Below are 273,058 nucleotides of genomic sequence, written 5' to 3'. Positions count from 1 at the left end.
GATTATCCTGGAGTAGAAGGACGACTTGGCCGAGGCTAGAGTGGAGCGGTAAATTTTGAGGAGGTCCAGCCAGATTTGTCGGTGGACCGTTAGGCCAGATTTGACACAGGTGCGTTCAGCAGCCCGCACCTGGCTTTTCAGTGAGCGGAGGTGGGTGGTGTACCAGGGGGAGGAGCGGGAGTAGGAGACAGTGCGGGAAGTGATGGGGGCAAGAGTATCGAGTGTGGAGGAGAGGGTATTGTGGAGGAGGGAGAGAGGAGAAGAGGGGTCGGTGAGGGTTGAAGGCCAGAGGGAGAGGAGTTCAGAGGACTCCAAGGCATCGGTTAGGGATTGTGGGGGTAACTTCTTCCAAGGGCGGTAGAAGATGGTGGTGGGTCTGGTGGAGGTGGGGAGGGGGGTGGAGGTGGTGAAGGAGATGAAGTAGTGGTCAGAGATGGCCTTGTCGGTAATAGTGACATCCGAGACACTGAGGCCCCGGGTGATCACCAAATCGAGTGGGTGGCCGTGACTGTGAGTGGGGGAGTTTATGTGTAAGGAGAGGTTGAGTGAGGAGAGCAGGGAAGAGAAGTCTGTGGAGATGGAGCAGGAGGGGGTGAAGTGTAGGTTAAAGTCGCCCAGGATGATGAGGCGATCAGAGCAGAGGCAAAGAGATGTGAGGAGTGTTGAAATGTCAGAGATGAAGGTGGGAGAGGTTTTAGGGGGCCGGTAGAGGAGGAGGATTTTAAGGGAGAGGAATGAGGGGTGGGAGAGGGTGAGGTGCTCAAAGGAGGGGAAAGAGCCAGTGGAGTAGGGGGATAGGGCAAGTGGTGTCCTTGAGATAAGGGCAACACCACCGCCACGGCGGTTGGGGCGGGGGATGTGGTGGGAGGTGTAGCCGGGTGGCGTGGCCTCCGTGAGGGGGAAGGTGTCGCCTGGGGTGAGCCAGGTTTCTGTTAAGGCCATGATATCAACGTTCTCATCAAGGATGAGATCGTTGATGACCAGGGCCTTGTTGCAGAGGGAGCGGACATTTTGCAGTCCGATGTGGAGGGAGCGGTTGACAGAAGGGTGTGTGGGAGGGGAGGGGGGTCCAGGTTGTGAGGCAGGGGTGGGGGGGATGGGGATGAGGGAGGAGAGGTTGACTCCCCGGGTCTGTGTCCGGGGTGGGTGGCGAGTGTGGTGGGGAATGGGGCAGTCGGTGTGGCTGCTGCTGGACAGCCAACGCCGAGTGCCACGGTGAGCCCGGCGGAGGATTCCCAGGCTGGAACAGAGGGAGGTTGTGGGAGGGTCAAGTGGGGATAGAAGACGAGAGGGACGGAGAGAGAGGAGGAGAGAGCGGGAGAGATGCAGAGGGGGAGGGTTTGGGGGAGAGAGGAGGGGGGTGGGAGGGAGGGGGTGAGGGGGCTCGGGTCAAAGCGGCAGCCATAGTGCGCACGCGGGGACCGGGAGCGAGCGGTCAGGTGGATGGCATTATCCCGTAGATTGGGGCAGCGAACCCAACAGGACCATAGTGGGCTCTGATGTGAGCCCTGCTAGTCAGGGATGAGAAGTCATCAGGGTTTCATTTTCATCAGGAAAGATACTATCAGGAAAGATCGTGGGAGTGGATTTGGATGAGGCTGGCTCCACCATCAAATCAACATAATTGGACACCACAGAGCAGCAGATCACAATCTATTATTCTGTGTTACAGCAACACCTGGTGGTCAATACAATTGTTGGCCAGGTCACTAGGAGAAACTACCTTCTCTTTGCATCATGACAATTGGATTTTAACATCTGCCTGACCAGGCATAGAGGACTTCGGTTTAACATCTCATCTGAGGGGCTTCACCTCCAATGATGCTATCCTCCCTCAACATAACACTGAAGGATCAGGCAAGATGAGCTTAAAGCACCTATACTTGAATTGAGTGCTAACTTAGCCAGTGGATATATTTGGCATTTGAAGGACAGTTATTGGGTTAGCTTGAACTGCCATAACATTACTTGGACCAAACAAAAACATTGCATTTTATCTACCACCTGAAAGAAGAACTATCATGAGAGTAGTTTTAAAATTGCGCTCTTTAAAAGGTTAAGAGATGCAGAAACACACATATTGCTTTGGGGTCAAGGGCTAATAAACACTCCCTTATTTCTTATATCCCAGGGTTAAAAGATGGAAGATTAGCTATACACTGACAGGGTACAGGGAAATGATTGTGTATTCATTCATTTCCAGAACTGATTTTGACACAAGCAACTAATTAGTTTGTGGCAGCTCAGCACCTCTGAATCAGAAGGTTGTGGGGTCAAGCCCCCACCTGGGGACTTGGAATCATAGTTTAAGATGACATTCCAATGCAATGCTGGGGATACACTGTATTGTCAGAGGTGTTGTCTTTTGGATGAGACGTTAAACTGAGGTCCCGTCTGTCTGTTCAGGTGGACATTAAAGATCCCATGGAACAATTTGAAAAAAGGGCATTTCTCTCTCCTGGCCAATAATAACCCCCCAAAAAAATGGTCACTCACTCCATGGCAGTTTTTGGGACATTGCTACAAGCAAACTGGCTGCTGCAGTTAGCCCACAAAATAGTCAAAAACACTTTACAGTATACCACGTGAAGCCCTTTGAGACATCAGTGACGTGATCAGCCACTATATCAAATGCAAGCATATTACAAAAGAAATGGAAAGGTACAGCTTGTGGATATCTCTAGTCTCCCACAGGACTGACATTGCTACTGGTGTCATGCAAGGTGGTCGTCTCACTGAGAGCAGGCAGGAAAAAGCGAAACACTCTGAAAAAAGCAATCCATTCAAAACTCAGGCAGCAAACAGTGCAAAACCAATTTATTGAGGCACCAAAAGGCATCGTAAATAGATACTGTGTTGGGAAGAAATCAAAATAGAATCAGGCCATCAAGTGCAAGATACAACATTCTGTAACAAAATAGATTCACAGCTCTACCAGCAAGGCATCTCAGGTTAAAGTGCCCCATCAGTGCAGAACCCCCCCCACCCCAAAACAAAACTTCCAGAAAAACATTGACAGAGCGACAGTTACATCTAGAAACTTGCTTCACGCCAACATATAACCCTTAACAGTGATCAAAGCATTTGGCTGGCTGCTGGAGGCCCATTCAGTCCTGATACAAGAGATAGCCTGAGAAGGTAGAGTACTTCCAGCTGCTGCCGTAGATGGCTCCTCGGTGCAGCCGCAACCAGATCTGGTCTCCTCGAAATAGCTGTAATACTGCGTGGTTGCTGGCTGTCTCATGATCAGGAGCGCCATCATTGGCGTAGGCCGAGACCAGCACCTCTTCGTTCTTCATCAGGTTGACATACAGAGGCACATTGACAGCCAGCTTGAGCATGTGGAAGATAAAGACATACGTACCGTTGACCGGGCAGGAAAACCTTCCCAACTGAAAGTCAAACGTTTCTCCCAGGTTGTTGAGCAGCAGATCGAAGACGATGGGCTGGTCCAGGGAGCCTGGGGCAAAGTTGGAGGTCCTGGCAGTGGAGAAGGCCACCCTCATCTGCTGGGGCAGAGGGTACACATGCACTGGCAGGATGGTGGCAGTTTGGCTGGTGACCGGCAGGTCCACAGGAGTCAGGCTGCGAGAATCTCCCTGCCCTGAATCTCCGCTGGCAAACGTCTCGTCGTCTCTCTCTGGGCTGCTCATTTGAGAAGAGTCACTCCACCCAGTGGAGTAATTGGTACCTGTTTAGAAGGTAGGCAAAGAGGGGGTCAGAAATTCTAAGTGCTGGGACTGAACAGAAGAGTCACATTTTGTCCACTAATAACCCCAGAAACCTGGCTTTCCTGTACACTTGCAGAAACACTATTACTGGACTGAAAGATTCAACCCCAGGCTTTAATGGCCATAACATTACAACAAACATGACAAGGATTTGCCCTCAACACAGTTGACATCTCGGGTTGAAATATGAGACTTTTCAATGTTGCCACAAAGATGCTCTCCTGCTTGCTTCACTCCAATTGACATTTAAGCAACAACTCATTTCAACCCACCTGCAGACAACACCCCATGGTCTGACCATTAATAAACTGCAGCCTGTGAGATCAGTCTGACCTTGTCTGAACAGGCAGCTATCCCAATGTGTAGTCACGTTTAAGCTGGGAGGATACGGCAGTAAATATTTAAAGTAACATGAAGAAAAATGCCTGCAGGGCAATGAAGAGATGTTCACCATTTATTTAACTTACAAAAACCCATTCAAGGTAACCCTTAGTCTGGGCAGTGACATCATCTCTTCCCTGTTCCCTCACAAGAGCAATGAAAACCCAGGCTTTAGCAGTTAAAGCAACATTGTACAAAGGATGTCTATTGAGCAAAAAGTTTTGGATCAGAACTGCCCTCGTCTGCATTGAAATCAGCCAATGTGATTCAATGCTGACCACTGAGAATAAAAGGTTTGAAAGCCTAATTTTTACCAGTGCTTGGATCAAGATGGCTTCCCACTCAGGCTAAACACACAACCAACAATTCGTTGCAAACACCTTATACATTTATAATCCCATTTGAAATTGCAGTAGTAATACTCCAATATTGTGGTGGAACAAATGCTTCAGTGAGACAACAGGTGTGAATGAAACGTTATCCCGGAGACACACATGTTGGAACAGTGAACCTGACTATTTATAAGCTAGCTCCATCCACAGGTAAGCTTCCGAGTCCTTACCTCCTCTCGCAGTGCGAGGGCCACCAGCTATGACTCGCTTGTAGTTGGGATAACCAGACTCCTGCAGTCATAAAACATGAACAGCATTATCAGAGGCAAGTGCAAAGCAGAAACTGCAGACAGATTCAAATCCAAAAATTACAAAATCAATTTAACCTGCAATCTTTTTACACACTGCACAACCAAGGCATTGACCATGTGCCTTGGTCTGTCAACCAAACAGTTGTACAATATAAGAGTCCAGGCAGCTCGTAACTCAAAAGCAAAGCCCAGTGAAGACTAGAAAAGTGTCTTTCATATTGGAAGGATGACTAATGGCAAAGCACCAAAGCTGGGCAAGGGGAAAGACGACTGAAGTGGTGGACAAAAAAGATGGTCAACGCAGACCTTGAAGGTGGTGAGTTAAGAGGCGAGGCAAAGGATCTCTGGGATGGAGTTCCAAAGAGTGGGGGCAGATAGGCTGAAAGCCTGTTTGCCAATGGTGGAGCAAAAGACATGAGCAGACCACTACCTGCTGTGTGAAAGGAATGGCCAGGTGGGTAGGGTGAAACTGGAGAGAGTTGAACTGCAGGTGAAGGTTCAGAGAATAAATTCCAGCTGAGAAACTAAGGCAAGAACTTTAGAGCAAAAATAAATTCACTTAAAACATCTGACTTATTAATATTTGCCTCAATTTGGTGAGGGAAGCAAAGTTGAAGGAGATTTTGTGAACTGTGGTCTCATTTATCTGTCCCTTGTCTGACAGTACATGACAAGTCAATGGACTTAGAGCACCCAACTTGTTCATGTTCTCATTTAACGAAATCTGGCCTGAACATTTGCGTACCCCGGTTCAGATCAAGCTTCCACAATGTGTTGAGCTCAGTTGAACTGGTGGTTTACAAATCAGCGACCACGCTGTTTCTTACCCGCTGAGTATACTGAATTCCAGGATAATCTCGGTTCGGTAAAGGTCCATATATCCCATTGCCAGTAACCTGAACTGCTCGGTAACCATCGAATCCTAAAGACGGGACACCATTTAGTGCACCTATGCTCGCACACACAAAGAAAACTTAACAGCAGAGGTTCTCAAACTGTGGGGTATGCCTCCCTGGGGAGGTGCAGGAGTGCACCAGCAGAGGACACATTGCACACCTCCCTACAATCCCAGGTTCTCAGGATTGTCTCCGTGTCACAACAAAGCCAACCAAACCCTGCGACAACACTTCCCCCACCCAACTATGCACTACTGGGGGGGTGGGGGGGGCGGGGAGAAGGAGGAAAGGCAAGGGTGAACATCCAGACTGATTGATAGGGGTATAGACCAATGGCCACTAATAGTCTGAATCAGGCCACCAATTGGAGGGTAAGGGGGGGAGAGCAAGGCAGAACCTTGAGAGAACATGAAAAGGTGGTTTGTGAAATATAATTTGAACTTTTGGAACTTGTACGCTTATTTTAACTATACTGATCAAAGCTCTTCTATGCTGCAAGAAAACAAACGATAAAATATAAGATTTTCAGTTATTTGCATTGTTTTAGTAAACTATGGGGAGGCACAATTATTTTTTCCCCCTTCCACTCCATCCTTTATCTTAGGGAGGTTCAGTGTGAAAAAAGTTTGAGAACCACTGGATGACCGAATGCAAGACAATCCCCTACATGCCACACTTCAGAATTCACAAAACCAGATTACACCAAGAACATTTCACTGGTTCCGCATTTAAAAATTCATAAGTATTTTCTAATTGCTTCAACGTTAAAAACAACCACTCCCATCTCCATTAAATCTCTCTACCCTTATTTATTTATAATTTTCTGCTGCTCCCCCACACAACTCAAGAGTTAAGAAAAACAGCCTGCTCCTAAGGACTCTAGAAATTCTGTGGATACCTTGTTTGTGCAAATTAACAATCTATCCCAAGTCAGAGAGAGAGAGGGAGATGACAAGCAGCCAGGCCAAGTCTGGCTGAAGCAGAATCAGTATGTTGTAAATGGGATTGCTCATACCACAAAGTATTTTCCAGCGACAAAACACGTGATTCTTAGTCAGTTAAAGATGTCAATCCTCAACGCAATTTTTTTATTATAATCATAAATGCCTTTCTATTTTTGGCACCCAAAATGATCTCAGGAGGTAAATGATGGCATGTCTCCTGGTCAAGTTTCAACACACCTATGGGGTGCGAGAGGTTTTTCTGATAACATAAGTTCCCAGAGTTATTTTAGGAGCTGTTGATCTTCCTACCAGTACAACAGGCCAAAGCCACCAAGACTCTCTAATCTCACCGTGAAGGTAGGTGTCAAGTAGTACCACATACTCAAGCCTCAAGATGGCCCCTGCTCACACCCCATTCCTCAACCCACCCCCCTTCACTGGGACCTTGTGTTCATGACTTGAGCCCCTCTGCTCCACAATTCGTGGTCGTGCTTTCAGCCACTGCATCCTAAAACTCTGCAACTCCATGCCTCGCACCCTCTTTGCCAATCTTCAGATCATACCTGGGCTTATCGCCCTTTCTTCCCCGCTTGGTGTCAAACTACAACATTCTTCAGCGCTCTGCACAATGGTCCTGTTTAAATGCAACCTGTTTATCACATGCCCTGTACAGTGTGTTGCCCCGTGGACCTGTGTTTATAGCCTAGTGCTGAATACTCACTGCTCGTCATGTGTAGAAAGGCTCCTTGCGTCTTCCCAGCAATTAATGCTGGGGAGAGCAGTCTCCCACTTTCTTTGTACTGTGAAGTAAGTGACCTCAGTGAAGCTTCCTGCTCAGTGCACAGGAAGGAACTAATGGAAGCCATTTTGTTCAGTGCACTTTACACTAATATGGGGGGATCTGACATTGCACACCCAAAACACTGCAATACACCGTTGGGGATGGTGAGGGAGAGGAAAAGGGGAACAAAATATAGAAGATGTAGTGTGACCTCACGAAACATGGTTTGAAGAGCTTTTCTTCCCATTGTTCCTCCTAGTTTGCATTTTGGAAACTGCTATCCAGCTCAATCTTCATCAAACAAAAAAAAATGCTTTTACACCTTTGTATCCGTTGCTGGGGCTGCGGTATGCACTGGGGATGCCTCGGCTGCCCCGCGACACTCCGCGAGGAGCCCCCCGAACCCCAAAATATGGCTGGCTTGCTCGGAGATAGGGCTGGTTCACCTGTCCGTGGGGTGGATACACGTGGCCCCCATTGGAAATGGTGGTCTCTTCTGAAAGGCAATGGAACAGGCTTTGAGCTCGGACACTTTAGTGCCATCAATAATAACATTTCACATAGTGTATCAGCACATTGTTAAGACATCACAAAACACTTCACAGGATATACTGTGAAGTGGAGGGACTATTTTGTGGGAAAAACATGGCAGCCAGTTTGTACAGCAATGTCCTACAAAAAGCTGTGGAGTGAGTATTGTTGTAAACCTCATAGCTGGTAATCCTTTGTTCAATTTACATTCAGATGGATATTACAGATCCCACAAATCAAAACGAGGGAGTTTCGCCCAAGGTTCTGGCCAACAATCCCTCAAACATCAGTCATTCACTTCATGACTGTTTACAGGACATTACTGTGCACAAATGGCTGTTGCATTCACCTACAAGATACGCAGTCACTGCACGTCATAGCCAATCCTCTGAAGCGCTGTAGTGTGACCACAAGTTGTCAAATCCAAGGTAGGATTATTTCATTACTGAATGCCTTTCTCAACTCAGTGGCCCTCTGTACCTGTTGAGGTGTCTTGTGCAATCGCATTTTGTTCTACAAATGGAGACTGCAGAGAAATGGACTGAGGTGGAGTTTGAGTGCTGGACGTGGTTACGCTTTGGTTATAAGTCACTTCTTGGTCAGTTCTTGGTGGAAGCGGAGCATTCACGTTGAAAACCTACAAGATGATACAGCAAAACAAAGTCACATGGGCTACAGAAAACATTCAGAGGAGAGTGTATTTGTAATTATATTTATTGGGGATCAAGAGACTGGAGAAACCAGCTCCTTTTTCCCTGGAACAGAGAAGATCGTCAGTGAGAAGAAAGCCGACAGAAGTTTTTCAGTTCACAATGGGGTTCTCACGTGATACAGGAAGAACGGTTTCCACTGGTGGGTGAGCCAGCAACTGGAGGGCACGGACTGAAGGTAACAAACATAAGTAGAGGTTTGGAGAACAAAAAGCGATGCGCCAAATCGCTGAACAATACTACATTTGTATAGCGCCTTTCACGTTAGGAGGACGTCCCAAGGCGCTGGACAGTCAGAGTTTCGGACCCAAGCTGGGGGGGGGGAGTCGGGATCAGGGAGGGTGATCAAAAGTATGGTCGAAGAGGAGGGTCTTGAAGGAGGCAAGGGAGGGAGTGAGGCAGAAAACTGTGGGATGGAGTTCCAGAGGGTGGGGGAGCCTAGTGGCAGAAGGCCCACCACCAATGGTAGGGCGAGCAAGGCGGGGGACATGAAGCAGGCTGGAACCCGCTGAGGGGAGGGAGCAGGTAGGATGGTAGGGGGTTAGGAGGTCACAGAGATAGGGAGGAGCAAAACCTTGGAGGGCTTTGAAGGTGAGGACCAGGATCTTGAACTGTATCCTCTGTGTGATGGGAAGCCAGGAGTCGAGCAAGGATGGGATTGATAGGGTCACAAAGCCTGGTGCAGGAGAGAACACAGGCTGCAGAGTTCTGGATTATCTGCAGCCTATGGAGGAAGGGGTTGAGGAGGCCGACAAGCAAGGAGTTTGCATAGTCAAGCCTTGATGTAATGAAACCTTGTATGAGGCGGCCTGTGAAGTGAGACAGTGGTGGACCTGGGCGATGTTGCGGAGATGGGGGAAGGCAGAGCAGGTCATAGCACAGATTTGGGGTAGAAAGAATAGCTGAGGGTCAAACAAGACCCCAAGGTTCTGGACTGGCTTAGTAAGGTGGACAGCCAGGTTCCTACTTACTACAAGGTAAACAGCCATTTTGTCTTGAACTAAACAGAGGCAAAGTCTTCCAAAACAGTTGTTTGGGTGTGCAACAGCCACCCTGAAACAGCTGTGAATCGGAATCAAGATTAGCTTTGAAGAGGGAATTTGATGAATATCTGTAAAGGGAAAATATAAAAAGAGGATCGGGACACCATGGAGAGCTCTTTCAGAGACAGAAGCACAATGAGCCAAATGAGCTGTTGATTGCTAATATTATAGCTTCCACAATTTGACAAACTTAAATTATGTCCTGGTTAAGTAGGGATAAAAAGAAAAAAATTCCATCAACTGGAAAATAGTCATCAACTCTACAGTATATCCTTTGAAGCACTTTGGGGGGGTTCTTTCTCCTTTTATTCTTTCCACTGCACCCCTGAAGCTTTGAAACGCTCTCCCTCAATCCCTCCTCCATGCCCCAACCTTCCCCTCTTTTCAACCATGCCTGAAAAGCTTCCTCTTCGATCGTGGTTACAGTCAATGCTTACAGTCACCTCCTTCTTCCCACTGGCTTAGCATCAGGCTCCATCACGATTAATGCTGTGAGCCACTGATGCATGTGAAGAGCGCTATATAAATGCAAGTTGTTGTTTTTATAGAAATTGAAAGCATACCCTGGTTAAGTGGGTGGGGGGGGAGGGAAAAAGACGAATGTTCCATTAACAAAGGACTGATCACATGTTGATGCCCGCAACACAGTCACTACATTCTCCCGCACATCTCGTCAAGCTCTTTGGGAACGTGCTTTTCTCTTTTACCCCCCCTTTCTCCCTGAAACAGAGAAGATTGAGAGCAAAGTACTCAAGTTACAGTTTACAATGTCCAAAAAAAAATTAACAATGTAAAAAGACACGACTCACAGTGTGCATGGACTGAAAGGGTGTGGTTTTCCGGTTTGCTGGTGGGCTGCAGACTGGATCCTGGAAGTCCAACGCCTTGGGTGTCAGGGGCATTGTTGGGCTTGGAGTCCGGTTGCGTGTAGGAGAAACCTGGAGAAATCAGACAAGAGAACGATTAATACAAGTAGTTGGCAAAATTTTAAACATATCCCAGACACTTAATCACACCTGACAGATGTCAGCAGTTTCAACAGGATAGCAACAGGATGAGATTCATCTGCCCATTGCTCAACCCCCTGTTTATGCTTTCCCTGCAGTCAGCAAACAACTGATTAATGCTGAGCCACCATAATTTACAATTTGCCAAGTTGTGCACGTTTGAAATTCAAACAGTCCAAAAAATGTCCATTTGCACACCCACAGGGAGCGGTGATCTGCACTGTCACCATACAAAGACTAAGGGCTTCTTGCAATAGCATTGCAAAAGTCAAATACTCCCCCTACATTGGACACATTACCAGCGCCTCGGGACGTCCTCCCAACATGAAAGAATTATATAAATGCAATTTGTTGTTGTTTTACTCTAATTTGAGTGAAGTGCAACAATGCATCAAATGCAAGGATTTATAGAGTCTTTATTGTACTGTAAATTGCACAAAGAATTGCTCTCAAAAGAGCCATCATGGACACAATGGATTAATGACTACCTTTTGTGCTGTAGAACCATAGAAATGCACAAGACGAAGAATCTCTCACCCGGTTAGTCTCCAAGGGCTTTGATGTTGAAGGTTCCATCTTGGGTGAGGTGGCTGGAAACATCTGCTGGTGGGGACTACAAGCCTCACTCTCCGAGTTACTCTGAGCACAAGCAGATTGCAGGATTCAATTCCAGTTTTAAGCAGTTTCAGAAAAACGAAAACCTCACCGTCGAGCCATTTTCATTATGATTCAGAGCTTGACGTGCATTTTGTTTGACATGAGATGGCACTTGAGAATTTTAAGTTGTAGAAATTTAAAAGCAGAATACAAAAAGAAAAAAAAATTCAAAAATAAAGATGCAAGAGCAGCCTGGGAACAGCACTGAAAAGGAGACAAGGCCACAGCTGGAGTATTGTGTCCAATTCTAGGTACCACAATTTAGGAAGAATGTTAGGGCCTTGGATAGGGTGCAAAGGAGATTTACCAGAATGATTCCAGGAATGAGGGACTTCAGTTATGTGGAAAGTCTGGGATTATTCTCCTTAGAGTAGAGAAAGTGGAGGGAAGATTTAATCAGTGTTCAAAATTGAGGAGTTTTGAGTAAATTAGGAGAAAGTTTCTTCTGGAGGATAGCTCTATAATCAGAGGATACAGATTTAAGATAATTGGCAACTAAAGGGGAGATAGGAGAATTAATTTTTTTTTATATAAACCCAGAGAGTTGTTAAGATCTGGAATGCACTGCCTGAAAGGGAAATGACAGCAAATTCTATAGTAGCTTTCAAAAGGGAATTGTATATATACTTGAAAAGGAAAAATGTGCAGGAGTAAGAGCGGGGGACTGTGACTAGTTAGTAGCTCTTTGAAAGAGCCAGCCGGCTCAGTAAGGATGGGGCAAATGGGTCTCCTACTGTGTTGCAAGATTCCATAATTCTATCAATTTGTCATTTTAAGCTTTTTAGATAGTGAAGCTATGGATTTACACGATGAATTGAACAGATCTACAAGCTATTTCATTTCTGAAAAAAACCCACCAGCTTTCAATGCATGCTGTTAAATCAGCTGACAAGAGAACCATCACGACTTCATACATGCAATGACTGGAGTGATCCTACCCACACACAACCTTACCTGAACAATACGCTTTACTGAAAGATCAGTTACGGAACCAGAAGAGGAAACATGGTCATCAGAAGTAGAGTTATCAGCAAGAGCGGAGAGAGTATGGGTTTCCACATCAACAGGCTGCAACAGAGTGAGAAAGAACAGCTTTAACAGCAGCACAAACCATCACATTTACACTAAGCATCATCAGGAGCCCTCAGTGAACGTGCAGGAAAAACCCGGTATCCTGGTCAACAATCCCTCAAATAAAATCGATCACCGACTCCATGGCTGTTTGTGGGACATTGTTGTGCACAACTGGGTGTTGCGTTTGGCCCACAAAATAGTCACGCCACTTTACAGTACACTTTCAAGTGCTTTGAGACGTTTCAATGACGTGATAAGATGTCATAGCGAATGCAATGCTTTTTAAAATTGTTATTTATTTTTATGTGAAATCTTTTCTGCCAACTAAGCTATGAAGCGACAGGTCATTGAAGGTGAATGCTCACTTTGTTGGGTTGGAGATACTTTACCTTAGGGGATGAGGGCACAACGTCAATCTTGTTTTGCTGCTTTGGTTCTTTGGGAGCTTCTATAGATTAACCCCAAAAAAATCAGAATTGGTTTGGGTGCAAAAAACCTATCCACAAATTGACCAAACGTTAAAAAACAAACTCGCATTGATTGCCCCAGGTCAAACAAAGCAAGCTCAATGCAACAGCAAGAATGTGCTGAGTCAACCAATATTTCCTCCTTTAAATAAAATCTCACATTAATTTAATGCCACAACTTCAAACCAAAACTGTAAGCTGGCCCGAGGCCGACAGGACCATACCTCTGCCACTTCTTAATACCAGATCAACCCGTCCGTTCCCTTAGTTTGGCAGGCACTAGCCTGCTCCACATTCCCAACCTGCCCGCTCCATCACTGGCAGTCAGACCTTCAGCTTTCCTGACCCTTGACCGTGCCTCCTTCAAGGCCAGTCTCAAGACCTTCCTCTTTGACTATGTTTTTGGCCACACACCCCCTTACCCTCCAACTCTCGATTCCAACCCCCAGCTTAGGTGCAAACACTTTAGTGTCCAGCCTTGGGATGTCCTTCCAATGTGAAATGCGCTATATAAATGTAATTTGTTGCTCTTACCAAGAGTAGCTATTTGACAAAACTTGCAGGTTTACAAAGCTATTTAAAATGCCCCAAAACAGGTCTCCTACCTGATCCCTGGAGTGACAGCACTGCACACTTGGGGGCTGCAACAGCATCTTTTAAAGAGACATCTGATTCCAACAGAGAGTCCAGCATAGAATCCTAGTACAGTTCAATACAAGTTATTGTGAGTTCAGGGATTCAGGCAAGGGAGGCACAGGAGGAACACTCCATGTTGTATAATAATCATTACATTTGGGCTCGACATATCTAAAGTGTTTCACACAAACTGCTGTGAAAACCAGCAACTGAATATATTATAATAATACTTGCATTTGATATAGCAACTTAACACACCATTGAGATGTTTCAAAGCCCTTCACAGAATATACTGTAAACTGAATTGACTATTTTGTGGGTGAAACATGGCAGACAATTATACACACTAATATCCCACAAACAGTCATGGATTGAGTAACCAATTCTTTATTTTAAAATTTCTTTTAAATGTAATGAAAGCCATGAAGTAATCAGCTTTCTCATGAAATCGTCAACCTATTGTGCCAGCCACTCATTCTCTCCCATGCACTGGAGCACAAGGCAAACTTCAAATTCACACTGCCCACTCAGATCAAAGAGCAAACAAATATAGCAACCAGCTTGCACACAGCAATGTCCCTCCAACAGCTAGCCATTCAGTGAATAATCAATTTTATTTGGAGGAATCGTCAGGGAGATATTTCTTTTTTTGGACACCTGAAACCTGGACTGCAAGCATTAGATACAAATCCTGACACAAGACTTGAACCCACGTCTCACAACTTTGCCTCAGAGATGAGTGACCAACGGAGGCAAGCTAACACCAAGGGACTGAGAAGTTTGCAACATGTCTAGAAGTCGGAGGCAAAGGCAGAAATTCTAATAGTTTCTAAGATATTATTTACCTGCATGAAGTTACAGGTTCCTTGTATCTGTGACATTAGGTCCTGCAGCTTTTGTTTCCGGAGTTCAGGATCTTTGGGGAGTGAGGAGCCAGAGCAGAACTCTGCTGTTGCCTGGTGTGTGGCCCTGGTCACCTGACAAGATATTGCATTACATGAAAGTAATTCAACATGGGACAATTTTCCCCTCCCCACAGTCCAGCCACCATCCAAAAACCTAGCCCTGCCAACATGTGACACCGTCCCCACCCTTAGCCTTCAGCCATGGTGAAAACCCCTGCAACCCAGGACCACATTCCTGCTCACTGAGAACTTCCAGGTGCCAAAGAGCAGCTGGACTCTAGAGTCTGCCCCACTGCAATGGTAGCTGAGGTATCAACAAACATGTGGTCACTATCCTCTTGAGAAATGCCCTTTAACCATCACCACTGTCACCAGTCTGTTTCCAACCACTTTTACCCACCTGTTTCGCTTCAGGCTCATGTTTTGATCTGCGGTCCCATTTCTATGGTGGAGAAAGGACAGAGTGAGTCACTGGCCAGGCTGTGGCACCATTGACCAAACCCTACCACCACTGCTGGCTTCTCACCTCTTTGGGTTCTGTCAGTGACTTCTTTGGCTCAGCCACTTCCTTAGGAACGATCGCACTGGGCGGTGGCCCCTCCTGCAGAATTGTGTATTGTACATCCCATTTTTTGGGCTCTTCCTGATGTCTTTGGTTGAGCAGCTCAGGCTCCCATTTTTTGGGCTTTTCCAGCTTCTGAAAGACATGCTCTGCCTCCCATGTTTTTGGGAGTTCTGCTTCGGGCATCCTGCCGCACTCGGCATCCCTCTTTTTGACCGACTCTGTCAGGGTACTGACCTTCCGGTCTGCTTCCCAGTTCTTCGGCTTCTCTGGTTGCTTGACGGCACTTTCCACTTTATTTGCATATTGCCTGTTCACAAACTGCAAGGCAGGAGACTGGTGAATTAGTCAAGACAAATTTGCAGGAACACTATTTTAGTGAGCAAATGGTAAAACAATGGAACAGGTTCCCTAGGGAAACTGTGGAAGCAGGAAGTGTTGATTCTTTCAGATAGATTGGATGGACCTTGGTCTTATTTGTCTAGGATATCCTATGTCCCTAACACTGAAAAGACTAGATTAAGAGCGGCTCCATTTAGCCCAGCCAAGGATAACACTTCAAAAGCGCTGAAAGATGGTCATGAATGCATGGCTGGAGAATTGGTGCAGAAAGGAGAGCTTCAGGTTCCTGGATTATTGGGTCCAGTTCTGTGGCAGGTGTGACCTGTACAAGGTAGATGGCTTACACCTAAACAGGGATGGGACCAATGTCCTCACAGAGAGGTTAACTAGTGCTGTGGGGAAGGGTTTAAACTAATTTCAAGGGGGATGGGAATCAGGATGCAGCATTAGAGAGGACAAACAATTTGTATAGAGGGCTGGGAGAGATGAATAGCAATGTAATAAGGAGTAATCCTGAAAAGGGGGGGATTAGAGGGGAGAGAAATGCAGAGCAGACTAAGTCGGTCTTGGGAGGGAACAGAGTGTGACAAATAAAATTGGTGAGCTGCAGGCTCAAGTTGGCACATGGGGTTATAATGTAACAAGAGTAGGAACGGGAACTGAATATTCCTGGCTACAATTTATTCAGGAGGGATAGGGAAGGGAAAAAAAAGGAGGGATGGCAATATTGATTAAAGACACGGTTACTTGCCCTGGAAAGGGACAATGAAAGGGACAAGGGTCCAAAAACAGAATATATTTGGTTAAAGTTAAGGAGCAGAAAAGGAGCCGTTACTCTGTTAGGTGTATACTGTAGACCACCAAATAGTGGGAAGGAGATAGATGAGCAAATTTCCAAGCAGATTTCAGAGAAATGTAAAACTAATAGAGTAGTGATAATGGGGGATTTCAATTATCCTAACAGACTTGAAAAATAACAGTGTAAAGGGAAATAAGGGGGAAGGGTTCCTGAAACGTGTGCAGGATAACTTTCTGGATCAGTAAGTTTCCAGCCCGATGAGGAAGGAAGCAGTGTTGAATCTAGTTCTGGGAAATGAAGTGGGGCAAATGGATCAGGTTTCAGTAGGAGAGCATCTGGACAACAGTGATCACAACATCATTAGGTTTAGAGTACTTATGGAAAGGGACAAGGAGCAATCAAAGATGAAGATACTCAACTGGAAGAGGACTAATTTTAATGAGTTAAAAAAGGATCTAGCCAAGGTGGACTGGAAAGTAAGATTAAGATTAAGTAAGGTAAAACAGCTAATGAGAAATGGGAAGCCCCTAAGGTGGAGATAGTTCGGGGACAGAACAAATACATTCCCACAATGAGGAAAGGTAGGGCATCCAACACCCTGGATGGCTAAAGAAATTGAGATTAAAATAAAACAGAAAAAGGAGGCTTATGATAAATGTCAGGTCCAAAATACAGAAGATAATCAAATAGAAGATAGAAAGTAGAGAAGAACTGAAAGGAAATAAGATAACAACTTTTAGATAGTAGATAAATATTTAGGGAGGACAAGTTTGCAGGGCTATGTGGAGAGAGCGTGGGAGTAGGATTGAATAGCTGTTTTCAAAGAGCCGGCACAAACACAATGGGACGAATGGCCTCCTTCTGTGCTGTACAATTCTATGAAGACATGCACCACTTAATGAAACTTCAGAGAAGATATTATGACTTGGCACACTGGGCAGCCCAGGTGATAATTCCCAACACAACAGTGTAAACTGGACATGTTTCAAAAAAAGCATCTCAACAGAATAATGCCTTTTTCAAGGGCTGTAAAGAAAATATTTTCTCAGACTTTTCTAAGTGAAGCTGAGGTCTTGTGTCTATAGTGCAGGTCAAGTGTGTCAGCCTGGTTCAGTGCTCTCGCCTCAAAGACAGAAGGTTGTGGGGTCAAGTTCCACATCGAGACTTCAACTCAGTCAAATTGACACTCCAATGCATGCCAGGGTTGCAGTATCACAGGTTCCATCCTTCAGATGAGACGTCATACAACAACAACAAGATTCCATTTATTGAGCGCCTTTCACGTCGGGAGGACGTCCCAAGGCGCTGTACAGTTGGGTCAGGACCCGAGCAAGGGGGAAAGGGTCAGGGTGAGGGGAGGGAAGGGAGGGAGCGAGGAGGGGGTAGAGAGTCAAGAGGGGAGCTGAAGGCACGGTCAAAGAGAAAGGTCTTGAGACCGGCCTTGAAGGAGGAAAGGGAGGAGGCGGCGAAGGCACTGGGGGATAGAGTTCCAGAGCCTAGGGGCTGAGAGGCTGAAGGCCCGGCCACCGATGGTAGGGCGGTTGGGGCAGGGGATGTGGAGCAGACCGGAGCCAGAGGAACGGAGGGTACAGGCAGGTAGGTAGGGGGATAGTAGGTCGGAGAGGTAGGAGGGAGCAAGGCCGTGAATGGCTTTGTAGGTGAGGGTGAGGATCTTGAATTCGATCCTCTGGGGGATGGGGAGCCAGTGGAGGCGAGCGAGGGTGGGAGTGATGTGGTCCCGAAACCTGGTGCGGGACAGTACACGAGCTGCAGAGTTCTGAATGACCTGCAGCTTGTGGAGGGAGGTGCCGGAAAGGCCGGCGAGGAGAGAGTTCCCATAGTCCAGCCTTGAGGTGATAAAGGCGTGGACCAGAGTTTCAGCAGCGTGAGGGGTGAGGTAGTGCCGTAGTCTGGTGACATTCCGCAGGTGATGGAAGGCGGTGCCAGTTGTGGCGCGGATATGAGGGAGAAAGGACAGCTCAGGGTCGAACAGAACCCCGAGGTTCCTGACTGGCTTTGAGAGGTGGAGAGTGCAGCCTTGGATGCTGATGCTGATGCAGGACAGAGCCTTGAGGGACACCGCACGAGATAGTGCGGGGGCCGGAGGAAAAACCATTTGTGGAGACAAAGCGAAGACGGTGGGAGAGGTACGACCTAAACCACTCAAGGAGAGGGCCTTGAAGGTTTAGGTGGGAGGACAAGCGGTGGAGGAGGATAGCATGGTCGACCGTATCGAATGCTGCCGATAGGTCGGGGAGGACGAGGAGGCAGAGGGAGCACTGGTCACAGATGGTCAGGATGTCATTGGTGACCTTGACCAGGGCAGTTTCTGTGCTATGGGCAGCACGGAAACCCGATTGAAGGGGTTCGAATAGTGAATGGTTGGAAAGGAAAGAGCACAGTTGGGAGGCGACAACTCGTTCCAGGACCTTGGATAGGAAGGGGAGGTTGGAGATGGGCCGGTAGCTTGATAGCTGCGACGCATCAAGGGAGGGTTTTTTCAGGGTGGGCGTGATGATGGCAGTTTTTAATGGAATGGGACAGAGCCAGAGGAGAGGGACAGGTTTATGATGTCAGTGATATGTGGGGCAAGAAAGTGGAGCTGGGAGATAAGGAGTGGAGTGGGGATGGGGTCAAGGGAGCAGGTGGTAGGTTTCAGGGAGAGGATGAGTTTGGTGACAGAGGGTGGGGAAACGGGTACGAAGGTGTGTAGGGGAGGATGGGTAGGAGTCGGAGTGTGGGAGGGAAGGGGTGGGTGGTGGGTGGATGTTGGAGGGGAAGTGACCGCGGAGCGGATTCCCTTGATCTTGGATTCAAGGAAATCCAGCATCTCCTCGCAGTGAAGGTTGGAGGAGATGACCTGCGCGGGGTGGCGGGGGGACGGAGGAGTTGGGATGTGGTAGAGAACAGTAGCCTGGGGTTGTCCTTCGCCTCCAGGATTATCCTGGAGTAGAAGGACGATTTGGCCGAGGCTAGAGTGGAGCGGTAGATTTTGAGGAGGTCCAGCCAGATTTGTCGGTGGACCGTTAGGCCAGATTTGACCAGGTGCGTTCAGCGGCCCGCACCTGGCTCTTCAGTGAGCGGAGGTGGGTGGTGAACCAGGGGGAGGAGCGAGAGTAGGAGACAGTACAGGAGGTGATAGGAGCAAGAGTGTCAAGTGTGGAGGAGAGGGTGTTGTGGAGGAGGAGGGGAGCAGAAGAGGGGTCGGTGAGGGTTGAAGGCCAGAGGGAGAGGAGTTCAGAGGACTCCAAGGCAGGGGTTAGGGATTGAGGGGGTAACTTCTTCCAGGGGCGGTAGAAGATGGTGGTGGGTCTGGTGGAGGTGGGGAGGGGGTGGAGGTGGTGAAGGAGATGAAGTGGTGGTCGGAGATGGCCTTATCGGTGATGGTGACATCCGAGACACTGAGGCCCCGGGTGATCACCAAGTCGAGTGGGTGGCCGTGACTGTGAGTGGGGGAGTTGATGTGGAGGGAGAGGTTGAGCGAGGAGAGCAGGGAAGAGAAATCTGAGGAGATTGAGCAGGAGGGGGTGAAGTGCAGGTTAAAGTCGCCCAGGATGATGAGGCGATCAGAGCAGAGGCAGAGAGATGTGAGAAGTGTTGAGATATCAGAGATAAAGGTGGGAGAGGTTTTAGGGGGCCGGTAGAGGAGGAGGATTTTAAGTGAGAGGAAGGAGGGGTGGGAGAGGGTGAGGTGCTCAAAAGAGGGGAAAGAGCCAGAGGAGTAGGGGGATAGGGCAAGTGGTGTCCTTGAGATAAGGGCAACACCACCGCCACGGCGGTTGGGGCGAGGGATGCGGTGGGAGGTGTAGCCGGATGGCGTGGCCTCCGTGAGTGGGAAGGTGTCGCCTGGGGTGAGCCAGGTTGAGAACGTTGATGACCAGGGCCTTGTTACAGAGGAAGCGGACATTTTGTAGTCCGATGTGGATGGAGCGGTTGACAGAAGGGTGTGTGGGGAGGGAGGGGGGTCCCGGTTGTGAGGCAGGGGTGGGGGAAGTGGGGATAAGGGAGGAGAGGTTGGCTCCCCGGGTCTGTGTCCGGGGTGGGTGGCGAGAGTGGTGAGGAATGGGGCAGTCGGTGTGGCTGCTGCTGGACAGCCAACGCCGAGTGCCACGGTGAGCCCGGCGGAGGATTCCCAGGCTGGAACAGAGAGAGGGTCAAGTGGGGATAGAAGGTGAGAGGGACGGAGAGAGAGGAGGAAAGAGCGGAAGAGATGCAGAGGGGGGAGGGTTTGGGGGTAGAGTGGAGGGAGGGGATGAGGGGGCTCGGGTCATAGCGGCAGCCATATTGCGCAAACGGGGACCGGGAGCGAGCGGTCAGGTGGATGGACACATTATCCTATGCCAACCTAACAGGACCATGGTGGGCTCTGAGCCCTGGGGTGGGGGGGGGCGCAGAGGATTTTGTTGTTTTTTGTTGCGCGCGCACACTTCATACCAATATCCTGCCTCTTCAGGTGGACTTTATTTGAAAAGGGAGTTTCCCTCTCAGCCAATGAATCCTCTAAATAAAATTGGTCACTCATTCCATGGCTGTTTGTAAGACATTGCTGTCTGCAAATGCAAAAAATTATTTTTTCACGTGTTCCAAGCCCATCACCACAGTAGTTTTAACAGGGATGGAGATGACCATTGAACGCCAGGAGCATGGACACACATCCAAAAATTGACTTGAAGCTTTGAGTGTCTCAGCTCCCCAGCTTTAAAGAGGTGGTACAATAAGGGTGCTCATGTCAGAATAATAATCCTTGCAATCCTTGATATAGCACCACATCATGTCACACAGATATCTGAAAGGGCTTTGCAGCATATACTGTAAGAAAGATTGACTATTTTATTGGCCAAAGACAGGAGCCAGTTTGCTCATAGCAATGACTCACAAATAACCATGAAGTAAGTGACCAATTTTATTTGGGAGATTGTTGGCCAGGACACCAGGAGAGAAAAATTCCGTTCTCTTTTTGAATAGTGCCATGGGATCTATAACATTTAACTAAACCGTCCATGTTGACACTTGCCATGGGAGGGAGGGGGATTTTGATGCATGGAAACAGTATTTCTCTGCCATTGCCTCACCTCTCTTGGCTGCATCTCACTGCACAAAAAATGCAAATCAGATTCTGAAAAAAAAGGNAAAAAAGTTACAACACAGCTTCACTGGATCAATACAAGTCAAGCCTCATCACTCAACATTTCTAGTCTCTCCAATACTCAGCAGCTCAGCCAAGAAAGAAGAGAGCAAAACAGAACAGCTCAGGGTAAACCCACACTGAAGGTTAACAAAGGAGAAGGCTCCAGGTTTCCCCAATGAAAAGGAATTGTGCAAGATTTTTCAGCTCACAATGTTCCTCAGGGCTACATCCTTGGTCCTCTCAAATATCTACATGCTCCCTCTTAATGATATCATCCACAGACATAGGGTCAACTTCCATATGTATGCAAATGGCACCCAATTTTATATTTCTGCCTCCACTCTCAACTCCAGAATGTCTGTCAGACATCAAGTCCTGCATGAGAGCTAATGGTCTCCAGTTGAACCTCAACAGGACTGAAACCCTCCCGATTTGGCCCATCAGGACCTCCACATCTCAGGCATTGGCAGCACCATCCATGGATATGCAAATTGACTGCCGTGTTTACCCACAAAATAGTTACTGTGCTTTACAGTAAATCTGGCGTAATGCTTTGTCTCAGCAGTGTGATAAGGCACAATATCAAAATATCTACCCTATGTGAAGTTATGTGAAACCCGCAACAACAAAAAATTACATTGGTGTGGCGCCTTTCACATCGGAAGAAAGTGCCAAGGTGCAGGACAGTCAGTTTGGACCTGAGCAGGCGACTGGGATCAGGAAGAGTGGAGGTCAGGTCGGGTAGGAGGGTGGTCGACGAGGAGGATCTTGAGACATGCCTTGAAGGAGGCAAGGAAGGGATCAAGATGTAGGGACCATGGGATGGAGTTCCAAAGGGTGGGGCAGAGAGGCTGACGACCTGACCGCTGATGGTGGGGTGGGCCGGTGGAGCAGCCAGAGCCTGCTGGTAGGAGGAAGCGGAGCCAATCAAGAGGTCGATATGGAGTTAGCACACACGTAGGAAGGAGCAATGTTGTGGAGGACCTTTGAAGCACGAATATGGGATACGGGGAGGCCATATTGGACCCGGGCAAGTGTGAGGGTGATGGGGTCATGGTACCTGGTGTAGGAGAGAACACAAGCTGCAGAGTTCTGGATGCTTGTGGAGGGAAGAGTTGGGAAAGCCGACAAGCAGGGAGTTGGCTTAGTCAAGCCTAGATGTAACAAATGTATGGATGAGGTCCTCATCAGACTGAGGGGAGAGGCAGTGGCTGGGTGATGTTGAATAGGCAGGGGGAATGCAGAGCGGGTCATGGCACAGATGTGGGGTAGAAAGGACAGTTGAGGGTCAAATAAGCCATCAAGGTTCCGGACTGGCTCAGTGAAGAGGTGGAGTGTGCATTTTTTTGGTTACTTTTAAGCTTGGTTATGGGTTTCTGTATGTGTCAGACATTTGGCTGCCTCCCACCCCCCACAAAAAAAGCCAAGAGGTGGAAGGTGCCCAAGTCCCAGTCATCAAAACTGCAAACCATATCCAGTCCACATAAAAGACACTGATAAGACTCACCAGACTCCTTCATGGGCGGTGGTTTTGGTGTGGATGTCAGGACTTTCAGTGGTCTTATCAGCTGCTCCTCTTCCTCCTCCTGTAGCCCATTATGAGGGACAGGGACACTGTTAAAGTAGCTGCAAACCATCAGCCTTTTGATGACGACCTTCAGTTGTTTATCTGGAAGAAGATATCCAGCAGTCACTGGATCAGTGGCCACTGCTCAGCCACTCACCTAATGGTGGCCACCAGGAAGTCAGTTCTTGATCCCTGCCAATCACCAAGCCCAGGCTCTAACCCATGCTTGTCAAAAGATCAACTCATGAAAGTCCTCCTTTGGGGGGGGGGGGGGGGGGGGGGGTTGAGCGGTCTCCTTTGAGAGCTTAACTGGTTCCAAGGTGACATGCTTGGCAACAGAATGTCAGAATAGAGTCCACCCTCTGTGGTGGTCTCTAGTCCAGTTCCTGAACCAGGCAGGTCCTGCTGATGACAGCCCGCTTAATCAGAAGGACCATTGAGGGGCAGACCAGTCACTGAGGACTGGGATTCTTCCCACTCAGCTACTATTAACCCTGCAAGCCAAAGCTTTAACGAAACTTGTAGGGTGGTCCTAGCTGGACAAGTAGATGGAAAGCTTGATAGTGCTCTCAATGGCAAAAAAGATAGCTGGATACATGTGAACTTACAGGTGGTACCAGCCACTGTCTTCTCAACTCCTTCCAGCAGGTCCCAGAGGTGACACGAAACCAAATCCATTTGATCTTCCAGGCTGCCAAGTACACAAGAGATTGAAACAAAAAAAATTAAATGTAGCAACTCAGAGAAGAGCTGCAAGATAGTCACTCGATCCTTCATTATTTCAGCTTGCTCACATCAAGCGCTCCGTGATGCTATTTATGTGGAGCGCGCAAGATACATGTAGGTTGTGTGCTCACAATCCCATAAAAAGGACAAAGTCTCTCCATTGCCTTCACCTTCAGTTGTCTTGCTCAGGACATTACTCGAACTGGCACGTAGAACAAGGTTGTCTCACCAAGAAACCACAAGTCTTCAAGAAACAAAACAAAGCTCAAATCACTTCTGCTTAAAGCAATTAACAGATGCAAAGAATTCTTTCAGCATTGGTCAGATTTGATTGTGAACACTGAAATGCTGGGCACTCAATTACGTATCTCTTCCCTCCTCCACCTCCCTGCAGTTACCAGGTGATCAGACAGCGGATCTGCTTTCTGCCCTCTCTGGAACTCCATCCCTCCACTCAAAATCAATCTGAAGACCTCTTTCCCATCCTCATGCCCAGTTCAGGTGCAAAGCCAGCAGTCAAAGCGCTTTGAGGTGTGCTCCCAACATGAAAGGCCTCTATATATGTCTTACTGCATTGGAAGGACTTCTTTTTAAAACATGAACATTTATAAAGCACCTTTCACATTGGGAGGACATCTCAAAGCTCTTTGCTGATTTTGAAAATAAACTGAATAAAATAATGCTTACATTTGATACAATACCTTATCATGTCAATAAATGTCTTAAGAAGCTTCACAGGATAGATAGTCAAGTGCAGGGACTGTAATTGAGGGTGAATCCAATAACCGGTTTACACAGCAATGTCCCACAAACAGGCATGAAATGATTGCTGGCCAGGACACCAGGAGAAATTGCCTCATCTTTGAATGGGGCATCTTCAAAAGCCACTTTACAGTATATCCCATAAAATGCTTTGAAACGTCTTGACAAGATGATCAAGCTATATCAAATATAAGAATTATTTAATCTTGCTCCCCTCACACTGCAGAGTCAGCTGATATAATGAGCTCAGTCATTGGGCTGTGACCTTCTGTCTCAGAGGCGAGCGCACAACCAACTGAGCAAGGCTGACACCCAAGCTCAGCCTAATAAGTTAGGCAGCAATAGGCTTGTGAAATGTCAACAAAAAGGCTGTTTTAACAGCTGAGCTTCAGTCAGAAGAGACTGCAGTTATGCTAAACAATGAGAAAATGGGATAGATTGCTTTTTTTGGCCCAAATTGCTTTTTCCTAAAAAAAATGCCCAGGCTGCCCCGCGACATCCACCAATCATTAAACAAGGCCACCAACCAACTCTAGCTGCTCCAGGTGTCAAATAGAACAAGTCACAATCAGCAGATCAGAATCCAATGCACTCCTCATCACTTATTTCACCACCTGAACACCAGAGTTCTGATAAGTTACCTTATCTGTTGATTCCTTTCAGGGTATACAATTTTGCAGAACTCCTTAAGGTATCCAATTTCTTTGCGGGGAAGGACTAATGCCCCATTGAAGCCTTCTCTGAAGTCCTTCTGAACGTGCTCCTGGCTAAAGTGCAGCAATATGTACCGAACGTGTAGCACTGCACACAAGCGCTTCTTCTCAGCTTCGGTTTTCAGAAGCTGTTCACGTTTCACAGATTTTCTCTGCACTTTCAGCAGCTGTTTTTTTTCCAAAAAAATACAAAATGTTCAACTTTAAGAAAAAACAAAGTGCAATAACTGAAATAAGATATTCACAGAAATGCATTCTGACCCCACTTAATCCTTCAAGATCGCAAAAGTGGCAACTTGCTAAATTCTCCAGAGAATCTCATTGAAAGCAAACAGATAAGCCAGCAAGGAAAATTAATCAATACAACCTTATAGCAATATCTGATGGATCCAACACCTGACACGTCGTGATGATGTTGAAAATGATCTACCCCAATCCCTGCTTCTCCAGTCTACAGCACATACATGCAAGTTACACTGAATGGCAGCAACAGCAAGCCAAGTACCTTAACAACAAATAACTTACATTTGGTATCACACCTTTCACATCAGGACATCACTAAAAGCATCACTGGATATTACTGTTAAAGTTCAGAGACTGTATTCTGGGCAAACGCAGCAGCCAATTTGTGCACAGCAAGATGGCTGTCCCACAAATGGCCATGGAGTGAGTGACCAATTTTATTTGGGGGATTGTTGGCCAGGACACCGGGAGAGAAAGTCTTCTCAGATATGCTGCGGGATCTTTACCATCCACCTGAACAGACAGGCAGAACCTTGGTTTAACATCTCAACCAAAGGACGACAATCCTGAAGGACGCTCCCATTCCTCCCTGACTACCCATCCGTGACATTATGCAAACTGTCCAATGCTTACATCTTGGTTGAGCACCGCAAAGGTTTTCTGCAGTTCCTTGGCAAATTCCAGGTTGTGAACCACTTCATCATACTTGTGAACTGCCTCCTGTGAAGGTCGGAACAAGTGCATCAATTTACCACTGGAAAGAAACATTACATCTCACAGTACAAAGAGGAAAGACAAGCGAGGATAGAAATGTTAACGATTGCATTGGAAGGAAAAGTGGGTTTGAGCTCCTGGGAATAAATGGCAGGAAAGCAAATTGAGAAGTTGTAAAGGAAATAAAACCAACAACTCCATTGTACTGCAAGCTAAACTGCTTCTCAATATTTACTTTGTGAAGCCAAAAGAATAGAGACAAGACAGCTACCAACCTTGATTATCTGGTCCATTCACTGAACTCATCCACAGGTTTGCTCTCTAAGCCAATTTGTTTTTAATTCGGTCAGCCGGGTGTCCGACACATGCAGAAATCTATCAGCAAGCTTAAAAGTCTCCAAAACAGTTTGACAGTTCCACGTAGGAGTACCACCTACACATGGAAACTCCCGAGTATTAGAAAAGAATGTGCGCTCTCTTCCTGTACCTTGTTTCCAGAACTCCAGAGAGCATTCAGTGACAAGAACAGGTTAGGGAGAACTAATGCTTGGGAACTGCAGAGTGTGCATCAGTGTAACTACTGCAGTTTAGTCAGCTAAAGCTTCATAGCTCGCCATTGGAAAGGTTGCCGCTGCTTGTTCAGCAAGGACCATTCTACATGTTAGGGCTTTGCATGGTTTAAGAGGAGACGAGGGAGGGCTGCCATCTGTGCTTCAAATTTCCCAATTGACAATGAAGAATGATGCTCCACTGATCACCATGAGACATGTTATTGAAGTGCACATGGAGGATACCGACAGTGGGATCCAAATTGGGTTTTAATATGGCAAATGGTCAGGGAAACAATTCACAACTCACAGCAACAACCCTTGCATTTGACACAGCACCTTTCAGGTCAGGATGGCTCAAAGAGGATTTATTGTCAAGTGTAGGCTTGGCAATTAGTCTTTTGTGCAGACGTGTCCAAATAAAAGTTAGTGGCAAGACATGGTCAATTTGCTGTCATCAAAATTGAGGCAATTCAATGTGCTCTGCGGACACTGGCCAGTTCAATATCCCACACCCTAACTGCTCCACTATCAGCAATCAGGCCTTCAGGCTTTCTGCTCCCACCTTCTGGAACTCCATCCAGGAGCCCCTCTGCTTCGTCCCTGCCTTGCCTCCTTCAAGGCCCATCTTAAGACCTTGCTTTTCGACCAAGCCCTCAGTCATCTTCCCTCCTCCACCCCCTGCCTCTACACTTCTGTTTCCAACTCGCTGCTCAGGATGTTCAGTGCCTTGGGATGTCCTTCTGCCAGGAACAACAACTGTTTTTGGAATTCAACCAACTGGATATCAATTATCAAACATAGTCACATTAGAGACATTAAATAATAATAAAAACTTTTAATAGTGCTATCATCATGTTGTTGAGACATTTCAAAGCACTTTACAGAACATAAAGTGAACTACTATTTTGTGGGCAAATTGCAGCAGCCAATTGCGCATAGCAATGTCCCGCAAGCAGCTCTGGACTGAATGACCAAATTATTATGTTAATGAGAGATTATCCCCAGAAAGCAATCCCCAATTGACTAATCACCAGGTTTGTACTTACTGGTAGGTAAACTGAGGTGTGTGGAATAAGAAAACTTACCTAATAAGTTTTGTTGTGTCCAAACCCAGGTCCTCTCGCTGCAAGGCAAGTGCTCTCGCCAATACACTACAGGATTCAACATTAAAAAGCACATTTGTAGCAGAAACAAGGCTTCTGCTTCCCAAGCCCTTGTGCAACAGCTTTATCATCATCAGCTGCTGATGTTGACTTAAGCCACAGAGTTAATGCCTTTCAGCTGATTCCAATGCAACCCCCAGCCCTTATTGCCTGCAAACAATCTCCAGAGGGACAATTTTCAAATCTAGAGTTTGCAGGAAGATTTCTCTTTCTTGAAAAAAAAGGTTCACGATGGTGTGAAGAGATAGTTTGGACTTGTATTATATTTAAAAGTGAGTTACTGAGTTGACCCAAGAACAGATGCGCTTCTGAGTAACATTCTCATCCCAGTGATCACTCTCAGATCTGTCGTCCAAACAAGTTACATACCAACTGGTCCTGGTTCAGCTCCTCTCCTCGCTGTAGACGTGTTTTATAGTCGTCCAATTTTCCCTGGGAAAGGGGAAAAAGAGTGAGTGGAGCGTGGGGGTGATGGGAGGGAAGGAGGGGAATGAGATAAGGGGGGCAAAAGTAAGTAGAAAGAAGAGGGGGAAGGAAAGACAAAGAGGATACAGCATGATCACAAATGACAAAGCAAAAAATAACCATAACACCTACTCCATGTACTGGAAGCTAAGATAAGCTGCTGGATTCCAGGGCAAGCAACGTTTTATGTTTTGTAAGCTTCCAGATCACCCTCTCTCTCCCCCCCCCACCAACCCCCCAAAAAGCGTTACCACCACTAATCAATAAAACGCAATGGTCAAAACTTCACAGGTTGATCTCAAGTGATAAACAACACCGTTATTTTACCCCCATCCCGCTAGAAAGCAATCCAGTCTCGTTCATAAATAAAACCGATCAGAGGCGATATAATTTCAGAGAATCCACTTAGAATGGGCTGCCAACCCTCTACAGACTGCAATACATCAGACATCCCCCCCACCCACCACCCAAAACACTTCATCAGATCCCTCACATTAGGATTATTTCAATGCTCACTACATTTCATCACATGCACTTGGCAACTTATAAATAACACAGCCCAGCCAGGTGGTTTGGTAGATGATTACAGATGTTGTATTTTTTTTTAAACAACACACACTTAAAGAGCATTGCAGTGCAAAATAGCAAGACATCGTTTTACTAAACATAAAAAGGTGCAGGGAACAGGGGGGTGTTTAAGCAGTGCGCCAGTATTATTGACAAGAAAAATAAATAGATAAATTCAAACACAAATATATACACAATTAAAGTTGCATTGCAAAGAGCAAAAGGGCACAGAGCAAGGATTTAAAAGGCTTTTGGGGGTTGGGGTGGGGGGGTGATTGCTAGTGACTCCAGGAGGTGGACTGCAGACACAGGGGATGGGGGGGGGGGCGGAGAGGGGGGGAATGCAGACACAGGGAAAAGGGAGGAGGGGGGGGGGAGTGCAAACACAGGGGAAAGGGGGGGAAGGAGAGGGGGGGGAGAGGGGAGAGAGAGGGAGGGGGGGGAAGGGGGGGGGAGGAGGGGGGGGAGGGGGGGGGGAGGGGGGGGCAAAAGGAGGGAAATAATAGGGGGGGGGGGAAGAGAAGAGGGGGAAAAAAAAGGATTGCTAAGTCAGTCAGTCAGACCCCACTTACCTTTCTCTTCTCTATGTTGCGGATTTTGTGCTTGAGGCAGATCATACCGTTATCGATGTAGGTCTCGTAAGCCAAGTAATAAGGGCTGAGGGCAGTGGGGGCCGCGCTGGGGCTCGGGCTGCCCCGCTCCCGCTCCCGGAGCCGGGGGGAGGGCGAGCTCTGCCCACTCCTCATGCTGCTCCTCTCGGCCTCCTGTACCTGCTCCTCCCAGGGAAGGTCCGGGGAGAGCGACAGGTGAACCATCGAGAGAGAGAGAGAAGGGATCAAACGGATGAATCAGAGACCAGAGAAGCGCAAGTTCACGGTCGGCGGCGCACACCCACAGCACAAGGACCACCGCCGCACATCCGCACCTCCGACCGCTGTCTGAGCCGCCGCTTTTATGTCACCCGATTCCATTGATGTCACCTCCACACTCCCCGCCCGCACCATCTCACATCCCAATCACACAGCTCCCCCCATACAGCGCGGCCCAATCACACAGCTCCCCCCATATAGCGCGGCCCAATCACACAGCTCCCCCCATACAGCGCGGCCCAATCACACAGCTCCCCCCCATACAGCGCGGCCCAATCACACAGCTCCCCCCATACAGCGCGGCCCAATCACACAGCTCCCCCCATACAGCGCGGCCCAATCACACAGCTCCCCCCATACAGCGCGGCCCAATCACACAGCTCCCCCCATACAGCGCGGCCCAATCACACAGCCCCCCCCATACAGCGCGGCCCAATCACACAGCTCCCCCCATACAGCGCGGCCCAATCACACAGCCCCCCCCATACAGCCGCCGAATCACACAGCCCCCCCATACAGCGCGGCCCAATCACACAGCTCCCCCCCATACAGCGCGGCCCAATCACACAGCCCCCCCCCATACAGCGCGGCCCAATCACACAGCTCCCCCATACAGCGCGGCCCAATCACACAGCACCCCCCATACAGCGCGGCCCAATCACACAGCACCCCCCCATACAGCGCAGCCCAATCACACAGCTCCCCCCATACAGCGCGGCCCAATCACACAGCCCCCCCCCATACAGCGCGGCCCAATCACACAGCTCCCCCCATACAGCGCGGCCCAATCACACAGCTCCCCCCATACAGCGCGGCCCAATCACACAGCCCCCCCCCCCCCATACAGCGCGGCCCAATCACACAGCACCCCCCATACAGCGCGGCCCAATCACACAGCTCCCCCCATACAGCGCGGCCCAATCACACAGCTCCCCCATACAGCGCGGCCCAATCACACAGCCCCCCCATACAGCGCGGCCCAATCACACAGCACCCCCCATACAGCGCGGCCCAATCACACAGCTCCCCCCCATACAGCGCGGCCCAATCACACAGCTCCCCCCATACAGCGCGGCCCCAATCACACAGCACCCCCCATACAGCGCGGCCCAATCACACAGCACCCCCCCATACAGCGCAGCCCAATCACACAGCTCCCCCCATACAGCGCGGCCCAATCACACAGCACCCCCCATACAGCGCGGCCCAATCACACAACCCACTTACAGCGCAGCCCAATCACTCAGCCCCCTTACAGCACCGCCCATTCTCTCACCTTCTCCCCACACCCCAGCTCTCACCCGCCCTCTTACAATGCGACCCGCGCCCCCTCCATCTCACACCCACCCTCTTACAATGCGACCCCTCCCCCCCTCCATCTCACACCCGCCCTTCACTCGCCCACCCTCACCTCGAGATAACCTGTCCTAATCCACACCTGTAAAGACTGATCATCTCTGCCTAAGCACAGGTGAGGGTCCTGTATTGAAAACACATCTCTGAACGCAGCAAAACATTTTGCAGAGATTGTGTTTTGTTTTATTTTCTGATTCGATTTTGCAAAAATAGAGGGCTGACTCGATTCTGACATACGACTTGTGAGAGGCTAGTGTGGGAGCGGAGTCAGTGTGAGAGGTTAGTGTGGAGCCAGTTCAGTTACTTGGAGACTCCACCTAACCTCCCCCCACCATTAGTGATCCTTAAATAAAACCAATTAAGTTGACTTTGGGAGTGCAGGTCCTCTGGTGCAATGCTGCATTGTCAGAGGTGCTGTCCTTTGGAATCACTGTTAAGCACGCTAAGACTCTACCCCACGTGAAGGTGCTATATAAATGCAGGTTGTTGTTTAATCGACCCTGAGTGATCCCTTGACCTGATTCAAAAGGTAAATCATTTTGTTTCTTTCCTCGTGATTCTTTGTGGGAAACGTGCTGTGCGTAAAATATCATCTGGGTTTTCCTGCTCAAAGCTTCAACAAACAACAAAATCACATTTGTAAAGCGCCTTTCATGTTGGGTGGACATCCCAAGGTGCTGGAAAACAATTGTGTTTTACAATCAAAACAAATTGTAAAAGTCAAAGTATATTACTTTTTTCAAAAATGAATTATTTTCCAATTTTCTCTCCATGCCTCTCTGTCCCTGGTCTGGCCTTCTATCTACCCCTGGTCTGACCACCTCTATGCCCCTGGTCTGACCTTCTCTGTGCCCCTGACCTCCTCTTGCCGGGGTGCAGGTACCGGACCAATGTTGAGGTGAGAGCTAATGGCAAACAGTGTCGGCAGGTCACTCAAACCTGATCTCTCCCCATCGCTTGCCCCCCCCCCCACACACACATAGCAAGTGCAGGGAAAAAGTGCAGGAAACCCTGGCTGGTTTCCAACGCCAAAGCCAGCATCAAATGAACCTTCCCATTGAGCCTACGCTAGGATCAGCAGTGAGCTCCTAGTCTGTGAGGTATGTCCATTACATCATGGAGCTGCCCTTTTTGATTTCCAATCTGAGATAATAATAATAATAATCCTTGCGTTCGATATAGCGCCTTATTATGTCATTGGATATCTCAAAGTTCTTCACGGAATCTATTGTAAAGTGAATTGACTGTGTATTTTGTGGGTGAAACGTGGAGTGTGATCTGCCATTCGACTAACAACCGAGTTCCTATTTATTGCACGTGGAGTAAGGAAACTTGCCTGAAGTTTCTCCCCGCCCAGGAATTGAACCTGGGTCCACTCGCTTGTGAGGCAAGTGTGCTAATCACTACACTGCAAGACTATATACACTAGTCTTGCATTGAGATAATCAATGCAACATCTCAATCAAAAGTCTGGCCTTATTGTTGTGCAGCTCAACATTGTCTGAAGACAGTGGCAGCTTAACAACAACAACTTGCATTTATATTGCGCTCTTCACGCAGGGAAGCATCTCAGAGTGCTTAGACTCGAATTTGAAGAGAAATTTTGATACCAATGAATGAACGCTGTGACGTACTATTTTCCTAACCTCCATTACTCCCTGCATCAGTCCCTCCACCTCATCTCTCTGTCCATCTTTAAATCCCAATTTAAGGCTACCCTCTTTGACTGTGCTAATTATCACTTCCCCTTCTCCTGAGCTCACATTGTCTCAGCTGACACTCCAAAGTAGTGCTGGGGGTGTCGCATTGTCGGAGGTGCTGTCCTTCAGATGAAATGTTAAACCAAGGTCCCGTTTGGCTGTTCAGATGGATGTTAAAGATCCCATGGCACTATTTGAAAAGAGAAGGGAGTTTCTCTCTCCTAGTGTCCTGGCCAACAATACCCCAAATATAATTGATCATTTCTGTCATGGCTGTTTGTGGGATACTGCTGTGTGTAATTGTGCTGCTGCGTTGACCTACACTTTATAGTATATCATATTAAGCATTTTGAGATGTCCTTCCAACTTGATATGGCACTATACCAAATGCAACGCTATATTATAATTATTATTTGCTTGGAGTCCAACCCGCCCCTATGCAGTGCTCTGAGACGCTGTCCCATGTGAAAGGCTCCATACAAATGTAAGTTGCTGTTGTGGTTGATTCACAGTATGGTGGTAGTGATTCCAGTGACTTATTTGTCCATCTCACATTGCGTATTCATGAATAAGTCGTATCACTGTTCTTTAATTATGCTCAAAGCTTCCAGTATTCCAATATTCTGCCGTCCGGCATGGCTTCCTTTCACCAAAACCTTCCTCATTTTACGTGGTCTCTTGGCGACAGAAGGAAGGTTTGAAAACAGGTGAAATCTATAGTCCTGCTGAACAATGAACTAGTACTCCTAGTTTTGTAGCTTCATTTGTCAGCTTGACTCTGTTGGGTATCAAAACCCACTTCAGGATCTTATTTGCTTTTTCCACTATTTTGGAGAAAGTGGTGCTACCTCACACTGACTGCACATACAACAAATTGCACTTATATAACACCCTCCAGGCAGGGTAGCATCTCAGAGTGCTTAACAGTGGGTAGAGCCTAACTCCTAGCTGGGGGGAGCTAGGAAAGTGGCCGTAAGCACAGTGACGAGCATGAGATCAGTTCCAATCGAGCGGAGGTGCCGGTTAGTGGATTGGGGAGTGAGGAGGTCGGGGAGGTAGGGAGGTGCCAGGGGAATGAATGGATCCACTCCCTGCACATACTGAGCAATGAGTCAACAACCAACCTGACACTTGTTTAACTTCCCTTTTTGATGACCCCACTCTTTAGGAACATGTACCCCACCTTCCAATATTTCACCCATTCTCCACTTGTGCAGCAAGAGTTCAATCATAAAGATTTACAATGGTTATAAATGCTGAGGAACTTGTGGCTCAGTGGTAGCACTCTCGCCTCACATCGGGACTTAAAACAAGTCTAAGCTGACACTCCAGTGCAGTGCTAGAGGTATGTGGCATTGTCAGAGATCCTGTCTGAATGTTCAGCCACTGCGTCCCAAGTACCTCATCCCTGGTATCATTCTAATAAATCTCATCTGCATCTTCTCCAAGGCTTTGATATCCTTCCTAAAGTGTGGTGCCCAGAATTGGACATAATACTCCAGCTGAGGCCTAACCAGTGACTTTTAAAGGTTTAGCAGAACTTCCTCGCTTTTGTACTCTATGCCTCTACTTAGAAAGCCAACGATCCCATATGTTTTTTTAACAGCTCTATCAACCTGTCCTGCCTTCAAAGACCTGTGTATGGAACCCCAAGGTCTCTCTGCTCCTGAACCCCTTTCATACTGTACCAATTAGTGTATATTGCCTCTCCTCATTCTTCCTCCAAAATGCATCACTTCAAACTTCTCTGCATTAAACTTCATCTGCCATGTATATGCCCATTTCACCAGTCTGTCTATTTCCTCCTGCAGTCTACTACCATCCTCTTCACTGTTTACCACATTCCCAAGTTTAGTGTCATCTGCAAACTTTAAAATTTTGCTCTTTATATCCAAGTCCAAATCATTCACATATATCAAAAAGACCAGTGGACCTAATACCGACCCCTGTGGGTGACCACTGCATACTTCCCTCCAGTCTTAAAAACAACCATTAACCACAACCCTCTGTTTTCAGTCTCCCAGCCAATTTCACATCTGTGCTGCCACTATCCCTTTTATCCCAATAGCTTCAATTTTGCTAACTAGTCTATTATATGGCACCTTATCAAACGCCTTCTGAAAGTCCATGTACACTAGATCAACTGCACTTCATCAATCCTCTCCATTATATCATCAAAGACCTCAGTTAAGTTTGTCATACACGATTTGCCTTTAACAATTCCACACATCCAAGCCGTGACTCGTTCTGCCTTCCTTCACCTCTGTAACATTGCCCGACTCTGCCACTACCTTACCCCTCAGGCCGCTGAAACTCTTGCTCATGCTTTCATCACTGCCAGGCTCGACTATGCAAACGTCCTGCTTGTCTGACTTCCCAACTCCTCTCTCCACAGGCTGCAGATAATCCAGAACTCTGCAGCCCGTGTCCTCTCCTGCACCAAACTCTGTGACCCCATCTCCCCCATTCTCGCCCAACTCCATTGGCTCCCTAACTTCAGAAGATCCAGGTCAAGATCCATGGCCTCGCCCCACCCTACCTCTGTGACCTGCTAACCCGCTACCAACTCGCCTGCTCCCTCCGCTCAGCCGACTCTGGCCTGCTCCACGTCACCCGCCCCACCATTGGCGGGAGAGCCTTCGGCCACTCTGCCCCCAACCTCTGGAATTCCATCTCCCAATCACTCTGCCTCGCCCCCTCCTGAGCCTCCTTCAAGACCCGCTTCAAGACCCTCCTCTTCAACCATGCCATCAGCCACTCCTCTTTCCTTCCCTTCTCCCCCCCTGACCCCAGCTCAGGTCTGAAATGCTGTACACTGTCCAGTGCCTTGGGATGTCCTCCCAATGTGAAAGGCGCTATACAAATGCAATCTTGTTGTTGTTCCTGATATTTATCATAAGCCTTCTTTTTAGGTTTAATCTTAATCCCAATTTTCTTAGTCATACAGGGAGCTCTAACTTTGGATGTCCTACTTTTCCCCCTCATGGGAATGTGTTTGGTCTGTACCCTAACTATCTCCTCCTTGACGTCTTTCCATTGTTCATTTACCGTTTTACCCATCAACCTTGGTTTCCAATCCACCTCAACTCACAGAAATTACCCCTCTTCCAGTTGAATATCTTCACCTTTAATTGTTCCTTCTCCCTTTCCATAACTACTCTAAACCGCACCTCAGGCGCTGACAGCATCAGCATCCAAGGCTGCACTCTCCACCTCTCAAAGCCAATCAGGAACCTCGGGGTTCTGTTCGACCCTGAGCTGTCCTTTCTTCCTCATATCCGCACCACAAATGGCACCGCCTTCCCTCACCTCCGAAACATCGCCAGACCATGGCACTATCTCACCCCTCACGCTGCTGAAACTCTGGTCCACATCTTAATCACCTCAAGGCTGGACTATGGGAACTCTCTCCTCGCCGGCCTTCCCGGCACCTCCCTCCACAAGCTGCAGGTCATTCAGAACTCTGCAGCTCGTGTACTGTCCCGCACCAGGCTTCGCGACCACATCACTCCCACCCTCGCTCGCCTCCACTGGCTTCCCATCCCCCAGAGGATCGCATTCAAGATCCTCATCCTCACCTACAAGGCCACTCACGGCCTTGCTCCCTCCTACCCCTCCAACCTACTATCCCCTACTTACCTGCACGTAACCTTCATTCCTCTGGCTCCGGTCTGCTCCACATCCCCTGCCCCAACCGCCCTACCATCGGTGGCCTTCAGCCTCTCAGTCCCTAAGCTTTGGAACTCTATCCCCCAGTGCCTTCGCCGCCTCCTCCCTTTCCTCCTTCAAGGCCGGTCTCAAGACCTTTCTCTTTGACCAAGCCTTCGGCTCCCCTCTCGACTCTCTTGGGACGTCCTCCTGACGTGAAAGGCGCTCTATAAATGGAATCTTGTTGTTGTTGCTGAGCAAGGGGAAAATGGTCAGTGAGGGGGGGGAAGGGAGCGAGCGAGGAGCGGGTAGAGAGTCGAGAGGGAAACTGAAGGTGCGGTCAAAGAGAAAGGTCTTGACCATCTGAGACCAGGCTCCGTTGGCCTCCTCGACCTATTGGCAGCATTCAATACGGTCGACCACGCTATCCTCCTGCACCGCTTGTCCTCCCACCTCAACCTTCAAGGCCCTGTCCTTGAGTGGTTTAGGTCATACCTCTCCCACCATCTTCATTTTGTTTCCATAAACGGCGTTTCCTCCAGCCCCCGCACTGTCTCGTGCGGTGTCCCTCAGGGCTCTGTCCTCGGTCCCTTCCTCTTCACCCTCTATATTCTCCCCCTTGGTGACATCATCCGCAGACATTGGGTTAACTTCCAGATGTATGCGGATGACACCCAACTCTACCTTTCCTCCTCTACCCTCAACTCCACGACCACAGATGTCCTGACAGTCTGCCTGTCGGACATCGAGTCCTGGACGAGAGACCATTTTCTTCAGCTCAACGTCCGCAAAACTGAGGCCTCCTGATTGGCTCGCGTCAGGCACTGACAGCATCAGGCGCTGACAGCATCAGCATCCAATGTATTCAAGTGGGATAGGGAAGGAAAAAGACGAGGGGGTGGTGGTGGTGGTACTGATCAAAGATACTATTGTAGCCTGGAAAGGGATGATGTGCTAAAGGGATCAAAGAGAAAATCTGTTTGGTTAAGAGTTAAGGAGCAGAAAAGAAGCTGTTACACTGTTAGGTGTATACTACAGACCACCAAATAATGGGAAGGAACAAATCTGCAAGCAAATTTCAGAAAGATGTATAACTAATAGAGAACTAGATAATGGGGCACTTCAATTATCCTAACATAGACTGGGAAGAAAACAGTGTAAAGGGCAACGAGAGGGAAGGATTCCTGACCTCTCTGATGCCTTGAAGGCACGGACAAAGAGAAAGGTCCTGAGACCGGCCTTGAAGGAGGAAAGGGAGGAGGCAGCGAAGGCACTGGGGGATGGAGTTCCAGAGCCTAGGGGCTGAGAAGCTGAATGCCCGGCCACCGATGGTAGGGTGGTTGGGGTGGGGGATGTGGAGCAGAGCGGAGCCAGAGGAATGGAGGGTACGTGCAGGTAAGTAGGAGATAGTAGGTTGGAGAGGTAGGAGGGAGCAAGGCCGTGAATGGCCTTGTAGGTGAGGATGAGGATCTTGAATGCGATCCTCTGGGGGATGGAAAGCCAGTGGAGGCGAGCGAGGGTGGGAGTGATGTGGTCGCGAAGCCTGGTGCGGGACAGTACACGAGCTGCAGAGTTCTGAATGACCTGCAGCTTGTGGAGGGAGGTGCCGGGAAGGCCGGCGAGGAGAGAGTTCCCATAGTCCAGCCTTGAGGTGATAAACGCGTGGACCAGAGTTTCAGCAGCGTGAGGGGTGAGGTAGTGCCGTAGTCTGGCAATGTTTCGAAGGTGATGGAACGTGGTGCCAGTTGTGGCGCAGATATGAGGAAGAAAGGACAGCTCAGGGTCGAACAGAACACCGAGGTTCCTGACCGGCTTTGACACCGTTTATTGCTCTATCCTGCTCCACCGCCTCTCCTCTCACCTCAACCTTCATGGTTCTGACCTTTTCAGATCCTGTGGAGTCCTGTAGCTCAGTGGTTAGAGCACTCGCTTTGCAAGCGAGAGACCTGAGTTCAATTCCAGGCAGAGGGCGAAACCCTGGGCAAGTTTCCTTACTCCACACAGAGCCTAATAATAATCCCTCCAAAACCCAAAACAATAATAAATTGGTCATTTTCAATCTACGACTGTTTGTGGGACATTGCTGTGCGCAATTGGCTGCCGCATTCGCCCACAAATATACAGTCAATTCACTTTACAGTGTGTTCTGTGAAGCGCTTTGGGACGTCCTCCCAACGTGAAAAGCGCTATATCAAATGCAAGGATTATTATTATTATCCTACCTTTCACATCATCTCCACAAATGGCTTCTTCTCCAGCCCCCGCACCATCTTGAGCAATTTTTCTCAGGGGTCTGTTCTTGGTCCTCTTCTCTTCAATATGTACAGGCTTCCTCTTTGTGGCATCATCCACAGACATGGAGTGAATTTCCGCTAGTATACAGATGACACCCAATTTGTATCTCTCTGTCTCCTCCCTCGACTCCAGGACCAATGCTGTCCTGACAGAACGTCTGTCAGACATCAAGTACTGGATGAGAGCTAACTTTCTACAGTTCAATGTCAACAAGACCGAGGCTCTCCTGATTAGCTCCCGTCAGTGCCTCCACACCTCAGGTACTGGCAGCAGCACCATCCATCGATACACACCACCCCTCACTGAGCCAGTCAGGAACCTTGGTGTCTTGTTTCTACCATCCATGCCATGACCCGCTCTGCCTTTTCCCCCCTCACCTCTACAACATCGCCCGGATCCACCTCTGCCTCACCCCTTAAGGACACCAAAACCCTCATCCACGCATTTATGTTATCCTGGCCGACAATCCCCCCCCAAAAAAATTGATAATTCGCTTCATAGTTACTTGTGGGATATTGCTGTGTGCAAAATTTATAATTATAATCATCCTTGCATTTGTACAATAATCCTTGCATTTGATATAATAATCCTTGCATTTGATATAGTGCCTTATCACTTCTTTACGTCTCAACGCGCTTCACAGAATGTACTGTAAAGTGAATTGACTGGATATTTTGTGGACGAAATGCGGAAGCCAATTGGGCATGCAATCGACTAACAACCAGGTTCCTACTTACTGCTAGGTAAACAGAGCTTTATGGAGTAAGGAAACTTGCCCAATGTTTCGCCCTCCCGGGAATCCAACCCACGCTTGCGAGGCGAGTGCTCTAACCACTGTGCTACAAGAAAGACTCCAGGTCTCCAGGTTATTATTAACAATCATCAGAACAGAAACTATGGGAATGGATCAGAGCAAAGGTCTGTTGTGATGAGCTCTGACAGCCCACTGAGTCCTGTTGACATAGTTGATATCTTCCTATTGTTTGATTCAAAAAAAAGCTTGAACATTGCAATTGTTCTCCTTTACAAAGAACAATGCCTCTTTTATTTGCAGAGCACAAAAACAGAGGGAAATTTGTGGTTAGTTTCCTTTTGTCAGCAGATGGTGCTGTTGGGCTTCATACTTTATGCGTAAAAACAAGTTCCACATTCTCTACACATCTCCACTCCACCCTTCCCCTGATCCATAAAAGCACTGAGGTTGTTTCCTCTCTCCTGCAGTGAGATGGATGACGATATTGGAGTTTCAGCAGTTCATCTGCTCTGGATTTTGGGGAGAAGGTGACCAGCAATGTCCAGACACATCTGAGATGAACATCTGACGCGTGTACAGAATAAACCCTTGAAACAAAGTGGTTGCCCATGAGTCATTGGTGGAGACCTGATAGCAACAACTCTTTGTTTTAGTAATTTCATGGCTGTTCTGAAACTCCACAGTGGAAATGCTCGTGTCACAGAGAAAATACCTGGCACAAAAAGTATAACAATAATAATCCTTACGTTTCATACTGCGCCTTCCAAATCAAGAAGACGTCTCAAAGGCGCTTCACAAGATACATTGTTAAGCAGTGACCGCATAGGAAAATGTGACTTTGAACTCACAACTCAAGGCTAACACTGAGGACAACTTTGAAACTTGGTTTCCCTGTCATGAAACTTACAGACAACTTTCCTACTCCACTTCCCCACAACCAAACTCATAGGTAAACTTTCTTACTCAACTTCCCCACAAGCAAACTTAAAGGACAATTTTCTACCACTGCTTACCACAATCAAACTTACAGACAACTTTCTAAGACTGTTACTGCACAATTCAATCCACAGCCAACTATCTAACTCCACTTCCACATAATGAAACTCAAAGGAAAATTTTCTAATTCCACTTCCCACAATCAATAATAAAATAATCTTTACATTTGAAATTCCCTTTCATGTCAGGAGAACATCTTAAAGCACCTTCCAGAAAAAATTATAAAATGTAGTCACTGTGGGAAAACGTAAGCATTGCAGCCGATGTTTACCTAGGCCGGGGCCTCAGTTTAAAATCTCATCCAAAGGATGTCACCTCCGACAATGCAGTACTCCCCCTTATCACTGCATTGGCATATCAGTCTGGCTGAGTTGAAAGCACTCTCACCTCTGAGCCAGGACTTCAAGGGACTTAGAATCCATACAGTCTAAGTCAGGGCGGTCCAAACTATTTGCATCCAGCGTGGGCCAGCTGGCAGCCCGCGGGCCAAGTCCGGCCCGGTAGGTGATTTTATCCGGCCCGCGTCCATTTCCTAATTTCCACCTTCCATTCCCTCCTCCCTGGTCAACGTCTTCCCAGGGCAACATCAGGAGCCGGTGGTTGAGAGGAGAATGGAGCTGACGGTTGGAACCCAGCAGGAAGTGTACATAATACCGGCTATTACTCTATCTGTCAGGAAGGCAAGCGCATCTCTTACCTAGCATATAAGAACCCAGTTGTTAGTCAATTGGTGGATCGGTTTTCTGGGAATAATCCTTAAAAAAAACATTCAATCCACGACTGTTTGTGGGACACTGCTGTGCGCAATTAGCTGCTGCGTTTTGCCCACAAATATATAGTCAATTCACTTCACAGTATATTCTGTGAAGCGCTTTGAGACATCTCGAAGACGTGAAAAGCACTATATCAAATGCAACGATTATTATTATTATCAATTGCATCCTCAGCAACTGCCATGCAGACAGCGACTTGCGAGGCTGATTGGGAGGGAGGGATTGAGAGGAGGAAAGCGAAGGAGAAGGGGGGGGAGAGAGAAAGGGAAGGAGAGAAGAGAGGGGGAGAGAGAAGGGGTGAAGAGAGAAGTGGGGGGAGAGAGAAGTGGGGGGAGAGAGAATAAGGGAGAGCGGTGGGGAGAGGGGGGAAAGAGAGGGGGGACACTCTCTCCCCCCTCCCTCCTCTCCTCCCATTCTCTCTCCCCCCTTTCTCCTTGCCACCACCCCCTCTCTCACCGCCCCATCTCTCTCCCTGCGATGTGTTCCAACCCCCAGCTCCTGCTGCTGCCCTGGGGCGGTATTCCATTGTCAGTGGTGCCATCCTTTGGCTGAGATGTTAAACCAAGGTCTTGTTTGCTTTTTATAGTGAACATTAAAGTTCCCACAGCCTATTCAAAAAGAGAAGGGAGTTTCTCTCCTGGTATCCAGGCCAACAATCCCTCAGATAAGATTAGTCACTCACTCCATGGCCCTGTTACATTTGCCTACACACAATCACTGCATTTCACAGTAAATCCTGTAAAGCGCATTGAGACGTCTCAACAATGTGATTAGGTGCTATATCAAAAATAACATTATATAAAAATATTATATGGGTTCTATGCCCCAACGTGGGGCTTGAACTCACAACTTTCTGACTCAGAGGCAAGTGTTACCGACTTAGCCAACTGAATATGCCAAGCAAAAGGACAGCACCTCCGGTCATATCAAGTTTCCTCATCGCCATGTCAAGCTGGACACAGATACAAACACACACTCAAACACCACACATACACAAACACTACACACAGATACCACACACACACACACACAAACTCCACACACAAAAACACGACACACAGATACAAAAACACACACCACAAACACACAGACACAAAAACCTAAGTGAAAAAGACGCGTTAAGCAGATGGGCTGAGTGCAGTACACAGGTGTTATAAATCAATCTACTTTATTTCAAGACTAATAAAAAAACTTCTCGGTACAAGAATATTAACAGTATAAAAAAAGTACAAAACTGTCTCCATAGATCTCTAATACATTACAAAGTGCATCACTAAATACATCTTGCTGCACTGAACTAGGTGAAGGAAGGAAAGCAGATCTTGGTTCTTCTTATTGCAAAAACAAAAATAAATAAATAATAAATATAGGATTCGGGAGATCAAACTCACAAAAATCCTGGTCGTGAGTTCAACCCCAGCAGTTGAAGCCTACATTCGAGGATTCTGCAAAGGCTCAGGTGAAATCACACAATGTTTACAACAGAGAAAGAGGCCATTCTGCCCATCAGGCCTGTTCTTGAGCTCTCTTCCCCCCACTCAACGCTTACCCGTTACCCTACTCCACGAGGGGAACCCATCCTTCGGATGAGACGTTAAACCGAGTTCCCTCTCGTCTGTCTGTTCAGGTGGATGTTAAAGATCTCATGGTACTATTCAAAAAGAGAAGGGAGTTTCTCTCTCCCAGTGTCCTGGCCAACAAACCCCCAAATAAAAACAATTGCTGACTCATTTCATGGCTGTTTGTGGGACACTGCTGTGCCCAACTGTGCTGCCGCATTTGCCTAAAAAATACAGTCACTTAATTTCACAGTAAATCCTGTGAAATGTTTTGAGATGTCCTTCCGACGTGATAAAGAGCTATACCAAATGCAAGGATTATTATTGTTAACTGCAGTTAATCTGAACAGAGTTATGCAGATGACTCATGGAGCTGCTTGGAGTTCACTTGCAACAACTCGCTCCACACAACAGCCGGGAAAAGCAGCAGTCAATGATTCTGGAGGATCGCAAACAATGTGGCTGGGACTTTGGGAAGTATTCTCAGCTGGGATTCGTTGGGGGGGGCGGGGGGGGGCTGGGGAAATCCAAATCAATAAAAAAACGACAATTTCAGACATACACACAACGATTTTGCAGTGACTGGCAGTGGGGGGTGGGATCTTGGAGACCAGATAAGCCTCAACAGTAGAACCCTTATTTTCATTGAAAGGCAAATCCACCTGAAATTCTGAAGTATATTCATGTAAAAACACTTTTTTTCTCATTCACCAGGAAGAGTGGCCGGCCGAGCGAGACGAGCAGCAACAAGAAGACTGACCGAGTTCCCTCCCTCCCCCACCCAACCAGCTGCGGGAGTGTCAGTGTTCACCAACCACCTCAACCAGTGCTCTCTAAAGCCCCAAACCATTAATATCAGGGCACTAAAATAATAACCATAATCACAATAATAATAACGATGTTACATTTCATATTACAACATTCACATTCCCTCATTTTGCTCACTCACTCTGTGGAACAAAAAAAAGGGAAAACAAGGTTAATTAAAACCTGGGGCATGGGCAGGAGGAGAGTGTGTGTGTGTGTGTGTGTGTGTGGGGTGGGGGGGCGGGGGAAATCACGTTACAGAAAGGTTCGCTCTCACTTAATGATACGGTGCAACTTCAGAAAATGACACAACATTTACAGAGTTCTTTGCCAGCCACATCAAACTGCAGATAACGGAGAGAACAAGCCAGGAGAACAGTCTTTCGGCAGGTTAGCTGGTTTCAGGAGTCTTGTCCGTTGACAAAGTCCATATCCCCCCCACATGACCCTGCTTCCTTGAACCCCAACATTGTTCCTCTCCCCTCTCCTCACTCGATGGTTGAGCTGTTTCACCATTCCTCGTCTTTGGAGGCGGTTGGAGACACTGGCCTCTGCTGCCCCTGGCTCTCTATACCTCCTAGCTTTTTGCCAGGGCAGCAAGGTTTGAAGAGATGGGGGTCAATCAGCACCTCCCCGAAACGACCCTTGTAAATTATGCCACAGCACACTTTCTGTCTGTAACAGAAGAAACCGAAGGAAAGCTGGTGTGAAAACAGCAATCTTAAATCGGGTCATAATAAAGCTTCGGCTTCCAACCGCTGCTTAGAGCTCCAACTGACAAACCCACCATTTCTGGATTACAACCAGACAGAGCATTTGAAGCAGGACTTAACCTCTGTATATCAGACTAGATAGAGGTGTCACTGTTAATATCAGACTATATAGTGGTGAGGTGGAGTGTTCATCGGTGGATGCTGAAGCAGCGTCCCACAAACAGCCTTGGACTGAAGTGACCAATTTTTTTTTTGAAGGAATTATTACCCCCGAAAAAGAGATCCGTCAATCAACTAACAATCATGTTCCTACTTACTTCTGGGTAAACAGAGGTGTGTGGAGTAAGGAAACTACTAACTAATCCCACTGCCCCATAGACCCCATTTTTCCCTTTCAAGTACCTATCCAATGCCCAAATTTTGCCCTGCCCTGTATCAAACCCATGTCCTCTCACTTGTGAGTGCTCTAACCACTGAGCTACAGGACTCCACTCCAATATATCCTGTGAAGCGATTTGAGTCGTCTCAACGACATGATAAAGCACTATATAATATTATATAATAATAATATAATAATAAAATTGGTCACTTCAGTCTACGATTGTTTTTCGGACACGATTGTGCGCAATTGGCTGCCGCGTTTTAATAACAAATATACAGTCAATTCACTTTGAGGTATATTCTGTGAAGCGCTTTGCGACATCTAGAAGACGTGAAAGTGCTATAACAAATGCAAGGATTATTATTATTATTATTACTGTTAACAACAGACTACAGAGGTGTCACTGTAATATCAGATGATATAGAGATGTCACTGTTAATATCAAACTGTACAGAAGTGCCACTTAATAATAGACTATATAAAGGTGTCACTGCTAATATCAGACTAAATAGAGGTGTCACTGTTAATATCAGACTAAATAGAGGTGTTACTGTTAATATCAAACTGTACAGAGGTGTCACTGTACTATAAGACAGTATAGTGGTGTAACTAAAATATCAGACTATATAGAGGTGTAAGTCTTAATTAGACTATATAGAGGTATCAAATGTAGTCTTGTTGTTGTATCACTGTTAATATCAAACTGTATAGAAGTGTCACTGTAATAATAGACTATATAGAGCTGTCGCTGTTAATATCAAACTGTATAGAGGTGTCACTGTAATATTAGACTATATAGAGATGTCACTGTTAACAGACTATATAGTGGAATCACTGTAATATCAACAACAACTTGAATTTATATAGCACCCTCCACGCCGGATGGCGTCTCAGAGCGCTTTACAGTAACGGATCCCAGGACCGAGCCAGGGGGAGGGGGAGGAAGATGACCAAAGGCGCAGTCGAAATGAAAGGTCTTCAGCTGAGACCTGAAAATGGGAAGGGAGGGAGTGAGACGAAGGGAGTGAGGAAGGCAGTTCCAGAGCCTCGGGGCATAGTAGCTGAAGGCACGGCCACCGAGGGTAGAGCGGAGGACTCGGGGGACGAGGAGGAGGCCAGTCCCGGAGGAACAAAGGCAACAGGTACTGTTTTGAGGAGAGAGGAGGTCAGAGAGGTAGTGAGGTACAGAGGAGCAGGGACTTCAATACAAGGGTGAGGATCTTGAAGTCTATATGTATATAAGTCCATATATCAGACTATATAGAGGTGTCACTGTTAATAACAAACTGTGTAGAGGTGCCACTATTAATATCAGACTGTTTAAAGGTGTCACTGAAATAATGGACTATATAGAGGTGTCACTGTTATTAGATCAGACTATATAGAGGTGTCGCTGTTAATATCAGACAGTACAGAGGTGTCACTGTAATATTAGACTATATAGAGGTATTACTGTTAATAACAGACTGTATAGAGGTATCACTGTTAATAACAGACTACATAGATGTATCACTGTTAATAACAGACTACGTCGAGGTATCCCTGTTAATCAGACTATACAGAGGTGTCACTGTTAATATCAGACTGTATAGAGTTGTCAGTATTAATATCAGACTATATAGTGATGTCACTCTAACATCAGACTGTACAGAGGTCTCAGTGTAATTGCAGGTCAGGGTGCTGACTGTACCTTTTCCAGTAAGTGAGGTCCAGGAAGGAGAAGACTGGAACTCTGGTGGAACCAGGGACCATGTCTGTGTCGGAGCCATCGTCTGAGTTGTTGCTGTAGGAGGGAGATTGTGCGGGGGACATGCTGGAGGTGGTACTATGAGTGTCCGAGTCTGCATTTCAACACAGTAGGAGCAAGGTTAAACAAAGTAACTCACAGCCATCACAAGCCACATTTACTACATCTTTTGCAATGGACAAATACTAGTCTACAGTGAGCAGTCTGTGAATCCACTTCTTTCACACTGTTTTGTCTTAAGAATTAAGATGAAAATAATCCTCAAATTATCATGTCATGGAGAAATCTCGAAGTGCTTCACAGGATATACCGTGAAGTGAGTGTTTGTATTTTGGGTGAAATTGGCAGTTAATTTGCGCATCACAATGTCCCACAAACAGCCATGAAGTGAATGGACAATTTTACTGGGATTGTTGGCCGGTAAAACTGCCTCCTCTCTTTGAATAGTACCAGAAGATCTTTAACATCCACCTGCACAGACGGGTCTCAGTTTGTTGCCTCATCCAAAGGATGACAACTACGACAATGCAGTGTCCCCACAGCACTGCGATTCCAAGTCCTGACATGGGGCTTGAACCCCTAATGTTCTAACTCAGATACAAGCGTTCTACCACTGAGCCAGGCTAAAATTTTTAACTTTAGGCCCAGTCTGCCAGCCATATTTCAGCAGTTCTTGAAATGAACCAGCTTCCAAACACTACGTTTAAGAATTTTCCACAACCTTAAATTGGGGGCAAACAGTCTTATGTTCAGCTGCATGGAGCCTATTTTATTGAACATGCAAACAAGCCTCTGCTCACTGTAACAAATACACTATGCCATTGATTGTGGACTAATAGCTATTGTTACTGTAGCAGCCACGATTGTGTATTTTGTGGGCGAAACACGGCAGCCAGTTCGCGCACAACAATAGCCCACAAACAACAACAACAAAATGACATTTGTTAGCCATGTGACCAATTTTATTTGGGGGATTGTTGTCCAGGGCAATGGGAGAAACTGCTTTCTCGTTTCGAATAGCGCCACAGGATCTTTAACGCCCACCTGAACAGGCAGGCGGACCTCAATTCAACAACTCATCTGAAGAAGCAAACCTTACTTTGCCGTTTGAGTCGCTTCTTGAGTTTGCTGATCTGACTGCATTTTATTCTGCTGCCGGTCAGGGACTGCACCTTTTTAGGCTTCAGTGTGGTCTTCAGATTTGGTCCGGCTCGCACATCAACTACCTGTGGACCAGACACACAGACACAATTACCAACTTTGACGCTGTCGACCATTCTATCCTCCTACGCAGCCTCTCTTCAGCTCAACCTGAGCTCAAGCTGCCCCACCATTGGTGGCGGGGCCATCAGTCTCCCTGCATGCATCCTCTGGATCTCAATCCCAGTCTCTCTGCCTCGCCCGCTCCCTTGCCTCCTTCAAGATCTGTCTCAAGACCCTCCTCTTCGACTGTGCCTTTGGTCACCCTCCTACCCCTACCCTCCCCCCTCCTAATCTCAACCACCAGCTCGGGTGCAAATTCCTGACTGTCCAGCGCCTTGGGAGGTCCTCCTGATGTGAAAGGCGCTATATAAATATAATCTGTTGTTGTTGATGCATAAGCCTGGACTGTGAGTATCAAAGTCCAGACATGGGGGTTTGACCCACAACTTTTTGACTGTGAGGTGTGGGTGCTCCTTACTGAGCCAGGCTGATATTCCAAGAAGTAGAAAACAAAAAGCAGGATGCAGTGAGAGCAGCGCTCTCTCTACCTACATGATTCCAGTTCTTTTTGGACCCTACAGGAAGCTTTTTCCATCTTTTGACCAGAAGAACACAGGCGTTGCAGATTTCTCCAGAGCGGGTTTCGTTCAATCTACAATTGAAAAACAACAATAATAACAATCCTTGCATTTGATATAGCGCCTTATCACATCATCAGGATGTCTCAAAGCGATTCACAGAATATACTGTAAAGTGAATTGGCTTGCGTCTTGTGAGTGAAATTCGGCAGCAAGTTTGCGCACAGCAACATCCCACAAACAGCCATGGAGTGAGTGACCAATTTTATTTGGGAATTTGTTGGCCAGGACATCTGGAATGAGAGAGAAACTACCTTCTCTTTTCGAATGGTGCCATGGGATCTTTAACATGCACCTGAAACAGGCAGACGGGACCTCGGGTGAAAGTCTCATCCAAAGTAAGGCACCTCCACCAATGCAACACACCTCCAGCACTGCATTGAAGTGTCAGTTTAGATGGTGTGATTCCAAGTCCTGACATAGGGGGCTTAAACCCACAACTTTCTGACTAAGATGCGAGAATGCTACCACTGATCCGGGCTGACACACAGAAGCAAAAAGAAACAATACAAAAAAAGACTTGATGACGCAGCTTCCATCCCCCAGTCACTCCGGCTCGCCCCCGCCTTAGCCTCCTTCAAGTCCCAACTCAAGACCCTCCTCTTCGATCATGCCATCGGCCAACCCCCTTCCCCTCCCTTGACCCCCCAACCCCAGCTCGGGTCTGAAATCCTGTACTCTGTCTAGCGCCTTGGGATGGTCTCCCGACGTGAAAGGCGCTATACAAATGTAATCTTGTTGTTGTTAATCTTCTCAGGCAAATGTAAAGGCTGAATTTTTTTCTTTCTCGTTACCCGAAGCAGTTGTGAAAGTCTCTCTCATAGCGTTTGCTGTCAGTGAAGCGGGAGCTGGATGACTTGGCCCTGCAGATACAGCAACCCTCCAGACTCCGGTACATTTTGGGCTTGTGGAAACCAAACATCGTCCCGCTTTCCTTTCAAATAATCTGTAAACGAGGATAAAAAAAACACACAAAACACAAAATCAGCAAAGTTTCCGAATACCGCATCTCAGCCCGTGCCAGTGAAAGAACTGTGAAAGGAAACAAGCGCATTTTATTCAGCCTTTTGTCCCTACCCTGTGGAACTCCATTCCAGAATTCCTCCACCTCGCCCCCTCCCTTGCCTCATTCAAGGCCTGTCTTTCCTCTTTGACCGTGCTTTTGGCCACCCTTGTACCCCCTCTACCCTCCAACCCTCTTGGTTCCAACCGCGAGCTCAGGTGCCAACCATTAACTTTCCAATGCCTTGAGACATGCTCCTGATGTGAAAGGCACTAAATGATTTTTGTTGTTATTGTTGTGTTGATTGTGAGACTACGGATCACACAGCAAACTGAAGCTTGCGAGTCCATGTGTTACAAAGACACAAGTCTGACACACTGAGTTTAACAGCTGATAGCAGCACTGAGACCCCTTTAAAAAGGTCCGTCATCACTCCTATCCTTGAAACACTTTCCCTGGACCCATTCCTGCTCTCAAACTACCGTCCCATCTCTGAACTCCCTTTTCTCTCCAAGGTTCTGAAACAAGTTGTTGCTTCCCAACTTCGCTCCTTCCTCTCCCACCACTCCCTTCACGAACCTGTGCCACCCACAGTCCAGAAACAGACCTGGTCAAAGTGACAAATGACATTCTGTCCATCTGCGACCAGGGCTTCTTCTACCTCCTTGACCTCTCTGCTGCCTTTGATACTGTCGATTACTCTATCCTTATCCACCACCACTCCTCTCCCCTCAACCTTCATGGTTTTCTGTCCTTAAATGATTTAGATCGTGCCTCTCACACCTCCTCCACTTCATCTCCACAAACAGTGTCTCTAGCCCCCACACCATCTCATGCAGAGTTCCTCAGGACTTTGTCCCTCCTGTTCAATATCTATATACTCCCTCTTGGAGACATTATCCACAGACATGGGGTCAATTTCCACATGTATGCGGATGACACCCAACTGTATCTCTCTGCCTCCACCCTTCACTCCAGGACCACTGCTGTCCTGACAGAATGTCTGTCAGACATTAAATCCTGTATGAGAGCTAACTTTCTTCAGTTGAAAGTCAACAAGACCGAGGCCCTCCAGATTGGCTCCTGACAACGCTTCCACACCTCAGGCGCTGACAGAATCACCATCCGTGGATGCACACTCCACCTTATTAAGCTAGTCCAGAACCTTGTTGACCCTCAACTATCCTTTCTACCCCACATTGGCGCCATGACCCACTCTGCCTTCCCCCACCTCCACAACATCTCCCAGTTCCGCCATTGTCTCACACCGCTGAAATCCTCATACACACATTCATAACATCCAGGCTTGACTATGCAAACTCCTTGCTTGTTGGCCTCCCCAACTTCTCCCTCCATAGGCTGCAGATCATCCAGAACTCTGTAGCCCGTGTCCCCTCCCGCACCAGGCTCTGTGACCTTATCACCCCCAACCTCGCCCAATTCCACTGGCTTCCCATCACACAGAGGATACAGTTCAAGATCCTGATGCTCACCTTCAAAGCCCTCCATGGCCTTGCTCCCTCCCCCCTACCTCTGCGACCTCCTAACCTTACCATCCTGCCCACTCCCTCCGCTCAGTGGGCTGCAGCTGGCTTCATGTCCCCCGCCGAAACACTGAGTATCCAGAGCCTTGGGACCTCTTCCCAATGTGAAAGGCAATGCATGTAATTTTGTGTTGTTGTTGAGAGACCTTGAGAACTTAAATTCATCAACAACAAAATTACATTTGTATAGCGCCTTTCAAGTCAGAAGAACGTCCCAAGACTAGAATTCAGAGGTTAAAATTAAAGAGCACATGTAATATGGGACTAAATTTAAGCTCCCAAGGAGCACACAATTCTATCTGTTGTTCCCTTTCCCCCAACTTTACTCAATACGTGCAGTAACTTTAACATTGTGCACTTACTTTATAAGTCCCACAGCATAGTGGTTAGTGTGCTCGCCTTGCAAGCGAGAGGACCTGGATTTGATTTCCAGGTGGGCAAAACCTTAGGCATGTTTCATTACTCCACACGCCAGTTTACCTAGTAGTATGTGGGAACCTGGTTGTTTGCTGATTCCTGAATAGCTTTCCAGAGTAATAATCCCTCAATCCAGTACTGTTTGTGGGACAATGCTGTGCTCTATTGGCTGCCGAGTTTCACCCACAAAGTACACAATCAATCCACTTTACAATATATTCTATGAACCGCTTTGAAACATCTGAACAATGCGATAACAACAACAACAAGATTACATTTGTATAGCGCCTTTCACATCGGGATTAGAGCTATATCAATTGCAAGCATTATTATTATTAATATAATTAATAAAATGCTTCCACAGTTGTGGCACATATCTTATCCCCTCCCCGTTTCCCATCTCCCCCACCCCACATGTCTCGACATTGCGAATACAGAAACTGAAGCACAAGTGAGAGAGAGAGAGAGCAAGGAGGGGGCAGGAAGTTGAAACATTCCATAAGAGGTGAAAGAGACAAAAGGAAATGTCAGGAGACAATTTACTTTACCAGCGGGATACAATACAAATATCCTTAACAACAACGTACAGTTGCCCTTTACACAGAGGAGTGACTCCAAGCATTTTTTTTATCAGTGGTGGGGCTTGACGCCGGGCCAGGGGAGACGATGGTAGCACAGCTGAAGAGGAAGGTCTTCAGGCATATTCTGAAACTGGGGAAGGAGGGGATAAAGAGGAGGGATTGACGGAGAGAGTTCCAAATTTTGGGGGGTAATGGCTGAAAGCATGGCCACCGATGATGGCAGTCAAGGGGATGAGGAACTTGCAGGAGGCCGGTGCCGAACAGTTAGGGAAGTGCCAGGGCATGAAGGGAACTGTAGACAATTGTGAAGATCTTGAAGTCAATGCATTCTGTGATAGGAAACCTGTCGAGGACGTAAATCTAATGGGATGAGGCAGGGTGTTTCAGAGGTTCAGGGTGTCGTGGCTGAAGGCAAAGCCACCGATGGTGGCAAAGAGGGGCCAGGGGCATCTCTCGAACACAAGCATTGCTGCTTAGTTTGGTTAGTTTGAGTTTTTTAGGGAGTGATTACCCTCATTCCTCGCTCACCGGACTTCCCAACTCTTCCCCCCACAAACTGTAGATTATTTCACAACTCTGCAGCTCGTGCCCTCTCCCTCAGAGAGCCGATCACCCCCATCCTTCTCCAGCTCCACTGGCTTCCCATCCCCCAGAGAATAGAGTTCAAAATCCTCATCCTCCCTTTCAAAGCCCTCCTTAGTTTTGCTCCTCTCTACCTCTGTGACCTCAACACAATATCAATCTACCCACTTCCTCTGTTAGGCAAGAACTGACCTGCTCCACGTCCCCCACTCTGCCTGCTCCACCATTGGCAGTATGCCTTCAGCTTTCTGCAACCACCCTCTGGAACTCCATCTGCCTCGCCTCCTCCTTTGCCACCTTCAAGAACTGTCTCAAGACCTTATATTCGTGCTTTCGGCCACCCTCCCACCTCCATCTATCCTCCACCCCTCTTGATTTCAGACCTGGGGTGCAAATCCTTAACTGTTCAGCACTTGGGATGTCCCTGCGATGTGAAAGGTGCTATATGAATGTAATTTTGTTCTTGTTTTCCTCACAGGGATTTCCCTGCTCTGGGCTGCTCTCTCCCATTTTGCTTCAGGCAAGAGACAGCTCTCTGCAGAGTTTTGTGAAGGGCTCACGTATTAATAATAATCCTTGCATTTGATATAGCACCTCATCACGTCGTTGAGACATCTCAAAGCGCTTCACAGAACATACTGTAAAGTGAATTGACTGTATATTTGTGGGCAAAATTAAAGGCTAGGCTGCTCAGGACGGACAGGCGGATAGACAGACTACTGAAGCTCTCACTTCTAACAGGATTTACAACTAAGGAAACATCTGTTTGCAAAAGAAATTCCCACAACAATTATAGAATAGAGACAACAGTGTGGCTATCTCAGTGAGATAAAGATGAAATAAAATTTAGGAAGGGGGGTGGTTTGAATGCACACAACCCATGTTCCCCAAATCCTTCTGTCCTTCCAGTTTACCAATAGATACATACATTCACAGCTGTTCTGGCACAACACACACCAATGGTGGATGTGGAGAGAAGCAAATAAATAAAAACACTAGTTACATGTTCAGGCAACTCAACAACCGGCAGCAACACAAACACGGGGGTTACTGCCTGCCACCAACAAATAATACAGGCAGTTAATAGAGATCCAGCCTGGTCACCCAATCTATAGTGACCAGCAGTGACCTGCCTGGTCACCCAATCTACACAGTGATCAGCAATGACCTGCCTGGTCACCCAATACAAAAACAAAGGGAACCAGCAATGCATATCAGGGGATGGGAAACAATATGTAGAGGGGAAAGAAAAACATATTTCTAAGCTGTTTTATTGTTTGTGTGTGCAGAACAGCCCACAGTAATATGCCACAAACAGCGATGAAGTGAGTGACCAATTTTATTTGGGGGATTTGGCTAGGACACCAGGATAAACGCCCTTCTCTGTCTGTATAGTGCCATGGTATCCTTAACATCCACTGAACAAACAGAAAGCACTTCTGTTTAACGTCTCATCCAAAGGATGGAGTCTCTGAGAATGCACTACAATGTCACTCTGGACTATATGAGTTCAAAGTCTCTATGTGGTGTTTGAACCCACAGACTTTTGACTCAAGAGGTGCGAGTGCAAACTACTGAGCAGGGCTGAGACATATGCCATTGCAATTCTTATTTTGTTGTGAATAGTTTTGATTGGAAGAATCAATCCTAACTTGGAATCTGGTTTTCTGTAGACACAGAAAAGAACTCAGCAAAAACTGACTTCAAAATTAATGTTCTACTACAGAGTTTGCTGCCAGCCGTTGTTCAAGCACCAAGTTAGGCCTCTGAGCTCATTGTTCAGGCCAACAGTTGAGAGGCGAACTGGACGCTGAGGTTCTGTATTGGCTCTGTGAGATGTAGAGTCCACGGACAGAGATGCTGTCAGCGCCCAGCTATGGAGGTACTGACAAGAGCCAAGCAGAAGGGACTCGGTGTTGTTGACATTCAACTGCAGGAAGTTAGCTCTCATCCAGGTAACATCAAGTGCACCAATTATTATTTGTAATTTACCAAATTCTGAACTTTGAATGCTGTAAATATGGAGCAAATGTGCATCTGGGTGGAATGTGTGTCAACATGGTGGAGTGATTTCACTCTCGTCTTGCCTGGCTGAGTCAGAAGCTTTTGGGTTCAAGTCCCACATAGTCTAATCTGACCTCCACTGCAGTGCTGGGGTGGGTGACGCATTGTTAGAGGTGCCGTGCTTTGGCTGAGACATTAAAACGAGGTCCTGTCTGCCTGCTCAGGTGGATGTTAAATATCCCATGGCATTATTCGAAAAGAGAAAGGAGTTTCTCCCGGTGTCCTGGCCAACATTTCCACAAATAAGTCACTCACTCCATGACTGTTTGTGGGACATTGCTATGCGCAAACTGGCTGCAAAGTTAAAATTAATTAATGATCTCAAATAAAGGACATGGATCAAACTCTTGGGTGCCTTGCAGGCAAACCCGAGGAATAGCAAAGCTGCTGAAAATCATAACACAGACAGACTCGCCCACAAAAAGAAAACCAAAGAAGGTCCAATCTGTACAATCGCAACACAACACCGTTACGAACAGTGTGTTTGTGTGTGTGAGTGTGTGTGGGGGGGGGGGGGGGGTGAAGGAAACATTTACAGTTGAGCATGTGTGGAAACAGCGACTGCATCAAAAACCATCGGCTTTCTGGGGAGGGAGACGGAAGGGGAAATTTTTAAAAAGGAGAACGTGGATCTGAAGGGAAAAGGTGAGAAAGGTGAGCCCTAGCCGGAACGATGAGGATTGTGAACGAAAGGAGCTTTATCAAGGGGTGTGGATGGCTGGTTATGAAGGCGAGAGAGAGAGAGAGAGTCAGGCTGCCTCAGGAGGTTGGTGCTTGGCCAGCCATGTGCTGGGTGTCTGAAGAAGACACAAACACGCCGTCCTTTGTTTTCACTCTCAGCATCACCACCTGGAGCAGGACAGCGATCAGCTCACTCACACACTCTCACAAAAATCAACAACTGCACATCCCGGCCACCCGCACAGCACAGCACACACTGCCTCTCTCTTCCCCCTACCCCCACCCACCTTTTAACCAGTGCAGCTCACAAAGAACAAGCAGAGATAGGGGGAGAGAGAGAGAGAGAGAGAGAGGACAGGTTCAGGAGAGTGATCGGCCTTGGCCGGTTGCTGGCATTGAAAGTTGACAAGACACCATCAGCCATGAAAGAATATGGGGGACTCAGCCAGAGAGAAGAACCAGAGAGAAGCCCACAAAAAAAACAGTCAAAGCCACATTACATATCCTGAGAAGCGCTTGAAGACAGCTCAACAACACAATAATGAGCTACATTAAATGCAAGGATTATTATTATTATTTGACTTCTCCGGCTGTTATGGAGGGGTGAAAAGGATGAGACCAAGTTAGCAGTGACTCCGAAGCAAAGTCAGTTCAGTTGTGTGTGTGCCACAATGCAATGAAGGTGGGATTCTCACCACAACACAAAAGCAAGTTCTGCACAGTCACAAGTTGAAACAAGGAACTTTGTGTTTTGGGGAGTGGGAGAGAGAAAGGGAGAGACAGGACTGCAGAGACTGAAACATACACACACTCACTCACACACTCACTCACTCACTCACACTCACTCACTCACTCACTCACAGTCACTCACTCACACTCACACTCACTTACTCACTCACACTCACTCACTTACTCACTCACACTCACTTACTCACTCAGTCACTCATTTACTCACACACACACTCTCACTCACTCATCACTCATTCACACACAACATGAAATGCTGTGTTTTAATTATTTTTTTAAACCCCCCTCGTCTCCCTGTTTGGGGAATGCTGGAGAGCGCCCACGGTCCTCCCTGTGATCAGATGGGATCTGATCTTCATTGTTGTAAAAGGCAGAGTGTGCAGTTCAGATTATGTTTGAGAGAGAGAGAGAGAGAGAGAGAACACACTCTCCTTTTCAAAGAACATAAAACGATGGAGTTCCAGCGAACACGATCAGGCCTTGAAAATACAACACAGCAGAGAGGGTGTATCCATTCAGCGGTTTTGTTACATCCGAAAAATAAATCGACAAACACACGGCACAGACAGACAGACAGACACAGACAGACACACAGCGTCACTCACTCACCAGCACAGCCTGAACTTCACTTTTACAACCGCCTCTCTCCCCCCGCACTGGGCATGCGCACACCGCGCGCCGAATCTGTGAATTAAAGTATTTGCATAATAACGCTGACGTCACTGTATTCCCATATTAGGACAAGAAGAGCGCGGGAAACATGCCTCCCCCTTCCCCCCCTCTCCTCCCCCTCCCCCCCCTCTCCTCCCCCTCCTCCCCCTCTCCTCCCCCCCCTCTCCTCCCCCTCCCCCCCCTCCCCCCCCCCCCCCCCCCCTCCCCCCCTCTCCTCCCCCTCTCCCCCCCTCTCCTCCCCCTCCCCCCCCTCTCCTCCCCCTCCCCCCTCCTCCCCCTCCTCCCCCCCCTCCCCCCCTCTCCTCCCCCCCTCCCCTCCCTCCCTCCTCCTCCCCCTCCTCCCCCCCCTCCCTCCCCCTCCCTCCCCTTCCCTCCCCTCTCCTCCCCCTCCTCCTCCCCCTCCCCCCCTCTCCCCTCTCCTCCCCTCTCCTCCCCCTCCCTCTCCCTCTCCCTCCTCCCCCTCCCCTCCCCTCCCTCACTCCTCCCCCTCTCTCCTCCCCCTCCCCTCCTCTCCTCCCCCTCCCCTCCCCTCCCTCACTCTTCCCCCTCTCTCCTCCCCCTCCCTCCCCTCCCCCTCCCTCCCCCTCCTCCCCCTCTCCCCCCCCTCCCCCCCTCTCCCTCCTCCCTCCTCCCCTCTTCTCTCCCTCCCCCCCTCTCCTCCCCTCTCGCCTCTCTCTCCTCCCCCCTCTCTCTCCTCCCCCCTCCCCTCTCTCCTCCCCCACCCCTCCTCCCCACCCCTCCCTCACTCCTCCCCCTCCCTCCTCTCCTACCCCCTCCCTCCCTTCTCCCCCCCTCCTCCCACTCCCCTCCCTCCCCCCCACCTCTACTCTCTGCTCTCCCCTCAATGCACAATGTAAGTTTTTAGCATTAATGAACTCACAGACTAACTATCTTAGTATCCACAACACTGGTGTGTCTCCACCACCTCTTGATTCCAACTCTCAGCTCGGGTGCAAATTCTTCAATGGGACAAATTCTTCAATGCGCCTTGGGACATCCTCCCAATGTGATAGTTGTTCTTGCTTGTCTGCAGGAACTCGAAGGATCCACATCACGGATCACCCAGACGCCCAGTCTGGGGATGATGGGAAGGTGGAAATAATAATAATACTTACAATTTGGTGTAGCGTCTTTCACGTCGGGAAGACATACCAAAATGTGTGTCAGCCTGGCTCAGTGGTAGCACTCTTGCCTCTGAGTCATAAGCTTCTGGGTTCAAGCCCCACATTGGGATTGGAATCACATGGGCTAAGCTGACACTCCCAATGCAGTGCCGGGGATGTTGGCCAGAACACCGGGAGAGAAAACTCCCTTCACCTTTTGACTAGCGCCACGGGATCTTTAACGTCATTATTGGAGGTGCCTTCCTTCGGATGAGACATTAAAACAAGGTTCACATCCTATGGCACTATTCAAAAAGGGAAGGTAGTTTCTTCCTCCTGGTGTCATGGCTGCTTGCGGGACATTGCAACTGGCTGCCCCATTCACTCACTAAGTACAGTCAATTTACTTAACAGTATATCCTGTGAAGAACTTTGAGATATCTCAATGACGTGATAAGGCATTATATTAAAAGCAAGAATTATTATAATTCACTCAGCCGCTCAGCCTCCCACAAGTGAGTAGTTATACATTTTTTAAATCCATCTTTACAGCCAGCGTGAACTTATTAAAATCTGCTGTGTCGGTGAGGGTAGGGATGGGGTATTGTTCAGTATTACAATTGGGTTCCAATGGACAGGGAAGATGTGTTCCCACTGTGTTCTGTAGGAGTGCGTGTGTGTGATCTATTTTATCATTTGGAGAAGACATTAAACCGAGGTTCTGTCTGCCTGTTCAGGTGGACGCTAAAGATCCCGTGGCGTTAGTGAAAAGGTGAAGGGAGTTTTCTCTCCCGGTGTTCTGGCCAACAATCCCCAAGGATAAAATTGGTCACTCACTCCATGGGTGTCTGTGGGACTGTGATATACAAATTGGCTACCAAGTTTACCCACAAAAACAGTCACTACACTTGACAGTACACCACGTAAAGTACTTCATATGGGGATAAAAAATCCTGGAAGGGACTATTATTTGAACGGAAGGAAAATAATATGGATGGAAAATGAAAAGGACCTGGGGGTCCTGATTGATAATAAATTGAAGCTCTCTCTGCTCTGTGGCAGTGGGTAAAGCAAACCAGATGTTGGGATGTATCAAAAGATCAATAGCAAACTGAAATAGTGGGGTAATCCTGCCACTGTATAAATCAGTGAAACCATACTTAGATTATTGGGTACAATTCTGGTCGCCACAGTACAAAAAGGATATTGGAGAAATCGAGAAGATACATTATCTTTACCTTCTCGAAGGTGGAGTGGTTAGAGCACTCACCTCACAAGCGAGAGACCTGGTTTGATTGCCGGCAGGGCGAAACCTTGGGCAAGTTTCCTTACTTCACATGGCTGATAATAATCCCAGAGAAAAAAAAACAATAATAATTTGGTAGCTCAATCCCCAACTGTTTGTAGGACACTGCTGTGTGCAATTGGCTGCTGCGTTTTGCCCACAAACATACAGTCAGTTCACGTTATAGTATATTCTGTGAAGCGCTTTGAGACATCTAGAAGATGTGAAAAGTGCTATATCGAATGTAAGGATTATTATTATTATTATTTATACAGAGGAGGGTAACCAAAAGAATGGAAGGTCTATGAGGAGCGACTAAGTAAATTGGGCATGTTCACGCTGGAAAGAGAAGATTGAGAGGTGACATGATTTTTGTCTTTAAGATTCTAAAGAGGCAAGACAATATAGATTATAACAGGCTGATTCAACTTTTCCAGAATAGTAAAACCAGAGGACACAGCCTGCAATTGAAGGGGGTCAGTTCAGAACGAATCTTCGCAAACACTGTTTTTCAGTGAGGCATTGACTCTTCCTGGGGTCTAATTGCTGGCAGCCCTTCAGCAGCAGTTACAGGGAATCTAGATATAGAGGGTGGACAGGTTATTCAACCGAGCAGAGAGTAGAGTTGAGCGCTTTGCTTCTCTCATCTGGGAAGCTACAGTTTCCTGCACAGTCACCAAGAACATAATTTCTGTCCTCTTGCATCCAGAAGACACAAAAGTTATAAACTTATAGCTCTCAAAATGTGGTCCCAGCTGAGAGAAGCTGTGTCAGCACCTGCATGTGATCTTTTGGTTGCACAGCTTCTGTAATGAGCACTGTCCTGCCCGCTCCCTCCGCTCAGCAGAAGCTGGCCTGCTCCATGTCCCCATCGGAGATCAGGCCTTCAGCCTTTCTGCCCCACCTTTTGGAACTCCATCCCACAGTCGCTCCATCTCGCCTCCTCCCTTTCCTCCTTCAAGACCTGTCTCAAGACCTTCCTCTTCAACCATGCCTTCGGTAACCTACTCTCTACACCTCCTGATCCCACCACCAGATGCAGTCCAAATCCCTGACTATCAGGAGCCTGGGAACGACCTCCCAACATAAAAGGCGCTATACAAATGTACTTTGTTGTTGTTGTTGTTGACTTTACTCACCTTCAGGCACTGCAGCACAGTGACAACACTCCGCTTACAGTCTTGGTGTTTTGGCAAAGACAAAGTGACATATGTTGCTTTGGCCAATAGTGCAGTCAAAGAGGAAGGTCTCGGGACAGACCTTGAAGGAGGCGAGGGAAGGGATGAGTTGAAGAGACGAAGAGATGATGGGAATTCCAGAGAGTGAGGGAAGATAGGCAGGAATCCCAACCACCGAGAGGGGATTATTGGCCAGGACACCAGGAGAAACTCCCTTCTCTTTTGAAATTATACCATGAAATCTTTAATGCTCACCTGATAGGCAACTAGATCATATGAAGAATGACACCTCTGACAATACAATACTCCCCCAGTGTTGCACTTTAATGTCAGCCTGGACTGTGAGTTCAAATTTGCCAACATGGAGCTTGAACCCACAACCATTTGACCTTGCAGTGAGACCCATAGACATTAGTAAGCACTAATTTATCACTATGAACATATGCAATTTAATAGTTTCTCCAAATAAAATTAGTCATTCACTTCATCGATGTTTGTGGACGTCGCTGTGTGCAAATTGGCTGCTGCTTTTGCGCACAAGTACACAGTCACTCCATTTCACATTAAATCCTGTGAAGCATTTTGGGACGTCTTCCCGGCGTGAAAGGCACCTCCCTCCTACACCCTAATCTCACACCTTGCCCAATCTCCCATTGTGTCTCTGTTGATGTGTTTTTAGACCTTTTCCAATATGAAAGATGTTTTAAATATATCAGTTACCTATTAAAACCACTTAACTTTCTTTGCACTACTCGTATTAATCGCCTCCTAAGTCGCAACGTCACTCCCCTACCCTCCGTTATTCCCGCGCTTACTGGCTGCATTGAATCATGGAAAATGACATCCTGACCCATCGACACGTGCACTTAACTGCATTGAATCACGGGAAATATAGTCTTCATTCGTCAACGCATGCTCAGAAGGACTTAATTTCCCGCGATTCAACACAAATCCAATGTGTGCCGATAAGTGCACATGCGGTGACTTGTCAAGATTCATTCAATCGCTGGAAATGTCGTCTTAAACAGTCTTCACATGCTCACTTGCTGGCTGCAGTGATGAACTATCTCATGTACAGTGTAGATTATTAATTAAATCAGATTTTATATAATTTATATAGTTTGCAAGCAACTCAGGTTTCGCATGAGTCATATTACATGTCATGGTCCTGACATACACCTTATGTGAGTTTTACTGTATACACATCAGTCAGATTGATTGTTGACATACTGTTCTGCTGGGCTTTGCCACGTGTTGCATACCCCCTAAAATAATACCGATATCCTTGTCGTTCCAATGATGTTGGAGTCAGAAGAGGGCAATATTGGACTGTATGTCAGATGTGCTCTTTGTGAATGCAATGGCCCCTATCAAAACACACTGGCACTTCATTGTGAGCAGTTCACCTGAGATTGGGACAAGAATTGTAATTTAAAATACGCAACAACTTGGATTTATATAGCGCCCTCCACACTGGACGGCATTTCAGAGCGCTTCACAGTAACGGACCCCGGGGCTGAGCCAAGGGGAGGGGGAGGAAGGTAACCAAAGGTGCGGTCGAAAAGAAAGGTCTTCAGCTGAGACCTGAAAATAGGAAGAGAGGGGGCGAGGTGAAGGGAGCCAGACCACGAGGAATGAGGGCAACGGGCACTATTTTGAGGAAAGAGGTCAGAGAGGTGGGGGGTGCAGAGGAGTGGAGGGATTTGAAGACAAGGGTGAGGATCTTGAAGTCGATCCTCTCTGGGACAGGCAGCCAGTGCAGTCTGGCAAGGACTGGGGTAATCGGGGAGCGGAGTTTGGTGCGGGTGAGAATGCGGGCGGCAGAGTTTTGAATAATCTGGACTTTATGGATGGTAGTGGAGGGGAGACCGGTGAGGAGGGCATTTGAATAGTCCAGCCTAGAGGTGACAAAGGCATGGACCAGGGTTTAGCGGCTTTCGGAGAGAAGTATTGGCGGAGACGGGTGATGCGTCGGAGGTGGAAGAAAGCGGTGCTGGTGAGGAACCGGATGTGGGGGAGGAAGGATAATTGGGAGTTGAACCTGACACCTTGGTTGCGTATGGGTTTGGAGAGTTTTAGGGGGAGGTCGGGTAGGTGGAGGAGGTGAGAACCGTGAGATTTTAGACGTTGACGAGAGCCAAAGAGAACACAACAGTGTTCTCAGATATCACTCTGAAAAAGAGAGTTGGGTGCGTGCTCAACTTACTTTTACTTACATATCCAGTGCTTGTAGCTTCAGCTAAAATTTTCCACCGGTTGAAACGCGAATGTTTCGGGGTCAGCATGTGTGAAGAGTCACTGTGTGAGAAACTCTACTCTGTCTCGTACAACATCCAGGTGAATTTTGTGTTCATAGGGACGTGGCACCTCTGCGTGTGGGGGAAGATCATCTAACTTTTGGAATCAGCAGTGACTTGAAATCCTGTGGAATGGCCTGGCTCAGGAAACGGACTACCGAGACCGCCCCAGAAGGTTGGCTTGATTCCGACCTTCCATTGTCAAATATGTCACTTTGGATCCAGTTCAGCTCCAAGGAGACCGCATTTACCTCTCCCCCAAGGAGGATACGTACTAACCCTCTGACTGTTTTCAGAGGGAATCCTTACCTTTTGGAGCACTGCTGAGAGTAGGATGTGATGATGTGGATTTTGGAAACATTTCAGACTTAATAATTATGAATAATAATCTTCCCATTTGATTCAGTGCCAACAATGTTGGAACCGCTCAAACAGTTTCACAGGCTACTGCCACCAAGGATCATGACCACATGTTTGTAAGTTACATAGGGCAGCCAATTTGCATTTAGCAAAGTCCGACAAATAACCCATGATGTGAATGATTGGTTTATCGGGAGGAGGTGGCAGGGGGGGTGGGGGAGTAGGGGGTTGTTGCCCAGGACTCTTCTATCTGCATTGCTTCTGTAGGGTTGAAGGAACTGGGTGTCAGTCTCCTCTCGACACAGATGGCCACACTCAGACAATGAACACCTTATTGGTCTTTTATTATCAATGAATCAAGTTATTGGAGACGTTTACAATGTCAGTGTATCACATATTCCATCAAGAACAACTCTGGGATTCTTAAACACAATTATTTTACACAAGTCGGGAATTTTAAACATGCCTCTCGGCTGCTTTCTGAAGCCAGGAACCCGTCAATAGTCCAGAGAGTTTTATTCCAGAAGCGTTGATGTGTCAAAAACTTCAGATATTGCTAACAGAAAAAATCAAATGCACTGTGATATTGCTCAGTATTGTAAGATCACTGGCAAAGCAAACCAATAACACAGGAGAGATGATAAAGACCCCGTAAATATTCTGACAATGCACTCAAACAAACAATTATTAAAGAACAATTTACCAGAGAAGGAAAAAAAACTAATCTCCAGTGTTCAACAGACAAAAATAAACTGTCATCACATTTAAACATCTATAGAAGATTGATCGCTGCCTAGATATGTTAATACCTGATCATTAGCTTTCAGCAACTATTGACAGAGGAGACTTGGCAGGCAGTTTCCACTCCATTATGCACCGCGTTGAACCATCACAGCTCGTTGCTGACGGCGACAGTCATGACATGCATTGGGAACGATTCGGAACAAGGGAAAACCAACACTGCTGAAGATAGGATTCTGGCTCACGGAAAAGGCAGACAAGATAATACAACAGGTTTGGCGGCTTTCACCTTCAATGAGAAAGTTGCTGGCAAATCTTTATTGCGCTCACTGCCAAACCAAGTATCGGCATCAATCGAACTGAATGGCTCTCACGTCCCATCATCATGACAACCTTCCCCCCAAACAAAGCACATTAAAGGTTTGACAAGTCATGAAGAACGCAGCCTCTTAACTAATTAGTTACGTACAAAAGAAGCACAAAACTGCTATCTCATATTAAATGTTGTTGGATAAAGTGCCTTGAAATATGTAATACTAATAATCAGCGATCTGTTCTTCCGAAAAATCAAACTGGTGGTAAGTAAGACCTACAGATCGCCTAGATCCTGCTGCCTGTGGACGCTGGCTTGTGAACCAGAGAACTCTCGAAGACAATTCAAACACTGCATTGGACGTCAATATCGCGTCATTGGAAATGTGTGACCAAAGATCAGACCCAAACCTTTTAAACTATGTGCCTCACTTTCTTTTACACCAGGATGGGGGATGTCATGAAAAACATTGATTCTATGTAACAATATTAATAACAATCTTGGCACTTGAAATCATGCCTTCACAGGATTCACTATCAAGTGAATTGACTGTATCTTATTGCTGCAAGATCTTATGCAACGTATCCACAAGCCTTTCGGAATCAAAGCAACTGAATTTTAAAGTAAAACTTGCCCATATAATGGAACCACTGTTCTGATTTTCTCTGCTGAGAAAAATTGGCAAAGATCTCTTTCAATAACATATCTCTCCTGAAAACAAGGCTTCTGCCCAGCTCCCCAGGACCGTCTGTAAGAAGAACGATTCACTGTTCGCTCTTTGTCAAAACAATTGTCTCAGAGCCTACTGAAAGTTTATAGTTGAGCGTCATTGCTTACATGATAATAATAATAAACCTTGCATTTGATATAGTGCCTCATCATGTCGTTGAGACATTTCAAAGCACTTCACAGAACAAACTGTAAAATTAATTGACTGTGTATTTTGTGGGAGAAACATTGTGGTAATTTCACCTCTGAAATAGCTGAATACACAGCTCACGAAACCCTCCCAGCCCCAAGCCCCAATTGAAAGATCATTAGACAGTGAAGTAGGCACATTCCCAATGTTCTGGACCATCAGTTGTTGGTCTGTTCAGACAGCTTCTTGTAATCGCAGGGGTGAGTGAGTGGCTCTGGTACCGAGAAAGTGCCCCACTGTAAGCACACCTCTCAGTACCTAACTGTGGCAGGAGGCAGCCCAGGTGGTTAGCAATCTCACAGTGGGTTTGAAACTCCAACAATGGGAGCCACATGAACACAATAGAGAGTGGACCAGCTTTGATACTTTGCAAAGTATCTCACGCTATCAATAATCCCATTTCGACCAGTTATCGGTCAGTTCAGCCTGCGCTCGGAGTCCACTGAAAACAATGGCCGATCAGGATCATGGCATGAAAACAACTGGCTCCCCTTTTAGAGAGAAATGGTCTCAATTCAGCCCAATGCACGGTCCCACAACCAATCCATCCCTCAGTTTAAAAGCAGCAATTTCCTCCCTGTGCCAGCTGGGATAAAGCAGTTGTCTTAGCATTTGCTGCAAACGGCCGTCCTGTAAAACAGACCAATTTCAGCGTTCTTCTCAGTGACCAGGGGAGCGCTGGGCAGAATGTTGTGCTAGTGGGATGAGCACACACTGAGCACAATATTCAGCCTGGTATAATACTTGCACTTGGCTAAGAGGCTTGGGGAAGAGCAGGAGGAAGAGGCTTTCCTTGCTAACATGGATCTCTCAAAGTCAACTAAACAGAAGTGAGTGTCGGCTGGGCATCCAGTTTCAAGTTTTGACCAATAAATATATGAAAATTAAATACTCTCAGGCTGTGTCTTTTGACTCGACCAGAAGGTGCTGGGTTCAGTGCTTTCTGACGTGGTGGTGGTGCTCCTGACAGGAGGTCAATGAGGAGATGCAAGGCCTCTGCTCTGGCCCTACAGTTCTGCCAGGCTGCGCCTTGCAATGTCATCATTCACTGATCCCCTGGGAGAGATGGGCCACAACTAGGTCAGGAAGCACTACCTCGGACTCTGACTCCACCTATTTACACACTACCTTGGCTAAAAGCAACTCACTCAACTTACAGACCCATGTCACCTACAACGCTCTTAAATTAAAAGGTTATTTTTGGAGGGAGGGGAAGGAGGGAGGGGTAATGGAGTTAAATCCAGGGGCAATTTTTCCAATGAAAGAATCTTCAAGAACGCATTGTGTGAGGGGTGGATTGAAGGGAGCGTCTGTCACTGTGGTTTTATTTAACACACTGGTACCTGATCGCTGGGTTTGCACAATATTTACACAAGGATCAGGAATCAGGAGACTCCCCACTGGCATTTTCTACATCGTCCATACCTTCTCGTCTGTGAATCAGTGTGAGGACATTCAATTTGGTGAACTTGTTTTACAGTGTGAACAACTTTGCAGTGAAGGTACAATATCATATTTACACACATCTAACACGTGAAAATACTCTTTTGTTAACTATTCAGCCTTGTAAACGTACCCTGGGCGCTATTCTGCACAGGTTAAGCTGTGGACTGTGAACCTTGGTGCAGTCCAGCTTCTTATAGTGTCACACTACCCACATCACGGGAGGCTTCTGAGTGGCTCCCATTCTTTGTGAGCCGTGGCTTTGGGCAGCCCGTGCCTACAGTTCAATGCCTTTGACCAGCGAGGCTTCCAGAGTGATGTTGAATTCCTGCAAGGTTTGCAGCACTCGGATAACAGAGTTCACCATCATGTGGTCCCGCAGCAGAGCTCCCTCTTCGTACATCCTGGAGGTGACTGGGCATTCTGACAGCAATGGGAACCACTGAGCTAGCAAGTGATCTCTGCATCGTAGCAAGACAGAAAGTGACAGGAGCAATCAGATCAGCATTGCCTGCAAGGCACTCTAGCCTGAACCATCAATTTAAGATTGTGCAGCACATCATTATAATAATAATAATAATCCTTGTATTTGATATAGCGCCTTATCACGTCGTTGAGACGTCTCAAAGCGCTTCACAGAATATATCGTAAAGTGAATTGACTGTATATTTTGTGGGCAAAGTGCAGCAGCCAATTGCGCACAGCAGTGTCCCACGAACAATCGTGGATTAAGTGACCAAATTGCTTTGTTTGTTTGGGATTATTACCCCTGGAAAAGCAATCCACCAATCACCTAACAACCGGGTTCCTACTTACTGCAAGGTAAACAGAGGGTGTGCAGTAAGGAAACTCTCTCCGCCCAGAAATCAAAGCCATGTCCTCTCGCTTGCGAATCGAGTGCAGTAACCATATCTTGGAACTTTGGAAAACCACTTACCTCGCCCCGAGACATAATAGCAGCTGCAATTTTCCATCCTTTCCGATGTTCCTTGGAGCAGAGTTGATGGCATTTACGTACTGACAGAACGTTCTCCAGGAGGCTTTCAATTGCAACAAGTCTTCCCGCAGTTCCTCATCCTCCTCAGTGGTCTCAAAGTAAAGCACTGCTTTTTCTGTGAATTACAAAAAAAAACTAATGAAGTGCACATCTTATGTTCAGTTGGAGTCCGTGCAAAAGAGCTGTGGTGTTCCTCAGAGCTCTGTCCTTGGTCCTTTCCTCTTCAACATCTATATGCTCCCTCTTGGTGACATCATCCGCAGTCATGGGGTCAATTTCCACATGTAATCAAGCCTAGATGTGATGAATGTGTGAAGGAGGGTTTCAACAGCCTGAAGAGTGAGCCAATGACGGAGCCGGGCGATGTTGTGGATGTGGAGGAAGGCAGAGTGGGTCATGATGTGGGGTAGAAAGGACAGTTGAGGGTCAAAACAAGACGCCAAGGTTCCGGATTAGCCACTTGACTCCAGTTGTTCTGCTGTCCTGACAGAATGTCTGTCAAATATCAAGTCCTGGATGAGAGTTACCTTTCCACAGTTGAACGTCAACAAGACCGAGGCTCTCCTGATTGGCTCCCGTCAGTGCTTCCAAACCTCAGGCACTGACAGCATCACCATCCAAGAACGCACACTCCATTTTACTAAAATAATCCAGATTAATTTTTTTAAATTGTAATGCTAAAACCATGAAATAATCAGCTTTCTCATGAAATAATTAACCCATCGTGCCAGTCACTCGCTCCCTCCCACACACTGGAGCACGAGACAAACTGTCCAAAGAAAGCGTTTACGCTGTCCACTCACATCAAAGAGCTTGCTTTTAGAAAGAGGGAAAGGCAACAAGAAGCAACAGAAAGCAACTGTGGGCCTAAACAGCTGAGAAGACCTTTGGAGGGAACATGCTTTGTATTGCTTTCAGTTTGAGAGTGGTATTTTTTCTCATACAAGCAAAAAAAACAACAGCTACACCGTTCAGCTGAGCTCGCTGCCTCCAGCCACACAACTCGCATTTATATGATAATAATAATCCTTGCATTTAATAAAGCGCTTTTCACGTCTTCTCGACATTTCAAAGTGCTTCACAGAATAGACTGTAAAGTGAATTAACCGTATATTTGTGGGTGAAACGTGGCAGCCAATTGCGCACAGCAGTGTCCCACAAACAGTTGTGGATTGAAATGACCAATTTATTATTGTTTTGTTTTGGAGGGATTATTATCAGGCGTGTGGAGTAAGGAAACTTGCCCAAGGTTTTGCCTTGTCTGGAATTCAACCCAGATGTCTCGCTTGCAAGGCGAGTGCTCGAACCACTGAGCTACAGGACTCCGCCCCTCATGCAGGGTAGCATCCCAGAGCGCTTGACTCACAAGCAGTCAGCATCATAACCACTCAAGACTTTAGAATCCGCACAGTCAGGCACAATTCAATAAAGGTTTATTTCTCTGAACAGAGCTTATCAAGGTCAAAACATGATAAGAACTACTGCAAAAGCTGGTGTGCATTCCAGCCTGGAACAACCCAAACTCTCGAAGCATTGCTGCTTGGTTTGTAGGAATGTGAAACTCAAAGAAGCAAGAATATTATGGTGGTGTTGGTTTCTCTGCCCACTTTACGGCACTCTTAGTGAAGGGTGGATGACTTAATGCAACAAAATAGAGAGGGTCTAGCAAACCCGGTTCTCATTTCTTGACAAGCACCCAGCACGGTGAATGTCAGAATCAGTCACACGTCTCTTGTGTATGTTGTTACAAAAATGTCATGACCTTCCCATGAGCACAAAGAAACCACCCAACACACATTCATGATACTGGCGTTTGTGGAATGAAATCCCTTTCCGATCGGTATGAATTTCAGGTCAGCAAACACACGCACGTTCAAACATACACACGTGTACACATTCAAACATGCCCACATTCAAACATGCACAGATTCAAACATGCACACATTCAAACATGCACACATTCAACCATACACACACACATTTAAATATACAGACAACCACATATTCAAAGATACAAACACACTTTCAAACAGACGAGATATACGGCGAGATCAGCGGATTGCTTTCCAAGTATAAATCTCCCCACCACCCTAAATTAATTGGGTCATTTAATCCATGACTGGCTATGCACAATTGGCTGCTGCATTTCGCTACAAAATATACTGTCAATCCAAATTATAGTATATTCTGTGAAGCTCTTTTAGAGATGTCTCATCAAAATGATAAGGCACTATATCAAATGCAATAATATTATTACTTTTTCCCAATCAAGTAGTTGAGCAGAAGAACGGTTCTTGATGCAATGGAAATTAATTCTCAGTAAATAAAAGTTATCTTTGAATTCGATATTGGTCCACGAATGTGAAAAAGTCTTATAAAGTGTTTCACGAGTGAAGTGACTGTGTATTTACAGGCAACCGCAGGAGCCCGATTTGCACACAGTCGGTTCTACAAACAGCCGTGAAGCAAATGAACAATTTATTTTCCAGGAGATTGGGAGAAAATCCTTTTCTGTTTGAATAGTACCATGGGATCTGTAATAATAATAATCCTTGCATTTGATATAGCGCTTTTCACGTCCGGAGGACGTCCCAAAGCGCTTCACAGAACACACTGTAAAGTGAATTGACTGTATATTTGTGGGCGAACGCAGCAGCCAATTGCGCACAGCAATAATAATAATAATCCTTGCATTTGATATAGCGCTTTTCACGTCCGGAGGACGTCCCAAAGCGCTTCACAGAACACACTGTAAAGTGAATTCACTGTATATTTGTGGGTGAACGCGGCAGCCAATTGCGCACAGCAATGTCCCACAAACAGTCGTAGATTGAAAATGACCAATTTATTATTGTTTTTTGTTTTGGAGGGATTATTATTAGGCGTGTGGAGTAAGGAAACTTGCCCAAGGTTTCGCTCTGCCTCGAATTGAACTCAGGTCTCTCACTTGCAAAGCGAAAGTAATTTCTGTCTGAAAAGGGAGATGGGGCTTGTGTGTTGCCTTTCAACTGAAGTATGTCATCTCCAGCAAAGTAGTGCTCTTCTAGACCTCTACGGGCTGTCAGCCTGGATAATTAACTCCAAATTGCAAACATCCTTCTGAAATGTCCAATAGAAACTCCTGAATTTCTTGAAAGCATAGTGCCTCAGGGAAATTCTCAATCACCCGGATCTGAGCGGAACCCATTCTAGTGTGCGGAGGATGCGAGAATAAACATCTACCTTTCTCAGGCGAATGCTCCACTACTGTGAAAACGCGTGCAACCACAGCAGGAGGCGGTCCAGTAGTTATAAACTTCCAGTTTGCTCTCCTCCTGCCAAGGGCTCATTTCGTCCTTGTGCCTCCCAGACAAGGAGGTTAAGATTGTAAGGTATGTATGTATTGGGGGTATATCAGTGTTCAACAGATCACACAACACCGTAGGGACAGACTGTGCCTTCAGGCAAACGGTTAGAGACATCTCAAAGAGAAAGATGCACATCGTGATAATGCTGCTGTCAGTTGGAAAATAAAGCCACAGGGATTCTTCCCATTAAAAGCATATCCTTCGGACCCAAATTAATTATTTTGCATTTATATCTCCCTTCCCCGAGCCCTCCTCCCAAACAACTCTGGATGTCAGCTGCACCTTATGATGTTGATAACAAAGAGAAAATCCTTCAATGATGCAATCAAGGATTATTATTATTATTATTAATAATTAAGACACATCAATCTCGGTTGTTTATTTGTCCATTAGAATATTTGTGAGGACGTCTCTTAATAGTTGTTGGGGGAGAGAGGGGAATGGAGAAACAATCACAAGATCAGTATGGATGAAGAAGGCCCTTCAACCCATCATCCCTCCAAAACACCCACCCTACTTTCCCATTATCACCGCATTAAGATGCTTTTCAAATGAGTCCAGTGCCCTGGCCTCAACCACCTTGCCTGGCAACATGTTCTAGACACTGTTTACCTTCTGAGTAAACAAAGACAACATATCCAACGAGGGAATCCACGAAGATGAGGACAACACCTACAACTTGTCTCTCGGTCCCCTCAGGTGTGAAAACGCCTTAAGTGTTGTGTGGACCTCAGTAAACGGTTATAAAGCAGGTGGTGTGAATGGCAGTCCCTGGCACTGCAGACCCCACTGCTGTCCGCACCATAAACTGCGAGGTCAACGGCTGGTGGGTGTGTCCTTGACCCAGGCACAAGGAAGAAAAAGTGAAATTAGCAACTGGCTGCTGCGTTTTAATAATAACAATAATAATCCCTGCATTTTGATATAGCGCTTTTCACGTCTTCTAGACTTCTCAAAGCGCTTCACAGAATAGACTGTAAAGTGAATTGACTGTATATTTGAGGGCGAAATGCAGCAGCTAATTGCGCACAGCAGTGTTCCACAAACAGTCGTGGTTTGAAGTGACCAATTTATTATTGTTTTTATTTTCTTCAGGGATCATTATCACACCTGCCGGGAATCGAACCCAGGTCTCTCGCTTGGGAAAGTGAGTACTCTTTAACCACTGAGCTACAGGACTCCACGCTTTGCCCACAAAATATACAGTCAATTGATTTTACAATCTATCATGTGAACTGCTTTGATACATCTCAGCTACGTGATAAGGCATTATATTAAATGAAAGGATTATTGTTATTATTATTATTCTATCCGTCCATTCCTTCCAGTCACTGTGTCAGGTGGGATAGGGAGAACCAGTTCACTGATGGGTTTCACACAAACAGGGCTCAGGAACAACGCACATTGTCATGTAGTGCATGTTTGGTGTGTGTGGCAGAGCTGTGGCAGTGCTATGGCGAACCGGGAGGTCTCCAGAAGGGAGGTGGTGACTGCTGCGTGTGGCTGGCACTCACCTATGAAATCCCAGATGAAGACATTTTTCTGGAAGAGTCGAGCGGACTTAAAACTGTGATGGAAAACGTGCTCCAATGCGGACACCAGACCGTTCTCCCCACACAGCAGCACCGTCAGACTGCCTCTCTGTCAGAGCACAACAATCCGATCTTTCACCATCATTTACAGCAATGTACAGTCTCCAACAGAACACTCTCTTATTTGGCTGACAAATGCTGTGCTTACGTATTCAAGAAGAAAATGCATCTTAAAGAGATTCAAGCTCCCTGGGACATCCTCCCGACATGAAAGATGTATACAAATATAATTTGTTATTGTTTGTTGTCTTTACGGAAATTATTGCCACGTCTAACTAACTTTATTTAAAATGTCAAGCACAGCGATCCGTTCTCAGGTTACAAAAACGTAGAAAATCTCTCAAAATCAGGTTTTTGTGACTCTGGAAAATGTGGTTTAAGAATTCGGCAAAAACAACTTGAATTTAGGTAACGCGCTTCACAGGAGCGCTTAACAATGGCGAGGTTTGACTCCGTGCCGGGGAGAAAGGGGAGATGACCGCAGGCACAGTCAAAGAGGACAGTCTTTGGGCATGATCTGAGAATGGACAAAGAGGGGCAAGGTGGAGGGATTTAGGCAGAGAGTTCCAGAGGTTCAGGGCTCAAAGCACAATCTGCCAATCGGTTGCAACGGTGGGGTTGAGGGACGCGTTGAATGCCAAAGCTGGCGGAGCAAAGTGTGTGGTTAGAGGAGAGGGTGTGAGCACTCAAAGAGACGGTTTAAATGAATTCAAATATTTTCCTCCATCTGCCTTTCTGCAGGAGCTTGGATCTAAGCGCTGAATAAAGTGCCACCAGAGAAACGTTCAACGTCTCTTCACTCGCAACAACAACAGAATAACGTTTCTTTAACGCCTTTCAAGACCCTTAATTTAATTTCAACAAGACCCTTCATTTGGATGGAGCAGCCTATCTGGTCAGAGATCATGATTTTTAGTGTGGGGTTCAGAAACCTACCTCTTTCTCTGGTTTATGAAAGTGTTTCACAATGTTGTTGATAGATTCCCCAATTGCTTCCTGGATCTGTCCTGAATTGGGCTCTGTCAGAGAAAAAAACATCAACCAGGGGTGGAGGGCAGATGGGAATCTGTGTTCAAACCCAGGGAATGACAATAATGCATCTAGTTTTTCACACACAGCAGTTATATTATGCAATGCGCTGCTAGGAGCGGTGGAAGAAGCAGAATCCATATTAGCTTGCTTTTAGATATTTTTAGAAAGATGTCTAAAGAAAAAGTAACTACAGGGGTACAATAATAATAAAACATTAATCCTTGAATTTGATATAGCGCCTTATCATATCATTGAGACGTCTCAAAGCGCTTCACAGAATATACTATAAAATGGACTGACTGTGTATTTTCTTGCCGAAACATGGCAGCTAATTTCCCACAATAGTGTCCCATATACAATCGTGGATTGAGTGACCAAATTGATTTACTTTTTTTGGAGGGATTATTCCTGGAAATCGATCTGCCAATCGACAAATAACCAGGTTCCTACTTACTGCTAGGTAAACAGAGGCGTGTGGAGTAAGGAAACCCAGGTCAACAACAACAACTTGCATTTATATAGCCCTTCACGAGGGATAGCTTCCCGGAGCGCTTGACAGTGTCGCGGAGTCTGACACCAAGCCAGGGAGAAAGGGAGGGGGAGGTGACCGGAAGCACGATTAAAAAGGAAGGTCTTTAGGTAGGATTTGACAGTGGGGGGGGAGGGGGCAAGGACTGAGGGAGAGAGTTCCAGAGTTTCGGGCGAAGTGGCAGACGGCAGAGCCACTGATGGTGGAGGGGACGATAAACAGGAGACTGGAGCCAGCCAAGTGGAGGCAATCATGGTGGAGTGGGGGGTAAGCAGGTCGGATAGGTAGGGAGGTGCAAGGGCATGAAGGGATTTGAAAATGGTGAGAGGATCTTGCGAGGCAAGCAAACTAACCACTACACTACTGGATAATGACGATGGGTACAGGACTGAAAGGATCGCTCTTAAAAGAGCCAGCATAGATCCAATTGGCCAACTGTGGCCTGCAAATCGATAGGCTCACTGAATGCCTGTCTGTAGGACACTGTTGTGCGCAATTGGCTGCCACATTTCACGAACAAACTACAGCCAATACACTTTATAGTATATTCTGAATTGCTTTGAAACGTCTCAATGACATGGCCTGCTTCTGTGCTGTAAATTTCTAAGGTTCTATATCACAGTACGAGTTGTTTGGAATTCATGCCACAAGTAGCTATTAAATAGAATCATTAAAAAGGAACCTGCATAAATATTTGGGCATTAAAATCATTCAGGGACACGGGAAAAAGCATTAAAAATACTAATGGATTCTGTAATGCGGGCAGGTTTGATGGACCGAATGAGACTATCTGTGCGGAGAATTTCTATTTCTTTCTCCGTTCTCTATCGCCAAGAAGTGTTGGATTCTTCCTGGAAGTAAAACCTTCACCTCAGGAACCCAAATGAAGACCAACAAAGACCGCAACACCAACAACACATTATAAACAAAAATGTGTAGCGCCTTTCACATAGGAAGGACAACCCAAGGCGCTGGACAGTCAGAGATTTGCACCCGACCTGGGGGATCAGAATGGGTGGAGGGCAGGGAGGATGGGGGTAGGAGGGTGACCGAAGAGGTGGCGAGTACAAAGACAGGCCTTGAAGGAGGCAACTGAGGGGGCGAGGCAAAGGGATTGTGGGATGGCGTTCCAAAGGGTAGGGGCAAAGAGGCTAAAGGCCCAACAGCCGATGGTGGCCGAATTGAACCGTATACGCAACTCGACTATTCAGATGCTGTGCTGCAAAGCACAGGGATTCCTTATCAACACAAAGCGTCAGGTGCCCAGAGATGGGACCCTTTAAAGTGTGATTTGTGACTTGGGTCTTGCTTTTGAGCTTTTCATAATTTGGCTAGAAAACGGACGACAAACAATTTAAAATGTCAAATGAATTTATGGGGATTGGATGATTTAGCATGTGTGACTTGTGGAGAGAGGGAACTTGCTGAGGTGAGATGAACACAAGAATAAAGTGAGGCCGTGTTCCAAGCTCCCTTGTGGTGCATTCGAGCAACGTCAAAAATCAACCCAGAAAGTGCTGACAACTTACTGGTGGCCTTCCCTGCCAGCGAGGTGACACTGAGCCTGCGTGCGGTGGTTGGGGAGCGCTGCTGAGGGGGCGTTCGGCTCTGCTTGCTCAGATCCTCCTCCACCACCGGTGTTAACAGCTCCCCCACGAGAATCCTCTCCAAACTGCCATCGTCTACTCCCTTCCCGAGCCACCTGCCGCAAGGAAATCTGGCAGCACACACAACACGAGCGGTTTTATTTTATTGTTTCCAGTGACAAAGAACAATAACACCACCACCAACAACTTGCATTGATTTGTCCCGTCTGCTCCACCATCGGTGGCCGTGCTTTCAGCCACTGCACCCCGAGACTCTCTTCTCTGCCTAAGTCCCTCCGCCTTGCCCATTCCTGCCCATCTTCAGATCTTCCTCTTCGATCATACCTACAGACTGTCCCTCTCTCCGCAGCTCGGCGTCAAGCTCCGCAACTGTTAAGTGCTGCGAGATACTAGCCTGTGTGAAGGGCGCTATAAATTAAATCGTGAGAAATGAAGTTCTTCTGCGCATGCGGCGACAGATCAACACTATGCTTTCTGCGATTCAATGTAGCTGGTAAGTGAGGCAGTAATGGAGGGTAGGGAAACAGCGTTAAGAGTAAGGAAGTGATTACTGTAAAGAAATCTAAGTGGTTTTGATAGGAAACTGAATGGGAATTGGGTGAATGTACTACTTAGATGATTATACGATAAAGATAAGATTTATGTTTTACTGTAGAATGAGAAATTTGGACACCAGTAACTATCCGCTTTGTGGCACTGACCCAATCTCGTTGGAGGTGGCAGCTGTTTCATGCTGGACTGTGGCACACCTCAGGGTCAACAGGAATTCAAAGCAACGTAACGCGGAGCCGGAAACTCTGCGTCCAAACAACTTACTTGTACGTGTGGCCAGTGATTTCGTTCCTGACCATCACACAGTCCACCAGCCACTTGGCCAAAAAGCCCGCGTTGTCGTGGCCGATCTGAACGGTGGTCAGCTTGCCCAGATTCTGGCACTAGAACAAATACGAGAGATGACATGAGAACCTGGCATGGGAAATAGTAAAGAGCAGCCTCTTTGATACTCCTCTGTCTTTCAATCCCTGCCTCCCCTTTGTATTTCATACATTCCTTCACAATTACAGCTCTCCTTATCCACTGGCACTGTTCCCACCCCTCTAAAAACAGCTGTGATCACCCAATCCTCAAAAATCTTCCTTGATCCATCCCAACAATCCAGCTATCTACAACCTCCCTTTCTTCTCCAAGTCCCTGGAACAAGTCGACGGGCCCCAGCTTCACTCTTTCCTCTCTCGTCATTCCCTCTCTGAACCCCACCAATCATGTTTCTGTGCTGCCCACAGCACAGAAACAGCCCGGGTCAAAATCACTAACAATGTTCTGAACATCTGCAACCAGGGCTCTCTCTGCCTCCTTGTTCTCCTTGACCTCTCTGCTGCCCTTGACATTGTCGACCATTCTATCTGCCTACACCGCCTCTCAGCTCAATTGTCACGGACCTGCCCTAGTCTGGTTCAAATCCTACCTCTCCCACCATCATCACTTTGTTGCCACTAACGGCTTCTCCTCCAGCCCCACAGTTACTGCTTGGCTACCATAAGTAGCCCTATACCTCGAGCGCTGACAGCATCTGCCTACATGGATGCACTCTACATCTCATGGAGCCAATGTGGAACCTCAGCAGCCTGTTCAACCCTCAACTGCCCTTCATATCCCACATCAGTTACATGACAGCTCCACCTTTCACCACCTCCACAACATCGCTCGGCTCTGCCACTATCTCACACTGCAGACTGCCGAGACACTCATACATGCATTCATAATATCCAGACTCGACTATGCAAACTCCCTGCTTGTCGGCTTCATCAGCTCCCCCGTGCCTAGGCTGCAATCATCCAGAACACTCTACCAACCTGCCCGCTCCCTCCGCTCAGCGGGCTCCGGCTTGTTTCACGTCCCCCGTCTTGCCCGCCCCACCATTGGCCTTCAGACACTCTACCCCCACCCTCTGGAACTTCATCCCGCAGTCCCTCCGCCTCAGTCGTCCCTTGCCTCCTTCAAGACCTGTTTCAAGACTCTGCTCTTTAACCTTGCTTTCGGTCACTCTTCTTCCCCCCCCTGGCCTCCACCCTCACTGATCCCACCCCCAGCTCGGGTCCGAATCACTGATTATTCAGCGTCTTGGGACGTCCTCCTGACATGAAAGGCGCAATACAAATGTAATTTTGTTGTTGTTTTTTGCACTTTCAATCTCCTGGATTGTTTGGGATTCCTCTCCGCTCAACACTGCCCATCAGTCTCTTCCTTTCATTCAATTTACCCAGCTTTCCCCCTTTCTTCCTTTGATTTTCCTTCACTCTTACTTATTGTTTTTCATTTTAATGACTTTTTTTTATCGTGTCTGTCCAGCGAGAGGTAGAGCGCTGAATGTGTTGATTTTGGGGTTGATGTAGTTGGGGTTGAAAAGAAAATTTATCTTATTTCTTTAGAAAGTGTTTCGGCTTGACTTTTGCACAACAACATTGATGTGTGGCAGTTTCCCCGTCGTTTATACATTCTCTGTCAATTTTCTCCCATCACCATCTCCTGATCACATCTAATCCCTTTTCTTTCAATTGGGATCCGCCAGCTCCTCTCTCAAGTGGCTATTCCTCACACCCGGGTAGGGACAGGAGAGCAAGCTGGCAGGCCATTCAACAAGATCATTCAATTCACTTCTCTACACAAAATATAACTCCAAGAACTCCAGGAACAGTAGAGGGGGGGTGGGGGGGGGAATTACGTCAGCCACACTTGCCTTTCCTCACTTGGTGAATTGGACCAAAGTCAACTCCAAACAGAAGTGAAGTTAACTCAGAATGATACTTCCAGATCATAGAATCATAGAATTATACAACACAGAAGGAGGCCATTTGGCCCATCATGTCTGTGCCGGCTCTTTGAAAACAGCTATCCAAGTCAATCCCATCCCCCGCTCTCTCCCCATAGCCCTGCAAACTTGTCCTCCCCAAATAATCATCTAAGGTAATCCAACATCACACAAGTTTTGGGTTATAAAGGGAAGCAGCAGGATAAGGTATCAGGAAGCATTTCCTTATACAGAGGATAAATCATAACTGGAACAGGTGACCAGGAAGGGTGTCTGTCACCAGGAAGGGTGTTTGTGGACTCATTTAAGAAACAGCTTAGTGCAGTAATAGGTGACAGGATTTTCTGGATGATTGAGATGATATGGGCTGAAGGGCTCTACAATCTTGTGAAGTGTGGCATTCCCCTGCATCAAAGAGGAAATCTTTCCTCAAGACAGTGGAGTCCTGTAGCTCAGTGGTTAGAGCACTTGCCTCACAAGTGAGACACCTGGGTTCTATTCAAAATGTTGGACAAGTTTCCTTACTCCACACTCCTCTGTTTACCTAGCAGTAAGTAGGAACCCGGTTGTAAGTCGATTGGCGGATCGCTTTTCCGGGGAGAATAATTCCCCAAAAACTCCCAATAATAATTTGGTCATTCAATCCACAACTGTTTATATAAACAGTCAATTCACTTTACGGTATATTCTGTGAAGCGCTTTGAGATGTCTAGAAGATGTAAAAAACGCTATGTCAAATGCAAGGATTATTATTATTGTTATTAAGGCATTGCTGGGGCAACAGCCCCCTCTGTTGGTTCATCACCGAAGAAAAGGAATCCCTTGCACTCGGGGGTTACACCCTCTTGTAGACCGAGGGGCAAGACAAAAGAAATGGGGGAATTAGAACTCGATCTTTCACCCTCCCTTCACTCCCAACACAATTGGATTCCCTTCTAAAACCAATTTGCTTTTTTGCCTCTCGACCTGTCTTCAGAACCTCCCAGACCATGTCTTTACGACTGTGCCTTTGGTCAACATCTTTAAATCTCTCCTTTCTCCACCTGGTATCCACTGCTAGATTGACTACATTGCTATATTTCTGTTACATACTCTCTCTCTCTCTCTATATATATATACTATATATATAGCACTGTCATCTTGTTGCTGAAGAGATGGGAACTCCTTCACACTATCTGGTAGGAGAAACCAATTTTATAAAAAAAACATAAAATATCAGGTATTTAATTCTTTCTCCTTTTTTTTCCAATAGCAGCACGAGTGAGAACAGAGAAGCTTTGTGAGTTACCGTTAACTGCTGACAGTTCTCAGTAGGATGCCCTTATTCTGTCTGTCAGGAGATGTCATTTTTCCTGTGTTTGCAGGATCTTTTGAACAACTCTGAAAAGAGCACGTTATGTCACAGCCACCACAGGAGGGCAGTGCAGACCACAGGTCTGAATCAGCATTGCCCATATGTCACTTTGACTGAGTTAACCGTGCTGAGTGAAAGGAAGACATACCTGGACGGACAGGAAGAGAGAGCGAGAGAGAGAAGGGGACAACGAGCAAGATACTCAGAGAAACACAGAGAAGCAGGCTCAGCCAGAGTCTCTATCAGCAAGACTGATAAAGAAGATAACGAGATAGACACAAAAAGAGACAGACAGAGACATAGAGACAGAAAAAAGATTAATAGAGAGCTAAAAGAGCATTGATAAAACAGGAAAGCAAGAGAGAGACAGAGAGACAGACAGAGTCAAATAGAAAGACAGACAAACAGACTGAGAGACAAACAGACTGAGAGACAGACAGACAAACACACAAACAAACAGAACAAAGTGATCTTGTGGAACCTCCTGTAAATCTCTGATAAATCTCAGAGTAGTTAGTTGGTCTAAGATAGAGTTAGTAAAGGCTGAGAAGCAGGTCTCTCTGTCTGTGAAAAGTGCATCGAATGAGGCAAGAGGAAAATTAGGCAAAAAGGGAACAAATTCCAAACAAAAAGTCAAGCCAAAAACACTTTCTAAAAGTAAAGATAAATTTCTTTTCTTCAATCCCAACCACATCAACCTTCTAAAACCAATAGTCAGCGCTCCGCCATCAATGGATAGACACGATAGAAAGAATGTAATATTAAAATGAAAAGAAAATACTTGCATTTGATAAAACGACTTATCACATTGTTGAGATGTCTCAATGTGTTTCACAGGATATATTGTGAAAGTGGATTAGAATCATGGAACCAGAAGGAGGCCATTCGGCCCATCGTGTCTGTGCTGGCTCTTTGAAAAGAGTTTCCAAATCAATCCCGCTCCCCCGCTCTCTCCTCAGCCCTCCAATCGTGTCCTACTTCTCTCTTAAAAGTTATTATCGAATCGGCTTCCACTACCCTTTCAGGCAATGCATTCTAGATCCAAACAACTCGCTGTTGAAAAAATTTCTCCCTCTTCAGAGAAGGGAGAAAAAAAGGAAGAAGGTGGGGAGAAGTTGGGTAAATTGGATGAAGGGGAAAAGAGTGAAGGGCGGTGTGAGAGTAGAGAAATCTTAAGTGCGTGGGATGTGCACTAGTAGATTGACAGTTCACGAAAGCTAACTGCAAAAAATAGAACAAGGCACAGAGGCACGGAGCAAGTTGAAGCTATGGAGACTGAGAAACAGCAGTTGGGGTGTGCTTTTGTAGGTTTACAAAAGACAGCAATTGCAAATGGGCTGAAAAGAGTTAACACTAGCACAAGTCAATCTGCGCCCACGGCCTTGCATTTCACAAACACAATTAGTGATGTTGGGGTGATGTTTCTGCTCCACAAACCTCAAAGGCCATTTCCAAGATGTTCTTCAGGATCTGCATGACCCCAGTGTCCCCGAGCTCCCCCGAGACACAGATCCAAGGGTTGGAGGTTGTAATTGAATTGCTGAGCTTTTTGATGGGTATAATTACAGCACGGTACGGGATCACTACAGGAAGCAACAGAAATCACAATGAAATCAAACAGCCAGGGGCGATACAAGAACGAATATAAGAATAGAAAGGGAGTCTGGACTCCAAGTGATGGCACTTCCTGATTCTCCCTGGCTTTTAATTTTAGATCAGTGGAGAATTATGAGTTTAATGTGAATGCTCCACCACAACCAGAGACTGTGCTTCACACCACTGGGCTGTGAGCTCAAAGTCCAGATGTGCAACTTGAATCCACAACCTTCTGACTCAAAGGCAAGAGAATGAGCGATTGAGTCAGGCTCACACCAACTCACACTAACTGTTCACCCTGCAGTGTGTTCAGAGGCAGCTGGACTCGAGAGTCAGATGGTGGGATATCCAGAGTTGGGGAAAACACTGCTCATTGCATGTTGAGACAGGCTTGTTCCTGGAGACGAACTTTTCTTTTCCAAACTCTGAAGGTGATAGTGTAAGGAGATGGAACAGCACTGATTATAAAACAGGATACATTTTCACTCAATCGCAGAGGCTAGTAATTTGTACCCCTCTTTTCTCACTGCCTGATTTGCCACCGCTCTGAATCCAGGGCACTCCTTGCAGGAACCTCATTGCTACAAATGTCCCAAATATTTGTTCACGCTTTGCCACCGCGTTAATTAGCGGCTGCTCAACACTTGGGTGCAAATTTGCACCTGACTTTTTCTTCGATTGGGTTCAATGAGCACAGAGTCTGGGCTGACGCTCCAGCGCAACCCTGGGGGGAGTGTGCTGCACTGTCAGAAGTGTCATCCTCGGGATCAGATATGAAATTGAGGACCCGTCTGCCTGTTCAGGTGGATGTTAAGATCTCTCATGGCAGGGTTTTGAATCGAGAAGGGAATTTCTCCCGCTGTCCTGCCTGACCAAGAAATCCCCAGGTTAAAAAAACACACATGTCCTGGTAAGTGTGGCTGTGCGCCTCACTAAATTAGCCCGCTGATCTATTGAGGAAGCTCACATTCATTTGCTCTTTCAAAAAAGAAAATCCTGTTGTACACAGCAGAAAAAAGCATCTTTTGTTGTTTACTGTTTCAGCTCCCTGGTAGCACTGTGGAGCCCAGCAGGGTGTACCCACTTGTGACTCTTTCTACAACCTGCTCCCCACCTTATGAGGAAGAGGGATGAGGAAAGACTTACTGATGGTGGTGAAGACGCTGGTGAAGCAGAAATAATCCACAGCATTGAGGGAGAGGAGGTGGTAAAGAAACTGCTCCTTCTCCTCCTCACAGCGCAGGAAAGCGTATCGCTTGTACAGTTTCCTGTCAGGACAAAGGGACATTGAACAATCAGGCTGCCCTCCCACAGCAATGCCGTCCCACTCACTTCATTCTGATCAGACAGCATCTGACACTCACAGAGACTTAGCGCCACGCTTCACCAGCTTCAAACCAAACAACTGAGAGCTCCACATAATTGTGGTTTCCATTTGTCTCTTCAGCAGTTCCGCACTCTGTCTCAGAGGGACACACTCTGTTTACCTAATCCTGGAGTTCCCAAGAGTCTGAGCGCAATTTGGCAAGAGCCAGGCCTTGTGAAGCCTTGGGAAGATTACCGAATACATGGTCGAAGAGGAAGTTCTTGAGGTGGGCCCTGAAGGAGACAAGGGAGCGGGTGAAACAGAGGGGCTGGAGTTCCAGAGGGTGGGGACACAGAGGCTGAAGGCCTGAATGCTAATGGAGCAAATAGAGACAGCAGGCAGGTTGGTAAAGTTTTAGTAGGTTGCAGAAGCAGTGCAAGACCATGGAGGGCTTTCAAAGTGAGAATGAGAATCTTGAACTGCATCCTCTCTGGGGGGGGTGGGGAGCCGGCCGAGGATGGGGGTGATTGGCTCACGCAGCTTAATGAGGGAGAGGGCACAAGCTGCAGAGTTCTGAATAATCTACAGCTTGTGGAGGGAAGAGTTGGGAAATCGTGCGTGCAGGGAATTAGCATAGGGTAGAAGAGGATAAACATGTGCTGGGGTTCCCACACTTACTTGATGAGGCTATGGTTGAACATGAGCTGCTTCAGATGCTGAGAGAGAACTTTCTTCTCCAGGGACAACCTGATCCAGGCCCGAGCCCGGCCAACATCAGTCTTTATCTCACTCATATTCTGGGCGTGTCTAAAAAGGAGCGTCACACATGTTATTCTATTATTATTATCATTATTATTCTCCCTCACACGCTTCATAAAATAATTTCCCTGGCTAATTCTGGTGCATTCTGGACAGCCTGTGTCCAAGCTCTTCCAATGTTACTCTGTAACTGACCACAAGAAGGTGTGCAAGAAGGTGTGCAAGAGTAACTAAGGGAAATAAGGAGCTAGCTTAAAAATTGGGGTCATTAATATTTCATTGTTAGTTACAGTTAAAGGCATTTTAAAAGAAGTTTAAAAAATCAATCCACGACTGTTTGTGGGGCACTCCTGTGCTCAATTGGCTGCTGCGTTTCACCCACAAAATACACAGTCGATCTACTTTACAATAGATTTTGTGAAGGGCTTTGAGACGTCTCAACGACCGCTTTATCAAATGCGAGGATTATTATTATTATGATGTTAGTTTCCTAACATTGACTGATATGTATAGATATAATATACATTATCTAATGATGCACATACACATTACATAATGATAATAATCTTTGCATTTGGTATAGCTCTTTTCACCTCGGAAGGACTTACTGTGAATTGAAGTGACTGTGCATTTATAGGCAAAAGCGAGACTCAGCAATGTCCCACAAACAGCCATGAAATGATTGAGAAATTTTGTTCAGGAGTTTTTTGGCCAGGACACTGGGAGAAATTCCCTTCTCTTTTTGAATAGTGCCATGGGATCTTTAAAGTCCACCTGTACAGACATTCAGGACCTGGGTTAAACATCTCATCCAAAGGAAGTCACCTTTGACAATGTAACACTGCAATGGAGTGTCATCTAAACTCTGTGGCATTTGAGCGATGTGGCATCTGAACCCACAAACCTGTGACTCAGAGGCAAGAGCGCTATAACTGAGCCAAGCTGACACAATATACGTGTGTAATACACACACAGGGATATATGTGAGTACATATATATACACACCCACACTTCATATATATATATAGATATACACACATTGTGTGTGTATACAAATACACATTATATATACATAGAATATATTGATATACACACCCATTGTATATATGAATATATATAAATACACTACATAAAACATATATACTAAACAAGCACCATTTTTGCATTTCATCAAAATGTTTACAAAGCAATTGGACTGGCTCCAATTGAACTGCACTTGCTGTCAGCAATGCTGTAGCATTGTGTTGTCCTGGATCTGTCGCTGTGTCACATGCGGCTGGGGAGGCGACCCACATTCAGTGCTCCACTGATTTACCTGGCAGAGTCTTAGCAATGAGAAGCACTGCAGCCAAGAGCTTAACAGTGAAGAATTAAAACCCCAAATCATCCTTGAGTGGCACTAAAATCAGCCCTGATACAACACGCTACAGCAACAGCAAAGGCCAAGAAACACAGGCAGACGTCACACAAAAGATGTATCCTTCCTTATCTCACCGCTCCCATTCTGTCACCAATTCCAATTCATCCCATTCATGACAGTAACATCAATTTGCACATCTCAATGTGCAAATTATCAATGACATGATATTGTGTCATATCAAATACAAGGATTATTATTAATTGCTATCATTAATCTTTAAATGTTTATTTAAAAAACACAGGCAACTCACAAGTTTGAAGACTGGGTGAATTATTTAAAGCTCACTGACACAGGCTGGCTGTGAGAGTGGCATAACTGCCAGAAGGTTAGTGCAGCAGACAATTCTCTGCAAGATTGTTCAGAGTTTAATGTTCAGAGTTTAATGAGTTTTCCCTTTTGGGATTTAATTAAATGTAGCTGACACCCACTGGCAGAGTAACCTTCAGATCCTGGTTAGCCGTGCAACAGAGGTGAAAGACAACATCAGAAATTATGCCGTTGACAGTCGTAATAATCCTGCATTTAAAATATTGATGTTGAATCACGTTAATATGAAATCCATTTCAATGAATATTAAAATCCAAGAATCCCATCTTGGCGCACTTCTGTTCTCTGGGTCGGAAGGTTGTGAGTTCAAGACCTACACTACTGTCTCTAAGTCAGAACGTTGTGGTTCAAGTCCCATGTGATGTCTTGAGCTGGATTGAGATTTCATTGCAGCACTATGGAGAGCTAACACTATTCCATCATATCACCAAACTCAGAAGTGGAAGCAGTCACTGGCTGTGAATCATAGGGTATTAAAGCACAGAAGAAGGCCATTTGGCCATCATGCCTGAGTTGGCTCTTTGGAAGAGCTACCCAGTTATTCCCACTCTTTCACTCATTCCCCATACACTTACAAATTTTTCCTTTTCAAGGACCTATCCCATTTTGGGACAAATTCCCATTTTGTCATTATAATAATAATTCTTGCACCTTATCACATCATTGAGATGTCTCAAAGCGCTTCACAGAATATATTGCAAAGTGAATTCACTGTATATATTGTGGGTGAAATGCAGCAGACGATTGCGCACAGCAGACAATTGCAAACAGTGGTGGATTCAGTGACCAATTTTTATTTTTGGGGGAGTGGGGAGATTATTAACCCCCGGAAAGCGATCTGCCAATCAACAAACAACTGGGTACCTACTTACTGCTAGGTAAACAGAGACGTGTGGAGCAAGGAAACTTGCCTACATTTTCACCCTGTCGGGAATCGAATCCGGTTACCCTCGTTAGCGAGACCAATACACTAACTACTCCATGTAAATAATAATAATAATCCTTGCATTCGATATAGCACTTTACCACGTCTTCGAGACTTCTCAAAGCGCTTCATAGAATATACTGTAAAGTGAATTGACTGTATAATTTGCGAAACGCAACAGCCAATTGCACACAGCAGTGTCCCACAAACAGTTGTGGATTGAGTGACCAAATTACTATTATTATTTTTGAAGAGATTATTAACCCCCGGAAAAGCGATCCGACAATCGACTAACAAGCAGGTTCCTTTGATAATGAGACGTGCGTAAACAGAGGCGTGTGGAGTTAGGAAACTTGCCTAAGGTTTCGCCCTGGCCGGGAATCAAACCCGGGTCTCTCGCTTGCGAGGCGAGTGATCTAACCACTGAGCTACATGACTCCACAGACCCTCCAGTCAATTTTCACCTGTAAGCACATTGGAGCAGTCAACAATGTTGAGACTTCTCAAATCCAAATTGTTGCCGTAGTACTGTAACTGAACAGGAGCTACTCTGTGTGCCATATTCCGCTCATATTCCTTGTTCACAGCATCATTCCCTTCAGCGCTCAGGTTAAACATACCTCATGTCTTGGATGAGGGACACTCTGAGGCATGGCAGGTTCAACCCAGTCTCTGATCTCCGACGCTCCAGTCCATTTCCACCTGTAAGCACAATGAAGCAGTCAACAATGTGGAGCCTTCTCAAATCATCCTCCAGAGCTTAGCAACTTGGCAAAGTACACCAAACTCAGAGACTATTAGCTGTAAGATTCGGTACTGTTCACTGCAAACATAAGGGTCTCATTTGTAGGTGGGGACATAAAACACCAGAGTGAAGCTTGAATTCCAAGATTACAAGTTTCAGGTCAGGTCAGCTTTCATTTTCAGCGCTTTTGGACATTCTCCCAACGTGAAAGGCACTATATAAATGCAATTTGTTGTTGATGTTGTTGTCAGCAGGTCACCACTGATATCAGATCCTGCATGTTACACCATACTTCTCAGGCATCACCACCAACGTCACATCACCAGTGCCGCTCTTGCCATAACAAATACAAAAAACAAGTGCATTTCCGCCTTTCACGTCAGGAAGATATAACCAAATCACTGGTGTCAGCAGTGTTTCCTGTGCAGTTCGCAGGAAGTGAAGTTCAAATCACTGTTGATATCACTTTCTGCGTGTGCACGTCCTCCACAGACGCGCACATACAGAAAGTGATGTCAACAGTGATTTGAACAGTTCCTCACAAGCTTCACCATGGTTTTATACATGCGTGGAGCACATGACCTCATTGATTCGCCCCTCCTTGGGTCCCCCCTCGTTGGGGCTGACTAATATGCCTTTATGGCCGCATGATTCAGCGCGTGGCATGATATCACTGAGTCGCATGAGCAGACGAGCAATCTTAAGTCCGTCTGACGCTGAAGCACGGAGCTTGCAACTCAAATGCCGCTGCCCAAGACAATGGGAAGAACAAATAACCTACCTGGAGACTCTATCACTCCCTCCCGCTTCTCCTCACTCTCCTGAAAATGAAGCAGGTGAGACCACAGTGCAGACTTTCCCTGGAATAAAGGAGGAAAAAAGGAAGAGCTGAGGAGTTGTTCGGCTTACAATTGGAACTGCCTTCTGCAAGTACAGGACTCAGAGTGCAGGATAAGCTGGGCCAGATGTTCGAGCCCACAGGACTTGGAATCATCCAAGCTGACACTCCCAATGCAGTGCTGGGGGGTGTTGTTACCATAGTCAAAGGTGTTCAGGTGGATGGTAAAGATCCCATGGCACTAGTCGAAAAGAGAAGGGTTTTTCTCGCTCACGGGGCATTGACCAACAAATCTCTCAAATGAAATTGATCACACACTCCATGACTGTTTGTGGGACATTGCTTTGCACAACTGGCTGTCACATTTCGCCCACAAAATACAGTATATCCTATGAAGCAACTTGAGATGTGTCAATGACTCTATATCTGATGCAAGGCTGATTATTTTGAATCATCAATGTATTCTCCTAACACTCACTTAGGCAGGAAGTGGAGGCTGCCCATCCCTCAACAGCAAGGAGCCACTCTATCAAGAGAGACGAGGAACACATTGATAAGACGATTGATTGATTGATTGATTGATTGATTGATTAATTGGATGGATGGATGGATGGATGGATGGATTGATTGATCAAAATTGGCAGTACAACATGTCTGAGTGATGTTTACCTCAGTGGTGGCCAACCCATGGCCCACGGCCCAGTAGTGGCCTCAGGGCCGTCAAGATGTGGTCCATCAAACATTGCACTAGTCTAATTTATGAAACAAATCAAGTTTCAAGGGAGGGAAAATGTATTTTGTTGGCCGACCAAAAAGGTTGTCCATCACTGGCTTACCTGCTTGACCTGCAGTCCGTGACTCCAAATCCTCTCTAGGAGGTCACACAGACTGGCTATGAGTGTGTTCTCCTCCAGGCCTGTAATGTTGGCCTCCCCGTGCCCCAGCTCCACAGCCTCATGCCCCATTTTTTCCACCAACATCCGCTTGGTCTGGAAAAGAATACATGTGAATTGACATTCCAGTCCCAAAAGCTGCTGCTCATTTATACTTGAACACTTGACTGGTTCTGTGGAGGAACGGATTAGAAGAAGAAAAAAATCACTTTCTGAACCTGAATTACACTGAAAATGAAACAGAGTGGCAGAGTGGATTGGGGGGGGCTAAATTGTTCAGTTTTTACATAAATTAAATCTCCCTCCTCTTGGCCTTCCAGATGGATAACAAACAAGAGTTGAATGGTAACAGCTTTGTGCTGAGTCAGCACAAGGTGTTAGATTAAGTGGCCTCCACTGCTGGACTGGTGATTGTGAGGGGGGGAGGGGGGCGGAGATAGGTTTAAATATTGTGCCAGGATTCCAATCCTTGGGGTATCACTCACTGCTGAGTCTCAGATGTGAATTTGACCCACTTTTTTTGTTCAGTGAAAACAGAGATATGGAGTCCTGTAGCTCTGAGCACTTGCCTCGCAAGCAAGAGGCCTGGGTTTGATTCCTGGAAGGGCGAAATGTTGGGCAAGTTTCCTTACTCCACATGCCTCTGTTTACCCTGCAGTAAGTAGGAAGCAGGTTGTTAGTCGATTGGCGAATTGCATTTCCAGGGATAATAATTCCTTCAAAAAAAATAATAATAATAAATTGGTCACTTCAGTCTGTGACTGTTTGTGGGACTCTGCTGTGCACAATTGGCACAATTGGTCCCGACTGCCTGTTTAGATGGATGTTAAAGATCCTATGGTACTATTTGAAAAAAGAAGGGAATTTCTCCTGGTGTCCTGGCTAAAAAATCTACTAAATAAAATTGGTCATGGATATTTGTGGGACATTGCTGTATGCAACTGGCTGCCGCATTCACCCACAAAATATACAATCACTCCACTTTATAGTATACCATGTGAAGCGCTTAGAGACATTTCGACGACGTGATAAGGCTTTATCCCAAATGCAAGGATTATTAATGATTATTATTAAGATGAGGAAGAGAAAGAATTCATTTCTTGTCTACCCCGATCCTCGTGAACAAAAAGTTACCTTCATTCGACATTCTTTCAGCAGTCCTTCAACAAACTTCCAATTGGTTTGTGCGATGACAGCAGGCGACAGATCTGACAGCTTTGGCTGCCTAAGGCTCTTCCCAAAGCTCCGGGCTTCTTGAATGTATTTCTGCTGACCAGAGCAAACGTGTTTAAAGCAACGTTTTAACCTACATCTAATCTTATACAAAATATCGTATTGAACAGAAGCCTCAAAGCCTTGCAGACTATTCTGGTAAACAGCTTTATTACTGAGATAATCAATGGGGTCTTTGAAGAGCAGAACTGAATGAGATATGTGCATGACTGCATTCATTGGATATTTAATGCACTGACATTTATTTTGTTTCGGTAAGAATGGGAGAATGGGACGTGAAAGGCTCTATGCAAATATATATTGTTGGTATTTAGAAACAATGGGTAATTCCCCATCAGGGCATCAACAACAACTAGCATTTACACTGCACACTTCATGCAGAGTAGCGGCTCGGTGTTGCAAGACCGAAGTGAACACATGGAGTCCCAAGGTGTAGTGGTTAGCACACTCAACTCGCAAGCAAGAGGATGCAGGTTCAATACACGGGCGGGACAAAATCTTAGGCAAGTTTCCTTACTCAACATGCCTAGGTTTACTTATCAGTAAGTAGATCCAGTTGTTAGTAGATTGGTGGATCACTTTCTGGGTGTAATAATCCCTCCAATCCCCCAAAGAATTGATCACTCGGGTCTTGACTATTTGTGGGACACTGCTGTGCGCAATTGGCTGCAGTATTCTGCCCACAAAATACACAGTCAATTCACTTTACAGTATATTCTTTTGGGACATCTCGAAGATGTGATAAGATGCAATATCAAATGCAAGGATTATTATTATTGTTATAATATAAGAAGACTTGATTTGATATAGCATTATTACGTCATTGAGAAGTCTCACCATAACTTTCACAAAAAAGCTTTTTGTCAACAAAGGGATGGATGCAATTTTGAAACACACAATATGTAGCCACTGTCCCAGCTCTCTGTACAATGACCGTGTTAGGTTGAGTGAAACGAACATCAGTGAGTGTGAGTAAAATACTTCAAACTTCCTTGAGGGGTTAGTGCTTTGAAGTAGGCTCGTCGGGTTAAAGCGCTAGGGCACATCAGTGTGTTCGTTTACTGGATATTTTCATCCAACACCAAGTCAACGCAAGCCTATAGGACTGAGGAACTGAGGAACAGCATCATTCAAAGAAATGAATGAAAAAGTCTCTGAGAGGTTTTGAGGTGACTTAATGGACACTTCCAGATCACTTTAAGCAAATATAGAAATTGTTTGTGCTAATTCGACACGTAAAAACAGATCAAAACCGTGAATCAAAGCAGTGAGATGTGGCAGCCTCTTTCTACACTCCTTTAGATACATTTCTCACACAACATACCAGAGAGCACTCAGAGAACGATTTTTTAGGAGGTCGCGTGGGTGGGGGTGGGCCCTGATCCCACTCCCAGAATACCATAGAGTTCTGCTGGAGCAGGAGCACCTGTCTTGGCTGAATCGGCCAGATGCACCCCGAGAGAAACGGAAAGCAAATGAGCATGCACAGGAAGCCGCAGAAAAAAAAGGAAAGAAACAAGAAAGTAAAAGAACAGACAGAAAAAGAACAAAAATTATTCGCAAAGAATCAGAAACAGTGGTGAAGGTTGGATTTTGAAAACTAATGGGTTTGAACTCATTTTTTTAAGTGTTGTAAAGTTACAGTGAAGATCTTGTTTCGCACATAACATTAGCACATCCAAGATTGAAAGGGGCTTAAAAATACAGAGCTTCAAGGGGCACTGACCATCCAAAGTGATGGAGAGCAGAAACTTGCAACAAGCGTAGCAAATACAAATACATGATATCATTCTGCTGTCAGTCTGGCGCAGTGGTAACCTCTGAGTTTGAAGGTTATGGGTTCAAGCCCCATGTTGGGACTTGGAATCACACTCCAGTGCAGTACTGCAGGAGTGTTGTATTGTCAGAGGTGCCATCCTTCCGATGAGACATTGCGAGGTCCAATTTGCCTGTTCAGGGGAGCATTAAAAATCCTATGGCACTATTCGAAAAGAGAAAGGAGTTTCTCCAGTTGTCATACCCAACGATCCCCGAGTTAAAATTGGTCACTCACTCTATGGCTATTTGTAGGACATTTCTGTGCGCAAACTAGCTGTTTCGCTCACAAAATACTTTACAATATATCCTGTGAAGCACTTGAGACGTCTCAACAACCTGATAAGATGCTACTTCAAATGCAAGGATTATTATTTACACACCTTGCTGAAAATAAAACTCATTTCAATCAAGCTTCTGTGATCTTGTGGTCGTTGTGCCAGGCAGCTCGGGTTCATCATTTTTTTAGGGGAGAAATTCCCCCTGGGTCTCTATTTACTCAATTTAGAGTAAATGTGCAGTGCAGATAATTCTGCACATTACTCAATTCAGTCTTACATTTCAATACAGTTTGCTTAATCATAAAAAAAAGTGATAATTCTTACATCTGAAATAGCACCTTTCACATCGGGAGGATGTCTCAAAGCCTTTTGCAGGATTTACTGTAAAGTCTACTATATATAATAATAATAAATAATAATCCTTGCATTTGACATAGCGCTTTTCACGTCTTCTAGACATCTCAAAACGCTTCACAGAATATATTGTAAAGTGAATTGACTGTACATTTTGTGGGCGAAACGCGGCAGCTAATTGCGCACAGCAAGTAGTGGAGTAAAGTGTAACGACTGCATTTGGGAGGCAAACACGGCAACTAACAAACAGCCATGAAATGACTGGCCAGGACACTGCGAGAGAGAAACCCCCTTCTCTTTTTGAATAGTGCTATGGTTCTTAACCTCCACCCGACAAGCAGTCGGGGCCTCAATTTAATAACTTCAGTTCTTAAAAGATCTTGAAGAAAACCAGCTTCAAAACAAAGGCTGCATTTAACAACTTGCCAAATTCTGAGCTTACCCTGAATACAGTAAATCTGGACCAGGTGGAAATTCTGTACCACAACGTAAATTTTTTAAAAACTTTTCTAAAAAAATTGGGCCAGATTTGAAACGCTAGAGGCAGAGGATGATCTGATACTTAAAGGAAGTGAAGATATTAAAACTGCAGAACAATAGAATTTTACGGCACAGAAGATTATTCCGCCCATCGTGTCTGTGCCGGTTCCCTCAAAAGCAATCCTTGCAGTCGTATTTACCTGTCCTTTCCCCAGACTCCTGTATTCGATTCAAATATTATAATCCAGTAGTTTGGCAAAAATAATTTGGCAATGGCTGGAAATTTGCAAAGTGGAGTTTTTCACTTGTTTCTAAAGCTAACTGTTGTCAGAAGGCCCCAGTACTGGTTGACTTTAATTTGCAATTGGTTACGTGTTCTGAAACCAGTCGATTTGAGGTAAAACCGAGTTCAAAAGCAAACCTTCATCATCAAACATTGATGTAAACGTTGATGTAACTTCATCAACGGGAACAATGAAATAGACAAGATTGATGATTCTTACATTAAAACACAGACTGTGTGAGATGATCAAAGGGTCAGTCGCCAAAGCTTTTCTTTATCTAAGTAGGCAACGTTATTTGCTAGAGAAAATGCCACTCGCTCACAAAAACGTCGCTGTGGCTTTGCATATAATGCCACTACTGTCATATTCCCCCTCTCGCAGCAAAATAAATGCCCCTACCTACTAACTGTGTCAAAAGGGCCCGAAAATCACTCAACGTGCACCACTGGGCATCCCTGCAGGACTGCAAAGATGTGCAGAGGTCAATCCTGGGATCCAAGAACAGATACTGTCTGTACAAGTGCCCCAAAGAGAAACGCAAATCATATTTTGATTTTTAAAAATGTGAGTTGAGCCAGGTGAACTCTATTATCAAACAAATGGATTTCAATGATGCCTTGCTCATTCCTCCCCCCACCCCCACCCGTAGTTCAAAGGTTAAGTTGCATGAATTGCTTTGCATTCTCTTGCCTTTGAGCAACATGTGATTAGGGTTGAGAGTGAGGGAGTGGCATTTTCAAGCGCCTGCTCAAAGTGCACTGGGATCAACCTCGGCACAAGTTGGTGCATTAAAGCTATCATGCACTGAAATCCTCTTTCACATATTCTTCGAAATGTGCAGTTTACATTCACTGCAGAGCTGCAAGGCCATTTAATATTCCACTGAGCTACTAACTCGGTTACTGCATAATATAATCACATGAAACTCGGATTTGATCTTCTCTTGCATCAAACTTGGTGAAATGTTGGATAAAAAAACACCTCAGAATGAGGTGAGAATGAGTGCTACTGAACATGGAAACGCAATACACATGGGCACTTGCATTTATATCCTCATCTCAAACACTCGAAATTATAGATGCCAGAAAAGCTTGATTTTTTTGGATCAAAATTGGTAAAATATCTATTACGAGTTCAGATGCTGAATTTTCCATAGTCCTGCCCTCAAAGACACAAGCCTCTCCTTTGCCCTGACTATGATCCTGAGAATAGAGGGGGTCACTGTGTACCTCTTTCAGATCGTTGTCCAGTCCAAGATGCTCTGAATGTTGCCTCAGACGATCTTTTCTTCGCTGGGCTGTGGCACTTCGATTTGCCCATCGACTGTGAAAGGAAGATTTGTAAAGGTAATGGTGGAGTCCTGTAACGTATAAGTCAGAACACTCGTCTTGCAACTGAGTGGACCCGGGTTCGATTACTAGATGGGGCTAAACCTCAGGCAAGTTTCCTTACTCCACACACCTCTGTTTACCTAGCAGAGAGTAGGAATCCGGGTTTGTTAGTCAATTGTCAGATTGCTTCCTCCGGATAACAAGCCCTCAAAAAAATTGGCTACTCAATCTACGGCTATTCGTAGCACGCAATTGGCTGCCGTGTTTCGCCCACAAAATATACAGTCAATTCACTTTCCAGTATATTCTGTGAAGCACTTTGAGACGTCTGGAAGACGTGATATAGCACTATATTAAATGCAAGGATTATTATTAAATAGTTTGAATGACTGGGTAGTAATAACCAATTGTTGCACTTGAATATATACGTCAGAGGATATCTCAAAGTGCTTTACTGTGAAGTGTAGTCACTGTATTTTGTAGGTGAAACGGAAGCTAATTTGAACTGATCAATGTCCCACAGACAGTCAGGGCACTAGGAACAATTATCTTCTCGTTTGAATAATGCCATATGAATGAAGAGTAGTCATCAGTAGATAAGTGCTGCTCTGGTTGTATAATCGCAAGCCTCTCGTTAAGATGGAGGCAGGAGAATGGGGGAAGAAGCCAAAAGTAACTAAAGTATAATGTTACACTTACTTGTTGTTTGTTGGCCCCGATGCTAAGACATCAGACTGCAGCTTGGGGAAGAAGCCTTGCTCATACTTGCCCTGTCCAATCTTCATGTCCAGTAAATGGGGGTGGATGGCAGTGTGGTCAATCTTCACCAGTCGCTGCTCAATAGCTTGGGCTGCGTGATACAATTACAAGGTGCAACAAGGTGAGTCCCAGTGATCGCAAGGCAAGACAATGCAATCGATAAGTGCCCTGCCAAGCCAAGGGGAGAGGTGAACACCACAAAGTCACTGGAAACAATTCTCTTCTCCTTTGAATAATGCCATGCGATCTTCTGAATGTTCACCTGAACAGGCACAGATGAACATCCAGACAGTTCACCCTCAAAATCAACCATTTAGTTCAATCCACATGGGCTGTTCCCTTCATCTTCACCTTCTCCATTCTCTGTCACGCTTCAAAGGTTTAAGCTAGGATACTGATCTGAACATAAAACATGAAAATGTTTTGTCCTTCAAATTGTTTGCTCTCTATTGAATCCAATGTCATGGCCTGCACTGCCCTTCCTGGTAACCCATATAACCGAAATCAGTTTTGTTCCAGTTGACTTCAATAAGTAATAAATTGCACTGATGTATAATACAAATATAATATAAATGGTAAATAATACTAATTCCAAGGTTTACTCCTTTCTCCACTTGTGCACCGAGAGTTGAATAACAAAGATTTATGACAACAACAAATTGCAATCATACAGTGCTTTTCACGTCTGGAGGACATCCCAAAGCACTGGACAGTCCATGATTTGCACCCAAACTGGGGTTGGTGAGGGGTGCGGAGGGAAGATAGCAGAAAGCACAGTCAAAGACAAAGTCTTGAGGTGGACCTTGAAGAAGGCGAGAGAAGGGACAAGTCCAAAGTACTGACTATTAGGACCAGTGAGTTGCTGAGCCTGAATAGCAGAGGTACAGTCCATCTGTGCTCCTGACTAGGGACTGGCTGGGTGCTTGCTGATGAAATATGGGGAAGGAAAATAGAATTAATCATTGAAAAAGGCAAATTCCTTTACATATACGATGGCCAAAAGAGCTTTTTCTGTTGAGCAAATCTGGCTTTCATGTTCCAATTCCTAACTATAACTGTATAATTCAAGGTCTGTCTGCCCTTGAATTATCCGATTTGTCCGACCAGATTTGAAATGTGTTATGCAGGGAAAAAGAAAATCTTAAACTTTAGCTGCTGCTGTGTCATATTAGCTTTTCCTTGCTTTTTATTAAAAAGCATCCATTAAGCCTGGTTGAGTTGCCCGCACAGGACTTTTCTTTCAGTATAGAGCCTCTGGATCAACGAAGTGAAAAGAAATTGTAATTCAGCATGAATTTCAGGATCACCGCAATGTTAATGTGGCATGAGTCCCTGAGCTTCGAAAATAAATAGTAAGTAGGAACCCGGTTGTCAAACAAATTTACAGTATATTCTGAGAAGCGCTTTGAGACATCTCAACAATGTGATAAGGTGCTGTATCAAATGCAAGGATTATTATTATTATTTGGATTTTCAGTTCATCCAGGAACATGCTATTTCCATCGGTGACACAAGTGAGCAGCAGAGTGCCTCAACTCTACTTTCATACATTACCTTTTATCAGCCAAAGAAGGCAAATTAGCCTTCTAAATAGCAACTTCACATTGACTGTGTATGAAGGAAAAGCTGTCATTTTCATCAGCAATATATTTTTAGAATATATAGCTCTTTTATACCTCAAGATGCAGAGCCCAGTTAGAATTTTTGTAAGAGAGCCCCACTGTTGAAAACTAACTTGCAGCAATGAGGAAGAAAATTCAAGAGCTTATTTGGACCTTAAGCATTGGGCATTCTCTCAAAGAGTGAAAGAATGAAAAGTCGAACCTGGTATCTTCTGTTCTGTTGCATTCACCCTTGGGATTTATTTTGTATATCCGTAAATCGAGTTAATCTAGACCAATGGTGACCAAACTCTCGGGTTGGCCAACAAAAATAAATGTCTCTTGATTGAATATTTCTAGAATTATAGCATAAATCTTTGTTTTTTTGTTATTTCTATGATTACTTTGTTGGCCAACCAAAAAGGTGATCCAAACTCATAAAACTTACACTATTTGGTGTTACACTGGGTGGGCAGTGATATCAAAAATGGAGACGAGATTGATATGTAGAGGGAACCAAGGAGCTTATCGTTGGTGTTAATTTAATTTATGGACATACATCATTAACCAGCTACAATAAAGAAGTTACACCAAATTGAAATTTCACACACCAACAATCTCTCTATAGAGGGCAACCATGGCTGCTCCACTCCATTCAAAGCGAGATAGAGGCCACTGTGAAACTCACACATTTGTGCACTGAGTGGGCGAGAATAAACATCTGACCCAAAGTCCTCAAACATCAGAATGGAAACATGATGCCCGAAGCAAAGGGGAACAGACTTTTACTTGTAATTCCATTGTTTGTTTGTTTGTTTGTTTGTTTGTTTGTTTGTTTGTTTGGGGTGAGGGGAGGGGTGGACAATATGTGCCACTGTTCTCTGAAAACAGTTCTCTGAAAAATCTTCTAGCATGGAAAACTAAATCCTTTATCTGTTTTTGTAGGGTCACGTTTATATTGCAAGGTACTATGTATGTTTATTAAACAAATAAAACCTGAGTGAATTTCTGTACTGAACTGTATAAAGATAAAACCTTCCTTTCATTTAAGCTTGAGATTAAGACACATTTGCTTCTCTTTGACGAATTTGATTTAGAATAAATTTTAACAAGTCTAAATTATTTCACTAAATGAAAGTGGAACCCGAGGTGGTTATTGTGTGTGTTATTGGCCTTACACTGAATAAACCCTATAGTTTCTAATTGTTAGGGGACAAGTGATACAGTCCATCACCCACAGAATTAGTGGTGAAAAAACATAATGGAAGTTTTGTTACATTCGGTCTGGCCCTGGTCTTCTGAGGAAAGCACATGGGCTTCTGGCACCAGGATGTCGATTGATGTTAGCCTTTGAACAAGCCACATGTCTGCGGATAAAAAGCATGTGTGACATTCTCTCACATTTTCTTCATTGATGATCGTGCTTTATTGATGTCCTGAAAAGAGATTAGCTGCCAGCACTTCAAACATCTCAGAGAACATAAATCCCCTTGCATCAGGAAAATTCTGGAACATCGACACACTCGACAATATTTTCTCGCACGATTAAGGATTTTACTGGGGCTTTAGCATAATAATTTGTTAAGCAGATTGCTTTGTTATGCTTCCCGCAAGTTCTGCTGCTTTTCTATTGTGATTTATTCATCCCCCACTCCATCCTGAGAGAGTTTATCAGAGATGGTCTCAAGTGGGGCACGAGTGGGACAGGGATCGTCAGGGACACACAAGGAAATTCCTGGCACTTGACGGAATTAAATTATATCCTAACATCTTGGCGCTCAAATGAGACTCCCTGGTCATTGAGGGGGTCATTTCGTTGCTGAATGCACCAGATGAAAGCACCCTTTATCAGGGTTTTTTTATACACTTTACCCTTGATATGCGAAATGTTCTAAAAAGCAAGGTTGAATGAGAAGAAGCCTATCCACCATCCTGTAAAGCTTCACAGCTTTGAAACAACTCGGTTATATGGAGACACAATGAACACCCAAAGGCAACTGAACAAGGCTGTGGGTCAAGGAGTACACTGAGTACAAGGAATGATTCCATTGCCACATTGCCTCCATTTGAACCCTGGCCTCCATCACTAAACAGACAACATAATAAAATACAAATTCATTTATATAGCACCTTTCACGTCGGGAAGACAGTCCTGGCTTGCACCCGAGCTGGTGGTGGAGCCGAGGGGGTGGGATGCGAAAGTTAACCGAAGGAGTGATTAAAGAGACACATCTTGAAAGATGTGAGACAGACAGCAAATTGGAGAGTCTCCAGGATGAAATTCCAGAGAACGGGAGCAGTTAGGTTTTAAGCCTATACGAAAAAGTAATTTGTTCCAAGAGGAGAGGAGTCTCTTGGTCTTTTTCAAGAACCAATTGTAAAACTTTCATGCCGATGAGTTGCACATGTAAATTTATAATCATGAAAGGCCATGTTAAGAACAGTGTTACATCTACGATCTATCCTCACAAACCATTTTGCTCACTTTTCCCGACCGATTTTCTGAACATTCAGAGAAATTCGATCACAATGGACTTTCCATTCCACTAGTGAATGATCAGCTCACACAAAGTATGGGAAAATAAATGAAGAAAAGGATTTGCTCCTTGCTCGTATGATTATTTACTGAGAAAGACAATTCATACTGCCTTCGTTCATCTAGTAAATTACTGTTTGTCATCTGAGCATAGTGCAAATATACAAGCAGTTCTGTTTAATTAGCAGTAAGCAGGAACCCAGATGTTAGTCGATTGGCGGATTATTTTCCAGGTGTAATAAAAATCATCCAAATAAAAAATATGTATAATAACAAATTTGGTCACTCACTCCACGACTGTTTATGGGACACTGCTGTGCGCAATTGTTTGCCGTGTTTCACCCACAAAATACACAGTCAATACAGTTTGCAGTACATTGTATGAAGCACTTTGAGACGTCTCAGTGGCATGATAAAGCGCTATATGAAATGCAAGGATTATTATCAGTCAAGAGACACCGCTCTCCACTGATTCACAGTTCAATGAATCCACTGTGACATGCGGTTTTAATGGCCTTAATGGATGCAACAATCGATTTTTGTGCGGATGCTGTTTCAGTTTCCACTGAGTACAAGGAATAAATCATGTCTTAATAATAATACTCCCTAAATTTCGGGAGGATGTCTCAAACACTTCCCAGGATTCACTGTAAAGCAGAGTGACTATTTAGTAGGAGAATGTGGCAGCCAATTTGCACACATCAATGTCCTACAAACAGCCATGGAGTCAGAGACCAATTTTACTTAGCGTATTGTTGGCCGGGATACTTGGAGAGATAAACTCCCTTTTCTTTTCGAGTAAGTCCTGAACAGGTAGATGATTATTTAACATCAGTTTAACATCTCATCAGAAGAAAGTGTAAAAATAAAACGGAATAAAGAATGACCAGAAAGAGAGAGAGTGAAGAAGAGAAAACCTGCACTCACCAGCTTCTTTTAAGACCGTGCATTTCTGGTAGTTTGAGGTGCGGAGTGTAGGGATTCGAACATTGTACATCCTTAGCTTCTCGATTCTTGAATCGAACACTCGGAGCAGGGGGTCCTTCTCCTCCCACAGAGACATGATTTTGTTGTCAATGAAAGTGGCAAACATCTGGGTTTCGATGAAGTGAGAGAGGAAGGGGAGGGAGGGTTCTGGCTGGTCACAGAGAAACGAAGCCTGAAAGTAAAAAACAATCAGTTACATTTTAAGTCTCATATACATATCTCTCAAAGACCGTTTTTTTAACAAATCTTTGATGTTTCAGTTTCTCCTACATTGGCTGAGTTTATCCACCTTTTATTTTAGTTTTAGATAGCGCTTCAATTAAACTACAAATGTCCTGATTTATCAAAATAGCTGATCTTTCCCTGAGCACAGATGGGTTGTGCTGTGGAAATAATACTATATTTGCGATGTTAGTTGCCTATTGAGTAATAATTATTATTCTTATCTTTAATGTAGCACCTCATCATGATGTCAAGACATCTCAAAGCGCTTCACAGGATATGCTGTAAAGTGCAGTGACTGTGTATTTTGGGTGCAAATGTAGCAGTCAATTTGCACACAGAGTGAAGAACCAATCTTACTTGGGGAAATGTTGGCCAGGTTACCAGGAGAGAGAAACTCCTTTCTCTTTTCAAATGATGCCATGGGATCTTGAACGTCTACCTGAACAGGCAGACGGAAACCTCAGTTTAATGTCTTCAGCTCCTCCAACAATACAGAACTCCGACAACCCTTCAGAGTGTCTGCATAGATGATAGGGGTTCCGAGTCTCGATGTGGGCTTGCACTGACAACCTGCCGACTTCGAGGCGAGAGCGCTATCAATTGAGCCAGCGTGAGACAGTCATACACAGCAGATCATCATGGATGCCTCATGACGTTCACCATGTAGTTGATGGGAAGCACATATGGACAAGGAGAAAATCCTCTAGAGTGCTAATAGAAATGTCCTATCAGCCCACTGATTGTTCACGCAACCCTTCATCCATCATCACAGTAACATAGTGCTGGGACCTAACAAAAGGAGCCTGGGTTCCATGGACCAAAGACCTTCTTTTATGTGATTGTTAGACTGAGTTGACAAAATTTAGGAAATTATGGGAAATTGGGAGCCCCGTAGCGTAATGGTTAAAGCACTCGCCTCGAGAGCGAGAGGACCTGGGTTCGATTCTTGGGCAGGGCGAAACCTTAGGCGGGTTTCGTTACTCCACACGGTTCTGTTTACCTAACAGTAAGTATGAAACCGGTTGTTAATTGATTGGCAGATCGCTATCGGGAGGTAATAATCCCTCAAAATTTGGTACAACTTTTTGTGGGACATTGCTGTTGCATTTCATCCACAAAATACACAATATATTCTATGACTTGATAATCTCAATGACTTGATAATAAGCTATATCAAATGCAAGGACTATTATTATTATCTGGATAAAGAAGCTGGAATTCCAAGCTGATCTAAAAGTGAATTTGCTTCTTAAACTGCAACTGGAGGCAGGGATAGGGTAAGCAATCTAATTTTTTTCTGAGATGTGATTTTATTTTTATGCAAATATATAAAACGAAAGCATAAAAATCTGGAAGCAATCCCCCGAGTTTTGATCCCAGGCAAATTCATGAAAGGGTCCTTTCTGAAGGATGAAGTTCAAAAGTAGGATTGCATGATCACACACTGTCCAATTCCACTTTCTCTTGGGAAACACGTATTTCTGCACAAAGGAAAGATTAAATAATGTATAATTCAGAAGACTTCATATCTGAACTTCCTTAAGGAAACATGCCAAGTGGTGTTGGTGGAAATCTGCATTTTAAAATAGATCCAGGCATGCAGTTAAAAAATATTTGCTAAAATATTCTGTGTGCTGGAAAGAAATTTGATCCTGGCCATGAATTAATAATTTGTTCAGATACAGCTTTGCATTGACATTGTGCTCTTATATCAAGATTTTAAACTGAGGCCCAGTCTGCCTGTTCAGGTGGACGTTAAAGATCTCATGAGTCTATTCGAAAAGAGAAGGGAGTTTCCCTCGGTGTCCTAACTGACAAACATGCAGATAAGATGGATCTTGGCTGTTTGTGGCACATTCCCGTGTGGTAAATTGGCTTCTACATTCACCTTCACAGCACGATACATTCATTCCTATGTAACCAAATGAGAGATGTCTAAACAATGTGGTAGGGCACTAATAAAGTTTACTGCATAAAAAGGATTATTCCAGGTCCAGATTGATTGCATCAATGTCCATGCTTTGAACAAAAGCCATAGTCATTGTCTGGAAGTGTTGCGAGACACTGTGCCTCTCGGATGTGTCAGGAAACATTTTCAGCTCTGGACAAAAAGATTATACGATGCGCTGCCTAAACAGAAGAGGATTTGTAATGAGTCATTTGTTGAAATGAAGGAGTTGTCAGACAATTTCTTCAGGCAGCAGTGACATCAGCACTGACTGGCGGGTTTCCTTTTGTTACAAGATTTCAATCCACTTGCTCATCCTGGTTTCCCTGAGAAACAATGCCACAGACTGACCAGGTCATCAACAGGAAGAGAGAGCACTGTGCCTCATCTATCAATTGTGCGGTGACACTAATATTGACCTGCAGGGCAGCCAAGAATCTTAAACAGGCAAGAAAGGAAAGAATGTTTGAGAAGTGTAATCGCCATGTGCACCTCAAGCAAACAAACAAACACCACCTTATTTATATTGTGCTTTACATTGGACATGCTTCCAGAAGCAAAATGCCCTCAATGTTCCTGCCCACATTTGGTGAAGATCTACTGCAAACAGTCCTTCCTTATTGTTGGCTTTCATCTTTCAATATTTCATTTCAGCACCTAAGTAATAATGACAAGGATAAACCTTACAAGGTTTCTGTAGACTGTGGTGACTGTATTTTCCGGTCAAACCCAGCAGCCAATGTGGTGCACAGCAACATCCCACAAACAACCAGGAAGTGACATAGATTGTTCACTCCCTTTTGAAAGCATGCCATAGGATGATAATAATCCTTGCACTTGATATAACATCTCATCAAGTCATTGAGATGTTTCAAATCGTTTCACAGGATATACTGTAAAGTGGATTGACTGTGTATTTTGTGAGCAAAACACCGCCGCCAGTTGCGCACAGAAACATCTGTGGAGTGAGTAACCAATTTTATTTGGGGGATTGTTGGCAAAGACACCGGGAGAAACTCCCTTCTCTTTTCGAGTAAGATGGGATCTTTAACAATCATCTGAACAGGCAGAAGGGACATCAGTTTAATGTCTCATACGAAGGACAAGACATAAACATCTTTAACAGCTACCTGAACAGGATTTCGGTTTTATATCTTATCCAAAGAATGGCACCTCAGACAACACAGTGCTACCCCACCGCTGCACTGGAGTGTCAGCCTGGCGTATGAGCAAAAAGTCCCGATGTAAATAAGTCTTGGTGAGGCAGCTTGGTGATGCTCAACAGCATGATCCCATGAATGCCGGGCACATCCTCTGAAGGAGTGAGGATTTGTGTCACTACCAACAGTGACATAAATCCCCTCTCCGTAACTGCACGTCTCAAAAGCCATCATTCAAGTTACTCTTTGTGCAAAATCTCAGTCTGAGAAAATTCTTCCTCTCTGCACTGTCCCCCAAACTCTTTCATGTTGTAACCTGCCCAAGAGCGTTCCTATCGCAGAACACTATATTACATTGGTAAAGTAGCCCTGAAAGACAACAACTTGAAATTATATAGCACCCTTCACGAGGGGTAGCATCTCGGATACTAGCAACAGCTGCACATTTATCATCAACTGAACTGAACATCACACATAATTTCACTATTTCATGTTTGAAAACGAGCATTAAAGCTGAAATATGTCGACATATATAAGTTATATGTAGGCGACACAAGAGGCCGGGGGGGGGTGCAAACATTTGCTGTTTGCGAGTGAAAGTGGAAGTCTTGTTTACTGCTATCAATGAGATCTTGCATCACAAGTGCTGAATGAAAATGAAATGAAAATTCTGCTTGCATTTGCCAATTGGGCCCAAAATTGTCTGCCTCATCTCGTTCTAGCCTTCTCACCCATTCAGGACGGCTAAAGGTGGAAAGACACCGAGAACGGTTGTTTAGTTGCACTGTTTCTTTTTAAACAAAAGTCCTCGTGATTCAGCATTTACAGCTAACATCAGAACACAGATCACGCAGCATTGTGACCATGCCAACCTGTCTGCTCTCTTCACTCAGTGGACTCCAATCTGCTCCATGCCCCCGCCCTGCCCGTCCCTCCATTGGCAATTGGGACTCCAGACTTTTCACTCCCTTACTTTGGAACTCCATCCTTCACCTCATTTCATTCCTTGCCACCTTCAAGGCATATTTCAAGACCCTCGTCTTCGACCGAGCCTTCAGTCACCCTCTTACCCCCACCCTCCCTGATCCCAACACCCAGCTCGGATGCAAATCCTTGACGGTCAACAACAACAACAAAATTCCATTTATTGAGTGCCTTTCACGTCGGGAGGATGTCCCAGAAACAATCATAGATTGAAGTGACCAATTTTTTTTTTCTTGAGGGATTACTATCAGGCGTGTGGAGTAAGGAAACTTGCCCAAAGTTTAGCCCTGCTGGGAATCGAACCCAGGTCTTTCACTTGCCAAGCGAGTGCTCTGACCACTGAGCTACAAGCCTATGTGCAGCAGAAGTGATTTACATGGCTAAGAAGTACAAAAATTCAATGTGTGTGTGTATGTATGTGTGGGGGAGGGGGTAAATAGTGCAATCAATTACCTTATCAAAATTCTGCATCTGCTCTCGATTGGTGAGCCAGGACTCCATATCCTGAGCTGGTTGGATGACGAAGGCCTCGTAATCTGCAAACATCCGAGTGAAGCGGTTGGCAAAGACCTCGCGGAGTTGCACGTTCAGCCTGTAGTCCAGTACGTCTTCCTCCGGGCACTGCCACTTGGTGTCCTTCACTCTCTCCGCCGCCACTGGGCGCGAGATCTCCACTTTGTCCACAGTCACCCCTGTTCGCTTGGCCAAGGCCCGAAGGCGGGCCAAGGTCTCATTGCCCTCCAGAAACTGGTACATGTTGATAGTCTCGCTGGTCAGGTTTCCGTTCTTCTTGTCATTGGCTAGGTCATCCAGCACCAGGTTCTTCAGCTGGGTGGCACTTTCACTGCAGTGAAGGTTCCCCTCCGGTGGGATACCAAACTGGAGCAGCACCTCTGAGATCTCCTGAATAAATTCCAATTTGTTGGGGAACTGCGGGAAGTCCTCTGGAAGCTCAATGAAGTGGTTGTCAATATCCACAAAGCACAAGTTTGCCTGCGAGGAAAGAAAGAACAGAGAGATGTTAGGCCAGACGACCTCCAAGCACACTGTCAGCCTGGCCCAGTGATAACTCTTGCCTCTGAGTCAGAAGGTTATGGGTTCAAGCCCCACGTAGGGACTTGTAAACACATGGTCTAAGCTGACACTCCAATGCAGCGCTGGACGTGCGTTGCATTGTTGGAGTTGCCCTCCTCCTGATGAGACTTTAAACCGAGGTCCTGATGCCAACAGGTGGACGTTAAAGATCCCATGGCACTATTTAAAAAGAGAAGGGAGTTTCTTTTGGAAAGACAGTTCAGCCTGACCGAGTTTTTATTTCCCGTGCTCGTGGGCACAGTTTAATTTTGCTTGATTTAGGAAGGAAACCGTAGTCATCAGTTAATGGGATTAACAATGATAATAATTATTTTGGAGGTTGGGAAGAGTGGGTCACACATGTTCAAGTGACACGGTGAGCTGAAACCGAGCCATCAGGAGCATGAGGCACTGCCATTGTAGACTTGCACTGTGTGTAAAATGTATTTAAATACTTTTAAAACATAGATAGAATCATAGCATATTACAGCACAGAAGGAGGCCATTCGGCCCATCATGCCTGTGCCGGCTCTTTGGAAGAGTTACCCAGTCAGTCCCAATTCCCGCTCTTTTCCCATACCCCTGCAACATTTTCCTTTTCAAGTAAGTATTTGATTCCCTTCTGAAAGTTGTTATTGAATCTGTTTGCACCACCCACCACCATTTTTTTTTAAACCTTGTAACGTCAGATGTCAGCATGGCTCAGTCACAAACCACTGGGTTCAAGCGCCACATTGTCATCACCACAGCACATTGTCAAATTTTGATGGCAAAAGGAATTTATCATTTCAGATGCCAGCTGCACACGATTGAAGGCAAATACCGGGTCCATCAATCGCAGCTCCCCTCTCTATGTCACGTTTATTCCTCCAGAGGAGCCATTGAACACACTGGTTAATAAACCGAGGAACGGAGCCAGGCTTCTTCCTTAGGTCTGAAATGAAACCTTGTTACTGATTATTATTCAATGCAACCTTTACATCAAGACTCAAATGCCAATTTGACTCTGCTGGTAGATGGCAACATGGTTGGGGCAATATTCAAATTAGGTTTCAAAAGGCAAGCAGATAATATCTAAAGAGTAGTTATTTGAAGTAGTTGGGAGAAAAGACAGGTAGATGGAGCTGGAAGGATTGCTCTTTCGGAGACAGCACAGACACAATAGAATGGCCTTCTGTTCTGTAAAGTTCTCTGGCCCCATTGACTCGGCTCTGGTATCAGGATCTACTTCCCAAACAGCACCCATTGATCTTACAGTAAAGTCGCACTTTTGCAAACTGTCCTTTCACGTTGTGTTACCCAGGTCAAGTGACCAGCCTTTTCACCTAAAGTGCTCAGTACAACTCAATGGTACAAAACAAGGGAAATCCTTTCACCTTAACACAACACAAGCCTCAATCAAGTACAATTTCAGTTTGCAAAGGCCAAAGTGCTGCTGAATACATAAAGTTGACATTCGGCTTGAATAAAGCAATCTGATTACTTTGGGTTTTTGGTCCTGTCTCTAGGTAGCAATGTTACCATAGCATTCCAACTACCTGCCGACCTTTCAACGAGTTGGCTGCTCTTACCAGGTCAGAGTTTTGTGGTCATACAAAGGTTCACATCTCTGCAGTTGCCCAGATACACAGCTCAGTTATAAATGCTCATTCCTTTTAAAAAGAGGACTTGACATCCAAGCTTCCGATTCCCTTCGTTCACTGTGCACATCCATCTTTAGCTCCTGCGGCTTGCAGCTCATGTCTCCTGTGCTTTAAAGGAGCTTAAGGGTGACAATCCTATCAGTTCTTTTCAAAGCGTTCAAAGGTTGAAAAGGCAATTTCCATTTTGATTTTCTTAACTTGCATATTCTGAAAATAATATTCCATTGGATTGGAGTTCAGAATGCCCGTGGGAAAGTCTCACACAAAACAATGAAATGATGAATATAATTTATTAAAAGTGATTAGTAAGATTCAAACTGTGCAATGGGTTGCCATTAATTTTTTTTTAATCTCTTACAGACAAGAGGGCTAAATTTGAAACTGGGAACTGTAGAAACTTGGCCCATTGCCAAAACATCAGCTTTTCTATGTGCTTCCTGACTACTTTTCATATCAATCGAATGTCAAATGCAGCCACAATAATCCTTATGTTAATCATTATATTTGATATAGTCCTTTCATGTCAGGAGGACGTCTCAAAGGACACTGTGAAGTGGAGTGACTGCGTATTTTATAGGCGAACAGCCAATTTGCGCACAGCCATGAAGCAAGCAGACAATTTTATTTGGGGAATTGTTGGCGAGGATACACTTACATGATATCTTTACACTGAAGAGAATAGGTTACTCGACAATGTGCAGGACAAGTGCACATGAAGAATACAGCTCCCTTTGAAAGACAGCTCTTTTAGTATTAAATTGGACTGAAGACAAGTTTCTGTCAATATTATTGTGTGGAGCTTTTAACAAGTGCTTCAGCAGCTTGTAAAAGAACCGTGTACCCCAGAAACAATGGGATACGTGTGATGGAAGACAAGATTTCATTCGGGAGTTCTCATGATATTATCGTGGAGAGAAAAGCTCTAAAAACAACACTGGAAAAATGATGGCTGGGCACAAGCCCGCATGGAAAGTGTTTGCACATAATAATAATAACAATAATGCTTGCGTTTGATACAGTGCCGTATCACGACGTCGACATGTTAAAGCGCTTCACAGGATATCCTGTAAAGTGGAGTGACTGTATTTTGTGGGCGAAATGCAGCAGCCAGTTGCACACTGCAATGTCCACAAACAGTCATGTAATGAGTAACAAATTTTCATCTGGGGGGATTGTTGACCTGGACACCAGGAGAAAGAAACTCCCAATAGTGATCAAGAAAGAAGTTGCATTTTCAATATTGCACCTGATTGCTTCAGAAACATCTCAACAATAAATAATGTCAAATATAATAATATTAATCTTTGCATTTGATATAGCGCCTTATCACACTGTTGAGACGTCTCAAATGGTTCACAGAATATATTGTAAAGTGGATTGACAGTGTATTTTGTGGTTAAACGTGGCAGCCAATTGCACACAGCAGTGTCCACAAACAATCGTGGATTGAGTGGCCAATTTTATTTTAATGTTGAAATGTAAAATGCAAGCATTTACTGTGAAATAGAGAGATGAAGGAAATGTCAGCAGATTTGGCAAGGTCTCACAAAATAATGATCAATTCATCTGGAAGACTGCTGGCCAAGACATGGGAGAAACTGCCTTCTCTTTTGAATATATAGTGGCATGCTCACACGTCAGATTGCTTTGTGCCTTCCCAAGACCGATTCTGAAGCACTGCAACTCTGAAGCTCTGAATAATTGTAAATATGGATTTCTGAAGGCTGTGCAAAGAAGTGAAATTGACAAGCAATTTAATATCTCTGCCAAAATCTGAAGGCCTGGACACAACTTGAGATCACTCAATTTCTCAATCGGGATACAGTGTTTTTCAGACCAATCTGACAGGCTACCTGGTAACCAGAGGGAATGTCAGGAACACTTTGTGGGGATGTACCGTTCTCTTCACGCTGACAGTTGGATCCAATTCAATTTGATAAATATCTTTTATCCATTAAATTCTGGGATTTCTGTTTCATCTAAGCCTTCATTTTTAGGTTTTGCAGCATCTGTTGATATCATAGAATTAAGCAGCACAGAAGGAGGCCATTCAGCCCATCGTGGTCTCTGCCGGCTCTTTGAAAAGAGTTATCCAAATCAATCCCAGTCCGCTGTTCTCTCCCCATTATCCTACAAACTTGTCCTCCCCAAATAGTTATCTACTTCTCTCCTAAAAGTTATTATCAAAATCGGCTTCCACCACCCTTTCAGGCAATGCATTCCAGATGCGAACAACTCGCTGTGTGAAAAACTTTCTCTTCACCTCCCCTCTGTTTCAATTAACAACTATTTAAATCGGTGTCGTCGGGTTACCGACCCACCCACCAGTGGACGTAGTTTCTCCTTGTTCATCCTATCGAATCCCCTCCTAATTTTTAAAACTTCTATTGAGTCTCCTCTTAATCGTCTCTGCTCCAAGGAGAATAATCCTAGCTTCTCTAGTCTCTCCTGATAACTAAAGTCCCTCATTCTTGGTACCATTCTGGTAAATCTCCTTTGCACCATCTCCAATGCCTTGACATACTTCCTAAAACAGAAGTAGTCCCAATAATAACCCCTGGGGGACTCCACTGCACACTTCCCTCCATTCAGAAAAACATCCATTCACCACCACTCTCTGCTTTCTGTCTTCCAGTCTGTTCCGTACCCATGCTGCCACTGTCCCTTTAATACCGTGGGCTTCTATTTTGTTTACAAGTCTCTTATGTGGCACTTTATCTATTTGTTTATTTATTTATTTGGGGTCTCCTCCCAAGAGTGAAGGGCACTATATAAATGTAATTTTGTTGTTGTTTATCAATCGCCTTTTGAAAATCCATATAAACTACATCAACTGCACTACCTTCATCCACCCTTTCTGTTACTTCATCAAAAATTTGCCTTTAACAAACCTACGTTGGATGTCCTTTATTAACTTAAATTTTTCCAAGTGGTTATAGTCTCCAGAAGTTTCCCCACTACTGACGTTAGGCTGACTGGCCTGTAGTTCCCGGGTTTATCCTTCTGCCCTTTTTTAGTACAGAGGAGGCTCTGTATCAAACGCAAGCATTACTGTTGTTATTATTATTATCCAGTCTCTGGCACCACTCCAGTGTCCAAGGAGGATTGAAAGATTGTGGCTAGAGCCTCCTTTATTTCCAACCTTACTCTCAATAACCTGGGATGCATCCCATCCAGACCAGGTGACTTATCTACCTTGAGCAACCAACATCAATCCTTTTGGTACCTCCTCTCGGTTTATTCTTATCTTATCCAATTTCTCTACCCTCTCCTCCAATACTGTGGCATTGGCTGCATCCTCTTCTTTTGTGAAGACAGATGCGAAGTACTTATTCAGTACGTCAACCATGCCCTCTGCCTCCACAAGAAGATTTCCTCTTTGGTCCCTAATTGGACCCACCCTACCTTTGACTAACCTTTAATTCCTTATATAAAATACCTTAGGATTCCCTTTTATGTTACCCTCTAATCTTTTCTCATACAATCTCTTTGTCCCACTTATTTCCTTTTTCAGTTCTCCTCTGTACTTTTTATATTCTATTTGATTACCTTCTAAATTTTGGGCCTGACATTTATCATAAGCCTCCTTTTTCTGTTTTATTTGAATCCCAATTTCCTTATTCATCCAGGGAGGTTTGGATGCCCTACTTTTCCCTTTGTGGGAGTGTATTTGTTCTGTCCCTGAACTATCTCCTCCTTGAAAGCTTCCCATTGCTCGTTAACTGTTTTACCTGCCAATCTTTCTTTCCAGTCCAACTTGGCTAGGTCCATTTTTAGCTCACTAAGATTAGCCCTCTTCCAGTTGAGTATCTTCATCTTTGATTGTTCTTTGTCCCTTTCCATCAGTGCTCTAAACCTAATGATGTTGTGATCACACTGTTGTCCAGATGCTTTCCAACTGAAACCTGCTCACACTTACCCCACTTCATTCACCAGAACTAGATCTAGCACTGCTTCCTTCCTCATTGGGCTGGAAACATACTGATCCAGAAAGTTATTCTGCACACATTTCAGGAATCCTTCCCTCTCGTTGCCCTTTACACTGTTATTTTGCCAGTCTATGTTAGGATAATTGAAGTTCCCCCATTCTCACTACTCTATTGGTTTTGCATCTTTCTGAAATCTGCTTGAAGATTTGCTCGTCTATCTCCTTCCCACTATTTGGTGGTCTATAGTATACACCTAACAGAGCAACAGCTTCTTTTCTGCTCCTTAACTCTAACCAAATAGATTCTGTTTTTGGACCCTCTAGCACATTGTCCCTTTCCAGTGCCATAACCGTGTCTTTAATCAATATTGCCATCCTTCCTTTTTCCCTTTCCCTATCCTTCCTGAATACATTGTAGCCAGGAATATTCATCTCCCATTCCTGCCCTTGTTTGAGCCAGGTCTCCATTATTGCCACTACATCGTACAGTATTTGAATGTTCTCAGTGCTGAAGTTACTTGTGTTAATTACTCAGGAGCTTTCTATGGCAGGACAGTGGGAATGACCCAAATTAAACTGACTGGTTCATACTGTGTCGTCCATTTCACAGGGTCTGGCTACCCCCTGCTAAATTCTTCAATGGCACATTTTGAACTTTATTTACTGACTTATATGGTGGTATCGCAAACCAGAGAGTTGTGACTTTTTTTTTGTCAGCCGGGTATCTGATAAATGCAGAAACCAATCACCACGCTTAAGAGTATCCAAAACAAACTGTGCATCTCACCTATACGGGGAAATTTCCCGAGGTATTTATTGGAATGGAATGCACACTCTGGAGAGACGCATCCTGTTTACCTAATTCTGGGAAGGATTAGGAGCAGCTTGGCAAGGGCCTAGGCTTCGGGGCACCAGAGTGTGCATTGGAGTACTGCTGGAGCCTAACCAGCTAAAACCATTTAGTGCCATTGATATCGCTGTCTGGCAAGCTTTCCTGTAGATTGTCCAACTTGGACCCCTCTACCTATTAGGGTTTTGGCTTGCAGGGAAAACAGGAGAGATTTGACCACACTTCAGAGGCCAATGAAACAGGCCCTGAGAGATTTCAATTTTGAACAGACTTAAAATCGGGCAGTTATACATATAATAATGGTAATATTCTTTATATTTGGTGAGCGCATTTCATATCGGGGGAGTCTCAAAGCACAGGACAGGATATAGTGTAAAATACAGTAATTTTGCATTTTGTGGGTGAAACGCAGCAGATAATTTGGTGCACAGCAATGTCCCAGTTCCTCTTTGAGGCAGTCCCCACGTGTTCATTCCCTGGTGTGAGTGGTTCTACGGCAAGGCCATCAGCTCTAAAATGAACACATTTGCACATTCGCTACAATTCTGTGATGCTGTCAACCTGGGTTGGGGAGACATGAATTTTAACCCCTGTTCAAATGTTTTAAAGATTTTCTAGTGAACATATTTTGTTTTGAATAAAATGAATAAATAAATCCTCAAATTTGATATAGCACCTCTCACATCAAGAGGACAACCTTAGGGCATAACAGGATGTGAAGTGGATTGACTCTGCCTTTTGTAGTCTTATAAACAGCCATGGAGTGAGTGGGGGTTTTGTTGGCCAGAACACCTGCGAGTTGTGCCACAGGATCTTTAACGTCCACTTGAACAAGCAGCCAATGCTACCAACTGAGCCAGGTGACACACTAGTCTGGAGGAAAAAGGAAGCAGCAGTTTAATCACTGCCTAGGTGTACTCGCTGTTGGACTCGTCATTCGACCTCTGAGTCATTTTCATCAAGATTCTAGCATGACTAGGAGGTTGTGTATTCGAGCTGTCTGGAGCTAATAGTGTGATAATAATCCTTGATCTTGATCATGTCTTCAAGACATCTCACAGGAATTTTTGCTATGAAGTATTTTGTTGGCAAACATGGCAGCCAATTTGAACACAACAATGTCCCACAAACTGCCAAGAAATGAACAACCATTTTTAAGTTTGAGTGGATACAAACAATGATGAATCAAACAGTTAAGGAGAGAATCAGAGAGAGAGAGAGAGAGAGAGAGAGAGAGGGAAAGGAATTCAGAACAGCACCCAGATTGCTTGGATTGCTGAGAATCTGTTTTTGAAGGACCGACGGATGAAAACAGCGGAAGACACTTTAAAAACAACAGGAAGAAAGACTGGTGCCTCTGGTGAGAAAGCACTGTGTTTTGCACTGAAATCACTTGCTCACGAAGAAGAGAAAAAGCCCAGAGCAGAAGCTAGGAATCTAATAATAATTATAATTATGTCAATATTATCCAAATGAGAGAGGCTTCTGATTCTGATTATTGGCTTCTCCACTGCTGCGGGTAATTTACATTCGCAGATGGGCGTGCAGAATTCAGCTCAAAAAACTTTAATTCATCCACCTCAGGCTAAATCAAGACACATGAAAACTGAAATCAAATTGCAAAGGTGAAACTTGGGAGTAAATAAAAACAGCACCAACTGTGAAACACTGGAAGCACTTTCTTTTCCAATAACAGCCGATTAGACTGGAAATCTGTTAAATACACAAAAGCAAACCTCAGCATTTTGACACATGGAGGCAGAGACATATAACAATTCATCAGAGATATTCAAATGCTAACTCACCCAGTGTGGATGCCAATTTCTGACATGTTTAAAATACATGACATCCCTGCAGTGACAAAACAGGCTCTTCACTGAGCCAGAGCAATGGGAACAGCTTTAACATTGCCTGCAAACAAACCTGCTCATCACAACTGATCCTCACTGAAGACAGGATATAGTTTAGAAAATAAGGCTGTTTTACAGCTCTCTCTGTCACCGTAATTTATTTTCGAATGTGAGGGGCAAAGACCTGCTTGCTGGCCTCTCCCAATGCTTAGCTACCATCACCAGAAGTTTTTAACTTGCCCACCTCCCTTTCCTCACCAAAGCTGCCTAGAAGGAAGCAGGTGGGCTGTAAAGAAAAGGCTTAGCTTCAAACAAAATCCTTTCATACGGGTTTGATATTTCCTTGCATTGGATATTGTGCCTATTGCATTCAGAGCGTGTCTCAAAGCTCTTTACAGGATATACTGCAAAATGGAGCTACTGTTTGTCAGGGAACAGCAGTCAATTTATACATAGCAGTGTCTCGCAATCAGCCATGAACTGAATAACCAATTTTAACTGGGGATTGCTGGCAGCCCACCGAGTACAAACTACCTTCTTTTTTTGAACCGTGCCGTGGGGTCATTAACGTGAAGAACAAGTAGGGAAAGGTTATGGCCTTGTCATGTAACTCACGTACTTCGTATTCTCATGACTTTTTTCTAGACTCACTGCTTTCAACTGCTTTCCTTTCTTCAGACAAATGCTTGAGAGAAGATGGAATGCACTGTCCCCGAAGTTGTCGATACAGGACTGATCGAGGTGCATGAAAGTCAGACTGATAGGGATTTGGGAAGTAAGGATGTCACGCAATTCATTTTACAGTATATTCTATGAAGCAATTTCAGACGTCTGAATGACGTGATAAGGCGCTATTAAAAACCCGGTTATTAGTCAATTGGCAGATCACTTTTTTTCCTGGAGGTAAAATCCCTTCAAAAAGAACAATAATAATAATTTGGTCACTCAATCCATGACTGTTTGTGGGACACTGATGTGCGCAATTGGCTGCTGCGTTTCGCTCACAAAATATACAGTCAATTCACTTTATAGTATATCCTGTGAAACGCGTTGAGACATCTCGAAGACGTGATAAGACGCTATATCAAATGCAAGGATTATTATTATTATGATCTGACAAAATTAGCAAAAGGGTCTCCTTGAATTCCTAAACTCCAGTGAGATTCACTTTGTTGTTTTTACCTCTTGTGGTAGCTCTAGCTTGGAACGATCGTTGGGTTCCTTGGACTGCAGGCCCATCAAGTACGGCACAGGTGCATCAAGGAAATGCAGGAGAGAAGCAGGAAGAATGGGAACATAGACGTGCTGCCATTGGAATGGGAAGAGAAGAGTGGTGATGCCTTCAGCAACCGTCATCAGCCGCTGATAATCTGCAAGTAAAAATGAATTTAATGCCATTAATAAGAATAACACGAGGAACAGAGCGGTATGAGAGAAAATTAATCTGACATTTTTCACATCAAAAGTTTTCTAACTTTGTTGCTTTATATTTCACACACACGGGTACATCCTCTCACACGTACAGTTTACAGCGTGCCAGTGAGAGGGTGTTTAAAAAAATACATTGCAGGCAAAATTTGTCAGCAGATGAGCTATTAATGAAATGTGTAAGAGGCAACAGTTTAGGAAATAGACAGCTGGAATAACTTCAATTGACGCATGCTGGTGGAAAGTGGAACAGACTGCCCAAGGATGTAGTGGGTGAAAGAAACACACACTGTCAGCAGTTTCAAAACCTGATTTCGGCATCTGAGAATAAAAGAATGGGAGGAGACCAGGAAAAGAGTTACAGGTGTGGGCCTGGCCACATTTCACGCATCGGATATCCACACATCCAGTTAACTGCACAGTCAGACTCGAATGTTGAACAGAAAGTTGTTATTGGACGGGTGTGCATTTAACTGTAGCGAGAGTTTTCCAGAGGTGCATTTCAAGGAACAGAACAATAACAATTTGTTCATTCAGTGATTTGCAGGATTTGTTACAGGGTGAAGGGGGTCGACAGAGAGAAAGAGAGAGAAAGAGAGAGAGAAACCCCCACACCTACACAGACAAATACACGGATAGAGTCTGAGAAACCAGAGTTAGAAAGAGAGAGTCTGTGAGATAAAGAGATGGTGAGAGAGAAAGATAGACAGAAGAACAGAGTGTGCTGGCTGGATTTGGGGCTGAACAAGATTACACAAACAGTATGGTACCAGCAAGGATGTGGAGGGATTTGAAAATGAGAAGAAACATCTGGAAACTGATTAGTCAGTGACAGGAGGTCAGTGGAGCTTGATAAGGATGGAAGTGTGGCATCTTGTATAGGAGTGCTGAGGAACTGAAGGAGAGCTCTGCAGAAATCCACCCTGAAGATGAGATGACAAAGGCGTGGCAGCTCTGGTACCAACAGTGTGATCTCTGAAATGTTTACAAGACTCCACTTCCTCAAACAAAGACCTGGTGAGAAACCCCTGGCGCTTTAAGGGTGGAATTCCTAGTAGATACTGCCCAAGGACTGTGAAGGCTGCAGACTTCGATCTGCAGGTGATGATGGATCTGCAGAAAGCTATCAATCACCAATTGAGATCTGAAGAGCTGGTGTCTATATTGATGAGCAGAGGGACTTGTCACTTAGACGGAGCCGCTTGAAGAGCAACGTGACAGAAGGTTCATCACCACTAATCCGAGTGATGATGAATTCCCTTGACACACTTGCAACACAGATTCAGATCCCTCAGCAGCCCACTGCACATCTGGAAAGATAGTGTCAGCCAGCTGCTGTCCCCTTCTGGGACAAGTGACATTGCCACGTTGGAAATGGAGACATTAAAACTTTTAAGTTTTGCCCTTCCTGTAAAACTAAAACAATTGCGACGCAGTTCAATTTTGTTTAATTTTAAGCCTCAGAGCCCAGTAAGGTGCACACTCACTGCTTTGTCAACCTGTGCGGGTCATTTCAACCAGATTCTGCCCGTCACAAGTACAAGGTCTTGCCGTAACACTGGCCATGAGACTACCATCCTGAGGTGAACTGAGGTCTGAAAAGCTTCAACGCTGTTCTGCAGTGAAATCTGTTAAGGTCACAAGGTGGATTCTGTGGACAAGTGGATGGCTGTACTCTAATCATGGACTTGTACAATTGCAAAGCTGCTCTCACCATCACCCACCCACTTGCAGCTGTAATGAACTCCATTCAACTCAACCAGCTTCAGAAAACTGTGGACAAAATTGATAGTATATTATGCAATGCTCTTTCCATATGGATTTTGCATTTAGCAAAGTCAGCTCAAGCATAAATTAAAATGTTAGGGCATCATTTGGTATTTGAACGAGAGCAATTTACTCACAAATGAAAAACACACATTTAATATCACTGATCACATATGGGAACTTCTTAGTAAAAGAGTCCCTAATATTGGGAATAATTCGATTCCCATAACGTAGTGGTTAACACGCTCACATCGCAAGCAAGAGGACCCAGTGAAACCTTGGTCAAATTTCCTTACTCCACACACCTATGTTTACCTAGAAGTAAACAGGCCGGTTGTGAGTCGATTGGTGGATCACTTTCTGGGGTAATAACATTTGATCGACCNAAAAAACATTTGATCACTCAATCAATGCAATTGGCGGCCCACAAAAAATACACAGTAAATCCACTTTATAATATATTCTGTGAAGCGCTTTGAAACGGCTCAATTATGTGATAAGGCGCTATATCAAATGTAAGGATTATTATATTATTATATATTCACTCACTGTTTTATTACTAATTCTTCCCCATCTTTTATATCTATTTTTGTGCAACACCAATTCAGTGACGGCTGCTTGGCTGACCACAGATTAGTTATAAATCTGCAGCCTCACTGAACAAACCATGTGCACTTAAACAGCAATGGTTTCCTCTTTGAGGCAAATATGCTGCTGGCAGGATCACCAGTAGCTACATGTAATAGGACTGAGACACAGCGTGGATGATGATAATAATAACAATAATATTAATTCTTGCCTTTGATTACAAAGGGATTTGAAAGGGATTTAAAAGGGCGGAGAAGGACACTGAATCAGAGAAAGTTAAGAGTTCATCTTGGATTTGATGTCTGATCGGCAATTGGTCGGTCAGAACAGAGTGGTCCGGGAATTGAAGGTGGAGTCAGAGAGATAGAGCCTTGTATTGTCCACAGAAATGTGGAGTTAATCCCATGCCTGCGGATAATTTCACCAAGTGGGAGTGCGTAGATTTCAAAGAGGAGAAGACTGAGGAAAGAGTGCTGAGGAAAGCCATATGTGACAGTCTGGGGGGTGGGGGGGCGGTGGGGAGAAGCTATTGACAGATATGAATTGGAGATGTTGTGGCATACGAGTAAAAATCCAGGCAAGGACATAACTGTGAAGATGAAGCTGAGAGTAAAGGTAATGGAGATGTAAACAGTGGTAGAGACATCTTCAAAGGGGAGAGGTGGGGTGAAGTGAGGAAGGGCCATCAAACAGTGATTGAGTTGAGTTTTTTTACAAGATTCGGATCACTTGTACCAAGGATTGTCAATTGTTGGGAACTTCATTTAATTACAGACAAGGATGAGGAATGTGACACAATTCTCTATTTCAGCTCCAATTAAATCCAGATAAACTCAAACACACCATGGGATACTCAATCTCAGTGGCTGTTATTTATCAAAAGTAGGAATTCGAGCTTCAAAAGATAGGAGCTCAAAGGAGCTCAATCCATTTTGTCTTGTGTTTAGTGCATTCTGCAGAAGCTGTTTGCAGCAACACGGAAAGTATTCAATTGTCAGATTACTTTCCAGGGTTAATAATCTCTTCAAAAACAAACAAACAACAAATTAAATGTTGTCACTTAATTCACTGATGTGTGCAATTGGCTCTTGTGTTTCTTCCACAAAATATACCGTCAATTCACTTTACAATATATTCTGTGAAGCACTTTGAGATGTGGAACATGACAAGGCTATAGCAAATGCAAGGATTGTCATTATTATTATTATCTCTATGTGCACAATCGGGATTCAGTACATGTGTGTCAAACACAACTTATACACACCAATAACAACAAAAAAAAATTATATTTGTATAGCGTCGTTTCACATCGGGAGGAGGTCCCAAGGTGCTGGACAGACAGAATTTCGGACCCGAGCTGGGGGCGAGGATTGGGGAGAGTGGAGGGCAGGGGGGAAGCAGGGAGATCGAAAGTACGATCTAAGAGGACGGTCTTGAGATGGGTCTTGAAGGAGGCAAGGGAGGGGACAAGGCGGAGAGAAAGTGGGATGGAGTTCCAGAGGGTGGGGGCAGAGTGGCAGAAGGCCCGCCTGCCAAAAATAGTGGGGCGAGCAAGGCTGGAGATGTGAAGCAGGCCAGAGCCCGCTGAGTGGAGGGAGGGAGCAGGATGGTAGGGGCTTAGGAGGTTGCAGAGGTAGATGGGAGCAAGACCATGGAAGGCTTTGAAGTTGAGAACCAGGATCTTGAGCTGTATCCTCTGTGTGATGGGAAGCCAGTGGAGTCGGGCGAGGATGGGGGTGATAGAGTCACAGAGACTGATGCAGGAGAGAAAATGGGCTGCAGAGTTCTGGATGATCTGCAGCCTAAGGAGGGAGGACTCGGGGAGGCCATCAAGCAAGGAGTTTGCATAGAGTCAAGCCTCGATGTAATGAGTTTGTATGAGGGTTTCAGCTCCCCTCTCGACTCTCTTCCTCCTCCTCGCTCCCTCCCTTCCCTCCCCTCACCCTGACCATTTCCCCCCTCCTCTCTCCCTCCCTCCCCTCACCCTGACCATTTCCCCCCTGCTCGGGTCATGACCCAACTGTGCAGCGCCTTGGGACGTCCTCCTGACGTGAAAGGCGCTCTATAAATGGAATCTTGTTGTTGTTGTTGTTGAGGGTTTCGGAGGCCGGTGGAGTGAGACAGTGGGGGAGCTGGGCGATGTTGCGCAAGTGAGGGAAGAGCGGGTCATGGCACAGATGTGGTATAGAAAGGATAGTTGAAGGTCAAATAAGACGCCATGGGTCTGGACTGGCTTAGTAAGGTGGAGGGTGCAACCGGGGATGGTGATTCTGTCAGCGCCTGAGATGTGGAGACGCTGACGGGAGCCAGTCGGGAGAGTCTCAGTCTTGTTGAAGAACTGAACTGAAGAAAATTAGTTCTCATCCAGGACTTGATGTCTGATAGACATTCTGTCACAGCAGTGGTCCTGGAGCCAAGGGTGGAGGCAGAGAGGGACAGTTGGATGTCATCCGCATACATGTGGAAGTTGACTCCATGTCTGCAGATGATGTCACCAAGCATGTAGATATTGAAGAGGAGGGGACCAAGGACAGAGCAAGGAACACCGCACAAGATGGTGCGGGGGCTAGAGGAGAAACTGTTTCCAGTTTCATAAGGCAGCATGCATAATAATTCAATCAATAACTAGACATAATATTCACAGAAATTGATTCTAATCAAAAGAACACTCTCTTCTGTTTACATTAAAGATTGCTACATTACAGTTGTTCAATCTACTCCATAAATAAAACAACATCTGATTGAGTCTCATGACTAATTGAAATCTTTTCATTCAAATTTATCCATTGTCATCAAACCTCTGCAGGAATGTTTTTGCTCAAGTGAGACACAACCTTCATCTCAAACAACTTTTTTTAGACCGAACGTCTGACACATGAGGAAACCCATCACGTTGCTTAAAGAGTTCTGTAGCTCAGTGGTTAGAGCACTCCCCTTGCAAGCGAAAGACCTGGGTTCGATTCCCAGCAGGGTTAAACCTTGGGTAAGTTTCCTTACTCCACACACCTGATAATAATCCCTCAGGAAGAAAACCCAATAATAATTTGGTCACTCAATGCACGACTGTAGCTCAGTGGTTTGAGCACTTGCCTCGCAAGTGAGACACCTGTCTGTGTATTTTAATGCGAGCGGGCTAACCATGAGGTTATGGGGCTTTCACAACTGAAGGAAATTTCTGGCCAATTTTCGGCTGGGCACTAGATGGAGCACAATTGCAATTCGGTCTGGCTGAGAGGAAACTGAGATATCCCAGCACGTCATTCTATCCCCCCTCCCTCAGCACGTCACCTTCCTCTTGGTCAATCACTAGGCTGTATGCAGCTCGTGGCCTGGATTGCCTCACTGGCCTACATTAGCTGAAAGAACAAAGCTGTCAGCGAACAGCTCACAATGAAGACTGGCGGGGGGAGGGAGGCAAGCAAATATTCTCCCAGAAAGACAGCTAGCTCAACAACTGCAAATTAATTCCTTACGGTCACAGAAAATGCTGCATGATAATGAACAGGAACGAGCATGCTGTAGATATTCTCTCCTTCAAAAGGAGAGGATTTTATTGTAACTCAAATATAATAACCCTTGTATTTGATATAACACCTTAACCCGTCTCAGAGCACTTTACAGAATGTGCTGTAAAGTGGATTGACTACGTATTTTGTGGGCGAAACGCTCAATTGCACACAGCAGGTCCCACAAAGTCGTGGATTGAGAGCCCAAATTGTTTTTGCATATAAAGCAAAAGGTCACTAAAAGGATGGAGATTGGGTGGCCTCGGGCACTCTTGCTGCAGTCTCATCTGAGCCTGTTTAGAGGCGGGCTGGGAGCAGCTGCTCTCTGCACAATTCTTTCTTGAGTATGCTCCCTCAGTCCCACATTTCATTACTCAAGAGGAAATCATTCTGCACTGAATACCTGCTCCTTGCCAGCAGCTCATCAGCAGTTTTAAATGCCATAACACTGGAATAAAAGGTACACTGGCACCCAAAGATTTGCCTCTTGTAACCTTTGAACCTCAAATCACTGCTTCTCTCCTTTAAGTGGCACCATGCACTTCAGCTATTTTCAGCCACATTTCCACCATGTTATCTCACTGGCTCAAAATAGGTCAGACAAGCATGCCCTCAACCCAACTCTGATTATAACCCAACATACACACATATCTCAGGCAAAAAAATGTTGGGCAAGTTTCCTTACTCCACACGCCTCTGTTTACCTAGCAGTAAGTAGGAACCCGGTTCTTAGTCGAATAGCGGATCGTTTACCTGGGGTAATAATCCCTCCGGGAAAAAGCTATTTAGTCACTCATTACACATTTGTTTGTGGGACACTGCTGTGTGCAATTGGCTGTCGCATTTTGTCCACAAAATACACAGTCAATTCACTTTACAGTATATTCTGTGAAGCATTGTGAGGCGTCTCAACGACCCTATAAGGAGCTATATCAAATGCAAGGATTATTATTATATATCAAATGCAAGGATGATTATTTTGTTATACATACACACACATACAGGTACTCAATGTTGGCCAAAGGTGGTGGTAGGAAGAGAGAGGAGAAAGAATTCCAGAGAAACCAGACATTTACCCAAAGTTTGAGGTAAAAAAATCTTGATAAAGCATTTCTGCCCAATCAGTAGAAACTCGAACCCTAACCCAAATAGACAGAACCAAATGGTCTCCAGTCTGAAACAAGGCCCAATCAAATCAAAAATTTTTAATTTTTTTTAAAAAATGCAAATATATCAATAAAAGGTTAAGTATAAAGGAATACATGGGTGTAGGTATAACGACGTGCTTGCCTGTGAACATACAAGATGCCAAAAATTCCAATAAAAGCTTATAAAGCAGCAGCTCAAGATGTAGAAATTATCCTGATCAGATGAGCTTGTTCAGCGTATTCCCTTGTTCTTTTGTGACATACACCCATCATCTTCCGACCCCCAGGCCCCTTGCCCCTCAAACACTCTTGATTCCAACCCCGAGTGCAAACCCTTCACTATCCGGGGCCTTGGACTTCCATTCCTTTAAATAACCTTCATTTCACCAGAATAATCCTATTTCTACGATCAAAACAGTTTTTTTCCAAGGTCTGGTTCTTTCAGATGAGAAACACAAGTCAGTTTTACACAAAGTCGCGAGAAAAAAGGTTTGGAAGAAAAAGGGGCCATTTTATCTCATCCTTCCACAACAGTCACCCTCCCATTCTCCTATCACAGCATCAAGCTTCTAGCAGTAAAACCAGCGTCCTGGCCGCAATCAGCTTTCATGGTGACCTGTTCTGGTCGTTGATTGCTCTCTGGATAAAGAAATACTTGCTGAATGCTTGTCCTGTTTGGATACGTTATATCTGTCCTGCTCATAATCAGCATTCCCATCACAGGCACAGTGAATTCAATTGATTGGGAGGGGAAAAAAAATCAGTTCCAATGTTTCCAGACTTATGTCTCATGTCAGTCGCACCCTTTCCATGCACATTGATGTAAGAAATCCACAAGAGGAAGTCACTGGTCAGGAAGTTGGCTCTCCTCAACCCCTTCCGCTCACCTCATAGGCAGACTTATACAGTACTGGGGTTATACAACACCTCTTACAGTAATTGAAAAAAGATAATGGGGCACTGATACTTTTCCAAAAAATCAGCATCCATCCAAACTGAAGGATAGAGAGTAATTAAAGAGTATTTGTGTGGCAGCAAGTGAACTATATTACATTGATGTCACTGGTTAAGGGAGGATTTCATCCTTTCAATTCAAACACGACTGTTTTAACGCAGACTGAGACAAAGACTGGTAGCAGTGAACCACGAGATACTTGGGTAATCTCTGAATTAAGCCGTTTATAAAGTTCTTGAGCATTGCTCTCATTGTTCATGATGTCGGCTGAATTCCTGCCTTGTTCAACATCTCTGAGGACTCCACTCACGCTTGGGGGAAAAGCAGTATGCACAGTCGGAAGATGTGCTCTCACTATTTTTCCAGTGTGTGGGTCACACTGCCAATCCATTGACTCAGGAAGAAAGGGTTAATGTGCTGAAAGTTAAGGCATTAAAAACACGGTGCACATAAAATATTTTGTTTCCAGTACGAGACTGCTTGTCCTTGCTCAAGGTGGGATTGGTGAAAACACTAGTCAGTCTGCAGTAGCTTCAGCCTTTTAGTCTCAGACACAGAGATCTTCAAAACAAGTCTCAAATCTGGCTCTTTTTGCAATTGCTTCAACACTCCAATCGGTTAATCAGGGTCCAAGCAATAATCTGGTTGCTTCCTTTGGAGACAAATATGTTTAATTAGCTAAATCATAAAATGTGATAAGTGTAAGAGGATTCATTTCAAACATTGTTCAGTGCTTGTGGTCATGCTATGGTTGCCATGACATTGCAATGAGTAATTGCAAGTTAAATGAACACAGCCCAAAGTTAAAGTCTGAAATGAACTAACAAAGTGCGTCACACCCATCAAATCCCATGAGAGCGTGAAATCAGTGTCATTCCTCTCCGCTCCATGTGTGATGCGCTTCTTCGACTGACACTAACGCCTTGCGCAAGGCAAATCAGGTTAATCAAAGTCCCCCACCGTTGTGACATGAAAACTCTCACCAGTCTTACTTTGCCACAAACAGGGCAACTGAGAAAACCCAATGCTTAACAAACAGGGGAAGCATTTAGTTCCAATCCATTCAAATAAAATCAAAGCACTCCAGGCATTGATTAAAATATATTTTCTGTCTAAAGCGTTGGATGATCTGTAAGGATTAGGTGCCAATTACGTGACTGTTTAGTGATTCATTCCACACTCGATTCATTCAGGAATCTAAACTGTTTCTGTGCCGGAGTTCTAACTTCCTCTCAAACCATTCTTTCCCTGTTCTGATGTTGACAGAAGGTACCCCGCAGTCCGGTGCCCTTCTGATGGCTTTTCTTTAACAAATCTCAGCAAATTCTTGCACTCTCCCAAGAGATTCTATTTTTTTTTATCATCTTGTAAAGTCTGTTTATCTTCCACATTCCTATTTCAATGCCATTAATTTTTCTGTCTTGTTGATCCCCTCACTGTACACTTTTCTTGTAACTGAATTAACAAATCTAGGTTAGGGGCCAAGAAGTTGTTTTTCTCCCCCAACAACGGTGGTCTCACATATAATTGGAAGAACCAGGCAACTTTGGCTCTAAGGTTCCCAAAGCTTTCCACTCTGTTGTAAATGAATCCATACAGAATTAATTATTATCAACAGCTCAATTATTGTAGCATGCGACTACCAGGAAAGTAGAAGGCAAACTAGGTGACCTTGTTTTTTTTCGTCCAGCAATTCTTATGTTATGCACAGGGGATGGAATTTGTATTCGATAAGGCTTCACAAAGTGGCAACCGGTGGCTGAGACGTTTGCAACTTCAAATAGAGATTTGGTGTTATCCAACAACTTATAATAAAATACAAACTTAACCAGCACCTGTCACCTCATGAAGATCACAAAGCACTTATCAGTCCTGGCCCTGGCTAGTGGTGAGAGCCAAGGGTTGGGGATAGATTACTGAAAGCACAGACAAAGAGGTAGGTGTTGGATTATTGGCTCAATATCACCCGTAACAGGGGGAAGTTATTGTTTGCTTCTTAGCTGTGCTGTAATAAATCAACAAAAAGTTTTTNAAAAAGCTAAAACTTTAACTTTACTGATAGTAATAAGATCATAGTATTTAAAAGGGAATTGGATAAATAACTGAAACAACAAGAAGGATGTGGCTTCACCTTCAGCAGGCTCTGGCCTATTCTATGTCCCCCAACCTGCCTGCGCTAACATCGGTGATCAGGCATTCAGCTTTTCTGCCACCCACCCTTTGGAACTCCACCCTAGAGTCCCGTCGCCCTCCTCCCTTGCCTCCTTCAAAGTCCTGAAATCCTATATTTTGCCCACAAAATATACAGTCAATTCGCTTTACAGTATATTCTATGAAGCTCTTCGAGACGTCTCGATGATGTGATAAGGCGCTATATCAAATGCAAAGATTATTATTTTATTATTATAAGGCCCATCTCAAAACTCTTCCACCATGCCGTACGTCACCCTCCTACACCAAACCCTCCCTGCCCTCCACCTCTTCTGATTCCATCTCCCAGCTCAGCCTTGACTGTCCAGCACCTTGGGACTTGAAAGGCGCTATACAAATGTAATTTGTTATTGTTGTTGTTGGATATAGGGAAAGAGCAGGGAAATGGAGCACACTGCTCCAGCGGGGAAGCGCAGCTCAGACAACGTCGGTTGAATGGCCCCCTTCTGTGCTGTTAACTTACTTTGATCAATTCTGGGACATGTCTTTTTGAGGATCAACCTTTTCGAAGGACACAGTGCTGCTCTACTTCAAGCTGGTTGCTATGAGACCATGAGCTGGTTCAGTGGGCAAGCTCTGCAGGCTGGCAAGCAAAACACCATTCATTCTGCAGTATAGCCCTGAAGATTGCAGTGATAGTTAGCACACACATAGATCAGCAAGGATCTCAAGACCCTGTTGTCTTTAACTTCCTGAGTGTGCACCAACCCTAGGTTACAGCAATCCCAATACAACAAGAGGTGCCAAACACTTTTAGGGCTGAACACAAACAAGGGAGGTTTATTCTGTTCCACAACTATACAGATTGGATAGACCAATTCCTTTCTCTTCCCTATGGTATCATCGCTATACACCAGGACCATACTTTTCACGGCCCATTTAATGCAATGACATTTGCACTCGTTTTTTGCATGACATTAAATGGGCCGCGGAAAATCAATAAAACCTTAATACAACTCAAATTTACATTTATACAGCGTCTTAAAAGTTGGGAGGTCGTCCCAAGGCACTTAATAATGGCTGAGGTGCCTGATCTGGGGGTGGGAGATGATGGGGGTGGAACAGGGTGTGTGAAACTCATCCAAAATCAATGTGAGCATTGAACGATCCTGACTGTTGCTGAATACCCTTCCCTCCAGTGACTGCCTTCCACCTCCTGCAATGCCACCCACCAGACATCTCCAGCAATAAGCTACTCAACAGGACAGACAGACTCAGGACTGAAACCATCATTGCTGTAGCACAATCAATGCATGCCACAGTATCAGTTGCACACGAGGTGAAGTGGCTAGAATGATATCGTAATTTTTCCTAATTGATTTCTTCCTAATTCTACGATTTGGCCTTCTCGCCGCTAAGACCCAGATGCTGAGCATTGAGGAGTTAAATTCAGCTCTGTGGTCCCGTTTACATGTGGGGTATAAAACTCCACCTGCTGAGCTGCATGATGCTGCTGCAATCTTTGTCGTTTACTAAATCACGAGACATGAACTGAATTTACTGTGCAAGGCTCACGTGCAGGATCCTGTGGAAAGCAGTGTGTGTCACCTTGTCTCCTTTTGGAAAGGTGGAATGCTGTCGAAACTATACCCAAAACAGCATTTGAAAGGAATCTGGCTAAATAGGTGAGGAAATAAACTACTGAAGGACAAGGAGAAACAGCAAAGGAATGGTACAGGGAACAAAAGCAGGAGAATGGGAAAAGAGTGCAATGTGTCAGTGAGCTGACAGACAGAACAGACAGAGTGGGTTGAATGGACTCCTTTTGTGTAACAAACCTTTTATGAGTCTATGAAGTGCTCAATTCTTCCTTCCCAAACCTCACCAAGTACAAACCACAATGTTTTTTTATTGATACAGTGAATCTCATCTGGACAAGCTCCAACATGGAATCCCGTAGCGTAGTGGTTACTGCGGTCACCTCACAAGCGAGGACCTGGATATGATTCCCGGGCGGGGTAAAACCTTAGGCAACTTTCCTTACTGCACACGCCTCTGTTTATCTAGCAGTAAGTAGGAACCCGGTTTTTAGTCGATTGGTGGATCACTTTCTGGAGCAATAATCCCTAAAAAAAAATTGGGTCACTCAATCCACTGTTTGTGGAATACTGCTGTGTGCAACTGGCTGTCGCATTTCGCCCACAAAATACACAGTTAATCCACTTTACAATATATTCTGTGAAGTGCTTTGAGATGTCTCAATCACGTGATGGGGATTTGTGGGTGTGTATATACATATGTGAGTGTGTGTGGGGAGGGATTGTGGGGAGGGGTTGTGGGGGCTGTATATGGTGTGAGGAGTGTGTGTGTGTGGGATGTACGTGCGTGTGTGGCGGGTGTATGTGTATGTGGGCGGTGTGTATGCACATGTGCGGGAGTGTGTATGTGGGATGTGTATTTGCATGTGTGTCTGGGAGGGATGTTTGTGGTGGGGGCTGTGGGAGGGTGTATATGCTTGTATGTGGGGGGATGTATCTGTGTGTGGGGGTGTGTGTGGAGGGAGGGTTTATGCGTGTTGTATGAATGTGTGTGTCGGGGGACGTATGTGCATGTATGGGGGTGTGTGTGCGTCGTGGTGGATGTGTGGGGTGTGTGTGGTGGGGTGTATATGTGGGGGTGGGGTGTGTGTGGGTGTATGTGTGCATGTGGGGTGTGCGTGGGGTTGTATGTGCATGTGTGGGGTTGTATATGTGAGAGGGTGTGTGGGTGTGCATGTGGGGTGTGTGTGTGGAGGGGGATGTATGTGTGTGGAGGTGTGGGTTATGTGTGGGGCTGTGTATGTTTGTGTGTTTGTGTGAGGGGGAAGGTAGGGGATGAAAAGTGACCTCTCTTGGCTAATGAGTACAGCTTTTTAACTTTACATTCAAGTCACTGCACCTTGAACCCAGCCATGCCCTCAGGGTCAGGTTGGAGGCGAAGGATAAAGATGGAGATAAATAGATGGATGGAGAAGGTTTGGCGGTTCAAACCCATTTTAAAAGCTACAGGTTGTGGCCAGCACATTTCTGAGGCTCATCTTAGAAACACATCACTGAGGCATCCAGCATGCATGTATCCATGTGTGATGCGTCCAATGCTGCAATTCAGCACAGTCACGGTGCTAACCGGGCTCACCTTGCGAGTACAAAAGGATCTGCATCTCCAGCAACACACAGGTAAACAGCTGGACCAAGTTCTCCAAACCCAACAGCTCCAAAGCTTCTCTCAGCGGGAAATCAAAGAGCGGCAGCTCGTTCAGCCCGGGCCGCTGGCAAACCACTGGCCCACACACCCCGGAGAACTTCAGCGACCTTCCGGGTGGGGGAAGGGGCACTTCATACAGGATGTTGTGGATGTAGCTCTCCAAGGGCAGAGGTGGTGGCTTTTGGGAAGCCACGGCTTTGTAGAGTTGCGTCAGACACTTGCGGCTGGCTTGCATGAAGGGCAGCGGGGAGATGAGGCAGATGCACTTGGAAACGTACAGGGTGTCCCTGTTGATGTCGTACGAGTTGTAACGCTGCAGCTTGGCCAGGGATGTGGTATCGCCCTCGTCGAGGCTGCTAGCTAGTGAGTCCATGCTGCAGGAGGATGAGGCATAAATGCTGCTGCACTGCTCCACATTGTGCATTTGGTAAAGCGTCTGCATGGCGCTGCAGATCTGCTTGCAGGTCACCTCTTCGTAAAAGGTGAGGACAAACCCGTAGGTGCGGGAGCCATCCTCACGGGTGATGATGAACGAATGGAACTGTGGATCTCTGTTCTCAGCCTGGGTCCGGAAGGATAATCCTTTGGGCATGCAGAGCTGAGGACAAGAAAGAAAAATCAGACTCTGAATAAAAACACTGAAACAATTTTCAGAACAGATTAACCCAAAAATGCAGTTTGCGCCTTTATCACTACTGCAGATCCTCCCGCCTTGCCCCCTTCCTTGCCTTCTTCAAGACCCATATCAAGATCCTTCTCTTCGACTGTGCTTTCAATCACCCTGCTTCCCCCCCCTGCCCTCCACTCTGCCCGATCCCAACTCACAGCTCGGGTCCGAAACTGTCTGTCCAGTGCCTGGGGAAGTGCTCCCAACGTGAAAGGCGCTATACAAATGTAATTTTGTTGTTGCAATCTCATAGATGGCTTTCCTACAAATTTTGCACTCAGCTCTGTGTGGGCTTCTGCGAAAAGCAAATCAAAACCTCATGTTCTTGATCATTCGACAGAAAGCGAGAGATACAGAGTCAGAGACACACATAGACAGACAGAGAGAGAGAGAGATACAGAGATTCACACAGACAGACAGCAACAACAACTTGCATTCATATAGTGCCCTTCATGTGGAGTAGCGTCCTGGAGAGCAGATAGACAGACAGACACAGACAAAAACACTGATGTAGAGAGACACAGACAGATATCTCATCACTGGCTGTGTTATTGTTTTAAAAGTTTTATGCACTTTTACATTGCCTATCGAAGTTTTGCATTGTAACAGAAATTTAACAAAATTAAGAATACGGTTACACAATTTAAATCATAGAATTTCTATATGATTGTTAACGGCTGTGTTTCTGGAAGGGAAATGCAAAAATATTGCTTTATGAAACCCGTGGATGTTTCTCAAACCTGGCGTCCGGTCGTCAGCAACCAAAGGTTGGACCACCCTGGTCTACGCTGACAGTGGAATGCAGCGTTGGGGGTGCCTTCCTTTGAATGAGTGTGATACCGAGGCTCATGTTGGCTGACTGGCACATTTACCCACAAAACACTCTATCACCTTATTTCACAGTACATTCTGTGAATCACTTTGCGATTTCCTCCCTTCGTGAAAGGTGCTTTATAAAATGTAAGACTTATTATTGTTATTCCTCCCACCCCACCCCAACAGTAAAACCCCCTCTCAAAATATCTATGCCTCACACCCTTCCTCACGGTTTTCGAAACCCTCTGAACAAAAAGGTTGAAATATATTTTGGGCGGCAATGGGATTGCAGTCTATCAATTCTTCCTGATGTTATCTTGCAATGAAAGGCACAAGTGTTTATTTCCCAGGTAAGCTGGCAGCCTACATGAAAAGTCCTGGCAGAGTGAGTGTGTGCCATTTATGATTGGAGGAGAGAGAGAGTAGGAGAAGCAGCTCGGACGACTATCTGAGGAACCAACCCCGATTTCATTTGGCAAAGCGTCTTCCCACCCCCCCTGCGGTCAAGCAGGCTGCTTACACTCCTCGATAAGTTACACAGAGTTAGTTACATGGAAACAGGCCATTCAATCCACCTCCACCCAACTTATATTCCACACAAGCCTCCAACTCTCCCATACCTTCTTCAATTCCAGAGTCCTATCTCCTCCTCATCTTTTCCCTTCTCCTATTCTCTATTTCTCTTCACCTTTTCCCCTCTTCTGTTCCCTATTCTCCTCTCATTCACCAATTTCCCTCTCCCAGTCACCTCAGGCATCAACATCATCACCATCAAGGATGCACACTCCACCTTATTAAACCAGTCCGGAATCTTGGCATCTTGTTTGACCCTCAACTATTCTTTCTACCCCACATCCGTGCCATGATCCGCTCTACCTTCCCCCACCTCCGAAACATTGCCCGGCTCTACCATTGTTTGACACCATGTAACCCCGAAACCCTCATACAAACATTCATAACATCCAGGCTTCACTATGCAAACTCCTTGCTTGTCGGCCTCCCCAACTCCTCCCTCCATAGGCTGCAGATCATCCAAAAATCTGCAGCTCATGTCTTCTCCCGCACCAGGCTCCCATGACCCTATTCTCCTCGTCTGCCTCCACAGGCTTCCCGTCACACAGAGGATTTAGTTCAAGATCCTGGTCCTCAACTTCAAAACCTTCCATGGTCTTGCTCCCACCTATCTCTGCGACCTCCTAAGCCCCTACCATCCTGCTCGCTCCCTCAACTCAGCGGGCTCCAGCCTGCTTCACATCCCCAGCCTTGCTCGCCCCACTTTTGGCGGGCGGGCTTTCTGCCACTCTGCCCTGACCCTCTCGAACTCCATCCCACAGTCCCTCCACCTCGCCCCTTCCCTTGACTCCTTCAAGATGCATCTCAAGACCCTCCTCGTCGACCGTGCGTTCGATCACCCTCCTTCACCCCTGCCCTCCACCCTCCCCAATCCCGTCCTCTAGCTCGGGTCCGAAACACTGACCGTCCAGCGCCTTTACAAATTTAATTTGGAGAAATATTGTGATTGAAATCTACCCCATTTGTACTCGAGCCTCGTTCAAACAGCTCACTTGCTGGACCTGCTTTTAATAATAATAACAATAATAATCCTTGCATTTGACATTTGCCTTATCACGTCTTCAAGATGTCTCAAAGCGCTTCACAGAATATACAGTAAAGTGAATTGATTGTATATTTTGTGGGCGATACACAAAAATATATTGTTTTAAAATATATTAAAATGGTTACAAAGACAGTCAAGCTTGGGATATGGCTGGGGTCGGTAAAAAACAAGAGTGAGTTGGTAAACCCACTGGTTTGCTGGGAGTAAACTGCTGGCCCAGTGCCAGACCACAGTAAGAGCCACACTAATGATGTCAGTACAGTACATCCTGACATTGTGTGGGTGCAACGATGGTGATTAACTGAAGTCTCATTCAGGCTGAGTGCTCACGTTTGTTTCTGAGATGCACAGAGCAATGGATTTTGTAGCAATGGATTTAAATTCGCCTGTGCATTCCTATCGCAATCCAATGGCAAAAGAGATACATTTCTTTTTGTTTTTTTCCTCTTCTTCAAAAGATCCAACCCTCTGCCAGGTTCTACATAGAGGCTGAGTTGTCAACAGTCACGATGGCTGTTCAAATGTCACGTAAAGATGATCAGGACACAGCATCGATTAGTGAAAGGTGACAGCCATGCATCAAGATACTGTATTGTCCTTTGCAGCAGCTCAACAGAGAGAGAAACTAATGGACGGAAAGGTTTTAATTAAAACTGCAGTTGATTAAAGGGGAGACAACAAGCATTTGCAGGAATCTGACCTCCTGACCGTTCTGACTGAACCATTCGTCACACAGTTTTAATTAAACACAGACTGCACTGAGATGCATTTGCGGACAAATGCACATTCACTATATTTAACAGTAAGATCCTATGAAGCGCTTTGTAATAAAAAAAACCCTGCAATTGATTTAGTGTTTGATTTGGTGTGATTTGCATTGTCAAAATATCTGAAAGCGTCTCGGTGCTGCAATAATATTGTACAATTGTATAACCAATTGAACCAAAGGTCCTGCCAGGTGATGAGAATGCTTCACAGCTGTGCTCAGCGAAGGCAAAAAATACACATCAGGATTTCCTTTTTGATCAGCCGTGTGACTGCCACATGCAGAAACCCATCACTGTGCTTGATAATAATAATCCTATAATAATAATCCTTGCATTTGATATAGCACTATATTATTGAGACGTCCCACAAACACCCATGAGTAAGTGACCAATTTTTTTTGAAGGGATTATTACCCCTGGGAAGCAATCCGCCAATCAACTAACAACCAGGTTCCAACTTACTGCTGGGTAAACAAAGGCGTGTGCAGTCAGGAAACTCTCCTAAGGTTTCATCCCACCTGGGAATCGAGCCCTTAAGAGTATCCAAACCACGAAAGAGGATGGTCTCATAGCTTCTCCTTCCAATGTCCATGCAGTGCCCTGTCCTATGTTTCAGAATTTACCAGCTTCCCTTTGGCAACATCATCTGCCAGGATGAAGTCCACTTCAACATGCACGCAGGTGACCTTCAACCTGTATAGCCTCACCGGCAAAGACCTCCATATTCATGCATAACCCCGTCTCTGCAATCCTCTGTCCCTACGTCCACCACTCCTTCGCTCCTCCAACTCACACCTGCTCCATGCTTTTTGCTTGCACCCCCTGAACATTGACAGGAGAGCTTTCAGCCACTTTGCCCTCTCATGTAATCCCTCCGCTTTGCCGGTTCCCTCTTTGCATTCCAAATCAAATGGAGTCCCCTAGTGGTTAGCACACTCAGCTCACAAGCAAGAGGACCCAGATTTGATTCCTGGATGGGGCGAAACCTTAGGCAGGCTTCCTTACTCCATGCGCCTTGGTTTACCTAGCAGTAAATCAGAACCCGAATCGCTTTTCTGGGGGATCTAACCCTGACTCAAATTTTTTTTAAAAATTCATGTGGTCACTCAATCCACGACTGTTTGTGGGACACTACTGTGAGCAACTGGCGGCCACTTTTTTTTGTTCCACAAAATACACTTTACAATATACAATCTCAACAACGAGATAAGGCGCTATATCAAATGAAAGGATGATTCTTCTTATTAAATCTCACCCAAAGAGCTGCCTCTTTGACAGATTCAAGGGCATGATGTGAGACTTTGAGGACTGAGGGGCTGTTCCATCAATCAAAACATCCATTTACAATGTACAACGTTCAAAACTGTCAGGAGAGTGCAAGATCGAGTGTGCAAGGTGGTTGAAACACTGATTTTGAAAAGATAAAGATCGAATCAGTTTCTCAGTTTTAAAACTATCCAAGTAGCAATAGTATTTTTTTTACCCAATGATTCGAGGTGATCGATCCAGCAATGAACACACTTTCCTCTGAATAACTAGAAGTGTTGGGATAATCCCAACAGAAGTTCAAGTCACTGAATCTCAATGCTGCCTGGTTACGTCCATGCTCGAACACTGACACCTTGCCCCCCCACCCCACCCAGGCAATCGAAACTCAAACCACCACTGGCTAAAGTTCCAAGGGTTGAAATTCCAGTCGGCTTTATGAGTCGCGGTATTGAGAATGTTGGCTGTTAATGGCTTTTTCCTCATTGTAATTGCGTATTGCCCAAGGCACAATGTGCAATGTCAACGGAATTTGCCGTCCACCACCAGTGTCTGGTTTGATAAATAATATTAACGCTTGGTACATACAGTGTGACATGCGAAGGAAAGATGGCACTGTCAAGAAGCCAATTTACACACTCATTAAACTTCGGCGAAAACGCCGTTAAGGAAGTGTGATGTTGGGCATAGGATGCAGGGCACCTCACAAGCCACCATCAATGACTGGCAAGGGTTCAATTCCTATCAGCTGCAACTGCATAAAACCACACACGTTGTTATTGCAGTGCTTTACCACAGCACATTGTCAACACAATCATAAATTACTGCACTAGATTTACACAAACATTAAAAATATTTGGAACTGCACCTATGTTTGTTGCACTTTGACCCTTAAATACAAATATAATGTAAGTTTGTTTGTGGTTAAGGTGCTTCTTACAATGGGCAATGTTTAACTCTATTGAGCCTCTGATGAATACGATTAGGAAGTGCATGTTACCCTTCCTTTTCCAAACACATTGGTGCTGGAAACACAAGGCTTTGCTTTCAGCAGCACAAACTGAGCATCAGTCACAGACACAACAGCAGGTGGGATCCACTCATAAAATGTGCCCACTCTGGAACTCCATCCCAGAGTTCCTCTAACTTCGTCCCTCAATCTCGTTCAAGGTCAGTCTCGAGACATACCTCATTGACTGCGCTTTCAGTGCTATTTTCTTCCCCGTCCCCCTCGGCTTCCACCTCTCCCAGTTTAGGTGCTAAGCCATTATTATTGCTAAGCGCCTTGCAATGCTAAAGCTGTTATATGGTAAATTTGTATTGTACTGCATCTTTCCAGCATAGAGATGGTGTGTTTAAAAAATTGCTGAGTTTCAAACCAGTGAATTATTTTGGCATCGAGCAGAGGAGCTTATAATATTTCTCTCATTGTCCACAACAGGGCTGCATTTCCAAACATTTCGGAACATGGGGCAGGAGGCAGGAATTCAACCCGTTCTGCTATGTCGTAAATTCCGAGCAAATGTTTAATCCTATTATTGTCTTTTTCCCCTCCCCCTCATACCCCATAATTCCTAAGCATCTTAACCAGCTGCTGCTTTAAACATCCGATCTGTTCTGCATTTATAACCTTCCTTCAAAGAACGACTTGACCAATCACGATGTGCATGCACTGTGCAAAACTTGCCGTCTTACATATATAATTGTTCCCTTGGCAACAGGAGATGCCAGAAGCAGGTTACAGATCTTCGTTTTACTGCTGTTGTTTGTATTTCTCATCTTTTCCACGGAAGATTTAAGCAATTAGCTGCACTGGCCCTCAATCCCTCAACAAGTACTTTCCTCCAGAACTACCCCCTTGTCACGTGCCTTGCGAAACGTTACCGACACCTACTTAGCTAAAATAGAAATTACACCAACGCAAGCGAGTTGCGGGTCGTCAGGTTGCTGCTGGTATCTCCTGTGTGCTGCTCACGTACTTTATGTAGGAAACATCGCTAACATCACTTGTGCATGTGATCAACTGCTGACTCGGAAGCTGGTAATGTTATCGTGCCTCTTTATAATGCGGAGCATGACACAAAGACTAACGCAACCGTATTATTAACACACTCACACACAAAATAATATTTGCATTTGATATAGCCCCTTATCATGTCTTTGAGACGTCTAAAAGCGCTTCACAGGATATACTATAAAGTGGATTGACTGTGTACGAAATGCGGCAGCCAATTGCACAAAGCAAAATCCCACAAACAGCAATGAAGTGAGTGACCAATTTTATTTTGGGGGATTGTTGAGAGCGAAACTCCCTTCTCTTTTCGATTAGTTCCAGGTAGACGGGACCTCGGTGTAACTTCTCATCCACTGAACAGATATATAGTAAGAAAAGATACATTGTTAAGATTCTGGTGAGTTGAGGTGGGGCAAAATTCAGTAGTTTATAATTGAGCCCAGATGACTGAGATTGTGTTGCAAACCGATTATATGCTCCAGGCATCTGCATTGCAAACATGAAGTGGGAGAGAAGCTTCTTAGAATTCACCAGCACTCGCAATTGAGTTTTTCGCAATTTTTTAGCAAATCCCTTCAGGGATTTTTCTCGGTTTTAACTATTTCCCACCTTGCATGCTCGCATTCCTCCGCAATCCTAATCTCTGCTCTGAACAAATTTTGGAATCTGATGTAGAATCTCGATGTAGAATCAGTTGGGATGTTTAAAAACACAGCTGAGGGGGAGGATTCCCTGCCACTGGTCTGTCCTTCCAGGTACTGCCGATGAGCCAATCTGGCACTCCTGTCATCACTGATTAAGATACTTGGGAGGGAGTTATTTGACATTTACATGAAATTTACTGAAAACTAATCAACTTTCTAAATATTGTGCTCCATTTTGTTTTAAAGAGAGTAACATGTAATCAAGAGTGCTTCTAAATAAAGCTTCCCGCCCTCAATCTTCTGCTCTGGGGGATGGAGAGGTAAGCAGGCTCTCCTTGGAGCTGTCTCCAAGGTGATATGTTCGGCAACAAAATGTCAGAATCGAGCCAGTCCTCTGTGATGGTCTCTAGTCTGGTACCTGAGCAGGAGGGTCCACAGTACCAGGGCACGGCTGATGATAGGACAGCCAGGCTGGCTCATCGGCAGCAGCTGGAAGGACAGACCAGGCACTGGGGGCAGGGAATCATCCCACTCAGCTCCTGTTAGCCATGCAAGCCAAAGCCCTAACGGGTAAGGTGGTCTAAGCTGGACGAGCAGTGGGAAAGCTTGCCAGACAATACTATCTGCTCTTGTCAGCTGGATGGGCTGATTCTTGCTGGGGTACCAGGCACCTTCCAGTGTCTTGGCTAAGTGGTCAACTCTTTGTGTGTGATGGTGGATGGTTTGAGGATGGAGGGAAATGTGCAGAAACTCTTCCCGCCTGACGCAACATCTGTCATGTACTCAATGGCCTGGGGTCAAGAGCCTTGGGTACTTTCTGTTACCCAATCCCAGAGCCATTTAGGCTTCCTGTAATGCTCCAGCTGCTGCCTGGTTGAGATCAGCCAATGCAGCACAGCTTGGGGCCTCTAAATATGACAATGATGTCATGCGATTTAAATCCTTCCCCAGCTCTCCTGCTGGCTGACAGTAAGTTAACTGATCAGTAATCAGTGAAGAACTGAGCCAGACAGATGAGGAGCTTCTTAGCTCCAATCCCTGCACTGCGCTGGGCCAAGGGCAACAACAGGGCAATAGCTGTGTATCCTGGCAGCATTGCTCCCTCTGCCAGCACTTACTTTCATCATGTAATTTGAAAAAACAATGCACAGGCCCCACGTATATTTCCATTTTCCTACAGGGTGAAACAAGGCATGATCATTTCTTTTTGGGTCTGTCCGTGGCACTTGCCATTGGCTGTCCAGCAGCAGCTACACTGACTGCCCCATTTTCCCCACTATCACCACAAGGCCTGCCAGAACTAGATCCCGGGGATCATCCTCATTCGCATCCTCCCTGCCAATCACTCCATCACTCCTTCCCAACTCACACATTCTCCAGGAAACTGTCTCATCCACACCGACCTGCAAAATGTCCGCTCCTTTTGCGGCAAGGCTCTGACTATCAGTGATCTCATCGTTGATGAAAATATTGACATCATGGCCCTCACTGAAACCTGGATCATCCCAGGCGACACCTTCCCCCTCACTGATCCACACCACCCGGCTATACCTCCCACCATTCCCATGCCCCAATCGCCGCCGCCTTGGTGGTGAGGTCCTTATCTCCAAGACCTCACTTGCTCTATCCCTTTACTCCTCTGGCTCAGTCCCCTCATTCGAGCACCTTACACTCTACCATCCCTTCAAATCTTCCCTCAAAATTCTCCTTTTTTACCGCCCACACCAAAACTTCCCCCACCTTCAGCTCTGACGTCTCTGCCCTCCTAGCTTCCCTCTGCCTCTGTTCCAAACACCTCTTCATCCTCGGCGACTTCAACCTTCACTTCACCCCCTCCTGCTCTATCTCCTCGGACTTCTCCTCTCTCACGACATCTCCCTCCACATCCACTCTGCCACTCACTCGACCTGGTGATTACCCAGTGCCTCAGTGTCTCGGACATCACAATCACAGACAAAGTCATCTCTGATCACCATTTCATCTCCTTTAACTCCTCAATCCCTCTCCCCAATCCACCTCCATCTCTTACCACCACTGGGAAAAAATCTCCCTGAAACCCCTCTCCAAGTTTTGGTGTGGGCGGTAAAAAAGGGGAATTTTGAGGGAAGAATTGGAGGGACGGTAGAGTGTAAGGTGCTCGAATGAGGGGAATGCCATGGAGTCATCTGAACTCCTTCCCCTCTGACCCATCTCCTGCACCGATTTATCCTCCTCGCTCAATCTCCTCCACAATTCCCTCTCCACCACTCTTGATTCCCTTGCCCCTCACCTCCCAAACTGCCTCCTACTCATGAACCTCACCCTGGTAACGCCGGCCACCTCTGATCCCTCAAGGGTCAGGTGCGGACCTCCGAACGCACCTGGCTCAAGTCTGATCCCCATTCTCATCCCCCTAAAAACAGCTATAAGCACCCCCAACCTGAAAAAAATCTTCCCCCTGGGCCCATCCCTGCCTTCTAACTACCGTCCCATCTCCAACCTCCCTTTTCTTTCCAAGGTCCTTAAAAAAGTCATTGCTTCTCAGCTTCGCTCATTCCTCTCCTACCATTCCTTTCATGAGCCCCTCCAATCGGGTTTCCGTGATGTCCTGTCCATCTGTGACCAGGGCTCCCTCTGCCTTCTCATTCTCCTTGACCTCTCTGCTGCCTTCGATACCGTGGACCACTCCATCCTCCTCCACCAACTCTCCTTTTACCTCAACTTTCAAGGTTTTGTCCTTGAATGGTTCAAGTCTTATCTCTCACACCATTTCCAATTTGTCTCCACCAACGGTTTCTCTTCCAGACCCCACACGGTCTCATGTGGCGTTCCTCAGGGCCCTGACCTCGGTCCCCCCTCTTCAACCTCTACATCCTACCACTTGGTGACATCATCTACAGATATGGAGTCAATTTCCACATGGACGAGGATGACATCCAACTCTATCTCTGCCTCTACCCTGATTCCAGGACAACTGACTTCCTGACAGACTGTCTGTCAGACATCAAGTCCTGGCTGAGCTGAAAGTCAGCAAGACTGAGGCCCTTCTGATTGACTCGTGCCAGCGCCTCCGCACCCCAGGCACTGGCAGCATCAAAATCCATGGATGCACACCTCACCAAGCCAGTCAGGAACCTGGGAGTCTTGTTCGACCCCCCCCCAACTGTCCTTTCTCCCGCATATCCATGCCATGACCCGCTCTGCTTTCCCCCACCTCCACAACGTTGCCCAACTCCATCACTGCCTCACCCCTCAGGCCACCGAAACCCTCATACATGCATTCGTCATCTCAACGCCCGACTACAGAAGCTTCTTCAGAAGCTTGTGTAGAAGCTTGTCGGCCTCCCCAATTCTTCCCTCCACAAGCTGCAGATCATCCAGAACTTTGCAGCTCGAGTCCTCTCCCACACCAGGCTCAGTGACCCCATTCCCCCACCCTCACCCGGCTCCATTGGCTCCCCATCCTTCAGAGGATGAATTCAAAATTCTTGTCCTCATCGTCAAGGCCCTCCACGGCCTTTCCCCCTACTACATCTCTGACCTGCTGACCCCCTATCAACCTGTCCGCTCCCTCTGTTCAGCAGCCTCTGGTCTGTTCCATGTCTCCCGCCCGACCCGCTCTACCATCGGTGGCCAAACTTTCAGCCTCTCTGCCCCTACCCTTTGTGATTCCATCCCACAATCCCTTCCCCTTGCTCCCTCCCTTGCCTCCTTCAAGGCACGACTCAAGACCCTCATTTTTGACCATTCCTTCAGCCGCCCTTCTACCTCTCGGTCCTCCCTCACCCTTACCCTGCCCCCCCCCTCCCCCCTGCTCGGGTCCTGATCCCCAACTGTTCAGTGTCTTGGGAGGTCCTCCCGACGTGAAAAGGCGCTTTACCAATAGAAGCTTGTTTATGTTGTTGTTGTTTTACTGGTGAACTAATAACAATCAGATAGCCAGGATCCCTTGTGATACCATGTAATGATACCAATAACAAAAGGTGGATTGTTCCAACATGGTCACATCAAATGCCAGCTCAGCAATGAGTTCATTGTATGCTGTAAAAACAACTGCACTGAACTGCAGCTCTGACCTGAAGGAGCTCGTTGAAATTAAGCATTTGATAATCTTCTCGTTTCTTTAAACGTCTGCAGTGAGTCTGGAATCATCCCTTTTCTATTTGGTTTATCTATTGTCTATTTTCAATTTTCCCTCTATCAAAGCGTCCCTGTTAAATTGATAGATGTCCCCGCTCCGACCTCAATCACTTGGTTTCTGGAGTGCTCTCAGCTTTGATTAGCTTCCAGACATCTTTCATTCAATAGCATGCCCGGGTGGTGATGCATCTCACTGCTGTGTGTGGGACGTTGCTGGTACAGTTGGCTGTGGTGTATTCTGTATTCAATGTACATTTGTTACATGTTTCCTTTTCGAATGAGTCCTTCATTTAGTTCCTGTCTACCCTGTGATTCAGGTGGATTTTAAGGGATCTCCGGATGTTATTTGAAGAAACATGGAGTTTTTTTCTCTCCCGATTATGCTGGCTTGTACATCCACCTCCCACTGTCAAAATTTAACCGAGGAATTCAAATGAATTGCCAACTCATCTCACTGTTGTCTTGGGAACTTTGACACCACAGAGCAGCTGTACAGCTATACAGATTTATTTCTGATCAATCTCCCCCTGTAACATGCTTCGAGATGTTTCTTTTCCAGTATAAATGAAATTAGTTGACTCATCAGAGTTGTAACTGTGTGCCTAACTGGTCGATGCAATTCTTAGCTATTTATTTTTTAAAGAACATGAGTAAGTGTGAACCTTTATCTAATTGTAAATCGCATCATCTTAATGATGAAATGTTTGCATGTGAACAAGAATAATAATAAAATAATAATCTTGACATTTGGTACAACATTGAGAGAACCTCTCGAAACACTTTGCAGAATACACTGTAAAGTGGGCACAATATGGTTGTAACAAGGGGTTCCCGAACACACTTGTCATAAATCATTGGAAAACAACAACAACAACAAATTGCATTTATACAGCAACTTTCACATCAGAAGGGCATCCCAAAGCACTGCACGGTCAAGGACGAGGCAGAGTGGCTCTGGGATGGAGTTCCACAGGATGGGGTAGAATGTCTAAAGGCCCGACTGCCGATGGCAGGGCGGGAGGGGCATGGGACATGAAGGAGCAGGCCAATGCCCACCGAATGGAGGGAGCAGACAGGTTGGTAAGGTGTTCCCATGACAAGGTTGCAGAGGTAAGGAGAAGCACAAATTTGGAGGGCCAGTGAAGCCGGGTGAAGTTGGGGGTGATTGGCTCCCAGAGCGGCCTACATACTGTGGTGTGATGTACTGCGATGAAAATAGATTATTCCTGTCCATCAAGTTCTCCTTCCTTCTTTCTCTCTCTCGCTCTCTCTCTCTCTCTCACAAAAGTTTGGCAATCATATTTTACTTTCCACATCTTAGGAAAAGTCATTTTTAACAAACTTGGAGTCACCTCTCCAGAAATATTGTTGTAACATTGGCATGAAAGCAAGAAATCTCTTCTGTTCCGGTTTTAAGCAAGTTACTGATGACCTTTACAGACTGTCGTGCTGCACCAAACACTGTGGCTGGATTGCAAACTGGACTCTTTATCTTTCTGACCTGCTTTCTCCACACTCCATTGCCCACTGCCTCTACTCAGTTGCCTCTGGCCTCCTGTAAGTGCCTCGGTCCCTCCGCTCATTGGCGGCTGTGCTTTCAGCAACTACGCCCCGAAGCTTTAAAACTCTCTCCCCCAATCCCTCCACCCTGCCCCTCCTCCCCCTCATGATTGAAGACGTTCCATTTCAACCATGCTTACGGTCACCTTCTTCTTCCCCCTGGCTCGGTGTCAAGCACTCCAAGACGCTGCCCCCCGTGAAGGGTGCCATATAAATGCAAGGTGTTGTTATTGCTGCAAGCAGAAATGCTGCTGTTCCTGTGTGACCAGCAGAACACAACAAAAGTTTCCCTCTGACACAAGAAGAACAATTCCCAGCAAGCCAATCACCCCTGTGCTGTGGCTGCAGTTCCACCCATAGTCAGTGGAGTAAAGTCATTGCAACCACTTGGTAAAGTTACCATAAATAGGATGTTCCCATTTGTTGGCGAGACCGTAACCAGGGGACCCAAGTATAAGACTAGAGGTTCTTAAAGAAAATTTAGGAGGAAACACTTCATGCAGAGGGTGGTGAGAATGTGGAACTTGCTGCCCAAAGTGATGGTGGAATAAGATAGAGCAGTTGCATTTAAGAGGAAGAAAGACTTTCACATGGGTAGAAGGGAATAGAAGGGTATTGAAAGGGAGTAAGGAGTTAGCGGGGAAGTATGTGGAGCAAAACAATGGCATCGGTGAAAAGGGCTGAATAGCCTGTTTCTGTGCTGTATACTCTGTGTAAATCTATGTAACTGTGACTTTTTGCACTTTGCACTAGGGAAAGCCTAATGTGAAAGGGAGCTCACTTGGTAGGAAATTTTCAGTTACAATACAAGTGGCTCTGCCGCAGAACAAAATGTGACATCTTCCTACTGCACGAATGCAATTAACATGTACAGTATATTCAGATTTAGAAAAGTGCTCATTCATCAGTGCAAAGAATTTCCATAATATGTTTTCTTCGCTTGTGGAAAACTCTGTTCTTCTTTTCCGGATCCTTCCTGAGAACCATGACTGACTACAGAGATGCCTCTTATTCCCTGAATATGATTTGGCCATCCCCTCCTATCAGGCATGGCCTTGAAGCCAAAATTCCCCAAATACAGACTTCTGCCCTCACAGAGGCAACATTAAACAGTCACTCACCATATTGACAGCATCTTGGTCAAAAGGATTCCACTCCACATTCTGAGGGTAGTGAGCTAATACTTTGGACTTGAATGTTCTTCGCAGTGGGCTTTGCTCAAAGTTTTCTCCTACACGAAATGAAGAGAGAAAGAGAGAATGACACACAAATCACTTGGCATCTCCAAGGCCCCTGGTTTGTTCTAAGGCTATTGCATGCAGTCATCAATTCATTGTCCAACTCACCCATTTAAAAAAATTCCAAAACTTGTATTAATTTGTTTCTATTTCAACAAAGTGGTTGAATCTTTACAATTTTCCACACACCATGCATCATTGGCCAACTAAAAGGATGAGCGTTTAACCTACTTGTAGGTTTTTGCAAATGCTCTGTTGCTCTCAGCCTGGCTGACTGGACCTGAGAAACCTCATACCAGAGGTTAAAATGTACCCAAATCTCTGCAGTATCACACCCTCGAGATGCATTTTGCCGGTTCCATTTGAATTGAGATGGCCAACTTGCCAGAAACCAAGTTTCAATCCCATGTTCTCCCTTTCTTCAGTACAGTGTAGAATTACGCCAAGGTTCCAGTACTTTGAGACGTCCTCCCGATGTGAGAGGATCTATATAGAATGTAACTTGCACTATACAAGATACCCTGGCAATGAGCTCCCCAAACATCATTGGAATCTTACATTTTTCTCGCTGGTTTTCCCTGTAAAAAAATGCTATTAGCTGTAAATGCTACTTGAATCATCACTGGCAGTAGTCAAATTGAAGCAGAATATTTAGAAATCAGACACAGATCATTTTCTGGATGAAATTACAGTGAGTGAATATAATCAGACCAAAGTGAAAAATTATTCAAAGTTACAATTGTGTTTCACACCCAATCTCTTATCTTTCCAGAACAATTTGTGTTATCAACAGAAGTTGGCAGTGAAAGCTTGTTTTTAAGAAACCTTTAGAAAACTAAAGTGTTTCATTGAAATTAATTATTGCAGGAATATGAAGGAGCTTCCATACTTCCATTTAAATCTGACAAAACGATTTGTTTTTCACTGTGCTTTTGAATTGTTGTAAAGAGAATGGGTTGGAAGCACAATGATTGGAATTCACCTGCACATCACTGCAGACCCACAACCAGGAAAGGTTCAGCAGACAAAAAGTGAATGTGGAGAAGAATATCTGAGCCACCAGCACCAAATTAACACTGCACAAAGCACTACGGTTCATTCAAAGGCAGAGAAGCCTTCGGATGGATTAGAAGCACTCAGAGCCAGAAAAGCAAAAGGGGAAACGCACGAATGAAAGTAGAGTCATTTAGCTGAGCAGAGAAAGAGAGCACCACAAGCTCTGGTCACCAACATCCCCAGCTGTGCTGCTAGGTAACCCACGCACTCTGAGATTTGAGCACAGTGACTGGAGGAATGATGGGTCGAGAGTGACCTCAGCAGATTATTCAGGAGAATCCCCAGATTTGGGAGATGAAAGAACATGCAGAAAGAACACAGCTTGGCCGGCTTCCTGCCGTTTACCTGAGTGTTTGGTCGAACGTGCAGGGTCTTGCTTCCTGCTGTGTCGTTCGGCTGCTAGCCACTCGTATAAAGCTATATGCACAAACGGAAACAAAACTCGGTGTAAAAAGAAAATTCAAAATAAAAAGAAACAGACTCGAAAGAAGCTTTGAAACATTGCAATTGTGACTCCACAACCGCAGGTGTGACGTTCCAAACTCCCAGGCAATCAGCATGGGGCTGGCTGTTAACACTGGTAGTTTTGTGCTGAGAAACCACTGGCTCTTGTCCAAACTTGCATTGTTTGAGGCTCGTGTTGTTGCTGAAATATAAAAGCGTTCATTCACTGTGTCACATGTTAGCACCACCACCCCAACCACGGTGTGAACAGAAATAACCAATTTTTTTTACCAACGGTAAAATGAAATTTGTATAGCTCCTTTCATGGAATTCATGCAGGGAAAGCAGAGTGAAAAAAACAGGGAATGTCTAGTTCTTCCTCCAAAGGGGGGGGAAGAACAATTTGCCCAAATCACTTTCACAAGCACAATAAAAGATTAATGAAATTCTGTGTTCCACTCTACAGCTGGTTAGCAGCCGCGGAACTCTGTTGAAATCTCATTCTTAAAACCATTTCTCTTTGATATTTTAGGAACTGTTTCCCTTTGCACTCCGAGTCATGTTGTGCAGGTTCTGAAGACTGCCAAAGACTGTTGTTAGCTCTTTTCCTTGGAGGCCAGTCTTCCGCGTGGGCACACAGCTCCTCGCTCCTCGCACAAACCCAACGTGAGCTATTACAGGCCACGGCTGACAACTCACATTGCAGTTCATTTGGTTTTGGTTAGCTGGGTATCTGACACGAAACTCATTATCGATCTTAAAAGTATCCAACCCAGACTGAGAGTTCCATGTATGAACGCCACTGATGTATCTGGAACTGAATTTACAGTGAAAGGTGAAAGGTAATAATTCCTCCCTCCAAAAATGTGTCACTCAATCCACAACTGTTCGTGGGACGCTGCTGTGGGCCATTGCCGTGTTTCGTCCACAAAAATAGACAGTCATTCCACTTTACCATACATTGTTTAAAGCACTTTGAGACGTCTCAACAGCGTGACGCAGTATACAGTATATAGCTTGGGACATAACATGCCAGTAGGGTGGCGGGCGAACTACATGGACTTTGGTCTTCTTTCGCCTAGCAAATTGTTATGTTCTTATAAGGAGCTATGTCAAATGCAAGTATTATTATTATTTATTATTAGAAGCTAAACTGATGCTCCAAGACTTGTTCGAAGATTCTCTACTTAGAGCTAATAAATGGCAGAAAGCAGAGGTGAAGTGTTTTGCCTTGTAGGAGGGAGCAGGGGTCGCATGGCAGTTTGTTCTGCCTCCATAATGCCTGTAAATCACACTTGACATTTGTTGTGAAGTTCATCACTGCTTACAGGATTTCTCTCGCTAAGTCCCCTGAGAAGCACAACACATGGCCGTAACTGTCTCGTATGGAGACGAAAATGGGGGGAAATTAAAAAGGCTGATGTCAGATCTCAGTAAACAAGGCACACGAAGAAAAAAAACCTGCCGTAATATATGAAATGAACTGATGCCATGATCTGATAATTTTGCATGCCTTAAAAACACCACCGGGGAGTGGAGGAAATACGGATTTTCTAATCTTCAAAGCAGTTTGGTTGCAATATAAATTGGAACGAGATGTCTCAAATGTAACCTTCAAAGGCAAAATGAGATTAACACTTCAAAACGCACCTTTGATCAGCCAAAATGTTGTGCTGGTATGAACTGTCTGATTAGAAAGAATATTTATCAGGGAGCAGTGGAAACCTAAATACATTAGCCAAGGAAGGACTGCATATTACAAAGCCTTGCAATCCTGCTTACCCACAAAAATACATAATTACTGCACTTTGATGTCCTCTCTCAAAATGTAAGAATTCTTAATATTCCTGTATTTCCCAGTTTTCCATTCATTATTGGTTGCTGGAGCAGAGTACATGAGCAGAGTACAAAGTAATTAGCTGCGCACATGTGGAGGAAGGGTATTAGAGGGTATGAGAAAAGAGGAGAGAATGGAGATTCAAATAGTTGGCTACACCTCCATAGATGGAGGAACAAACAGTGACACGATTACAAAGGACCAAATTTTCTCTGCCAATATTGCAGTTTCAATCATTTTTTGATTCATATGACATATATGAACCTTATTAATGTCCTTCCTTTTTATTCACGTCTACTGCAAGTGCAAAGAGATACTTCCACGCTTCCCTTGAAGTGATGGTTGCTGTTCCTCTGGCACACTGAAACTGTTAGCAGGGATCGAGGAGGGTTGAATTTATGGGTTTTGTTTGATCAAAAATAGACTGTATCTCAGTAGTGATGCACAGAGCGAGCTTGACTGTTCGAGCGCGTGAAGTGATAAAAACAAACAAGAAGGGAAGAAATTTGTTCTTAATTTGACATCAATTGTGCTGCAGCTAGAAGGCTGAACACCTCAATCCTCTGCAGATGCCAAACTCTGGTAATGTTAAGATGTTAAAATTCATTCTGCATTTCATCGAAAGGAGGTGAAAATGGTGTAACTTGGGAGTTGGAATCCAGCTTTCATTGCAAAGCGGCATTTTGATCGCGAGAATTGGTGTGAAACATCACACAATCCGCAAAACTCAGAGCCCTTTTTGGACAAGTTGAGTTAAGGAATGAATGAAGATATACCAAAGTTTGGGCTATTGATGACATTTGTGTAACATTACTCATACTGTGGTGAACTGTCAAAATCATCACAGTAAACCACCCCGCCGATTTGTGTTCATNAAAAAAAGTGTAGGGCTGCATGGTCCAACCACGGGACTCAAATCCCGTCTACCTTTCCTCAAGTAAGTGTTAAAGATCCATAACACTATTTTGGTAAAAAAAGAGAATTTTTTCCATGTCCTCATCAACAATCATTCAGAAATCATCGGTCATTCACTTCTTGCCTGTCACTTCACTTTACAATAATTACTGTCAAAGCTTTGAGACATATTGTAAATGTTTGGAAAACTCAAGGTCTTTGCTGCCTCAGGTCTCTCTCTCTCACACACTTTCTGTCTGGCTGGTGAGCTGATTTCAGCAAACCACCCATTGACCCTAAGAAGCTCATCAATAATAAACTGTGGGAATCCTTGATACCACAAAGGAATGTGAACTAAAACCACATTAAGCTGTATTTTCTTATGAGTTACAGATTCTGAGTGAATGGAAAAGCACTTCCAATGTTTGTCATGTCAGCCATAGGCAGATTACAGCCACTTTTTTAGGTTTGCAGAGTCACACTACAATCAATTGGGCAGTGACAGTCAGTTTGCTGCGGACAGTGGTGAAGACCTAGGTTGGATCAGACTACTGAAGACAGTCAGACAGTTTCCTGACCTGAAGTGGTCTAGACAGCAATGCCACTGCTCAGCATAATTCATCTTCAGGCCAGGTGAACAAAATTGAAACAGTGCCACAAAAAAAGAAACCCTATAGACTATCTTACAAAGGCAGAAGTGTAGTCACTGGATAAAGCATGTGGCAATTCCTCATTCAGGTCACGACAAGCAAGACGATGCTGGGGTGTGTGCATCAATGAAGGGGAAAGGGGATGATTCACAGGCCGAGCTGTGTCTACACACTGTGTGCCTGACCTAATGTATGTCTAATGGATTTTAACAGGTTTCTTCTGATGGAAGTTGAGGCACCTGTGAGTGGAGATGTTACAGTGGGTGATGAAGGTGGTGAAGCAACAGATAATGTATGTTTTTACGCAAATTACAACTGAAAATGGGAGTCGAATTACACTCAAATTCATTAACTGTGCTGCGACACAATTTAAACAATTTGAAATAAAACCAGTCATTAAATGTTGGACTGAATATTAACCATCAAAGTGAGAACCAACTGCAGAATGCAGCAGGCTTTTTTTTATACAAAATATGAAAGAAAACGGAGATAATGAACAATTACTGTCAGAAGTGAAACTCGCTGCAATGAGCAGATAGATATCAGCACATTCAAAATGTGATTATCACCAGGGCCGGGGTAATAAAGTGCTTTGATTGATCTGTTTGTAATGCCAACTGCTGATCAGCTGATAAATCAGTCAGTGGTGAGAGAGAAATAATGACAAAGTCTATTTGTCATCCATTTAAAGGGACAATATTATCTCGTTAGGGATTTTGCCCCATACTGCACATCCATTTAAAGGGACAATATTCTCTTGTAAGGGATTTTGCCCCATACTTCATGATTTCCAACTCTTCTCTCACAGCCTAATACATGAGTCTTAACCCAGTATTGGTCTGGCGCAGTGGTAGCACCTCTCGCCTCTGTGTCCGAAAGTTGTGGGTTCAAGCTGCATGTTGGGAGCTTGGAATCAAATATTCTAACTTGACACTTCAATGCAGTGCTGGGGGGGGGTGTTGCGTTCTCGGAGGTGCCGTGCTTCGGATGAGACATTAAACCAAGGTCCTGTCTGGCTGTTCAGGTGGATGTTAAAGATCCAGTGGCACAATTTGAAAAGAGAAGGGAGTTTCTCCAGGTGTCCTGGCCAACAATCCTCCAAACAAAATTGGTCACTCACTCCATAGCTTTTTGTAGGGCATTGTTGTGCAAAATTGGCTGCCACATTTCGCCCCACAAAATACAGTCAAAGTACTTTACAGTATATTCTGTGAAGCGCTTTGAGACATCTCAACAATGTGTTAAGGCACTATATCAAATGCTTTTTATAATTATTACATTGCTCAAGAGAGAGGGTGCATGAGCTAGGGTACAGGACCTCAGGTACAGGGTTACAGGAGTTGACTCAATCAATTTACTTCTTATTCCCATACCACTCTCTCCCTTATCCCGTGAGACTGTTGTCTTTAAACCTGCACCCTACATCAGCAGTACAGCACAGAGCACCACTGCGCTGTGCTACAATCCACTTTCCCAACTCCACAACTATTCAAAGTGGTTGCAACCCAGTGGGTTATAATATTACGACAGATACAGATTATCACCGATCACTTGGTAGGTTTGTCTTACCTCCCGGGATCTGCTGCAAACTTGTATTTCCTGAGCAGAGCTTTCAATTTACTGACAAAAATGGCAAAACGATTAAGATGGCACAGCATATGGATTTTCAGCTCTTAATTGTCTTGTGTATTATGTTAATTTGAGATGTGAATCTTGCCTTGGGAACTTGCTTTCAGCAGACTATCAAGTGTCATCTTGGTTGAGTTGGTAGCACTCTCCCCTCGGACTCTTGAGTCAAAAGCAAGGATTATTATTATTATTATCATCAAATGGCTCTGAAAAGTCTTTATATAATCGTGGCAGATCACAAAATATTACGTCTTCGAGAGTCTCAAAGCGCTTCACAGAAAAACGTGGTGGATGGGTATTTGAGGATGGATTTGCAGGTTTATGGGGAAAGGGCTGGGGAGTGGGATTGACATTACATTGCTCTTTTCAAAGAGCCGGCACAGACTCGATGGGCTGAATGGCCTCTTTTTGTGCTGTACGATTCTACGAATATACTGTAAAGTGATATTTTGTGGGCGAAACGTGGCTGCCAGCTGCATTCAGCAGTGTCCCACAAGCAGCCCTGGATTTAGTGACCAAACCAATGTTTAATTTTTTTTTTGAAGGAATTAATACCACTGGAAAGCTATCCAGCAATTGACTAACAACCATATTCTACTTACTGTAAAGTAAACAGAGGCATATGGAGTAAGGAAAATACCCGGGAATCGAACCCAGACCCTCTCACTTGCAAGGCGAATGTTCTAATCAATACACTACAGGAACTCCATTGTTTGGAGCCGTTATTTCACCATCATTTAAACCAGGGGCACAGTAAAAAGTATTCTTCACAGACAATTCCTGACACACTCTTCTTTTAGGTAAATAGCCAAGCTCCCTTTTTTTGAAACGCTGCCCATGATTTCAGGAAGAAATACCCTCTGCCTGGGATCTCGTCTCATCCCGCATCTCCAGTCTCTGTGCTTCAATGCAAACTTGCTGCAGCTCTGGGCTTTGAACTAACTGTACATTACTTTCTGTTACATAATCCTTTCAGCGCAGCTATCAGTATGAGAAGAATCTCACACCAATTTCATGCAGTCATAAACCAAGTGGCCCGGAAAAGACAAGCAGGAATCATTCCTTGCATGAAATATTCAGAGCTTGTCCCAAGATGAAATTTCTCCATAAACTGTAGCCATTCAGCTCCTGCACGCTGAATGCACTCTATCTTTCTCATTTATTATGAACGCGAACAGAAAGCCAATATTTGCTGAGCCAGGAGTGACAGAAACCTGAAGCAACAACCCCACCCCCAACTCCCCCACTCACAACTCTCAAAATATTCCTTAGCCAATCACCAATGTAAGCTTGTCCTTATTTAGTGCAATAAACATGGGATGACACGCTGTGAATCCTTGTCAAGCACAACAACAACAAAATTATATTTGTATAGCACCTTTCACGTCGGGAGGACGTCCCAAGGTACTGGACAGATAGAGTTTTGGACCTGAGCTGGGGTCCTGGAGGTGGAGGGCAGGGGGCGAAGTAGGGTAATTGAAAGCAAGGTTGAAGAGGAGGGTCTTAAGCTAGGTCTTGAAGGAGGCAAGGGAGGGGGCGAGACGGAGGGACTGTGGGATGGAGTTCCAGAGAGTGGAGGCAGAGTGGCAGAAGGCCCTCCCACCAATAGTGGGTGAGTGAGGCGGGGGACGTGAAGCAGGCTGGAGCCCGCAGAGCGGAGGGAACAAGCAGGATGATAGGAGATTAGCAGGTCGTAGAGGTAGGGGGGAGCAAGGCCATGGAGGGCTTTGAAGGTGAGGACCGAGATCTTGAACTGTATCCTCTGTGTGATGGGAAGCCAGGCGTGATAGGGTCATGGAGCCTAGTGCGGGAGAGGACACGAGCTGCAGAGTTCTGGATGATCTGCAGCCTGTGGAGAGAGGAGTTGGGGAGGCCGACAAGCAATGCGTTTGCATAGTCAAGCCTCGACGTAATGAAAGCATGTATGAAGTTTCCATGTGATATGGATATGTGGAACTCTTGAGTTCTGGTTTGGATTCACTTAATGTGATGGTGATGGGCCATACACCCAGTCTTGCCTTACCATTTGATTTGACTTTTTCTTTTGTTTAACGCTGACGGTAACCAATTTGTTTGACCACAGTTGTTTCATGCCAGAATACAACCTTTGCCTTTTAGGTTATGTACCAGTTTTAGTATGTACAAATTACACCCTTTAATATATTCCATTTACTAACCGACAATTCTAGAGCCATCTTATTCTGTCTGTTTTAATTGTTCCTTGACCCTTCAAATTTAGTCTTATCTCAGTCCAAAAGAGAATGGAGTTTCTCCATTGTCCCGGACAACATTCCCCAGATAAAATTGGTCACTCACTTTATAATAATAATCCTGGCATTTGTTAAAGCGCTTCACAGAATATACTGTAAAGTGAATTGACTGTATATTTTGTGGGCGAAATGCAGCAGCAGCCAATTGCGCACAGCAATGTCCCACAAACAGTCGGGGATTGAGTGATTAATTTATTATTTTTTTTAAGGAATTATTACTCCCGGAAAAACGATCTACCAATCAACTAACAACTGGGTTCCTACTTACTGCTAGGTAAACAGAGGCGTGTGGAGTAAGGAAACTTGCTCAATGTTTCACCCTGCTGGGAATTGAAGGTCTCTCGTATGCGAGGCAAGTGCTCTAACCACTTGCTGTTCGTGGGACATTGCTGTGTTTCTATGTGTGAAAATTGACTGCCACGTTTACCTTCAAATATACAGTCACTCCCTTTCACAGTAGAATCCTGCGAAGTGCTTTGAGACATTTCGACAACATGATAAGGCAAAAGTCCGAGGCAAAGATTATTATTATTTATTATTAACACTATGGTTTATGTTTCCCTTTAGTTTCTTCAAACTTGATTTTGAGTTAGATCACACTAACTGTACCTGTTGCAGCTTCACTTGTAACCAAATGTTCCAACATGGAATGTAGATTGACACACAAGCAGACATTTCATCTTTATCTATACTCATCTGGGAGGACTCAGTTGGAGGACTCAGTAATTTTGTTGTGGTTGCCGCGGCTTAGCTTTGTCTGTGTTCTTTATTTTGTTCCCGTCGCTTAGCTACATGCGTGCTCTGTGACGCAGGATGCCACAGCGCCACAGTCAGCCGGCGCGGCCACCAGGTGCAAGTGCAGAGCGTGCATACATACGTACGTACTCTGTGACACATGATGCCACAGCCCCACTTTGACTTGGCGGCCACCAGGTGTAACTGCAGCAAAAAACGCAAAACTGAAAATAACTCGTGAACAATAGGAGATACCCAAAAACAAATATGCCCATGTCACTCCCAGATGTAAGACCATTCCGATGAGGTATAAATCATGTCTCCAGGTCAATCAGTTATTGAGATCCTTCTTGAAGCGCACGCAGACATTGTCGTTTTATTCGTATAAAGATAGAAGAAGATTATGATCACTGATGTCAAGAAGCTCCCTTACCGCCAGATTTGTAACTACTTTTGACTCATTCCTCAACACTAAATTGAGTATGGGTTGTTTCTTGCTGGGACTGAGACGTGGTGTTTTACAAAACTGTCCTGAACACATTCAAGAAAAGTATTGCCTGCCTTTTCAATTTGCATTGCTTTCCCATTCTCAATCAATTCCCAAGTTAAAATCTTACATGTTTTTTCTTACAAGCATCCCTGATTTGCCAGCACACGTTCCTCTATCTTATCATCACAGACAGGAGATCTGTAAAAAAAACTCTGACCCGAGACTTACAACCCTTCTTATTCTGCACTTCGGCCCACAGTAACTCTCTCTCTTACCTTCCTTCAAATGTATCTCTCCTTTCAACTGCCAGGATTTTAATCTTTTATAAATGATGCTACTTCACTTTTCCTATTTTCTCCTGTTCCTTCTAAAGACTTATATTTTGGTACACTCAGCTCCTAGTTGTGAAGGCACGAAGCTGTCTTCCTGCTTTCACTCACTTATTTCCCCACCTCTCTTTGTTCCCTTTCTCTGTCACATAGAGCGATACAGCACGGAAACAGGTCATTCAGCCCAACTCATCCAATGCTGATCTCCTTTTGCTAAATCTCATCACTCATCCATGCCATCCCCCAAGCCTCTTTCACTTTCTCCTTGTTTGTCTGGCTTCTTCCTCTCCCTATCCAGATACAACAGATGAATGGACACCATTGTGTCAGTGTCTTAAACCGGCAACCACTTGATGTCCTACATTAATAAATAACTGCAGAAACTAAAATAAATCTTTACAATTAAAGTAATTAACGATCCCAGGATCCGTTACTGTGAAGCGCTCTGAGACGCCGTCCGGCGTGGAGGGTGCTATGTAAATCCAAGTTGTTGTTGTTGTTGTAATTGAAGGCTATGATGTCATTGGTCAAAGATTTGACCGTCACACAAAATGCCTCCATGGACAGAAAGGCAGCTGCACCCATCATGGCAATTGTTGGGGAAAAAAGATTCAAAGACTTAACAGCCAAAGCTTCCAAAAATAGTTATATTCCAAGATACCATTATATTTCAGTATAAGCTGTCATCTCGCAGATAGGAATTTATCCCGTAACAGAAGAGATAGAAAAGCAATCCTTCATCTTTCCAAAGGTTTTAGATCCATTACTTGGAGAGTTCAGAGTCATAATAACAATAATCCTTGCATTTGACATTGTGCCTTATGATGTTTGAGACATCTCAAAGCATTTAACAGAAATTACTGTAAGTAGTAGCAATTGTTTATTTATTGCCGAACGTGGCAGTCCATTCGCACATAGCAACGTCACCACAAATAGCCATGAAACAAATGAGTTAAGCTCCATAGCATCTACAGAGAGAATGAAAGAGTTGCACCACATGCTTGAGTTTGCTGGGGCTTAGCAAGAATGTGCTCCTTTTATTTATTTTATTCATTAAACCAAGGTTGTCTTTAAACATTGCATACCTGCCTGTATAAATCACTAACCAGGGAAACCTACTTCATTCTCCAGGTGACTGTTTCTGACTGAAGATCCCAGGAGCCTGCATGATACATTATTTAACAATTCTCACGAACAATTGCACGCACTTCCTGCAACATATTAAATCTTCTCGCCCAATATCTTTCGTTGAATCCTCCAAATGCATCAATTTGCTTTGCAAGCTGACAAATCTCGACTTTTAATTATTTATCAAAACGGAAACTTGGGTGTCTGCTGTCTTTTCAGCAGATGCATCTGAATAAGAGCTTCCCAGCTGACCTTCCCTTCACAATACGCAGTGGGAATCAATACACCATTTACTTAATTCTGGTTCCCGCTTGCCCCAGAGATTCACTGCAGCATTTCTCTGTATTTCAGCATCTTCCGAACAACTCTGACACTAAAAATCACTCTCACAGGTCTTCAGGCTACAAAGAAACATGGGATTCCCAATCCCCAATAATAGAATAGTAATGTATTATTAATGTTGTCTGCTTTTAAGATAAATCACTTACAGCTCCAATAACTGAAACTTTCCTTGAAAGGTACAGCTCAAAAACATGCAATTTTACCTACCAAGTCTACACTGGTGATTTTTTGTCATATTTTTGAGCTTTTCCAACTCCTTTGCACATTCTCCACACCCTTTAATATTCCTCTTTTTCTGTGTAGAAATACACAGTCATTGCACTTTTCAGTGATTTCTATCAAGTTCTTTGAGACTTGTTGATGACGTGACAAGGCATTGTATCAAATGCAAAGGTGCTTATTGAATTCCCTTTCGAAATAATCTGTAAATTCCATTCTAACTTCTCCTCTAATTTATTTTCTGCTCATCTTAAATTTAAGGTCCTTCACCACCGGCTCACTGACCATTATTATTTTACTATTACTAATTAACAGATCAGAACCTTAACCTACATGGCTCCAATTAAAATAGCCTGAACTTGCCAAATTTCTTCCTCACCCAAATCCTTTGTCCTCTGAAACACGTGAGACAGCTTCCCTGGTAACATTTCCAGTGAATATACATCACTGTTTATTTTAGTGTTTACGTGACATCAGTTCCCTCACAATTGTAATCGGATAATGAGTCATTATACGGCAGGCGGCAAGAGGACGTTTATTGCAGACCTTGTTTGTCTAACAACACTGCATGTGGTTTGAGTAGAGGAGCAACCATCAAAACCAATTGGCAGCAACACTTTACATCCTTTCACACCGAAAGCACCATTACACGCTGGTATTCAGTGGGGAGTGTGATAAAGGTCAACACTTTCATGTCTATTTGAATCTTCCTGGGATCCATACATAGGACGTAAAAACATTTATTTTTTGCAAATGCAGTAATAGAATTCCACCGCCACCCCAACCCCCACCCACCCCCCTTCAAGATGATCAAAGATTTTTTGAAAACAGATTGTTTTGAAACCCTGAACCACACGAGCCAATGTTTGCAGCAATGCTGTTTCCTCAGCAAGATAATCAGCTCTCACAAATATTTACAGAACCTCTCTTGATAAATAGCCTCCTGGGGAACAAATGGATCTGAAGATAAACCCTCCTTTACGGAAATGGAGGACGACTAGGGCTCGCCCTGAAAAAAAGTCACGTTAAAATAGATCAGCTACAGTCAGGAGGCAACCATCCTCGGAAATGATTTCTTCCCTCACAGTCAATTCACTTTATAGTAAATTCTGTGAAGCGCTCTGAGGCATCTCAACGATGTGATAAGGCACTATATCAAATGCAACGATTATTATTATTGTTTACTCAGCTCAAAGCACACTGAAGAGATCATTATAAAGGCATGTTTTAATGATATAGATGTAAAGCCTGGGAACTTCTGCATGGTCTGGAATTAAATGCCAATCTCTAAACAGCAAGTGAATCCAGGCAGGAAGTGATGAAGGCACTGATAAGGATTTTGGCAGGATTGGGTGTGAGATAGGAGTGGAGGAAGGCTGTTTAGCAGAGCTGAAGATGAGGAGACTCGGTCAGGGATTGGATGTAAGGGTAAAAGAGTAGCCAAGGTTGGGACTATACTAAGTTTGAGATTGTGGCCGGGAGGTTAAGGACATCAAAGTCAGCTTGGTTTTGTAAACGGTTCTGGAAAATACAGTATCCTATGGCTCCAGAGGATACACTTCAGTTTTCCTGAATCCTAATTCAATCTCAAACTTAGATAATTCTTTTTCCAAATCTCATTTCATTGAAACACGTTTAGTCCAGTTCATCGAGGGTATAACTGACATAATTACAGCAGCTCCCATTAACACTGCCTATGTATTCTGCACAGCAGACAAAGCGGTGACTGCAGTGCAGCAGAAATCCTGGACAAGCTGTCTACGTCATATGAGAGGCATCTCAAGGCTAGCATGGGGAATAATATCCAAACAAACAAGCAACAGACACAGTAGAAAAATCGTGCATGCCAAAGAATTCACAAATCATGAAAATAGAAGGCAATTCTCTTGCACTTCACAAGGATAGTTTTACAACTCTGACAGCACTGACACTTCTCTTCCACTACAAGGCTTGCAACTACAGATTTTTCAGGGGTCATCTGGGTGTTGGACACATGAGGAAATTCATCACCATTCTAAAGAGTATATAAACCTGACTGCGAATTCCACATGCCACTAGACGTGGACATTTTACGATCACCTCCCCCCCCCCCTCCCCGGCTCGTTGTCAAGATTCCACCACTGTCAAGCGCTCCGGGGGACGCTACCCCAGGTGAAGGGTGCTGTATAAATGCAAGTTATTGTTGCTATACAAATGTCATTTTGTTGTTGCTGTTTATATGTAAAAAAAACATAACATGCCATCTTGAGTTCACTTCATGCCAAAGTCACTTGAAATTCTGTCACAAGCCTAGCTTTGTCACAGCTTCACTGATTAGAAACACAACCAGATTATATTATTTGAACCCACAGTGGTTTAAATAATCATTCTGTTGATGCAAGCGATCTTTAAGTTCTTGAAACAAGTTGAGATGACACAGTTATGCACATCAGATATTTAACTTGTGGGACTGTCCCAGACAGTACAAAATAGTACAAAGTTAGTATGAAATAGACAAATCGTAGCAGAACACCTGCAAGTTATTCACCCGTGAAAAACACAAAACAACAGATACGTATAGCTGTTAAAGGTTTCTATATTTGTGATCAAGTCCCACAACATAATTGAGCTCAGTGTCTGAGCTGATACTCAGATACAGTGCTGGAGGTGTGCTATATTGTTGGAACTGTCAGCCTTGGGATGCAATGTTAAACCAAGGTCCCGGCTGCCTATTTAGGTGAATGTTAAAGATCCTATGGCGCTATTTGAAAAGAGAAGGGAGTTTCGCCCGGTGGCCTAGCCAATAATCCCCCTAAATAAAATTGATCATGTTTTCCATGTCATTGCCCAAATTGACTACCGTGCTTGTGTACAAAACAATCATTACACTTTAAAGTGAATCCTGTGAAGCTCTTTGAGACTTCTTCCCGACATGAAAGATGCTATGTTCATTGCAAGTTTGTTGGTCAGCAGACAGATTGCTTTAAGCGATTGCCACGAAGGGCACTGGACAATGATTTCCTGCCTGGGTTCCACCTTAAAACAAGTTGCATACAACTCCGCTCGCACAAGTGGAATGACCTGCATGTTAATGCAAACATTCCTAGGTCACATCACCAACCCCCAACCAACTATACACACATGCTGTTGTAATTTTACCACAAGAGGTCTGAAGTTCCACCTCGTCTTTGCCTTTAAGGCTTATTCACCTTAAAATTTAAGACCCTGCAGAATAGTGGAGCATTTTTAAAATTCAGTATTAATCCTTCAAGGCCCATACCAAGACACTCCTCTTCGACCGTGCTTTCGATCACCCTCCTTCCCCCCCTGCCCTCCACGTCCCCAATCCTGACCCTCAGCTCGGGTCCGAAACACTGAATGTCCAGCGCCTTGGGACATCCTCCTGACGTGAAAGGCTCTACACACATGTAATTTTCTTGTTGTTGTAACTTGGTTGCCTGTCTTCTACCATTCGTATAAAGAAACAGACTGAATTAGAAATGAATTTTCTGAAATTCTGCGTGATCTTAAATACAAAGACTGACTGATAAGATGACGTGGAATTTTGTCCCTCCAATTGTGACACTCACAAAAGCACGCCATCATTTGGATAATTTTCTCTGCGCTGCAGACCTTTCAAGCAAGAGAAGCAAAAGGATGTTTTATTATTTTGTAGCAGTTAATTTTCTGCAGCAGTAAATTCTGCAATTGCACTCTGATGTGCAGATAGTAACTTGCCACACTGCCTTTATCTCAGCTCGTACAGTAATGAGCTTACCAGGGAGCCGGAAGCATGGTGGGGGCAAGTTTACTCCAGAAGGACACATTCAATTTCACTCGTAATCGTTCTCAATGCTCTCTGCCGCAGAGCAAAATTAATTGCTTCACTGTGTTCCTGAAGATTTGAACACATTTTAAAGTCAATGTTCACATCCTAATGTTAAATGAATGGTTTCCAATTAATGTTTCTCGTAAAAAGGGGCACATTTTGCTGTTATTCTTCCCCTCGCTTAGCAAGTGCTTGTTCCTCTCTCCACAAGCCTTTTACAAATGAACAAAACATTAATGCTGATTTGGTGCTTAATAGTTGGAGATTTTGTTAATTTCAATAGGCACTTCAACTTGCTCACAGGCCTGCGATGTGTGTTCGATAATGACACAACTCCGCAATAGTGCCTGCTGAGTGCTGTTATTTGGCAAATCTCTGGAGGAAAATAAATTGTTAAATAAAGTACAAAAGCAGACGTGTTGCAAACAATCCCCGTCAGCAGCTCCTCACTTTGTGAGCGTTGACAAAATGAGATGGAAAGCTGAGTTGAGGTTGGAAAGTAAACCCTGCCCTTGTATGTAATGAAGCACCATTTGAAGAGTGCCCAACTGACTGTGCAACGAGCAGCGCTGAAGACAAAATGAAGGCTGACTTCTACCAAAAGCTGACAGATGCAGAGAGGAAAACCGGAAACAACATAGGATTGCTCAGAGCAACTGAGATCATGTCATGTGCTGCCTGTACAAAGTTTGAGATGATAATCAATATTATATGAATCTAGGCATGCATGCTTTATTTTGCCAGCAGTTAGTAGCATGGCACATGGTTCCAACAATTGAATGGCATTTATCATTCGTATTATACCCTGAAAAACAGATGGCCTTTTATATCCTGCAATCTGACGCCACGTGAAGGGACCACCAAAAATGTTTTGACTTCAACTATTTAGGAGCAGGCAGCAGTTAAGACATCCACATTCAGGGCCCGGTTGTTTTCAAGAACTGCACAAAATTGGCTTCAAAATTTGGATCAAATTTAAGTTTTTTTTTACAATTCCACACAAAATCTTACATTTTATTAATGATAATCCTTGCATTTGATACTGACTTAGATCAAAATGTTTCAAAGCATTTCACAGGATTCAATGTGAAGTGCAGCGACTGTATATTTGTTAGTGAAGACGGCAGCCAATTTGCACACAGCAAAGTCCTGCAAGCAGCCATGAAGTAAATGACATTTTTTTTATTGTTTACTAGGCCAATGGGAGAAACTCCCTTTTCTTTTCAATTAGCGCGTTGTGATCTTTAATGTCCACCTGGGCAGGAACACAGTACCTCGGTTTAGCATCTCAAACAATGCAGTGCTCCTCTAACCCTGCATTGGAGTGTCACAATAGGCTCGCAGTCCCCGACGTGGATCTTGAACCCATAATCTTCTGACTCAGAGGCAAGAGCACTCTCAACTGAGCCAAGCTGACATCCAATTTTAAGGCAAAATGGTCTTAAAATAAGGGAGGTATTTCATGCTTCAGAATGCCTTAAGCATCCTGAATATATAAAATAATGTAATGACACCACAAATCAATTTACATCTCAATTCACAAGTCAAATAAATCCTGTTGTAATCTTTGTTAAAGAATCTGTTCATCTTAGTTTTTTCCATGAAGTGCACAGATTTTCAAGCGTCTGCAGTTTAGTCAGTATTTACAGTTGGGATAATCCTTACCCAAGCAGTCTCTGCACTGCTTTGCTGAATAAACTCAGCATCTCTGTGCTTTGACCTGCAACCACACGTGAGGACTAATGGTGATTCAACCTGACTGATGTGGTGCAGCCTCTCTTTCAGCAGTGGGTGCGCTAACCACAACAGACAAAGGCTGAATGGATTGGGCACAGTATAGTACATACATTTACTGTGTTTCTATACAGGCAGAATTCTGTACAATAATAAAATAGACACTCTGAGTTTTAACCACACCTAAACAACAACTTGGATTTACATAGCGGCTTTCAAGCAGGGTAGCAGTTTTGGAGCGCTTAAACACAGACACAGAGCTCTGCAAATGTGCATGTTTATATTTTCAATGTTATTAAAGCGGCAACGGGCTGATGAACCGGGTTTCGACACTCTACCCAAGCTCACAAATGAAGCGGCCACATAGAAGGAGCGCCGGAGGGCAAGCAATGGAACTGTAATCCAGCACCAGTCAGTGCTCTTAGGAGAGCAACGGAGTAGAGAAAAACAAACAATAAAAAGAAAGTAGCTCGCACCAGGGTCAGCGCAGTCAGGCTGGTTGTGCGTGTGTATACATTGGATCAGATTCTGTTGGAGCACCTCCAAAACAGCCTGTCATATACCTTACAATCAGTTGGCTTTTATTCCCTCTCACTATTTATTGCTTTCAAGCCTCACGTGTAAGCATAATAAGCTACTCATTAAGCAGAAATTTAACCCGTTGCTTTTCACAGGAGACGTTCGGGATGAGTATTTCATCTCCTTCTTCCAGAAGACACAAATTACCGTCCTCCCATTCCAGGGTCAAACCACTTCTTCAGTGAATTTCTGGCCTCAACCACCCTGTTCCAGGAAACAGTAACAGGTATTTATATAGTGCCCTGCACGCAAGGTCTTAGAGCTCACAGGGACAGAATTATACCCAGAGAAAGGTAAAGGTCAGGTGGCCTTAGGCAAGTTCAAAGCGGTAGGAGTTGAGGCGAGACTTAAAGATAGAAAGAGAAGGAATGAGACGGAAGGGTTCAAGGGAGTTCCAGAAGCTGGGATGCAGGAATTTAAGGCTTGCCGATCAATGGCAAAACGGAAAGGGCAGGGGACAGGCAGCAACCTGAGTTAGCCTTGAGGGGGGGTGGAGGAAATGGGCGGTGTAGTGGGTGTGAGAAGACTGGAGAGATAATAATTATATATAATAATAATCCCTTGCATTTGACATAGCGCCTTATCGCGTCTTTGAGGCGTCTCAAAGAGCTTCACAGAATATACTGTAAAGTGAATTGACTGTATATTTTGTGGGCAAAACCCAGCAGCCACTTGTGCACAGCAATGTCCCACAAACAGTCAAGGATTGAGTGACCAATTTATTATTATTTTTTTTTGATGAATGATAAGGGAGTCCTGTAGCTCAGTGGTTAGAGCACTCGCTTTGCAAGTGAGAGACCTGAGTTCAATTCCAGGCAGAGGGCGAAACCTTGGGCAAGTTTCCTTACTCCATACGCCTAATAATAATCCCTCCAAAACCAAAAACAATAATAAATTGGTCATTTTTAATCTACGACTGTTTGTGGGACATTGCTGTGCGCAATTGGCTGCCGCGTTCGCCCACAAATATACAGTCAATTCACTTTACAGTGTGTTCTGTGAAGCGCTTTGGGACATCCTCCCAACGTGAAAACCGCTATATCAAATGCAATGATTATTATTATTATTAAGGGGGTGGGGTCCAGGGAGTGAACGAATTTGTAGGTGAGGGTGAGGAGCTTAACTCTGCTGGTGGACAGTGGAGACTGGCGGCTGTGGGCGAGGATGAGCGTGGCAGAGTTTTGGATGATTTGCAGTTTGTGAATATGGAGTGAGGGAGAGGTGCGTTGTAAGATTCAAAGCAGGATTTTTTAATCGTAGGCCTGAATGAGTGTTTCAGCAGCTTTTGGTGTGAGATCAGTCAGGTAGTTAATTATCCTGTCCTCTAATTTGGTAAAACTCTCTTTGGTAATACAGTGTTTACGAGAGTAAAACATCTAACAGTTAATCAGCTACGTTATTTGATTTCCATAGGCAGACGAGAAAGGCTCTGCTCTGTGCCGTGATCAGTGAGTGTGAGTGAAATTTCTGTTACAAGGAGTTTCACGGTAGATTTCATCATTCACTGTAACACTCTTCACCTCACATGCTAACCCCATGTGAGTCAAACAGGCCTTTGCTTGCTCTTTCCAAGGAGGAAGCACATTGTAGCATTGACTGTATGTGCATGCATAAACACACAATAAAAGCTCCACAGCTCAGGGTAATTCTGTGTTGCGGACAAAGATGCTGATTGGAACCAGCCTCCGCCTCACCCTCCTGCTGGGGCTCAGGAAAGGTCAGTTCTTGTTATTTAACACTGTTATCACGCTGTCATGAATTGCAAACTAAATTCAGTACCAGCAGTGACAGACAGCCTGGGAGGGAGGAGTGTATTTTGGGTTGCTGGAAGCCCATTAACTCATGCCATAGTTAATTTCCCAGTTAATTGGTCCCAGCTGAGTGAGACAGTTCTCCAGGATGGGTTTATCTTTGTACTTTACAATTTCCCCCTTCTTCAAATGTAGAGCAATTAATGACGTTCTGAACATCACCTGAAGGCAAATTCAAAAATATTAATCCTCCAGTTGTAAAAATTTACAGCATAATTTTTTTACCAGTGTTCCAATGTACACTATCTGTAGAGTATGATACATTAGCAAAGTGTATATGTTATGCAGTGTTAACACTATTCTGCCAGCAGACAAGGTGTGTGTATATGTTATACAGTTTTTACACCGCAGCCCCTACCCGCTCCCCCTCACAGCGAGTTCCTAACAAAACTGAACCAGTTCTAGGCTCTGAGTGAGCTCGAAACTTGTCTCTCGCAATCAATGAAGGCAGTAACTGTCTGCGAGGGAGTGGGATTATGAGGTTAGAATCTGTCTCCGCATCGGGGCTTTTAGTACAGCAGGTCAGGGCTGTTATACAGAGTGTCTGTGTCAGGGCTTTTATACACAGCCTCTGTGTCAAGGCTTTTATACACAGCCTCTGTGTCAAGGCTTTTATACACAGACTCTGTGTCAAGGCTTTTATACAGAGTCTCTGTGTCAGGGCTTTTACACAGAGTCTCTGTATCATGGCTTTTACACAGAGTCTCTGTGTCAGGACTTTTATACAGAGTCTCTGTGTCAGGGCTTTTATACACAGCCTCTGTGTCAGGGCTTTTATACACAGCCTCTGTGTCAGGGCTTTTATACACAGCCTCTGTGTCAGGGCTTTTATACACAGGCTCTCTAACATTAAAGCAAATCCCCTTCACAAACACGCACACCAAGAATAATCTCTCATCTTTGAAACAATTATCATGTAAATTAATCTAAATTTATCAGCAAGAGTGACCAAAATAACTAGCCACATTTTGCCTATATCAAACAGCTTAACATGTCCTCAGCAGTGTCATAAAAGCAATTTAGGAAATAAGAGCTTTATAAATACACACTGACTGCACTTGACAGTTAATCCAGTGAAATGCTTTGAGATATCTTCCTGATGTGGAAGGCACTGTGTCAAATCCAAGCATTATGATTAAAACCATACCATGAACACATCACCGCTCCCCCTGACCCACACTTACACACCTGCTTCATTTCCTTTTGCAACTTCCGCACAAACTGTGAGAAAGATTGTCACCAATGATCGAACCCAAGCACTGGTCAGCCCATTTCAACAACTTGCAGTGTTCAGGTTCAAAGGAAAATAATTTGCATTTTAATAGTGTTTCACTGCATTCACACGTCTCAGAACACTCGGGGAAACTGAATTGCGCTCTTGTTCTATTGGTCACACCTGGTTTCTACATCAGAAATTCAACATAATGAAATTGGTAAACTCAGAACTGCAATGAATATTGGTTTCGCCGCACTTCTCCCCTTGCACCCTGTCAGCAGTTGAATAGTTTAGAATAGAGCCAAAGGTGCAGGTTCATTGTGGCATAAGCAGACAAATTGAACTGCACCATTATGCTGAACTGATGTATTGTGACTGCCCTGATTCTGCAGTCACCTGCCTCTCGTGCTGCCAGCCCACCATCCGAGCGGTTCAATGGGCGGTGCTGGTGGCTTGTTTCAATCAGCCTCAGTGGAGCCCATTTGATACTTGCATGGACAGACATGTGACCAGACAAAATCGTCCATTTGGTTGTGGGTGGAAAGGTATGACATTGATTTCTCTTAACGTCCGTGATATAAATCTAGCAGAAACTGCTCTGTGGTGCAGCTCCCAACCTCGCTTAGGCACATGATGAAAACCGAGGAACAGTTGGGCGTTTTACACAAAAAGACAGGGACTGCATGATGAGCAACATTCCAGTGGCATTTCAGTGTCACTCTGAGTGCAGCTGGTGGCATAATATTAACCTTGCGTGCCAGTCCCAGTCCTTTTGTCCTTCCAGCAATGATCAGAGACAAATTCACAGGACTCCAGCCTCATTGGACTTGCCTCTGGCTACACCCTGTTGTTATACCACTTAACATTCAACAAATGCTGTGAGCATCTTTCAGAGGAGGTTGCTCTGACTTTCTGAAATGCCTTGGGTTCTATTTGCAGACCTATTGTCATTTTGCCAAATCGCACTAAGACAGCCAAAGGATAAAGAAGAATTTTGTGTCAAAGAAAATAATTTTTTTGCAATCCTATACATAAGTGGATGGTTCAGTTTGGTATCTATCCTGCTAAATCCACCATCCAGTGTATATCAGCCAAAATATCCACAAAATACAGTTAATCCACTTTACAGTGTAACCTGTGAAGAACTATGTGACATCTCAACGACATCATAAGGCGCTATGTCAAATGCAAGTTATTATTATTATCCTCAAAGTGATGCGGCAGCAAATTCTCTGACAGGTAGATTACATTCAAATGGAACAAAAATAGGAATTGTGTTTAAAGGAATCTGCACTTTTGGATTAAATACTCCAAACTTTAAAATTGAGAGCAATTAATATTTCATTAATATAACGTAATTGCCCTTGAAAAATCATGAAAAGAAAAGCTTGAAAAGAAGCTCAAAAGACCTGTTCTGTCCTCAATCCATCACCGGACTAATTAGCATCCAGCTCTCCGCCAAGGAGAGAATGTGGTGCAAGCACTTCCGGAAGATTGAGCTAACTGGACATGCCTTGTGACATTGTTGTGCCTGCAGGAGTGCAGCCGATTTGCTGAGAAAGAATTTAAGAGATTGTCCTCTGAACAAAAAGGTTCACGGACCAAGAAAAAAAGGAAAATTGCTCCAGTGTTGAAGGTTTTGCAAAGCTTACATTATTGTTGATTAATATTCCTTGCATTTGGTACAGCTCTTTCGGTACAGCATCAGGAGGACATCTCAAAGCGCTTCATAGGATTTTACTGTGACTGTGTCGTGAACGTGGCAAACCAATTGCATACAAATATCTATTAAATAAATGGCCAATTTTCTATATGGAGGCCTGATGGTAGGACACCATGAAGAACTCGCTTTTCTTTTCTAGCAGTGCCATGGGATCTTTAACATCCACCTGAACAGGCAGATGGGACTTTGGTTTAATGTCTCACCAAAGGACGGCACATCAAGCAATATAACAGACCGAGGGACTGCAGTGGAGTGTCAGCTTAGACTACAAATTCCAAGGCCGCCTTGTGGGGCTTGAGTCCACCACTTTTTGACTCAGAGACAAGAGCGCTACCAACGCAACCATGCTCTCTCCAAAGACTTTTTCTGGTAATGCATCATAAGGGTTTGGCTTAAGACCCAAACTTGTACTCTAAGCACATTTCCCGTTTAGGTTATAGTAATATGATAATTCTTGCATTTCCTGTTGCGTCTTTCATGCCTCAAGCACATGAAATGCACCAGCAAATAGTAAAATTATTATGTTACTGTAACCCTGTCCTAACAAGTTCACAGGATTTCCTGTAATATATATTAGTAGGAGAACGGCTGTCAATTTGTTGGAGACTGTTTTTGTTTGAAACTGCGTTTTCAATTGGACTCGGCCCCCAATGGACCAGGGAAGGCAAAATCAATCAGGGTCACCGATAGCGATTCAGATTTAACAAGTTTGGATATGGGGTGAGGATAACACAAGGCGAGGCTGCGATTTTAACAGCCTGCAGATTCATGCTTTGCAGGCTCACACTTGAACGCCCACAGAGAGAGCTCACACCTGTGGAACTGGATCTCACCTCAACAGCACCTTCAGTTGAAAAGGAGAAGAAAAATAGCAAAAGAAGTAAAAATCTAATAATACAAAGAGCAGCCATGCACAATGGATGATAGCAGTGCAAACTTTATCTGCCAGGGACTGAAGTTTATTGCTAATTTAGAAATAATAATCTGCCCTGTTCCATAATAAATCGCTGCACTGAAATTAAAATCTAATTCACTGCAGTTAATACTTCAATTCTTGGATGCCTCTTGGAACAACAACAACAACAACAAGATTCCATTTATAAAGCGCCTTTCACGTCAGGAGGACGTCCCAAGGCGCTGCACAGTTGGGTCATGACCCGAGCAGGGGGGAAATGGTCAGGGTGAGGGGAGGGAAGGGAGGGAGCGAGGAGGGGGTAAATGGTCAGGGTGAGGGAAGGGAGGGAGCAAGGAGGGGGGAAATGGTCAGGGTGAGGGAAGGGAAGGGAGGGAGCGACGAGGGGGAAGAGAGTCGAGAGGGGAGCTGAAGGCACGGTCAAAGAGAAAGGTTTTGAGACCGGCCTTGAAGGAGGAAAGGGAGGAAGCAAGGCGAAGGCACTGGGGGATGGAGTTCCAGAGCCTGGGGGCTGAGAGGCTGAAGGCCCGGCCACCGATGGTAGGGCGGTTGGGCCCCTGCCCAATTCATTTTTGTTTTAATTCACTTTATTTCCAACTTCTGTTTTTGCTCCAGACTCTGTTTACATGTAGCTTCTATTTACAGTCACTCCACTGTACAGTACAATCCTATGACGCTCCTCGAGACGTTTCAATGACGTGAGAAGGCGCCATACTTATTGAAAGGCTTATTATTCTTTACTTTATCACAATTAACCAGCGTAGTTAGGTAGACATCTACGAATTCAAAAAGAGATTTGGAAACCCATTTTGCTATCACAGAATTTTCCATCCTGCGACGTACCAGAACACTTTTGTTACAGACACTCTTGCTCATGCCTGACCTCGCACACGAGTCAAACAGCAGGCAAGCCAGTATGGTACTCTGAACATTTCCAATGCTGATGACGAACACAGACAGCTCAGGTTTCACTCACGGACTAGGAAGTGAATCATCATTATCAGCGCTCCTTGGTTGTGATTACCTTGTGACTCGTTCCAGCTCAGCTGTTCTCCATCAATGCACACAGTTAAATGAGTTTGGGTTTGCTGTCAATAGGCTAACATTCTGCAAATCCGATCAAGATTGGCCCGAGAAGGTTGAACTCTGAAGGGGGTGCATGGCTCAGGAATAAAAGCACGTTGAGAATACACGATATCAATGACAATAAAAAACGACTTAAGCAGAAAAGGGTCCTGAAGATGATTGAGAGAGCATTATAACGCAGACTGCACTGCACAATTATCCCAAGTGCCAAATGAAGGCAAAGCATTTTTTCCGTGTCACTGTCTGCCCACATGTCAGATTTCAAACTGAGCCCACAAAGAAATGGAGAAAGTTCACGGAGATTGATGGTCTGCCTCTCCACACGATGCTGACCTCATTCATCAATGGGAAGAAGCTCGTCCTCATGAAATAGTGGCTGCCAAATGCTGTCAAATGCAAGTGGCTGAAAAATAAAATCACTCATCTTGTCCAGTAGACTGGTGGCTTTGCTGCTTTGCTCAATCTTTCCCAATCTGTTTGGCCATAATTCTGCAGTTCTGTAGCAGCTCAACACAGTGGTGATGATAGGTTTCCCCCTCTTCTATAAGGGGGGGCAGTGGGGGGAGGAAGCAGGAGAAATCCATCCCTGATGTATCTTAGTGGTTAGCTCACAAGACCTGGATTTGATTCCTAGTCCGAAGGGGCAAAACATTACCCAAGTTTCATTATTCCACACCCATCTGTTTCCCTAGCAGTGAGTAGGAACCCGGTTGTTACTCGATTGGCGGATCGCTTTTCAGGGATAATAATCCCTGAAAAAAATTTGGGTCCCTCAATCTATGACTGTTTGTGGGACATTGCTGTGCGCAATTGGCAGTCATGTTTGCCCACAAATTACAGTCAATCCACTTGACAATATATTCTGTGAAGCGCTTTGAGATGTCTCAACAATGTGATTAAGCGCTATAACAAATGCAGGGATTATTGTTATCATACTATAGCACCATAAGGGAACTCAGTCCTGCATCCCACCACAGGAATCGCACGTCATCAATCAGCACATATTTTGGGGATTACTGTAAACACTCAGTGCTGCACATAAGTAAAGCGAAATACTTCAAATGAATCTCAGCTGACTCAGATTCATTCTTCAGCCAACAAATTTGTCAACCGGCCAGCTAATAAATTGAAAACCAAAGCAGGTTTCACCAGCTCTCAGTGGAAACAGAAGCAAATTAAAAAGCATTTGGAGGGGATCCTGCAAACTGACTTAAATCGAGCAGGTTAATGTAATTGATTCAACTTTGTTACCTAAAACGCTTAAATAGATTCATTGGTTTTAATTCATCAGGAGTGGCAGAGCCTGAGATTTATCTTTGGCTTCACATGCGAGTTTGTTAATATCAGACAAAAGCATATTTGCAAAGGTAGACCACAAAAATTTGCATTTGTATAGCAGCAACTCGGAGTGCTTAACAACTTAACACTGAGCTGGGGAGAAAGGGGAGGTGACCAAGAGGTCATCTGAAGATGGGCAAGTAAACAAAACTTCCTCTTTCGTTGGTCCAATCAAGACATGTTAACTGGAAATTGGTCATGTGGAACAAATATGGAACACATTTATCTCTCAGTAGGCTTCCGTGCTCTCTTTTTACTTTGCAGAAGGAAATTGGCATCCTACCCCTTATTGAACCACTGACCAATTTCAATGTAATTGACAGACTCACAAACTATTTTGCCCTATAATGAATAGGTCTGTGCTCCAAAAGAACTGTGACCAATCCCCACGCCAGCCTCATTGCAGAATGAGGTCTATTTGTGGGACACTGTTGTGCGCAATTGGCTGCCGCACTTTGCCCACAAAATATACAGTCAGTTTACTTTACAATATATTCTGTGAAGCGCTTCGAGACGTCTCAGCGATGTGATAAGGCGCTATATCATATGCAAGGATTAATATTATTAGAGTGAACAACCAGCAATTTCTTTGGTGTGTCGATCGAGTGGAAATTTGTTATTTTCCTTCTCATCTGTTACGCAAACAACATTCTGGAGAATGGCAGCTTGAACAAGAAGAACCGCCACCAACCACACACACCTCGTCGCACATTCCTTTCTCAACTGATTCAATGCGACACTCTGGCCTTCTTCTACACTACAGGCTCAGTGAGGGCAGAGTGCTGGCTTTTAAATGAAAAACTGGATGGAAAATGAACCCGTGGTTTCCCAGAGCAGAGAGTGCAAACTGAGAAAACATCTTTGGATATTTTCTCAGTTTAAAAACACTAGTGGCAAGGCGGTGCAGAGACATCATTTTTAAATGCACATTCTGAATGAGCACCTGAGAGACTGTGGGAGATGGGGGTGGGGGTGGTAGAGATCATAAACTGTGAGAACTTTGGTACTAGCTGTTCAACAGTGCTCAACCGCCAACAGGGAACCAAGATAAAAATATACCTAAAGTCCAAAAGTGGAGTCCTATGGCTCAGTAGTTAGAGCACTTATCTCGCAAGCGAGAGACCTGGGTTCGATTCCCAGGAGGGTGAAACCTTGGGCAAGTTTCCTTACTCCACATGCCTGATAAAAATCCCTCAAGAAAATAGAAACAATAATAAATTGGTCGCTTCAATGCATGTTTGTGGGTTGTGGGACACTGCTGTGCGTAATTGTCTGCCGGGTTTCACCCACAAATATACAGTCAATTCACTTTACGGTATATTCTGTGAAGCGCTTTGAGACGTCTAGAAGACGTGAAAAGCGCTATATCAAATGCAAGGATTATTATTGTTATTATTATTAAAAGCAGGTCCAGCAAGTGAGCTGTTTGAACGAGGTTCGAGTACAAATGGGGTAGATTTCAATCACAATATTTCTCCAGAACAATGACTTATAATCATAATAATCCTTGAATTCCATATAGCGCCTTATCACGTCTTCGAGTCGTCTCAAAGCACTTCACAAAATATACTGTAAAATGAATTAACTATGTTTTATGGGCGAAATGCGAAGGCCAATCCAACAAACTGTCATGGATTGAGTAGCTAATTTATTTATTTTTTTGAAGGAATTATTACCCCCAGAAAAGTGATCCAGCAATCGACTAACAACCAGGCTCCTACTTACTGCTAAGTAAATAGGGGCCTGTGGAGTAAGGAAACGTGCCCAACATTTCGCCCTGCCCAGGAATAGTACCCAGGTCGCTCGCTTGCGAGACCAGGGCTCTAACCACTGAGCTACAGGATTCCACTTGTGATTCATCAGAGACCTGTGATTCTCCCAAGCTCAATTTCGCAGCTTGAACATTTTGGCACCATCAATTACAACACAATGTCGCTGTAGACTCTAGAGTATGTAAAGAGCGATTCTGAATGTTGCACAGGATTCATTTGTTGGAGGAGGAAAGTTGCCTATTGCAAGACAGCAATATCCATTATGAAGAATGTCATTCAAGTCTGCACCACAGGAGCTGAGTCATCCGCAAAGCACAGAGTCTCATTTTCCAAAACAAATTCACAATCCTTTTAGGCCATGATGAGGCCTTTCAGGCACGTTCATTGGATCATGTTCCATTTCCCTACCACGTAACATAATGTTTTTCCATTTCAGTCAATCTTTGAAATCTTTGTAAAGTGAAGAAACGTGTTACTTGATACCACCAGAATATGGGAGTTGAATTAACATACATAATTGAAGTAGTCATCTCTGGCGTTTTAGCCACTTGCTCATGTTAAATGATCATTTTCATGGGCAGATTGAAGAAAGTGGGACCTCCCTTCCAGCGACAGCCACACAACTAACTCATGCAATTTATGTCATTTTTAAAATAAGTGAACAAAATAGATCAAGATTCATTTCAAAAAGCCAAACACCCCCTCTTAATATTTAACTCTGATATCTAAAATGTGACATCTCTAACTATATAAAAAAAACTTGCAGCTTCTTTCTTATGCAAAGTTGCACGAGTAAACGAGAGAACACAAGTTCATTTGGACACAGAAAACAGCACTGCAGATTCCGTGGATATCCATTACCATTCTCAAACCACTTAATTCCATCATGAATAATTTACATACAGATGCGACACAGCATATGCCAAAAGCCAAATGCCCAGGGCATTTCTACTTGGCTGTATCAAGTATCTTCCGATAAGCTCTTTCCAGCAATTTAACTCCTCTTGCCTTTGTGTTGGTCAATCGGTACCAGAAGCACACTGGCGAGTGCTGCAAACTGAACCAAGCTGACTCCTTAAGTCAGAAGAAGAAATGCTATTTTTTTTCCGATTTATATTCATTTAAAACTTTTGCACATTTTGCGATGATACTCTGATAAAGAGTCTTTAAAAACATTCCAGTGTTCCGCCAGGTTCTCACTGTCAGATTTGTTTCCTTCTAAGAGTGGAACATGTGAAGCAAAATCGCAATACAGAATATCCTTCAGCTTCAAAGTGCACTGCCTCAATGCCAAGGAGGAAGAACATTCTGACAGCCACACATAACAACAATGCTAATTCATTTTTATATAAAATCTCCTTCAAATGTTCAGGAGAATTAGATTTCTCAACTGATACTGGATGACACTGCATCTGATTGTGCTTTATGACCAGAATCACCTGAAGATATCTGCTCGTACCCTCCGTTCCTCTGGCTTCGGTCTGCTCCACATTCCCTGCCCCAACCGCCCTACTATCGGTGGCCGGGCCTTCAGCCTCTCAGCCCCTAGACTCTGGAACTCTATCCCCCAGTGCCTTCGCCGCCTCCTCCCTTTCCTCCTTCAAAGCTGGTCTCAAAACCTTTCTCCTTGACCATGCCTTCAGCTCCCCTCTCGACTCTCTACCCCCTCCTCGCTCCCTCCCTTCCCTCCCCTCACCCTGACCATTTCCCCCTTGCTCGGGTCCTGACCCAACTGTACAGCGCCTTGGGATGTCCTCCCGACATGAAAGGCGCTCTATAAATGGAATCTTGTTGTTCTTGTTGTTGCACGATGCACATGTTCAATAACAATTGAAAACAGTAACTAAACTTTTCTCCGACACAGACCTAAACCTCAGCAAGTGCACATTACAATTCACTGATTGGAAACCGTTCCGTCTTGAACACATGTGGAAACCAATCACTGATTTTTTCAAATATGTTATTTTCAGCACTATATATGATACTGAATTAGGAAATGGTTTCAAAAATGAGGATTTTCTATCTTCCTCCATAATCTTCAAGCCAGCAAAACATTACGGCTGCCTGATTCCTGTGTCTCAACTGAAAAATTATGGCTGCTGATCCCCGGTGATGTTTTCCCATGAACAACTTATTTTACCATTTAGATTGAAAGATTCTGAATGAGCGGGTAATGTCATATTCACCGAGGATCTGAAAGCATGGCATTTCCATCGAGATTAGGTCACATGCAGATGCATCCGATGATGTCTCTGAAATGATGTGCCTCACTGCATAAGAAAAATAAGGTTTGCAAAACACCTTTCAGGCAACCCAGGGTGTCTTTAAATGTAGGGATACTCTGTTGGGAAAAAAATCCTGATCTAATAAAATAGTAAAATGCGAAAAGTATTTTTTAAATGACAGGTTAATGTAATGTTCCCCTGCAAAAATGGACATCACACTGTGCAGACTAATCCGTTACAGTAATCATATTCACACTCCACGTACACTCCCTAAACAGAGCTGAATGTCACATTGTTCTGCATTCAAGATATAATTCAGAAAGTGGGAGGATATTGCTATAGGACTATTGTTTTGGTCCTTGTTCACTGACGGACGGATGGATGAATGGATGAAAGGTTGAGATTGTTTTGGATAGCCAAGTTTGCTGTTGTTAACTGACCTCAAGCTGTAGTTCTCTCCTTCAAACAGAGTCCAGTTATAGTGACTGAAATACGATGGAAATGTTTATCGATTGGTTGGTTTGAACTGGCAAACCATCAAGGTATTTGCACCTGGCTGGCTGGGATCGGGTTACACAACAAAGTCAAGAGTGAAACCCAATCTCTTTGTAGTTAGAGAAGGGATGTGTAAGTTGATTTTGCATTGCAAACCAAATAGTCTAACAGAGTGCCTACTTAGTTTGAAAGGACCAGCAATCAGCATTTACTGGGTTAATATCTGTGGCTGGACGATACTTGTTCAAGATAGGTTTTATATTTGGAGATTTAGTGCGAAGCTCAAATCACTGCAACTTGTGAGGAGTTTGTTCCAGCAATACCTTGATATGCAGCAATTTGCAAGTTTCCTTGCGCAACCTAAAATGGTACAGTATTGTTTCATCATCTGGAAGGGTGTGAAGGTTGTGGAAACAGTGAATGCCAAGAGAAGGATTTTAAATTCTGCAGATGGGATCAAGTGTTCTTCCAATGTTGAATAATATACATTTAAATCCTACTAACCACATTGAAAATAAAAGAGCAATTAAACAACTAAAATACTTTCTTCATCGCAAAGGAGTGGAGAATTCTTAGATCTGCACAGTACCAAGTGGTTCAATGATAATGGAACGGATGCAGACCACACCTTGGGTTGCCTCCTGTTCTCAAACCAGGATGTCTGCTGCAGCCTCTTCTTTAATCACAAATATCAAAGAATGCATTGAGAACAATGCAACAATTCCAATTTTTCTGTCTTCGCCACTCAATTTCATGTCTCTCCTCCATGGGCTGTTGTTACAATCAAGTAGAAAAAAATAGACATCAATTTGCGCTGTGTTTATAATGTACTTTTTGCATACATTCACATTGCCAGTTCATACGTGTGTCAGCCTGGTTCAGGAGTACTCTCGCCTATGAGTCAGGTTGTGGGTTCAACCCCCATGCCGGTCTTGAACTCGCATCATCTAAACTGAGACTCTAGTCCAGTGCTGGGGGGGTGTTGCATTGTTGGAAGTGCCGTCCTTCCGATGAGTTGTTAAACCAAGGCCCTGTCTATTCAAGTGGTGAGGGATTCTTCAAAATCAGTTCCCATTAAACCTGAAAGCCAAAGCCCAAATGGATGGAGTGGTGGTCCTTGCTGAACAAGCAGCAGGAAGCTGCCAAGAATGCACACTCCACCTCAATGAGCCAGTCCGGAACCTTGCCGTCTTGTTTGACCCTCAAGTATCCTTTCTACCCCATATCCGTGCCATAACCCGCTCTGCCTTTCCCAACTCCACAACATCGCACACCGCAGGCTGCCAAGACCCTCATACGCATATTCAGAACATCCAGGCTTGACTGTGCAAACTCCCTACTTGTCCGGCCTCCCCAACTCCTCCCTCCATAGGCTACAGATCACCCAGAACTCAGATCATGTCCTCTCCCGCTCCAGGGTACATGACTCTATCAACCCGATCAGACTCCACTGACTTCCCATCGCACAGAGGATACAGTTCAAGATTCTGGTCCTCACCTTCAAAGCCCTGCTCCCCCTACCACTGCGACCGCCTAACCCCCTACCAACCTGCCTGCTCCCTCCGCTCGCTTAGCGGTCTCTGGCCTGCTTCACATCCCCCGCCTCGCCCACTCCACCCACCATTGCTGGGCAGCCTTCAGCCACTCTGCCTCCACCCTCTGGAATTCCATCCCGCAGTGGACTGTTCGGTACCGAGAGAAATACTCATCTGTTGGGCAAACCTTTTTTTCTTTCCTTCTATCTCAAGCAAAAGACATAGATCTTGTGTTGCAACCTTAAATCGGGTGCAAAGGTCAATTGATTTTGCTGTGACTCACAATCTGTTTTTGTTGAAATATCTGATCTTAACAAGTACTTCCCTGACCTTTACCCAGTTGTTGTCCAACCATCTACCTATAAAGTAAACCTGCTCAATTCTTGCCAAGACATGTTCAATATAATTCACACAAATGGATTCCTCTTGAGAAACACTTCTCCAGCACTGATACAACTGCAAATTACCATCTTTCTCCCATGTTAGTCCTTTTAAGGCTATCATTATTCCTCTCTGAATTATTTTATTTGTAATGCAGTTAATATAATATTGATCATGACTGCATTTGATATTCGCCTTTCATGTCGGGAGGGAACAGTGTATCCTGTGAAGCACTTTGGGCTATCCTTCTGACGTGGAAGGTGCTATACTAAATTTTTCGCGTTTCTCCTAAGAGCCAGTTTCGTCCCTGATTACCTTCCCCAAAGGATGATTTTTAAAAAAAATTTGGAAAATGGCACTTGTTTTATCTGACCTTGAACGAGTGAGTGGGCCCAAGAACGACTGAATGGGCTCAAGAACACTCTAGTTCTATGCCCAGCATTTAACTGACTGCTCGATTGAGATGATTTGCCATAAAGAAAATAATAATAATGATCATCTTTGCATTTGGTACACGTTGGGAGGACATCCCGAAGAGCTTCACAGGATTTACTGTGAAGTGGATTGACTATATGTGGACAAATGCAGCAGCAATTTTGCACACAGCCACATTCCCACAAACAAACATGAAATGAATGAGTTTATTTGGGAGATTGTTGGCCAGGACACCAGGAGAAACTGAGTTCTCTTTTCAATTAGCGCCTTGGGATCTTTAATGTCTACCTGAACAGGCAGACGGGACCTTGGTTTAACGTGAGGGATGGCACCTCTGACAATGCAGCACAACTACCAAGCACTGCATTGGAGTGTCAGTTTAGCTTGGGTGAGTTCAAGTCCTGACGTGGGACATGAAGCCGCAACCTTTTGGCTCAGGAGCGAGAGGCAGGCTGCCACACAATTTAGTATGAAGACGTGAACATCAATCACACTGGCTGGTGCTGAAGTTCTTCGATAGCATACAACTCAGAAGAAGAAATGGGGGAAAAAAAAGTTGAGTGTGAGAATAATTAGTTAGTATTCATGCAGTATCTGCACACACTTTAGCTAGCAGATGGCAGCCAGCAAGAGTCTTCAATCCTTTGTTCTGAATGCCCTAAACTGGTTCTCAATGGTGATCAAAGTCAGCTGCACCCATTCTGAAGTGCTGACCCCAAGAAATGCATTGTGTTTTGTTCCACCGTTTTGCAACCTCACACAAAGAAGCTCAACTCCCAGGCCCACAAAGGCCACGCAGAAGCCACTGGCCAATAGTCCCAGCGCAGATAAACTACAATACCTGCCCCCAAGCGAGGCTGAAACCTCTATTTTTTCTGAAGCTACAAGGTACACATCTGCCAGTTTCAGTTAGACACTAAAGACAGCGTGATCTTGTTTCTGAACACAGCAGAACACACGCATCAACATTCTTTTCTGAAGGTGTCTCCTGTGCAAACCATCTGTCACCCGGAAAAAGAAAAAAGACAAACAAATGCACATGCAAAACTATCCAGAAATTGAAGTGCACTGTTTGATGAGAAAAGATTATGAAATGTATTCACTATATTTTTAGAATATTGCAACAGTTCCACTGTTTATGGATCAATTTCATACCAGTGAGCACTGAAGAAAATACCCTTTTACCAAGTCAATTGCAAACCAACCGCAAGATCTGATGTGGGGCTTGATCCCACAAGTCTGCAGAAAAGGATTCATTAGCAAGTGAACTTAGGTAACTCGACGTATAAAAATAAATTCGCAAACAAATTAAAACATCAAGTTGTCGACGGAAAGTTGGGTGCGATAGAAATTAAAATAATGGTCGTCACAGAAAAAAGTGTGCAGCTAATATCTTTATATCTAATATAGGAGTCCTGTAGCTCAGTGGTTAGAGCACGCCCCTCTAGCCTCTTACTCTCACCTCTCGAACCTAGGTTTGATTCCCCCAGTGCGAAACGTTGGGCAAGTTTCCTTACTCCACACGCTTAATAATAATCCATCAAGAAAAAAATAATAAATTGGTCATTTCAATCCACGACTGTTTGTGGGACACTGCTGTGCGCAAGTGGCTGCCGTGTTTCGCCCACAAATATACAGTCAATTTACTTTACAGTATATTCTGTGAAGCGCTTTGAGACGTTTAGAAGACGTGAAAAGAGCTATATCAAATGCAAGGATTATTATTATCTTAACTTTGCAACACTGAGATGGATGATTATTTACGTTGACCTCACTGTTGGAAAGGCAAAGTGCAAGCCTGATATTCCTTGTTTGGCCTGCCACAACAGCATGACAAACCATTAAACGCACCGCTAACCTCACAAAATGCATCCAATTCATCCAAACGTCACATTCCATTCCCTCACGTGAATATGCCGAATGTCAAACAAAACCTCAGTATTCGTATGAACAAATTAAATCTATTCAGCTTCATTAATACAACGCTCAGAAGTGTTCATTCAAACGTCAGACAAAGCTTTCAGACACCAAACCCTCTCCTCCATTGAATTCATGTCAAGGCTTTTATCATTGCACGACTGTCTGTGCTAGCTGGTGTGGTGCCGTGTTTGGAAGTTCCCTTCAATCTTACACGAAGCACTTGTCTGTACAGAAGGATGAATGCACCCAGACAAAGAAAAATCAGCTTCAAATTCTGTCCTTAGCTTAGCTCTGAACAGATTCATCTATAAATGAGGCATTCGCCTCTTACTGTTACCTTATACATGATGGACAAAATTATATTATTACAATAGTTGAAAAAACGTTATGACAATGATATATAAACCCATCAATATTATTTCTGGAAAGACTCCTGATTTGAAATGTACAAATTGTGTGTGTTGGGGGTGGGGGAAGGGGAGATGGATGTTCCATGTGTCATTTATCTGGCAGAGGGGAAAATACACCACATCACAAGGATTTCATTTGCTGCACCCATGAAAGAAGTGATTCTGGCCAATATTAAGTCATCAAAAACTCTCATGCTCAATGGGAGACCTTGAGACTTACACACATCACAGCGTTTACAAAGAGCTTCACAACACTTGACAAAATCCGGTTAACCAGCACATTCAGCTAATTCCGATTCAACACATTTGCAATACATCTACATTTAAACTGAATGCCTAACCTCACCATAAAAATAATCAAAGAAATGGGAGGCACCACAGGACAACACAGTCTTCTTGGTCAGTCTGTCCATTTGCCATACACTATTTCTGGGCTTATATATTCCACTGAAGTCTCCCGTAACCCTGAGCCCTGAAAGATACAGTACCATCAAATGAGATCAAGCCACAGTTCAAATTATATCTGAGCAGAGGATCTGGCTTTGCACCACAAGGTCTAGGAACTAATGTAGTTAAGTGGTTCGGGACGGAACTAAACACAGCTGAGTTCAGGCTAGCAAAAAAGGTGTGTAATAATATGCTGCGAGGATGCCATAATTCTGAAACCTAAACCAAATTAAACAGGTTAGGGTTAGGTTTTTTTTTGCAAGCTTAACTCCCATTTTCACAACATAAAAGATTGTCCCGAAAGAGGATTCATACCTCACATGCATTTTCAACCGTAAAATAAAGCTGCTCTCACTATTTTTCACAGTGTGCTTCTGAGAGGGCTTTGATGTCAGCTGTGGATGCTCCCTTTTATTCTCTCATCTTTTCATTAGCATTTTTACATGAGGGGAAAAACAAATTGGGGAAAAGCAGCACAGGGTAAATCGCTGCTACATGGCTGATTACAGCTTTTCCACTTGGTATGTCTTCCTTGTCCCAGTCCACAGTGAATGCTGGTATCACAGCCTACAGTATTCTAATGTTTGCTGCACCATTCATCTGATCAGAGCAGCTCACTGCAGTCTTGGACAGCAGCTCCTGTGCAGTGCATTACGTAATGACAGAACACTTGAAGAGGATGCAATTAGCCTTAAAGCTGAGACAACACACACACTCGCACACACACACACGTACACACACGCACTCGATTCTTTAATGTTAGCAAATTCTTGTCTTCCCCTCCTGATGACAAACATAAATAAAATGTCACCCTTCCCCCCGCTTTCAGCGATTTCAAGCTGCCATGTTAAATTCCAAATACTTTGCATTATTCTCACTTCCCATAAACAATCCAAAGTAATTACAAAACCAGCTATTGGCGAGACAGATTTGTGTTAGACGGGGATTTACAGGCCAAATGTCATCAGCAGTTGGAGCTCGAAAGACAGAACGTCAAAGCAGCTGCACACCATGATGCCGTTGTTAACACATTGCACAAACTGCTTACCTAATGGCACCAAAATATTTGTTGATCAAAACAACAATCCATTTTGTCCCACAAGCATCACTATTTCAAAAAATTGTTGGGATTCGTGACATTTATTGATGCTTCTTTATATATGAAGGTCACATTTTTAAAACTGGGTCAATGACAAGTCTCATTACGGAGAGTAACAGCGGAAGAAAATAATTACACCTAAGATCTCTTCGATCTGTGGACAAAAAACGTGAAGGCAGGAGGCTTGAGTGTCAGAAAGCAGCAATATCGCTGATAAACAGTGCCTTGAGGTTATCACATGAAAGCTTGCTCAGAGGTTTCTATCCTTTGAACCTGAAGTCTAATTCAGGCATTTTATATCACAGAACTACTCAAAGAAGCACATTCCATGTGCACCACAATGAAAAAACACAACTGTGCTCGTAGAGTCACAACACTTGACAGCAATTATCTATGAAACTGAGACAATTCAAGGTTAGAGGTGGAATATCAAGAGTCACAATTATTGCTGGTAGAACAGGGGTGGGCAATTAATTTGGCTGGCGGGCCACTTCACGGGTTCATTCACAAAGTCCATTCTTTGTTGAATATTCGGCCTTCAGCATCCACTTTCTGCTTCTTTCGAATTAACGTCCACTGCAGTGAAAAGTATTGCCACAGTTGCCGTGCTTGTGTTTGAAAACTTGCCAATCCGTAAATTTCTGAGGTCAGCCTGATTCAACACTTAAGCAGGACTGTGGAGTCCTGTAGCTCAGTGGTTAGAGCACTCGCTTTGCAAGTGAGAGACCTGAGTTCAATTCCAGGCAGAGGGCGAAACCTTGGGCAAGTTTCCTTACTCCACACGGAGCCTAATAATAATCCCTTCAAAACCAAAAACAATAATAAATTGATCATTTTCAATCCATGACTGTTTGTGGGACATTGCTGTGCGCAATTGGCTGCCGCGTTCGCCCACAAATATACAGTCAATTCACTTTACAGTATATTCTGTGAAGCGCTTCGGGACGTCCTCCCGACGTGAAAAGCGCTGTATCAAATGCAAGGATTATTATTATTCAGGGAGTGTGCGCACAACTTAACAGTGTGATCGACTGATGTTCCCGGTCTGATTGAAATGCAAAATTTGTACGATTTTCTGGGACTAAATGAACTATAATTTTTCTATTGCTAGACACAATGCCAGGCCGGATAGAATAATTTGGCGAGCCGGATATGGCCCGCGGGCTGTATTATGCCCACCCCTGTGGTAGAGCAACAAACAACAACAATAACTTGCATTTATATTGCAACTTCCACATGGGGTATCTTTGTGGGACGCTAAACAATGGCGTAATTTGACACCGAGCTTGGGAGAAAAGGGAGGTGACCTTAGGAAGATCTTCAGGCGACTTTGAAGATGTTCTCACCTTGTCCTCTCTTTTCCTCAGGCAAAGCCCAGAAAATCACAATGTAGGCAATGCGCTGAAATGCCAAAGCAGAGCTGAACAAAAGTACCACAAGTCGATTCAAGGCACTGACATTTTGTTTTAACTCTACCCATTTGTTTTTCCATTTCAGAAATCCACTGTTATTATGGTATGGATGACGCTCATATTCAACAATGAACTTTAAGAAATATTCGGATAAAAGTTTTGAATAAAAAAGTATTCAAGGAGATCAGAAACGGAGAATGAGACCAATCGGGTGAACTCAAGTGGTGGTTTTCTTACTATTTATATAATAATATTTACATTTGTTATAGCATCATTCACGTTGCGAGGATGTCTCAAAGCACTTCACAGTATATATTGTAAAGTGTATGCAACTGTGTCTTGTGAGCAAACACGGTAATATGTGCACAACAATGTCCTGCAAATAGTCATGAAGTGAGTGATAATTTTATTTGTGGGCCAGGACACTGGGAAAGAGAAACTCCCTTTTCTTTTTGAATACTGCCATGGGTCCTTAAGCGTCCACATGAACAGGCTAGTGAGGCCTTGGTTTAATTAATCCAAAGGACGCACACAATAATAATTCTGGCTATTCACTCATCCAGTGCAGTGATGGTCAGCTTTGCTTGGAAAGCTTTGCTTAAATCTGAAAAAAGTTGAAAGAAATTATGCTATAATGATAGGTTCTGTTATTCCTAAACATGAGTCAACCTGTGGTCAGAACACATGATCACGCACAGATGATACAGGAGTTGAAAATGAGAATGGACATGGACTGCACATTCTTTTTATACAATCAGCTAACTGAACAATTTTATTGACGAGTCTGAATGCCATCAATATCACAATGAAGTCCACAGATTAGGACATTAACTGTTGGAGTCGGAAAGGCCCAATTGGTACCGTCAAGCACTTGGGGGTCAGGAGAAAGCCATCAATATTGCCTAGTCAACAGCTTCAGTCTTCCTGAGCTGAACCACCAATTGTACACTTCTTCTTCAACTGCACTCCATTCTGCTGTCACTGGTATTGCACTCACTGCTTCCCCAGCATCGATGAAAGCTCCATATAACTAGTAAAACGGGCACATTGTTACATTACAAAAGTAGATCTGCTCCTCTGAATAAATCTGCTGTGCTCTTTCACCATCAGTGGCTTGTGCTCCGCAGCACAACAGAGCAGAGATTATTGGCTGAACAGCAAGCAGCATCAGATTGGGAGCCAACGGTTGTTTCTATCTTTCTCACATGAAATTGCTCAAGCTGTGACAATACCCATCACCATCTCAATGAATTCTTCAGCTCATAAAGATACAGGGGGAAAGCAGCTCAACATGAACGATAAAAGAGCAACAACAACAAAGTAACATTTAGCGCCTTTCACATCAGAAGAACATCCAAAGTCCCTGGACAGTTAAGGGTTTGCACCCGAGCTGGGGGTTGGAATCAAAAAGGGTGGAGGGTAGTGGGGGTAGGAGGATGGCCGAAAACACGATCAAAGAGGAAAGCCTTGAGATGGGCATGAAGGAGGGATTCCAGGATGGAGTGCCAGAGAATGGGGGCAGAAAAGCTGAAGGCCCGACTGCTAAAGGTGAGGCGGGCAGGGACATGGTGCAAGCCAGTGCCCGCTGAGCGGAGGGAGCCGACAGGTTGGTCTGGTGTTAAGATGTCGCAGAGGTAGGGAGGAGCAAGACCATGGAGGGCTTTAAAAGTACGAACGAGAATTTTAAACTCAGGCATCCCAACATGGTTAAAACACTTGATAGAATTTGTGTTTGTGCATTTCTTTCAACTTATGTCAGATTGATGCAAAGCATTCCAAGCAAAGCTGACCTTCACTGCACTGGAACATCCACGTGGTGATTTGCTCAACATGGCATGATGTCAACTCGTCTACATTAGAGCATTGTATTCATGGGGTCACAGAATGGAATAAAACATTTGATAACAACACTAATAAAGAGCCATATCGTGTTTGAGTTGGTGATATGAGGCAAGTCACATGATGTACGATTGAATCACGTGAGACCAATTCAATTGCTTTGCGATTGTGTCAGACTGATATTGTATGGACTTGTGGACATCAGTTAGTTATTCCCAATAATCAGTTAGATTGTTTTTTTTTGTCCCTCCTTCTTCTCTGCTGAAGATGCAGTCTCTGCCTGGGGAACCAAGGCCTGGTCAGCCCCTCAACTATGTCAACAAAGAAGCTATTCTCCATTCCTGTGTGCTGACACTATGTGTCAAAAGGCTATTCAACCCCAGGGAGCAACAAAGCAAAGTCTGGTCCTGGTTTCTTTTTACAGATGGTAATTTGCAGCTAGAACGGGTTATCAGGAACCTGGGATTTAGGCTAATTGGATCACTGTATGTGTAAATGGCTCACATAAGGTCACTCAATACAGACCAGAGAACACAACCCGGACGGACCTTTTTGGTGTTAGGATTTTTGGCTAACATTCAGGGCTTTCATCACATGATTATTTCTGGCCATTGGGCTGAATGGAACTACTGTGCACAGAATACAATATAACACGGGGTGTCCCATTCCACAGGGAGAAATATCACCAGCTCCAGGGCTCTCGAGCAAATTGGTCTCAACTTAGTTCTCAACAGCAAAACAATGGAATCCCTCCCATCCTCATGAACAACAACACAACAGAGAAAAATATCAAGCTGAGGAATTTACAGAAAATAACAAAAAAAAGTGCTGGTCTTTTGCAGATTCCTGTCCTTTCTAATGAATATGTAACAGATTTTGCAAAACTAACAGACAGTAGACAGCAAGAGGAAGGAGTTTCTCTCTCTCCCGGCATCCTGGGCAACAATCCCCCAAATAAAATTGATCATTCTTTTCATGGCTGTTTGCGAGACATTACTGTGCTCAATTGTGCTCCCACGTTCACCCACAAAACAATCACTGCACTTTACAGTGTTTGCTGTGAAGCGCTTTGGGATGTCCTCCCGATGTGAAAAGCGCTATGCTAAATCTAAGGATTATTATTATTCATTTTATTATCATGAATAATTATTTCTACTATCCGTCTCGATATGGCTGAGAACACACCATGTTCTGAAGCTGAGACCATTAATCAAATGAATATATTGCAAATCAATAACGAATATAAATAGCAATCCCTCCTTAATGGAACCTTGTTGTTGTTGTTGTTAGCATAAAGCAGGCTGTATCTGCAGAATGGTAACGAGATTTTGTTCCTCCAATATAATCTACATGTTTCAGTATTATTATTTTGCCCTGAGCAATCACAGGCGGGACGCTCTCCCTGCTAGTCTCTTGCAGTTTGGACATTATGGCAATGACACTGGAAAAACTCTTCACTTTTCCAACCAACATCGAGTACCAAGCAATCACACAACAAACAACACCAACAACCACAGCTTGCATTTACATAGCGCCCCTCACCCAGGATAGCGTCCAGGAGCGCTTCAAAAATAAGATGCTCGAAATAAATAAAGGCTCAAGACCCTGTGAGGATTATAACAACAATAATCCTTGCACTTGATACAGCGCCTTATCGCGTCATCGATATGTCCCGAAGTGCGCATCACAGGATACACTGCAAAGTGGAGTGACTGTGCATTGTGCGGTCGACTTGGCACGTCACCGTCCCGCGGACAGCCACGGAGTGAGCGAGCGAGCGAGCGACCCATGGTATTTGGGGGAAATTGTTGGCCGGGAAAGCGAGTCGGAGAGAAACTCCCTTCTCTTTTCGAGTAGGACCATTGAGGGGATCTTTTAAATTCACCTGAAATCGGGGCGGATTGTGTCATCCAAATGACCCCCAAAATAACACAACCAGGAATGGATGGCACAAGGCGACCGGTTGGCACCAACACACAGCCCACATTGGTTCACATGCCCACACCTCCCTGTGGGCACTGTGTGGGCACTGTGGGCACTGCTCTCTCTCTCTGGGCTCTGCTGACAGCTCAGCTCAGCCGCAATGGCAGGAAAGCTCCGGCATTACTGACGGGAGGCGGTGGGGGAGGATCTGCTCAGTCAGTGCCGGTGCCTTCATCGCGGGGTCACTCACCGGAGAGCTCGTCCGGCTCCAGTCCGCTGTCAGTGTCGATCCCGCCCACCGCGAAGTAATCAGCGAAGCGGCACGAGGTCGCGCTGCCCGTCATGGTGGCGCCGGGGCTGCGGGGCCGCTCATCCTCTCGCCTCCACCCCCATCAACACCGTCCCACAGGGACACTCCCGCACAGTCTGACAATCCCCGGCGTGGCTCTGCCTTCCCCCTGAACCGCGGGCCGGGGGCCGGGGGCCGGGGGGGTCTGAGCCGCCGTGAGTCCTCTCTCCTCTCTGTGTGTCTGTGACTCTCTCTCTCTGCTCTCCTCCTCCTCTCTGTGTGTGTCTGTGACTCTCTCTCTCTGCTCTCCTCCTCCTCTCTGTGTGTGTCTGTGTCTCTCTCTCCTCTCCTCCTCCTCTGTGTGTCTGTCTCTCTCTCTCTCCTCCTCCTCTCTGTGTGTGTCTGTGTCTCTCTCTCCTCTCCTCCTCCTCTCTGTGTGTGTCTGTGTCTCTCTCTCCTCTCCTCCTCCTCTGTGTGTCTGTCTCTCTCTCTCTCCTCCTCCTCTCTGTGTGTGTCTGTGTCTCTCTCTCCTCTCCTCCTCCTCTGTGTGTGTGTGTCTCTCTCTCTCTCCTCTCTGTGTGTGTCTGTGACTCTCTCTCCTCTCCTCCTCCTCTCTGTGTGTGTCTCTCTCGCCTCTCCTCTCCTCCTCCTCTCTGTGTGTGTGTCTCTCTCTCTCTGCTCTCTCTCCTCTCTGTGTGTGTGTCTGTCTCTCTCTCTCTCTCTGCTCTCTCTCCTCTCTGTGTGTGTGTCTCTCTCTCTCTCTCTCTGTTCTCTCTCCTCTCTGTGTGTGTCTGTGTGTCTCTCTCTCTCTCTCCTCTCTCTCCTCTCTGTGTGTGTCTGTGTGTCTCTCTCTCTCCTCTCTCCTCTCTGTGTGTGTCTGTGTCTCTCTCTCTGCTCTCTGACTGCGGGAGGTGTGTGTGTGGTGTGTCTGTGTCTCTCTCCTCTCTCTCTCTTCTCTCACACCTTCCTCCCAGTCCTGTGCGGTGTATACCGACCCGCAGAGGGCATCACCGTCAAACCATCCGTGTCATTGCTCCTCACAGCCCACAACGAGCCCGACAGCAGCACATTTCCTTTCTTAAAAACAAACATAGGAAATCAAACCTTACTGTGCAGGGACAAGAGTCGTGTAATGGTCACAGAAAGCAAACCACAGAGAGATTGTGTTGTGTCTTATGTCCCCATGAGCCAACTGATCAAATCCCACTCTCACCCCCTCCTCCATCCCCAAAATAAATTGTACCAATTTTCAGTGTTGCTGGATGGATATAATAATAATAATCCTTGCATTTGATATAGCGCTTTTCACGTCGGGAGGACGTCCCAAAGCGCTTCACAGAACACACTGTAAAGTGAATTGACTGTATATTTGTGGGCGAACGCGGCAGCCAATTGCACACAGCAATGTCCCACAAACAGTCGTAGATTGAAAATGACCAATTTATTATTGTATTTGTTTTTTTTGGAGGGATTATTATTAGGCTCTGTGTGGAGTAAGGAAACTTGCCCAAGGTTTCGCCCTCTGCCTAGAATTGAACTCAGGTCTCTCGCTTGCAAAGCGAGTGCTCTAACCACTGAGCTACAGGACTCCACAGGACGTAGGATTTGATTTTGCGCCTTTCTAGCCGGTGGGGGAACGTCTTAACGCGCTTCACGAGATTTACTGTGTATTTTCTGGGCGATGTAACGTAAACTGGATAGCGTCTGGCTTTGGGAAAGAACTGGCAAAACAACAACTTGCATCTATATAGCACCCTTCACGCATCTTGGAGCACTTCACTGTGTCGGAGCCTGACGCCAAGCCAGGGAGGTGACCACAAAAATGGTCGAAGAGGAAAGACTTCGGGCGTGATCTGAAAATGGGGAAGGAGGGGGGGCAAGGCAAAGGGATTGAGAGAAAGAGTTCCAAAGTTTTGGGGTGTAGCGGCGGAAAGCACCGCCGCCGATGGTGGAACGGAGAAGACGAGGGACAAGCAGGAGGCTGAGCCAGCCAAGGAGAGGCGCCAAGTGGTGGAGCAGGGAGCAAGCAGGTCAGAGAGGTAGGGAGGTGCTAGAGCGTGAATGGATTTCTCCTCATTGCAACACGACACAGATACATTCAGCGGCCATAACTGAAAAGCACGACAACGTGACTCACACAACATTACAAAATGCAAGAAGAAGGACAGTCGTGGCAAAGTGACGTATAACACTGTGGTTTGTGGTATGTGGGGTTTCACCTACTCTTTCTCCAGGTGGTTTCTGTGGAAGCATCATCAGAAACCAGGCACTTCCCCAGCATCAGAGGGAAAATCACAAGGACATTCCTGACCCCAAACAATGTGCCTGCCTCCATTTCACCAGAGACAGAGGATAGTTCTGGGAAACCCAAACAATAATAATTATAAAATAATCCTTATATGCAGTAGCCAATTTGCGCACAGCAGTGTCCACGCAAACAGCCATGAAGTGGATGATTAATTCTATTTGGAGGATTGTTGGCCAAGATACCAGAAGAAACTCCCTTCTCTTTTCAAGCTGCATTATGGAATCTTTAACGTCTACCTGAACAAACAGATGGGGTCTCGGTTTGATACCTCATCTGAAGGATGGCACCCCCGACAATGCAGGACACCCCCCAGGGCTGCAGTGGAGTCGCAGCTTTAGACAATATGGCTTCCAAGTAACGACGTGGGTCATGAATACAGGAGGCGAGAGTGCTGCCAACTGAGCCAAGCTGATGCATAGAAACTCACCAAGTGGAAAAGGAAAAACAAATCCCAATAATTTAAGTAAAAACGTCTAAGAGAATTTACAACAAGGTTGTAACTTATAAGGTGCCTAAATCTAAGCTTTAGTTCTCAATAGACAAACTACTGTCTTGTGTTGTTTGCCCTTGGATCCACATTGTGACATGCTTAAGAAGCATCAATAAAGTCATTTCCTGTGCACTATGAGTGGAAAACAAATTCTAGTACTTTAGGCACTTAGCGTGCAGGCGCACCAAGTAAGAAACGTGTCATTGACACTTTCTGAGCATGGATGCACAGTACTGGATGGGCATTTGAGCTGGCAGTAGTTGCCAGTACAGGAGGGATGGGGGAACATAAGAACATAAAAAATAGGAGCAGGAATAGGCCATTTGGCCCCTTGACCCTCCCACACCATTTAATAAGATCATGGCTGATCTTCTAACCAAATTCCATTTATCTGCCCTATCCCCATATCCCTTAATCCCTTTAGTTTTTAAAAATCTATTGACCTCAGATAGCGGCAACGGGCAAAGTGACCAAAATGTGATTGAAGAACAATGTATGGTGTAGCTTGTGTACATGCAGGAGGTGATTTCAGTGGCAATCTGATGACCCAGAAGTCAGCCATGTCTTCTGGCTCCACTGAGCTGAGCTGACAGAGCTGGATGACTGTGCTATAATAGGAATAGCCATTTCTGGGTCTCCTGCTGCACAATGAGCAAATGGTGGCACCAATACTTAAGAGTATCTCTCGTGGTGCAATACCAACATTTTAATTTCAATACATGACATAAAAGATCCACGTGGAAGCTTTCCTCCAGAGACCAGCAACTGCGTTTGAAAACAGATGTCTTTGCTCCCAGCTTCTTTCCCTCTCACACAAGATGGTGGAGAGTTGGGGTGGGGGGGAAACAGACATGTTACGTGCATCATCATTTCTATACATAGCTGGACTGAAAATCCACTGTTGTTCAGTGACCAAGAGGGGCATCAGCATATGAGCCGTGCAACAGAAGAACAGTAGTAATTCAGGTACTGGTACATCAAAGCAACGGTTTCACTTTGGCCTGGGATGCTAGCAGTTGCATCACTGGTGGGAAAGACCCGTAGTGGAAACCCAGCATTGTTTCACACCTCACTGCTACCTTTGCATTTCACAATCTGTTAATTGGCAATGGGTCCTCTTCCTTGTGTTCTTTACAAGCGGGTAGAGGAGGGAGAATGAAAAAGGGGAGTTGTTGGAATCTCCCCTTCCATCACCCTATATAGCTCTTGGAAAGAACCTCCCCTGCCAGAAATGTTGACCCTGCCTTCGCTTTCAGGTAATGGTTGATGCTGTCCTGTTGTTTGGCGATCTGCTGCTAACTGGGTGAAATCAAATTCTGTTCTTGTTGCTGAGGCCGTGGGAAGTTCCCATACACGGGGAATGGGGAATGACATCATCTCAAATGGGGATGCTGGAGTTCAGAACCCAAACCAGAAAGGCTGGAAATTCATAACAACTCAATCACGTCATCACTACTTGATCAGTCTGGGGAACCCCATTAAGGGAACACAAGAAGAGGAAGTATCCATCAAGTAAGAAATAAAAGGCATTAGGAGGAAGTTGCTAAATGCATACTATTCAGGAAGCCAAAGGGTTGTTAATAGATTATGAATTACTGTGAGGACTTTTAGTGAATAAAGACAACTCAGGCAAACATAGGAAGAGAGTCTGAAATTCCTAGAGTGTTCACAAAGTCATGTTAACCCCTTTTCTTTCTTACAATGAATTTTTATTTTCTGTTGCAGATAAGTCGATTGTAACAATGTCTGATACCAGTTACGTCCTCATCACTCCATCCATGTTACGGAAAATGTTGCACCGAACATGACCACAGATCATTATCTGCCATGAAATTGATGGTTCTCACACCGATCCTCTGGATGTCTAAATACAGTCAAACATTTGCGTTTGAATATAATTTAGTACTTTTAGATACAATTATCATAATTTTTCCACATGTTTCAGTTGTTGGTCAGTGCACTGTACAAAAAACACACGGAGGTAACAGGATTTTGTCAACACCCTGTACAATTGCAAATGCGAAAACGAAACAGCAGCTACCTGGTTTGAAACACTACAATGACACAGCCTGCAAATGCATAACACAGTGGTGAACACGACACAATGACATTCACACACTACACAAGCATGTTTCGTACTGTGTATTAGTTTTTTTTTCTGTCTCCACAATGCAAATAACAGTAAAGCAACCAGGTGTGAAACAAGCTCGATATACAGATGCAGGTACCAGTTTCCCCAAGGATATCAAGGAGAAGTGATAGGAGTGGAGGAGATGAAAAGATATGAAAGGTCACCAGGTTTTCGTACAACACTCGATATTTGAGCCCTTATGATATTATACTTAGTGTAAACCAAAATAGCCAGAAATCACTGGGAAGTTTAAATATAAAGGCCTAAAATGTCATATCACTGATGCCCTGAGATCAGCAACACAGCATGAAAAGCATTCCTTGTGTAGGTATGGACCTAGTGTTAAAAATGGCATCAAAAAAGGGTATAGCTGGGGTGGGGAAATGGAGGAGACAGCTAAGGTTTCAGCATATTGGTTCAACGTGCACATAACTGGGAAAAGGTTCATTTCTATCAGCATGAGTATGCACAAATTCCTCGACCCTTGCTGAGCATGGGGAGCACCTTGATAAACAAAGGAGTGAAAACTCACCAAAAAGGCTTCTTGGGCCTGTGACTGATAAAAATTAACAAGGCTATCACATTGTACCTGATGATCTTCTATTTTTGCAGGTAACGTAAGAGAGGTCCCCTCGGAGCTGAGCTGGCTCCAAGGTAATGTGCTTGACAACGGAATATTCAGAATCCAGTCTCTCTATATTCCCTGTAGCTGTCTCAGTCATCTGATACCTGAGCTAAGTGGGTCCACAAATATTCCAGGGCACTGCTGATGACAACCCAGCCAGTCTGGCCAATCAACAGGACTTGAAGGGGCAGACTAACTCTCTTTGCTCCCACTTGGCAAACCAAAACCCAAACAGATGTGGTCCACCTTGCTAGACAAGCAGCAGGAAGCTTGCCAGACGGTACTTTCAATGGCAAGTTATGCAGTATGAGCTGGTTAAACTCCAGAAGTATCCAATGCACACTTTGGGATCCTCAAGCCTTGGCTCTTGCCAACCTGTATCTCTCTAGAATTTGGGAAGCAGAATGTACCTCGAGGAGAAAATGAGCACATACAAAGACACTTAATTGTGCATATGACATAGATTATGTGGCTTGGATTCATGGAGTCTGGTTTGGACACTCTTAAGCATGGTGATAGATTTCCCTGTGTGTCAGACACCCAGCTGATCAAAATAAATACATGTTTATTGATCTTGCACCAGTCACTGCTGCAGCTGTTGAACGCAAACAATTATTGTTTAGCCTTGTGTCCAATTCAGGTCTCCACACTATAAGCAAGATATAGCATCGATGGAAAGCGTATGGCATAGACTTATGAGGATGATACCATACGGTACGGGAGGGAGGAAAGGAATGGGTGGAGACTTGTGTGGAGTGAACAGTGGCACAGACTGGTTGGGCGAGTGGTCTGTTTCTTTGCTACATACTCTTTGTACAGCACAACATCATTCCAGTGCAACACGTCAATGCAAATAACTACACGAGAACCAAACGTTTTGCCCACAAAACACACAATCAATCCACCTTACAAACAAAGTACCCTGGGACGCTACTATGCATGAAGGGCGCTACACAAATGTAAGTTGTTGTTGTATAGCGCTTTTGCAGTAATGGGCTTTGAGACACCTCAACGATGTGCTGAGGCGCAATATCAAATGCAAGGATGATTATTGTTATAAATGGTGAAACTGTTGTTGGAAGATAGACAACTTGCAGTAAAGATGGAGTCTTGCTTCCTGACTCAGCGGTTGATTTAGGAATACTGTGTGCCTGGGTCAACTGTGTTGTCAGTGGGAACTGCCCCCAAACCCACCCAACAGATTGTGCCTCAGTCAATGACACCCCCTCAAGTCAGTGACCAGAGAAATCCAGCAGCCGAGGTGCAGATTACTGATTCCCAGCAGTGATGGGAAAGCAAATATAGTCAGTCAGACAGAGCAACTGAGCACATGTGTGTGTGTGTGTGTGTGTGAGAGAGCTCAGGCTGTTAAAATTAAAGCCTTTGCCTCTCTCTCTCTCTCTCTGTGCAATTGTCAGGTTGTGGTTTATTTATGGTGTTATTTCCAGCAACTGAAATGCTCCCTGTGCGAGGGGTGGAACTGGGCGGGGTGTGCGGGTGGGGGCTGTGCGGAGCGGGGGCTGTGCGGGGTGTGCGGGGCGGGGACTGTGCGGGGTGTGCGGGGTGGGAACTGTGCGGGGTGTGCAGGGCGGGGGCTGTGCGGGGTGTGAGGGGCGGGGGCTGTGCGGAGCGGGGGCTGTGCGGGGTGGGAACTGTGCGGGGTGTGCGGGGTGTGCGGGGCGGGGGCTGTGCGGGGCGGGGGCTGTGCGGGGCGGGGACTCTGCGGGGTGTGTGCGGCGGGGGCTGTGCGGGGCGGGGGCTGTGCGGGTGTGCGGGGGCTGTGCGGGTGTGCGGGGGCTGTGCGGGGGCTGTGCGGGTGTGCGGGGGCTGTGCGGGGGCGGGGGCTGGGCGGGGCGGGGGCGGGGCGGGGGCTGTGCGGGGTGTGCGGGGCGGGGCTGTGCGGGGCGGGGGCTGTGCGGGCTGTGCGGGGCGGGGGCTGTGCGGGGCGGGGGCTATGCGGGGTGTGCGGGGCGGGAGCTGTGCGGGGGCGGGGGCTGTGCGGGGGCGGGGGCTGTGCGGGGCGGGGGCTGTGCGGGGCGGGGGCTGTGCGGGGGCGGGGGTGGGGGCTGTGCGGGGCGGGAGCTGTGCAGGGCGGGGGGTGTGCGGTGGCAGCGGCTGTGCGGGGGCGGGGGCTGTGTGGGGCGGTGGCTGTGCGGGGCGGGGCTGTGCGGGGGCGGGGGCTGTGCGGGGGCGGGGGCTGTGCGGGGCGGGGGCTGTGAGGGGTGTGCGGGGCGGGGGCTGTGCGGGGTGTGCGGGGCGGGGGCTGTGCGGGGGCGGGGCTGTGCGGGGGCGGGGTGGGGGCTGTGCGGGGCGGGAGCTGTGCGGGGCGGGGGTGTGCGGTGGCAGCGGCTGTGCGGGGGCGGGGGCTGTGTGGGCGGTGGCTGTGCGGGGCGGGGGCTGTGCGGGGGCGGGGGCTGTGCGGGGGCGGGGGCTGTGCGGGGCGGGGGCTGTGAGGGGTGTGCGGGGCGGGGGCTGTGCAGGGCGGGGGCTGTGCGGGTGTGCGGGTGTGCGGGGGCTGTGCGGGGGCTGTGCGGGTGTGCGGGGGCTGTGCGGGTGTGCGGGGGCTGTGCGGGGGCGGGGGCTGTGCGGGTCGGGGGCTGTGCGGGGTGTGCGGGGCGGGGCTGTGCGGGGCGGGGGCTGTGCGGGCTGTGCGGGGCGGGGGCTGTGCGGGGTGTGCGGGGCGGGGGCTGTGCGGGCGGGGGCTGTGCGGGGCGGGGGCTGTGCGGGGGCGGGGACACAAAGCCACTGAGATCTGCTGCAGCTGCAGCCGCCACCGCCACCACCGGCCGCAATGCCATGTCGGGCTGTGACGCTCGGGGCTCAGCGGCTCAGTGGCTCGGGGCTCAGCGGCTCGGGGCTCAGTGGCTCGGGGCTCAGCGGCTCTGGGCTCAGAGGCTCGGGGCTCAGTGGCTCAGGGCTCGGGGCTCAGTGGCTCGGGGCTCGGGGCTCAGTGGCTCGGGGCTCAGTGGCTCGGGGCTCAGTGGCTCTGGGCTCAGCGGCTCGGGGCTCGGGGCTCAGCGGCTCAGTGGCTCGGGGTTCAGTGGCTCGGGGCTCAGTGGCTCAGTGGCTCGGGGCTCAGTGGCTCGGGGTTCAGTGGCTCGGGGCTCAGTGGCTCAGTGGCTCGGGGCTCAGTGGCTCGGGGTTCAGTGGCTCGGGCTCAGTGGCTCGGGGCTCAGCGGCTCGGGGCTCAGTGGCTCGGGGCTCGGGGCTCAGTGGCTCGGGGTTCAGTGGCTCGGGGCTCGGGGCTCAGCGGCTCGGGGCTCAGTGGCTCGGGGCTCAGCGGCTCAGTGGCTTGGGGCTCAGCGGCTCGGGGCTCAGTGGCTCGGGGCTCAGCGGCTCGGGGCTCAGCGGCTCAGTGGCTCAGGGCTCAGTGGCTCGGGGCTCAGTGGCTCGGGGCTCAGCGGCTCGGGGCTCAGTGGCTCGGGGCTCAGCGGCTCGGGGCTCAGTGGCTCGGGGCTCAGGGCTCAGGGCTCAGCGGCTCGGGGCTCAGTGGCTCGGGACTCGCAGTTCTTGGTGCGATGACCTGCGGTTCGGCGGTGGGTTGGAGAGTGACCTGAGGCTACTGATCGAGAACAACACGGAGGTGGTGAGCGATCACTTGACGCCAGAGAGGACGCTGCGCCTCTTCACTCCCCACTGCCGCTTCTGCACTGAAGGAGCCGATCTGTGGCCTTTCATCGCCCCCTACTGGGCGATCTGCTGGCCCGGAGGACCAGCTCTGCCATGGTCCTGCTGCGCTGTCCAGCTCAACACAGGACACGTCTCACATTCCTGTCTATCCTCCAGATTGCCATAAACTATTTCTCGTGGCTTCGCAGCACTGGATCCAAAAACTCAGTGGCCCTGAAAGTTGTGGAGTTTATAATAATTGATCATTCGCTCCATAGCTGTTGTTTGCGATGGCCTTGGGATGTCCTCCTGACCTGAAAGCCACTGTACAAATGCGATTTGTTCTTGTTGTGGGATGTTGCCGCGAGCAAACTGTCTTCCGCGTTTCGTAAGTATATCCCCTGAAGCACTTTGAGACATCTCGATGATGTGATAAGGCATTATGTCAAATGCAAAGATTATTATAGTTTGATACGACTTCTGATACGGTAACATATTGATGCAACTGGCTCAAGTTTAGGTTTATGGAATCAAATCTCACTTGACGGACTTGAGAGCTCATGATCGTAATCTCAGGCTGACAAGTTTGCCTACAAACTTAATCATTTATACAAAATTCTGTGACGCATTTTGATAAGCTTTGACTTGATAAAGCACAGAATCAAATGCACTACACAACAGGCTTCCATCAAAAATATGGGAGGTGGTTGATTATTCTATCAATAAAAGAAATGGCTAAAAATCTATTAAAAACTGCACAATTGGCTTATGGAACCCAGTGAATCATACAGTGGTTGGGCAGTGGGCGGGAAGGGAAGAGAATGACTTGGAAGAGATTTGACCCAATTCATTTAACCAGAATTAATTCTCCACTGTGTGGCTGTCAATTAACACTTGAAGCGGTTTCCTTCCTGAATCTTTCATGCCCACCTTGTTTCAGCCTCTCCAACCCTCGCTAACCCTATTCAGGCCCTGTAACTCAGTCCAGTTACCCTTCCTTGCTCCATATCCCTTAATACTCTGACCTAACAAATATCTATCAACCTCTGAAAATGTGAACGGATCCAGCATCTACAGCCTTTTGTATACAGTTCCAGATTTCCACGAACCTTTAGGTGAAAAACTAATTTCACTCCTAAATGGCCTCGCTCTAGTTTTAAGATTATGCCCCTTGTTCTGGATTCTCCCACCAGAGGAAATAATTTCTTTGTATCTAGCTTACTGAATTCCTTTATTATTTTAAAAACATCAATCAGATCACCCCTCAACCTTTAAACTCAAGGGAATAGAGACCAAGTTTAAGCAACCTGTCCTCATAATTTAACCCTTTAAGCCCTGGTATCATTCTGGTTAATTTTTTTATTTCTCTGGTCTATTGGTTTCCACCTGAAAAGATACACCTCTCATGACAGCTGAGGTATCCAAATATTTCTCAGAGGAACTTTTGTCTTGATTATATGGGAAAGATATTGACCCATTGTTAGAGCCATGTGAAATAAATAACTTTTGGATTTTTTTGTGAAGAGGACAATCAACCAGTTGGAATTAAACGCCATGTCACAGTAACCATTTTCCCAATACTCTAAAGACCCAAATAATCTCCAGAGTCAACTCCCTCCCAAAAGTGAATGCCACTTTGGCAGTCTGTCAAATTTTCCAATGACGCCCTCAAAATTACAATCCATATTTGTTTTATAAAAGCCTTGAAATAAAATGCTTTAACGATACCAATAAAATCCCATTCACTGTTAAGTTAGTCAACAGGAGCTGCGGTAGTCATCAGTTCTATAATCACCCTTGCATCTGTTATCACTTCGTCAAAATGTCTCAAAACACTTGACAGGTTACTGTAAAATGTAGTGGCAGTGTATCTGTTGGCAAACATGCAGACAAATCGCGGCAATTTCCCAGAAACAGCAATGAAGTCAATGACCAATTTCATTTGGGGGATTGCTGGGTTGTACACAGGAGACACTCCCTTGTTTTTCGAATCGTGTTGCGGGATCTTTAACATCCCCCGAACAGATTGACAGGAACTCGCTTTGAGGTCTCATCCAAAGGACATCAGATAATACAGCTTTCCAGTGCATTGCATTAGAATGCCGGCCAAAATTATGGGCTCAAAGTCCCAGGGGTTCTATACATTTTCATCAATTCATATCCAGGCCTGTCGTTTCTCACATCTCCACTCTTCAGATGGGATGCAGACTAGTTCTCTGTTGCTCAACCTGGCAGCTTCTTTCCTGGAAAAATGGAAATCTGATTATACTTGAAACACTGAGTACCTAGAATACAAAATTACATTTGTATAGCTCCTTTCACGTCGGGAGGACATCCCAAAGCAACTTCTTCCAATGTTGAAGCAGCAAATTTCAAACATTTTATGAGAAAAAAATGTCCATTATGCTTGCTGTACGCAATATTAAAGAGAATAAAATGCCCAGGATTCGTGATCCAGTTGTGTTGTTTTTAATACAATTGGAAAACCAACCCTGCAAATCTTCTTCAATCTATTGATAATAAACCTTGCATTTGATAAAGTGCCTTATTACGTCGTTGAGATGTCTCAAAGCGCTTCACAGAATATACTGTAAAATGAATTGACTGCATATTTTGTGGGCAAAACATTTGCATATATATGAAATCTTCATGTCAAGCATTTTGCTGAATGCTGCCAGGGAATCAAGTCCAGTGTGTGGCATGTATTCCAACACAAACTGGGATTAGACTGGAGGGACTGGAATTCACAACCTCAGCCCATCAATAATGAAACCCGAGTGATGCTGTATGTTTTCCCTCACTTTCAATTACTTTTTTTGGCGTGCAAAATACATAAAACATTAATATGCTTCAACTTGGCAAGCTGCTACATGCTTTAAAGTGGCCCAAATTCTGTTTATTAATGAATTTCAGTGTGGTTTTTGAATTGTGCAGGGAATTTACTTACTCATGACAAAGCTTGGTTGTTTGGGATCAGACAAACTAGAGCTCTTCAGTCCTTGTAAATGGCATTGAAAAGGTAAATAATAGTAATAATAAAAATAATCCTTGCATTTGATATAGCGCTTTTCACATCGGGAGGACTTCCCAAAGCGCTTCACAGAACACATTGTAAAGTGAATTGACTGCATATTTGTGGGCAAGCGTGGCAGCCAATTGCACACAGCAATGTTCCACAAACAGTCATAGATTGAAAATGATCAATTTATTATTGTTTTTGGTTTTGAAGGGATTATTATTAGGCGTGTGGAGTAAGGAAACTTGCCCAAGGTTTCGCCCTCTGCCTGGAATTGAACTTGGGTCTCTCGTTTGCAAAGCGAGTGCTCTAACCACTGAGCTACAGGACTCCACAGTCCTGCTTAAGTGTTGAATCAGGCTGACCTCAGAAATTTACGGATCGGCAAATTTTCAAACACACGCACGGCAACTGCGGCAATACTTTTCACTGCAGTGGACGTTAATTCGAAAGAAGCAGAAAGTTGATGCTGAAGGCCGAATATTCAACAAAGAATGGACTTCTAAATTCTGAACAGTACTTTAGGGTCCATCAAGAGATTAGAACAAGAGGACTCAGGTGTAGAGTTGCAAAGGGAATTGATTCACTGATAGACACTGGGAGATTTTTCTTCAGGTTTTCAACAGTTTGCTAGGAAGGGTGGATATGTTTTTAAAAAAAGCTTACTGTAATGGGAAAGCAGTAGAGTGAATATTATGGAAGGATGAAATCAAATGGGCTGAAGAGCCTTATTCATGCAACCCATCTTGAAGAGTAGAAATGTACAGAAAGAAGCTGTTTGGAACAAAATAACAGAATAAGAAAAAAAATGGCTCGTTAGAGTTTGCCTTGGTTGATAATTACCTGTCTGTGTTGCATTACTGTTAACTTACCAAATTATAGTATTTTGTGTTTTCAGATATCTTTTGGATAATAAAGAAATTGCAAAGGGAAAGACGGTGCTAGATCTTGGAAGTGGCTGTGGTGCATCTGCAATTGCAGCGTCCATGAGTGAAGCAGCAAGTGTGGTGGCGAACAACACAGATCCAAGTAAGCTGAAACAAGTTCCTGACACGTATGTGCATGTGTGTCTTGGAGTGAGGCAGTAAAATGCATCCTCTCTTATCGTCAACTGTTTTGGGGTTGACAGGAGCATGACAGGAAATATATTAATTAATAATAATCCTTGCATTTGATATAGTGCCCTATCACGTCGTTGAGACATGTCAAAGCGCTTCACAGGATATACTGTAAAGTGGATTGACTGTGTATTTTGTGTATTATAAAGAGATAAATAAAATCTGCAAATGCTATTGTAAAATTAATTTCAGAAAATGCTAGATAATTCACTGCAGGTCACTGAAACAGAAGCTGAATGATGAACCTGTTCGTTCAGATGTGAATTATTTCACAGCTTTTTGTGTTTTCTCTTAGAATAAAATGTCTAACTTGATCCATCAGCTCTTTCAATAACCAACTCTTCAGCCCTTTTATTTAAACAGATTCAGTTTTCCCGTTACATTGAACCTAATGAAATTATGAAAGAAGAAATTTGTATTTTTATAACATATTGCAATAAAACCTTTCAACACACCTCACAAGCAATAATCGTCAAGTGAAGGAACTGTTTAGTACAGAAACACAGCAGCTATTTTGCTCACAGCTAGGTCCCACAAAAGAACCGGATCTGTGGAAACACAGTGAGAGTGCTTATTTTAATTATCTGCTGAAACGGATCTTAACTGAGATAGACCAAGACGTCAATTTCAAACAGACTCAAAGAAGAAAATGACAGAAAATCTATCACCAGTTTTTATTGCTTTGAATACATAACCAAGAAACAATACGATAGAAGAATTTCACTTAGCGATTTACCTTAAGGCACTTGTAGAAATCTACAACACAGCAATTTTCCCCATTGATTTGATGTCAATGTTTGCTTCTCCAATGAAGCCATCCAGCCCAATCCCATTCCCTGCTCAATACCCATTATCCTCCAATCTCCTTCCTCTGCAAACATCTTTGTGTGTCATTATTTTCTGCAATTATATTTATACAACGAGAACCATCATATGAGTAGAAAATTTAAGATAAGAAACTCTTGCAATCAACACGAGAGCTGTTGCTCATTACCATTCATTTTAACTTTCCTCTCAAATTCCAAATATCTCACATTCTCTTCCTTCATTCTCATAATGTTGAATTCAACAAACTTCCTGTTCAATCATCGCCAAGGTTGTGAGCTCCTTACCTTCTTTGGTCTTTTAGTTTACAGTCTCCAGGCTTTTAAGACCAAACTTTTGTTCAAAGTTCAGAAATTAAGTTCCAATTGGAATGTTTTTATGGAAGCTGGGTGTGGGAACAATGTTTGGCTTATGCTTAGTCACATTTGAGCCTCAGTTTGATATTCATAGAAAGCATTGATTTAGGGTATAGTTAAAATGTTGCAAATTTCATATTTCAAAGTATATCAAATTTTAGTGTAACCTTCCAGTTTTTCAAAAGCTGTGAGAAATCAAATGCTATTCTGTCTGCAGATAGTCAGGCTCAACCTTCCCCACAACAGTAAGGGTGTGATTGGGCCTTTGGACGTGGAGGACAAATTGAACCAAAACTACAACTCAAGACTTAACAGCAGCAAGTTATTGCTCCAACGTACTCATAACATAATCTTATGAATGTGTGGTGTATCCAATAAAAAAAAATATTTCTGCGGTATATCCTTTTGTACGAACTGGCACAATAATTGTACTTAATTCACATTGAAGAAGATTTATTTTTTGAAATCATCAGTTATATATTGATTTGTTTTTGTTAACTCAAGCACTCGGGATGCAGAGTTTGAAAGAAGCATGATGAGAAATGGCCTTCATTTTATTTCCCCGTCACAATTTGAGCAAGCAAACCGGAATATTTGATTCTTGTGTGCGCTAGGTTAATTGATCTCAGTTTAGGCATGCATTCAGGTGCTACCATTGGGCTCAGACACACAAGATGGGAGAAGGAAAAAACAACCAGTTCTCTCACTTCCAATTTCGGGGCAAGCTTTAGCAGGTTGGAATCTATGGGTAGAATTTTTATAGTATATTTTGCCCACAAATTCACTTTACAGTATATTCTGTGAAGCGGTTTGAGACGTCTAGAAGACGTGAAAAGCGCCATATCAAATGCAAGGATTATTATATATTTATATAGAAAGACTGGTTTTCGACCACTAAAAAATGTGTAACTTTCAGGTGGTCAGGTTGCTGCACATGAGCCGAAAGAGTGCTTATGTCACTTCCTGCACCCTGGACAAGCACATTAAGTGCATGAAGTGTCGCTTACATCGCTGTTCCATGCAGGAAGTGATGCTGGCATAATTTCCTTTCTAAAGGTATGACATCGATACGGAATCTATGACCCGAGAGTTGGCCATTTTTCTGCGCTCAGTTATTACGTGAGGCCTGAGACAATGGACCCAGACGACCACATTATAATGGGGTTGTCCTGTACTATTCAGATTTACCCTGTTAAAAAATATAAATGTAGGCATCGGGTGATGGCAAAATCAGGCCCTTTAGTTGAACAGCTTGCCAAATCACATCAAGATTGTCCACTTGGGCAAAGTGCAAGAAGACGAATGGCTTAAAACCAACATTTAGAAAATCATAATCTGACAAAAGAACTGACTTGAAATCTGCAGCATGAAAGAAATCCACTAAAAATTGGTCAGCTTGCCGCAACTTACCTTATGCCCACTTTATATATCGCCTGTGCTTTTCAAGAACATAACACAAAAATAAGTTCAAGGAACGTATTAGGACATAAGACAGACTGATAAAATGGGCAGACACTCGGCAGATGAAGTTTAATGTGGAGAAATGCAAAGTGATGCATTTTGGGAGGAAGAATGAGCCAATATAAGCTGATGGTACAATCTTAGAAGGGGTGAAGGAACAGAAAGACTTGGTGGGGGGGTTCATATAAGTAAATCTTTGAAGGGGCAGGACAGGCATAAAGCTGTTAAAAACTATATGGGATACTAGGCTTTATAAATAGGGGCCTAGAATTCAAAAGTCTGGAAGTTATGAACCTTTATAAAACACCAGTTAGACATCAGCTAAGGTACTGTGTTCATTTCTGGGCACCACACTTTAAGAAGGATGTCAAGGCAATGGAGAGGGTGGAAAGGAGATTTACCAGGATGGTACCAGGAATCAAGGACTTCAATTATCAAGAGAGACTAGAGAAGCTAGGATTATCCACCTTGGAGTAGAGAAAGTTAAGAGGAGATTTAATAGAAGTTTTCAAAATTATGAGGGGATTCGATGGGGTGAACAAGGAGAAGCTATTTCCATTGGCAGGTGGGTCAGTAACCCCAGGACACCACTTTAAAATAGTTGTTGAAAGAAATAGGGAAGATGGAGAATTTTTTTCACACAGCGAGTTGTTCGGATCTGGAAATGCATTGCCTGAAATAGGGTGATTCGATAACAACTTTTAAGAAAAGAGAGTAGATAATTATTTGGTGAGGACAAGTGTGTAGGTCTATAGGGAGAGCGCGGGGGAGTGGGATTGATTTGGTTATCTCTTTTCAAAGAGCCGGCACAGACATGATGGGCCGATTGGCCTCCTTCTATGCTGTATAATTCTATGGTTCTTAACTCTGGACACATTTAGTTGTTGCATACAAGCAAGAGAAAAGGTGAAAGCAAACCTTCTCCCCATTCTAGAAATGCTCTGCTATCAGAAAAAAAAGACTCCATGATTCTTTTATATGCTTTTTAATTTATGGCTATCGCTGTCTATAATTTAAATGATAAATCAACATTGAAATTAAGCCATCGTTTTTTTATAACTACTCCTGCTTTGTAATCAAAATCGTAAATGCATTTTCAGTAAATTTATTTTCACATCATAAGAAATGTAACAGGGACAGTATCGATACATCATACATAAGCAACGGATGTCCTCAACACAACTAAATTCAACACATGGATTATGGTTAACCCAAATTAATCCAAACAGAAATTTTACTCTGGTATACAAAAAATATTAGTTGATGCACTGCACATTGCCACACAATATTTTTTTAAATTACTGAATGACAAGTAGCGTAGAGAAGATCATTAGTAAACAGTCCAGGTCACTTGTTTGATTTTGTTGGGGCCAACTAACTGTTCTAGAGCTTCTCGTGAACGATCTACCAAAAGAGAAACAAAAGGGGCCAAGAGTTGAAAACAGTTGTTACAGCTTAATATGTTTTTAATTCTAACAATCTATCTCTGGAACTTTCATGTGTAAGTGGGATGCATGTAATTCTCAACTTGGTTTGAATACTCTTAAGCATGGTGATGGGACTCTGCATATGTCGGACATCTGGTTGAGCAAACAAAATATTTTTAACCTGAGTACACATGCATAATGTAGAATCCGAAGTGTTTCTGTATTTTCAATGGCATGGCAGGTTTTTCCATTTTTAGTGGCACAGAGTTTGCATAGGGATATGAAAATCTTTTTTTATTGGAAATCTTAAATAGTTAAGCATTTGAACCACTAAAGTGCATTTGACAAGATTTCTTCATCTTTCAAACTGATGTAATCAGAAAGTAAAGACTTTAGGGTCTGGGTCAAATCGCAACAATTAGTCCTCCCATGCTCTTGCTATTTTTCGGACTGTCAATTAGAGCTAACCTAATGGCAACAGATCATTCAAAGTTGTCTTGAACGACACCCAACAATGGATGTACACTGTCCCATAACTGCTGAATGCTGCAGCAAAATCAATATTGGGTCATAATTTCCAGTTAAAGTGCAACAATACAAATTCAACTTTTCAAACGTGCAGCTCAGTGCAAGTGAATAAATAACCTGCCTGGTCTCTACAGCTCAGTGCTGGAAAACACAGAGGATTGTATTTGTGGATCTGACAGGAATTTGTGGTTAAAGAGCCTGAAAAACTTCTGGCAAATAAGGGTACATTATAAATTGGTTGAACGTCAGGAAGCAAAAAAAAATTATTGAAGGTTTAAAGGAACTGCAGAAACAGACAGAGGTCAACAAGGATTTATATCTAAGACATCTGCTGTAAATGAAGAGGGCCTTTGGGCCAATTTGATCTCATCCTTCCAGATTACCCACTCAGCACAGAATCAGGCTGCTTATTAACCGAGTCCACGTCCTGCCTCAACTTCCCTTCTTGGGAAGTTGTTCCTGTTGATTTTTACCCTCTAGGTAAAGAAATACTTCTTAGTGCCTATTCTGATTATTCTTATTCTTTGCAAGCTGTAAACCTGTGCCCTCTTGTTCTGTTGTCTCGCCTCATTTAAAATTTATGTTCTGGGTTTACTTTCTCAATCCCAATTAAAATTTTAAATACTTAATATCCCAAAGATACCTCTTCTCAAGACTGAAAAGCCCCAGTTTATCTAATTGGTGTTCAAAACTCATTCCCGTTAGACTAGGGATTGTGAAAAGAATCCTTGCAATTGATATAACGCCTCATGTCAAAAAGTCTCAAAGTGCTTCAGTTTTCTGTAACAATTTGAGGATAGCAGTTTCCACAAACAGTTGTGAAGTGAATGACTAATGTTATCTTAAAGATTGTGGATAAGCACATTGCGAGAAGAAACTCCCTTCTCTTTCAAGGAGTGCCATTGGATCTTTCACATACACTTCAACAGGTATTTGAAGGGATTAAAGTAATTCAGCAATTGGAATTTACTGTTGAGAAGTGTCAGGCGATAAACTGACAAAGATCAGGTTCCCTGATGACTGGAATGGTAAAAGCTTTGTCAAACTGGGTCTTTAAAAGTCACAGGATTTATTTTACACCAATGTCCACTAATTCCGGTGATGTCACCGACGACAAAACATAGGGATCCTACAGTTGGCTTCCATGGGAAAGGGAAAAAATCTTCAGCTAGTTTCCACTCTGGAGTGGTATCGAGGATTCTTTCTGACATGTACAAGTCTTGGTGAGAATTTTGAGCTCAGCCATGATAGCCCAAGGAGGAATAGCTGTCTTACGTTCACTCAGGCTCACACATGAAGAGATAATTATGCAAAGTACAAAGAAAATGGGGCTTGTGGGACAGCAAGATGCTGCTGACACAACATAAACTGCTCTCTTGTGAGCAAGATTAACATTGGAGGGAGAAAATAAAAGATGCATTATCAAATAAGACAAGCTAAGATCTATCTTTGTCATTGTCATATCACAATATCAGCTTGTGGTTCAAAAGGCAGATAGAACATTCAAGAGATCAACTTGTTTATCTCAACAGGTCACAGGAAATGATACACAAACCAATCAGTCTTAAGAGCTGTTTGCTTGCAAGACTGAGCCATTCCACATCAGGTCGGGAGTAAGGCAGGGCTGTCCTCCATCCCCCACCCTGTTTGTCTGCTGCATCGAAACCTTTGCATGGGCCATCAGGAGGGATGAAACATAAAGGTGTCACCTTCCCGGGCAGCCATGGCACATAAGCCAAGGCCTCCCTGTATGTGGATGAAGTCACAGACCAAAAATCGGTCTCGAGGATGCTAGGCATTTGCGACCGGTTTGAACAAGCCTCAGGAGCCAAGGTCATCCGCCAGAAAAATGAGGTGATGTATTTTGGAGACTATAAAGAACGCAATCACATATCTTTTGCGGTGAAGCCAGACTACGTAAAAGTCCTCGGCATCTGGTTCAGGGTTGCCGGAGCGTGCTAAAAACGCTGGGAGGAGCGTCTAGGTATAGTGAGGAAGAAACTGTTGTCCAGACTCCCATGCAATCACCGAGTGGTCTGCGTGGCAGGTAGTCAAAACAGTTTGAAAGGGGGAGGGGGAAAACCCGATCGGGAGGTACCCTGCAACGACAGATAGCTACGTCTGGCCCTGACCAACAACTATCAGGACATGGCCTGGCTGGTGATAAAAGGGGCCCCAACCCTCAGCGCTTTCAAGCACAGTCAGCACATTGCCCTTGGGACGGCTGCAGAGGCCCGGAGACCGTGGACCACCTCACCAGTTTTGGGTGCAATTGTCGGCTACCCGTTGGGTGAGCCCTGACTGGGTTGTGCCGAAGCGGCTCCTGCTGGCGTCAGGCACCATCTGGCCTTTGCCGTGATTGAGCCGAACTTCAGCTTGTCCCTCTGTATATAGCCCCTGATCCTAGCGTGCGCAAACTTGAGGCAGACCCTCACCTCCCCCTCTTTCTGCCAGAAGAACAGCTAGTTTTGGAAGTGCCAAAGGGCCTTCTTTACCGAGTTTATGATCTTCCAGTCACACTCGATGTGAGTTTCGCTGTGAGTGCCCGGGAACAGGCCATGCAGCTCTGAGTGCCATGACAGAGTGACAAATTGCGAGAGAATCCATTCCATTTTTTTCAAAACTGCCTTTGCGAAACAACGGAAGGTTTTTTGTATCAGGAGAAAGGGAAAAAATTGTAACAGAAGATATTGTGTTTGCTTGGGATTTCTGTTGTACTAAATATTATATTTATAAATAAATATATATTTTCAAAAAAAGCTGTTTGCTTCAAGCAATGTCAGATGAGAAATGCAAGAAAAAAGCATGATGATCTTAGATCATAGAGTTGTAAGGGAAACTGGCAACAACTTGCATTTATAAAGCTCCCTTAAAACGAGGTGATATTTAAAATAAGTGAAAACACTTTAGTTATGGGGGGGTGAAGAGAGAAAAAAAGAGCACATTTATGCAAAAATGAAATTGTGAAGTGAAAAGCCTTCATTATACTTAACTGAAGTCAAGACTAAAGATAACAAAATGAATAACCATTTTACATATTCTGCTAAATTGTATCAGAAAGTTAAACATTCTGAAACAAGATAATACATTTGTGCTTAAGTCTGTCTTCCCCCTTTCATTTCATCCACAACAATCCTATGGAGAACCCAGTGAGTTGGCATTCAGTGTCAAAATCCAGCAGCATTCATTAGAATGGGTTTTGAAAATGTCCTGGTTTCTTATCACCAAGTGCTTAGTTATAAATGGGATTCACTAATAAGTCAGGTGGCCTGTTGCTGGCTTCCTGCATGTTAAAAAATTGACAACTTCTGGATCTTCAAGTTGTCATCAACAACACTTCCAACTTACTATCACGAGTACCACCAGAAAGTGACATATGACCCAGAAATCATTCATTTGTTATCATGGATAATGCAGCGAGTCAACAGTCATGTGACAGCATGATGCACAAGTGATGATCTTTTTAGGCAGGCTGGAATTTTATGAATTTTACACTGTAACACTCATTATTACTTCTGCACTTGTTTCTGTTTCACACTGACTTTACAAGCCAATGTGAACACATGAGTCTTGGCAGATGATCCAATACATTATCTTTTTATAAATAATATAATACTCCCTGCTTGTCGGCCTTCCCAATGCAGCATTCCCCTGACAATGCATTGGAATGTCAGCCTGGACTCGTCTGTTCAAACTCCTGACATGTGGTTGGAACTCACAATCTCCTGACTCAAGTGGTGAGAGTGCTACCAGCTGAGCCAGGCTGACATAGTTAGGATTGGACACTTCACTGTCTAATTTTGCTTGCTCTTGGGCTAAGGGTATTTTAGCAGAAACGTTGACTAACCTGTTATGAGAGGACAATCATGGAAAAGTAGAATAAAAATTTGAGGACAATTGATGAGCACACTTTCAACAGCATCATCCGTTAGGTTTACACATCGGTTCATATGAATTTCCTGCAGAAAGAGCAGCAAGATACTACACATTAAAACAATTGCAACAGATAATCACCAAAGTGTTGTTGATCAACTCTTCCACTCCCAAAAAACAAAAGCAACTTATGCTTATCACCAACAGAAGTTACGAGGTTTTAAATAAGAATTGTGAACTACAATGCAAAATCTTACCTTTATTATTTGTGAACACACACCACTCACCAATCCAATGACCCCAGCATCTGAAACCTGATAACAAAACTGTAGAATGTAAAATGCAGCAATTTCATTCAAAAAGATGACATAAATCAAATAATTAGGTTTAATGTTAACCTTAAATTCAACAGCTTCCTTATGCCTTGAGTTTTTTTTTACATTGGCTGTTATCAGCACAGATAACAAAGGATGTGACAAGTAATGTCTGTAAAGCATACTGGGGAGAGGGGCCTCCTTAGGTCTGAGCGGTTTCTAGGTCACTTGGCAATGGAATATCATCGTCATGTGAATCCTCTCAGTTAACTGGTTCCTGGGGTAGGCAAGTCTCTAGTACCTCAAAGTACTGTTTAAAGGGGCAGACCAGTCACTGGATGTTGGAAATTCTTCTTGTTAGGCTCCTGCAAAACCCTAACAAGTGAAGTGCCCAAACTGGACCAGCAGTGGAAAGCTTGCCAGACAACATTCTCAGTGTAAAGCTCTGTGATTTGAGCTAGTTCAATCCAGGATTATCTCTGAGGTGCACAAGCCTTGTCGCTTGCCAACTCGTGCCTAATATTTTCCCGATATTGAGTAAGCAGAGTGCATAATCGATTCCAGAAAAATGGAAATCATATATGTAACTCTGGCTTGGATACTCTGAAACATGGTGATGGGTTTCCACCCAACTGACCAAAACATAATTTGCAATGCACTGTGTATTTAATGTGCAATTTAAACATAAGAAATCCCTTCTTTAATAGTAAACTTTTAGGCAAGAGCTTCAGTTGGCACAATTGTGCATTTAATTGCAAAACTGAATGAATACCATTACTTCATGAATGAAAATGAACTGTTCAAACTCCCTCATACTTCGCTGGATAAATACAGGTACATCACTGTATGAGCCACACAAAATAAGATCCCAAGTATAACACACATGTCCATGTATGTGCAGATCTCAGATGGCAAGGGATGGATAGTACATTGGAATGAGTTCCCAAACACAATTGTGAGCCACTACACCCTGCTAAAGTACCAGGCTCAGCTGGTTCATTTCACTCCCCAACCCTGTGCAAAAACCCTCTAGGAAAGCAGATCCAAACTCAGTTTATGAATAAGTCACTTGGGTGAAATTATTAAAAGGCCATCAGCAGTTTAGCACCATACGCTCGAAAATTCTTATAGAAAATCTCTTAAAATGTTAGCTTGCAGAATTTTCCGAAATGATTGAACATTTAAGGTGTTTATTTCAGACCTAAATTTTCTTTAAATAACCTGTTTCATAAAAGACGGGCTGAAGGAGAAAAACCATCGAGGAAAAAGATAATGTGTATTTCACTCACAAGATTTCGCCTTCAGCCCTCAAATAAATATTTACAATTAATCATCTGGTTCAAACTGACCACTGTACCTTGGTTGCTGAAAAGTCAACACTGTGCAAGAATCTGCAATGCTTCCCCAATGCATGCAAGCTGGCATCTGTGATACTCAGGCAGCCTCCGATGTTTATTATTTGTAGCAATTTGCACTGCTGTGCAAGGGCAACTATCCCTTCATCTGAAACATTTCTACACCGTTTGAGGCATACTTCCGACAAATGGGGGCAGGATGACGCCACAACTTTTAAACCTGCAGGAAGCAGAAAGGAAAATCAGAGGATCGTTCTGCACAAAGTATTCTTACAGTTCAGACAGTAAGTGATGGCAAGTTGTTCAACTCACATCACTTGCAGATATAAATGCTTCACAAGTTCGGTTCAGATTAAAAAAAAGACCTTTCAGCCCATTTGATCTGATCCTTCCAGAATACCCCCTTAACATCCTCCCATCAAATAAAAAACATCAAAATACATCTTCACAAACCGGGCATACCGTTGAATCAACTGGTTAGCATGTCCACTGTCTTGCAATTTGACCCAAAGATATTTACCCACAAGAAAATTATTTCCAATAAGCCAAACCTATAATGACAGAGACATTCTACCATTCCGTAATCTTTCATCCATCCTTTTAACCATAAGGCCACAAACAAATTGGTATGCCACCAGCAACCTGAAGCACCTTCATAAGTCTGTGTCTTACAGTATCTCCCATTCTGGAGGATAGGCATGCCAATACATCAATGCAAATAAATTATCTTACAAGCTTTTTCACAAACTACTTCTGATCAACAATCCTCCAGCAAGTTGCGGGTCCATAATTTATTTACCCGATTCAATTAATTTTAAGTCTTTCTATTAGATAATTTCTCTTTTTGGGTTGCTTCTGTATCCTGCAGTACTTTCCTGCTATGAAGATGGGCAACTCTTGGTTCCAGATCTCTCTAATGGAACAAATGTTGATGGAAATGCAACTTTGGAACGAGTTGCCACAAGTTTAAGCTCTCTCCCCTTCCAATTTCCTCCTGCACAGATAGAAAGAGGGCAAGACAGAGGGGTAGAGAGAGGGAGTTCCAAAGGCTAGGGGCATAGGAGCTGAAGGCTTGACCTCACATGATAATCTGGAAGGGACCGGGGAACGCTCTGCTGCCTTGAGTTAGTGAATTGGAGCGGTGCACAGAACAGTGGAGTAGGAGGTCACAAAGATGGTGAAGTCCTGGAGTACGAACGACTTTGTGAAGTCAATCTTTGGCATACAGAAAGCCAGTGGAGCCTGTTGAGGGCTAGGGTGATACGCATGGCGCATTTTCTGCAGGCAAGTTGGCCAACAACGTTTTAGGGTCAGCTGGAGTCAACTGCAAGTGGAAGTAGAGAGAGCGGCAAGAAATACATTGGAAAAGTCTAGTGGATGAGAAATCTTTAGGAGTCAAAACAACTTGCATTTTTGGAGTGCCCCTCAGGCAGGGTAGTCTTGGAATGCCATATTATAATGGGACTGTATATATCCATGCCATGATCCAATTTGCCTTCACCACACCTCCGCAATATCGCCCAACCCCGCCACTGCCTCTCCCCTCAAGCCACCGAGATCCTCATCCATTTGTTACATCTAGGCTTGACTCTGCCAACTCCCTGCTTGTCGGCTTTCCCAACTCTTCCCTCCACAAACTGCAGACCATTCAGAGCTCTGCAGCTTATACCCTCTCGGGCACCACCCCCACCCTCGCCCGGTTCCACTGGACATCACCCACATAGAGCTCAAAATCCTCATTTTCACTTTCAAGCCCCTCCATTGCCTTGGTCCTTTCTACTTCTGTGACCTATTAACGCCATATCGATCTGTCCACTCCCTCCGCTTAGCACGCTCCAACCTGCTCCATGTTCCCCGCCCAGCCCACCCCACCATCGTCAGTCAAGCCTTCAGCCTCTCTGTACTGACATTTTCGAACTCTATCCCACAATCCCTTCGTCTTACTCCCTCCGTTGCCTCCTTCAATGCACATCTCAAGGCCCTCCGCTTTGACCATGTCTTTGTTCGCCCTTCTACCCCTACCCTCTCTGCCCTCCACCTCTCCTGATCTCAACCCCCTGCTCGCTTCCAAATGCCCGATTGTCCAGCACCTTGGGATGTCTCCCGAAATGAGAGGTGCTATTCAAATGTAATTTGTTGTTGTTATACTGTGCTTCACACCTTTCTTGAGTTTTCACACTTTCACACACTTCCTGTGAAGTATGTAGTGCTTTAAATTAGTACAACTTGTTCTTGTTGTGTTTGATAGAGAACTACACAATAAAAATGATTCCAAACTACCAACAAGAGATTTGGGCTTGCACATAACACTGCTGGTAAAGAGACAGAAGTTTCCCCCAGTGCCCTGGTTAACAATGAAATAGATTGAGAAGTTTTTCATCTCATGGCTGTCTGTGGGACTTGGCTGTGAGCAAACTTAGGTCATGTTTGCTGGCAAAGAAAATCTCTCCATCTGACAATAATTTCTGTTTTATTAAAATTAATTCATTTATTTGTCAGACTGGGAGCTTGTGTTCTTTTCGTAATATCATTATTTTAGGGGTTAGCTCGACTTGCACAAAGCTGCATATTGCCCTGACATTTTGAGTTGTGAAAGCAAACATCATTAATTCATTTATTTTGCCCTTAATGTCTTTCTCTCACTTTTCTTTCATAGAGGTGATCAATATATATAAAATACCTTCTGAGGTTATGGAGAGCGTATACTGTCGGGAATTTAAATTGATTTTCCGCAGTTGTGTGCAAACCTGAAGCAGCATCAATCCATCATCTGAAATGTTACAGTCACGAAGGTCCAGTTTCTGGAGCCCTGGATGCAACACCTGTATTCAGATCACAAAGTCAGTCAATAAATATCTGAAAACAAATGAACTTGTACCTCACCTAGCTTCAGCCACAACACTTGACATGTGATAAGGCGTGAGCCAAGGGCACTGCTCTTCCACAGAACCATTTATGTTTGGAGACTGACAATTCCCGACCGATTTTTCCTCATGTAACATGAAGATTTTGTGGAAAGGATGAAGTGACAGATGCCGTAATGTCATCAGTCTCATTCATCCACACGGAACCAATATAATAATAATAATCCTTGCATTTGATATAATCCCTTATCATTTCTTTGAGACGTCTCAAAGCGCTTCACAGAATATACTGTAAAGCAAATTGACTGTACATTTTGTGGCCGAAACGCAGCAGCCAATTGCGTACAGCAGTGTGCCACAAACAGTCGTGGATTGAAGTGACCAATTTATTACTTTTTTTTACAGAATTTTTTGAAGGGATTATTATCTCTGGAAAAACAACGTGCGAATCGACCAACGACAACAACAACTTGTATTCATATTGAAATCGATCTGTTCGGTGTTAATGAGCTGGGCTAGAACTGGTGTGATGGGGGGTACGGAGTTTAGTACAGGTGAGTATGCGGGAAGTGGAGACCATCAAAGAGGGCATATGAGAAGTTGAGTTGGGAGGTGACAAACACAGGTTTGGCTGCATCTGGGGTAAGGTGTGGTCAGAGGCGGCCAGTTTGGCGGAGGTGGAGGAAGGCGGTCCTGGTCAGGGACCAGATGTAGATAGGAACATAAGAAATGCTAGACGAAAAGAAGACCAAGGTCCAGCTAGTTTGCCTTCTACCTTCCTGGCGATCGCATTCACACATGTACTGAACTACCTATGTACTATATCCCATAATGTTATTTCCTAAAACAAAACTATCTAATCTGTGTTTGAAGGAATCAACATTTCCTGCTTCAACCGTCTCTCTCGGGAGACTGTTCCACAGATTTATTATTCACTCACTGAAATAGTGTTTCCCTAGATTCGTTCTGAATTTACCCCCCTTGAATCGCAGACCGTGTCCTCTGGTCTTACTATTCTGGACTAGTTGAAACAGCCTGTCATGATGTACATTGTCCCTTTAGAATCTTAAAGACAGCAATCATATCGCCTCTCAATCTTCTCTTTTTCAGCATGAACATGCCCAATTTACTTAGTCTCTCCTCAAAGTCCCTCCATTCCCTCAACCATTCTGGTTACCCGCCTCTGTATCCTCTCAATTTCTCCCACATCCTTTTTGTACTGCGGCAACCAGAACTGTGCATAGTACTCTAAGTACTGTCTCACCAATGATTTAAACAGTGTCAGGATTATCCCACTATTTCGGTTTGCTATTGATCTTTTGATACATCCTAACATCTGGTTTGCTTTACTCACTGCCACAGAGCATTGTTGCGAGAGCTTCAATTTGTTGTCAATCAGGAACCCAGGTCCTTTTCATTTTCCATACATATTATTTTACTTTAGTTCAAATAATAGTTTGGATTTCTTGTCCCCACGTGAAATGCTTTACATTTCTCCACAATGAATTTCATCTGCAACCGGTCTGCCCAATTCCCAAGTATGTTCAAATCCTCCTGTAACCTTTCTTGTTCAGTTTTGCAATCTATCTACCACCCTAATTAACTTGGCGTCATCTGCAAACTTAGGCACTGTGCTAACGACTCCTAGTTCCAGATAATTTATAAAAATATTGAACAAAAGAGGTCCCAAAACAGACCCTTCTGGAACTCCACTGGTAACATTTTCTGAGCCTGATGACATTCCCTGTACCACCACCCTCTGGGTTCTTCAGTGGAGTCCTATAGCTTCTTGTGGAGTCCTGTAGCTCAGTGGTTAGAGCACTCGCTTTGCAAGCGAGAGACCGGAGTTCAATTCCAGGCAGGGCGAAACCTTGGGCAAGTTTCCTTACTCCACACGTCTAATAATAATCCCTCCAAAATCAAAAACAATAATAAATTGGTCATTTTCAATCTACGACTGTTTGTGGGACATTGCTGTCGCAATTGGCTGCCGAGTTTGCCCACAAATACACAGTCAATTCACTTTACAGTGTGTTCTGTGAAGCGCTCTGGGACGTCCTCCGGACGTGAAAAGCGCTATATCAAATGCAAGTATTATTATTATTATTATTCCGGTCAACCAATTGCATATCCATTATAATATACTTACACTGATTCCCGTTTTCTTGACTTTTAGTATCAACCTCTCAAGAGGAACTGTATCAAAGGCCTTACTGAAATCCAGATGTACAATATCAACAGCCTTTCCCTTATCAAGCTCCCTTGGCACACTGCTGTCAAAGAAGACCAGTAAATTAGATTGGCAAGACCTCCTGTTCATGAACCCATAATTGGCTATATTGATGACTTTATTTCTGTCCAGGTGCTCTGTGATTTTATCCTTAATAAGAGTCTCCATAGTTTTGCTCACAATGGACATCAAAGTTAATGCTCTGTAGTTTCCTGGATCACTTTTGTTACCTTTCTTAAAAATAGGACTACATCTCCCTTATTCCAGTAATAATAATAATCCTTGCGTTTGATATAGCGCTTTTCATGTCTTCTAGACGTCTCAAAGCGCTTCACAGAATACGCTGTAAAGTGAATGACCGTATATTTGTGGGAAAAACGCGGCTGCCAATTGCGCACAGCAGTGTCCCACAAACAGTCGTGGATTGAAAATGACCAATTTATTATTGTTTTGTTTTGGAGGGATTATTATTAGGCGTGTGGAGTAATGAAACTTGCCCAAGGTTTCGCCCTGCCTGGAATTGAACCTAGGTGTCTCGCTTGCAAGGCGAGTGTTCTAACCACTGAACTACAGGACTCCACATACTTTGGCACCACTCCAGTATTCAGTGATTTCTGAAAGATTTGTGCCAGTGTTTCTGCGACTTGCTCCCTTAGTCCCTGAAGGATCCTCAGATGCAATTTATCTGGCCCTGAGATTTATGTACGTTAAGTTTGTTAGCCGTTTAGCAACCAACCTGTTCGTGGGGAAGGAAGGACAGCTGTAGGTCGAACCTGAAGCCGAGGTTGCGCACTGGTTCGGTAAGTCTGAAGGTTAGGCTAGGGAGGTTTAGGAGGTCAGAGTTGCAGGATAGAAGACGTTGACGGGAGCCAATGAGTCTGGCTTTTAACACACGGGTTCCTATTTACTGCTGGGTAAAAGAAGCATGCGGAGAAAGGAAACTTGCCTAATGTTTCGCCCTGCTCGGGAATCAAACCAGGTCCTCTTATTTGCGAGGCGAGTGATCTAACTACTACTTTATAGGACTCCAAAAAATGGAAGAAATAAGAGGTGGACAGGGGCACCTGATTGTCTCACAATTGTTCCTTCCATGCCAATCTCTGGCTGCTGTTGCCTTACACGTTTCCTTATGCTTGGGGAAATAAAATAATTTGCTTTGAGATAAGCAGATTATTATCAAGAAACTATGTGCCATAACAGGACATCTCGAAACATTATTCTTTTCATTTCCCACACCAGTTTAAATTTAACCCGAGAGAGACTGCAGATTTTATTTGTCCATTTCTTAAGAATATTTGATGAAATAAGAATGGATAAATTCAATGCAATGCCCAGCAACTATGGGTCCAAAGCTATTTAGCAATCTGGAAATATCCACCTGAAATTGGGCAGTGCTCAACTGCAATCTCTTAACAAGTACAGAGACAAACCGAAACAAGGGATGAAAAAGTAAAAAAATGACATAAATCCAAGTTGCCCCAATTTATTCTCACCTGACTTATGTTCTCATCTGTAACAGCACTCTGCATACTCATTATTTTAAGCAATTTGTCCTTCAAGTTTGGTGGCAGAGACTGCACATCATTGGAATACCGAGCAAATGATCTGACCAAACAGCGAAGACACCTAAAAAGGAACACCGCAACAGAAAACAATTAATAATGTACAAATGCCATGGTTGGGGTTTAACTGTATTCTTCACATGAGAGTAATCATATGGCTTTATGATTGTAAAGTTACCCAATTAGATTCTTCCTAAAACAATCTCAGGGTGATCCATGTGGCCGACTCACATAAACTTGGAGAAGAAACAGGTCATCTGAAGCTGTTGGACATTTATCGTCCGGGGGTGGGGGGGGGAGTACACGGGCCACCGTAGAGCTGAGCTAGCTCCGTAGTAACATGTCTGGCAATGGAATTGAGCCACTCTGTGGCAGTCTCGATAATCCGGTTCCTCAGCCAGGCAGTTCTTCAGTACTCTAGGGCATTGCTGATAACACCCTTGGCAGGATCCTGAAGGGCAGACCAGTCACTGGGGGCAGAGAGTCATACCACTAAGCTTCTGCAAGCCAAAGCCCTAACAGTGGAATGGGCGTAGTTGGTCAAGCAATAGGAAAGCTTTCCAGACAGCAATATCAATGGCAAGCTATGCAGGTTTAGCTGGTTAGACTCCAGCAGTACCCCAACACACACGCTGGGGTCCCCAAGGCTTGGCTCTTGCAAAACTGCGCCTAATACTTTCCGGAATTGGGCAAGCCGGATGCATCCCTCCAGGGAGAGTGCGCATTCCATTGCAACAATCAATCTCTGGAACTTCCATGTGTAGGTGGGATGCATGAAATTCTCAGTTTGGTTTCGATATTCTTAAGCGTGGTGATGGGTTTCCCCATGTGCCAGACACCAGGCTGACCAAAAGAAGGACAACAACGGCAATACTTTATTTGCTCATACTTCCCTTGTATATACTGTACATGTTCTTCATAAAACATACATTTTATCAGTGGTAGAAAAAAACGGATTTTCCTTGGAACTGGGCTGGCTCCAAGGTGATATGCTCAGCAATGGAATGTCAGAATTAAGTCAACCGTCTGTCTGGGTAGTATCTTTCCTGAGGCAGGTGGGTAATCTGCTGATAACAGAACAACCAGCCTGATTCATTAGCAGGACTTAGAGCAGCGGATCAATCAGGCCCCTCTCAGATCGTATTACCTCTGCAAACCATGACTCTTTCAAGCAGCGGGTAGTGACCAGACAGTGTTCCCAATGGCTTGTAACTTTAGTTGGTGAAACTCCACCCCAATGAACACTCTGGAGTTCCCAAGCTTTAGTTCTCACCAAACTGCATTTAATAATCTGTGGAATAAAGGCAGCAGGATATGTCCCATCAGAGAGAAAGTGAGCATTCCATTCCAGACACAGCGACATTTCCATATGTGGGTGATAGGCATATATGGAACTCTCAGTCTGGTTTGGTTACTGTTGATCATGTTGATGGGTTTACACAATGTTTCAGATACATGGTTGACAAAACAAAATGTCTGTCATCTATCTTCTTCTATCTTAATATTAATAAAACGACAATGTCTGTCTGCGCTTCAAGGATCTCAATAACCGATTGACATAGAGAAATGATGCACAGCTCATCGGAAAGATCTTGCACTGAGAGTGACATCGGCATATTTGTTTTGGTGTATCTCCTATCATTCATGAGTTGTTTTCAGTTTTGTATTTTTCGCTGCAGTTACACCTGGTGGCCGCCAAGTTAAAGTGGCGCTGAGACATCATGCGTCACAGAACACCTATAATGTATGCACTTACTGCAGTTACACCTGGTGCCGCGCCAGCTGACCATGGTGCTGTGGCCTCCTGCGTCACAGAGCACGCATGTAGCCAAGCAGTGGAAACAAAATAAAGAACACAGACGAAGGTAAGCCGTGACAACAATAACATTTTTAAAGCGCCAGGTCCTCCCACAGGAGTCCTCCCAGGTGAGCATAGATAAAGACGAAATATCTGCCTGTGTGTCAATCTATATTCCATATTGGATCCTTTGGTGGCAAGCTAAGCTGCAAAGGGTACAGCTAATATTTTTATATATTGTAATATGTTTCAAAAAAATTATTGAAGGAAGTGTTAGAATCAGTATTTTCACATTGCTTCAATCTGTTCCTTTTCTTCCTTTCCCCCCAAACAGTATAAGGTAATATGTTAACATGATTGAAACAAAAAAATCCATTTTTTTCCTCCCTCCTGCTCTCATGTGGTTGAATAAGGTCTTGCAAATGGCTATTGAATAAACCTAGAGACAAGGGCTGTTAGGTTGATTATAATAAATAATAATCCTTGCATTTGATATAGCACTTTTCATGTCATCTAATTGTCTCAAAGCACTTCACAGAATATACTGTAAAGGAAATTGACTGTATATTTGTGGACGATTTGAAGAAAAAATAATGCCACGGAGATTGCAATGTTTCCTTGAACTCCCTCTCAAACCTAGGATGTTGAGGCGAATTACTGTGCCTCAGAAATCCTCTTCCATCTGAGATTGGGCAACTCAGCACAGCCCAATAATTAAATGTGCAAGCTTTTGTAATACTTTGCACTGAACATGGCAAGTCCTTTTACATAGGAGATCACCTAATTCCAGTGAATTGAACTGTAGTAAAATAAACAAATCTTTAGATGAGGTACAACAACAACAACAACAAGATTCCATTTATAAAGTAGCCAGAGATAGAAAATTGTACTCTGTACTAAAACATTCAGAAACTTAGGATACAGAAATTATGCCCATCGTCTCCCTCATCAAATAATCAGAAGACTGAAGAGGTTCATGCTACAATTTGATTAACATTTAATACATATTTTTATAAAATATTTTTAATACATATTTTAATATAAAAATACAGATTTTATATATTTGATTGTGCCTCAGAAATTTTAAAATTTTAAAATCTCAGTAGATTTTAAATTGCGCACACCAAAGTTTAGTCAATCCACTTTACAGTAAATCCTGTGAAGTACTTTGAGACGTATCTACGATATGATGAGGCGCTATATCAAATGCAGTAAGAGCCTTGGGGAACTACACCTTGCCCCTTCCATGCCTCCTTCAAGGCCTGTCTCAAGACCCTCTTCTTCGACCGAGCTTTTGTTCACCCTCCTATCCTACTTTACCTGCCATCCACCCCTCCTGATCCCAGCCCCCAACTCGGGTGCAAATTCTTAATGGTCTAGCCTTTCGACGTCCTCCCAAGGTGAAAGCTGCTGTACAAATGTGATTCGTTCTTGTATTTTCCTGCACTCTCCTTTTTATTTTCTACCATTAGCACTGATTTTCTCACGCCCTCCTTTTGCTTATCTTATTCACTCCTTTGATATTTATTTTCTTTTCCCTCCTTGGATGTTCATTTTCCACCATCCTCATATCACATTTGGTATTGTTTGGCCAAGACTGGAAAATGTTTTGCTAAATAGAAAGACATATTTTGTCATTTGAGAAAGAAAGAAAGAGGGGAGGGAAAGATGAGTCAATCGAAGGGTGAGAAAAGAGAGGTGAGGTCACTCATAGTTCCAGCAAGCAGTTGCTGGGGACAGGGCTCTTCTTACAATTCTAGCAAACTGATGCTGTGGTGTGGTCGGTGTCCGGGGTCAGAATATGGTGCTGGAGTCTGGCGCCAGGATTTGATGGTGATCATCAGGCCACTTTCAGATTTAGTAGGCTGGTGTTGGGATTAGAGTTGTTGCGGCTGGGAGTCAGTGTCTGGGGTGAGGACAATATAGTTCCAGCAGGCTGATGTTGAGGTCATGAGAGAGCTTAGGATGTAGTTGGCCCTTCGACTCATTTAATCATATCTTTCCAGAAGACCCAATCTCCCATCCAGAAACACTTTCTGAAATTCCTCTTTACAACCCTAAACCTGCATCCTCTGCTTTGGTGGTCTCGGTGCAGCCAAAATTATTCTTCTGGGTTTACTTTACCAATCCGATTTAAGATCTTATATTCCTATATAAGGACCCAACTTCACACATCATTTTTCTGGAAAATCTCCTTTGCATCCTCTCCAAAGTCTTGACATCCATCTTTGACATGCATGTGCACTTACTGGCTGCACAGAATTACACATGCGCAGTGGAAATTATTAATATTTTATATGATTTATACAGGTTTGCCTGTAAATCAGACTTTGTGCAAGTCATATTAAATGATAATATAATTTATGTAGGTTTTACTCCCCTCTGGGAGCAGCCTGCTTATGTCACAGCAACCATTGTTGTATGCAATTACTCAAAAGTGTAGCCTGACCAGAGCACTTTATATCTTGGGATATGAACTCAACCGATTTGGCAAATTAGCCCAGCATCCATTTTGTTCCATTAATTGTTGTCTTGCATTGTTTTCCAATGGTGAACAATCTAATACCCTTCAACCTCTTCCATGTTCCCCCCTTTAACACATTCTATGCCATCCATGGAACACATCAAATGCAAAGTTGACTTTGCCATGTTTTTCCTTTTTCAGAGTCAGGTCACCTTCCAGTTTAAGCAAGTGGGGGCAATATTTAGTACCTGGAGTCAGTGACCTGCACGTCCAACAGGATTGGACTGGGTGACTTGGGTCAGGAGCGGGTGGGTCACTCACAGTGCCAGCAAGGCTGGTGCTCGGGTTTGTGTGGGCAGGTGTTAGTGAGGGGCTGGGGCCGGTCACTGACAGTGACGGTAAGCGAGTGCTATACAAATGTAATCTTGTTGTTGTTGTTGGGGCTTGTGGGGGCTGAAGTTTGAGTAGGTCACTCACAATGTTGCCCACAAACTATACAGTCAATTCACTTTACAGTATATCCTGTGAAGCGCTTTTAGCCATCTCGAAGGCTTGATAAGGCGCTATATCAAATGCAAGGAATATTATTATAGTTACAGCAGGCTGGGGTGGGGGGGGTTGTTTATGGTGGGGGGTGTCACTCACAGTTGCAGGAGGCTGGGGTGGTGGGGGTGGGGGTGTTATTGGGGGTGGGGTCACTCACAGTTGCAGGAGGCTGGGGTGGTGGGGGTGGGGGGTGTTATTGGGGGTGGGGTCACTCACAGTTGCAGGAGGCTGGGGTGGTGGGGGGGGTGTTATTGGGGGTGGGGTCACTCACAGTTGCAGGAGGCTGGGTGGTGGGGGTGGGGGGTGTTATTGGGGTGGGGTCACTCACAGTTGCAGGAGGCTGGGGTGGTGGGGGGGGATTATTGGGGGTGGGCTCACTCACAGTTGCAGGTTGGCTGGATTATTGGGGGTGGGGTCACTCACAGTTGCAGGTTGGCTGGGGGGGTGTTATTGGGGGTGGGGTCACTCACAGTTGCAGGAGGCTGGGGTGGTGGGGGTGGGGGGTGTTATTGGGGGTGGGGTCACTCACAGTTGCAGGAGGCTGGGGTGGTGGGGGTGGGGGTGTTATTGGGGGTGGGGTCACTCACAGTTGCAGGAGGCTGGGGTGGTGGGGGTGGGGGTGTTATTGGGGGTGGGGTCACTCACAGTTGCAGGAGGCTGGGGTGGTGGGGGTGGGGGGTGTTATTGGGGGTGGGGTCACTCACAGTTGCAGGAGGCTGGGGTGGTGGGGGTGGGGGGTGTTATTGGGGGTGGGGTCACTCACAGTTGCAGGAGGCTGGGGTGGTGGGGGTGGGGGTGTTATTGGGGGTGGGGTCACTCACAGTTGCAGGAGGCTGGGGTGGTGGGGGTGGGGGTGTTATTGGGGGTGGGGTCACTCACAGTTGCAGGAGGCTGGGGTGGTGGGGGTGGGGGTGTTATTGGGGGTGGGGTCACTCACAGTTGCAGGAGGCTGGGGTGGTGGGGGGTGTTATTGGGGGTGGGGTCACTCACAGTTGCAGAAGGCTGGTGCCGAAATCGTCGCTCATCTTCGTGCCGCGCGCGCACCCAACCGTCACACTGGTCCGCGCAGCTGCACAGTGTCTCGCGCGCCCCTCAACCGTCACACAGGTCTCGCGCCGCGGGCAGCGCTCAACCGTCACACTCACCGTCAACCCGCGCAAGCGCGGGCAAAGGCCTTTTCGGGAGCCGCGACGCACTGCGCAGTGAGTGGAGGGCGCTGCTTGGGGTCGTTCAGCGGCTCAACGCGCCGGTAAGACGGCGACCGGTTATTCCTTTCCCAGTATCCCAACGTCAGGCCGACTCCGTCGCGTTGCTCGCGCTGTTGTCTCTTGTGTCAGGAGGTCGTGGGTTGAAGCCTCCACGAGCAATGTTGGCAGATGGGTCGGGTTCACGCGCCCAATTGGGCGGTTTTTTTTTTGCGTGAAAAACGAGCCTTTTTTTAAAAAAATTAGTTGAAACCTGTAAAAAAATATCTATTTTCCAAAGCACTAACCTAAATCGGCCGCTCGGCTGCCCCTTTTAGGCGACGCATAATATTGTTCCTACTTTTGGGCTAGTGTTTGGCCGTCTTTGGGCTACAAACTTATTTTAATTTCTGGCAAATGTTCGTTGTGGGTTGACGTCCCACGTAGAGGACTTTATTCTCTTTCAACCCCCAACAGCCATGAAGTGGAGGACTGCCAACATCCTGTCGAGTGCTTTTCTAAATTCTCCTCAGGCTCAGGCACAATATCAAATGCAAGGATTAATAATAGTAAGTCTCGCAATTGATATAGTTACTTATGTTGTTGAGACATCTCATGTGAAACACTTTAAGGCATCTCAACGACACGATACGGCACAATATCAAATGCAAGAATTATTATTATTATAAAGCACTTCACACAATGTACTGTGAAATGCAGCAGCCAGTTTTACACAGCAATGCCGCACAAACAGCCATGGAGTGAGTGACTCAATTTTATTTGGGGGATTTGTTGGCCAAGACACCGGGAGAAACTCCCTTTTTTTGAATCGTGCCACACAGAATGACTGCCAACATTTTTATGATTCATATTTTGTTAAACCAAAAACAATAATAAATTGGTCATTTTCAATCTACGACTGTTTGTGGGACATTGCTGTGCGCAATTGGCTGCCGCGTTCGCCCACAAATATACAGTCAATTCACTTTACAGTGTATTCTGTGAAGCGCTGTGGGACATCCTCCTGACGTGAAAAGCGCTATATCAAATGCAAGGATTATTATTATTATTATTATCATTCCCACACTTGCCCGGCTCCACTGGCTCTCCATCCCTCAGGATATAATTCAAAATCCTTGTCCTCACTTTCAAGGCCCTCCACAGCCTTGCCCCCTCCTACTTCCCTGACCTGGTAAAAACCTATCAACCCGCCGTTCAGCAGCCTGCTCCATGTCTCCTACCTGACGCCCCCCACCATCAGCAGCCAGGCTTTCAGCCTCTCTGCCCCCACCCTTTGGAACTTCATCCCACAGTCTCTCTGCCTTGCTCCCTCCCTTGCCTTCTTCAAGTCATGATACAAGACTCTACTTTTCAACCGTGCCTTCAGCGGCGCTCCTACCTCTCCCTCATCTCAACCCTCATCTCCTGCCCTCCCTCATCTCAACCCTGCCTCCCCCACGCTCGGGTCCTGATCCCCGACCGGTCAGCATCTTGGGACCTCTCGACATGAAAGTCGCTTTACAAATGTAATTTTGTTGTTGTTGAGATGTCTCAAAGAGCTTCACAAAGTATACTGCAAACTGGATTGACTGTATTTTGTGGGTGAAAAATGGCAGCCAATTGTGTACATAGTGTGGAAAATTACGAAGTGCAGCTAGGTTATGCTAGGTTATACAGATGTAACTATTAACTCCCCTGTTTACAACACGAGTACATGAATGGCCGATATGGTACGGCAGACAATGGCTGGATGTGATATGACTGATTTAAAACCGGACTGGTCCGCTTTTCAGGGTCAGACAAGACCACGTGATCGCGATAAGAAACTAGCTACGCGACTAGGATCACGTTATGTGAGCAGCTACATATGTAAAGTTATGATTGGATAATGAATTGTTGCTAAGCTAAATATTACTAATATGTGACAGTTGATTGGATGAATGTGTAACTCGTTTATCTCGGAAACAGGTAGAAAAACTTTTGTAAAGTACTGCAAGACAGAATGGGCAGCCCGGTCTCTGATTCTGGACTGGCGCTTCTCCTCGCATGCAAATAATAAAAGCTCATTGCTGTGACCAAATCGTCTGTGACTGTTAATTCCACAACAGTTTCTTGGAGGTTCCACCGAGATGGCAAAACCTGTTGACTTCGGACATGGGACGATATAGGCCAAGGCTCGCCGGTTAGTGACTCGATCTCGGTATATAAAAGGTAGGGATGTTCTCCCTCACATAGAGTCCTTCTACCGGTGAGATACGAAGTTTAGTTCCTGTGTAAGAAGAACGAGGTAAGCCATTAACAGATATTTTCGGCACCAGGACCAGTGGTTCGAGGCCCCTTGGGCACACGTAAAGATAGGGTTAAAGGCCCTGCAAATAATAGAAAAGGGGGTTGGAGGCCGCAGGCATCCGTAGTTGGCCAAAAAAGTATCAGTCCTATGATCGGTAGGTCTGGGTGGGTGTGTGTGTGTCTATTTGTTTGTATCTGTGTTCTGTGTGAGTACTTTGTCTATTTATGTGGGTGTTGTTACAACTACTAACATGGGTCACGGTACGTCGAAAGATAAACTCCCCGGTAAGGGAACATTTATACTATGGACCTGAAAGTATTAGTTTTGTAGAGAAATGGGAAAAATGGACTCGACTGACTGGCCAACTTTTCCGCCTTACGGGTCTTTTAACTGTGACGGCTTAGAAGCGTTAGCAAACATTTTAAGACAAAAAGAAAAGGGAAAAAGGAACCGCAGTGTGGGCTGGGGAGCCTATAATTCGTGGCTCACTGAGACAAACAGGCGAAAGGAGAAATCTAGAAGAAAGAGTAGGGGAGATAATAAGAATAAGATGATGCAAGGAAAAAGTAAGGTTCGAGAAAAAGTATTGGTGGCTCGGGCACAACGGAAGGTGACGATGGTTCTCATGGGAGGACTGGAGTTCCCCTTACCCTGTCCGAAACGCGCCACCAGGAGGAGTTCATGACCTAGTACGAGGGCCGGCCGCACCTTCGGCTCCTCCGGGGAACCCACCACCACCGTATAGGGGGGCCGGGAAATGGCGATCCTCCTGATTCAACCACCCCACTGGTAGTGTCCGGTGTGGGAGGGTCGCGTTCTCAGTATTATGGGGGATCGGATGAGTTTAGTTCTCTGGTGGCCAGCCGTACCAGGATCCACCGGGAGAACGAAATCCCGGTCCACCGGCTACCCATGAGGGCTTTTCCTGGACCCGATGGTCAGCCAGTCCATGTCTATTGGCCATGGACTCCGTCTGAATTACGGGCAATTGTAGAAGGTGCCCAGCCCCAAAACTAGTCTTGGTGAGTTTCTGCAAAAGTTGGAAATATTGCGTAAATGTCATAATCTGAGCAGGGAAGATATAGAATTGATGATGGATGCTTGCTTGGGTACTCATAAATGGAGACAAGTAAAGGAGAAAAGTCAATGGCCTGAGGGGGCTACACCGAACGATCAGCGCTTGGAACAACTATGGGGAAAGTTAAGTGAAGCGATGCGTGAAAGTTTCTTGAAAAATATTGATTGCGGTAAAATTCACGGGACAATACAGAAAGCGGATGAGGATGTGGGGAAATATGTTGAACGGCTTCGGAACATTTTTGAAAAATATTCCGGAATCGATGGGGCTGCGGGAATGCCTGCCTTGTTTAATGCTATTGTAAAAGGGTTGCAACCTCGTATAAAACAAATGTTCTGTACTGCGTGTATCGGATGGGAAGCAAAGTCTCTAAATGAAGTTGTGAGCGTCCTGCAGCATTGCCAGCGACAAATTCAATGCCAACCTCCTACCCGACCCTCTATCATAAAAATCCTGAGGCCTATTAGGGAGCTCCTCCACTTTCTGAGTATGACTGGATCCCCAGCTATGCCGAGCTCAGTCGACCACTGCAGGATTTAGCTCCTTGACTGGCAAGCTCCAGCCGAGATCTCATTTAACCACCTCAAATCTACACTGGCTAGTGCCCCAGCATTAGAACTCCCGAATTATGCTAAACTCTTCCACCTATTCATGACTTAATCACACGGGTTTTCACAGACCGTCCTCACCCAACAGCATGGTGACCAATACCGCCCTACTGCTTATTATAGTGTTCGACTGGACCCAGTGGCCCGTGCCCTGCCCGGCTGTTTAAAAGCAGTTGCCACGGCATATCACGTCGTGGTGTCCTCCCAGTCCATTGTTCTTGGCCATCAAGTCATCCTGCATGTGCCCCACTCGGTCGCCTGTCTCCTTACGAGAGCTGCTACTCAACACCTTATGGCAGCCTGTACTACTCGATATGAGGCCGTACTTCTCTCTGACCCTTCCCTTATCATCATCCGCTGTACCACCCTCAACCCTGCGACCCTACTGCCAATGGAAGACGACGGGGAGCCCCATGATTGTGAACTTGTTACGAGAGGCACTACACTACCCCGACCAGAACTGCAAGATCATCCTCTCCTCAATCCTGACCTCATTTTCTTCGTCAATGGATCATCCACTCGGACAACTACGAGAGACGTCCAAACAGATTATGCCGTTTGTACCTCCATTGATACTGTAGAAGCTGCCAAATTACCCTCTGTGTGTTCCACACAAGCGGCCGAACTCTTTGCCTTCACCCGCGCTTGCATCCTAGCCTCCGGACAAACTGCCAATATCTACACGGACTCACGATATGCTTTCAGCGTTGCCCACAACTTTGCTAAACTCTGGGAGGCTCGAGGATTTTTAACATCCTCCGGGACATCGGTCAAGCATGGACAACTTATTCGGAACTTAATGCAGGCCGTACAGCTTCCTGCGGCCGTGGCCGTAATAAAATGTGCCGCCCATACCTCTGGAAACGATGACGTATCCGCAGGAAATGCGTGTGCCGACCTTGCAGAAAAAGCAGCGGCTGCTGGTCACTGGGACTGTGGTAAAACTATGTGTTGCAACTGCTGCTATTACTCTCCCCTCACCCCTCTTATTAGCTCCCAAGCCGCATCTCCTAATTGCGAACGATCGGTTTGGAAGGCTGCAGGATGTCTCCAACAAACTAATGGGTTATGGGTCCACCACGATGGCCGCGTAGTTGCACCTCATAGCCTTCTACCCTGGCTTGCCCGCGTGTGTCATGGTTATACCCATGCGGGCTAGGGGGGATGAACAGTATTGTACAACAATCTTGGTATGCGCCAGGATTTGCTACAATTGCAGAAAAAATTAGAGCAAGATGTATGATATGCCAAAAATTTAATGCTGGTAAGACACCGGCTGTACAGCCCGCTTCGCAACCCCAACCGTGGGGACCCTTTATTCATTTGCAAATGGACTTCATACAAATGCCGAAATGTATGGGATACTTATGTGTTAGTTATACTAGGTGTATTTTCCAGGTGGGTACCAGGAGGAATGATGCCACTACAGTAGCTAAAATTTTACTGCGGGAATTGACACCTAGGTTTGGTGTACCAGAACTCATGTCCAGCGACAACAGACCGCACTTTACGGGACAGGTGGTAAAGGAGTTACTGAAGGGGTTACAGTGCAAGCAACATCTGTCATGCCCATACCACCCACAATCTAAAGGGACGGTAGAGCAGCATAACGGTATACTGAAAAACAAAACAGCTAAGCTATGTGCTGAGACTGGTATGAAGTGGCCTGTAGCACTACAAATAATGCTCATGCGATCAAGCCCAAACGGTATCACTGGATTGTCGTAGTAGTAATGGGACATCCTTTGAGACTACCAGTCAACGCGCCGTTGACTGAGCGACAAATGGATATCCATAGCATGGATGAAGCTTTGTTAAGTTATTGTATTGCACTAATTAAGTCTTTAGAGCTGTTCATCCACAGGTAGTTGCAGCCCAACAACAGCCCACCAACAAGGACTGCCACATGTATCAACTGGGGGATTTTGTCTACGTTAAGACCTTCCAGATGAAGAACTGTCTTGAGCCATATTGGGAAGAACCATTCCAGGTGTTATTAACCACGCATACAGCAGTGAAGGTGGAGGGAAAGTCGACTTGGCTCCACGCATCTCATGTCAATCCATCCCCGCATGCAGGCCGCCAAGATATTTAACACTGTGTAACTGTGACTGTTCAAATTGCCGGTGACAATGTTGCTGTATCTGTTATTCTTGCTTTGTACAGGGACACAACTTGGGGAGGCATGGAAGGACAATTCGGCCATTAAGCGCATGCAGGCGATAGCGCAGCAAGGGAATAAGACAGATTGTTGGTTCTGCACCCATTTCCCTACTACTGCCTCCTCTTCTGAGCTGCATTGGCTGGCGCTCCCCTCCAATAGCTCTTGGTATGAGGGCCAAATGACTGCCTTGATCAAGAATGTTCCCGCATGGAGAAGACAGCCAACTGTAGTAATAATGCAAGGGGGGGCACACTTGTGTGTCCGCCGAAACTATACTACAGGCAGCACTAGAGTCGGAGAGGTTGATGTCCACTCTTGTCAGTACCTCGCTGATTACAATGTTAGTGAAGCGCGTTTTGCATTTCTTGACCCTTTTACTGAAATCCCCAGCTCATGGGAATGTAAAGCAAATGATTCCCTTTGCCTTGCCTCGCCGCCACGGACTGTTCTCCATTTCAGCAATACAACCTGTAACTGCCAACGAGCCTTTAACCTTACGCTCAATGGCACATGGGGACTGTGGGCATCCAACGGTTATTTTAGCTTGACTAATAATACAGTGTGCGGATGGAGGGCTCAAGACCAATGCCAGAACCTTACCACTCTCCGTGCCCTGAGACTATCACATACATGTCAGATTCGATGGTATATGTATGCCCCCGCGTCCCCGTGGGTGGATTTTTGTCAGAATTATACCCACTGGTACCCCACACTCATAAGATCTGGGTTATTCTGGATCTGCGGTAACAAGGCATATAAGACACTTCCCCTCGACTGGACTGGCACTTGCACCGTGGGGTATATAACCACCGAAGCATATGGAGCTTGTCCTCTGCTGTTATAAGTCTATTTTCTCTAGGCTTACAAAAAAACACTCCTCATTCAGCACCTACCCTGCTCCTCCCCATCCGATGGCCGGACGACCCTTTAATTGAGGAGGTGGACGCTTTAATGCGGAGGTAGGTCCATTGCCCTGACTCCATATTGTCCTTTAAAGGACAAAGGGGGGGAAATGTGGAAAATTACGAAGTGCAGCTAGGTTATGCTGGAAACAGATGTAACCATTAACTCTCCTCTTTACAACAAGAATACACGAATGGCCGATATGGTACGGCAGACAATGGCTGGATGTGATATGACTGATTGAAAACTGGACTGGTCCGCTTTTGAGGACCAGACAAGACCACGTGATCGCGTTATGTGAGCAGCTACATATGTAAAGTTATGATTGGATAATGAATTGTTGCTAAGGTAAATATTGCTAATATGTGACAGTTGATTGGATGAATATGTAACTAATTTATCTCGGAAACAGGTAGAAAAACTCTTGTAAAATACTGCAAGACAGAATGGGCAGCCGGACTGGCGCTTCTCCTCGCATGCGAATAATGAACGAGCTCATTGCTGTGACCAAATCGTCTGTGACTGTTAATTCCACAACAATAGTGTCCCACAAACACATGTGGATAATGTTGAGGATGCTAATAAGTGAAAGGCAACATGGGTATCACCTGATTGGTAATGTCTGAAATATGGAAGGTGGCAAAGCAAAACATAAAGCAGAATTTGCTACCTGATGGAAAGTTTGCCTGTGGAACTTGACACTGATTCCAAACCATCTTAAACAGCATAGAAATGTACAGCATATGCCATATAGCCTTTGCCTCTCTGCTGGCTTTTTAAAGTAGGCTGATTTCCAGAGACAGTCGCTAGATGAGGTATTGTATCGCTGGATAAAAAAATGCCTGAAATTCCCTTAACTTTTCTCATGTTTGTTAATATTTGATGCACAAACAATGTGTGTAAAATATGACATTGTTGAAAAAGCATAATTGTTACTTTCATGACCAACTTCAAAACTGAAAGCCACTCATCATCAAAAGCTACTTTAATTTGCCCCATCTTGAGTTGAGCAAGAAAAAAATTCTGAAACAGATACTCAGAGAAATACAGCCATTAATCCAACAAGTTTCTCCAGTACCTCGAGCATCAAGAATTGTGGTGAGTGCAATTTTCTGTACGTGTCCTGATTTGGTTTAGAAAATATGGTCACCTTTAAAGTGTATTCATTCCATTTCAGTCTCCCATTTACCTACCCTTTACCCCATAGCTTACTCAACATGCACAACCAGTTTGTGTGCAAAAAACAACTCTCCTGGCTGCAGTGTTGTTCATCCCATTTGTCAGGGACCGTTCAATTGTAATATTCTAGTATTGCTGGTTATGGGGTAAAAAGGGGGAGGAATTTAAGAAATATTTTTGACCACGCTGAAGGCTGTGGAATTGCCACATCAAAGGAATGATTGTATATAATAATAATGATCCTTGCATTTGATGTCTTCAGGAATCTTAAAGTGCGGCATTCCTCAGGGCTCTGTCCTCCTCTTCACCCTCTACATGCTCCCCCTTGGTGACATCATCCGCAGACATGGGGTAAATTTCCACATGTATGCGGATGACACCCAACTCTATCTCTCTGCCTCCACCCTCAACTCCAGGACTACTGGCGGCGTGACCGACTGCCTGTCCGACATCAAGTCCTGGATGCTGGACAGCTTTCTCCAGCTGAATGTCAGCAAGACCGAGGCCCTCCTGATTGGCTTGTGACAGCACCTCCGCACCTCGGAGCTGGCAGCATCAGCATCCACGGATGCGCGCTCAACCTCATTAAGCCAGTCAGGAACCTGGCTGTCTTGTTTGATCCTTAATAATAATAATAATAATCGCATTTGATATAGCGCTTTTCACGTCGGGAGGACGTCCCAAAGCACTTCACAGAACACACTGTAAAATGAATTGACTGTATATTTGTGGGCGAACACGGCAGCCAATTGCGCACAGCAATGTCCCACAAACAGTCATATGGATTGAAAATGACCAATTTATTATTTTTTTTGGAGGGATTATTATTAGGCATGTGGAGTAAGGAAACTTGCCCAAGGTTTAGCCCTGCCTGGAATTGAACTCAGGTCTCTAACCACTGAGCCACAGGACTCCCTTTCACAGGACTTAACTACCTTTCTCCCCCACATCTGCGCCATGACTGGCACTGCATACCACCCCTCCGTAACATTGCTAGACTCCGCCGCTGCCGAAACCCTTACCCAGGCATTCATCACATTAAGGCTTGATTATGGAAATTTCCTCCTCATCGGCCTTCCCAACTCTTCCCGTCACAAGCTGCAGATCATCCAAAACTCTGCAGCTCATGCACGCTCGCTCACCAGGCGCCTTGACCCGACCCTCCCCCGACTCCACTGGCTCCCCATCCCTCAGAGAATTGAATTCAAGATCCTCGTCCTCACTTTCAAGACCATCCATGGCCTTCCTTTTACCTCTCTGACCTGCTGACTCCTTACCAACCTGCCCGCTCCCTCCCACCCGACCCGCCCTACCATCGGTGGCCGAGCTTTGAGCCTCTCTGCCCCCACACTCTTGAACTCTGTCCCACAGTACCTTCACCTCACTTTCTCCCTTGCCTCCTTCAAGGCCAGTCTCAAGACCCAACTCTTTAATCGTGCCTGCGGTCACCCTCCCACCTCTGCCTCTCACCCACCCCTCCCCCACGCTCCTGACCCCTGACTATCCAGCGCTTTGGTACGTCCTCCCGATGTGAAAGGTGCTCTATAAATGAAATTTGGTGGTGTTGTTCATAGAACACACTGTAAAGTGAATTGACTATATTTTATGGGCGAAACACGGAAGCCAATTGCGCACAGCAGTGTCCCACAATATTCTGCATGCAAAGAATTTAGCAATGCTTTTATGTCTTTGTGCATTTTATAGGTGAATGCAGCAGCCAATTCACACAGCAATGTTCCACAAATGGCCATGAAGCAAATGATCATTTATCTCGATTGTTGGCCGAAACAGCTATAAAAGTAGGGCCTCATTATTTTTGCTTTATGTTTTTGGCAGGAAGCATGTTACAAGAGGAATGGTTGGTTGCCCAAAGTTAATCTTTTGATGTTGGCTCATCCTACTACTATGAAGAAAATTTACCAAATGTCGACTTATTCACCGACAATCATGGAAAACAAACTGGCTTTAGACAGTTGTGAGGGAGGTTTTATCCGACTTGTGGGTTGTAATAGAGATTCTGCCAGGAATCAAGGCAGTCTTCTGACCGTCTCAGCAGTTTCATGAGGCACGTGGCTCTATAAATTCTGCTTTATGATCAGGACTTTGAGTTGACCAGTTACTCTGTTTGCTTTAACTGTAAAGTGAAAACGTAATCGGTTGAGTGGTCTACAAATAGGTGCTGTATCCAGTCACATTCTCAAAAGTGATTTGACCATACCTTTTAATTGCCACTTGAGGAATTTCCTCCTTTTTTAAAAAAATAAACCTGCCTCAGAATAACACTTATCTATGACTCTAATCAAGCCTTTGTTGGTGGAGGATGGGAGAATTAAAAGAAATGGTTGTTGCAATCATGGCTAAAGGAAATGATGGAAATAACCAGATGTACAATTTTTACCAACAGGGTCCACTCTATAGTTATGAAGGTGCCTAGAGCTTGCTACGACCAATAAAATATTACATTTGGAGAGTGTCTTTCACATCGGGAGGACTTCCGAAGATGCGAGACAATCAGGGATTTGGATCCAAGCTGGGGGTTGGGATCGGGGAGGGTGCAGGGCAGAGACTTAGGAGGGTACCTGAAGGCTCGCTCGAAGAGAAGGGTTTTGAGATGCCTTGAAGGAGGCAAGGGAGGGAGCGAGGCGAAGGGAATGCGGGATGGAGTTCCATAGGGTGGGGCAGAGAGGCTGAAGGCCCGACTGCCGATGGTGGGGCAGCCGGGTGGAGGACGCAGAGCAGAGCCTGCTGAATGGAGAGAGTGGACAGGTTGAAATGAGGCAGCAGGTCGCAGAGGTAGGGAGGAGCAAGGCCGGACGAGGATTTTTAACTCTTAACCTCGGGAATGGGGAGGCAGTGGAGTCGGGTGAGGGTGGGGGTGATGGGGCAATGGAGGCTGGTACAGGAGAAGACATGAGCTGCAGCGTTCTGGATGATCTGCAGCTTGTGGAAGGAAGAGTTGGGAAGGCCGACAATCAGGGAGTTGGTGTAGATGTGATGAATGTGTAGATGAGGGCTTCGGCGGCCTGAGGGATGCGTCAGAGAAGGAGCTGGGTGATTTTGCGAAGGTGGGGCAAGGTAGAGTGGGTCAGGGCATGGATGATGATATTGAGATGATAGAATTTTTTTTTCTCATTTTGACCAAGATGGAGGCAGGTTTGTGAATGATTGGGAATGCCAAAAGTCCAGATATTATAAAAATAATCAGAAACTGTTCATCCTCAGCGCGAACCAATCACCCCCGTTCTTGCCCGACTCCATCTCTCAGAGAATCGAGAACAAAACTCTTGTTCTCACCTTCATAACCCTCCACAGGCCCTACCCCCTACATCTCCAACCTCCTAACCCCACATCAGCCTATCCGCTCCCTCCGCTCGGCACCTGCTTCAGGACCCCCAGTACTTCCCGCCCCACCATTGGTGGTCAGGCATTCAGCATCTCTGCCCCCACACTCTGGAACTTTATCCCGAAATCCCTTTGTCCCTCTCTTGCCTCCTTCGAGTTTTTTATATATGGTTATTTAGCATCTTCTTTGTGCACATATTCCCCATCTCGCTTGGCTGAACATTCAGTTCCTTTCACATTCAATATATCACACAATGTATTTTGTTGGCAAACATGGCAACCAATTTCTGCACAGTAAATGTGCCAAAAACAGCCATTTTTTAATTTGGGGGATTGTTGGAAGAAATTCCAGCCTTCTGCACCATTCTGTTTGCAGAGGAGCAGGAACACGTCCCCATTCCAAACACCCAGTCGGTACCAAATCTCACCCAGGTCCGCCTCAACAACAACAAAAATACATTTGTATAGCGCCTTTCACGTCAGGAGGACGTCCCAAAGCGCTGCCTAACACAAAGAAGTGGCAAAGTAAGTGGAAATTTAAACACCTCGCATTGCAGTTTGTTCAATGTTTTTCTGTTCCCAGTCAGGTGGTTTGGAGCAAAGTAGATATGCTCAGAAACCACCAGGAAAATAATGAAAGCAAGTGACTGGATCACAGCTAAATTCTGCTTTAGATATGTCAGTCCACGAATTACTTTCAAATCAGCCCCTCATAAGCTTAATTCTGCTCTTCTCTCGACCATTGGTGCCTCCTGCCTCTCGCTGAGGGACATCCCAGGCCACCTCATGATCAGCCAGCAGGTATCACCGTCTGAGACCCATCACAATCCTATTCCCTGTACTATCAAGTAAACTCAATTGTGAAGTGGACTCCTGTAGCGTATTGGTTAGAGCACTCGCCTCGAAAACGAGAAGACCTGAGTTCAATTCCCAGGTGGGGCGAAAACAGGCAAATTTCCCTACTCCATATGCCACTGTTTACCTAGCAGTAAAGAGGAACCAGTTAGTCGATTGGTGGAACGCATTCCGGGGGTAATCCCTTAAAACAAATTGGTCTGCTACATTTTGCGTGCAAAATATGCAATAAATTCACTGTCCTGAATATTCTGTGAAGCACTTTGAGATGTCAAGGATCATTAATATTAATCTGCAATTTTCACGTTGCACAAGCTGCCAACATCCCTTCCCAATTCAGTGTTCTTTCCTCTTTTAGTGATGTCTCTGAAATTATGTGTCTCAGCCTAGCTCAGTTGATAGCACTGTCACCTCAGAAGGTTGTGGTTCAAGCCCCATATCTGAATTTGGAACTGTGCACTCCATTGCAGTCATGAGATGTTAAAACAGGTCCCATCTGCTTATTCAGGTGGAAGTTAACAATGCCATGGCACGATTTGAAAAAAGGAAGGAGTTTCTCCCAATGTCCTGGCCAACAATCCCTCAAATAAAATTGGTGAAAGCCCTGATGTATGGGGCAGCTCTCTGCAATGGTAAGTTATGCGGTTTTAGCTGGTTAAAGGCACACATTGGGAGTAGCACAGAAGCTGAAGTTTTTGATCTTTCTGTACCTAAACTCTGAGATTTAGGAAACCATACACAAGCGTGATTTTCAGTAGTTCAGTTCAGCGATTCTCTAGGTGATGGATTCTTGCGTGTGTCCAACCGGGTATTTGAGAAAACTAATACTCTTGTGCCCCCAATGGTCACTTAATAATAATACTTGCATTTGATATAGTGCCTTATCACATCTTCGAGACTTCTCAAAGCGCTTCACAGAATATATTGTAAAGTGAATTGACTGTTTTGTAGGCGAAATGCGGAAGCCAATTGTGCACAGCAGTGTCTCACAAACAGTCGTGGAATGCAGTGACCAATTTTTTTTAAGGAATTATCAGCCCCGGAAAAGCGATCCGCCAATCGACTAATAATTGGGTTCCTAGTTATTGCTAGGTAAACAGAGGAATGTGGAGTAAGGAAACTTGTCCAACATTTTGCCAGGAATAAAACCCAGGTCTCTCACTTGCAAGGTAAGTGCTCTAACCACTGAGCTACAGGAATCCACTTCATTAGGGAATGAACACATACGATAAAAGAAGTGACTGAAGTAGAAATAGTTGGTTTCTATGTCAGACGTGAACTCAGTTCCCTTGCACGTGCTGTCTGGCACCTCTTCCCAGGCTTTTTGCAAATGTCAACAGCGCTCATTCAACAAATAAACACTAACAACTTCTATTTATATAGCACCATTCACATAGGCCAGGTGGTCTCCAACCATACAAGGCTGTTAGATGCAGCTGTGGAGCATGATCAAAAAGATAAGAGAAAGGAACTAGTTATTGATCCAATTGTAAACAAAGTATGCACAAAGTATTTCATGCATCTCAAAATAAAATATAAACTATTGCTTACACTGGTGAAATCTCTCCTGCTTTTGTTTTTTTTGTGCATTCACAAGACAGTACCTCGCAGCCATCGACTAGTTGGGGCCCCCGGTGTATCAAATAAATAAATCCACATTACAACCAATAAATATTGAAAGGAAAGATCGGGGGTGTAATATATTCAACAAATTGCATTTACAATAGCAGCCTTCATGCAGGAAAGCGTCTCACATATGCATCCTTGCGGGAAAATCCTTTGACAAGCACTTGGTTTGAGGCTTTGGGGGCCATGCTGGGACCTTGCTGTTTTACAGTGTCTTCACTGAGGTCCTGCCCTCAGGTATTTTATTCTCGCATAACAACAACAAAATGACATTTGTATAGTGCCTTTTACGTCGGGAGTACATCCCAAGGCACTGAAATAAAACTTGTTGCCCTAGAGCTACAGGGAGGTGGCTTGTTGCAGAGTGACCTCCTTCAGTTGCTCACTGATGTTCTCCTCGGATGAAGACTCTGAGCTCCTCCTGGTGAGCTGCTGGTCACTGTCTGCATTCTTGTTCTCCCTCCGAAACCTCCTCTTAATGCTGAACTCCTTGGGTATGAAGGCTCCCCCACCTCGGTGGCTGAATACGTTGCTGGTCTACTGAGGATCGTGGGCAACTGCAATACACACAGTGCATAACAACCTTAATCCACACTTTCACCTCAATCAAGACATCCAAAGCTCTTCACAGGATTCACTGTAAAGTGGAGTGACTATTTTGTGGGCGAAACGCAGCAGCCAATTTGGACACTGCAAGGTCCCTCAAAGCCATGGAGATGAGTGACTGATTTATCTGAGACGTTATTAGTCAGAACATTGAGAAGGAGAAACTCCCTTCTTTTATCCAGTAGTGTCGCAGGATTTTTAGGTTCCATGAAATTGGCCCAGACCACGCCTTGGTTTTATCATCTCTTCTGAAAGGTGTCAGAATCAAGTCCACCCTCTGGGCATCTCAGTTGTCCAGTTTTTAAGCCAGGAGGATCCGCACTGTGGAGAACAGCCTGGCTAGTCATGAGCATTTGCCGGGGCAGAAATGTTTCCCACTCAGCTCCCATTAACCCTGTTCTGTGCTCCTATCAGTAAATCCACTGCTAAACCCACAATGCCCAAGCTGCCTTATTATTTTTATGATTATTAGTTCATGGCTTTCAGCTTCCCCCATTTTTTGAACCTCCATCCTGGAGACCCGCCAACTCGCTCCCTACCTCTCTTTCCTCTCTATCTCTCTATCCTCGTTTTCAAAGCGCAGCGCAAGATTAACCTCTCTGGTCGTTCGTTTGATCACGCTCCCCTCCCTATTAATCTTCCAGTCCCACCTTGGGTACCCCACAGCCAGCAGTGTAAATCAATTTGACCGGAAAGCACTATTGCAATAACAGCAACTTGCAGCACCCTTCATGCACAATAGGGTCTCAAAGCTTGAGATGGAAATTGTATTGGCTTTCTCAAACAACAGTGCCTGAATACTGCTTACTTCCCCGAACCATTCTTTCTCAGTGCTGCTTCAATGTGTCAGCCTGGCTCAGTGGTAGCACTCTCGTCTCTGAGTCAGAGGTTGTGGGTTCAAGCCCCATATCAGGACTTGGAATCATAATCTAAACTGACATTCCAATGCCGTGCTGTGGGTGTGTTGCATTGTCGGAGATGCTGTCCTTCGGATAAGATGTTAAACCGAGGTCCTGTCTGCCTGTTCAGGTGGACGTTAAAGCTCCAACGACACGATTGGAAAAGAGAAGGGAGTTTCACTTTCCCGGCATCCTGACCAACAATCCCCCAATTAAAATTGGTCACTCATTCCATGGCTGTGTATGGGACATTGCTGTATGCAAATTGGCTGCTGCGTTTTGCCTACAAAATAGTGTCAATCCACTTTACAGTATATCCTGTGAAATACTTTAAGATGTTTCGACAATATAAGGCAAGGATTATTATTATAATAACTGACCCCCGGGTGTTACTGGTTGCATCAGTCGGTTCAATTGGATATTCCAATGTTTGACGTAGCGAGACGCACGCCTCAGTTTCTTCTGGGCCGTCTGGGGAAAGAGAACAATAAACATCAAAACCCAAACAGAAGAGCCCCTCTAACCCCGTTGTGACCTGCGGGAGGGGAGCAACCCTACCCCTCAGCTCATCCTCTCCACTCAGTCACCTCAGGCCTCCTGCAAATCCACCCTCTCCCCCTGGGCCATCATCAGACACCAAGCTTTCAAAATCTACGACCCAAATCTTAAAAACAATGGAACTCCCTCTCTCAACAAGTCTTCAGCTGGGTTATGAAAGCAGAGAGGAAGAGGGAGAGAAGCGTCACATTTATCACTGTCTCTACTGATGAATCTCTATCTCCCCATGGTTTGCTCACAGTGAGGTGCTGGTCATTAAGCTGCCTGCTCCGGGGCACCTGCTCCCTCTCCTGTAAGCTCAGCTCCTGCCGTTCCGTCTTCAGCTTCATTAGCTCTGCCAACTTCTCCTCTTCCTCCTGCAGCAAACTGCAAACACACAGAGCATCACCATCTCACACACACACACACACTGCAAACACACAGAGCATCACCATCATCACACACACCTCAATACACAGAGCATCACCATCTCACACACACACACACTGCAAACACACAGAGCATCACCATCATCATACACACGCTGCAAACACACAGAACATCATCACACACACTGCAAACACAGAGCATCACCATCATCACACACACGCTGCAAACACACAGAGCATCGCCATCATCACACACACACCTCAAACACACAGAGCATCACCATCATCACACACACCTCAACACACAGAGCATCACCATCTCACACACACACCTCAAACACACAGATCATCACCATCATCACACACACACACTGCAAACACACAGATCATCACCATCATCACACACACACACACACTGCAAACACACAGAGCATCACCATCATCAAACTCACGCTGCAAACACACAGAGCATCACCATCATCACACACACGCTGCAAACACACAGAGCATCACCATCTCACACATACCTCAAACACACAGAGCATCACCATCATCACACACACCTCAACACACAGAGCATCACCATCTCACACATACACCTCAAACACACAGATCATCACCATCATTACACACACACACACTGCAAACACACAGAGCATCACCATCATCATACACACACGCTGCAAACACACAGATCATCACCATCATCACACACACACACACACTGCAAACACACAGAGCATCACCATCATCATACACACACGCTGCAAACACACAGAGCATCACCATCATTACACACACGCTGCAAACACACAGAACATCATCATCACACATACACCTCAACACACAGAGCATCACCATCATCACACATACACACGTTACAAACACACAGAGTTTCACCATCAACACAAAAATTACATTTGTCCAGCAACTTTCATGTAGGGAGGATGTCCCAAGGAGCTGGACAGACAGGGATTTGGACCCGAGCAGGTGAGTTGGGATCAGGAGGATACGAGGGTGGTCAAAGGTGAGGTCGAAGGGGAGGGGAATGTATGATGGAGTTCCAGAGGGTGAGGGCCGAGAAGCTGAAGGCCTCAACATCAACAATGGGGCAAGCCAGGTGGGGGAACATGGATCAGGCCGCAACCCCGCACACGGATGCACGTGCACACCCATGGACACACGCAGACACAGACACGTACACACACACAGACCAATATAAACACACACAGAACCCCAGATGAGCACACACAGACCCGCAGACGTGCACACACAGACCCGCAGACGCGCACACACAGACCCGCAGATGTGCACCCACAGCCACATGGACACACAGACCCGCAGACACACAGACGTGCACACACAGCCACACGGACACACAGACCCGCAGACACGCGGACCCGCAGACATGCGGACACGCGGACCCGCAGAACCGCGGACACGCAGACCCGCGGACACGACCCGCGGACACACAGACCCGTGGACACACAGACCCGCGGACACACAAACCCATAGACACACGGACACACAGACCCGCAGATACACGGACACACAGACACACGGACACATAGACCCACGGACACGCAAACACCTGTCCTGGGACCAGTCTTGACAGAGTTTGGACCGATCCTGAAAGGTCAGTCCCCGAAAATAACACATGGCGAGTGGTCCAACCCATTACTTTCAACAAGAGATTTCTTTATGTGACATTCAATTGTGAATAATAGTAATACTTGCATTTGATACAGCATCTTTCACATCGGGGGGGATGTCTCAAATCAATAAAATAACAACAATCCATGCATTTGATATAGTGCCTTATCATGTTGTTGAGACGACTCAAAGCAGTTCACAGGATAATAATAATAATAATAATAATAATCTTTGCATTTGATATAGCGCTTTTCACGTCGGGAGGACGTCCCAAAGCGCTTCACAGAACACACTGTAAAGTGAATTGACTGTACATTTGTGGGCGAACGCGGCAGCCAATTGCGCACGGCGGTGTCCCACAAACAGCCATGAAGTGAGTGACCGATCTTGTCTGGGGTTTGTTAACCAGTACACTGGGAGAGAGAAACTCCCTTCTCTTTTCAAGTTGCACCGTAGGAATCTAAAAAGGCAAATGGGACCTTGGTTCAATGTCTTGCCTGGATATGGCATCTGCCAGAATGTACAACAATCAAGCTCTGAATTCTAGGGATCTTGCATATTGCACCGGGTTTGAAATTTATTATTTTTATTAAAAAGAGAAAAGAAGAGGGTTGCACTTTACATTAGGAGCATATGAACCCTCTGTTCTTAACCTCTTTTCAAGCCTCTTCACTCTGGACTGAGTTTCATCCTCACTACCTCTGCAGCTTCCTAAAATGTTACCAATCTATCTGCTCACTCCGTTCAGCGGGCACCTGCCTGCTCCACATCCCCCGCCCTGTCTGCCTCACCATCGGAGGTCAGGCCTTCAGTCTTTCTGCCCCCACAATCTGGAACTCCATCCTGGAATCCCTCCGCCTCACCCCCTCCCTTGCCTCCTTCAAATATATATATAAACATATATAAATGCAATTTGTCGTTGTTGCCTGGATTCACTGACGATGGGGCTGTGCACTTTACACTGACTCAACACAGTAGCTTACCACACAGTGCTGCTTCACATGAACTCACCTGGCCTGCACTGAGCGGACAGCCTGCTCATCTGCCCGGGCCTGCATTTCAGCCTCCAAGGCCTCCTCCAGCCCAAGCTGCACCTTTTCCAGCTCCTGGATCCTCTGACTCTGCTTCTCAGCCTCCACCTCTTTCTGTGCCAACTCCATCCGCATCGTGGACTTGGCCTCAAGGCAGGGAGCAAGAGAAAACAATCAATGACAGCTATGGATTGAACAATGTACAACGGAATGGCAATGACACCCATACATGTGCACCTCACTCCACGTACACATCTGGATTGGGCCTGATATTGGGGTCAAGTCAGGCCGGGCCTAACCAGGCTTCGGAGGCCTGACCAGAAGCTGGGGACTGGGCGAGCCTGATGGGCATCAATCCTCCAAATAAAAATTACATTGGTCCCTCACTCCATGGTTGTCTGTGGGATGTTGTTGTGCGCAACGCTCTGCTTTCTTTCGCCCACAAAATACACATTCAATCCACTTTGAAATGCTTTGAGATATCTCACTGAGGTGATGAGGTGCTATATCAAATGCAAGGATTATTATTATTATCATAATAATCAGAGGCTCAACTGGGCCCTGGGGGCCTGGTCATCAGACTGACATTTCTCCAGATAAAATTCACTCCACAACTATTTGCGAGTCATTGCTGTGTGCAAATTGGTTGCCGTGTTCGCCCGCAACACCGTGCTTTAGGGTGAAGTCCTGCAAAATACTTTGAGAAGTTTTTTTGCGTGATAAGGCTCTGTTATCAAATGCAAAGATCATTCTTATGATAAAAGGGTATCGGTGAGGACAGTCAAGGAAGTATTAATGCCTGTGTATATGCAATGTTAGCTCTGTTGTGCACATCGGTGACACTGTTTGGGGCCAACAAGACTTCTCACCTCCTCAACTTCCTGCAGTTTCTTCTGCAAGGCTCGCTGCATCTCCTCCTGCTCTTTCCTCCTCTGTCTCACACACCACTTGAAGTGCTTCAGCCTCCAACTCCAAAAGGACTCCAGTGAAATGCAGGGGTGTTGGGGGTGCGGTTGATGCTGCATTGGGTCTACCCTATGGTATTACTCATGAAGAGCTTGCCATGATGTGTAGGGTTGAGTTAGGAGCTGTCCCATACTGAAAAGTGTATGTGAATGCCTAGTAAGCATATAATTAGTTTGCTGAATTTACGTTAATCCTTCAGCCAGGAAATCATAATGAGAATAGTCCAGACTGGGAATATATTACGAGCAATGAGTCTGAACCAGAGCATAATAAAATGTTAGGGGTTTCCTAAAGCAGGCTAGAGTTGCTGTAGCTGTCTCATGTGCACAGAAAACTACAGCACTTGATAATGCACAGCTGGAGCAATTCATTTCCCCACGGGAAATACTGCAGGAGAATCAAGCCAATCCATGATCTATCGCGCTCTTTAAACTTCCTGCCTAAAGTGATCAATAATAATAATCCTTGCATTTGATATTGCACTTTTCACGTCTTCTAGATGTCTCAAAGTGCTTCACAGAATATACTGTAAAGTGAATTGACTGCATATTTGTGGGCGAACGCAGCAGCCAATTGCGCACAGCAGTGTCCCACAAACACTCGTAGATTGAAAATGACCAATTTATTATTGTTTTGTTTTTTTGGAGGGATTATTATTAGTCGTGTTGAGTAAGGAAACTTGCCCAAGGTTTCGCTCTGCTTGGAATTGAACTCAGGTCTCTCACTTGCAAAGCGAGTGCTCTAACCACTGAGCTACAGGACTCCAAGGTCAGCACTTCGGGGCAGATATCCCAGCTACAGATTGAGTGTTGAACCCCTGCTGATCAAGAGACTGCCTTAGGGGGAGAGATTGCCTGAGCTTGCTACCTGAAGAAAACACCCTTGACTTCTACTGAAAGTGAGTATAATAAAAAGAGGCTTGCAGCAAAGTGTGAGTATAATAGGATCCTTCTATAGTTTTTGCTCATTGCTTTAAACCTGAAGTGTAATATTCAAGCCTTGCTAACTTGACTATTGTCTAATGATAACCATGAATAAATGCTTAATTGATTAAAGTCTGAGAGAGTGTTATATTTATCACTGAGAGGACCGGAGGTACAAATTTTATCAGCTGAGAGGTATTCACTGACATCTGGAGGTAACAAAGTGACCTCAAAATAGAGAGAAAGTGCTCTAGGAAGGTACGACGTAGAACAATGACATTAGTCAGAGGTGCTGTCCTTTGGATGAGACATTCAACTGAGATCCCGTCTTTGCTGTTCATGTGGATGTATCGCGAATAGCAGCAGCCCACAAACAGTTGTAGGTTAAGCGACCACACTATTATTATTATTTATTTTGGAGGGATTATTACCCCTGGAAAACAATCCGCTAATCAACTAACAACCGAGTTCCAACCTACTGCTAGTAAACTGATGTGTGGAGTAAAGAAACTTGTCTAAGGTTTTGCCACACCCAGGAATCGAACCTGGGTCCTCACTCTCGTGAGCCGAAATCTCTAAGCACTGAGCTGCAGGACTCCACGATGTCCCTCTGAGCTCAGCCTGACTGCTTGCTCAGTGGGGACCGGTGGTGCACAGACCTGTCTCAGCTCTTCCAGGTGCTGGAGTTGCATCTCCTTTACTTCCTGCAGCTCCTTCAGCTGCTGGAGCTCCAGCTCCCGCTGCTTCCTGACTATCTCCTCCCGCTGCTCCCGGCGCCTTGCTTTCTGCTTTTTGTGCAGCGAGGGCTTGTTCAGCACCTGGAAGGCTGTGCTGATGCCTGTAGTAACAGGAGTGATACAAATAGCAATAACCATTGCAATTTAACACAGTACCTGTAATTCAGTCTGTAACTCACCTGTCATCTAAAGAGCTTCACACAGAATCATCGTACAGTGAAGTGACTCTTTACTTTGTGGATGATTGCAGCAGCTACAGCAGTGTCTTGAGTTTGATTATAGCGCCTTATCATGTCATTGAGACCTATCAAAGCGCTTCACATCATATATTGTAAAGTGTATTTTGTGGGTGAAACTTGACACCCAATTGCACAAAACAATGTCCCACCAACAGCCGTAGAGTGAGTGATCAATTTTACTTGGGGGATTGTTGGCCGGTACACGGGGAAAACTCCCTTTTCTTTTCGAATACTGTCATGGAATCTTCAACGTCTGCCTGGACATATCGGCTTAAAGTCTCATCCGCACGGTAAGAATCTGCCTTGATATTGTACTTTTCACATCAGTGGGGTGCGTGGGTGTGGGGAGGAAGGGAAACATCTCATTCAGATCCCCTGGATGTCCCTCGTCCCCTCCGCCATCAGCGGCTGTGCTTTCAGTCACTTTACCCCGAAAGTACTGCAACGTGGAATGCCGCTTTTTGAAGAATGGCACCTCTGACAAGTCAGCACTCTCGTCAGCATCGTGCTGCAGTATCAGCCTGGACTGAGAGCTCAAAGTCCTGACACTGCTGAACCCACAATCCTCTGACTCAAGAGGAAAAAAGGTGACCAACTGAGGCAGGCTATCATCTTAAAATCTCTGAGACAAACACAGGACCCACATTCCGTATCTCTGAGACAAAGGCACAGAACACAAATCGTCACTCTGAAGACGGGCAGTCACTCAGCACTGAGCTTCTGGCTAACCCAGCTTGTGTTGGTTTAACGCAGAATGGAAACTGAACAACACTCCCAAACATGGCATGCTGCCCTCCCCACCCCTCCCGGCATAAAAGCATGGACATTGACTACTCATTCTAGACTCCTGCATGTCCATCATTGCCTCCTCTCCGCCATCAGCGGCTGTGCTTTCAGCCACTATACCCCGAAACTCTGGAACTCTCTCCCCCAATCCCTCCGCCATGCCCCCTCCTTAAATCATTTTCAGATCACACCTCAAGACCTTCCTCTTCGACCATGCCTACGGTCACCTCCCTTGGCTCAGCATCAGACTCCACCACTCCACTTAGAACATAAGAACATAAGAACATAAGAATTAGGAGCAGGAGTAGGCCATTCGGCCCTTCGTGCCTGCAGCGCCATTCAATAGGATCATGGCTGATCTTCTCACCTAACTCTGATTACCTGCCCTATCCCCATATCCCCTAATCCCTCTATTTTTCAAGAATCTATCAGTCTCAGCCTTAGGTTCTCCAAGAGACTAGAATGTGAGAAGGATGCTGTACAAATGCAAGTTATTGTTGTTGTACTCACAGGTGATCTACTCCTGCCTACACTTGGTGTCCGAGGCACTGATCTCATACTTCCGGTTTGATGTTCTGATGCAGAATAGGCATCGGTTCCCTTCTTTGTCAGCAAGTGGCTGCAGAAACAGGAAGGACAGGTTATTGTTATCCTACAATAATAATCCCTACATCTGATGATAGCGCCTTATCATGTCTCAAAGCGCTTCACAGGATTTCACTGTGGAGCTGTGTCACTCTGATTTTTGAAGGTGAACGATGGTTCGATTCCCAGCAGGGTGAAACCTTGGGTAAATTTCTTTACTCCACACCCCTGATAATAATCCCTCAAGAAAAAAAACAATAATAAATTGGTCATTTTCAATCCACGACTGTTTGTGGGACACTGCTGTGCATAATTGGCTTCCGCATTTTGCCCCCAAAACACACAGTCAATCCACTTTACAGTATATCCTATGAAACGCTTTGAAACGCCTCAACAATGTGGTAAAGCACTATATCAATGCAAGGATTATTATTATTATTTTAAGGTCATACAGTCAATTCTAACCATAATAATAATCCTTGCATTTGATGTAGCGCTTCACCATATCGTTGAGACATCTCAATGCACTTCACAGAATATACTGTAAAGTGAATTGACTGTATATTTTGTCGGTGAAACGAAGCAGCCAATTGCTCACAGCAGTGTCCATCAAACAGTCCTGGATCGAATGACTAAATTATCATTATTATCTTTTTGAAGGGATTATTATCCCCGGAAAGCGATCCGCCAATTGACTAACAACCAGGTTCCTACTTACTGCTGGGTAAACAGAGGCATGGAATAAGGAAACTTACCTAAGGTTTCGCTCTGCTTGGGAATTGAACCTGGGTCCTCTTGCGAGTGACCATAATTGGAGCTTTAATAAATGCATTCATTGAAGACATTACCAGGAGAGTAGAAGTGCTTTGTAACAAAAGCTTCTTGACCCTTTCTAAATATAGACTACTGCGCGGAAATACTAAAGATGCTCATGCCACTCATGAAAGGAAAACCGCACAACTCTCAGCTGACAAAGTATGCGATATTGTATGCTGCTGGCACATTTCCAACCGCAGAATCAATACCTGGAAGCGTTCTGCTATCAGATGTCGAAGAAGGTCAGGGTTCCAGAGCTTTCCCTGTTGCCACTATGAGAGTTGCATTTCGTGTGTTTATATGTAAGCATGTGTGCAAGCAAGTGAGTGATTGGGGCACCTCACTCCCTTCTCTGACAGTTTGAGTTTCTAATCTGTTTTAGATCTCACCAACTAAGTGCTTGTGAAATCTGCGTGGTTTTTCTGACTGATAAATGTCGGTGAAAACGGTGCTCATTGACCCAGAAAACAATCTCTACAAGGTCGTTCGCACCTATTGTGGAGTCCTGTCCACAGTGGTTAACGCACTCATCTCGAAAGCGAGAGGAAATGGGTTTGATTCCTGGGCAAAGCCTTATACCAGTTTCCTCACTCCACAAGACACAGGTTGATCCCTGGATACTGTTACATTGCAGCTTGGAGTCTGTCCTCCGCCCCACCCCCCACAGAACTTGGGTCTTTACCTGGACTCTGCTGTCCTTATCCAGGAGGATTTCTCCCTGAGATCCTCGTTAATATAATACGAGATGCAACAAATCTTCAGGATAAACCAGCGTTCATTCCAGTTCCATCGCACGTGGCCCTTTTTCCACATATAACCCTGCAGGAAGTCAGTGTGAGCAGGAGGCCATGTATGTTGTTTAGACTGATTCAGTCAGTCACACTGTTGCCCCTCAGTCAGAAGCTTGGGTTAGGGTTAGGCAACCTGTAGATAAAGACACCGGTAAAGAAATCTTCCTGGTGTCTGTCTTAAAATTTCCCTTTGCAAACTCTAAACCTGTGTCCTCAAAGTCCTGCTGCTTTTTGTCCACAAAATCCAGTCAATTCACTTTACAGTATATTCTGTGAAGCGCTTTGAGACTTCTCAACGACGTGATAAGGCGTTGTTTCAAATACAAGATTTCTTATTATTATTAAGTCCTGTATCCCACCAGCAATGAAGTTGAAAGCTTAAATCCAGCAGAACACATTTATATATTTATATTATTAATAATACTGATGATAATAATTGAAACGTGGCAGTCAATTGGGCCCAGCAGTGTCCAACAAACAGTCGTGGATTGAGAGACCAATTTATTATTATTACTTTATTTTAAGGAACTATTACCACAGCAAAAGTGATCTGCCAATCACCTAACAACCGGGTTCCTACTTACTGTTAGGTAAAGACACCTGATTCACCTCACAAAACAAGCACTATGCAACCCACTCAGACCCCAATGAGACTTCAGAAACTCAACTACTACAACAATGAATTGCATTTGCATTGTGCCTTTCACTTGGGAGGATGTCCCAAGATGCTGGACAGTTAGGGATTTGGACCCAAGAATGGGTTTGGGATCAGGAGAGGTGAAGGGCAAAGGGGATTGGGGTAGGAAGATGACCAAAGAGGAAGATCTTGAGGCGGGCCTTAAAGGAGGCAAGGAAGGGGGCGAGGCGAAGGGACTGTAGGATGGAGTTCCAAAGAGTGGGGGCAGAAATGCTGAAGGCCCATTACTGATGGTGGGGCAGGCAGAGCGGAGCCCAATGAGTGGAGAGAGCAGGAAGCAGGTCGGTAAGGAGTCATCAGGTCAGAGAGGTAGGGAGGAGCAAGGCTGTGGAGGGCTTTGAAAGCAACCCACCTCCTCTTTGACAATGACCAGAGGGTAGCTGTCTTCAGATAGGAAGTTGAACAGGCACCACAGCTTGAAGGTGTCTCTCTCTGAGAGGAGCCCTGTTCCGTTGTGGTTGTAGTTTTTTTTTTGCGGTCAGCATCCGGCAAAGTTCGTTGCAATTCTCTTTGACAAAACGTCCCTCTTCAACCTGGAATCACAGAGGCACACATCACCGAGGTCACATTTCAAAGCTCTTGTGCACAGGAGCTGGCAATGATAGGAAGGGCCGAGAAATGAGACTTGGATTCTCTAATCTTCTCGTTCTCACCGTCAATTACCTTCCTCCATGACTTTACTTCGTCAGTCTCTGCCCCCTCACTCCTCTCGCTATCTCTGACTGTATATATGGATTCCTGCAGTGTATTGGTTAGAGAACTCGCCTCGCAAGCGAGAGGCACCAAATTTGATTCCTGGGCAGGAAAAAATCTTCGGTAAGTTTCCTTACTCTACCCGCTCTGTTTACCTAGCAGTAAGTAGGAACCCAACTGTTATTCATATAGTGCCTTAACACGTCATTGAAATGTCTCAAAGTGCTTCACAGAATATATTGTCAAGTGAATTGACTGTTTTATGTGCAAAATGTGGCAGCCAATTGCAAACAACGGTGTCTCACAAACAATCATGAATTGAGTGACCCAATTTTTTTTTATTATCCCTAGAAAGTGCTCCTCCAAGGCTGCAGTGTTGTGGGGGACATTGAGCGCTGTGCACAGATTGTGTGAGAGCACCTGCAGTGGGAGGGGGAAGCAACCGAACAATAATGCATCAGTAACAAAAAAGGCACAATGTCGGTGAAGAGGGAAGGAAATCTCGTCACAAAATAGATTCAGATAAGCAAGGCCCATTTGATCGCAACCCTCCACAATACCTTCTATACCATCTGCCCACCACAGTTTATAAACGAGTTATTATATTTGTAAGATCTTGTTGTTCCACTACACCCTGAATCTCTGGAAATCCCTGCCTCAATCCCTCCGTCTTGACCACTCTCTCCCCATCTTCAAATAAGACCTGAAGAGTTTCCTCTTTGATCCTGCCTTTGGTTGCCTATCCTCCCTTTCTGTTTCCACGTCAACTCACACTGCTGTTAAGCACTCCGAGATGCTACCCGTTTGAAAGGTACTATTTCAATGCAAATTATTGTTGTTCCGTGTTTACTTTCTCACCCATCTTATACATCTAATGTTCCGACTGAGATATCATGTTTAGAGGCTGAAAAGCCCTAGCCTGTCTAATTGTTATTCATAGCTCGTTCCTCTGACACTGGTAAATTGCACAGCAGAAGGGGAACTAGTTGACAGTTTTACTGAAGGTGATATATCAAAATATTGGTATATCATATAAAATGCATGGATAGTTACTCTCCAATCTGTGTGACTCAGTCACACTGTCCTGGTTCCTCTTTCGCCCCATTCAAGCAGTAAGCAGTAAGTGACACCCTCGTCAACATCAATTTCTATGTTATCCAATCTCTCCCACAGCCAATTTACAGTGCGGGGGCTGGAGGAAAAGCCGTTCGTGGAAACAAAGTGAAGACGGTGGGAGAGGTACGACCTAAACCACTCAAAGACAGGGCCTTTACAATTATATTGTGCACAATCATGTCGTTCAGATGTCTGGAAGCTCTCCACAGGAATTATTGTGAAGTGTAGTAACTGTGATTTTGTCGGTGAGTGATCCTGCCCTACCTCTGAGTCTGAACCTCTGCAATCTTGCTATCCTGGCTATTTTCTCTGCTCAGCAAATGGTGGCCTGCTTCATGTCCCTCCTGTTAAGAGGACATCTCAAAGTGCATCGCAGGATATATTAAGTCTAGTGACTGTGTATCTTGTAAGTGAATGCGGGAGCTAATTTTTCGCACTGTAACATCCCAATAACAGCATGGAGTAAGTGAATGGCATTTTTGTCTGGGACAGCAAAGGAGTGGGTAGAAGTTCTATTCTGTGTTTTGAGTAGACTTCACATGTCACATCAGATCAAAGGAAAAGCAGGAACCTCATGTTACACAGACAATAAGCAGCAGAGAGAAAGGCCAATTATCAGCCAGTCAATTTTACAACATAACTCTTCGTTAACATTGCAAAAGCTTCTGAAAGACAACTCCTGTCTCAAAAACAGTGCTGTAGAAATACAGCCCAAACTCTTGAGTCCCGCCAGAGCTCTGAGCTCACATCCAGGCTGATGTTCTGGTGCAGCGCTGGGTGGGGGGTGGGGGAGCGCTGCATTGTCAGAGATTCTATTCATTAGACGAGACGTTAAACCGAGCTTCCTTCTGTGCCTGTTGGACGTTACAGATCCTGTGGCACTTTTGGAAAAGAGAAGGAAGTTTCCTTGGTTTCCGTGGCTGTTTATGGGGTACAGTTGTGTGTAAATTGGCTGCAAAATAAGTCAGGACACTTAATAGTAAATTCTGTGATTTACCCTTTTCCAAAATGGACATGTCCCATCAACAGATTTTGTGGGACGTCGTGTGTGCAAATTGGCTGCCGCATTTGTCCACAAAGCACGGAAATCGCTCTCCACCTCGCAGTCTGTGAAGCTCTGTGCTGTGGGATCCTCCAGGTGTAAAAGGCACTGTACCACATGTAAGCATGATAATTATTATTATTAACTGAGAAGAAAGCAAGAACCTATATGTTATTTACAGTGACTCAGTGGTGCAGGGCTTCACTGCTCACATTTGGTCTCTCTGATCTCTCTCTGATCTGGATTTCCCTTCCCTCCCCATGGGGGAGTGTCCAGTGTTTCAGTCAACAATTCCCAGCTGTTTCCCAGGCTGGACACACATTCACACGTTTTTCTGTCCCGAGCGGGGATGGGGTGGGGGAGGGGTGGATTGGGTATAAAAAGGCAGATCTGATGAGAACGAGAGCAATTTTTTCCTCAGCAGAGAATTGAGTGGGGGAGGAGGAATCGTTTGGTGAGAATCTCTCTCGTTTCTGCTTTCCTCCAATTGCTGCGAACCTGACAATCCTCACAAGCCTTTAGAAATCCCAGGTTAATGATCAGAAAGTACCAGTCAATTCACTGAATTGGATATTTGTTAAAAAAAACGTTCTCTTTCCAGGCGTAGATCAACAAATCTCCAAATCCAGGAGCTTGCAAGAGAGAAAGAGGGAAAAAAGAGAGAAAAAAATCTCTAATCATTCAAGAAATCTGCTACCCTCCAGCCCAGCAGTGAGGAGAGAACATGAGTCACTTGGCTTTGAGCGTCATTGCCCAGAAACTGCACTTCTCCAGCGATGAGGAGGGCGAGGAGATGGAGGAGCACCTGAGCCACATGGACCTGCTGAGCCTGCAGGGAGATCCCCAGCTGGACATGCCTTCCAGGTGGCAGCCCTCTTCCCCCTTCAGCCGCTTCCCGATGGGGACCATGTTGGCTCCTCTTCCCGTGGACAGGGGCACTCCCCGCCCCGCCAAGCTCCGCATCCTAGATGTCAGCACCAGGCAGTGTCCTGGAACCCCTCCTCAGTGCAACAACTGCCAGAAGCTGCGGCTGTGTGACACGCCTTACACTCCCAAGGTGGGTGCTTCCATTTCATATCTGTTCATCCAGATCTTCATCCAGAAGAAAGCCAGGGGCTAGCTCGCTCTGCTGTCCACTTTTGTTTGACTACTGCTACTTTTATTCATATCTGGAACCAGTGTGTGTGTGTGTGTCCACATTTTGTTGTCTCCCAAAATTATTCTCGTTTGCAGTGTTTTTAACAAAAAATTTGGACACTCAATCCATTGCGGTTTGTGGGACACTGCTGTGCGCAATTGGCTGCCGCCTTTCGCCCACAAAAAAAGAGTCAATTCACTTTGCAGTGAAGTGCTTTGAAATGTCTCAAAGATGAGACAAGGCGCTATATCAAATGCAAGGATTATTATTATTACCAGCGGAGTCCTGTAGCATATTGATTGGAGCCCTCGCAATTGAGAGAACCGGGGTTTGATTCCCGGGTGGGCGAAACCTTGGGCAAGTTTCCCTACTCCTCATGCTCTGTTTACTTAGTAAGTAGGAACCCAATTGGCGGATCGCATTCCAAGATTAATAATCCCTTTTTTTAAAAAAGGGGCACACAATCCATCAATGTTTGGGGGACACAGTGGTATGCAATTGCTGCTGTGTTTCGCCCACAAAATATACAGTTAATTCACTTTATAGTACATTCTGTGAAGAGCTTTGACATATCTCACTAACGTGATAAGGTGCTATATCAAATGCAAAAATTATTATTATAATTACCAAGGACTCTTCAATATATGGTGTGGGGAAATCAAAGTCTGAATGCTTCCCTATCCACAACAAATGCTTTTCACAGCTTGTCAAAGCTCTTCAACTGTTACATAACATTATCTTTCAAACAAACCTTTGCTCCCAATGCATCATTGGGATCCAAACCGACTAGAGCTGGAATACAAAGCTGCCCTGTTAACACCGGTGGGATTGTTCTTTGGAGACCTGATCTAAAGCTTATCTAAAATATTCCAATGATGTGCAATATTCCAATGATGATGGTGCTATCAATTCCCACTCTCGCAACACTTTACTTGAATCAATGCAGGTTTTCTGTCCTTACCATTCCATTAGATTTTCATTTACTAACTTTAATTTCTTTACCGGGGGAGACATTTCTGCTGCTACCAGAAGGTTTTTTTTACAAATAAATCTGAAAGTCAATTCCTGTTAGATCTTCCCTAAAGCTGCAATACAAATTAAATCCGACCCTGACATCAATTATCTGACAGTTGATCCATAAATTTGATGGTTTCAAGTCTAGTTAGAAAAAGGAGCTTGCCACTTTTTTTGTTGCATTCCTTGAACTAAAGCATCAAGCTGCTTTCACTGTGGTCTTTTCTTTTCTCCCTTGCCTTCTTCTGATTCCAACCCCCAGCTTGCGAGACTGAATGTCCTCTCGATGTGAAAGGTGCTTTATAAATGTAATTTGTTATTGGTGGTCTTGATGCAAGCTAAGGGTTTGATGCGCTATCTGCTCTCTTTTGTAGAGTCTCTTTTCAAAGGCTGCCCAACTCTCAACCGCCAACAAAGGCCCTGTTTCAAGAATACGTCGACCATTAGGCTTTCATTCCAACTCTGACAACTTCAAGGTTCCATCAGTGAATGTGAATCCCTTCACCCCAACACTGTACCATGAGCTGGGCATTGGACAGAGTGGGAAGAGAAAGAAGAGAGTTGAGGAAAGAACCAGGTAAGGACTATGAAAGAATTACGATTACATTTTTACTGGAACGGGTAGTAAACGTTGTTGGAGGCAAACATGGCAGACAATTACGTACAGCCATTTCTCAAAAACTATGAATTGAGTGACCAATTTTTTTATCTTGAGAATTGCTAGCCAGGATACTGAGAAAATCTCCCTCCTCTTTTTGAATGGTGCCATGTGATCTTTCCAGTCCACCCGAACAGGCATTTGGGACCTCAGTTTAATGTTTCATCTGAGGGATTGCACCTCTGACGATTCTTTGCCCAGCCTTGTGATATTAATTCAGGTGATGAGCTCCAAGTCCTGACACGGGCTTTGAACCTGTGAGCTTCTGACTATGAGGCAGGAGAGTCACCAACCAGGCTAACACCCGAGCGAGATTCACCGCAAAAGGGAATGTTCCATTCCCAAAATGCTTAATGTCCTGGTTAAAAATTAACTGGCACATATAGCATTTTAAATGGGTGGGGCAAATGAGATTTCCTCTTGCTCTTCCCGTGGGTCAACAGCTCCCCCACACCTCCGAAAGCATCCCGAGAACTGCTGTTTAACTGAGCACTCTGTGTACTTTATCATCTTAGGAGAGATGTTGAATTGCGAGAGGATGAGATGCCTGATGATCTACGGCTACATTCTAAAGTAAGTTGTGCAATTCCTGCAGAGAAAGGCAGAAAGGCTTTATGGTGTTCATACTAGTGAAACCCCGTCCCCTCCCTTTCCCTGTCCCCTCCAGTTCCCCAATGGATGCCTTTATATAACCAAATCTGAAGATCACTATCTGCACAAGTGTCTAAGACTTGGTTGCCTTTTTTGCCTTTCTCTCATTCAGAACCTCCGAGAAAATATGGTTTCCCGCTATGCCACAGAATTTTATGAGCTAGAGAAAATCGGTAGTGGGGAGTTTGGTGCTGTGCATAAATGTGTCAAGCGTCTGGATGGCTGTCTCTATGCCATTAAGCGGTTGAAAAGACCTCTGTCTGGGTCAACTGATGAGTGAGTATTGAGCTGCAGTGTTTGCTACCTTAAAAGCAAAATTCAAAATCTATTATATGTGCTTGGTTCTGGAATTCTTATCTCTTCAACCTAAAGTGCTGATCAAAGACTGCCTGGGTACAGATGTTTTATGTACCTTACCATGAGTACTTGTGGCCCACTGATACAGGGATTGCCAACTATATTAATCCTTAGGCAATTGATTGGTGTTGCCAATCTGAGCATCTGTCTTGGTATCTGTCTGAGCAGCTGAAAATGTAATCGCCTCTTCTGAGACATGTGAGATAGCAGTAGCAATTCAGATGAATAGTTTATCTTTGATTATCTAATACAAAATTATAATTTCAGAACAAGGGCTCTATCATTTGTTTCTAGCCTGTGCTATTGGGTCTGCAGTATGCTGAACTTGCATGTCCCTGTTCAGAGATCATGCTTCCAACTCTATTAAAAGACTGTCAAATATTGTTGCAGTACATAGTCATTTAATAATAATAATAATAATAATAATCCTTGCATTTGATATAGCGCTTTTCACGTCGGGAGGACGTCCCAAAGCGCTTCACAGAATATACTGTAAAGTGAATTGACTGCATATTTTGTGGGCGAACGCGGCAGCCAATTGCGCACAGCAATGTCCCACAAACAGTCGTAGATTGAAAATGACCAATTTATTATTGTTTTGGGTTTTTGGAGGGATTATTATTAGGCGTGTGGAGTAAGGAAACTTGCCCAAGGTTTCGCCCTGCCTGGAATTGAACCCAGGTGTCTTGCTTGCAAAGCAAGTGCTCTAACCACTGAGCTACAGGACTCCATTAATGCATGATATCCTCATTGCTTTGTCAACTACAATCTGATAAAGCCCCTCCACATCAACAAAGGTGGTCTCCAGTGTCCTGGTAGAAAAATGAAACGTTTTGATACAAATTGTCCTCCTCAAAAATTGGTTTACAGTGATTTTTGGAGTTCAGCTGGGTATCTGACATGTGTAAACCATTCTTAAGAACATCCAAACAGAGTTCTACATGTATTTGCATCCGACACATGGAAATGGGTTTACAATACAATGCACACTCTCCCTGCAGGAAAGTACTCTGCTGACCTGATTCTCGAGATAGTGGGATGGCAAGAGCCAACGCTTGGGGATCCCAGAGTGTGTTGCATGTAACTGGTGGAGTTTAATCAGTTAGAGGCACAACTTACCACTGAAGACACTGTCTGGTATGCTTCCTGCTGCATGGACCAACCAAGGAAACCGATGCATCCTGAGATTCTCTCTCTCTTTCTCTCTCTCTCCCACATACGCACACACACACACACACACAGAAAGTGAGTCAATATTTCGGGTCCATGACCCTTCGTCAGAACAAGTGAATTAACTGTATATTTTTTGGGGGGAAACACGGCAACCAATTACACACAGCTGTGTCCCACATGGATTGAAGTCACCAATTTATTATTTGTCACTTCAATCCACATGGGATTGACCAATAATAAAGTGACCAATTTATTATTTTTTTGAAGGAATTATTACCCCCCGGAAAAGCGATCCACCAATCGACTAACAACGGGGTTCCTACTTACTGCTGGTAAACAGTAAGGAGTAAGGAAACTTGCCCAACGTTTTACCCTGCCGGGAATCAAACCCAAATCTCTTGCTTGCGAGGCGAGCGCTCTAACCACTGGTCTCCACCTGATAAACTGTAACCTGTATTGAACTAATATTGCAGAGTCTGTTAATCCTGAAAACTGAATGGAGCTGCCTTTGTTCAAAACGTGCAATGGGAGCAGTCCAGTACAGTGGCTGTGACTTGTGTATCGATCAGACTGTGCTGTAGAAATATTGGAATCTGGTTGTGTTAAGGGCTGCCCTGACTTTAAGAGTCCGTACCTCTTTGCTTTTGCAGGCAGACAGCGCTCCGTGAAGTTTATGCACACGCTGTGCTGGGACATCACCCCCATGTGGTGCGTTACTACTCGGCATGGGCAGAGGATGATCACATGCTCATTCAGAATGAGTACTGCAATGGTAAGATCACTGAGGTGATGGGTTTCTGCGAATGAAAGTCAATGTATTTATGCATTTCTATAATCTATAGATCATTGAAGCACCACCTCACTTTTGGAGTGGGGGCAATGAAGGGAGGTTCTTAAGCATACGCTGCAGATGTGGATGACTGCATTATAATTAACTTTCAAACTTCCATTAACAGGAAGTTAAATTAATACTTGCAAACATGTACATTTATTTCCCCTTTGTAAATGACGACTTGTTATCTGTAACGCACTTTGTGACCTGTTCACCCTGAGACATCAGCCAGGTAGTGAAAGTTTATTCTGATGGAAATGCAATTATCAGCCTATTACAGGTTAGCTGTCGGATTTTAAATCATCTGCACAATTTCCATGCGGTGCAAACAGGATTTTTAATTTTCCTGTTAAAGCAAGTTACCCAGGGGAATGATGAGATTCTATGTAAAGAATGAATGAAGGACAAATTTTATGTCTCCTCTAAGCAATGTTCTGATTACCAATATGAAATAAAGAAAGACCAGTCCTGATGTAATTTAATGAAGTATCGATGGTAGGATTAATACCAATTTACATTTTGTGCCTTTCAAGTGAGTAGGACATCTAGAAGTGTTTCACACAGCCGGCAGGGAGGAAGATGGGAAGAGTGGTGGTGGGGGGGGGAAACAAGCACGGTCAATTCTCATTCCAAGTTAATTTGACATCCAAGAAAACTCAACAACCTTTACAAAAAAATACATTATTACCTTTCTTAGATTTCAAAGCACAGTTTGGCTGCCACATTTTGCCCACAAATATACAGTCAATTCACTTTACAGTATATTCTGTGAAGCACTTTGAAACGTCTAGAAGACGTGAAAAGCGCTGCATCAAATGCAAGGATTATTATTATTATTTATTACCTTTCCTGGAGGGCAAATCCACTTTGAAATGCAGGATTCCATTCTCTTGGTTTATTGGGCACTGCAAATGCCTGTTTTGTCTCTGGATGTGGGCAATGAAGTGTGTTTAGGCATTTGTGGATCTTTGAGACACAGGCGTAGAAATTAATTAATCTGCTGGATAGGAACGGTCTATTTTATAACAATACTTTTATACTTTAAACATCCTTCTTTACCCCCTCCACCCAAACAAGGGCAGAAACATACCTGTTGAAGGTAAGAATTCCATACTTTTAATGCAATTGTGAGCAGGATAGTGGAGAAGGCTTGTGTAATGCCCAATCCTTGTTGCTTGTAGTCTCTGTCCTCTTTATATTATTTGCTAACTATATTTGATGCTGTGATAGTTTTTCTCTTTCCTTCCTCTTGAGCATTAAATCCTCCTGTTCCATGTGCGAGTAATTAATAAACTCCTCCCTGCCCGGGTCTTCATGTCAATGAGTCTTAACTTTGTTCTGAAGCTTTTCAAAAACCCAACCTGATTGTCTCCATCACTTCTGGCTTATTCCCTCTGCTGAATCTCTGGTCTTGGAAATGCGTCTTTTTAATATGCAGAAGATCAAAAGGACAGAACTTAAAATAATCTTTGCATTTGATATAGCACCTTATTACGTCTTCTAGATGTCTCAAAGCGCTTTATAGAACATACTGTAAAGTGTAGTGACTGTATATTTTGTGGGCGAAACGTGGCAGCCAATTGCCCACAGTAGTGTCCCACAATTGGTCTTGGATTGAGTGATCAAATTATTATTTTGTGAAATTAATATTTGACTTTCACCTCATTGTGATCAATTTAGTTTTAACTTTTTAATCAATTGAGAGAAACTAAGTTGCCTTTCGCACGTCTGCAGGTGGCAGCCTGGCAGACGTAGTGATGGAGAACCTGCAGAAAGGAACTTCACTTTCTGAAGGAGAATTGAAGGAGATTCTGCTGCAAGTATCCATGGGCCTGAAATACATCCACAATTCTGGCCTGGTCCATATGGACGTGAAGCCGAGTAAGTGATCTCAATGCAAATGAGAATTGGGGAGCGACTGACTGCAAGTAATTACTGTGTGATGAGTGAAATTAATAATTAATGAGTGTTGATGTAAGTGTATCATTGCTTTGCTAAGGTAAGTTAAACCTTTATAAACCAAAAAGACTTTGTACTTTGGGTGGGTGGTAACACAAAACTGACTAACTGGAATTAAGGTATGCAAGTCAATATGAGCCTAGCACTCCAATTGAATATTAGACAAAATTGTCGTGTCAATGACATATCTGCTTGCACTGGAAGCTTAAAGCAAGTTTGCTGATGCTTAACCTGAACTGCCACAATCAACCAGGGCACGTACCCAGGTGGGACCAGTGGTCACCAGTTTCCTTTGGAGGTGGTTGAGTTCAGGGACTAATATTTACGTGCGACTGTCTTCCAGTCACTTTCTTTCTGAAGCTGAGAGTTGAACTCTTTTTGTGTGTGTGTATATGTGTGTGTGTGTGTGTGTGTGTGCATTAAACAATGAGCATTGAATGCCATTTTTTCCCCCCCTTAGGCAATATTTTCATTTGTAAAAAAATGATTGATGCTAAGTCTGGATGCTTGGAAGAAGACAGTGATATTGACGAGGATGGTGGTTTGACCACAAATATACTATACAAAATAGGTAAATTGCCAATACACCTCATGCGGGAAGATTAGCAGCTGTCACTAACCTTTACAGAGAAGGTCAAGAGTTCAGACGACTGTAACAAATTACATTGATGCCACACCTTTTACATTGTGAGGACATCTCTAAGTATTGACAACAACTTGCATTTGTGGTGCCCTTCTAGCATGGTAGTGTCTCAGAGGCTTGACCATAGTGGAGCCTGACACTAAGGCAGGGTGGGGGATGGAGGTGGCTGCAAATACAGTTGAACAGGGAGGTCTTCAGGCGTGACCTTGAGAAGGAGGGGGCAAGGCAGAGGGATTGAGAATTCAGAGTTTAACAAGGTTAAAAATTGAGCCACAGTTGAGTTCAACCAAATTCCAGTTTGTACTTAACATCTGTCCCAGAGTTTACTGTAGAGTCCAATTCAATTGTGTCCTGATTCAGCCTTGATCCTTCAGTCTCGGAAGGATAACTGCAGAATGGAAAGAACTAATGAGTGTCAGCATTTGAACTTCTCATTGACTCTCAGCAGTGAATTCCTTGCTGCTGATCAATGCCAGTTATCTCACAACAACCACAAAATCATATAGTGTCTGTCTTTCACGTTGGGAGGATGTCCCGAGGCGCTGACGTTCACAGTCCTTTCATTCGGAGGCTGAAAAATATAGACCACCTCTACTTTCAATGATTATTTTTCCCAAGGTGACCTGGGGCATGTGACCTCAATCTCAAATCCCCAAGTGGAGGAAGGAGACTGCCGCTTCTTAGCCAATGAGATATTACAAGAGGTAAATTTTATTTTTTTGATCAGATGGATGTTTGTCTCATGTGGAAATCTATCACCATGCTTCAGAGTATTCCTACCTATACATGGATATTCCTGTATTTGAAATAGACTGCACTCCATCTGCCTGTAGGGATGCACCCTATCTACCTAATTCCAGAGAGTGTTGGATGCAGGCTGGCAATTGCCAAGGCTTGGACACTACAGTACATATTGAGGTATTGCTGGTGTTGAACCAGCAAAAGCTCCATAGCTTCCCAGTGGAAGCACTGTCTAGTAAGCTTCTTGCAAGGAATACTCTATCCATTGGTGCTTTGGCTTGCAATGTTAACAGGAAACAAGTGGTAAGAAAGTTAGCTCCCAGTGACTGATCTGTTCCTCTATGTCGTATTGAATGTCCAAGCTGGCTGGGCTGCCATGAGCAATAGGACCCACCTGGCTTGGAAACTGAACTTCTGAGATGGCCACAGAGAGTGGACTCCATTCTGACATTCATTGTCAAGATTTCACCTTAGAGCCAGTTCTGCTCCAAGGAGACCCCACTTACACGCCCTCCCCCTGAGAATCATCACTATTCGTTCATTTGAGTAGATTTGAGCCATCACTAGGTAGATAGGAAGACTCAACCCGTTGAAACTTATCCCTTGTACTCCATGATCAAACATTTTACATATTTGTTTGTACTTCATCTTATCCTCAGGACTATTCTAATTTGCCCAAAGCGGATATTTTTGCCCTGAGTCTGACCATCACTCTGGCTGCAGGAGTGGAAAGACTGCCTCACAATGACATGGCCTGGCATTACATCAGAAAAGGCAACCTTCCTACAATACCTTTGCAGTTGTCACATGAATTTTGTGGTCTACTGAAGGTAAATTATTGCCTTGATTTGATATTGCATATCTCAAATCGGGAGGACCTCCAACAAGTTGCAGTTATATTGCGCCCTTCAGATGGAGTAGCACATAACACGTAAACGTGACAACCTTATGCTGAGCAGGGGGATGTGATGGTAAGCGCAGTCGAATACAACCAGTGGAGGGAATGGGTGTTGCGAGTGGGGAGTAAGCAGGTCAAAGAGGTAGGGAGTTGTCAAAGCAGGACCTCCAAGTGCTTTACACAGTCTGTTGGGCAACTGAGCTGGGAGGAGGGGATGGTGGGGTGTCACAAATTGGGCTTTGAAAGTGGGGAGTGACTCTGCTACAGAGTTTCAAAGAGTGGGGGCAGAATGATTGAACATTCATCCACCAATAGTGGGGATCGGTTGGGATGTGTGGAGTTGTGGAGGTTGCAGCGGTAGGTGGGGCAAGACCATGGAGCAATTTTAAAATTTTTGGGGGATGTGGAGGCAGTGAAGCTAAGCAAAGATGGGGGTGATAGCCTCCACGAAACTGTGAGAGAGTGCGTGGGCTGTAGAGTTCATCTGCAACTTGTGTTGCGAGGATCTGCCCCAGTGAGTACAGGGAAAGAGCAGTGATTGGGTGCAGAGCACTTCTGTCCATTGGATAAGACCGTACCAGTTTAATCTTACTGCTGAATGATTTCCTATCCTTTGTATCTTGTCATAATACAATCAAATATCAATCTTGGAGCATTTAGCTGACCTTAAATGTCTTGCCCGTCCAGTTGATGGTTCATCCAAATCCAACTGAGAGGCCTTCAGCAGCTGCCCTGACCAAACACCCCACACTTCGCAGAACGCTGGGAAAATCAGCAGCACAGCTCCGCAAGGAGCTCAACGTAGAACGCTTCAGGACTGCCATGTTGGAAAGGTATTTGAAATGTTCAAAGCAAACACTATTCTATAAGTGGAAAATGCTTCCTGATAAGCCCACTTCAGCTAAACTAAATAATGTTTGCATTTGTCCCATCCATGTCAGGAGTTTGTCCCAAAACTGTATTTTGCAGATGAAAGCAGCAGGCAATTTGCACACAACAAATTTGTTGGGGGCGGCAGGGGTGCAGGGGAACTTATCATGTTATTTACCAGAAATAAAATTTCCGAACTCACCAATGACCCACAAACAGCCATGATCAATTGTATCTGGAGGTTTCTCACTGCGAGAAACTAACTCCTCTGTAGTGGCATCAGGATTTGATCTTAGAATCTAGGCTTGAACTCTGGTGCAGCACTGGTGGAACCTCCTTTTAAAGTCTCATCCCAATCATCTCAAAGTTGCCATCTGAAGGCATCGCCTGTGGGATCGCGGGTTACATTGTGGATCCATTTGGCTGTCTGTAGGTTGAGTGGAAGATCCTTTGACGCCACTTGGAAAAGAGGCTAGTAATTCTCTGCAGCTATTTGTCATGACTGGGACTTGATGTGCACAAGAAGACTGGTCCATTTGCCTTTCAATTCGCGCTGGACTTCACAGCAATCGGTTGTGAAGTGCTTTCAGAGTTCTTGAAGTATTGTACCAAATGGAAGGATTTTTTTTTCATCTAGAAGTCAAGTTTCAAATAAATGGAAACCATGATTGAGGCAAATGCTTCAAAGGTCAGGTGGCACCTTCTCATTTGTACAAAATGTGGGTGAGATACTGGATTGACAACACAATTGTCTACTCAAAGATTCAGATTCAAATGCACACTATTGTCCTTGCACTAAGTCACTAATGACAGTTGTTAGACTAAATAAAAGTGCTTGTAATACAGGAAGAAACTGGCCATTTGGCTTAATTAATTCTTTGTTTATTTCCCATATGAGGATTAACCCTCCTTATCCCTTCTATTCCATTCTCCCTCACATTACCATCAAGTTTCCTCTTAAATTGATGCGATTTGCTTCAAACACAGCTTCCAGCAGTGAGTTCCACATTCACACCAACACCCTCTGAGGGAAGAAGTACCTCCTGAACTCCTCCACCTGCTTGGTTATTATATTTACATATATAGTGTTTACACTGGCAGGTGGGTTGGTAACCAGAGGTCATACATTTAAGATAATTGGCAAAAGAACCAGTGGGGAGACTAGGAGAATTTTTTTTATCCAGCAATTTGTTATGGTCTGGAATGCATTGTCTGAAAGGGTGGTGGAAGCAGATTCGATAGTAAGGGAATTAGATAGGTACTTAAAAAGGAAAAATTTGTAGGGCTATGGGATAAAAGCAGGGAAGTGAGATGAGTTGGTAGCTCTTTTAAAGAGCAGGAATGATGAGCTGAATGGCCTCCTCTTCTGCTGTAAAATTCCATGATTCTAGAAGTCCATTAAACTGTCTGTACGGATCAGGGAGTGGGCAAAACTTCTTCCATCCCCTTACTTCAGCAAATCAGCGTCTTTATCTAATACTCAGTTTAGACCAGTGTTGAGGGGCATTGTGCAATGTGTACAGGGGACACTGTGAGTTTCTCTTAAGGAATTAATGAATTGCTTGCAACTTGAATTAAATTTTACACCATTTACTTCTCTCTGCCCTCCCCCCCACCCCCACATATTCAGGGAGCTGATGAAAGCTCGGCTGTCGCAGGTCTTCCCTCGGACAGACCTCACAGAAGTCCTCCACCCTTGGAAGCAGGACCTCTTGCCAGGGAAGAAGAACCAACGGTTGGTGGGAGGCAGAAGCAATCGGTCAGTGAGCTTCAACTGTGGTGGCTACTGAAGCCATCTCTGTGCAATGCTCTCAGGAAAGACTTGAACCTGATGAACCAGCTTACTCCAATACCCCCAAAACAAAAAATAATAAATTGGTCATTTTCAATCCACGACTGTTTGTGGGACATTGCTGTGCGCAATTGGCTGCCACGTTTTGCCCACAAATATACAGTCAATTCACTTTACAGTCTATTCTGTGAAGCGCTTTGAGACATCGAGAAGACGTGAAAAGCGCTATATCAAATGCAAGGATTATTATTATTATTACTTGTGCTGGGTCAGTTGACCTCTACCATATTCTGCTGGTGATTCAGTCAGGGTGCATTCTTTCTGATATTCAAGTGCCTTATTGCAAAAGGACATTTTAATGATCCTTTAGATTGAAAATTCCTGATGGAGCATTGCACAAAATACCCTGATTTTATTCAAGCAGTAATGTGACCTATTACCTATATAAAGTGCAGCACGATTGAAAATTGGAGGCCAGAATATTGTTGGTTGGTCCTGTACAAGCCTGCATGAGAACCATTACATTTAAAGCTGATAAACGACAGCTGCATCTCAAATGCTGCAAATTCTGCCATGAATTGAAATCCACTTCGTTATCTTTCTGGGTTTTGTGCCTGAAGTGAAACACCAATGAAATGTCTGTCTCTGCCTGAATTGTTGCAGAAATTTTAACTTTTTTTTAAAAACCTTTTTAAATTTATCTTTTTGTGAAGCTTCCAGTTTACACCCACAGGAGGTGCTGCTCCTAGCAATGGAGCAAATGCATTCATATTTATGGGTTATGCAATTTACCAGGTGCTAACTGGGTGTGTTAGCAAATGGCAGGAAGCAGGGTTGAAAATTTTCAAAACTGTACCGCTTTTTGGATCAGTGATTTCTGGTGCAGTTGTGACATTGATCCATTTTTTTTTGTTCAAACCCCATGAGGGAACACCATAGCTTGGCTTTCAAACTGAGTAACTTTTCACCACCATCTCACCAGCCCTTTGGGTTGGTACAGCACTTGAAGTGGGAGGAATGTTACAAAATCTAACTGGAAGGTCTAAGTTTAAGAAGTGAAATTTATACCCATTTGGTGCAACCACCAATCTGTATTGAGCAAAAGGACCAACCACTTCCTTGCATAGCTCTAAATTTTAGTGATTTTTATTGCCTTGAATTCCTGCTATGGAGAATTCTAATGTAAATAAACATTTTTAATTCCTTGCAGATAATTTGTCTACTTTATTTACCTAGCAATAAGTAGGAACCCGGTTGTTAATCAATTGGCAGATTGCTTTTCTGGGGGAAATAATCCCTTCAAAAAAATAATAATAATTTGGTAATTCAATTCATGACTGTTTATGGGATGGTACAGTTGGCTGCACATTTTGCCCACAAAATGAAGTACTTTGAAACTCCTCGAAGATATAAGGAGCTATACCAAATGTAAATATTATTATTACCTTGTTATATTGCAACCTACATTCCAAACAATTCAATAGGACACAACTAGTGAAACACCCAGAGAAAATTCATAATTACCAACGTAGCTGGATATTTGTATGTGTTAAGTAAAATGTCCCTGAGGTGTACAAACCCTACATTAATGCAGCTACATTAATGAGGTTACCAGGTCCCACCATATGTGAGATCTTTAACAGATCTGTCTGTTCAGGTTGATGTTGAAGAACCCATGGCACAATTTGAAAAGGGCATTTCTCCTGGTGTCCTGACTGACAATTCCCCAGTAAAAATGGTCATTCACTCTGTGGGGGACATGGCAGTGTGTGTAAAATTGGTTTCTGTGTTCACCCACAAAATTCAGTCACTGCAGTTCACAATAAATGGTGTGAAGAAATTTAATTCAGGTTTACTGTGAGGCACTATCACAAAACCTATTCTCAGAAATTACTTACTTTTTCCAAATGTTGAGACCAAAAATGAATTGCAAAGATTTAAATTCCAGATTTTCAGTTTACTATATTTAAAGAGAAAGGATTATTCATTCATTCAGCAGGTTTACAATAGTCAATCATAGTCATCCACAACAGCAGATAAATGAACAGATGTACCTTTGATGGGCTGCTGTTCTGCCTGTAACATGTACAAGCTTAACACAGTATTGTCAATTGGGGAGCAATCTGACAAAGAAAACCAGTCAACAATCAATTCTGTAAGCTAGAATTATGAAAACTTGAGGCAGTGTTTTTGGTCTGTATATCATTTAAATATAATTTAGGAAGGTTTAAAAGCAACACTTTAACTGAGCAAACTATTAAAGTGAATATGCTACAACTGCATAAGAGGTATTCTATCAATTTGCTTCTATATATACACCCAAAATAATACATGCCTTGTAAACCTCAGCCCAGGATGTTATTTAGTAAATTGCCCCTCTTAACAGTGGGGAGCAGAGCGAGAAAACAGAAGGATCTGATGGGTACTATGGAATTAAGCAGAAGGTGCCTCTGGGGTGAGTGCGCTGTCCATACCATTTTTATTTGTTGATTTCTGTGGGTAAGGGGTTTATATACATTATGGTCTGGGGTAGATACCCTTCAAGCAGAGCAATGGGTTTTCTTGTGAGGTAGAGACCTGTGTGACCCCTGCCCCCACCCAAGAAGTCCTGGAAGGCAACGCTGTTGCCTCACTTAAATAGAAAACTCGAGGCAGCTTCTGCTCTTCCCCTTCCTTAGTCAAGTGAGTTCTCAGTCCAAGCGCCACAGTGCAAGAGTGGAGGCCAGACGCTACCTCAGTGGGAGAATCCACTGAGCAGCCAGTGTCACGACTTCACCATGGGGTACCTGTGCCTGACATCTGCTGAGAACAGGGCGGAGAGGGAACAACACATTAGGGAGAATCTAAATTTAGTAGGTGAACAATACCAAGTTCTTAGGTGATCACGTGAGGGAATACTGAGGGAATGGGAGAAATGTCTGGATTTTATGAATTTCCTTGTGGAGGGCAGGTGTGCCCTCTCTCCTATACTCCATTGCTTTTTTTTTGGTCAGTTGGTGTCTGTCTGGAATTGAATATGCATTTCCTGCCAGAAAGTGTTAAGATCAAAGTTTGGGGACCTCTGCTTTACTGGGGAAACTGCTGGAATGAATCCAGATAAAAACACATAGCTTGTCTTTTTGAGTGTTTTCTGGTAAGCTTCCCATTGTTTGTCCAACTCCCTGACAACCCATTTGGGCTTTGGCTTGTAGTGTTAACTGGGCTGAATGAGGAAACTGCCTGCTCCCAATGCTTGGCCTGTTCCTATCCATCAATGAGCCAGGCTGGGTGCTCTGTCATCAGCAGTGCCCTGGAGCTCTGCCTAGCACAGAAACCGGACAAAAGACCATCACCAAGCGAGTTGACTCAATTCCGACACTCGTCTTAATACTTGCCTGAGAACTGAAACTTTATCAGATTGTACAGCAAGGTTGCGGAAAAACTCACATGCAAAAATAAAAGCTTACCAGATCAGGGTGTGGGGTTGAAGACCAAAGATAGATATGCAGGGCATTGGCAGAAACAGCCCTGGAATTCAGCTACACCCAACCATGAAGCGAGGGTGACCTCAGCCTGACAATAGCACAGACAATGGGGAATAACTCACACTGAGTGAACAGAATTCCATGCAGTTGTTCCTTTATTATAGCTTGTTTCCCATATTCACAAGTACATATACTTTGCTTTATAATACAGGTCTTTAAATAACTTTACACAGAATAGGTTCTTTTACAGAATTATCTATCAAAATTTGTATCCATGCTCTATAGCAAACTGACAATATATTCCACTGTACAAATTTACACGTGTGAGAACCCGAGGGACAAAATGAGCAGAACAATCTGAAGGGGATTGTGGCAAGGAGTGAGTAGCAGAGAGGGGCCAAGAAGGATGGATGGAGGAAGCCAGGAACGCAACCGATTGTATAGCAGTGAGGTACATTACTGTACTTCACTGACCCAAAGTGAAAGTAGCTGAGGTGCACCTGAAACTAATCTTCTCTAAGATTAAGAAAAGCAGTGGACATCAAATTTCTTTCACACGAACAACCCTTGTTGCATCTTGTGAAGTGCCAGTATTGGAATAGCATGTTGTCAAATCCTGCCTTAAAGATCATGGGCGGACAATCCCTGTCAAGCGGGGGTGGATCAGAATGTAAAGGTCATATGCAAAGCTTTGGGGAGAGCATTCTGAAAAGACAGACGTTTATTGGGAATATATGGGATCATTTTTTAACCTTTCCTTCGGATATTAACTGAACAGCTCCCAGGACCTCCTTCCCCCTGCATCGACAGTGCAGCAGATTCATGATTTGAAAAATGCTCATCTTTTCTACACTTAACTTCATTACAATAATTTTCTCCCCTCATATTTATACAAAAAATCATATCAATTTGAAATCAATAGTTTTGAAGTATGGTGAGCTATGATTCAAGCGAGGGCAAAAAATTTTTTTTAAAAAAAGCTCACAATCTAAATTTAACTGCGGTGGGAAGGACAGGACAAAGAGAGAGAGAAAAGCAGAACAACTCTGAGCTCTACACATACAGCACACCCTCCCCAACAACCCCACCCCCACTCAGAGTTCTTTGTGGTTCTTGAGGAGAGAGAGAGACTTGTGGGGTGAGTTTAAACATTCCCTCAAACTCATTGGGAAAATTATATTTGCAGCTGCTCACAGGATTAACATTTTTTTTAAAAAAAAGAAAAATTCCCTGAGGTTTTGGACTTGAATCACTTTTGAAAGGTTGGCATTTTTTTGGAGGAGTGTTGTGGGGGAGAACGGTACTCCTACTCTTGTGCTTCTTGAGGTGAACAAGGAGTTAGGAATGAACCCCCTTTCCCACTCCTGGTCACACTCACTGTCAGCGTTGAATCAGGGATATCACAGATGCAGGGATTTTTCTTGGGTCTAAACCTCGACCATCAGCAAGATGGTCTTCTCCCGTCTTCTATCTTGTTTGCCTCCCTCAGCAAAACTGCCATTTTGTGGGCAGTCAGTTTTCTAAGAAAAAGACCAACACTGTCAAGACACATTTCATGATGTGTCCTGAAAGGCAAGGTTGGGGTAATGGGGAAGTGAATTTATACCTGAACATTTGCATTGGATTTGAATCCAAGTCACATTCAAAAGAAATATCTGCTGTCCCCCACCTCCTCCCCAATGCGAGTAAAGAAAATGGATTGTTCCAGTTTTCTTGAAAGACTGGGGCTGAAATCTTACAGAGTGAATGACACTGACAAATTAATAAAGGAAAAATACTCCCCCCACCCATCCTGATCAGATCCGTTTATGAAGAATTGCACCTTCCTCACCCGCAAACACGAATAATGGAAATATTCAAGCCAAGTAGCAAACAAATGGAGCCAAGTCTTTGCAAACAAGAAGCTGTGTTTTACCCACAAAATTCACTTTACAGTATATTCTATGAAGTGCTTTAAGACGTCTCACCAACGTGATAAGGCGCTATATCAAGGATTATTATTATTTATTTGAAATGGAGAAGACTTGAGCCAGACCATTCTGTACAGCTGGATGTTGGTTCCACTGCCTGTTTGCCAACACAAAGAGCGAGGCTTTGAGAAAGTAATGGAAACATTTGCATATGAATTTTCAACAGTTTACAGGTTTCCCAGCAGAGGAGCAACTTTCAAACAAAATGGTTGGCTCTGGAGTCCACTTTTGGTTATCATTTGGGGGGGGGGAAATCAGGAAGTCTTTGGCATCTGATAAATAACCACCATAGACAACCTGGACATGGGCTCCCCCATCGAAACACATATGTAAACACAAAGAGATTATTCTTCTGACACAGAAGAATGTGCACCTGCTCGGTGCACAAGTACAGTCATCCACATGTGTTTAAAGCGTTGGGCTGAGACATATGGAAGATCCACATAAAGGTGGAAATATTCATAGGGGTGGAAGAGAGGGAGGACAATTAAAACAAACACAAAGTTGTGTCACAAATATAGAAGTTACAATCTGAGGCAGACAGACAGCAAAAGGCAACACACATGCTTCTGGGCCCCCGTTCACAAAAGGCCCTCGGACTAAAACCACTTCAGTCCCAGACCTTCATGAATACAGCCCCCTGTAAAACCAAAAATAGGCTCTGGAATAAAATTATAGGCCAAAAATGAACACTTTCCTTTGCCCACACCTTTTGTTTTTGCCCAGATTGCTCAATCATTAACCATGCGCAGTGTTTTGATGCCTTTTGTTGCAGTGGAACAAAGAAGGAGATGAACGATTCTCTTGAGAATGGACCACCAGGGTTGGTTCATCACATCTTCGTGAAACAGAGATGCCACAGGAACAAACTAAAGCAACTCTGCTTCCACAAAAGTGGCCCATTGCCATCCAGGTGCTGCCCCGCAGAGTTATCTGAATTCCATGTGTATGTAAGCCCGTCCCCAATCTGGACTCAGCTTGGACTTGGCACTTGTTACTTGTCTTGCACAAAATGGAGCGGAAGTCTACAGGCCTCGATCGCAATTTTTGGACTTCTTATTGAAAATAAACGGGATTCAAAACAGATAATATCCTTGTGCCGTTGGCACAATATGGAGAGTGAGATTTCCTGTTTTTTTCAGCCCAAATCAGTCTTTCAAAAGTCTCCTCTTAAAAGGTAAGGTATGTGTGTGGAGATGAGGGGGAGGGAACGTTTAAAATTCATACATTTTGGGGGTTGAACTTGCCACATAAAATTCACTGTGAACCTGGTCACAACTCATGTTTTATTTCAAGGGGCAAAATGGAAGTAGCAGCAATTGTCCTTCACAACCAACAGCTAAATAAAAAAAGTACAATAAAGCAGTGCTAGTGAACATTAAAAATATAAAAGTTATGGGCCAAAGGATGGTTACAACACTTTAGTCGAAAAAAACACAGGGATGTGAATTCTCGGTAACAAGTTGAGCAACACTTAAACCCAAAAGCTTACATTCAATGTTCTTGCACACAAGGGGCTGCTTTGGCCCAAGGCACAGGCTGGTGTACTAGAACCTGGATGCCTGCTTTTGGAGTCTCAGATTTATAGATGTGTGCGTTTTAAACAAAAAAAATGAACTTTCACATTTTGTTTTTCTGCCTGTGATCCTCATAGCAGCAGTTCTGATGCAGAACAGCAAAATGTTTGGTTGGCAGAGAAGAACCGCATTTCACAAAAACCCCTGTGCTGGTGCGTCCAAACCTTACTTTTGACCTAGATTTGGCATGTAAAACTTCTTTTATAACTCCATCAGGATTGCTATTGGCTTTACAAGTCAAGACCAAAGCTTTACGACAAACCAAAAGCATAGACATTTTAATATCTGGTGCAATCAAATTCCAGCACTGCAGCAGATGCCAGGATCTTCCAGATCCTTCATGTTGCACATTAAAATCACCCTCATTTGCATTTCCCTTTCCTGCACACACTAAGTATGCCTTTCATTGAACCTCCAAATCCAGTTAGCAGCAGTATTTCTCTGCACTCGTGCAACTGATTTGCACAGTCATTGGCGGGATGTAGTTTTCTTGCCCTCATTGCAACGAACAGGCCAGTTACAGATGTGTTTACGCCTTGAAGCGCTTCGCAATCTGCGTCATTTTTTTTTCAAACTTCCTTCCAAGCCTGTTTCTAAACTGGAGAAGCATTTAGTCTTCAGAGGGCTTAAACACATCGAAACAGATTGGCTTTTGTATGGGATAACGCTTTATGGTTTATCAATCACGGGAATCAGTAAAGACNAAAAAAATTACCCAACATGCCAACTTTCTCTCTTCCAGGCACTGATGTTTATCCTCACAACACAAGAAAATTGCTGTGCTTTCTGAGAAAGCACCCTGAACTCTCCACTTGGGGTGCCTGGACTCATCATACCTAAGGCCAAACCCTTCCCCTCGCTGCTTGTATTCTCGTGGCGACAAAGGACAATATTTTTTCCATTTACAAGGTTCTGAGGTTTTTGAAGGAGAATTCTTGACACTTTATTTACACTCTTTGGTAAAAAGTAAATGTTTGAGGCCACGGCCGTCAGTGAGAGGCGGTGCAAGGGAGGGCGCTGTGTTAACGACTGCAGGTTGCTGATGCACCACAACACTTCTCTGCCTCAATATCACTCTTACCACAGTGGGCAGACTCGGCTATGTTCAGGCAAAGATGCACACGAGAATAGGGAAGGGCTGTATTGACCCCACACTCTATTGTTGAATAGCCTGCGTTGATCCCATATCCTATTGTTAAAGGCCTGGTTTGACTCCACAATAATTCTATTCCTTTCCCCCCATTTGAATGGGCTGCCGACACCCATGTCAAAAGGTTCACTTGGCTGCTCAGGTGAGAACTGGAAGTCCAAAAAAAGACAAACAATGATTAAAAACTTAAAATTCTTATGGTGGTCGTGAGGGGGTGGAAAGAGAAAAGCAAGATTTCAGGGGGAGGGGATGATTAAAAAGCCAGATAAACATACCACATTTCAACAAAGGAGTTAGAAAATGGATTAGAAAAAAAGGTCAAATTTTATCCTGCATCGCATGGGTTGGATGGTGCCTAGTCAAGAAGATGTCTAACACAAACATTAACAACACTGAACGATGGTAAACGCAGGGTGCAAAGCCTGCGATGGCCCTCAAACTCTCAGTTGTTTTGATGAAGTCAATCAGTGTTGAATTAGCTTCAGCAAAACTACTAACACGTTACTTCAGGGCCAACAGAAGTGACTTGATGCTGACACTCAATTGAGATCAATACCTGACCCAACAAAGTCGATGTGCTATTATTGCACATTCTTACCCAGTTATGGTACCGATTTATACAAGTATCACTCGAGATAAAACTTTAGTGGATTAAAATAGAAGGGACACATTGTTAATCAATCAATTCGACTGAAGGGGTTGAGCACTGGGATGGATTTCGTTTGGAGAGTGCTTCCTGGCTGTTCAACACGCTCACCAAGACAACCCAGAACTATGGTATGAGTGAGCTTCATCTGAAAGTTATGCTTTTCTCCCTGTCAATGCACCTCCTCTTAAAGCATTATTTGTTTGATCAAGGGAAGAGCCTAGTACGTACCAGTTACAGTCACTTAAATTATCTTTGAAGAGAATGCTGTTTTCACCAAACTCATTTTCTACTGTTGGCGTTTCATTCCCATCTCAATGTGGTATGATACTGTCAAATCACCACTTACCCTGTCCTGCCTCCAACGCTTGTGATTCCTGAAAAGACCTTGTGTGTGTTCATAAGGCAAAGAAGTACCAGTCTGAGCCTGACCACCTCATTGAACAAAGAAACATTGAAATATTCGTAGCAGCTGCTGAACATAACAGAGTGCATTCATGTTAAAAACAGCACCGACACTCATCTGTGCATACAAGCTGAAACTTGGCTCCATTTGGCAGTGTTGCTAGTAGACCGTAATGCATGCACATGGAATAAACTAACTACCCAGAGTTTGACTTGGATGATTGCATTAATAATCTTTGTTGAACGTTTCAAGCTCCACCTTGAGTACAACTGAACTAGCACTTTTTGCAATGCTCCCATCACTATTTGATGCTCTCTCCCCCCAAGCAAAAAACCCTTGAAGAGAGAAGTCCTCCCTCCTCACACCTCCTTCCGTCTCCCTCCCCCTCCACCCCAGAATATGCTGAGCTTCTCCAAATCTGAACTGAAGAGCATCTGGGCTCCGAGATGTGCAGTTTGACAATCAAACCAATTCAGACAATTTCCATCAGACAAGTGGAAATTTCAGGAGACTACAACTGATGCTGCACTTCAGACCAAGGGACACAACAAATGGCAGACAACCAGCCCTGAATGCTGGACATGACAATAAAAATCTCCCTGAAAATTGGACACAGGAAGTTGTTATGAGGTGACCACAACTCTATTGCGTACCGGATAGCGTGTCACAATACTCTCTCATGTAGCCAAAATGAAGTGAGTGGCAGACATGTACTTCAGGTTAAAACTGTGGCCCAACAACCCAGCGACACCAAATAATGAAATCCAACATTTTTAAAAAAAACTGTGTGATATTGTGAACTGCTGTGACACAGCCAGTCTCTGACATGAAAAATTTCACATTAATCACTTGAAATGGTTTGATTGATCTTGTGATCCACAATAAGCATGTTTATGTATGTGTCTGTCAGGTAATGAGTGAGTGAGGTTACCGGTAAGTCTGCTGGTGGTTGTGATGGTGCGTTTCACCCCATCTTCACCCCAGAGGCTCTTCTGATAACCTTACCCCAAAGCGAGCTCTTCTGAATGATACCATCTCTAAATTGGTACAACTTCAAGAATCATCCAGTTCCACCCAACATCCCAAGCAACTGGGGCTG

At 44.8% G+C, this 273,058-nt stretch overlaps 6 protein-coding genes and 1 non-coding gene across 13 annotated transcripts; 1 reads left to right on the top strand and 6 right to left on the bottom strand.

Moving 5' to 3' along the window:
• Positions 1-2,806: 2,806 nt before the first annotated feature.
• On the bottom strand, positions 2,807-29,523 carry caprin2 (caprin family member 2). Its single transcript, XM_007898611.2, has 20 exons — positions 29,281-29,523; positions 28,046-28,108; positions 25,882-25,968; positions 24,934-25,172; positions 23,413-23,495; positions 22,745-22,906; positions 21,182-21,225; positions 14,933-15,289; positions 14,807-14,848; positions 14,347-14,478; positions 13,471-13,564; positions 12,788-12,846; positions 12,279-12,392; positions 11,205-11,306; positions 10,470-10,598; positions 8,388-8,544; positions 7,699-7,872; positions 5,583-5,677; positions 4,675-4,735; positions 2,807-3,691 (listed from the first exon to the last, which is right to left on the bottom strand). The coding sequence occupies exons 1-20, from the start codon at positions 29,521-29,523 to the stop codon at positions 3,108-3,110; spliced, it is 3,021 nt and encodes a 1,006-aa protein (XP_007896802.2). The 3' UTR covers positions 2,807-3,107.
• Positions 29,524-43,586: 14,063 nt separating this feature from the next.
• Positions 43,587-57,374, bottom strand: sinhcaf (SIN3-HDAC complex associated factor). Its single transcript, XM_007898610.2, has 7 exons — positions 57,320-57,374; positions 56,377-56,451; positions 48,943-49,094; positions 48,063-48,162; positions 47,407-47,533; positions 46,251-46,401; positions 43,587-44,140 (listed from the first exon to the last, which is right to left on the bottom strand). Exons 3-7 carry the CDS (start codon positions 49,068-49,070, stop codon positions 43,975-43,977), a joined length of 672 nt encoding a protein of 223 aa, XP_007896801.1. The 5' UTR covers positions 49,071-49,094; positions 56,377-56,451; positions 57,320-57,374; the 3' UTR covers positions 43,587-43,974.
• Positions 57,375-64,623: 7,249 nt separating this feature from the next.
• On the bottom strand, positions 64,624-185,557 carry dennd5b (DENN/MADD domain containing 5B). Of its 6 annotated transcripts, none has more exons than XM_007898604.2 (24): positions 185,347-185,557; positions 144,374-144,445; positions 142,856-142,965; positions 128,195-128,861; positions 114,660-114,847; positions 113,287-113,340; positions 104,586-105,125; positions 99,756-99,987; positions 97,570-97,659; positions 94,632-94,782; positions 93,831-93,924; positions 89,289-89,420; positions 88,098-88,250; positions 87,205-87,283; positions 86,299-86,380; positions 82,926-83,054; positions 82,088-82,209; positions 80,783-80,928; positions 75,999-76,117; positions 75,105-75,292; positions 72,951-73,033; positions 71,937-72,063; positions 67,016-67,190; positions 64,624-66,539 (listed from the first exon to the last, which is right to left on the bottom strand). In XM_007898604.2, the coding sequence occupies exons 1-24, from the start codon at positions 185,438-185,440 to the stop codon at positions 66,356-66,358; spliced, it is 4,011 nt and encodes a 1,336-aa protein (XP_007896795.1). In that variant the 5' UTR covers positions 185,441-185,557; the 3' UTR covers positions 64,624-66,355. The 6 variants fall into 6 exon arrangements, with proteins under 6 accessions (XP_007896795.1, XP_042191891.1, XP_042191892.1 ...); XM_042335957.1 differs by lacking the exon at positions 113,287-113,340 and adding an exon at positions 90,712-90,822; XM_042335958.1 differs by lacking the exons at positions 113,287-113,340; positions 144,374-144,445 and adding an exon at positions 90,712-90,822.
• On the bottom strand, positions 104,415-104,486 carry trnaa-ggc. The gene has a single exon. It is a non-coding gene; the product is annotated as a tRNA-Ala (tRNA).
• A 16,736-nt stretch (positions 185,558-202,293) lies between the features above and the next one.
• amn1 (antagonist of mitotic exit network 1 homolog (S. cerevisiae)) lies at positions 202,294-221,726 on the bottom strand. Of its 2 annotated transcripts, none has more exons than XM_007898601.2 (7): positions 221,431-221,726; positions 215,409-215,541; positions 211,502-211,643; positions 208,824-209,041; positions 207,410-207,466; positions 207,127-207,238; positions 202,294-202,728 (listed from the first exon to the last, which is right to left on the bottom strand). In XM_007898601.2, the coding sequence occupies exons 2-7, from the start codon at positions 215,448-215,450 to the stop codon at positions 202,655-202,657; spliced, it is 645 nt and encodes a 214-aa protein (XP_007896792.1). In that variant the 5' UTR covers positions 215,451-215,541; positions 221,431-221,726; the 3' UTR covers positions 202,294-202,654. The 2 variants fall into 2 exon arrangements, with proteins under 2 accessions (XP_007896792.1, XP_007896791.1); XM_007898600.2 differs by lacking the exon at positions 221,431-221,726 and adding an exon at positions 221,276-221,418.
• Positions 221,727-235,583: 13,857 nt separating this feature from the next.
• On the bottom strand, positions 235,584-248,724 carry LOC103181897 (differentially expressed in FDCP 6-like). Its single transcript, XM_042335432.1, is given in 13 exon segments — positions 235,584-236,071; positions 237,400-237,490; positions 237,817-237,943; positions 240,610-240,776; positions 241,499-241,561; positions 243,178-243,356; positions 244,812-244,899; positions 245,714-245,771; positions 246,364-246,500; positions 247,522-247,626; positions 247,628-247,702; positions 248,190-248,282; positions 248,713-248,724. Coding segments are annotated over 13 exon segments (1,215 nt in total). The 3' UTR covers positions 235,584-236,051.
• A 2,020-nt stretch (positions 248,725-250,744) lies between these two features.
• On the top strand, positions 250,745-262,766 carry LOC103181896 (wee1-like protein kinase 2-A). The gene is made up of 11 exons (XM_007898670.2): positions 250,745-251,077; positions 252,547-252,749; positions 253,346-253,403; positions 253,594-253,757; positions 255,662-255,783; positions 257,578-257,724; positions 258,263-258,373; positions 259,064-259,149; positions 259,846-260,016; positions 260,772-260,917; positions 262,585-262,766. Exons 1-11 carry the CDS (start codon positions 250,745-250,747, stop codon positions 262,742-262,744), a joined length of 1,701 nt encoding a protein of 566 aa, XP_007896861.2. The 3' UTR covers positions 262,745-262,766.
• The last annotated feature ends 10,292 nt before the right edge of the window (positions 262,767-273,058 follow it).

The sequence above is a fragment of the Callorhinchus milii genome, unplaced genomic scaffold (genome assembly GCF_018977255.1).
Source record: "Callorhinchus milii isolate IMCB2004 unplaced genomic scaffold, IMCB_Cmil_1.0 Scaffold5, whole genome shotgun sequence".
Classification (NCBI taxonomy): Eukaryota; Metazoa; Chordata; class Chondrichthyes; order Chimaeriformes; family Callorhinchidae; genus Callorhinchus; species Callorhinchus milii.
Note: the sequence above shows the minus strand (reverse complement) of the source record. Positions and strands in the feature narration are given on the sequence as shown.

Excerpts from the sequence above, each read along its gene's own strand:
- caprin2 (XM_007898611.2), bottom strand. The coding sequence starts at position 29,523 with ATGGTTCACCTGTCGCTCTCCCCGGACCTTCCCTGGGAGGAGCAGGTA. Across the intron at positions 28,109-29,280 it reads GCAACATAGAGAAGAGAAAG|GGAAAATTGGACGACTATAA; the intron begins GTAAGTGGGGTC and ends CCCCTTTCCCAG. Across the intron at positions 11,307-12,278 it reads CAGTAAAGCGTATTGTTCAG|AGTAACTCGGAGAGTGAGGC; the intron begins GTAAGGTTGTGT and ends GCTTGTGCTCAG.
- dennd5b (XM_042335957.1), bottom strand. The coding sequence starts at position 185,440 with ATGACGGGCAGCGCGACCTCGTGCCGCTTCGCTGATTACTTCGCGGTG. Across the intron at positions 99,988-104,585 it reads AGATGCAGAATTTTGATAAG|GCTTCGTTTCTCTGTGACCA; the intron begins GTAATTGATTGC and ends TTTTACTTTCAG. Across the intron at positions 88,251-89,288 it reads TGAAAGAATGTCGAATGAAG|ACCAAGCGGATGTTGGTGGA; the intron begins GTAACTTTTTGT and ends ATTCTTTTCCAG.
- amn1 (XM_007898600.2), bottom strand. The coding sequence starts at position 221,310 with ATGAGCGACGATTTCGGCACCAGCCTTCTGCAACT. Across the intron at positions 211,644-215,408 it reads CAGATGAGAACATAAGTCAG|GTGTTGCATCCAGGGCTCCA; the intron begins GTGAGAATAAAT and ends ATCTGAATACAG. Across the intron at positions 207,467-208,823 it reads TTGACTTTTCAGCAACCAAG|GTTTCAGATGCTGGGGTCAT; the intron begins GTACAGTGGTCA and ends TTTTGTTATCAG.
- sinhcaf (XM_007898610.2), bottom strand. The coding sequence starts at position 49,070 with ATGTTTGGTTTCCACAAGCCCAAAATGTACCGGAGTCTGGAGGGTTGC. Across the intron at positions 48,163-48,942 it reads GACTTTCACAACTGCTTCGG|ATTGAACGAAACCCGCTCTG; the intron begins GTAACGAGAAAG and ends TTTCAATTGTAG. Across the intron at positions 46,402-47,406 it reads GAAGCGACTCAAACGGCAAA|ACTCGGACACTCATAGTACC; the intron begins GTAAGGTTTGCT and ends GTTGAAATGCAG.
- LOC103181896 (XM_007898670.2), top strand. The coding sequence starts at position 250,745 with ATGAGTCACTTGGCTTTGAGCGTCATTGCCCAGAAACTGCACTTCTCC. Across the intron at positions 252,750-253,345 it reads AGAGTTGAGGAAAGAACCAG|GAGAGATGTTGAATTGCGAG; the intron begins GTAAGGACTATG and ends TTATCATCTTAG. Across the intron at positions 255,784-257,577 it reads TCAGAATGAGTACTGCAATG|GTGGCAGCCTGGCAGACGTA; the intron begins GTAAGATCACTG and ends GCACGTCTGCAG.